General features: G+C 44.6%; 1 protein-coding gene across 1 annotated transcript; it reads right to left on the reverse strand.

Moving 5' to 3' along the window:
* Positions 1-90,152: 90,152 nt before the first annotated feature.
* BRINP1 (BMP/retinoic acid inducible neural specific 1) lies at positions 90,153-235,781 on the reverse strand. The gene is made up of 8 exons (XM_081151561.1): positions 235,507-235,781; positions 193,404-193,671; positions 148,284-148,474; positions 137,885-138,054; positions 134,980-135,085; positions 118,585-118,821; positions 114,268-114,490; positions 90,153-92,316 (listed from the first exon to the last, which is right to left on the reverse strand). Exons 2-8 carry the CDS (start codon positions 193,619-193,621, stop codon positions 91,176-91,178), a joined length of 2,286 nt encoding a protein of 761 aa, XP_081007687.1. The 5' UTR covers positions 193,622-193,671; positions 235,507-235,781; the 3' UTR covers positions 90,153-91,175.
* Between the last annotated feature and the right edge of the window lie 52,577 nt (positions 235,782-288,358).

Below are 288,358 nucleotides of genomic sequence, written 5' to 3' on the forward strand. Positions count from 1 at the left end.
TCCATCTCTGAACTAACCAGTGATGGTTATAGTCAGATGTATATGATGCTCTAATTAAATATTTGCTGTCCCTGGAGCTTCAGATGAAGTCATCATCATATTACCCACATAGAGTAAGAGTAGGAAAGATGTTTGTCCCATTATCAGAGTGCGTACAAATAAGTTAGAGAGAGCATGAAATGTGCTACAGAATCATGCCCCTCTCCTTTTGGGTAAAAAAAAATTCAGACGAGACAAAGTCAGTGACAATATTCTCTGGGAAATATGAATTAGATGGCTATGTAAAAGGCCTGGGCATAGCAGGCCCTGAAGAGGTGTCCGTCTCCTTTCCTTTCTCACGCCCCCATGCTATTTTAGTGCCTGAACGAGCCAATGAAACCACGGAGGGAATGCCTTCGATACCTAAAGACCAGTCCAAGTATCAAGTCTTAGAACCTACCTCAGACTTCCAAGCACTTGAGAAATTCTTTAACCTTGGCCATGAGATCCGTCCTGTAGGAAGCCTGACTGTATCCTACTGAGCATTCTTTAATTGAAGACGCCAAAAATAGCTGTGCTTCCATACACCACACACCAGCCAGCCCCTAAGAGTTATACATATTTATTACTCTAAATGCCACAGGAAAGACGTTCACAACTCTCTTCTCCATCCATTAAGAAGAAATTTTTTCTCCATTCTCTCCAAGGACATTAATACTTCAAGGTGCTTTGACTTTTCCTTCCCTCTTCCCTTTTCTAACTGCTTTGCCCTCTCACTTTGCGGTTCTCACCTGCTCTGCTCCAGCCTGGTTTCCCTCCCGCATGCCCGGGGCCCACCTCTGTCTGACACCCGGGCAGCCTCTGTTTCCTGCCTTTTCCTGGATCTGCATCTATTTTTGCTTCCTCCTGGACCCTTTGAGCGCCTTTCTGCTTGACCTTCCTGCCTCACCTTTGGTCCTGCCGCGGCACTGCCTTCTTAAATATTGTCTTCCCGATGGGGAGCCGTACAACCTTTTGTTTGCAGAAATCACATCCATATTCATAAGTTGCTAAGCAAATTTTACAAATCAGAATTCACGGAGCAATGCATTAACCCCTCCTGCTGCTGCAGTGCCCGGTGGAGGAAGCTGCGGTCTCCTGCAATTTCGTTCCAATGAACAAAAGCGATGCTCAGGGAACGGGAATGCATGGTGGGAAGACGCCGGTACACCCCAGTCCTGCTCACCTGCCGGTGCTTTGGCCTCCCCAGCAGCTGCTCTGAGTGCAGGTAAATAATCACAATAATGAAACTGCACATACAAATACATTTTTCATCTGAAGTTTTCCCTCCTCACCCCAAAACACCTGAGCTTCTGGAATGATTGCCAAGCATCCAATCCTGGTGTCCAAGAACCAAGAAGGTCATTCGGCCAACAAGGAACTGAAGCTCATATATTGGCTTCTACAGGAAAAGAAAAGAGGTCATTACAACTAGTGATTATTGAACATCTTCATGTCTCTATGGGGTTAGATGTTTGAACTCTTTGAGTCTCAATCTGATATTATTACATGTCCATATCAATATCTATATGGAAATATGGAGATAGAGATATGTGCATATCTTAGTCAGCTCAGGCTGCTATAACAAGATCCTGTACGCTAGGTGGCTTAAACAACAGAATCTTACTTTGTCAAGTGTTGGAGGCTGGAAGTCTGAGATCAGGGTGACACCATGGTCAGGTTTTGGTGAGAGCCCTCTTCTTGGCTTACAGATGGCTGCTTTCTTCCCGTGTCCCTCACATGGAAAAGAGCAAGTTCTAGTCTCTTCCTCTTTTTATGAACACACCAATCCCATCATGGGGGCCCCACAATCATCGCCTCATCTAATTCTAATCACCTCCAAAGGCCAACCTCCTAATACCACATTGGGAGTAAGGGCTTCAGCATATGAATTTGGGGGTAACACAAATATTCTGTCCATACCAATATATAATCCCAATTCTTCCAGAAGGCAAACTAAGGCTCTAACATAGCCCAAGATCACACAGTGAGAGAGTAGGGAGAGTTTTGAACCCTGATATCTCTGTCTTCAACCCCAGAGACATTTTAAAGCTTGTTCTCAAAAAAACCCAAACAACCCAAGAAACTAACTAATATAGTAAAATAAAATAATTCAAGCTCTTTGAGCCATAGGGAGCTAAGCTCACTTTCTCTCAAGGTATCTTGGTGTTTTTATAGTATGGGGAGTAAAGCTTAGATGGAGAATTATGTTCACTTAGTTTTTAAACTTGTCTCTGCCTCCTTTAAACAAGCCTTCCTCTCTGGGGCTCCTCATTTCCTGACTAAAGGTGTTAGGAGCTGCTATGTGAGGCCCCTGTCCTGTCTGATTAAAGCTGTCTTTTGTAGAGTGGTCACAAGGTGCCAGGTACCCTACTCAGCACTCATTTAAATCTCCCCTTGGCTACAAACCATGTTTTTAGATGGTGAAGGTGGGCTGAAGACTTTAAGTTAATCCAACTAGCAAGTCAAGAGAATTGGAACCCAGACCTGACCGTAGGAATATACAAACCTGCAGAGAATTTTTACAAGAGTTGATTTGAGCCAAACTGATGGCATGGTGAGCAGCAAGATTTCAAATGCTCCCAAGAATGACAGTTTTGCAGTTTCTTTTACACATGTGGAATTAAGGTGGGAATGGAAGGAAGATTACATTCCTGAGGGTGGGAGAAAGTAAGGTACCCGATAGTTAATAAGATTATGTGCCCCCTTGAGGATGGTTATACCTTTGAGGGGTCTGGAAAAGAGGATTACTTCAGGCATTTCAAAGGGGTGTCAGCCTAGATGCACAAGAACAATGGGCAGGGCTAACTGATTACCTTTTACTAAAGAAGTTGTAGGCCGGGGGTGTGACTGCCTACCATGACTCGCCCCCGCTGGGAATTTATGGTCAGATCACCCTGTGAGGTTACTTTTGGTCACTGAACTTGTACATCCCCCTTTTTTGTCCATAGACCTCAACCTTTAACTTAATCACAATTATAACAGTTTAAATATTCTTACCAAGGGAGCGCAAATTTCTATTAAAATGTAAAAAACAGCCCCAGATATGGCCTTTCAAATAAAGGTGACCAGGGAACTATCACTCCATTGAGCTGTCTGCTATCAACACAGTCCTTCAGAAGGAAAGTCCTTCAGACTGCACGGTCTACCTCCCAGGTCAAATCCAAGCCACTGCTAAGGTGGACCATGTCTGCGGTCCATTCATCTAATCACAGCCGAAGGATGAAGAGACGGGTTTATCTGCTGGAGTTGAACCTGTGGCCCCCAGGAGTCTCGGGGGTGTGCAGGTGTTGCCCTAACCAAGCCCTCCCACCGGCTCTCTCTGCCTCACTGGCTGCATGTCATTTTTGCTAGTTCTGTACACACCACGCTTAAACTGCCATCGATACTGTACACTCCGTAAAACCTTCCATCTCCCTATTTCAGGCTGCTTTGCAAACAGTAATTAATTAGGCCTCATAACCCCCTGATGAGATTATTATGTATAAACACAGTCTCTTGCATGGCCCGGGGACTTTTTTCATCAGGAGTTGTAAGTTTAATTCACACCTCCACCATGGACCTCAGGCTACCTCCACAAAAGCAAAAAGAAAGAAAAGATGAAAAGGGGTCACATTAGGATTCAAATCACAAAACTCCCACTATTGAGCAAAAATAGAAATATTTTTCAACGTACAAAATTCATTGGTAGCATGATGGTCACTCATGGAACACCAGAGCTGGAGGGTAGAAGGTCTTCAATGTGATGAGGACACCAGGTTCATGGCAGTGATGTCATCAGTGTGACCTTGGGAAAGCCAACTAAACCCCCTAAGCCTCGCTTCTTCACTGGAAAATAGTGAAAATAAGAGTTCCTGTTTTGCAGGCTTCAGAGAAGAATCTTTCAAGCAAGACAGACCACAAATAACTATGTCTTTTGAGGCCTAAGAAGTGTTATAAAATGTTTAATAACTGTGTGTCACTATGATCTGAGCTCACAATGACCTGCAGGGCATAAAAATAAGTTTAGTTCCCTTTACCATGCACCTACTGAGCACCCAGGGATCCCTGCAGAGCTTTTGGACGTGGAAGGTGCAAAGAGGAACGCAATTCATTCTCTGAAGGTTTTCTGCCTCCTTGGGTCTATGCCAGGATGCTATGGAGACAGATTTTGAAATTTTAGTCAGCACTGATTGCAATCCTATAATCATCCTCTATTTTTTGCTTTTCATGGACAGTGTAAGCACAATTGCAATGTGAGATTGCTATGATCTGAATGTTTGTGTATCTCCACCTCCCCGATCCATATGTTGAAATCCTAACCCTCAAAGTTACGGTGTTAGAAGGTGGGGCCTTTGGGAGGTGATTAGGTTCTGAGGGTGGAGCCCTCATGGATGGGATTAGAGACCCCCACTTGCCCTGTCTGCCAAGTGAAGATCCAGTGAGAAGTCTATGACCTGGAAGAAGTCTATGACCCTTACCCAACCAATTTCTGTTGTTTATAAGCTATCTAGTCTGTGGTATTTTGTTACAGCAGCCCAAATGGACTAAGATAGTGATAAAACTAGCCCCTACGGCAAGGCTATTGACTACTCTATAATATAGGATAAGGTCTTACTAGCATATTACAGGAAAGGGAAGCTATATACATCCCAACTCTATTATTTGTAGTTGGAAAAAGCAGCTTTTCTTGCTTGATAACATGCTACCGATATTGCTCACTCTGAATCTTTTTCATCAAATTTATGATATTTTAAACTCTACGTATATAGCATTGTGCCGAAATTTATTTTTACAACAGTCATAAATCTGAGGACTTCAATTTCTGAAAGCAGTTTTGTGATCAATTTAATATGTACAATGACCCTTCTTGTTACTCGTAAGGAAGAAAGAAACAATTTTCACAGAGAAATCGGTTGTGGAGTTATTTTGTGGAAATGTATTCTTCTGTATTTATTGCTAATAAAATAATTAAGAAATAATTTATTAATTTACAAATATCTATTGCACGTGGCTGGTGGAAGCACAACATGGGGCAAGCATGTGAAAAATAGTTTGGTAGTATCTTATAAAGATAAAAATATATGCCTAGCACATGGCCCAAAATTCCCCCAGTAGGAAATAAACTGTGTCTTATCCTGAAAGAAATTAAAATATGCATTCAGAAAAAAGACTTATACAGGAATGTTCAAGCAGCTTTATGTAAAATAGCCAGAAACTGGAATAATAGGCAAAACAAGGTTCATGGGTGAACAAAATATGGTATATCCGTAGTATGTAACAATACAAAGAAACTACCGATGCTCTCAGGTCATCAATGTGATGGTTGATTTTATGTGTCAATTTGAGGGGCCACCATGTGCCCAGATATCTGGTTAAGCATTATCTCTAGGTGTGTCTATGATGGTGTTTCCAGATGATATTAGCATTTGAATTGGTGCACTGAGTAAAGCAGAGGGCCCTCCCCAATGTGGATGGGCCTCACCCAATCCACTGAAGGTCTGGATAGAACAAAACAAGGGAAGAAGACTGAATTTGCTCTTTGCCTCACTACTTGAACTAGGGCATCAACCTTCTCTTGCTCTCAGCATGCCTGGTTCTCCGGCCTTCAGATCCAGGCTGGAATTTATGCCATTGGCTCTCTGGCTATCAGGCCCTTAAACTACACTACCAGCTTTCCTGGGTCTCTGGCTTGTAGACACTAGATCATGGGACTTCTCAGCCTCCATAATTGTGTGAGCTAATTCCTTAGAAAAAATTTTCTTTTATATTATCTATATTATATTATATTATATTATATTATATTATATTATATTATATTATATTATATATTAATTATATTAATTATATTACATTTTATATTATATTATGTTTCTCTGAAGAACCCTGAGCAAAGGAAGCCAACACAGGGGTATGTTGTGTATGATTCTACATACATGAAGTTTTAAACTAGATAAATTAACCTATTGCAATAGAAATCATATCAGTGGTTGCCTGGAGTAGAGGCTGGGAGATTAACTGGGAAGGGACACAGTGGAACTTCTGGGAATGATGGCTATGTTCTACATGATCTACAGTTTGATTGAAGCAGTGGTCACAGGAATGTATACATTTGTTGAAACTCATTGATTTATGTACTTAAAACAGGCACATTCGTCTTATTGTTGTAAATTATGCCTCAGTACAGTTGGTTTTAGAAGTACATACAAAGATTTTTATCGCATTAAAAGTTGTCAACAATATTGGTTTCTTTCCTCACCGCCTAGCTAATTTATCACTCACGCATTAGAAGAGGTATACAAAGGAAAGGCTCCCTCCAATGGGGTGTTTCTATGCATCAAATAATATACTTGAAATTCTAAAAATTTCCGACTCCACTTGGAAATGCTCAGGTTATTTTTATGGATAAAGACTACACTGAGAGCACCTGTTCTGATTTTTCAAACCAAAGTTGTCTCCACCATGTGGCATTTCACATAATTTTGGGAACTCAACCAAGCCTTTACAGGAGTAGATCAGTGCATTCGAAATATGTTTCTGAGAATAAATATAGATTGGTTCTACCTGTTAGTACCTGCTGTTCAGGTGTGCCTAACTCACGGGAAGATTAAAATATCTGGTTCTTAAACGTTCCCAACAGAATACCATCCTCCGCCGGCCCTCTCCCATATGGCATCTGAAGCACAAAGTTCTCACTTCGATACGTAGGATGCTGTACAAGCCTCAGCTCTGGGTAACAAATACAATTTTCTGAGTCCTTACTCCGTACCAGGCACGATACTAATAACTACGTTATGATGTCACCTAATTTACTTCTCGAAGCAACGTGAGATAAGATGCTCTTAATCCTTTTATGACTGAATGAAGTGAGTAGTGAAAGGCCACACAGGTGACACATGTCCTTGATGACACAGTGTCTGCTGAAAGCTGGCTTATGATTTCTGGTTTTGGCAACAGCTAAGATAAGAGAGCTTCTGCTCGTGGACTAAGTCACATCTCCTGAATAAAGGACCCATGATCTCGGGTCACTGGTGGAAACATCATTTCTGTGATTCTCCCTCTATTGTGTCCCCTGATTTGTGGCAGGCCAAGGCCAGGGGTCTTCATTTTAATAGCATTTCTGCTTTTTTGTTAATATATAAAACCATATCGGAATATAGGGCCAGCTTTGTAATTTGTGGGGATCAGTTCAAGATAGGTAGTTGGGCCTTGATCAGGTGCGGGAAAGTGAGTCTCCACTTCCCACAGATCCTTTGCCCCAACCCAGAGCAGAGGGGCAACACCCAAGGGATTCCAGCCTCTCGTTACAACAGGCTGGTGTGTAGTGTGCGGATCAAGGGTAGATAAGAGGCTACTGCTGAGTTGCCCACTGAATGCATCATGGTAAATGCCAACCAGCGCGAGACACCCACAGCCTTGTGCCACCCAACGATGCCACCAGGCCAGGGCCCAGCCCCAGTCTCATGCAGGCCCCACTGGAGATAGAGGATGATGACAGAAGATTCTCTTGGCTCTGCCCGTGGAATCTGGTCACCACCTTGATGGGCGTGGCGGTGGCTGCGAGGCGGGGCTGGAGAGGCGAAGTGTGAGCAGAGCCCAGGGCACCAGGGGTAGAGAGCGGAATCTGTGAACACATCTCAGGGAGGCGGAACCCCATGTGAGCAGTGGCTGTAAGGCCTCCGCACCTGTTCCCTTGCCCCATAAGAGGTTACTGACAGAACACAAGTTCAAAGATAAAATTAGTAAGAATTTCAGAACAGCAACAATAGAACGTCAAACCCCATATGTGGGACCCTCCGAGCAGGGGGCTCCATGTGGAGTGACCGCATTGGCCACACACCCATGAAGCTGTTCCCAACTGAAGGCAGCGTATGTGATGGCTGGGAGAGTGGATTTGGGGGAAAAACCGGCTTGATTTAAATCCCATCCCACTATTTAGTAGCTATGTGACTTAGGGACAGTTACAAGCACATTGTGCCTTAGTTTTCTTATCTCTAAGATAGTGTTATTGTAAAAAATTCAAAGTATGAAATGAATTAAGCACTCAGGCTATAGTGTCTGGCACATAGTAAAAGTTATATGTGTTAGCTATTTGCTTATTACTTATAAATATTGCACATAAATGTCCCAGAGCCCTTGTATGCATGTCTCTAGGCAAATCTGTTTTAGCACTAATTCACTGATATGATTTATAACGAGTAGGCTGCATGGTTGCTATTATTGAAAGATGGTTTCAAAACAATATTATAAAGCAATTTGAAGAAGGAAAGAAATCTTTAAGTGCACAACCATACATAATTATTTCAATTTCTACATATAAGATCCCAGTACTTGCCAATATGCATGCATATTTTTACAATGCCACAGTTGTACTGTATATATCATTTTAATTTTTTTCACTTAACATTAAATGGTAAGCATTTGTTCATGATGCTACATTGCCACAATTATTATTGTAATGGCTGCATAATACCCTATTATGTTGATACATCATAATTTACTGTAAATGATTCCCCTATTGATGGACATTTAAGTCGCTGCTTTTTTTTTTTGCTTTTTTTTTGGTACAATTATGGCTAATGCTTTAGCGATGAGCAGTTTAGCTTTATCCTTTTGTTGAGTTATTTTCTGGAGATTCATTTCCAGGAGGGGGGTTGCTGGGGCAAAGGGAGTAAACACGCATAGGGTTCTTTCTAAATATTGAGTCGTTATTTTCCAAAAGGGTAATAGTAGTAGTAAGAATCAGAACCAGAATCAAAATCAGGATCAGGATCAGGATCAGGATCAGGATCAGGATCAAGATCAGGATCAGGATCAGGATCAGAACAGCAGCGACAAGGGGCATAACCGACACTGACTCTGTGCTAGACCCTCGCAGGTATTGTGCATTCCAGCCTTTCCATGGCCCTAGGAATTATTCCTGTTTTGCACAGGAAGGAACTGAGGCCCAGGGAAGGCGAGTAACTAGTCCAAGGCCATATAGTTAGTGAGCAGAAAAGCTGGGAAAGGAGCTAGTCTAGTCTGATACTGAAGCCTGGTCATTAATCAGGGGCTCGAACATTCCCCTTTCCTTCCTGCTGTTGGTGTGGGAGAAACTTACACATTTTCAAATAATTTCCATTTGGACTCTCCATCGAGACTCCCCCACAGCCCGCTCACAGTGAATGTTTGCTCCTTGAAATGCTTTCTGATTCTATGGAATATCAGAAAGTAATGCGATTATTTGCCTTCCTAGGTATTTTCTGCCTTCTTGCCTTTCTTTCCCTTCCCTTGTCTGTCTTTCCTTCCCTTTCTTTCACGCCATCTCTTCTTTCTTCCTTCAGTCTTTCTTCCCTCCCTCCTTGCCATATATTTAGATTATCTTTCACGTGCTAAGTTTTACTAGAAGTTGACATGGAGTTTTTATTCTTAAGTAAGTGTGCCAAATGTTAATAAAAATTTTCATCTACTTTGCATTTGAATTTTGCAACTTATTTTGAGTACTGTTAAAATTTAATTGGTGAAATCATATTTTTCTTTAAATACTATAAGCTAATTAAGAAAGTTACAGAAGTCTTAACTATAATTTGCATCCATCTAAAAATTTTTTTCAAAAGAACTTTTTCATAATATATGTAAATATATATTTCATAATATATGAGAGACTTGGTCTAGGTATGTGCAGACTTTCCTCAAATACTCTTTAAGGACAATCTTTTGGGATAAAGTGAAGCATATTTTGTTTCACAGAGTTCATATATTGTCCTGAGTATTTTTAGTGCAGAGTTGATCTAGTCCTGCTGTTTTTAATATAATTTCTATTATGGGAAGGGGATGTTTACATGGTTGTAGGCAAACATTTACTGAGTCTCTACTGTGTGACTTAAAAAATAACTGTGGAAAAAAAAACATGTGGAATTAAATAAGTTAAAAAAATAAAGAAGAGCCCAGCTGGCATGGCTCAGTGGTTGAGCATCGACCTGTGATCCAGGAGATTGAGGTTCGATTCCCAGTCAGGGCACATGCCTGGGTTGCGGGCTTGATCCCCTGTTGGGGGCCTGTGGGAGGCAGCCGATAATGACTCACATCATTGATGTTTCAGTTCTCCTCTCCCTCTCCCTTCCTCTCTCTGAAATCAATGAAACATCTTTTAAAAGAAAGAAAGAAGAAAGAAAGAAAGAAAGAAAGAAGGAAGGAAGGAAGGAAGGAAGGAAGGAAGGAAGGAAGGAAGGAAGGAAGGAAGGAAGGAAGGAAGGAAGGAGAAGAAAAAAAGAAACAAGACCCAGAGAGGGACATTGAACAGGTGGCAGTGAGTCCTGAAACGGGAAATCATCTCAGACCCAGCACATTCTATTACAGGTGTGACAGGTGCACCAGGGATGGTCTCCAAACATCCAACACATAATTCAGTGGTGAACTTTAGAACTAAGCCCAGCTGAGAAATAACTTTCTAGATTACAATGCCCATCTCTTGGGGCTTACACGTCCCTCTATCTTTCTCATTTCGTTCCCTTCTCACCTCTTTCCCCCTCAAGCCCCTTTCAATCTACAGCAAAATGAAACATTCAAATGCATTATTCAGTCTAGAAGAAAATGTCAGCTCTTTTTTTTCCTCTCCTCATATATTGTTTTCTCTGATTTTTTTTTCCTCCTGGTTGCTGCTGCAGACCCAAGTCTCAGTGGTTTTTACCTGTGATATTTTGAAATAGAAAAGTTGCAAGGATATGTTTTCCCAAGCACAGGGGAGCTGAGAACTCAAAAATCAGAGGTTTCTAACAGGGCCCATTGGCTGTGGTTGTAAGGGGGTGCCTAGGAGGCAGGACACAGGTGAGGCTATATCAATGCACTTAGGCTCTTCTAAGACCCAGGTGATCCTCAGGCCTCAGGGTTCCTGACACCAAATTATCTTAAAAAAAATAAATAAATCTTGAGAGTAGCCAAAACTGAAGAGACCTTCAGAGAGCAGCAATAATATAAATTCCAGTGATTTTCTACCAAAATTAGGAGACAGTGTCCAGTTTGTCTTTGTTGTCCTGAATGCCTCAACGTCTCCACAGTACCTCTGTCTCATTTCTCTGTCACACCCTGAGGTCTCCACACCCAGAGCTGTGCTGGCTCCTCTGAACACACACAGCTCCAGGTAAGCCTTTGCTGCCTGGGCTGCCATGGAACCAGTCAAGGAAAGAAATTCCAAACAAAATGATTATTGGGACTCTTTCCCTCATCTTTGAAAAGGGGATTATATAACCCAGTAGGACCTCATATAACAAATGGACCCCTTAAGTGATACAATTGTGGAGCCTTTCAAATGTCTGTTAGGACATTTATTATAGCATTGCTTACAAAGGAAAACCAAAATACAGAGGATACCTTCTCAATTCTATCAATGAACTGAGTAGGTGTATCCATTAAATGGAATAAATGGTTAAGAAGATGAGTTCACGCCAGCAGACATTGGAAGAGGCCCACATAACAGTTAAGGGGAAAAGCATCTTCTACATATAATATATAGACGGAACCAATTGTTCATACACATTTGTGCATCTGGGAGGCTGTGCTGGAGTCGCTAACATGGGAGTTCTCACTGTAGGCCAGGCATTAGACTACTGTACAGTAAATCATTTAATCCTCACAAGCAATCCTGAGAGAGAGGTCATGACATTGAGTCCCAGTTTTTCACTTGAGCAAACTGAGACCCAGAAAACATGAGTCACTTTCCCAAAACCACCCAAGTTGGTAGTGGTAGGGCTGGAACACAAACCTGAGTAGAAAGAAACCAGAGCAGTGCTGCTCATCACGGAGCTCTGCTTCCCAGCCCATGGTGCCCCTGGGGTAAAAGCAGGAATAGCCTTCATTTTCTAGTTTATGGACTTCCATGAAGTGTTATTTAGCTTTACTTTAAGCAAGTGTTGTCTTATCATCACAATAATTTGTATTTTTAAATGTTAAAAGCAGCCTTGGCCAGGTGGCTTGGTTGGAGCATCATTCCAAACACCAAAATGGTTGCAGGTTTGATTCCCAGTCAGGGCACATACCTAGGTAATAGGTTCAATCCCAGGTTGGGGGCATGTGCAGGAGGAAACTGATTGATGTTTCCCTCTCATGTTGATGTTTCTCTCTTTCTCCCTCCCTCCCAAATCAATGAACACATCTTCAGGTGAGGCTAATGAATAAATATTAAAAAGCAGATACAAAATGAATTAGAGGTTATTCTAACTCATTATAAACTAAGTCTTAATCTGGAAATTAAAAAAAAGTATTTACAATTTGAATGACCAGATGAGTGAGAAAAGAAGTGGGAGGTGAAGGTGAAGGTGGAGGTGGAGGTGAAGGTGAAGTTGAAGGTGAAAGTGGAGGTGGAGGTGGAGGTGGAGGTGGAGGTGGAGGTGGAGGTGAAGGTGAAGGTGAAGGTGAAGGTGGAGGTGGAGGTGGAGGTGGAGGTGGAGGTGGAGGTTGAGGAGGAGGAGGAGGAGGAGGAGGAGGAGCCTCTTTTCTTTCCCTGTGGCTATCGGGCTCCAGGGAAGCTTAAGAGGGCCCTAAATATAATAGCAGCCCCTTCAAAGCCCTAGTTTGCGCTACCAAACTACCACCACCCTTCCCACGGTATTGATTTTTATTTTATTATTATTATTTTTTAAATATATCTTTATTGATTTCAGAGAGAGGAAAAGAGAGGGAGAGAGAGAGATGGAAACATCAATGATGAGAGAGTCATTGATCGAGCCCACAACCCGGGAATGTGCCCTGACCAGGAATTGAACCCCGATCACCTGGATCCTAGGTCGACGCTCAACCGCTGAGCCATGCCCGGCAGGGCTGTATTGATTTTTAAATCCCGTAAATCTCTTCTCTTTCCTGCCCTCCTCACGTGCCCTTTGCCACCCCACATGGCTGGCTGTGTGGCCTGTTCTGGAGCATCTGCTGTGATGACTTAAATTCAAGGCAAAAATTAGACGTTTAGTTATCTGTACAGTTCATCAATACAGGACTTAATTGTACAATTACTGGTTTCTGTTCGTTTTCTAATTGGAGTAGGCAACCTTGTGTGTAATGTAGGACAGAATCGATCTGCTCTACAATTTTCTCCAAAGTCAGAAGGAAAGGAATTGGTGCAAAGGTTTAGACCAGGCAGAGAAAGGGAGCTCATACCAGGGTCCCTGTCATCCCCAGGGAGCCCTTCTGTGCAGTGGGCGGGCCGCCCAAGTGAGTGCGCTATCCCCAGGGCACCGAGATGCCAAGGGGAAGGGCTACGTTGAAGTTCAGAGTGGGAGCTCCGCCCTGGGGCTGTGCAGCTGAGAATGGGCCTGGCACCTCAGGGGACAAGGCTCAGTGAAGCCGGTTCAGTTGTTTAGCCATGAGCACGAGACTTCATTTCCCTGAGCAATCATGAATAAATGGGACGTCATGAATGAAAAGGGTCTAATTCCCCACTTTCCCGGGGTGTCCTGGGCATCAGGTTGGACAGAACATGTGTATGTGACCCTCCTGTCAGGTGGTAGGCTGAAAACATTGTTCATGCTCCCTCCTCTTTCTTGCTAACTCCTATGCCCAACCCTTCCCAATGCAGCTTCCCCCACCAACAGAGCTGTCCATGTTTTTAAAGAAAAAAAATACCAGTTCTGTCTTTTAGTATCTAATTTAGAGCTCAGACTTATGAAGCTTTTCTTTTCTAACACCACAGCCTCCCCAGACTCAGTTTTCTCCTCATGCAAAGTGAGATGATTGGAGAGCATAGCATTAAAATCCCTTAATTCCACGTATTTTCATCTCTCTCTTCCCTCCTCCCTCTTTCTCCCTCTTTGCACCACACTCTGCCGGTAAGTGGAATTCAAACCATAGATCAGATTCAGGTGTTTCCTTGCGTTGCTCACACATAAGACAATTGTGCAAGAATAGGTTCCCCGTTTCCTGATTGAATTAGTCAGTTCTGGGTCTTCCTCCTTCGTACCTCTGGCTTGCCATCTATTTTTAGACAGACAGTCTAAAAAGTCTTAATATATCAATGACATTTATAACACATGTTAATATCTAAAGCGTCAGTGCTCCATTTGTAAAAGTGATTGCTGATGAGATGCTTTTGTGATATCAGTGATTTTCGTTATAAATAGGATGAAACTGTGCACTCTTTGGGGGAAATTAAATAATAATAATAAAGTATTCTCTGCCCCAGTTTGTCCAACCATCAGCTGCCAGTACTAGGTATTACTTTTTTGGTGCACTCTTTATAAGTTGCTCTTTACAACTTCAGGGTGAATATCCATCACCTGCAATAGATGACAGCAGGCTCTTCTGGGAGGATGCATTAGGGAGATAAGTGCAGACCCCTGGGGATCCGTTTTATAATCTTTGTAGCTGCTCAGGCTCCCTAATGGGGCCCAGTTCCTTAGAACTCTAAGGCTGGCCCATGCTGGGGTCTTTATGTGAAACATATAACCTCATCTCTGCATCTCCATATTTTGCCTACCTTTAAAGTGCATTTCATGATGATATGAGTTAGATGTTAAGAGCATGTGTTTGGGGAACACACAGACAAGAGCTAGAGCTGCTGCTCTGTCTCTTACCAACTGTGCGATTCAGACAAGCCACTCAACCTCTCTGAGCTTCATTTTCTTCATCCAAAAAAATGGGGACAATGAAAGAGAGTGAGGATACAAGATGAAGTGTGTCAAACGTTTATGACATATTAAAGGCTCAAGAGTAGTAGCTTTTGTTCATTGTTGTTAGAATTGTTTTTATTATTACGTCATTCGTGAAGGATTTCTTTTCCTCTCTGCAGCTCCATGCCAACCTTCTACTCATCCGACCTTCCACTGAGCAGTGGCTAAACATCATTTGCCGCTTTCTGACTGCCCATCTTTATCATATCCCCTCCCAGACCAACATCCAACACACGTACACAACCTATACTCTAACCACACGGAATTTTACTTCTTTCTCAAACATGCCAGACTTTTGCAAGCCTTCACGATTGATCTTGCCATTCCCTCTGCCTGCCTCTTCCATTCTCACCTTAGCTCATTCTCCAAATACAGTTAGATTAACCCCCTCCAGAAAGCCCTCCTTGTCTGATCTGAGGTTAATCTCTCTTTTTGTGGTCCCACATTAGCTCTGTCACAGCCTCTGCCAGAGGGATCAGTGTAATTGACTATGTCATCCCCCAGAACATGAATTCATGGAGGACAGATTGCCTCTCTCATTTGCCTTTGTATCTCCAAGTCCTAGCACACAGGGCAATAAATTGGTATTGATGAACTAATTTCTGTGCATTTCTGATCCCTCCTGATAGATTTTTAGTTCTTCTAGTTTGTGGATTATTACTTGGTTTTGCTGGCCGCCACTGTCTCGAGAACAAGTCTTTCTTAAATCAACAAACACGCTTGAGTGTTTATACTCTGCTTAGACCTATAGCAGATGACGAGGTGTGGAGATACATTATATGGAGGAAGAGATGCTTCTTTCCATGCCAGTCATGACTGGGGCACTCAGCAAGGAAGGAAGAAGTAGCCACGTTTCCCTAGGAGGTAAGATTGCTCCTCATGCAGGATCCCACACTTCTCATATCCTTACACTGACAAAGGGTTAATGGGCCACTTAGGGCAGGCAAGTCGTCTCTCCGAGCTTTTCCTTCTGTTTCCTATGTGGAATTGGTGAGCTGAGCCACGTGCTGCTTCTCAGACCTGCCGTGTTGTTCCTTCTAGCAGGTAGAGAGATTTGTAAGATTTCAAGGAGCATATTGGGAGAGGGACAGTTGTGCAATGGGAGAAGTAAAAGGCTCATTAAGACCTTAAACCAAGGTCATGTGCACCAACTCAATCTCTCCCTAGAGTGTTGCACTGCCGTATCAGGTGTGTGGGCAAGCAATTAATAATAATTTTTCTTCCTGTTGTGTCACCATGACTTGTCTATCTAGGAGCTCCTTGGGTTCCATGTAAGGGGAGGTGATTACCACAACAGCAATCAGGAATTCCTAGATTTCCGATCCTAACACCATAGGATAAAACCAAAATTTTAACCTTGATTTACAAGAAATACATCCAAGCCCTTACCTGGTTCACGTGCCAGTGTAGACATCCTTGAACACAAATAATTATAGTGAAGAAATGACATAGAGTGCTAAGAGGTATCAGTGTGTATTCAACCAGCATGTGACATGAATGAGTTTAAGGAGTAAGTCTCTCTCCTACAGAGAGAGGCTGCTATCTCTGTAGACTGAACTATTGTGTCCCATGCTTGGAAATCCTACAGGACATCAGCAATTTTTCCCTTGGCCTCTAGGAGAGTTTATATACTTTCTAAGAGACATGGTTTCAAACAGGCTCTCTGCATTTGACACCCCTCCAGATTTCTACAGGTTCATAAAAGCATATTGGACGTTACTTATCCCCCTTCAAGGGCCCCAACTTTGGAAGCTGTAGCAAGTAAACGGATATAAAGTGAATGTGAAATGGTTATGAAGTTGTCTAGTGTAAGGTGCCTTTGGCAAAGATGAGTCGTGGTGTATTCGCAAGCTGTTGCCAGAATAATGACCTGATAAAGAACCACTCCAGATCCTGGTAGTGACGACAGCAAGCATTTCTTTTCTCACACATGACTCTGTGGGTTGGTTGGGGCAGTTAAGCTCCAGTCTGAGATCCGACGGGTGTGTTTCTAGGATTCACATTTGACTGTGGTGTCTCTATGCTCTCCTTCAATTAGCATCTTCTGGGGCATCTTCTTTCATTATGGAAAACCAGAGGAATGCAAGTGCATGCCAGTCTGTGCAAGCACATTTTTACCTCTGCTCACATCGTGTCTGTTGATATTCCATCGACCGAAGGACATCACATGACCTCAGAACAAAAACAGGACAATTCATCTGCTCATCAGAATCCATTCATCAATTATCCATTAAAAAATATGAATTGAATATCTACCTACCAAAATCATGATCCAAGCTACATCAAAAAGACCCCAAAATATAATGACTTCAACAAATCAAAATTTTATTTCATTTTCATGTATCCATGGAGAATTAAGCTGTCCGAGACTGATAGGGCAGCTCTGCCATCCTCCCAATGCGTCTTTCACTTCTGGATCTAATGTCACTTTCCGACTCTAATCCCCTCCCAAGAATTGGGGAAAGGGTCAGGGGCAGTTTTGTACACAGCCATTTCTTTTATGCGTTATTTCTACTCACATGCTGATCATGGGAATTTAATCCCTTCGCCGTAACAGGATGCCAGGGTAGCTATAACATGTAATCTATAGTTTCTTGGTCATTTAGTGTGCTAAAATTTAGTATTTCTCTAATTAAGTAAGAGGAGAGTAGATGTGGGTGGATGATGAATCTTCTCTTCCTTAGGAAATATACTAGACAGACAACATTGTAAAAGACAGACCTGGTCCCCCCTCATGACTTCTGATGGTCGGGTTGGGAGACAGACCGTGGACAGTTAATCTGACTGCGTGCAGGGATGGATGGCGAAGCAACGGGACACTCAGCCCCGAAGGCTGGGCGGGGTGAGCCAGGTGAAAGCGCTGGTGAGGGGCAGTAAAGGGCAGCTCTGCACAAATGGTTAGGAATGATAAATAACAGGATACATTTCGGGAGCTGAAAGACTTTCCGAGTGAAGGGTTGAGGGTGGAAGGGAGGGTGAGTCTGGAAAAGCAGAGACAGCAGGAAACCGCGCTGTATTAAAGTGCTTTTTATTACATGCCGTATTAAAATGCTTTTTATCCTGTGATAGATGTCCAGCATCACGATATTTTAAACAAGGCAATGAGGAAAATCGCAGGGGCTCACAGGACACTGAGAAAGGAGGTATTGGATGACCCCTCAAGTTGCATAACCGAGGAGCGTGCTTTAAATCTATGTATGTGTATCTACGCACTGTGACTGCCGAGTGGGGGGATAGATCTGGAGCACGGGCAGGTAGGGGCCACACACACAGAAGTCAAGACAGTTCACGTTTAGCTATTTGAAGGCGATTTGCCAGAGGCCCAGGAGCCAGTGTACCGAGGCCCCGGGGCACCCCGGGCGCCTCACATCTGGGTACTGCTGCTTCCCAACCTGGCCGCCTTGGAAGACTCAGCAAGGGGGGGGGGGGCAAGGGGAGGGGAAAAGGAGCTGAACTTTTCTACCTTCCAACTGCCCTCAGCCATTTGCAAAGTGGCCTAACAGAGGGTTAGGGACAGACCCTGCGCATCCTGCCCAGTGCAGGGAGGAGCGGCAGCCTTGCAGAGGGGCTACCAGTGGAGGGGGGAGCGGCAGCCTTGCAGAGGGGCTACCAGTGCAGGGGGGAGCGGCAGCCTTGCAGAGGGGCTACCAGTGGAGGGGGGAGCGGCAGCCTTGCAGAGGGGCTACCAGTGGAGGGGGGAGCGGCAGCCTTGCAGAGGGGCTACCAGTGCAGGGAGGAGCGGCAGCCTTGCAGAGGGGCTACCAGTGCAGGGAGGAGCGGCAGCCTTGCAGAGGGGCTACCAGTGGAGGGGGGAGCGGCAGCCTTGCAGAGGGGCTACCAGTGGAGGGGGGAGCGGCAGCCTTGCAGAGGGGCTACCAGTGGAGGGGGGAGCGGCAGCCTTGCAGAGGGGCTACCAGTGGAGGGAGGAGCGGCAGCCTTGCAGAGGGGCTACCAGTGCAGGGGGGAGCGGCAGCCTTGCAGAGGGGCTACCAGTGGAGGGGGGAGCGGCAGCCTTGCAGAGGGGCTACCAGTGGGGGGGGGAGCGGCAGCCTTGCAGAGGGGCTACCAGTGCAGGGGGGAGCGGCAGCCTTGCAGAGGTGCTACCAGTGGGGGGGGGAGCGGCAGCCTTGCAGAGGGGCTACCAGTGCAGGGGGGAGCGGCAGCCTTGCAGAGGTGCTACCAGTGGAGGGGGGAGCGGCAGCCTTGCAGAGGGGCTACCAGTGCAGGGGGGAGCGGCAGCCTTGCAGAGGTGCTACCAGTGGGGGGAGGAGCGGCAGCCTTGCAGAGGGGCTACCAGTGGAGGGGGGAGCGGCAGCCTTGCAGAGGGGCTACCAGTGGAGGGGGGAGCGGCAGCCTTGCAGAGGGGCTACCAGTGCAGGGGGGAGCGGCAGCCTTGCAGAGGGGCTACCAGTGGGGGGAGGAGCGGCAGCCTTGCAGAGGCGCTATGCCGTCTCCCTGGCGTCTTTGGAATAATCCCGAGGGGTCTGGATTGAAGTGGCGCCGTCACAGCGCCCACGAACCCATCCTCCACGTGCAGTGAGCTGCGGAGGCACTTTACCTAAGGACAGGACAGCGGTGGGGCAGCTCCAGAAGTCACTGCGATTCCTGCGTGTTTACATCGTCCGCTGGGCTTTGAAGACGCTTTGTACAGGCCTCCAAAAATCCCCCACAGAATGTACTCATCCCTGTCTTTCACTATCTTTTTGCTACTGCTGAAGGAAGAGAAACATTGCTCAGCAATCACGTGTGTGTGTGTGTGTGTGTGTGTGTGTGTGTGTGTGTAGAAGAGAAAAGGCAGGAGGGACACGTGTCATTGGGCAGGCATCTGCTGTGGGCCAAGTGTTTTACACACTTCACCTCATTCAGTCCTGGGGACACCTCTGGGAGCCATAGTTTAATCATTAACCTCTTTTGCATTTAAGGAAACTCTCAGGTCAGAGGCTGCTGTTCAGGGCAATGTCAGAAGTGACACAAGTTCGCCAGGTCGGCCTCCTTCAACTAGGGCACACGTGGCTTCGGGAGTTCCGGCTGGCTGCCGTTCCGTTCCGCTCCCTGGAGTTAAAGCGCAAAACCGGCTCTTGCTCTGTTTCCCCTCTCGTTCTCTACGCCAGGCGGGTAGCTTCCCTCGGACTTCTGTTCTCACGATAGAATAGTGAGAGCAGTAATCATCTTCTCAAAGGGTCGGTGTAAGAACGAAATTAGTTAATACTGTAAAGCTTTCAAAATAAGGCCTGATGTGATTAAGCTCGCAATGAATGTTATCCATCCATCTATCTATCACCAGCATTGTTAGCATGAATGACTCTGATTTGTGTCCCAGTCTGGCGCAGGCAAAGCCACACAGAGTCACCATAGGCTCCCCCATTTCCTCAGCGTCTCCCTTTCCCTCTAAGCCAGCCCCGAGTCCTGTGGATTCCGGCCTTCATCCTGTCTCCCATCTTGATACCCTCCTCTTTGATAACTCAGAGGAAAAAATAACAGTAGGGCTTTTGTCGATATGGCAGCCGTCTCCCAGGGCTTAAGCTGAAGGATCAATGCATAGAGGCTCGGGAGGACAGGATGGCCCTCCCAGAGACAAGATACAAACATGGGAGGCTGATTAACAGGCAAGATAAGTGATCGCTTCGGCAACCCAAAAAGGCCCCACTGCCTCTGGTTTAACAGGCTCAGGGAGAAAAGAGGATTCCCTATCTACAGAGGCCCTTTCCGAATCTAAGCCAGCGTCTGTGCTGCTGGCTTATCCGGCTTAACGGAGAGCGATCGAGCTACTTACGCTGGGCCTGCAGATGCAGGAGCCATGTAGGGTGTATCTGAAAAGAGGCAGCGAAACACAACGTTAAAGGCAAAAGGACCATTGTTTTAAACACGCTGGAAAAAGGTGTAAATCTAACAACATATGTATAGAACACTACACAGTACAGAAGAGAGAAATCAAGGATCTAAATCGATGGAGAGGCTTTTCATTCTCATGAATCAGAGGACTCGACATTGTGAAGATATCAGTTCTCCCAAACTGATAGACAGTTTTAACCTCAGTGCTACCAAAACCCCACGGAGATGATCCTGTAGATACAGACATTATTCTAAAATTCTTTAAGAGAAGAATAAAGTGGTAGGAATGGGGCTACCTGATGTCCAGCCTGGTGATAAAAAGCTGTATCAATTAGGACGGTGTGGTATTGGCACAGGAATCAATGGAACAAAAGAGAGAACCTAGAACTAGAACTACATCAACGTACTCAACTGATTTTTTGGCAAGGTTGCTGCTTTAAGCTACTAAGTTTATAGTAATTTGTTTTGGTAGAAATTGAAAACTAGCACAGGGTCCTCACTAGTTGTTAAATACATAAGTGAGTCCTGAGGCCAAATATTTAAGGAGTGCTCTCCTGTGATCATGGGCAAATATTTTAAATTTTATTAACCTCAGTTTTTACGTCTGTGAAATAAGGATAACAGTTTTCCCAAAATAATAGGGCACTTTTGAGTAGCAAATGAGATCGTTCATTTGACGTAGACATAAAGTTCCTGACATTCGGTCAGTGCTAATATGTGTTAGCTATTAATATTGGCAGAACGATAGTCGGCTAAAGCAAAGTCACACAGGAAAGAGGAAAAGAAAAGTACTAAAGTTAAAAACACTGTAAGTAAAAGTCCTAAAAGTACCTTTTTCTTTAATGAACCAGATTTGATGGCAGTAAAAATACACTCTGTTGGGCGATCCTTGTCCTGAATCACTTTTTGTTGTTCTGAACACGTTGATTTCTTGAGTCAGGTCCTCCTTGAAGTTTTATAAAACACTGTAATTCTTTAAAAAAAAAAAAAAAAGTAAACAAACAACAAAATTCGCACCAGCTCTTACTGATTTGAAATGCAATAGCATTACTTGCATTTATCATTTTATTTCATTTCTGCGTATCTTGGCAAACCGCTTGAGTAAGAAAAGCCTGGCATTTTCACAAATTATCTTGGTACTTACGAGGGCATTTTTCTGAGCCTGGTCTTGGGAGGGTTGAGCATCAGCCGGTCTCCCTTTTCCGGACCACTTGTTAGGTCTGCTGCTGTTATCTGCAGGGGCGGGGTGCCTACCTGTTGAGAGCACATTTTTGTTTAGAGCCCAGTGAAACTCACAACGCCCCCGCAAACCAACCAGCTAACCAACGCAGAGTGAACAGTCGCAGCCTTCCTCTACATCGTCTCATCTCAAAGCCAAGGTCCCTGAGGCGCGGCCCTTTCTTTAGCCACGTGTCCGGTCATTTCATACATCTTGCACAGGTGACGTGAGCCAGACGCTTTCCTGGGCGCTGGGAATATGTTTCTTGCTTGTGTAGGGATTTAGTCTAATATTCAGTGCAGGCGAGTGCTTATTCATGCACCAGAAGTTCCATTAAATAACCCATATAGCCCTTTATGCCACGAAAAGCCCTAAGACTGTGCATCTTTCCTGGTTACCGTAATGAAAAGTAAACGAATGGATTCTTGTCGCTCAGGCTTTTGTCCTGAGAGTCTTCCTTTGTAATTTGAGCTGATCCACTCCTCTCTCCGGGTTCCTGTCTGTCATATCCACCGGTTAGCTTGTCTTTTATCTTCTTTAATACTCGTTATTGAAGTCTGAAACTATTTCGTCTATTTATTCCTCTACTTGTTCATCGCCTGTCACCCTCAGCTGATTAAATTCCAGAAGGGTGCAGATGTCGGAGGACTTTTATCACTTCAGCCCAGGGCCCAGATCTCTAGCAATCATAGTCAGGGCTCCAAACATGTTTCAGTGAGTGGCGAAGGGGAATTGTTAGCTAAATAGCCTCTCTCCTATTGGCCAGGGACTGCCCTGGCCACTGCGGTAGCCACACATTGTTATTAAGTACTTGAAAGGTGGCCAATTCAGAGTGAGACATGCTTGTAAGCATAAAATACACATTGGATTTCAATCATCTCATCCAGAAAGAGTACAATTTGGTATTAATAATTTTTCCATTGACTCTATGTTGAAGTGATGATATTTTGAGTCTATTGGGTTAAGGGCAATATATTAGTAAATATTTTAAAAGTTAGTCTCAGTTATTAAAATCTTCTAAAATGTAGCCCCTAGAAAGTTTTACATTTTACGTGTAGCTCGTGTTTGTGGCTTGCACTATGTCCCCATTACGCAGTGCTGGTCCACCATGATAGCCCATAAAACAAATTGCAAGAAGTACACAGGTGTGGATAGGTTAAGTAACAGTGGGTCCCAGGCAGAAGCAGGAAACACTTGGAATAAATTCCAGTTCTGGCTCCAGGCAGCTGGGAGAGTGAATGGTCCAAATTAAAAGAAGCAGAGCCAGTATTTCCTGTGAGGTTTCTAATAGAAGCTAGGTATCACACCTACACCAAGAGTTTGGGAAGATGTGGTCTAGGGTTAGGGCTGCCAGAACCACACACCAGACCTCCTCAAACCACATCCCTCCCCTTGATGTGCGATCTGAATGCTGTCAGGATAGGGGGCAGGTGTTAATGAATAGTGACAGCTTTATGGGCACGGTGGTGCAGAGGGAGACAGACAGGAGGGACTTTTAAAGGCCATTAAATCAATGCTGTGATATTTGATGTTTCACTCCCACAGTCCTGGCTTACAATTGGCCGATTCGGGGAGGCATCAGTGTGTGTGTGCAGGAGGCTTCTCCAGGATTACAGTGGGAGGCAGTGACAACAGGCTGGTTCTGCTCTGCTTTGGGTGCGTGGCTTGCGGGATTGCCCAGCTGTTGAGGCTTGTCCCAGGTGGTTTTCCCAGTGGAGAGAGGCTGTTTTTTGTTCTGGGCTCCTGACCTCTATTTTTTCTTTGCTTCAAGTGTCTGAACTAAAGAAAACCAAGGATGTTAGCATTCGTGTAACTCCGAGATTTTTCTGGAACACTGCTTCTTAAACCACAGTGTATGTAAAATTCACCACAAGGGAATCAATTCACAATGCAGATGTTCTGCTTCTGTCTGAGGTCTGGGCCTCAGGGATCTGTGTTTTTAGTATTTATTTATTTTTTTAAATTATTTTATTTTATTTTATTTTATTTATTTATTTGTTGTTTTCTTGTTTCAAATATTACAGATGTCTCTTTTTCTCCCCAGTGACCCATTCCACCTCATCCCCCTCCCCCCAGTCCCTCTCCACACCATTGTCCCTGTCCTTGGGTTGTGCATATGTGCATATAAATTCTTTGGTTAATCTCTCCCCCTCCCCCCACCCGCCCTCCTCCATCCCTCTGACATTCATCAGTCTCCTCTATGCTTCCATGTCATTGAATCTATTCTGTTCATCAGTTTATTAAGTTCTTTAGATTCCACATATAAGTAAGATCATGTGATGTTTGTCTTTCTCTGCCTGGCTTACGTCACTTAGCATAATATTCTCTAGGTCCATCCATACTGTCCCAAAGAGTACAAGGTCCTTCTTCTTTACAGCTGCGTAGTATTCCATGGTGTAAATGTCCCACAGCTTTTTATCCACTCATCTGCTGATGGGCACTTGGGCTGTTTCCAGATCTTGGCTATTGTAAACTGCGCTGCTATGAACATAGGGGTGCATATATTCTTTCTGATTTGTGTTTCAGGATTCTTAGGATATATCCCTAGAAGTGGGATCACTGGGTCAAAAGGCAGGTCAATTTTTAATCTTTTGAGGAATCTCCATACTGTTTTCCATAGTGGCTGCCCCAGTCTGCATTCCCACCAACAGTGCACTAGGTTCCCCTTTCTCCCCTCGCCAGCACGAGTCATTTGTTGATTTGTTGATGGAGCCATTCTGACAGGGGTGAAGTGATACCTCATTGTGGTTTTAATTTGCATCTCTGATGATTAGCGACATTCAGCATTTTCTCGTATGTCTCTTGGCCATCTGTATGTCCTCTTTGGAGAAGTGTCTATTCAGGTCCTTTGCCCATTTCTTAATTGGGTTGTTTGTCTTTCTCTTGCTGAGTGCTATGAGTTCTTTGTACACTTTGGAAATTAGCCCCTTATCAGATGCATCCTTGGCAAATATGCTTTCCCAGACCATGGGGTTCCTTTGTATTTTGAGGCTGTTTTCTTTTGCTGGGCAGAAGCTTTTTAGGAATCTGTGTTTTTAAACCCCACTGGTTCTGATGCTGATGGTCTGTGTGGTTCCCACTGATCTGGGATATGTGCCCCCTGGGTCAAATGGGAAAACTCAAGTCCTCATAAGGAAAAGAACTTGTTCAAATTTCTATTGAATCCTGACTTCTGGGGATGTAGCCATGATGTTTTCAATGAGCCATTGAGCCAAACCATGACTTAGACTTTGGCAACATTGTGAAGCAAAATAGTTGGGGGAGGAGAGCACTTTATGATCTTCAGTGCATTCCCTGACTTAGATGTCAGCCCCACCCCTATTCTACGCTCAATTGCCGGGCAAAACAGAAGTTTTTTGTATGACCTCTCCTCCAAAACTTGTAAAATGGGACGTTAAATGGTGCTGCCAGGAGACTGAATTCAAGGGTGAAGTTAGATTTTGAAACCACTAGGCAGTGTGTTTATTTACACCAGGGCTCATCAGGGCCTTTAATATGAATGTCATAAAATGTATTTGACCACAGAAATCTCACAGATCTCTAGATGGGGAAACAACAGGGACTCCAGTGTATTAAATGTTATAGTATTTTCATATCCATTAGTTCCTGCAATGACAGCCACTATCTGGTGAGGACAAGGCTGTTGTTATAGCCTCTCCGGGGTAATGGATGAAGAAACTAACTTGCGGGTGGTCGAGTGAATTACCCAGAAGCACAGGCTAGTAAGTGATAAAGCCCTTTCTCAAGCCAGGTCTCCAGCCACCAGCTCTGGGCTTCTTTCCCACTGTCCTGTGAGTTAGGGTCAAGGGAAATGAACTAATGAGTCTTATTCACAAAAGGGCCACTTTCCATTCTGTATCTTTCCCCAAATTACTTTGCACTTTTCTTTCCCAGAACCCACTTGAAACCTGCAGGCAAAAGCCCGGCTGTTTCAACACCTCAGGTGGAGAATCTATGAATAAATTGCTTTGGCACCTGCTGGCTCTCACCCCTTCTCCCCTGACTGGATCCTGTGCTCTCTCTGTTGCTAATTGATATTTAACTGAAAACAACAACAGAAAAGAATAGAAAATGCATGGTTGACTTTACCTCTCACATGCTGGTGACCATTGTGGAATCAAAGAGCAGAGTGAAATCATCTCCACATCTAGTCCCACAAGAGCCAGACATAAGCAGGAAAGGAAGTCCTTCTGGGACTTACCAATTAACAGCACCCAGAATCAGCAGTGAGCCTCCAAAAGTAGGTTGACAAATTCCAGCCACTTTGTGATAATACGTGATGATGGATGGTCTCCTTTCCTAGTTTCTAACCATCGGAGCCTCCACATTTTGGGCAGTGACACCCCACAGTGCAGTTCCCAATCTTCTGTCTCCACTGGACGCCCCTGGCTGGTGGACCTGAGTGGTGTGAGCATCATAACTCGCCAGTCTCTCTGGATCTAGATTCTGCTTCTATTTTTAATAACTTTCCATTTTTTATCCTTGTATTTGCTCCAAGAGAGCTATGAGTTTCAGGCACAATTTAATAAATAAGACAAGCAGATGGCCTCTTTGAGCACACATGTGTGCCTGTGCATGCACGTGCATGTGTGCATCGAGTATGGGTGAGTGTGCACATACATGTGCATGTGCATGCACGTGTGCCTGTGCGTGCATGTGCCCTCGCCAAGTACATTGACAGGAAGGAAAGACATTTACTAGGTCCTGAGTGCCACATTGTAAACGCGTGTTCTCTGTCTATAAACACATCTCTGCAAATGACAAATGCAATCATTAATTATTCAGGAGCACAGCTATCCACCACTGTGAAAGCCCTTGCAGAAAAAAACAGCAGGACTTGGCGCAGGTGAAGCAGGGCCCAGGGATGTTCCCAAACCCCTCCACAATTGTATCTTCCAATTTTCAAAGCAAACCACCCAGTGTCAGAAGTACACAATAGTGGCTAATGGCCCCATGGCTTGGCCTCCCCTTGTGATGAAAAGCTCACTACCTCAGCAGAGGTCTCCTCAACCACTTTAGGGTTGAAGTGTTTCCTTGTAACAGCTTCTCCTGGCTCCTACGTGACCCTTTAGGGCTCCAAGATGCTAACTCATCCCTTCTCCTACCTAGTGGCCTTTGGTACCTTTCCTCGGGCCTCTGCAGGAAAAACAAAGAGTTTTGCAAGATAAATAAACAAAACCCCTTTTCCTTGACAGTATTCAGAACTTCCTGAGAAATAAGATCCGAGAAACACAGCAATGAAAATCAAACGTCCCAGATCAGTTACTGATAAAAGCTTATTTGGAAGGTAAATGATGGCGGCAGTCCTTCTGCGTCACCCTTGATCGGCTCACCCACCCATCACAGGCAGCCCTGGGCCACCGACACCCTCCCCTCGCCTGGGCAGAGACGGTCTCTGTATGCCGAGCGTCGGGAGATGGAGACACGTGGGTCTTGTAAGCAGGCTGGCTCGAAAAGTGATGGCTTAGGAGGGCCTGAAACACCCAAGCCCAGCTTCTTCTCCCAAACTCAGCAATCACGTGAGTACCGTCCCCTGGGGAAGAGGGAGTGTGAGACCAGGGAGCCACAGAAAGTCTCTTTCCCTCTGAGGCAGTGAAAGAGGAGTTTCCTTCCCTTTGTGGATACTCCAGTTGCGGGAAGATCATCACCCCTGCCTTCTCTCTGGCAACTGATGTCCCTGGTCCGGCTGTCCTCGTTAACTCATAATCTTGGGTGACCTCCCCTGAAAGTCATTTGTGGCTCAAATTTTCCTTTCACTTATGTGCATGAGAATAGATAAAAGTATGCTGTCTAGTCAGGGAAGAGGTCATGGAGGGACATGAGGTCCAGAGTGACTAAGTGCCTCCCTCTGGGTCGTTCACCTGGACACCAAACCCCTGCCCCTCCCATCGGGGGCCGGGGCTGCCATGCTAGCTTCCCAGGTGAGGCCCATTAGCGGTGCAGGCTACTGTTACCCTATCATCTGTCAAATGAAATAATGATCCTGAGATCCTGGCAGCCTGAGCCAGATGAAAACTGGCAGCCCCGGGAGGAGAGAGCATTTGACTCAGCACAGTTCCTTAATCCGTCCTGCCTTCCCCCTGCCTCTCGCAGGGCCTGGAGAGAGTCGTGATGTGGCTCCGTGGCCTTAGCAGGTAAGCAGATGTTGGATGCAAGCTGAGCGCAGCCCACCAAAAGAGCAAAACGGAAGGTTCTGTTTTCTAAAGCAAGATTTTGATTAAAAGGGAGAAAATGAGAACAGAGAAATAAACATGAAATAAAATGGTTAAAGGAAGGATGAAGGATTCATTGTGCTACTACACCCTGAGATTGAGAAAAAAGGGTGAGTTGGCCAGCCCTCGTTAGTGGAATCCCATGCCTTGCACACCCTTGGTGGCTGAGAGGCTGACAGGCTGACACCCACCAGAGTCTTGTGCAATTGGCCTGGTTTCGCGGCCAATCAGAAGTGTGGCACTAAACGTGATCTATTTTAAATGTATTGCAGTTGAATTATTTAATGCGAAATTTAGCTGGTGCCACAGGCACTGGAGCGGGAGCAAGAAGAATGAACCAAATCATTTCATTGGAAAACGGTTTAATTTTTAATTATGAGACGGGGCACTTTGGGGGAGCGAGGTGATTGGTCCATGAAAGCTCTGTCTCCTGGATTCATGTGGAGTCGTGACAGGCACTTTAGCGTGTTTAATAATCCCGTCCCGGTGTCTGTCCACCGACTCTGGAACTAACAGGGAGCAGAGGCACAAACAGCGTAATCGTAATAATAACCGTGATCATGGCAACTCGTGTTTGTACAGAGGAAATTTCCACAGATCTTCTTTGTGATGCCATGAGGCTGCCTTGAAGGCTTTTTGTCTTTTTGTATAAAAGGGTTACAAAGCGTGCAGAGATAGAAGAGGAGAGACTTGTACTGGGCATGAGGAACGTGGGGCTCTCTTTTGATTGTTGCTACGGTAACTTGTCACCTTGAGCAAGTCACTTTACCTCTCTAGGCCTCAACTTCCTGAATATATATATAATGAGGCCATTTGGATCTAGAGACCTTTGTGATCCCTTCCAACTTTAAAATGTGTCCCTCATATGTGATCCTAAACCAGATTCTTCTCTCTGTAGACAAGGTTTTGGGGGCTTGCGAGTAAACATCGCATCCTGCTAAATACCGTTCTATGAGAATATCATGTAGCTCTTTACTGAGCACATTTGCACCAGTATCCATTGTGGTCACCGGAGTCAGACAGACTTGGATCTGAGCTCGTCATGCCGATTCCTAGCCCGACAGCACTCAACAGGCAAATTGGTTTATCTAAACCATAACTCCCCAAAATGGAGAGAATAGTAGTAATTATGCCATATTTGTGGTGAGAGTGAAATGAAGCGATCCATGTAAAGTGCTTAAAAGTGCTGTGACAAAGTAGGAACTCAACAAATGTTAGCTCCCATTGTCACCATCACCACCATCACTGTCATCTTCATCACCGCCACCATCATAATAGGCTAGACTCTCTCATAGACATTGGTAATATGAACTGAGTAAGATGGAATTCCTATTATCAGGGGACTTTAATATTCTAAGGAACATGGATACACACTATAAATGTCACTTAGGTTTGGACAACAAGCTCTGAGACTACAGAAAAAGAAGGGGAAACTGAGGCCCAGAGAGATCACATGACTTGCCCAAGACCATCTAGTGTGCTATCCATAGTGTTGGGACCAGAAGCCCAGTGTTTCCTTCTCTGTGTCATTAATTTTATTTTATTATTTTATTACTTTGTGTGTGTGTTCTTATTGATTTGAGAGAGAGAGAAACATTGATGAGAGAGAGAAACATTGATCCGCTGCCTCCTACGCGCCCCCTACTGGGGATCAAGCCTATAACCCAGGCAGCAGGAATCTAGCAGGAGACCCTCTGGTGCACAGGACAACATTCAACCAACTGAGCCACATCAGCCAAGGAGTGTCATTTAGTTTAAAGCCACTTTTATAAGAAGATATCTGAAGAAACCAAGTGAAATTAATATCTAGAGTCTAACCTCTGCAAGCCATCCAACATCTTCTATTTCCCCACACCTCGGGGACCACTGAATGAAGAGGACTATGGTTTTCCACTCATAACTCAATTTGGAATCAATAACAAATGGTATAAAAAATGATACATTTACATACATATATGTATGCTCCTATGAATACATGAACATATATGTACAGAAAAGTGTGCATCTGTAAGCACATGTAGCCACGTTCAGAGGTACACTTTCGGCCCTGTGCACACACATTAGTATATGCTGAAGCACATGCACATGCCCACGTGCATACCCATATGTGGCCATGCATATGTTTATACACAGGCATGCATGTGTCCAAACACACATCTGCACTGATACGCATGCACAGAGGATATTTTGACAACACTGTGAACAGCTCCAGCAGCAAACACTGCAGAGGTTCCTATAATTTACTTCAGCAACTGTCACTGAACTTCAGTTCTGGTTCCAGAGGAGCTGGGATCTCCAGCTGTAGGGGGCCTTGGCTCTTAATCGTCGTAAGTCAGTTTAAGCAATGCCCTGAGCCCTCAGCTCTGCATTATCTGTGCAATCTGAAACAGAGTTTGGACTTCACTCCAAGTGAATCAGAGAATGCGAAATCCAGAACAGAGCATGGCAGTGGTCCTCAGGCTTCAGTGCCGTAGCAGCTCTAAGAGCACACTTAGGGTGCCGGTCGTTCGGTCTCAGCCCCAGACAGCCTGACAGTGTGGGGGGAGGCCAGGAATCCGCATTTAACATGCCTGCCTCATCAGGGGTGTAGATACTGGTGGTTCCTGGAATGCCTCCGAGAAGCACTAAATTAGAGCAGATCTGAATCTCCTCATTTTTCATGAGAGTAAATTGAGGTCCTAAATGGTGAAGTGACTTCCCAAATTTCCACTGTTGTTAATGGCAGGATTGGGTTTGGAACACAGACCTTGTCCCTGTCTCAACAATGTGGTGTATGGAGTTACTGTTTTGTCTGTGTGAATCTCTCAGCTTCCACTAGGATTTCAAGTTTCCTAAGGTAACATCATTGCACTGGGCTGGATGCTATAAACACAAGGAAAAAATGTCATGTTTCAAGCCCTCATTTTATAGTCAAGGATACAGCCTTGAGTGCCACATCATAATTCAATATAACATGTGCTACAATAGAGACAAACTGTTCTATTTATGCATGTCATTTCCATGTTCCTTAAAGTATTTATTTGCTCTCTGTATTTCTTCTGAACTAAAACTTGAAAAGTTCAACATGATTAAAACTGGGGCTGTCTTACTAATCATCTTGTGTTACTTTCTCCATCATTCTGTGCACACATCCACAACAACCATTCTTTAATTCCTATAGCAGGCCAAGCTTATTCCTCCCCAGGGCCTTTGCACATGCCATTCCCATTGACTAGAATATGTTTTAACCACCTCCTCAACACACTGCACCTACCAACCCCTATTCATCATTCAGATTTCTGCTCGCTTATGATATCTAGCCTTTCAGAAGAGATCGTATTTCTTTTTGCCACTCTCCTAACACTCATAGTGCCTACCGCATCTTGCTACTATATAACTGTGTGACCATTCGATTGACATATATCTCTCACTCTATACTTTAGACTCCATGAGGGAAGGGGCTATGTGGTTGGATAACCATTTTATCTTCTGCACCCTAGCACATAGTAGGTACTAAATAAAAATCTATTAAATGAATGGATACATGAATGGGTAGAATGAAGCCACAGGTTTTACTCAGGGGTATCAGGCTACACGAAAGATACAGCATTTGAACTTGCCCTCTCTGGTCCTCAGTTTTCCCATCTTTGAAATGGGTAGGAAACAGTGATTACTCGGGCTTTCCCAGACTTAGTTTTTGCTGCCATCACTCATAAGCCCTGATTCTGTCTCTTGTTTTCTGTTTGACCTGGGCAATGCGCTTCACCACCCTCAGCCTCAGTCGCCTTCCCTGTAAAGCAAGCGCAGATGATCTCTAGGGTCCCTTCCAAGCCTGAAGCACCAGTGAGTTTTGGAAACTCCGGAGGGAACATGAAAACCACAAGATGTGAGCCGGAGGGATCCTGCTGACTTGTGGGTTTTGCAGGTGTATCTCAGCAGGTGCCCAGGAGCCGTTCTTGAAGGGACTCAGTGTGTTACCCAGACTAATTTATAAAGGAAATGAGCAGGAAATGGACTCGTTATAATGAAGACTATTAATTCATCACTTCAGACCTCACTGTTTGAACAGCAAGAATCAAGCGACTCAATTGTCATTTGTGGATTGAATTCTGCTATTTTGCCTGTTGGAAATGACCAGCCAACACAACAGCGCGAACGACGACATGACTACTAATTAGCATATATATTGTTTGTCCTGGTACAAATTTATGGCAAACAGCAATATTTTACACTCCAGTAAAGTTAATAAATGAAGCTCTGAGCTATAAAATTTTCATGTTCCTTTGTGCAAAGGTCAATTATAAATAGTTAAGCACATATTCATTCAAAAGCTTGAGGCCTTGCAGCCGGGAGAGTGAAATATATTCTGGTCGATTTACACTCTGGCTGGACTTACCTTTGATTTTATAGCCTTGGTGACATCCCTCTCTGCTGGTCTGCACAGCCTGGCTTCCCAGAGAACTCCCCAGGCTGGAGGGACAGAATGAGATGAGTATGTAAATGTTCCCGAGTCTGTAGTTTGACACCCAGAACGTATTCAATAAATGTCAGTTTAAACTGAAAGAGACAGCCCATGTGAGAGAAGGGGCAGCCGGGGTTCAGAGCAACCCCTAAACCTCTGTCGTGGCAAGAACACTGAATTACAATCAGAGAATACAGGGGTTCCAGTCCCCTCTCTGTTGTGAACTAGTTCAGAGAATTTGCGACTTAGTTTTCCCATCTGAAAACAACAACAAAGAGAACAGATTATATCACTATTTTAGTTTTGTGTTGCTGTATAAGAAAACCCAAGACGTAGAATAGTTTAAGTTTTTTTTAAACTTAAATCATTTTACTGCATCTCATGATTTTGTGCCTGAGGAAGCTGGGCAGGGCTCAGTGGCAGAGTCTTCTCTTCTGTGAGGTGTCAAAGGACATCATTCAGGGGTGTTTAGTGGGCAGATAGGCTGGTCTGGGGAGTGCGGGACACCTTCTCTCATGTGTCTGTGAGATGTGAGGCAGCAGGGAGGCATTTGGGGGGAACAGCAGCAGAGCCGGACTCTGCTGAGGCTGTCGACCCGAGTGTCTCGGTGTGGCGGCTCCAGCAGGCATTGTCACAATGACCAGACTTCATAAAGGGCAGCTCTAGGCTTCAAGAGAGAGTTTTTCAGGGCCTGGGATGTAGAAGATGCCAGTTTCTCAAGGCCCAAGCTCAGAAACTTGTACAGCTCCATTTCCAACATGTTTTATTGTACAAAGCAGTTTCAGAGAGGCTACCTGAGTTCAAGTAGAGGCAACATAGACCTTGCCACTTGATGAGAGCAAGAGCAGAGATTTTATGGCCGTCTTATCCACGGCGATCTGTGCTTTCTGACTTTGTTCTGTGTAAAAAGTGTTACATGGAAAATGACTTGGTGGATAAGTACGTTTGGGAAACAGTGTCAGAGAGTTGAGCAATCTTTTTAACTGCGAGACTCCTCAGTCTTTGCTTATTCTATCATTACTTGTGCAGTGTTTACTTTGATTTTTTAAATTGATTTTAAAGAGGGGGGGAGGAAAAGAGAGAGAGAGAGAGAGAGACAGAGACAGAGACAGAGACAGAGACAGAGAGACAGAGAAACATGGATTTGTTGTTCCAGTTATTTATGCATTCATTGGTTAATTCTTATATGTGCCCTGACAGTGGATCGAACCCACAACCTTGGTGTATTGGGACAATGCTCTAACCAACTGGGCTATCTGGCCAGGGCCTTGAGTGTTTACTTTGTACCAGGACTGCACCAGCTACAAATATGCCATGGCATTCATACTGATGAACTGTAGGTGACATTATATCTATATCACCTATCTGTCTGTCTATCTATATCTATCTATCATCTATCTATCTATCTATCTATCTATCTATCTATCTATCTATCTATCCATTCATCCATCTACCTACCTATCTAGATGTCTATCTACATACATACAATGTTTTACTGTTTTCCTTAATTTCAATATTTTTCAAGTTTTTAAATAATGACCAGGTTTGTTTTTAAAGTGAAAAAGTAGACTCTTTTAAAAAGCAAAAATTCTATGAGACTCTACTGTTATAAACGGTGCCCCATTTGGGACGCATCTGCAGTGCTCAAACTGCTCGGGCCCCGTGCGGGGCCCGCCTTGGTCTCTGTGAGGGTGTATCATGAGCAGAGGAAGCTGGAGTCAGTGTTTGGGCAACTCTCAGGGAATCGTTAAGAGGAGTGAAGAAATGGAAGCCTGGGCAGAAGAAACTGGAGGGAGGCAAAGGCCCGCAGCGGGAAGGGGCAGGAGCAGGCCCGCGGAGCGCTCGGGCCGGGGCCGCAGAGGGGACCAGGCCAGCCTCCCAGCGACCAGGCAACTAGGGCATTTGTGAAGAAAGCACAGCGTCTGTGTAACGCAGGGATGTGTTCCAAGGGGGGGCAGTGGGGGTTAACAGGCCTGTGATTCACGGAAACATCAAGCTGTCTTAGGCGCTGTCTGCCACATGCAGGGGACAAAATATACAGACAGCACGGAAGTGTGACAATGCGCTGAGTGAGAAGCACAGCCGGGCAAGGCAACGGGATGAAGGATTTTGAGTCTGGCCAAGTCCAAGGACCTATGTTCTCTCGTTTTGCTTGTTTCAGTCTGGTTTGTGTTTTAAAGCTGAAATCGAGTTCTCTGGATATCTCCTTGGAAAAAGGGAAGGCTTTGTTTATTGACATCTACTAGGTGTCAGCTGTTACCTACGGTGGCATATTTTAGGCCCCTCTGTGACCAGCAGTGCAGGCATTTGTATTCTCATTCCAGAGGTAGGTAAATTAAGACTTAAGAGCCTTGGTGCAATTTTGTTATAAGATCACGCGTTAGTAACTGAAGAATCATTGTATAGTATCCATGCCTGTCTGGCCACACTTACCGTCCCCTTCTACATTACCAATCACATTATACATGCAATGAATTTTTCCACTTGAGCTGGGTTCAGGGTCCTCAAAACCTGCTGTTTGGAGTTTGGGGTATTGCAGATGTCTGCAAAAGGGGCCGCAGCCTTTAGAATGGAATCTGTTGATTTTCCAGGCTGTTCACTGATGTGACAAGTTCACATGCTTCTCAGCATTCAATTTTCTAGCAAAATGGAAAATGCAATTACAGGATTGAGCAAAATATTGTTGTTGGTTCAAAAATAATTAAGCATCTTATTAAATCACTATTTTACCAAGTGGGATGCAGCCACTCCAGGGCTTCAGCAGGGACAAGCAAGGGCTACTCAGAAAGGGTGTATGTGTTGGGGGGGCACATTTCTGGGGGGGGAGGTCATAGCTAATAACCTGAGTTCTTAAGACAAAGGGCTGCAAGGCGACTCCTTTATGGGACAGAAGCTCTTATTAAGAATTTAATGCTAAAGTTGACTGAAGCTAACGCTTTCCATTACAATAGCTTTGGAGTTTATTTCCCCGGGATCCTTCTGCACTGTTTGACATTAAGGGAGTTGGCAGCAGGGAGAAAATCCAGAAGGTGAAACACCAGTTTGGAAGGTACGTAGCCTGTCAAGAAAAATAAAAGAGATTAACAAAAGAGCTTATATGCATAAGCCATGGACACAGACAGTGCAGTGAAGGCCTGGGGAGGGAGCCGAACAGGGAGGAGAGGGCCAATGGGGGGAATAGGGGGATGTTTCTAATACTTTCAACAATAAAGATAAATTTTTTTAAAAGAAGAAGAAAAGAAGCCTCTGTAAGAAAGAACAAAAAGGACCGAGCATTTATTGCGCACATACGATGCCCCAGGCTTTGTCTAAGAATATTCTCTGTGACCTGGAGAGAAAGAGGCTGGGCTATTGGCATCAATGCCAGGCTGGCCATTTGCTGGGCATCTGTTCTGTGCCACGCACTGTGCTAAGCCCTCACCATGAGTTTCTGCCTGGCTGCCATAACAGCTGAACAGGCATCCGGCAGATGAGGAAACAGAAGCAGGACGTGATTAATGAATTGCCTAAGTCACTTAGCTCCTAAGCCGGAGAGATGCTTTTGATTTCTGGAATCATCTTCTTTGATCAGTGTTTTTAGTTGGTAGTTTAAAAAAAAGCCTTAAAACTCAGATACTAAAGAATTTATTCTGCATGAGAGAAAAAACAGCAACCTTGTGACAAACTTCATTTCAAAACCCAGCTCTGTTCTGGGACTGGGGGCAATTGACTTCGCTTTTCTGAGGCTCTATTTCTTCACTACTGTTCCTGAGACTCTAGCAGCCCATTCCAATCACCCAGAGGGCTTGCTGGCTCCTCTTATATTTCTGACAAGTCCCCAAGTGGTGCTGACGCCACAGATCCGGGACCCCACCTGGACAAACTCTGCTATGTGTATTCTGAACCCAAACTCTGGTTTTCGCAGGACTGAAAGAGAGAGCTTGCTGTAGTGTCCAAAGCCTTGAGACCTGGTCTGACCCTTCCTTCTTTATTTCCTAGCTCTGTGGTCTTAGGTAAACTGACTCGTCCTCAATATTTTCATCTGTAAAATAGGGCTGTTGCTTTCTTTGTCACCACCCAGTTGGAGAGGGTTATAGGAAGTATTTTATGGACAGTATCTAGCCAACATCTGGCTAAAATACTCAATAGATGTTGATTCTCAACTTTGGAAAGTTATCAAGGCTATTTTTATGATGCCTGGCTTCATCTTCATTTATTTTTTATCCACTGAATATACCAGGCACTGTTACATTCTCTTTATGGTGTTTTTACTTTTTAAATCTCTGCAGTTCTTATTATAAAAATATGCTGTATGTCTACCATAGAACACAGAGAGAGGAGCAAAGTTACATGCACACTGCCTGTCATTACTGTTGGAGAAATGTTACTTATATAGTTTTAGTTCAGAAGTCATGATCCACCAAATTTCCCAGAAGAGAGGATTTTGAATGTTTTTGAATCTTAGGCCTCTATGACCTTCATGGACAAGGAATCACCAGGGATGAACCCCAGAGAGATAAAGGTCAAGTTCAAGGATGGTTAACCCCTTGAGGCCAGAGGGACTGTCTCTCAAATTGAGAAACTTTCTACCCTCTCTTATCAAGAAGGCACTGCTTGTGGATCTACATTAATACTAATAATAAATGTTTGTCAAGCCAGTTAGAAAGTCCAATGGATTAAAAAATATGCCTTATAATTTTAAATAAAACCTTAAGCCTCCCACCTGCCTCCACTCCAAGCAGAAGCCCCTGAATACTATTTTCCCTCTGATTTTTGTCCAGGTTGAAAATCAATGCATTTGGTTCACCTTGAATCTTGAGCTGCATATTTTTAGCTGCAGAAAAGCCTATGTTGCCAGCATCACTGGGAAAAAGCAGGTGACCCCACAGTGTCCTCCAGCCAAGGAGGAGGCCAGAGGGCTCAGAGCAGACGTGCGCCTGCAGCTCGGAAGATCCACCAGCCTCCACTCCTAACCCAGGAGCATGCTGGCTGGTGCACACGACTGAAGGACCATGGGCCAGGAGTTAGAATTTTCAGACAAGACCCTGCTCTCAGGCCACCAGTTCCTTACCAACTGAGATCCATGTGGGGAGGAGGTTCAGAGGAAGAAAACGGGCCCTGATGCATTATTTTCATTGTTTGTACCAACCAGTCCCTATTAAGGAACAGATGTAATATGCAGTAGGAATTATAATCGTTAACACTCAGAGCCACTTACTGCGTCCCACCCACTGTTCTAAGTGTTTTACCTCTGTTGACACATTCTATTATCATAACATTTCATACGTGAGAACAAACAAGAAGCCAAGAGACTGATGAGCTACCAGGTGCTGTGTCATTAATTATACTCTAATTTGAAGGGAAGGGTGTTCTTGAAACCCTAATTTAGCAGATTAAAAAATTGAAGGTGACTTCCCCGAGATCACACAGCTTGCGTGAGGTGTATTTGATAGACTCTGAGCCCACAAGGTAGAAATCTTTGCTAGATTAAGCTGAAGTCTTCCCAGAGGGATGAGGCTTGGCCCAGCTGGAAGGATGGAGCAAACTAGATTCAGGTTGGACTGTGCATCTTGTTAAGATTCAGGAAGACCAAGTTTCCCTGGTGCCCTCCTTGAAAATTTCCTGATGGCCCATATCTCTGTCCTGTTCGCATACCCAGGGCTATATGATATAATCTCGGCCTGGAAAATTCTTCCTCGGATGGATTCACAGAGCAAATTGCTATTCACCCACCCAACCCTCAGGTCAGGAGTTACCACTGCGAGGGGAGGGGCCATCTCTTCCTCTCCCCCTCTTCTCTGGAGGAGCTTTCCTCTTTTTCATTTGCCCCCACACTTTCTTCACTTACACTGCCTTGGAGATCGTTTGTGCGAAGGTTTGTCTTTCCCACTAAAGTGAGAATAGCAGAGCCTTGCCTCAGTGGTGGCCTCACACCCGTTGCCTGGCACAGTGACAGGCACATAGACAACACTCAGAGAAGGGCTCCATGAGCAGGGAGCCAGGCCCGGTGGTAAAGGCAGGGGATTTGAGGGTTGAAGATAGAGAGAAGAGAGAGAGAGAGACACGTAAGAGGAGAGCAACTTAAGCAGTTGATCCATTTGTGTGCCCCCACTCCAGCTCATGTGTTGAAACCCTAGCCCCCATGTGACGGCATTAGGAAGTAGGGCCTTTGGCAGGTGACTCAGACAAGAGGGCTTGAGTAGGCCCAACAGGCTTCCTTTGTCCCTTCTGCCGTGTAAAGTTACAGCGATAAGACAATTGTCTAGAAAGCACGTTCTCACCAGGCATCGAACCTGCTGGTGCCATGATCTTGGGCTTTCCTGCCCCCAGAACTCTGAGATGTCAATGCTTGCAGTTTATAAGCTGCCCAGTTTATGGTGTTTTTGTTATAGCAGCTCAAATGGACTAAGACATTCATATATCCATTGGCTATTTCATCAGAAATCATAAGCTGTTTACTATATGCCATGGACGGTGCCAGGTACCAAAATATAATCTTGAACAAGATCTCATCACCGCCCTCACAATACTTACCCCCTAGCCAAATCCCCAGCCATAATCCATGAGCATAGCCCTGGGAGTTTAGCTACAGATATAGAATTAGGAATCGAAGCAACAAGCTCGCCTGTTATGGATACAGCCTGTCTTGCGAGATTCCCTCACCACTCCCTGTTTCTCCAAGGTTCCTGGGGCACCACAGAGCAGGGAGGGACATTTCCTCTGGCTGTTGGTCAGTCAGCAGCAGCACTGTGGGGGCATGGAGGATGCCTCTGTGCTGTTTACTATCTCTCCAGAGAAAGTCTCTGACCTCAATTTCATTTCTCATTTTTATTGACCCATTTCACGCTAGTCAAGTGAATTTTCAAGGCCCGTTAGGGACATATCGGCCACTCTTGTCCTTGTTAAATGGACATACTCAAGGCAGTCATGGATGGACACAGCCTCATCACTGGGAAGATGAGGTCTGACGTGCACAAAGTGGCCAGAGTGACCCAGACTTTGCCCAAGTTTTCATTGTACTTGTAGAAATGGCTGCATTTCATGAGCGGGACCCAGGATCGGTTCCAACTTCCTGTCCTAATTTGAACAGAAGGAGGGCAGACAGAGTGATTCTGCCCCTAAGTACAATTGGAGTTACGTTTCCTCTGGAAGACACCCCCTGGTAAAGAGGACTGCAGAGAGAAACTGTAGAGGGAAGAAAAATAGAATTGAACATGGAAAGAGAGAAAGTCAGAGAGGAGACAAATAGGACCTCGGGAATTGAGAGTATCATGGAACATTCCCAGGAAGATTCCCAGGGAGGTGCAGAGTAAATGAACTCATGGGACAGATGCATCAGTCAGGGTGGGCTGTTATGCTGCGGTAACAAACAGCTCTAAAATGTCGTGACTTAAGTCATCAAGAGCTTACTTCTCACTGAGCTGCGTGTCTGCTGGGAGTCAGAAGGCTCATCGTGGCCCTTAGTCACTCCGCCACCCAGGTGAAGAGCAGACAGCCTCACAGCCGTTGCTATTCACCACACCAAAGGGAACCTCAGTTCGGAAGGCTGCCACGCTGGCAATTAAGTGCTCTGGACCCACTAGTGGCACACGTGGTTTTTGTCATCATTGGATGACCTGGTCGCATGGTCCCACTTCCCCACAAGGGGACACGGTGATGTGCTTAAGGGTCCGAAGGTGAGAATGTCCACCCTGGGGACTTGGAATAGGGGATTCCTCACACGTGCTTCTGCCGCTATATTGTCTTCTGATTAAGGTTCTACTTTTTAAAATTTGTATTGAAGCTATTGGGGTGACATTGGTTAATAAACCCCTCTTCCACCTACAAAAAAAAATATTCTAGTCCTGGCAGGAATGAACCCCCTGTTCCCCAGGGCTGTAGAGGGAGCTAACAGCAAAGCATAGGAAAGAGCAATAACGTCGGATAAGTAACGTTTAAGGAGCTAATATCCCCGCGTTTTCTTTTCATTTCTGTTTTCCTGTCCCAGTTTGAACCCTGGCTCCACCTTTTACTAACTCTGTGACTTGGAGCCAGTTCCTCCTCACTCCGTGCAACAGATGCATTCCTTTATAAAAATGGGAAAAACAGTCTTACCAAATCCCCAGACTCTGCATATTAGATGAGTTAATGAGTTCACTAATGAGGGAAAGGGCTTCGGAGGGTTCCTGACGCATCCTAATACCTGTTCCACGCTGCTCGCCGTTTCTGTTCTGAGCAGCTCCAGGAGGCGGCTGCGAGTTATGTTTAAGGGGCTGCAGAGCAAGGCGAGGGAGGTTGAGAACCATCGAGCTCACGTACATAGTCCACAGTGGAGCCGGGTTCACAGCCAGGCCCTTGGACCCCAGTGAAGTCCATATTTCACATCAGAACTGTCATCTCCCTCGACCCCCTCAGGGGCCTGGTGGACTAGAAGCAATGATATTTTCCTATCACGAACCCGCTGCTACTGTTGCTCCCATTGCTACAACTTCCAGGCATCCTCCATAAAGGACCTACCTCTTTTACATAAATCATATGTAAGCCTCAAACACCTCCCTGAGGTTAGGTATGATGGTCCCTTTTATACAACCACAAACTGAGGCTCGAAGAAGTTACGGGGTGCATTTGTTTGCTAGGGCTGCCAGAGCAAAGTGCCCCACACTGGGTAGTCTAAACACAGAAATGTAGCCTCCTGGAGGCGCTGGCATGGCTGGTTTCCTCTGTGGCTCCCTCTCTGGCTTGCGGATGGCGGTCTTCTCCCTATGTCTTCCCATCTCCTTCCCTCTGGATGTTTCTAATCTCCTTCTGTAAGGATACCAGTCATCTTGGAATAAGCCCCACCCAGATAAACTCATTTTACCTTAATTGCCTCTTTAAAGGTCCTATCACTAAATACAGTCATATTCTGAGGTACTGGGGGTGAGGAGTTTAACATATGAACTTTGAGGGACACAATTCGGCCTGTAACAAGTAGCCTGCACCCAGGTGGAGCCCAGATTAAACAGGATATTCTGACCCCGGGCCCACATCATGCTTCTACCTCTAGCCATTAATAAAGCTGGGCTGTATGGTCAGCACCCGCCTGGTGTTTTCACTCCCTTTTTAAAATAGAGTTCTCAGAGGAAGCTCTGGCTCCTTTGGACAGACAATGAAATTGGGGCTTACTGTAGGAAGGGATTTCTCCCAGTTTGGTCGCCGCTGGTCACCTTGGGATGGATTTAGGTCTCCTGACTCTTGGCTGGGAAGCAACTTTCTCTCTCTTCCAGCTGCTCCTTTGGAGAGGAGGCAGCCCTTTCACAGGGATGCCAGACCCCTCACATCCCCAATAGCAGCATTTTTAAAGTTCCAACTACGTACACACATGAGGACAGGCACTTAACACACAGAAACCCAAGACACAATGCCTGTTTTCCAGGAGATGGCAGCCTAGATGAAAAGGCAAGTAATAGGCAGTAAAATACAAATACCACTTGATGTTCGCCCAGAAGTACCGTCAGTAAATCCCGTAAAATTCAGGGAAGATAGAAGTACCGTAGACTGTATTCAGAGGACACCTTTTTGCCAGGATTGAAGAAGTGCACTGTGGGGTTGGGATGGGTAGAATGCCAGCAACAAGAGACAAAGTTTCTCTAGACATGTTTGTGGGACAATTTCTGGTCATGCTCTTGTTTATATCTTAATGGCTCACCATTGTCTGCAAGGTAAAGCCCAAGATTCTTGGTTAGCGTTTTGCACCTGAATTAGCTTATGCTTCAGCTTTGCTATGCACCATGTCCCCTGTGTGTAACCGTGGACCAAGATTCAGTCCCCAGCATTTCACATCCTGCCCCTGATCCTCCGCCTGTGGCAAGAACTGTGGCAGAGAGGAAAGTGCAGGGGCCTCAGGCAGGCAGGTCCGAATTCCGGCTCTGCCACTTACTAACTAGTGGGACATTAACAAGTTATTTAATCTCTTACTTACTTGGCCCATAAAATAAGAAAAGTAATAACTACCTGGCAAGGGATATGTGAAGATTTAATGAAATGAAATATATAAAGCGCCCAGCTTACTGCCTACTCTATTATATACACTCAGGAAATGGGAGTTATCATTATAATAATGATGCTTTTCTTGTGCCAACAACTCACTTCTACTGCCTCTTAACCTAAATAATTCCCATAGCACTTTTTCATATTTATCCCTCAGCATTCTATTACTGCCTCGCATCACTTGTAGAGAGAAGCAATGCAGGGTGGTGTCTAGAGGCTCAGTCCTGGAATCAGCCTACTTACTTATCAGCTGTGTGACTCTGGGCAAGTTACTTGGCCTCTCTGAGTCTCAGTTTTCTTAGGTATAAACTGGAGATTAGGGCATCATCTCTTTCACAGAGACAGTTTGGAGACTGATTATGTATACATCATGGTGCCTGGAATATTGTACATACTCAATAAATCGTAGTTGTTATCTCTGCTTTATAGAGCAAGAAAGAAGTTATGTAATTTCACCAAAGGTGAATAACTAGTGGGACAAGAACTCTATTTCTTTTTCTTTGTTCTATTTTTGTTTTTCCCCCATCACCATTTATCCCCCAATACCCTCTTTGATAGAGCAAAAAAAGGGGAAAAAAGAGAAAGAACTCACGGGACAAGAAATTTTAGCCTCAGAATTTTGAGATGACTCCAGGGTGTGTTCTTAATCACCAGGCATTTGGCTTCCCCATGAATGAGAAACACTTCCACCTCCAAGCCCTCCCCCACTGTCATCATCTGATACACATACCTGGCGAGTCTGCGGGCCTGGCAACAACCAGGATGGAGAGCGGACAGGCTGCCCCCCACTTTTATTCACTTTATGAAGAAATCTGCTTTGATACCACCCCACTTCCTTCATCTGCCCTCAACACATCCAAGGTTTGTGTATGAAAACAGAAGGCTCAGTGGTGAAGGGACCTGCCCGGGTCACATGGCTAGGAGACAGATGATGGAGACCCAGATGCTGGTCACATGCAGATGACCGCTGATTGCTGAGCTCTGGCTGATGGCCTGGGCCCATGGAAGGCACTGGCGTGGGAGACTGGGCAGAGTCAGGGCCCACTGTGTTAGGACTCGGGCATGCCTGTCTCTGGCACGGTGTGGGCGTACTCGAAACACTTGCTGAATGAATGATCGATCGCACACCTGTCTGCTCACATTGTCTCTCTCTCTTCCCCTCTCTCTCCCTTCTCTCTTCATGGACCCACCTAACAGAGTCCCTGCCTCATTTCACATAACAAACCCTCTCTCAGAGGAGAACTGGTGAGAGCAACTGCATGCTGTGCGTCGCGTCAAGAGCTGTGATAAGAGTGGGCGCCGTGGGCACCAAACACAGCTCCCGTGACTGTTGAAACTGTACATTCTGCTCCCCCCGCGGTGCCTTGCTTCCCACGCTGTTTCTTCCGCACCAGCACAAAAAAGTCACGAACACAGCAAAAGCTTATATCATGCTGTAGTTATGCTCTTAGCAAGCAGAAACAACAGGAAAAGAACTTTAAATACAAATGGAACAAAGAATGGAAAAAGCAAGTGGCATTCCCCAATATGAAAAAGTACTATTTTGGGGGGTGGGGGAAAATGGTTCTCTATGCAGACCAGAAAAATAAACTCTGCCCATTAGGTCTGAATCATAGATTCACTAACATTTTCTCTTGGCCAAAAGGTCTTACTTGGCACCAAAATAATTTCTAGTTTCTTTGTAGATTCTGTGTCTGTTAGTTCTTCCCATTCCTCCCTTTTTATTTACCTTAAGTCTTTTGTTATTTGCTTTGGTTTGGTTCTGTTAAGTTTAAAGGCGCATCGGTGATTTTAATTAACTGGGCGTATATATATATGTATTTCTGTATTTGTCTAAGTAGAAAGCATATAGGCAAAATCAGGCAAACATGACTTCACCTATACATCCTTGCATTCTGTGTTAAAAATAACATATTAGGGCTTCCTTGATGTTTTTCTCATTTTCACTTTCCATGCCTTGATAGTCGCCACATCTTGTTAATTCTATACTCTAAATTTCTCTCCGACTCGTCTCTTTCTCAGCCCAGCATTAGTCCCTGCCTTATCGCAAGCCCTCATTGGTGCCAGGGCCATGGCAATGGCCTGGTAAGTATCTGATCTCCAATTGCTCTCCGTAATGCCATCGATCCCCCACAACGCTGCCAGGGGGACTCTCCTGAAACCCAGGCCTAGTCATGCTCTCTGTCCATTCAGTGGTTTCCGTCCGTTAGAAGGTTAAGCCTGAGCCCCTTGCAGGGCCCGTTGGACTGACCTCCTATGATCTGATGTCTGCTTATGTCTCCAACTTTGCTTCTAGCCCAGACCAACTGAAAGGTAGAGAGGCAGCAACTCTCGTGACATTTAACTTTGTTCATTGTCTACAAAATGACCTAAACCTCCCTGTTTTTTGTACATACTGGTTCCTTGCCTGCTAGGAGAGTCTCCACAATTTTTGTATGCCTGTTGTCTTTTTTTTCTTTCTAACTGCCAAAACTCAAAGATAATCTGTATCCTAGCAAAGAGCATTTATATATACACCCCCTTTTTTTAAACTACTAAAGCACCTTATGGGTACTGCTACATTTACATGGATTGCATTCAAATAGTATAACTTTCTTTTTAATTGTAAAGTAATATATGCACCTTGTAGGGCCTTTTAAAAAAATAGGTAAGCAGAATAAAAAATATATAATTATCAATAATTTGGTCCATTCAGTTGCAAATATTGTTAATATTGTAGTGGATGCTACCTCTAGTCTTTTCTCCAAATGTATAGAAGTATTTAGTGTGTAAGAATATAATCACACTGCCCATATTGTCTTGTAATCAGTTCTTTGAAATGGAAGGGTATCTTGTAAAAATTATCCCCTGCCTCTAAAATTATTTCGCACTATCAGTGTCGCTGTTGAAAAGGATGTCCTTGGATGAATGAAACAATTCCCTATTGTTTGAACTACAGTTAAGTCCAAATGTTTCACATTACAAACAAGAAAGAAATTACTCTCTTTAGAGCTAAATCTTTGAGTGTGATTACAATTACTTCTGTTTGAGAAATTTTGACTGGAGGAATTTCTGGATCAGTGAGGATGTACAAGTTTAAGCCTTTTGATATATACATTTCTAAATTTTCTTCCAAAAGAGGTTCTATTCATTTGTACTCCCCAAAGCAACGTATGCCCATCCCCTCACTGAGGTAATATAAGCATGTGCTGCTTAATAGCTGTTGAGTAAGCAAAAATGTGTACCTTGTTGATCTAACATGATCCCTCTGTGAGTTATATAGGGTGTCCCCCAAAAATGTATACACACACTTTGAATAATGATAAAGGCGGTGTTTATTAAAATACATTTCATTTTCAAAATTGAGCCGTCAGCTGTTACAGTGTGTATACATTTTTTAGGGACACCCTATATTTTCCTTTGCATATTGAACTCATACACAAATTTTTTCTGTTGTGATTTTCTTACTTGGGCCCTCTGGTTCACTTCCCACTGCGCTGCTGATCTTTCTTGCCCCCTACGGGTTTTATATATCACCCTTTGTCTGTCATGTCTGCCTCACAAAAATGTTATCTCTTTTAGCTATCTGCCTTGGAATCTGAAGATGATTTATGATACAACTCATTCAATCCCCATTGATTTGAAATGCTACCAGTATTATATATTGATTTATATACAGAGTGGAGAGAAAGGAGGTTTACAGTTGTGAGTATGTGAAACAGTTTATTCTTGTATTATTATTTATTAGTTATCATATTATTTTCCATGCAAACAACTGTAAACCTACTTTTGCCCCACCCTATATAGACTCAGATCAGTCTATGAAGATTTAAAAATAATCCATCAGCCAGTTCCTCTACCATTACTCTCTTTTTAAATTAGTTTGGTTTATAATAATATTATTCTTATTGTTATTATTTCATTATTATTAATATTGTTATTATTTTACTAGCTACCATTTCCTGATCATGGCCAACATATAATATTTAAGTATACTGTGCTTAATACTTTCACAAAATATATCTGATTTGTCTTTTCAAACAGCTCTGTGAAATAGGCATCATTATTATATGTGTGTTTCTGCTGAGGAAACAGACATATTACATATTATCTAATCAAACCGAGGTGAAAGCTCAGGATGGCCTGACACCAAACCTACAAGCTCACATCCATAGAAATATTTTCTCTCTGTTCATCTTCAATATTCTGTGCCTCTTCTCAGATAGTTTACTCGGAGATAAACTTTAAAATAACTTATTAACTTTATAAAACCAGCCTTGGAATTTTTTTTAGTAAACCTTTTATTGTGATGTCAACATATATGTGTACATAAGGCGTTGTGAACAAATGTTTTGAACCTACACCCAGACAAAGAAATTCATCAGAGGCCCCATCTGCAATTCATGACTGCTCCCCACAGGTAAACACTGTTCTGACTTCTACACCAGAAGTTAGTGTTACTTGGTTTTGACTTTTTTAAAAACCACATACATTTAGATTTGTATTATCGAGTGTCTTTTCATGTGCTTTTTGGCTATTTGCCTATCTTCTATTATGAAATGTCTCTTCAAATCCTTTTTAATTTTTAAATTTTATAATAAAATTTTAAAAATATATATGTTTTCACCATTATATATATAAGGTACTTTCTGATATTTATTTTTTATCCTGAAAGTTTTCCTTTAGAATTCTTTTAAATTTGTCAATAGCAATGAATTTGGTCATTTTTTGTTTATCTAAAAATGTCTTTATAACACCTTTAGTTGTTTTTTTCTTTAAACACTAAATATTTAAATCCACTATTTTCTGGCTTTCATTGTTTCTGATGATAATTCAGCTATTAATTATATAAGTGTGTCTCTGTTTACAATGTGTGGTTTTTATTTAGTTGATTTTATTTCTTTCTATATTTTTTGGCTTTCAGCAATTTTACTAAGATGTACTTACACATTATGTGTTTTTTTTTTTTTTTGAGTCTGTATAATTCTTGGGGGTTATTGAATTGAGCTTCTTAGATCTATAAATTATGTTTTTTTCCAACAAGTTTGGGAAAATTTTGACCATTACATCTTTAAATATATTTCTGCCCCATTCTATCTTCTGGGAGTCAAATTGTTAGACTGCCCAATATTGACTATAGGTCTCTGAAGCTATATATATACTTTAAAATATTTCTCTTTTCTGTTATTTTGATTGAAAACTTTCTATTGATCTTTGTTCAAGTTCACCAATTCTTTCTTCTTTGATCTCAAATTTATTGTTGAACCCATCTAGTAATTTTTTTTATCTCGGATATTACACTTTTCAGATAAAATTTTTTTAATTTATTTTTATAATTTCTGTTTTTCTGTTAACATTTTTTTCTAGTCATTCATTAATATTGTATTTTCTTTTCATTTTCTGAACTTATTTTTCTTTATATCTTTGAATACATTTATGTTAGTGGCTTTGATATCTTTGCCTGCTAAATCCAAGAGTGGGCCCACTGAGTTTCTACTGACTGGGTTTTAATTGTTTGTTTTCCTACCTATTGTTCATACTTTCTGGTTCTTTCACACTTGGTAATTTTTTATTAAAACTGAACATTGCAGATAATATGTTACGGAGATTCTAGAATCTGTTGTGTTCCTGTGAGGACTGTCAGTTCTAAGAGGCAGTTAAACTGCTGTACTCACACTGAATTGTGTCTCTCTGTGACATGCAGAAACAGCTATCTTTGCTCAGTTTTTTGGTTTGAGCTGTTGCTTTTTTTAGACATATCTTCTGAGTATTCCCCATATCTGTTTATTTTAGTGGTCAGCTTTTGGGGGGCTCATCTTCCCTGTGATTCCTATGAATTAAAGTTTCTCCCTTAACCTTCTGATTCCTTTAACCTCTCACTCCTCTCATTCCTGTCCATGAACACCTGAAACCAAGAGGGCTTCCACTTTTCTGCCACTGGAATTCCGCGAAGGCTGCGCAGCACCCTTAGGTGAGAAAGCACCACCATCACAATTCTTTTATGGTGCAGTAGCAGTGTGAGTATAAGCTCTTCTGCAGTTTTGACCAGCTCTTTTTTATTTTGTGATGCCTTTAAATGGTTGTTTTTATTAATTTTGTCTAGTTTTTATCATGATTATCTGTGTAAGAAGTGGCCTGGCCTCATCGTGTGGCCATTACTGGTAGTCTTGGTCCTGATTTAATAGTATGTTTCTCATGCTAGTTTCCATTTACACATGTAGGTAAAATTATATGCTATATTTCTCACATTTTGGAGTAAGTATAAAGTTTATTACAAATTTGTAGAATACATTTTAAAGCATTCTTTCTTTTTTTATGTACTTAAGAAATATCAGAATTATGTAGAAACTGTGTTTCTTAAAGATTTTAAAACCTTTCCATTGAACACCCTGGGCTCTGCAGTCCCTCTGTATTACCTGGGTGATTTTCAGTTTCCATCCATCATCACTGTGCACTTCTGACTTTTAGCATATGCTTATATCCATCTTGATCATTTCCGTTTACTGAGAAAATAATTTTCAAGATCTATAAAGTTTATTAGCAAAAAGCTGCATATCGTATTACATATCGTATTCTTTCACCCATTTAAATAACCCGTCTCTATCCATAGTTGTAAGTCCTTTCTCTTTTCTAACATGGCCTACTTGAGCTTTCTCTTGGTTTCCATTGTATTCCAGTGGCTACTTACATATCAGCCCTGTTCTTTACACTCTGAGCACCCTGAAGTCAGGAATTATGCTCTGTGTCTAAAACATCTAGTCCAGTGCCTTTCACAGGCTCGATCGTTATGAACTGTGTGCTCAAAGGAACTGCAAAGGCTTTGGGTTACTTTGGAGAAATGACCCATTAAGCTGATCCAAGAGTTTCATTTTACAAATGATGAAACAGGGAGGAGAGTTGACTTCCCTAAGGTAACACAGGAAGTCTGTGGTAGAGCAGAGACTTTTTTGGAACAAACCATGCTGTCTCGCTAAAATAGATTGAATTGAAGACAGCCTCGAGTAAGGCCACTTTCACACATATATATTCAAGTAAAATATGTACTGATTCCAAAGCCATTTCAAGCTCTAAAATTTTGAAAACCTTTCAATTAATATACTGCTTTGTGAAATCATTTTTGGTTATTAATGACACCTACATTTGGGGCCTCTTGCTCTTAATGTCGTGTCATCCCAGGAACATGTCAGCCTGTGATGGATGTGGCTAATTTAGTGGTTCTTCACAACGTTGTAGAGAATCACCCTGCCAGTTTTTGGCAAGAAGGTTTGCTTTATTAAACTTGGAAGCCACCATCCAGGATAAATAATGTCTCCGTCTGTCCCATCTTAGGAATGTGTTCCAGTGGAGGGAAATAAATACGCTGTCTCTTTTTTCTCAGCCATGTCTATTTGTTTTTATATGACAACAAACATAGAATATTGGAGAAGGGATTAGGCTGTACGTCAGGAGACCTGGGTTCTGGACAAAACTCTGCCATTAAGTTGCTGATGACTTATTCCCCTTCTAGAGATCACAGATTCCTTATCTTTAAATTGAAGCATTTAAATAGGTACACAGAGCCTGAGCATAGCTCAGACAAGCTTTAGAGGGCTCTGTTTAATGGGTGAAGCCAGAAAAGCTTTCAGAAGCCGTATCTTTGCCTAACCCCAGAATATAAAGGGGAAGGCCAGTTTTTCAGAGAAGCTTTTTCCCTTAGATTCTGCCATTAATCAGGAGGTTAAAAAATAGCACCCTTATTGCAACAGAAGCCATTCTCCAAAAATTTCACAAGGGAAATATAGGAACTATGTTTTAAATATCAAATGATGGAGAGATCAGAGATGAGAGGAAGCGTAAGACAAGGCTTTCTGTAGGAGGCGGTATCAGAGATAGTCCTTGAGGACTGACTAGGGTTTTCACATTCACTGACTAACCCATTCATTCCCCTAGTGCTGCATTTCTTCAGCATGTGATTACTGAGCTCCCACCATGTCCCAGGCACTATGCTAGTCGTTGGGGAAACTCTATGAGCATCACGGAGCTCACGGTCTAGAGAGGAGACAGACATTAATCTAATAATCGCATGTATGTGTCATGAGAGATGACTGTAACTATCACACGACAGGAAACCTACAGTGTGACTTGACATCATCCGGTGAGGGTGGGAAGGGTCTTCAGGGAGGGCCTACTTCCTTGAAGGAGTGACAGGGGGGCCGATGGCTGACATTCCCTGGGTTAGGGGTGGTGATGAGTGAAGTAGAGAAAAGTAGGGGGGACATGGCACCCTAACGGGATGGAAAAGAGGTCAGTGACACGGGTGCGGAGAGTCACGAGGGGACATTGGAAAAGGATATTCTGGGCTAAGAGAACAGATGTAGAAAAGCATGTCTCTCATCCTGAGAGCTATAAGTAATTGCATTTGGTACAGGCTTTCAATGCCTGAGTAAGAGGAGATGTTTTTGAGGGAAAAGTAGGTTGAGTTGGTATTATAGAGGTTTAGTTGACAGGTTCAATAATCTGGGCTCGGGCACCATGTGTTACCGAGAGAGTCTGAGAAGTTATAGAGACCTTGCAGCATGCTTTTATAATCTTCCATTTGTTGCCAGGTGAGCAGATTTAAAAAAATAAAATAAAATAAAGGGAAAGAAGAAAAACACCCTTCAGGATATATAAGAAACGGGCCCTGTGAGGGACACAGTGTGTGCAGACGGCTGGATGAGCGTCGGCACTGATGTTACCGCACATCTTGTGGGGCTTTTTATGTGGCGAGTTGCGAAAACGTGTGAGGGATGGGAGCTTAGCCTCTCCCTTTTCATCACCGATGCCGTTTGTTGTTGCTTTCTGCCTTTTTTCTTCCTTGAGGTGTCACCCAAGCAGTACAAAGTGACACGAGGAAAAATAAAAGCGTCCCTTTTTCGTAGTTGGGTTACAGTAACAGATGGTCATGTTCACTCAGCAAAGACAAATAGCGCAAGTGATAAACACAACAGGGTTGAGAGGTGCAGGAGGAATGCGCCAGGATCCCCACTCGTAGCTGGCTCTGGGAAGAGAGCAGGCTGCGTTTGCAGGTGTCGGGGGGCACTTGGGTACCTGTGCTGAAGGGGGGTGAGCCCCGCAGAGAGCTGGGGAGCCTGCTGGGCTGGTGTCATCTCGCCACGGAGGCAGCGCCCACTCCTGCCCCTCAGCGCCTGCATCCAGCCTCTCACCGAGCCCACCAACTTTGACTCAAAAATCTCCGTCTGTCTCTCTCCTCTTCTACCAACTATTCAGGCCTCGAGCATCTCTTGTCTATGTTACTTCCTTATTCTAAATTTTAATTCTCCCTGTTGCTCATTCAATAATTAAATGTTCAAGACAGTATCCCCCTGACTCAAATGAGCACAGAATAAGCTGTTAAACCTAAATTATATCTGTGCCTAAGTCTGTTCTAAAGACAATCCTTTCTTGCCGTTTTATTGAATTATAATGGACAGAATTGTAAGCTAACGTGTACATTGCGATAATTTGATATGCGTGTACATTGTGAAAGGACTCCCTCCATCTAATTCATTAATTAACACATCCATTACCTCACATATTTACCACTTTTTATTGAGAACATTTAAGTTCTATTGTCTTAGCAAATTTCAGTTACACAAACAGTGTTATCAACTGTAGTCACCAAGTTATACACTAGAGTCTCCTGCTTTATTCATCCCATAGCTGAAAAGTCTTACCCTTTACCAACCTCTCCCTGCCATTCCCCCAATCTCCTGGCAACAACTTCCTACTATTTTCTATTGTTTCCTTAAGTTTGACTTTTTAAAAAAAGATTCACCCAGCTGGTGTGGCTCAGTTGGTTGAGTGTTGTCCCATGAACCAGGAGGTCACAGTTCAGTTCCAGGTCAGGGCACACACCCAGGTTGTGAGCTCGATCTCCAGTAGGGGGCGTGCAAGAGGCAGCCGATGGATATTTCTCTCTCATTGATGTTTCTCTCTCTCTCTACCCCTCTCCTTTCCTCTCTCTGAAATCAATAAAAACATACTTAAAAAAATTTTTTTAAATAAGACCCTGCATATAAATGATACCATGACATATTCATCTTTCTCTGCCTGGCTTATTTTGCTTAGCATAATCCCCTCAAGGTCTATTCATGTCCTTGCAGACAGCAGGATTTCTTTCTTTCTCATAGCTGAATAATATCCCATATATTCTTTATATGTCGATAATAATGTGTCGATAATGCTCCACATTTTCTTTATCAAGTCATCTGTTGACAAACACTTGGGTTGTTTTCATATTTTGGATATTGCAAATAATGAAACTGCTGGAGGGAACACGAGAGTTAAGATATCTCTGATGTCTCTTTTCGTTTCCTCTTGATATGTACACAGGAGTGGGATTGCTGGATTGTGTCTCTTATTTCAGTAGCCTCCTAGTACTCTCCTCTCCTTTGCAACATTTTTCTTCCCCTAGTATCTGAGCTCCTGGCAAAGTCACCTTCCTAAAATGCAGATCTGGCTATGTCATCCCCCATTTTTATCTTTCCAGTGATCAATGGCCTATTTGCAGTTCTGTGAATGTTCTGAATAAATCCCACACTTTCTCTTTCCAGTTTGCTCTTACTGAAGTAGCTCTCCTTGCTCCTACTCATCCGTCAAAACCCTATCCAGCATTTTTTCTCTCTAAGGTCTGCTTTGAGCTTATCTTCAATAGCAGCAAATAATTAACTACTCGTTTTTAGCATCCACAAATCTCTGTGATTTTGCCATTAATAATTGTATTATGTTCATTATTTGCTAATCTCCCTATTACTTTGGGGCTTCTTGGAGAAAATAGGGATAGTTCAGTAGCCATCATTTGTCCCCAGAGGCCATTACAAGCTCTCTGAACAGCAGTGCTAACAGCTAATGTTTATGGAAGGTTGCTGTGAGCCAGGAATTGTGCTAGGGCCTCCTTTCAATGGCAGGGCAGTAAGAGCTTAATATAGTCTCTCTTTTTTTTTTTTATTCCAAGTTGCTCATCAAATAGAATATGATGCATTAGCTGATTCACAAATAATGGAAACAATGAATTATATCTTTAAATGCACAAACTCAGCTAAGGACTTGAGATGGCAGATACAGTTGGGAGATGAATGTAAAAGTCATGTCTGCCGTCAAGAGGTTCTGTCTAACCTAAGAAATATTGATCAGATACCTACTGTCTACCCAACCCTGTACTAAGCAATTCAGGATTTTTGCTTCAATAGGGGTGTTTCACCTTAGTCAAAGTCAATTTTTCCAATGTGTAAATAAAAATATATTAGTGTTTTTGGATCATTGTGTTTAGATTCCATGCACATAAAAGGCCACAGCAGGGTCTCAATGCTGTACCAAGGTCTGAGTTCAATGCTGAGCACTTATTGTAAGGCAGAGAGCACTGGCCTGGGAGTCATCAGGGTCCAGTCCCTATTCTACTACTTTCTCGCTGTGTGAACTTGGTCTAGACTCCCCGTCTGCACCTCAGCTTCACCATCTGGAAATTGAAAGACAGTCTGGATGGGTTCTTTTGTCTCTTCCATCTTTAATACAATCCATGGTTCTGTGGCTCCTTCTTCAGAAGCTTTTTGTTTGTTTGTTTGTTTGCATGCTGTTTTCTGTACCTCGAATTGAAACAACCCCCTTCTAGCCTTGCAGGTATCTACACCAAGAGAAACTGCTAGTGACAGCAGGGGCTTCTCTCCTTAAGCTAAGACTTTTATAAGACGTTTTTTGGAGGGTAAGATGTATCCCTGGGACCAAGAGATAGACCTGCAAATACAGTAACCTGTTTCTGGGCCCCGTGTTATTCTGATGGCCTGTGTTCTTAGGCTGGTGCCAGAGAAGTTAGAGAGGTAGCCCTGAAGCTACAAGCCTGAAATCATATCTCAGTTCTACCTGCAGTGTGACCAGAGATGAGAAGCTCAACCTCTCCATGTCTCATTTTTCTCAATATCAAAATAAAGTCAATAATAGTACCTATAGCATCAGCTGATTTTTGAGTAAATGCATGTATAGTGTTTAGAACAGTTTGGACATAGCATGAGAGCTCCTTAAATATTATTATTGTACATATCATTAATCACAGTGCTGCACTGAACATAGAAGATAACTAAGGTCCAGGGAGGCGAGAGGACGTCTTTGTCATCACAGAGCAACCCCTTTCACTAAAATAATAATGCAAATATAAAAAGAAGAACCACTGTCACGGCAACTGCTATTCTATAACATTTCAGGTTTGCAAGTGTCATCAGTTAGGAACACTTACTCATACTTTGCAAGAGAAGAACCAGATTTGGAGACGTTAAGTGAGCTGCCCAAGGTTGCACAAGTAGTTCGTAGTAAAGCTGGGATATGAGCCTGGATAATTTAATGCCAACGCCTCTCCCTAGTCCATTAAATTCACAGAGTTGAGAGTAAATATAAACCCCCACCCACCCCAAACCCCTGGTGCCTCTGAATTCTCGGCACCAGAGTCAGTTCCATAACAAAGGTTTAGAAAATTTGGAAGTGAGAATGCTGTAAGGTTAATATATCTGTCAGGGCGTCTGTTTGTCTGCTTATCAATCATTTGTCTTTCAGTTACTTCCCATGGATGGGGCTGGGGGGGCGAGGTAGGGGGATATTAAGCTCTGATTGGTTTGACTTTGCAAAATATGCCTCCTCTGCCTCTCTCCAGAGTCCTGCTATAGTCTGCCTCCTCAAGTGCTCCTTTGGGCCCACGGGGAACCTTGAAGTTTCCTTTGAAACTCGTACCCCGCACCCCCAAGCAGATGTGCAAGGACATTTGCTCGCTTAAAATCCTGCTCAAGACAGTTAAGGATCCACACTATCTCCCTATCAGCCTCTCTGAAACATGCATTATCCATCCGTCCTTGAAGCCGGTCCCCTGGTGCAGTGATTAAAACAGTCCTGTGTTGGATAAAACCGATGCAATTTTCCAGGAGTCATCATCTCGGCATCGCCCCCGCCACAGGGAGCACCTCGCCTCCAATTTCTGGGCCTGCTCATTTGTTTTCTTTCAGACAATCTTCAGGAGGACACTCGTCCCAGTGGCCCCGCTAAGGGCAGGGAACCGTACACCCTTATCCTGATATTATGCAGACACAGTGATAAATGGGTCTATTTTTTATGCTCGACAGAAATGGTAGGGGTGGAAACCAGGAGCGACGTGTTAACTCACGCATCTTGGACCACTGGTGGACACAGTGGGAAGAACTCGCTTTTCCTTTCCTTCTTCTTAAGTTTCCCTCCTTATGTCTGTTCCCGTGTGTTCTGCCTTCCACTAGTCCTGGAACATGACGGCATTTCCAAAGCAGGCTGCAATCCCGGTCTGTTTTTGAGGGCAATGTGACCAAGAACAGATTCGTCAAAAGTCTCGTAAACCGGCTCCTCCTAACCCCTCTCCCCAGCGCATCTCTCTTAGCGACAGCATCAGTCTCCAAGCTGTCTGCTATTCAAACGCCGGGGTCCTTGTTGCTCTGCCCTTTTTTCCCTTTGGCATGTCACTATGAGGGAGAGAGAGAGACAGGGAGAGGGAGAAACGAGCGGGGAAAATGTGAAGTGGGAGCATGCAAAGTCCCTCATGTTCATTAGATTAGTTACCATTTGCTCGCCTTCCATTCTGTGAGTAAGCCTTGTGCCTTGCGCCGAATGCTTTAATGGGCGTCATCTTATTTAATGCACAATAACACATGCAGTTTCTGAATTTGTATACTTATTTTACAAGGGAGGACATTGAAGCCAAGATATGTTTTATTCTCACCTAAGGTCAGAACTATTGCATCTGTGCGGCCAGTAGGACATAGAAATGCTCTTTGAACCCAAACCTCTGCCACTATAAACACTATTTTTTAGTCCAATGTCCGCCAGTGTCTATGTCACTCTGTGTTTCTGAGCCCATCCCTTGGAGCCGGCCTTCTAGGATTCTGTCATTCGTGAGAGAGGGGATACTGGGCACAGGAAGCAAGAGCAGATTGGTCGGAGGCTGCTTGGAAAGGAAAGGAAGGCTGTTCAGTGAAAGCCTGGATCCTCCTTACGTACTCGTCTCCACAAGGCTTCTTCTGACTCGTGGTAAATCCTGCTCCCCCAAGTCACTTTCTTCAGCCACAGCTGCACACAGCACAGTAATCACCATCAGAGGGGTCATCTCCAAATTGCAAAGGACAGCCGAGCAGAGGAAATTGTAAGGGAGGACGCACACGGCCTGTGTATCTGTCATGTAGACAGGTGCTGCCTGCAGAATCCTAACTCCATCCCCTGCATTTCTCCCCTGCCTTCCTTCTCCCCCCAATCACACTGGCTCGGACCACATTTTTCTAAAGCCTGCCCACTGGCCTTCCTGCTATGTCTCTTTCCTCTCTAATTCATTTTGCTTAATTGGATTAATTTTTTCTTCCTAAGCCACTTAACATTTCACTTCTCTGCTACCAAAAATGAACAAACAAACCAATAAATAATAAAGAACTGGAATAAAAAGAAACTAAGCCATGGTGTCTCATCTCATTGTCACAAATCCCCTGGCACAGTAGCCCCATCCTTCTGTGACCTGGTCCCAGCTTAGAGCCCGCTGCCCCCCTTCGGGCCTGCCAGGTCCCACCACACTGAGCCTCTGCACCCTTCACCTCGGCACCAGTCCCCACAGTCCTTGCCCATGACATTCCTTCTGCTGAGGATGCTCTCTGGTAGCTGTCTCTGCGTCCAGGTTGCCCTGTTTGGCAATCCTACTTTCTTCCCCAGTATTACCCTGAAAGGTTAAAGTTATCGTACCCATTTTGGTCCAAAAGGGGACCAGAGTTGTAAGATACAAGATCCAATCATGCAGTTTGTAGGTTGTAGAGCAGAGGACTAAAATCTATGTCTTCCGATCGAATTCTTCATCTGATGCAGGAACAGTCACCATTTTCCACCACACAGTTCAGGGATAAATAGTACAGTTGACTCTTGAGCAAAATGGGGGTTCGGAGGCCAACCTCCCACAACTATAACTTTTGACTCCCCCAAAACTTAACTCCTAATACCCTACCATTGATTGGAAGCCTTACCAATAACAGAAACAGTTGATTAACACATAGTTTGTATGTCATAGATACTACCTACTATATTCTCACAATACATTAAGCTAGAGAAAACAAAATGTTATAAAGAAAATTATAAGGAAGAAAAATACATTTATAGTATTTATTGAAAAAAATGTGCTTATACCTAGACCTGTGCGGCGCAAACCCGTGTTATTCAAGGTCGGCTGTGTAGTCAAACCTGCACCCAGCCCCCGTTCTCACAGTGATGCTATTGCAGACATCAGCTGGTGATATCAGCACAGCCCGTTTAAGAGCATTCTCAACAAACTCTCTTTCCTCCCCCTTCGTCCTAAACTCAAAGGGGCCCTCTCCAAGAGGCTAGTTCTGAAGCTGCGGTGACATTTGTATAGGCGATGCCATCTTCCGTTATCTTAATTGCATATTCTGGAAGCCCACCCTGCGCCTGTTTCAGATGGCCTGCCATTCGGTGTTTACGACCATCACATGAGAGTTAACAGCATACGGGGAGCTCACCCACTCTGAATACTAAGCTGATCCAATCTCTCTTCCGCCACTGACGTGAGAAATAACTAATAAAAATGATTATAATAGAGGGTCATATAAATGCCAAAAGCAATAGCTGTCCTTCATTCTGAAGTTTCTTAAGATCTCTTCTGCACTAACATCATAAAGGCGGGGGAGGGGCACAGCAAGCTATTACTCATAAATAATCAGAACTATTTCGTCAAGCTTTGTTTCAAATCCTTCCACTCAGAGCTAAGATTCCATTTTAGTGTCAGCCTGAAGGGGAGGCAAAGTTTCAGGGAGAACTGAACATGAAATTGTGTGAACTTCCCCAAGAACCCGCTTTGTATTTATGCATCTTTCTCCAACCAGCAGTAATAATAATATAAAAAGATACAAGAATAACACTTAACTAAATCAGATGCAGATGGCTGTTTTATCAAGCAGAGGCAATTTTTATCATTTTAAAAGCTTTTGTTTTTGTAAAGGAAAGAAAATGGGCCATGTTCCCTTTGCTTTATTTTTTTAAGAGAGGAAAAAGCATATGTTTTTTAATTTGAAATGGAGTATGAATGGTGTTATCTCCCGAGAATTGCTGCGCTGGAGTGAATTGTAGAAAATGCATTTACTTGCAAGCTTTCTGGTAAATTCCTCGCTGACTTAGAGAGTTTGTGGCATATTATATCGGCCTACCTTTCTAAGAATACTGTACACACATCCTGAGAGTCAATTTCCTGAGCCTCTTTTACTAGATCATCTTGTTTTCTTTGTTTATGTTATTGATTTAGGGAAAATCATTTGGCGAGTATTGAGTGTTCATTTAAACGAGAATGTGGTGATATGCGGCAAGAAGCACAGAGGGCTAGAATGTCCCTGGGACAATAAAACCTTGTGTTTGCGCTGCGATTTATGCTTTGAATTATCCTATTTGGACCATTGTACCCCTGAGAGTTATGGGGACAGAGACTATCATCCCAGTTTTATAGAGCAGAAGTCAAAGCATGGAGAGTCTAAGTGGCTTTCCTATGGAAACTGAAGCAGGACTAGAACCTTCTCCAGTCAATTTGATGTTCCCTCTTCTGCAAAATCTGCCTCTAGGTGAAAAACCAATCAGTCCATCCCTAAGCATTTATGGGCACCAACTTTGTAGCTGGTGCTACAGTCGAAGCAGTGACAGATGTAATAGTGTTTCGGGTACTGTCTCAGGACACAGAGTGTTTACCGCTGAGTCTAAAAGATAAAGCAGAAATGTGCAAACTATTTCGTAAGATGTGAGTATGAAAACTGCAAGATCATCATAGGCGGGTAATGTGGGTGGCCTCGCTCAGAAATGCCCAGAAAATTAATGACGATACTGGCCAACGTTGGTGGAGCAGTTACAATGTTCTGGTCACTTGAGTTGTAACTTCTGTCACTGGTTTGACAAACATTTTCCAGTTTCCACCCAAAGAAGGTATTTTGCAAACTTGCAGGAAAGAAATTCTAGGTCTGGCACTTCTAACTAATGACAGAGCTCGTGATTTCACTGCTTGGGGCCTCATTGTATTCATCTGACAAAACTGTTTAGAAGAATTACCCAATTTAAAAAGTGTCCGTAGTGTGTAAAATAAAACAAAATATTGGCCGGGAGTGGGGGAGAAGAAGGGTACAGGAGGAAAAAAAACAAAGAAGCAAAGAATGTTGAATAAGTGGGCAATGACTACATACAAATTTATTTTTCTAGTCTCTCCACTTTTATAAATAGTTGGAGAGTTCCAGAAAATTTTAAATCTTAAATGCAAACACATCCCAGAACTTCCATAACTACCCAAATGCAAACCATCACCACCCGCTGCAGTTCTTCAATGACTTTTTAAAATTTTTTATAGCTTTTTACTTTATTGATTTAATTAAAAATTTTTAATTTTGTCATTATTGTGGACTTCTCCCATCTCCCCCCCCCCTTTGCTCACCTCCACCTACCCTCTCCTGCTCCTCCCCTGGCCTTCACCATGCCTGTGTCCACGGGGCGTGCATATATGCTCTTTACCTAACCCCTTCACCTTCTTTACCCAGTTACCCCCACCCCTCCCTGATCTCCCAGCATCCTCTCTTGTCCTCCTACCCTCTTTTCATTATACTTAAGTGAGAGTGATCCCTTCACAATGTAAATGGAATCGTGTCAGTTTCTGTATTAAAGTCTCTAGTGGAAACCCAAGTGTCTTTATAAAAATTTCAAACTTTAGTGTATAAAATGACCATAAAGGTACTGACATCCCCAAGCTCATGGGTTCCATTTTCTTATTCTCTACAGCAACCTTTCTGTGCAATTCTTGATAATCTCCAAGCCAATTCCAAATTCAGGACCCTTTACATGCTGTCCAATTACCCGGCAACACTCTTGCCTGACACTTTGATTGATTTCTTCCATCACACAGGTCTCATCAAAGGAGATTTCCACCTTACAAAAATAGCCACCCCCTTAGTTAATCAATATTCTCTCTTCTCTTACGCTATCTGATTGTTTGCAGTGTATGTACATTTACTTGTAGTTCTCTGTATAGTTTTCCCATCCCCTAGAAAGCAAGCTACTTATCACTGGAAACTAACCTCTTACTCCTTGGTTTGTTTCTACCCCTCAGAACGGAAGCATAGCAGAAGGAGTGAAACAAAGAAAGAAAAGACTAAACTGAGAAATTAACAGGTTCATGCTAAGTAGACAGATATTTTAAAACAAGAATTCTAGAGACTCAGCTGAAGTCAAATCTGAACGCTGCTAGGCACGGGAAGCTCTGCAGAGCGGCATCCGAGAGAGAGGAAAGAAGTAGTGGCACCGTTTTTGGCTCAATAGACACTTGGGGGACACTTACTGGGTACAAGATGTGATACCAGGAACTGGGGGTATAAAAACACCTAACGGAATTTCCTCTGTATTCAGTCAAGTGGTAAAAATGGTGAGAATAATAGTAGCCAACCTATTAACTACTACTGATCACTTCCCGTGTTCTGTCCCATTCTAAGGCCTCTCGTTGCTTTATCCCTTGGCGTTCCCTTCTCCTCACAACACTGTAAGTGCTATTAGAATCTCCATTTTAAGAAAGGAGATTGACATACAAAGAAATAGAGTGACTCACCAAGAGCCAGTAGGGGAAATACTTACAAACAGCTACAAATGTAAAAAAAAAACATCAGTATTGCCAAAGTATTTGTTACAGCCCTCTGTAGGGCTGCAGGACAGGAGTGGTCCCTCAGGGCCTGTCAGAGAAGGCTTCATGGACGAAGAAGATCGCATTCGGTTGTGTCTGGAGGGATGGGAAAAGCATCGCTGCCTGCAGGCAAGGGTGATGATCTCTCCAGGGGCGCAAAAGCCCTGAGTAACACTTCAGAGATGCCAAAACACAGTTGAACTCTTTACTGCTTGAGCTCTAGAACCTGATAGAGTTCAGAGTTCAAATCTCATTCTGATATGTACCAGCTTTGTGACCCTAAAAGCAAGGTCATAGCCCTAATTTCTTATTCTATAAAAAGCTACCTTTTTCATTGGGTAGTGTTGGGAATTTCTGTAAAGCTTGCCTTTGAAGCACAGCACCTGGTGCATAGCCATCAGTGAAGCTTGTTCAGCTCTGACTCCTTCCAATTCAGGAGCAGCAAGTGTAGGAAGCATATCACTGAAAAAGTACAGTGTAATGCAAGTCTGTAAAAAGTACTCTGAGACCAGTACACTGAAAAACTGTGAATGTGAGAAGTTTGGGCTTAGTTCCATAGACCGGAGGTATTAAACTCACACCAAGAGGGCTGAGCATACTAAGCAGGAGATTCGAGGCAGTTGTGGTTTTGAGGTGACTTCAATAGGGAAACTCAAAGTGTTATTATTTTTATGATTACTATTAAACACAGTTCAGAGCTAAATAAACAAAACCTCATTAAGAGTCAAAATCAGTCTTCCGGCAATTAATTTGAGACCTCTGTAGAAACAATGGTGATCTTTTGAAAGAAACAATCACAGTCCAATTTATCTTTGGAAATACCATTCAAGCAACAGTGGAGAGAACGGACGATGGTGGCTGGGACTTAAGTCAAGATTATTGAAATCAAGAGAGCAGTGAGCACCTGAACAAAAGGAGCTGCAGAGGATCACAGAAGACAAAGGTGATTGGACAAGCTCGGGTTAAAAGGAAAAAACGAGGCAGAACCAAAACTGAAAGTTAGAATATACACACAACAGTTATGAGAAAAAATAATCCTGAATTTCCAAAAGTTCTATCGTTGTCCAAAGCCACTCTCGGGGCAACTGAGATTGCCCCGGAAGACCCAAATGGTGTTCACGTCTAGAGTTGGTGATGTTGCTGACAAGAGTCTGAGAATGTGAAGACCTTTGTCCCTGGGTGATGTTGGTAACTTTGCTGTAATACATGTCATGTAGTTAAGGAGGCAGAAAAACAGGCATTAAAATGTCAACATTGAATATCAGAGACTGGCATTTAGAAAGGTGATAGGGTAACCAATTAAGACTTCCTTCCATAGTGCATCAGCTTCTTCTACATCACAGCACAAAAGTCTGTCTTCAAAGCTGCATAAACCTATGTCTTCCATGGAAATACTTATTGGAATAATTCTTCCCAATAAGCTTCACTGAGCACCGTTGTGCAAATGAGTGTACTCTGGGCAGGGTGGGTGATGTTAAGATCAAAACCTAGGCCCTTTAACCTACATTGCCTCTGGTTTTGTACTGTCCAATATAATAACCACCAGGCACATGGGGCTGGTGAGCACTTGAAATGTGACTAATTCAATTTGAGAGGTACTCTAAATGTGTATTACACCCCAGAATTTAAGATTTTGAGTTAAAAAAATGTGAAATATCTTATATTTTATATTAGATATTGAAATAATCACATTTTGGATATATCGAGTAAAAATATATTATTAAAATTAATTTTATCTGTTTCTTTTTACTTTTCTAATGTGGTTACTTGAAAAAAAAATTGCAATTGGCTTTCGTTCGTGGCTTGTTATATTTCTATTGGATGGCGCTGTTCTAGATGGTGCTAACTAATTAGACTTCCTGCTGGTCCTAGTGCAACTGGCATCTTAATGGCCTCATGCTTTACTGTATGTTCATCTGTCAAAAAATCCTGAAACCCACCTGAAAGAGCACAACTTCAATTCATCTTTTTCTGACATCTCTAACTACATGTGATATTCTCTCTTAGACTTCTAGAAGAATTTATTTTTATAATGTATTTCTCTTAGAGTTCTCTGTTTTTTCATTTATTTTACCATAATATAAATTCTTTGAAGACAAGCATCATATATATAACACATTTTTATGACCCATGGAGCCTAACATAGTGCTATATTTTTTTTTCTCCTGAACATAAAATAATTTAAGGATTTTATAATCAGTTATGGAGTCATAATGCTTCAGGGATCCCATAAACTCTGATATATAAAAGGGAGACATTTATCCCCTTGCTTCTGCTTTTGTGATATTGTAGCTACTAACGTAGACTGTCAACAGCTTTGGACAGGGGGAAAAAAATGGATGAAAAATGAGTTGCTAAGAATAGGGAAGCTTAAACTTGGAATAGAGGCCATAAAAGAGAAGTTAATAAAACATACATCCACGTACAGGACAGTGGAGAAAGACAGACGGAATTTGGAAAATACTGATCTGCTTCTCATGCTAGGAAATAACACAAGTCCAATTGATCAGATTTTAGATGTATTACTCAAAATAGTCTAATTCCTGTAACCTACAACCCTCAACTTTCAATGGCTTAATGAAATAAAAGTTTAAAACCAATCTCTCTTTACAATACAATCCAATGTAGGAAATCAGGAGTTGAGGGCATGCTCTGCTCTGCACAGCCGTTCAGGGACCCAGACTTCCATCATTTCCATCATTTTGTGTCTTCTCCCTCCTGCAGGTCATCAGAGAATTCCCCCTTCAGCTATTGCAAGAGGCAAAAAGAGAGACTGGGAGGTTTGTTAATGGGCTAGTCCCAGAACTGTCATAAGTAAGTTCCATTTACATCCCACCGAACCAAACTTAGTCACCTGATTTTACAGGGCAGCAGGGAAACATGGCCTAGATGTAGGTTAAAGTGGAAGGGGAGATCATGTCGGTTCGTGTTGGTGAACACTGGGGCCTTGAGCACAATAGAGCACATGCGGGATAGGCCTTTCAATCATCTGTTCTTCCCACAGTCCTTTAACGAAGGGCTCCTCAACCTTGACACTGTTGCCATTCGAGGCCCCACAGTTCTTTGCCCTACGAGGCCATCCTGTGCACTGCAGGATGTTTCCTAGCATCCCTGGCCTCTGCCTTCTAGATAGCACACCCCCTACCCCAGTCATGTCAATCAGACATGTCTCCAAATATTTCCATATGTTCCGCGTGGGGGACGAGGGGAGGAATCGCTGCTGGTTTAATTTAGAGCGTCTTCAGAATATCACGAAACATCTCCTATTGGCTCAAGCAGTAAAACTACAGAATTCTTGATTCAAAGACCTCAGGAGTCTTTTTTTCTTCTTTCTCTCCTTTATCCACAGCTGTCCTTCAGCGTCACACCGGGGAGAAAGCTGCAGACCACAGACCTTGTCTCCGTCCGCAGCCCACTTACATCCCGCACACACTGTCTCTGCTTTCGTTCCCTGCTTCTCGTCTCCTGACCAGTGATTTGCCTCTGGATTATCTTCTGTTTAATCCCTGCTTAGCCACTTTATTCTAGAATATCGAGTCCACCTTCCCACAACACTCGAATCATCATGCCTAGTCCAAGACCCAGTCTTTCCCCCCTTTTCTAACCGGAAATGGAAATCATATAAGACCTAAAAGCACTAAATCCTGCGCTCCTGGAGACATCAGGAGCCGAGCGTGGGCCTCTTTCCTCCCGAACCCGGAGCCCGCCTCAGGACCTGGGCAGCACCGCCTGTCACTGTGGGCTGAACAGGATTGTAACAGGACGTTAAAGCGGTTTGGTCTCCACATCTGGTCCGACTGCTTCATTTCAGAGATAAGGAGACTGAGACCCAGGTGAGGACCTGCACTGCGCAGGCCACGCTGAGTTTTAGCTTTCTGGCCCCGTTTCCTGTTCTGTCCCCTGTGCTATGAATGAACAGGGCTTGTCCAAGGCCCCTGAGACCTTCGTGGAACTACGGCCTTGGAAGAGCTTGCTGGAAGCAGGAGCGTGGCTTAGAAGGGGAGGTTGGGGTGAACTTGAGTTGAACCAGGATCTCTTTGCTTTGCTTTTTGAACAAACAAAGTAGATTGCACAGGAATTGCAGAAAACTTGTCACTTGGATTTTTAAGATCAAAGAGAAAATAAGACCCCAAATGCTAACTGAATGCCTGAATTTAAAATTCAAGAAAAGCAGGCAGCCGTCCCATGAGACCTGGGTTAACCGCAGCGGAGCGCGTGGGGGGCGAAGGCGTCACGTGCATTGGAATGATAGGATGCGAGGTTCAGTGTTAGCCACAGCCTTTTCAGAAAGAAAAAAAAATCATCAGAGTCTGGTGGGAAATCAGAGGCTGTTTATGCTTTATCGTTTGTATACAATAAAATACACTGGGAAGAAAAATTGATCCTGGTTTATTTTCTCACCTGGGTTTTCTCTCTCACCCCCGCTTTCCTGGCTGGGCCTCCTTCCGTCCGTGTCTCTGTCAGAGGGGCTGACGCCCTCGCTCTCATCTCGCCTTTCAATAATTATAGGTCTCCCCAGGAAAATGGCTTTACAGGGGAATTTTATAGCGGTTTTAAAGATTTTATTATGAAGGATTCAGCCCTTGCACCATGATTCCTTTTAAAAGGTGCGCTGTAGCCATCGCCAGGGGAACAGCGATTGATCTCTTTGCAAAGGGAAGAGCGCCCCGCACCCCCGCCTGCGAGCCCGGCCTCGGCGTCTTTTAAAGTGATGTGATAACGTGAAGTAAAAGGGTCATTTTCCTTGTTAGAGGGCCTCTTATCCCCACTAATGGTGACAGAATAAACTTTCGGCCTCTGGGCAAGCGTCACCACAAATTTCACTTGGATCTTAACAGTTACATCGGGGGCTGTGATGAACTTCCCATTGTGACCTGGAGTTTGCTCAACAGGTAACTGGCAAACCTGGGCAATCGCCTTCGAAATATCTCTTGCCTCGGTCGTTTCTCCACCATCCCTGCCCTCGCCACCATCTCCTTTGGCTGTCGCTATTGATACAGTGTCCCGATGGGCTCCCTGCGAGCTGTGCATGCCCCTGCTAACACTATTGAGTGCCTGGCCGCTGATTATGGGAGTGAGTCCAAACGGTACCATCTGCAGGCTAAGCCCGTGGCGATCTGGTTCTTTTATACTTTGTCTCTTAACTTGCTCCCAACCAGCCTAACAAATTAATGATCGCATCTCATTTAAAGGAAGAAAATAGCTTATGGTGTGTCTTTCAAGGCGGCTGTCCAGTCTAACCTAGGGCCTGGAAGTTTTAGAGCCAGACAGGTACAAGTTTTAATGTTTGTTTTTTTCATTTAGTGAATGACCTTGAGAAAATCATTGAATCTCTGAAGCCCTGTGTCCTAAAATAAGCGTAGTAATAAGAATAAACAGATGTGAGGGGCCAGACTCAGCAGCTGGCGAATCATAGCTATGCCATAGAAAGTACTTTCATTCCCTGTGTAATAGAAGATGCTGGTAGAGCAGATGTGTGGCAAGGGATGCAAGTTTAGTCTGGAAGTGATGGAGATCTGTGAAGACTTTGGAACAGAGGGACATGGTCAGGAAAAGGCTTAGAAAGCAGTGAACCCAAAAGAAAGTATAGGAGGAGGGACCAGATGGAGACTTGGAGATCAGTTAGAAGGTGGTTGTAATAATCCGGGTAGGTTAACAGGGAAACCAAGGTGCTTACAGTGGAGATAAAAAAGAAAGTCCAGACGTGAGGCAGACCGCAGCTGTTCTAAGGGAAAAAACATTTCGTCAGTTATTACTATGTGGGGAACACTGTACCCTTTGTTAATTATCGCTGGGTTCTGGCTTATAAACCCAATAATGATATTGATGTTGAAGCCAGAAAAGTTTGTTTCATCAAAAGCAAATTTGATTAGTGAGTAAAGTCAAGTGAATTTCCTATGGTCACACTACAGGAGATGTTGGAACCAAGATGAGAATGCAGGTTGGCCTGTGGAAAACAGTATAGAGGTTCCTCGAAAATTTAAAAACAGATCTACCATAAAACTCAGCAATTCCACTTCTGGGTATGTACCCAAAGGAAATGAAAATAGGATTGCAGTGAGATTTATGCACGCCCATGTTTATCGCAGCATTATTTACAACAGCCAAGATATGGAAACAACCCAAATGCCCTTCAGCAGATGAGTGCATGAAAATGAATGTGGTACATATACACATGGAATATCACTACCAGGCCACGAGAAAGGAAGATATGATATCCTGCCATTTTCAGCAACATGATGGGCCTTGAGCACATTATGCTAAATGAGATAAGTCAGAGAAAGACAAGAACTGTATGATATCACTTATATGCCGAATCTAAAAAAGCCAGATCTTAAAAAACACAGAGAGTAAAATGGTGGTTACCAGAGGATGGGGAGACGGGGGCATAAGATTGATAGCGTTTAAGGGTAACAAACTTGTAACAGGTAGTAAATAAGCCGTAGGAATCTAACACATAGTTTAATGAACACAGACAAAAAATATTGTGCTATAATTATGTAACGTGATAAATATTTCTCAATGGAAATCATATTGTAATATATAAATGTATGGAAGTCACACACTGCACACCTTAAATTTAGAAAATGTGACATTTTAAATTTATCGAATTAAAAGAATGTAGGTCAGCCTGGCCCCAAAGTTTATGAGCTTTCCGTGTGTGTTCTCCCTCACTGCCGCTGGAAAGATGTGTGCTAGAGCACTTCTCTCTGCTGTGGAGGGGTGCCAGGAGCATCCAGGTCACGGAGGAGTGTGACAGGAGCCAAATCCCTGCAGATTCTTTCGGTCATGCCAAGCCTAGGTCAGGTTCAATGGCCCTGGAGCCTGTGGGCAATGGGGATGGGTGGGGAATGACGTGAGTAAACAAACACGAACATGGGAAAGAGTGGAGGCAGGGAGGTGGGTAGAGGGTTGTTGCAAAGATTCAGGCAGATAATATATTAGCTTGAACTAAGGCTTGGCGGTGGGATGGCATTGTACCTATTGACACAGGAAGTATTGACAATGTAGGCTTAGGCATAAAGGCAGGTTTGCCAATAATGTGAATCCCACTTTGTGTTTAAAGGGTAAATTACATGGGTTTCTCTCTCTGTGTGTCTCTGTCTCTGTCTCTGTCTCTCCTCTGTCTCTCTCTCTCTTATTCTGTAATGTCTTTATATATAATCCTGGAGTGAGAGGATGGCTGTCATTTCTTTCCCACTCTTTTTGGTTATAGTTAATATATTATAAGTAATTTCTGTGTCAGGAATTGTGCTAAGAGCTTTATGGTCATTTGCTTATTTAATCTTATAATAGTTTTATGAGGTAGGTATTAATGTAATTAGTACTATTACTATTATTATTATCCCCATCTTGATGTAAAATAAAAGTTTATGGAAAGTAAGCAAGCTGCCTAGAGGGCAGTTGCTTTGCTGAATGGATGAACACAGGTCATGTGTGTTTTAGTGACAGGGCGAGAACCCCACCCAATGCCTGCCTGCCTCCATGGGTCAATCCTGTAACCACAATGCAATATTTGATAATTTGTCTATTAGTTCCTTTTATTCAAGATAAAATATATTGCATATATTTGTAAGTTGATTTCACATAGGCTATAAAACATTCTTTACAAATAATATTGTCATCTAACTCTCACTGTTCATAGAAATAAAAGGCCATTTTGTTTCTTTTAAAACTTTTATTATAAAATAAATGCAGACATATGGTAAAAATTTAAATAGTTTAAGTGGTAAAGAGATAAAAAACAAGTCTCCCTGAAAAGTCAGCCTCATATCCACACCCCAAAGAATATAACTGTCAGCTGTTCTTTTCACGTGTATGTGAATCCTTCCAGAAATGTTGAAACACAAGCAAGTGTATGTATGTATCCTTTATGTAATTTATCGAAAACTGGAGAGATCATACTATAGACTGTTGTGTACATTGATTATGTTATTTTCCCCTAAATGTGGATTAAAGATCCTTTTATAATTGCACATAAGAAAATTCTTTATCTTTTCAATGGCTATAAAATATCCAGTGTATGGATATACCTTAATTAATTTGATTAGTCGTTTATGGACATTCAAAGAAAATTGTTACATGCATGTGACCAACAGCAACTACAGGATAAATTCTTTGAGGTTAAATTGCTAGATAAAATAATCTGTACATGTGTAATTTTAATTGAAAAAGCCAAATTGGTTTTTAATGCACATTCATCAGCAGTACATGAGAATGCCTGTTTTCCTATATACTTGTTAACACTTTTTGATCTTTGGCAAAACCATAAATAAAAATGGTATCTAGTTGTTATTTTAATTTTCTTTCCTTAAATTATGAGAAATTTTGGAAATCTTTTTCTTATGTATGTTTACTGGCTATTTGTGTGTATCTGTGCATGACTGGATTTTTCTATGAACTTTTTTAATACCCTTTCCAGTTTCCCATTGAACAATAGCTATTTTTTTCTTAGTGATCAGCAAAAGTTCCTTATATATTAAGGAAATTAGCTGTATTCCCTGTGTGTTGCATATCAAATTTTCATGTTTTACTTTTTTATTTTGGTTATAATTTTAAATACTGCACAGATGTATTTATGTATGTATTCCTAATAATCTATATTTGAGTAGTTTGTGGTTTTAGGTTAAACATAGTAAGGCCTTCCCACCTCATAATTTCTTTTAATGATATTTTTTTCTTTCTGTTTACAGTAGCACATTTTATCTTAAATTTTTGCTCCATCTAGAATTTATTTTGGTGAAAAAAAGGAAAATGAGAATTTACTCTTAACTCCTCTACTCACACCAAATGTCTAGTTTGTTGTCAAAAAAAATCTATTCAATAAACTATCTTTTCCTTTCACAGTTGAAACTCTATAACAATCCATTTTTTTAATGTACATTTGGGCTTATTTGGAGAATTTATTACGTTCCATTAATTTGTTAGTTTATTCTTGCTACAGTAACACATAGTTTTATTACTATATCCTACTCTATCCTTGTACTGCATTAGAGGCCCCTTTCATTCCTCTTGTTCAAAACGGTTCTGGCAGCTCCTTGTGCTTATTTCCCAGATGAATTTTGGAGTCATATACTCATGTTACAAAGCAAAATATTATGTTAATGTATGTGTTTGGGTACCATTGAATATTTAGATTCATAATTTTTTAAACCATTTACACCTTCTTATACAAGAGTAAGGTACATCCATTCTTTTCCTGAACTTTTCTTTCATGGTTATCAGTAGAGTTTTAAAGACTTTTTTCATATGGGCCTTGTACACATCTTGTTAAGTTTATCCAGAAAATTAATGTTTATTATTACTTTTATAAATGAGGTGTGTTCTTACACTAAATTTATATTAACAGGTGTGTGTGGTTAGATTTTTATTAACAATTTTAACTAATTACCTTATAAATTATCTTCTATTAATTTAAGTCTTTGCTCTGAGGTTTTAATGATATGTAGTTATTTTATGTGTTGATAAAAATTGTCCATCTTTCCTTTTTTATATATTTTCTCTTCTCTTTTCTTTTCTCTTTTCTTCTCTAAATGCAATGGTTAAGACTTCCAGAACAGTGTTAAATAACAAAACAATATTTTCCTTGCCTTGTTCTTGACTGTAATGTAAATGTTTCTACTGTTACAAAATTAACAACCTTTCGCTTGACGTAGGGTTAAGGAAGTATCCATCTATTCCATATTTTATTAAGTACCATAAAAATCAGGTGCAGATAAATTTAAACATTTATCTGTTTCAGTATTTATTGAGATAACCAATACTCAGCCTCTTTTCCTTTGACTTATTAAGATATTGAATAATATTAATGTAATACTTAATCTTGAATAGTTGTTTCCTTCTTGGGAGTGAAAATGCTACTTGGTTATCATTTGTTATATATTAGTTCATGTCAAGAAAGATTCTAGCCCAGCCGGGCGTGGCTCAGCGGTTGAGCATCGACCTAAGACCCAGGAGACAGGTTCGATTCCCGGTCAGGGCACATGCCCGGGTTGGGGGCTCCATCCCCAGTCAGGGGCCTGCAGGAGGCGGCCGATCAATGACTCTCTCATCATTGATGTTTCTGCCTCTCCCTCTCCCTTCCTCTCTCGGAAATCAATAAAGATGTATTAAAGAAAGAAAAGAAAGATTCTATTTGCTAAGAATTTAGGGTTTTTATATCAAGGTTGAGAGATGGGATCTATCTGCATTTTGGTATTGATATTGTCTTTTTCCTTTTTAAACCTTTATTTTTGAGAATAATACAGATGTCCCCCATGTCACCTACCCCTCCGCTCAGCACACAAACCCACATACACTTCTTTTAAGTCGATAGTTAATGAATGGTCTATTTTTTTTCCTCTCTAAAAACAACCACCTTTCATTTTATTCATTAAATCTACTCTGTTTCTGTTTTCAGAATCATTAATTTTGTTTTTTACTTATCAATTCTCACCGTTTGCCTTCCTCTTATTTTGTATTTTATTTTTTAACCTTTTTAGTTGGATAATTAATCCGTTTATTTTCATTTTTTAATATAGTAGTGTGTACACAGCTATGAACTTTTCTCTGAGCATAATTATAATTCTATTACATCCAGCTCGATATCTGGCATTTTCAGTATTGTTATTTTCTAGACATTCAGAAATTTTAGCTGTGCTTTACTCTTTGTTCTGGGGACTTTCAAAGAAGACAGTGGGGTTGGTAGGATTTCCAGTCTTGTCCCTGTTCTTGCAAACCCACTATGGTTTTATTGTGATCAGAAAATATAATCTTTCAGTTTCTACTTTGGATCAATCACTGAGGCTCTAATAGTGAACAAGTTCAAGTCTGAGATATGTAAGTGTCCCGTGAGCACCTTGAGAGAATGGCTGTTTGCTGTGCACTGTAGAGAAGTAATAATACCTGCTTTGGTTATATTATTTAGGCAACATCTCAGCTGTTTTTTCTTCTGTTTACTAGAAGAAAAGTATCTTTCTTAATCTGAGAGTTTAATTAAGAAGCCTCACCAATGGTGTGTTTATAGCTAATTTTGACATTTTCTGCATTTTTTAATGTAAATGCTGTGATAATTAGGAACATAAATATCCATGGCAATGAGCTCTCCATCGTCGTATTATTAGAAAGTACCCTTTTTTTGTATTATTTCATTCTTTTTCCTCTGATTTTAATTCATGCTTGCAACTTAATCCTTAGTTTATTTTGAACAATACGTCTTTATTCAGTATTTTGCAGTCTTTCAAAGGCACTTGTTTTAACTGCTTCTAACTCTGTGTGTGTTTTTTTCTGAATTGATTTGGTGACCTTTTTAAATAATTGATGGGTTTATCTCATTGCGAATACATACTACGTCTCGATTTTGGTTTTGTTCTTTCATACTATTTTATGTTAATGTCTTATTTCTGTTCCCATTAGATTTTCTGTTATTTGCTTTTGGATCTGGGCTTCTTTTATTGATTTTTTTATTTCTGATTTCCTTCTGATAAGTCGGAAAGTTTTTTGACAATAAAAATAATGACACCCTATTTGTTACATTTATAGTTAGTAAATAACATACCTAAATATGTTTTTCTCAATTTAACAAATATAAGTAATATTTGTAGAATCCTCCCACCACAGTGAAAATAAGAAAAATTAGCACGTGCGTACACACACTCCGACGTACACACTCTTCCTTCCACCTCCCATGTTCCCGTTTCCAGTTTTTATGAGTTTCATTGTCCTATGTATCTTCATGGACTATAGCAGTTACATTTTGCATAGCAGCCAAAATTCTCACAACTCTTTAACCTTAGTTCTACATTAAAATAAAGTCAGTGCAAGAGAATGTGTTTCCATAGTTCCTCCTTCCTCTGCCTTTTATTTTGCTTCATTTCTTGGTCAACTGGATTTTGTGACCACAGCTTTTTTCAAGAAAAGCTCATGGGTAACATTTCCTGAGCCCTACCACGTAGAGAAATGGCTTGCAGTGGCCCTTATGCTTGAACTTGGCGTGGTGGAGAATTCTTGCCCACCTGCCTTCCCCTTGGGCAGGTGGGCACTGCTCATACCCTTGGCCCACCGTCTGCTGGCACCGAATGTCGCCCAGATGAAAGCAGAAGCCAGTGTGTTCCCCAGGCCCCTCTCTGTAGGGGATTCTGTGCGGGTTAGAATTGCCTTCAGGAGGTATTTCCTCAATTCAATATTTTTTCTGTTACGTTATACAAATATTGGAATTTTTCACCTAATTTGTTCTCTTTTTCAGGAACATTAATCATCCATATTTTGCTCTCTTGTTTATTTCACAGCTCTATTTTGCTTGCCAATCCCTTTACTCTTTTTTTTTCTTTCATGTTATTTTATATTATTTTTCTAAACCTGTCCCCGGTAACTTTGCTTTTGGGGTTCAGTGACGTCTTAACTCCATTTTTTAAAACTTCTCGTGGTGATTTAACTTCTATAATGACCAAATATTTTTATAATTTTTATAGTAGCCAAACACTGCCCTCCGATTATTTGCTAGGTGCTGTTCCCCGGGTTCGCGCCTCGCCCCCGCCTGTCTCTGTGAGACGGTTGCTTTGCCTCCCTGCAGTCCCTGCCTGGTCCCAGTTGTCTGGGTGCTGACTTAGAGCTGGTCCTCTCCATCGGCTGATTCTGCCAGGGGAGGAACTGACAGAGGTGACCTGGCAGCAGGCCTGTGTTCCCAAGGCCTGTGCAGGAGATGAAGCCAGAGACCACATCAAGGGCCATGGGTGCTGCTCCTAAGGGACAGTTGGGTCACAGCGCTCGCCAGCTCATTCCTGGGACTTGTAACCAGGGGGCATGTCACATAACAGCCCTGTGCTGTCACTCACCCGGCCATCAGCAGTTAAACCATCTCCCCCTTCACACCATCCCCTTACCAGCCACTGTCTGGCTAGTCCCAAGGTGACCTCAGAATAGTTGAAGCTTAAAAAGACGCCCAACCACCACACACCTATTAGAATGGCTGACCCGAAAAGCAGGCGATGCCAAATGCCGGTAAAAATACAGAAGAGCAGGGGCCCTCTGCAAACGGAAAAGTCGCTCCGATAGACAGCTTGACAGTTCCTTCCACAATCAAATGTAGTCTCACCACTCCGTCGAACATTCGTGCACCTAGGCTTTTTCTCAGTTGACTTGAAAACTTATGTCCATATAAAACCTGCGTGTGAATGTTTATAGCAGCTGTATTATAATTGCCCAGAACTGGGAACTTTTCTGATGTCCTTCGGTAGGTGAATGGATAAACAAATTATGGCATAACCATAAAATGGAGCAATTCAAGGAAATAAGCCATTGAGACCATAGATTAATCTTAAACACATACTGCTAAGTGGAAAATCCAGTCTCCAAAGACTACATGCTGCCCTGGCCAGTGTGGTTCAGGGGTTGGAGCATCGGCCCTCACATGGGAGGGTCACAGGTTCAATTCCCAGTCAAGGGCTTGTACCTGGGATGTAGGTTCGATCCTGGCCCTGGTGGGGTTGTGTGCAGGAGGCAACCAATCCCTGTGTCTCTCTCACATCAGTGTTTCTCTCTCTCTCCCTCTCTTCTTCCCCTCCATTCTTCCCTTCCACTCTCTCTAAAAATCAATGGGAAAAAATTAACCCTCAGGTGAGGATTAATAATAAAAAAGGCTACATATTGTATGATTTCAACTTTATACCATCCTGGTAAAGGTAGAACTATAGAGACAATAAAAATCTAAGTAGTTTCCAGGGGGAGAGTGGATGAGGGAGGGTTAAATAGGGAATTTTTAGAAAGGTGAGTCCCTTCTGTCTTACACTGTAACCGTGGCTGCATGACATTATGCGTTAGTCAAAGCTATGGAACTTCACAGACAAAGAGCAGACCTTAATATATGCAAATTAAAAAATAATTTAGAAGCTTGGTCATTCCAGGAAGGAATGCATATCGTGACAAGAGAATTAAACTATATTACAAATGCATGAAACAGCCTCAGTGGAGGTGGTGGTGGGAGGGAAATGCTGACTTCATTTGGAAATGAGTAGAGTCTGGAAGGTAAAAGACAAAGAAACCGCACACGGACATGGTGCTCTGGGAGATAAAGTTGTTTTGCACGGGCGTATGTGTACGGAGAATTCTGCATTGCATGCTTAGACCCGCGAGGGTAGGTGACCGTGAAGATGAAGATGCTATTAATTAGAAATTACATTCATAAAAAGAAAACTTCCAGAGGTATATAAAACACTTTATTTATCTCATTTATTCTCATCAGCTGTATATGTTGACCACTTTACAGAAAATTGAGTTTGAGGAGATTAAGAGCAAAGCTCAAGATTATACATTTAATTAATAATAGAATCAGCATTCAAAATGCAAAATCTGAATTGCTCTTTCTAAATGATGTTTTTTTCCTCTGAGCCTAAGATTATGTGCCAGTCTCGAGTGGAATTATCTGGTTAATCCAAACCCAAGTTTATCTCAAGAATCAAACATTGACATTTGAGAATGCCAGGAGAGCAGTCTGGCTTTTAGGCTTGTTCATGGCAGGGTCTTCGCATTGGTTGTCTGCGTTGGAACATCACCTCTATCATGTATCAGCTGTGTGACTTATATGATATCCCTGGGCATCCATCTGTGATTATTTGTAGCAAAAAAAAAAAAAAAAGTAAATTCTGTCTGGAAAATGCATGGAAAATTACCCAGCACAAGTAAGGTTTTCAATACAGCTGCAATAATTGTAGTGATAACTGTGGTACTTGGCAGGGCTCTAGTGGAGGTAGTTAGGGCTTGTTATGGCTTATAAGGGAGGCACTGAGTAATCACATGGTCTACCAGGGTGTGTGTGAGCTGCCTCCGTTTGTGACTGTGACACCTATGAGCTCCCGGAGAGCACACATAAGGAAGCCTCAACTTCTCCTCCTCACCTAACAATCCCGACCATGGAATAATAGATGATTTCTGATAGAGCAGCAGATGTAGTTTTGGATCACTTCATGTTCTAAACTGAGTTCAGGATCCAGTTGCCTCCAACAGGGATGGCAAGAAGATAAATTGTGGCTTCGTGGTAAGCCGGCTTCTCATTCTCCCCACCAAGTCTTTTTATTCATAAATGCTGAGTAAGAGCCAACATTATTCTGCTGGGACCCAGAGCAGGTCACCCCAAAATATGCATATTGATCATTTCTAATTAAATACTTGAAAAGCAACCTGTACTTGAAGGGTATATTGACCCTCCTCTGTCTCCTTGAATGCAGGAAATAAATCTCCCTTGTGAAAGGGGCGCTCCTGGCTCCAGGTGGCTCAAAGAGACACCCCAATGGCCAGATGAAGAAATTCAGAGGCAAAGAGCCTATGTAAACCTTATTACTTCTTTATTAACTTTCTACCCCAAGTTCTCCTTCTCTTTAGCTTTCTTACCAATGAGCACCCAAACCTAAGCTCCTTTGTCCTGTCAAATCTTCACAAATCCATTGTTTCTTTGTCTAAAAGTATAAAATGCTGCCTGCTTCAGTCACTTCTCTGAGGATCATTTTTGATCTCCCACGGGCACATATGAAATGGTTTTTCTCCTGGTAATCTGGTCTTGTGTCAATGTTGTTATTAGGCCAGCCACAGACCTGGGTGTAGGGGTGGGTGGAGTCTCCTCCTTCCAAACAATTTTATATAAAGCATTTGGAGGAAAAAACACCTATTAAATATTAGAAAATGTTAATGATTTTTTTTACACTTTTATGTTGATAAAAATAAGAGTTCATTACAGAAAACACAAATACGAAGTAGAGAGTAAAAATCATCTTTAATACTAACAACCATAAATAGTCTACTTCATTTTAAAATGTTTGCATTGCATTTTTAATGCATACACACATGTGTGGATACAATAAGTCTATTATATACTTAGCATTGTGGAGGGGAGTGGATTTGGTGAATATTTTGAAAGACATATATAGCCTTACTGTTTTTCAACTGTACAGATTAACAAACCAAAAGAAACATTTGCCAAACAGGAAACTATCCTTTGAAGAGCAAGTCTTTAGCTTTAATGAACAAACAGAGGAAATTCTTTATATGTTGATGGCCCTTCTAGGATTCTGGAAGGTGTTCGGGAACATGGCATTTTACACAGGTGAAACCTTCCCCTCCTGTGGTCTTATTTCCATTCTTAATTTACTTGAAAAATCTTTCTGCTTCTAGATAACACAAAGTTATGTTTCCATCCAGCCGGAATTAGTGGGGTCTGAATTAATGAGGGTTGCCTGTATTGAATTCAGCTTCTTTAAGCATGTGTTCCTCCTGATAAAATCACCTTGGATGCAAGAACAAAACAGTAAGACTTAAAATATGCACCAGCGGAGTGCCAGCTCTACGCATGCCTTAAGAAATCAATGAGACACCATTAAGACTCTAAATCTCGCCCTGCAACTAAGAGGTGAGTGGATTGTGTTTCAGCTTGGATAAGCAATTCCAGGGCACGGGCTTGCCATAGAGAGTGCCCTACAGGCACTAGGTCTCTGGAGGCCCAATTTGGGTTCTGTCAGCAAGAACCTTGCAGCAAAAGATGATAAAGCAGGCCCAGCCCGAATCTGAGTGGCACTTGAATTGGATACAGACTGAACACCACCGGGGTGGTGTTCAATGGAGCATTTGGTCTAAACCATTATGGTTGGTGAGGGACCTAGATACTGAGGACATTGGCCAAATCACAAGTGGATGTTGGATATAATGGAGGAGTGGAGCAAAAAGAGGCAGAGGTTGAGAAGGCAGAAAAAGAATCGATGTTTTTACAATGTGTCTAGGAGATGATTACCCCAGGAATGGACCACTCCCTCATCTCTACCTTGACTTTCTCCTGAAAAGGCTTCTGTCTCCATTCTCTGTATATATATTTGCGTTATTTCTAAACTTACCCCACTTCCTAAAACTGAGAGTAAATCATTTGAGACAAAGATGTAGTTGTTGTTATATCTCCAAAAAATAGAATAACATCAGACATGCTTAATGAATATTCATTTAATAATAAAGGAAGGAATGAAACTGAGACATAGAACCCCTGTGTCTCAGAATAATGTTTTTAGTCTGTACAAGGGGAGAGAGCTGTAACAAGGCTGGAAGTGGTTGACCTGGAATATCTGGCTGAATTGTGCTATAACATGGAGCAATTTGAGCACAATTGAGGGTTTATGCTTGTCTTAAGTACCAGGTATGGGCTTTGGGAAATCATCCTGGGTCTGAAGGGAGGGGAGTTGGTTTCCTAAAAAGGTGATGTTAATTAAGTTCAATGAAGGTCACTCCGGGCTTTTTACATTTTCAACTTCTGCAGTACCTTACACCTTCAAGACCCTGAGACTTGGAAGTCAACTACGAAGTGCACAGTGCTTACCTAGAAATCAGTGTGGAATGGTGTTAGGGGACGCATCCTGGATACCAGGACCGTGGGAATTCTAGTCTTGGTAGCATCACTTACTTCCTGGCTCATTAATTTCAAGCAGAAGTGCATCCATTAATTAGAAGCATGCTACAGGCCACTCTCCTCACATGGCAGTGGAGTGAGTGTGCTAATTGTTGTGTTTAGAAGAATGAGTGACCATTCTTCTCTGGGATCTGTGTACTTATATAGTACACCGGTCTTCTCCCCAACATGCCAACACTTGGGATGGAAGCTTTATCTTCTAGGAGAGAGACCTGTGGTTGTCGAGTGCCATTCTGTGATTGGGTGGGCATATCTATAATTCTAGTGCTCCCCTAAACCATATCCTCCCATCTTTCCTTTATCAGTGTGACAAGTAATATTTAAATTTTCAACTGATTAACTACCCCAATCTCCACTGGTTTAGAGTGCAGGTGACCCTGGGCCCCTAAAAAGATCATCAGGAAGGCACTTGACCTCAGAAAGCCTAGGATTCCTCAACCATGAAATGGATATGCCAATGCAGGTGCTGTCTGGAGTATGGTGAGGAGTAAAGAAGATGATGGGTGGAGAAATGGATGGTTGTTTCAGGGTTGCCCAAGACAACCTTTAGGCTCAATGATCTACTAAAAAAACTCATAGGACTCAGAAATTATTATACTTACTTTGCAGTTTATTACAGCAAAAGGAAACTGTGGAAAGTGAAACTGCAGATAAAGGGGTACTAACCACTGTACTCATCTATAAGGTTAAGTTTCTTAATACAGAAAAATACGAAATAAAATGAGGTCCTTATTTCAACTAGAAGGCCCCTATCCTAAAGAAAACTGTGAAAGCTTTCTGAGTGGGGAGGACCCACCATTTCCTTCTGAGGAAGCAAGTCATGAAGCATAGTGCCAAGCACAGTAGGTGCTTGAGACGTGAGTTAAGTATTAGACGGAGCTGGTGTGAATCCAGCTCATCCAAAGGCCCAAGATCAAAGACATTTCTGAGGCTCAGCTTCTGTTTCTTTAAAATGAGAATGGTTGGAATGCAGGTGACGATGGTTGTCTATCTTTCTTGCAGAGCCTTTTGGAGAATTAGAGAGATGAACCTACAGCTCAATGTCCGGCACATAAGTAGTAGAATGATCCTGCCTCATGGGGCACAGTCAGAAGTCAATATATCCTAGGGAGGCCCAAGAGACTTTATCCTCATGTGCTGAACTGGTACCACAGCAAACCAAGGAAAAGCTTAAATGAGGATGTTATCCTGCCAGACCTTTGCTCTGGTAACTGTGAGAAGTGGGCCACATTCCAAGTATGAGCATCTTCTAAGACAACAGGATTCCTGCTTTCTAGACTCAGCATGGTGTTTCCATTCACTTTGCTTCCTATCAGATGTCTGAAAAGTACATATTAAGACTTCAAATAATTGTATTTTTTAATCAGCTTATTAGAGAGTTCCAAGTACAACAAAACCGTTATGTGGCAGCAAATCCCAGCTGCTGTGAAGTGCTCCTTGCAATGTGACAGATTTAGGTCAGTGTCATCAACGGATATCCAGATTGATGTTGCCAGCTTGATGATCGTAGAAGATGGCAAATTCTCTTTGAAAGGGGAGAGAGGGAGAGAGGATCTGTCATACTAGATCATTCTGCCCATCATTTGCCTGGCCAGTTAGAATCCTGAATCAGATGTGTCTGGAAAAAGGATATTAAATATCTACATAGGCTTTGAGCAGAGCACTGGAATGGAAGGGAAATGTTCTTATTTTTGACTTGCATTATGAACTAAATGTTCATGCCCCACCCCAATTCATTTCTTGATACCTTATAACTCAATGTGATGATATTTAGAGATGAGGCTTTGGGAGGTAATTAGGCTTAGACGAGGTCATGAGATGGAGCTCCCAGGATGGAGTTGGTGTCCTTATAAGACAAAGGGTCTTGAGTTCTCAGTCTCCTCCATGTAAAAACACAACAAGAAGATAGTCATCTATAAACCAAGAAGAAGGCCCTCACCAGTAACTGAATCTCCAGCTTCTTTGTCTTAGACTTGTCAGCTACCAGGGTTGTGAGAAATAAATATTTGTTATTTAAGCCACCCACTCTGAGATATTTTGCTGTAGAAGCCCCAACTGACTAAGACACCTAATGTCTACCAATGACTCAAGGTCACTATGTGACCTTGGCTAGATCTCTTTTACCACTGTGGGCCTCTGTCGATGCATGTTTGAAAGAAAGAAAATAGCACATGGGTATCCACATTTTCATTCAACAGATATTTACGAGCACATACCTGGTACGAAGCACTGCACTAATACTAGGGATGCGAGGGACCACGATAAATTGTCTCTTATGCTGATACTGTGACTTCATAGCTTCCCCATCTACTTATGTACAGTGGATATTAGTTTATTCCATAACATACAGATGCTAGAAATGTTACATTTCTTTTTTTAAAGAAAATTATATATTTCTGAGTTGTTACCTACCTGATTAGCAGGCTGATTACCTCATTCATTGATGAAGTTCCCTTCAACCCTGTCTTGTATTAATCATACACATGCATCCTTCCAACAAAATGAGGCAGATGCTTGGTCCTTGGTCTTTACTGACTCCACCTGCAACTATTACCTGAAGATGCTGCGGAGGACTCCTACATGCTTCTTCTACAGAGGGCCACACTGAGGTCACGCATAGCATCCCCTATGCCTCAGAGTCTTCACAAGATTACCTGAATATGTTTCAAGGAGACACACCAGCTGACAGCTCTCCAAGACATCTAGGCCAGCAGTTGTATCAAAGACCTAGTTCCCCATGGAGAAGCAAAGGGTAGCCTAGTCTCTTTCTCAGGAAATCCAAACCACCATGTCATTCCCCAAAGAACCAGCTCTCTCTAGTGATTCAAGTACCTGTCTTTCTCCACCTATCTCTACAATGACTGCAGCCTAATTCTTTGATGGGCCACTGTGTGACTTTGCTAGGGCTGCCATATCTAAACTCCACGGACTAGGTAGCTTAAACCACAGAAATTTATTTTCTCACAGCTCTGGAGGCTAGATGTCTAACATCAAGGAGTCAGCAGATTTGGTTTCTTCTGAAAAACCTCTCCTTTGTCTGCAGTGGTTGCTGTGTCCATACAAGTCCTTTCTTCTGTGTACACATGTCACTGGTGTCTCTTTGTGTGTCCAAATGTCTTCTTATGAAGACACCAGTCAGATTGCATGACTGCCCACCCTTAACAGCCTCATTTTACCTTAATCGCCTCTTTAAAGGTCTTTTCCAAAAACAAGTCACATTCTGAGACACTGGGGGCTAGAATTTTAATATATAAATTTTAGGGAACATAATGCAACATGTAACAGCCATCATCACTATGGACTACGCCATCTACCTCCCCCTCCCCCTCCTTTGGAGAATGGTCTCCATGGAGTGGTACAATGTGGTCATTCTGTTGACCTCCCCATGGGAGTCTTCTGCGGCATAGCTGCTGAAACCAAAGGGGCCGCTGGCCTTGTTCAAGGGTTGAGAAGAGCCTTAGAGGACACATGCTGTACTGTGTGGGGATAAATGTGAATGCACAGAAGGAACAGTCACAATGGATGGTTGCTTCTTGTTCATTTATGATGAGCCTGTATTCAAGGAAATATGATACAGTTAAATCTCAATCAGGATATTCTGCTTCATTAATGGTAATAATTAATAATAATAGCTAGTGTTTACTATGTACCTGGTGCTTTATATGCATAATCTCCTTTAATCCTCCAGCCTTAGGAAGTCAATTGTAAGGATGCAAAACAAATATAAGCAGATAATGCACTTTCAGAGGAAGAGTGGAGAGGAATACATGTTTATTTTACTCCTACTTTGTGAAAGGTGCTACTCTAGGTATTTTCTCTGCATAAGTTTTTGGGTTTTTTTTAATCTTCATAACAGCCCCCATGAAGTAAGAGCTAATATCTTCACGTAAGGATGTTGAAAACAGATGAACTAATTTGCCAAAGGCTGGGTGTAGGCCAGGGTTCCCCCTCAAGGAGAGTAGACACCAGAGCCGGTGCTCTTAATCACAGTTCCACAGAGGTGGTGGGCCGGGTGGAGTCCTCGCTTCATTGCTGGGCTGACCAGAACTTGATGTGAGACAAATCCTTTGAGGTGGATTGGTTCCTGGGCACGGGGTTCATTCAAACACAGCTTCTGAAGGCCATGGGAAGGTGAGCACTTAATGGGCTTTACCAGGTCTCAGCAGGAAGAAGAAAGCAATACTGAGTGATTGAGAGGCAGTCTAAGCAAATGGCATTTAGGGGAAGTCACAATGGTACATGGATATGAGCAGGAGGGGCAAGGCCTGTGGCTGGGAGTCTTAAAACAGGCAAAGTCAGAAGGAAAGGCAGGTCAATGGGTGACACATGTGCTCAGGTTCAAAAACAAAACCTCCATTCTTCAGGGAACTAGGCAGAAGACCAAGCCAGAGAGACTAGACCAGAGACCCAAGTGCAGTTGGGTAGCAGAAGGGCTGACTGACTACTAGTACATTTGATCACATGTTATGCTTGAAATTCTGCAGTGGCTGCCAGGTGCTGCTGGGATGAAGTCCAGAATCTTCATGTGAGATACAAAACCCTTCATCATATGACTACATAATACTCTTATCTTCTACTCCTCCTCCTCCACATCCCCATCTCCAATTCTCTCTCTGCCTCTCTCTCTCCCTTTCTCCCCTCCAGCTGAACTGGATCATTGCATGAACTGCTTACTGCACATGGAACAAAGTTTCCTTCCTCTCTTTGTTCAGCAATGACTTATCATTCAAGACTTTTATTAAACATCAGATCTCCTGGTGCTTCCCGTGACCTTACTCCATTCCTGTGCAATCCAGGTTAGGGCCCCATGGTGCACACTCCCATAGCAGCTTATATTCCTCCCTCCTTCACATGTACCACACTATAAAATGAATGCCCGTCTTCCCCCTTTAATCTGCAAACTTCAAAAAATATTTGTTGAATGAATGAATGTAGAGTTGGACTCTAACAACTTCAATCTCTACTAACTGAGAACAATATTTTCTCCAGATCTGACTTTGAGATTGAACTTGCGGGTGGTAATCAAGTGACTGCAGCTGTTGGGAGAGGTGGCCTCCATGAATTGGAAACCAGGCATGTCCTGCTGGCCTTAATTGCCACATCAACATTCAATGAAGCACACTCACCAAGTCCTTAGCCTGGCAAATCATTCTAAGCACATCAAGTTTCTGCAGTGTTTGAAAGAAATGAAACATACTCTCTATATTTTCCCACTGATTTAGGCCAAGTACTTTCCCCTTTGTCTGCCTTCTGCTCAACCTACCCTTGCAGAACAGACTCTCCTCCCAGGTGCTTCCCATTTGCAGGTGTCCCTTGTGCTGTAGGCGGGGTTTTAAGCAAAAGTTTGGTCTTTTTCAGGACAGCAGTAACAGCCCTTAATGCACCAGGGAACGCTGAGCTCACTCTGCTGTTGCAGGCTGGGTTGCTAAGCAACATCCCTGCTTGCCTGGAAATGGGGTGAGGCTGTAACAGGCTTCGCTGGAGAGGACTCGGGGAACAGCCACCAGGAGCCGCTTCCCGGCGTTACTCCTCTTACAAACTCAGCCTTTCACTCTCCTTTTCCCTGATTCCATTTTTATCAGATAAAAATGATATCTTCTTCGATTGTATCCTGCCGCTATTTCAGGTTTTAAATGGATGTGTTGTCATTAGTCGCCTGTGAACTTTTGGAAGACAGAGCCTTGTCTAACTCTTCTACTGGGTGCTGTCGATAATTCCAGAGGAGCCAGAATATGTAACAAGAGAAGCCAAGCCCCAGTCTGGAGCCATGCCTGGCCCACGGGAACATTGAAAGCTAACTTCTGCTGAGTGCTTACTATGTCGCAGTGAGCTCCAGGCAGGCCTTACCTGCATCGACTCATGTAAAGGATGGAAATGTAGCAAAAGAAACATCCTCATGGCAACCTATGTTTGTGCCACTGTAAGAGAAAGCAGAGAGCTTTGCATCTTATAGATGAGAATTCTGGGCTTGAGAATTCTGGGTCTTCTGGGGTAAGGGAGGTGCAACTAGTTTGAGAAAGTAAGCAAGGGACAATGAAGGTGTCTTCACAAAACGCCACCTACTGTTTATAAAATCACTCTCCCTCCTCCAGTTCATTCTAAAGATCCCCTCCAGCCCTGTGAATCTACACTGCACGGGCCTGGGTGGGGCTTTCAAATTGGTTCCAGCTCCACCCACTGAATAGAAACGTGGGAATTGACCAGGCTGGAGATGGAAGGCTTCCTCTTTGTAAGACCATGTGAGGAACAGACTATGGCTTTCATCTCCTGCTCCCAGCTGCCCATTTCACTCCCTCAGTACTCTTCTTTCAATAGCACTTTGCCTAAAGAGCCTGTGGCCTGACCTGGAACCAGGGGGCCTCCCGGAGTGTTTGAGAAGGTGTTTTAAACATGTATAAAATGTATGTGGGCCCTGAGCCTGAGCCTGCTCTTGCAGATGGAAAATCTGTCTTAGACTGCCCATTCCTCCTGGCTCCCTGCCTAAGCTCTGTGATTAAGTCAGTGCTATCTGGATACCCTTGACTCCGGCTCACAGGGGAATTTAATGGCTATATATTAAGAGCTGGGCCAGGTGACTTTTAAGGTCTGGGTTATTCTAATAGATAACATTTTTAGACACTGACATGCTCTTACTGGGGAAACTGTATGGCATAGGAGACCCGATTTTGGAGACTTACAAATCAAAATTAGATCATTAGCCATGTAGCCACACACAGGTTTTTTCATCTTTCTAAGACTCGGTGTCTTCCTGTGTAAAACTGAAGTGATAATTAGACGCACCCCATTGGGTCGCCAGGAAGTTAAATGAGTAACTCACTTCAAGTTCTTACTGTAGTGTTTGGCCTGTAAAATTAGATGAGTTGATTTTTAGTTATTATTATTAAGATTACTAATTTGCATGTTATCTAAAGTCTATTTTTAATTTTACCATCTATGTAACACAGATAAACTTTCAATATACCAGTCACTGTTCTAGGCCCTTTAAATAGACTCAATTCTCATATAACCATATTAGATAGGACCTACTAAGACCCCATTTTCACAGAAGAAGAAATTGAGTCCCAGAGAGGTTCACTGTCTCAGTCCTTGTGCAGGCAGAAAGTAACTGAGCTCCCGTCTCCAGGTCTGTGCTCGTAGCCAGAGCACTAGGCCCCAGTATTTTTCATGTCAGGAATAATGCTGAATGAATGGTTACATCACTAACCTGGGAACTAAGAAATTTGAGTTCTAACTCTAGTTCTGCAGGTGCCTAATAATTCAGAAAAACGCAGCACCTCAGTCTAGGTTTTAAGCTCGGCATCTTTTTGTACGCTAACCAAATATTAGGTGATATAATTATTAATTTATAATTGTGTGTTATATAATTAATATGATATAATTAACAATCCCTTGGCAGTGTTTATAATCATCCTCTAATTTATCAGAACATTACAGTTTCCTCACTCATGCAGGCCTGCGGCAAAGTCAGACCAATCTTCTGTCCCTGGTTAAGGCTCACAGAGATCACTTGACAGGGAGAGCACAGTCATCTGGTGACATCAGTATGAAAATTTGGACCTGCAGCTTGGGTATCCCTTCTTTCTCCTTAGCATCAGCTCTGAAGCTTTTATTTTAAATTTTTATCAATGTCATTTTCTTCTTGGGGTAAAAGGTTCCATTTAGAAGTTTTATTGAGACTGTGAAACCTTCACTATAAAGAGGATCTTTGTTCATTCTTAGGGAAATATTGGCCCTTGGGTGGAGCCAATACAGTTTTGGTGGCTACCTACCAAGCAAGCAAGTTTGGGGGTAGAGGTCAGATACTCAACTCAAAGAGAAACCCAATTTGTGATTCATGAAGCTCATTTGTTTATTCCAAGCTACTTAATGGAGGCTTTTCTTTTACTAATTTAAACACTTTTATAGACTGAATGTTTGTATTCCTCCCAAATACATGTATTGATACCCTAACCCCCAAGGTGATCATGGTATTGGAAGAGGCAGAGAGGTGATTCGGTCATGAGGATGGAGTCCTAAGGGATGGGGTTTGTGCCCTTATGGAAGAGACTCAAGAGAGTTCCCTTGCCCCTTCTGTACTATGAGGACACGGTGTGGAGTTGGCACTCTGTGAAGCAGGACATGAATTCTCACCAGACACCAAATCTGCCACCACCTTGATCTTGGACTTTCCAGCCTCCAGAAAGGTGAAAAACAAATGTTTGCTGTCTGTGGTGTTTTTGTTACAGTACACTGAACTGACGAGGACGGGCACTCTGTCCTTTAAACTTCATGAACTACTGTTCCAGGTTCAGTAAACTAGGCTCTGTAACTACTGGTGATGCAATACTTATCAATGCATTCCTGCCCATCCTTTAACCAAGCACATTACTTTCCAGTTTAAAGACTTCTTTCTTTTTATTAGTACTTACAAAGAATATATCTACTTAATACATTCGGGGTTTTGTGTATTTGGGGTTTTATTAAAGTGACTATAACTACCAACAAGATATTTACCCTATGTTAAAAATTGCCTTCCCTGAGGGCAGGATTCTCATGTATGAACTACGTTAACTTGATATGTGCTCTAAGCCAAAATATACTTGAGATAGTGAAAAGGGAACTCAATTCATGCTCAGTGTTCAAACTTGTAGAATAACTTTGGGTATAGCTCCTCATCTCTGAAGGTTGAAGATTGACAGATCTTGAATGACCCCTCTAGCTCTTAAAGCCTGTGGTTGTACCTGTCCACTCCCTTCTCCACTTCCCTTGGTAAACTAGTCTAATAATGTATTTTGCCTTAAAGTCTGTTTTGACTGATGTTTAACAGTGCTACATCAACTTCCTTTTAGTTAATCTTTACCTAGTATGTCTTTACCTATCCTTTTATTTTCAACCTTTCTTTCTCTTTATGTTTTAATTCGTAACTTGTAGGCTGACTACCTCTGTCTTTTTAATGACCAGTTTTGTCCAATTACATTTATTGTGATTATCGATGTGGTAAGTATTGTTATTATACCTATGTGTCCAGACATTTTAATAAATTTTTCTCCTTTTCTGCTTTCGTTTGTAAATTTTTTCCCTATTAATTTAAAAGTTATACAAGCTTTATCTGTTATTTTAGGGGTTAATCTCTTCCCACCCTTTGACTCTATGCTCTCTTCCCCCAATCATTTATCACCATCTAGTGGAACCATATTATTCCTTCTTTCTACAGAAAAGAGAATAGGAGAAAATGTTTGTCAATGAGATAATTTTATCAGCATAGACAATCTAACAAGATACTCCATTTTAAAAATTATATTCTTGTACTTGGATAACCCAAAGCTTCTTCCATTCTATTGTGTCCATACTTCCCAATTTTTCTCCTACTTGGTGACATGTAGTCTCAGTGCTCCTATGATGTTAATCACCGAAGGGAGCCTTGCTGTTAGTGTGACCTCTTCTTGGCCTCCTCTTTGAAGGGAGCAGATATGCCAGGGTCCAGAATTTTCCAATGATTTTATTTGATAGCTAATTAATGGCCTTCTGTGGTTTCCATGGCAATGCCACGCTTTGCTGCCAGGCCTTATCCAAATGGGTATTCTGTTCACTCTTTAGCCTTAGCATCAGCATATTAATCAGACACCATAGGTCCTTGGTTGCTGCATCAAATTGGTAAGACACTAATTGAATTAAAATCTCACTTGAAGGTTTCAGGCTTTTTTCCTCCCAGCTTGGGGGGATCTTTGTTAGCTGAAAGGGCCAGCAGCACAGGAGACTCAGAAATCCATAGAACTTTGTCTCCTTTTATAGCAAAATATTTTCATTTCACCTTTGAATAAATATTTTGATGTCTGAATCTGTCTCTGTCCTTGAAAATTTCTCTATTTCCCTGACCTTTTCAATGTGTTCTCTTTGCAATATGGAGTTAGTATTTTCAAGGTGAAGGGAAGAGGCCTCTCTCTCGATCTCTCTCTCTCTCACACACACACACACCCACATACACACATACACACACACAGAGTTGGTGAAGCCTAGTGGAAGAACTCAGGTTGAAGGCCCTAACTGAATTGTGATAAGAATTAGGTAGCACAGTGCATATGAAAATTGCTGGCAATCTGTACAGTGCTGTGCAAATAGAGGGATTATTAGATCGTGAGTCTTTGGAAGGTAGAGCTGAAAGGGGGGAGGAAGAGAGACAACTGAGGGATGATCAGTCTTAAATTCATTCTCCAGCTCATAAAGACTATGGGTGGTTATTTCAACTTCTGATAAGAGTCAAAATCCTCATTCTCCTTGGTAGCTTACCATTTAAGACACCACCTTTCTATAGCTATTATTGTAACGCATCCTCAGGTGCCCCATACCTTTTACACCTTTGTGCCTTTGCATCCTCTGTTCCTTGGGCCTCTGTTCCTTGCGATTTGCCCAAGTCCTATTCATTTTCAACACTCAGCATGAACTTGCCCATGGGATGCCTTCACCAATCCTTTGAACAGAGTTTATCAGTTCTTAAGGCCTGCTCTCTGTGTGCCTGACCCCACAATAGCACTCATCATGGTGTACTGTGATTATTTTTTATTTTTTTAATTGGTGCATATGTCTGTCTTTTTCGTTGGTCTGTGAGCGACACAAAAGCATGGACCATTTCCTTACAAATCTTCATGTTTCTGATATGCCCCATTCATGGACTAGGTGTTGAAAACATGTCTCATGATTTACTGACCTGCAAAATCTTGTGTTTGGTGAACAGCTGCCATGTGACCTCTGGAAGGCAGAATTTCCAACCTAAACGAATGCCAAATCCTCTCAGAATCTGAGATCCAAAAAGCTACATTAATGTGAAGTGCATGTTAAGTGCTAAAACTGGTTTAGAAATGTATAAAAAACTGAAATTTACCATTATGGAAAAAAATATCCCTTGACACACAAACAAACTAGATAATTCTTTACCTCTTATGCATGGTGTCCCTCTCCTTCTTCCATCTGAAAATAAACCGTGTTGGGAATGGTGTTCTCCTTGAGTCACATTATCATAGGCTCTGGGGACCTCTGAGACAGGTCTTTGTATTTGGTCTAGAATAGCATTACTGTGAGAGAGAAATGCCCATTCCTGAACTGAACCGGTGGGTGGAAGGTTCGCATCCACTGGCCAAGGTACAGGAGAGGACTATCTAATCATTAAGATCTTTTTGTAACACAAACTGGAATGAGCTCTCTCTCTCCCCTTCAGTAAGAGAGGAATCCACAGAATGTGGAAGGTAGAGCTAATCAGCTCCCTGCCCCTGACATGGCCCAGTTTACCACCAGCAGTCATCGCCCCAAGATGGTAAAGCGCATATTTGCACTGGGCAGAAGCTTAGACCACAGGTGTTCTGCTTTCTCTTCCAGCCCTAAAATGTGTGATCCTGTTTCTCTGCCAATACAGAAGCGAAGATCCAGATGCTCAGAAGCACGGCCAGCAAGTTCCACCTTAGCAGAGAGATCAAGGCAGCCTTCCTGGAGATGGAGCGGCATCTGCCCAAACCCTCTACAGGTGGGCCTGCCATGAAATCATTTTCTCTCTTGAGTCCCTCCTTCCGATTTGACCCCCACACCTCCACACAAGGCTTCTCAGCTTTCACAGATGCCAAAGAAGGGGTGGTATTATTTTACGGATGTGTGTGTATTCTGAGTAAATCAAAAACAACTCTTTAGATACTTCCCTGGGGAAGTCAGTTTGGCAGGCCAGCGCAATATTTAAACCTACCTTATTTTGCTTTATTTAGGTTATTGATTTTTATTCAAATTAAAATTTAATATGTGAATATTTCTAGGAAATCTGACATCCTCTCTTTTTGGAAAAAGTAGGTGAAAGGGGTTTCTTGATTAAAAGGGGGGGAGAGGGGGAACCGATCAAAACAACCTGAGCCTGAAATATACTCTGTCCCTTGGCATTTTGCTTGGAAGGAGAAAACAGGAGCGTGGAGCATGATTTAGGAGGGGACCGCCAGGGAACTCAAGTCCTCATTCAGGCAGTAACTGTGTGACGCCAGGGCCGTGCCCTTCTCTCCGAGTCTGGCTCCCAAACAAAAAATCGAGGGGTTCCGAGGGGTTCCGAGGGGTTCCGCCGCGGATACCTAAGGTGGCTCTAACCCCGCGTGGTTATGGGAATGCCTCTCCCCAACCCCGTCTGTCGTCCAGCTCCCGCGGGCTTCAGTTTATTGAGCAGGAAGAGCAGCCGGGCGGGTAAACAGCCCTGTCATTGCCTCCCCACCCCGAACAAACATGAGTCAAAAGAACCACGAAGAAGTAGGCATAAAAGAAATCGTTACCCGAAGAAATATCTTCTTTATCTATGTCCATTTCGTCCCACAAGGAAAAATGGCAGTGTCGGTTGTACATTACATATATCTCTCTTTCCCTTTCGCGGTTCATCGTAGCACCTGCACAGCAGAGACCTTTACAACGCGTGGCATACGCCCCTCCTCCCCCTGCATCCAGCACCTGAGGCCCAGGCAGCTCCCTCCAAGCTCTTCCCCAGGCTGAGACCCTTCTTGGCAACATTGTATAGAAAGAACAAACATGCCCCACGGTTTGATACACAGTTGCGAGAACGTTATTTAGTTTCCAACGAATGAAGGTTTTGTGTGTGTGTGTGTGTGTGTCTGTGTCTGTGTGTGTGTGTGTGTGTGAGTGTTTCTTCCCTCCTCTGAACATTAATTACACTTTACAAAAATTTTTTTTTTTAATTTATTGTTGCTCGGTGGCGTCCCAGTACGTCTGCGCCACAAAAGGGCCGGGGGCCGGTTAGCAGAGCTTGGCGGTCATCTGGTCGGCCTGCTTGAGGATCTCGGTGTTGTAGAGGTCGAGCGCGTGGTTCACCCGGATGATCTCGCTGCTGGTCAGCCGCAGGCGGTGCTTCAGCATACAGGAGAACAGGTCCAGCTGGGGCTTCCCCGGGGCCACGGGGGGCGCCAGGCGGTTGATGCGGTCCCGGATGTCCAGCAGGAGCAGCATCACGGACGAGGACGAGTAGAACTGGCCGCCCTGCGCGTAGGACTGGTTCACCTGCTGCACGGCGCTGCGCAGGAGGTCGGCGTTGAACCGCAGGCTGTAGCCAAACACCTGCACGTCCGAGATCTTGATGTAGAACTGCCGCTTGCTGGGGTCGGACAGGTCCACGGGGCCCTGGCCGGTCTCGTTCCGCAGGACGGTGGCCAGCCGAGTCCGACTGCGCAGGTAGATGTGCACCGTCTCGAAAAACGTTTTCCACCGGTTGCCCAGCAGGAGAGTCCAGTTGTAGCACTGGCTGTTCTGGAGGCGGATCTTCTCCCAGCGCGGGTACCCGAACTCCCCGAAGGGCATGTTCCAGCCCTCCGAGTGGCTCCCGCTGAAGGGGTTCACGTAGACGAAGAACATGGGGTCCAGGCTGCTGTTGCGCATCTGGCAGATGCGCATGGACATGCCGATCACCATGTGGATGAAGTCCATGCGGTTCTTGTTGCTCTTGAGGGTGAGGGACATGCGCTTGCGCCACCGGGGGTCGAAGAAGGTGTCCAGGCGGATCTCGTTGCTCACGAAGGTGGTGTGCACGTAGAGGCGCGAGTCCATCTTCTGCAGCAGGTACTTCAGCTCCAGGTCCTGGAAGTCCAGGTCGGTCTCGAAGCTGATGAACTGCTCGCTGCGCTCCGAGTCCACGTTCTGGGGCTCGCAGCGGCCTCGGTACAGCTTGTAGCCCTTGTTGCAGGAGCCGCAGAGCGAGATGTTGGCCAGGCTGCACATGGCACAGCTGTCGTTGCCGCCGATGATGCAGGGGATGGGGCGCTGGCACAGCGTGGTGCTCCCGTGGCACACGCAGCTCCTCTGGCTCTCCAGGAAGGTGCCCCAAAACCCGTTCTCGTTGCAGTAGAGGAGCGACTGGACCCTCGCCAGCCACTGCTGAATTGTCCTGGGGGGGGGCAGAGGGAAAACGGAGAACGTTAACCACCGGGGCAGGCTGTGAGCGACGGTCACGCAGCTGATGGTGTGCCCGGAGCCGCCCTAGGAAGAGAGGACTGGGCAGCACCGTCAGGCTAGGAGGGGCTGGGACGGGCATTGCCAGTCCTTGGGATGCCACAGGCCAGCCATGTGACCCCGTGCTTGCCCCTTGTATGTCCGGAGTCCTATCCGTAAAGTGAAGGTTGGGGGCGCACGTTCGTTGGGGTCCTTCTAACTCTGTGATTCCATTATACGTTAGCCCCGAATAAGTTTGATTCGGGAAATTAAAGGGTCTAAACTCAAACACCCCTGCTGGATGACAACAGATTGTAAAAAAAAAAAAAAAAATCAGCAAGAGGAAGTAACTCTAACCTGCATCGGACGTTTCAACCCTCCTCACAGATTCCCCCACGAGGTTACAGAACACGCAACCTCAACAGAAACCAATTATGTTTTATATCACTCTAGGCACGGCGTAGTGCTCCCATACTGATGATCCTGCATGATCCTGATCGCGGTTTTTCAAAACAGGTGAGAAAGATGTCATTACCCCCAACTCTCAACTCAGTGGCACGTCCATCACAACGTGCACCGCCAGGCCTCCCTCCCACTGCCCCCAGCACCCGTACGAACGACAGCAGGCCTGTCCCCAGATTCCAGCCACCGGCATTCCCGGTAAGGGAGACACTCCGCCCTACAGGCAGCGGGGGAAGAACAGGTAGAAATATGCAAGGCGGCCGGCTCAGCGGCCTCTCATCCGCCCTCGTTTCTGTGCAAGTCACTTCTCGGCTGTCTTTCCTGCTACAAACGATCCCTTCCGTGCGTCTCACACCTCTTGCCCTGCCCAGGACACATCCACTCCCGTTTTCTCACTTACGCCTCACAACGCCACCCTGAAAATAGCTTGGGACGGGAGGCCGGGCAGAGACGGCCTACAGTCCCGCCCCCGCACGCAGGAGCCGAGGGAGCGCTGGGCAGTGTCCCTCCCAGTCCCGGTCACGCCCGCCACACCGGGCCGGGTGCGGATTGCACGAATTTTTATGTGAAAGCTTAGCCTCAAACCTGGTAGGCATTAAGGACTCGATAAAAGTTAGCTCTTGCCATTCCCGCAAAGGGACTGCCAGGTCCATTTTTACAGACACGGCAATAGAAGCTTAGAGGTGAAATGAGGGACTAAAGTCAGAGGGCGAGACAGCAGAGAGACAGGCCCGTGGCTATGGCTTTGTTTTTTTTCTTTCTTTCTTTCATTAGATGCCAAGCAAGAGTCAAGAAAGCCCCGTGGTGACGCGGATGGCGGTGGTGATGATGGTGGTCTGTGATCCCCACTTTAGGAAGCTGGACACAGAGCCCTTTCGCACTGGGCTGCCTGTGGGAGGAAGCGCCAGCAATCCCGGCCAAGCCCGAGGTCGGCGGGCCGGCGGAGAACCCAGACGCTGGGCCCAAGCAGAGCCGAGTTCAAAGCTCCATTCCCGGAACCAGGAATGAGTGACTTCCTGTCTTTAAGCCTCAGAATAATAAAGCCCATCTTAGGAAGCGGGTGAGAAGATCGAGTGAGATAATATAGTCAAAGCCCGGAGCCCCGCCTAGAGCAATGACTGAAGAGGTGCTAATAACAAATACTCTTATCCCAGGGAGTAAGCTGTCCCTTTGAAGGTAGCGAGACACTCTCAGGGATTTCACTATCTCGCTGGAGTCGGAGGAAAACCATTTTTTTTTTTTTCAGAAGGGGGGTTTGAAACGGATACTGTTGAACCGGCTTCCCGGGATGCTTTGCTTTGAATGAGTTGCTTATCAGTAGAGAGAAATGGAGGAATAATTAGTGCTCTCCTTGAAATCGCTCTGCCTTTTAAATCCACAGAGCCACCCAGCCCCTTCAGAGCACGGTATTGAAACACCCGGTTTTCTTGTCAGTCCCCCCTCCCCCCAGGCTCTGAGGCTTGAGGGGCGGGGGGATCCCACCTTCCCTGAGCATCTAGCGCAGAGTCTGATTCCATATTAGTGTTTGCTGAATGAATGAATGAACAAAATTAATTTTTTCTCTCCTTGTTTTTCATTAAGAAAACCCACCTTCCCGTCTCCCCGCCGGAATGCAGCATCAGTTTCCGATGCCGTCCACCCACACAGCCCAGGCCCCCCAGCCTCTGCTGCGGGAGACCAATCCTATCACAGCCTGGAGAACAGCAGGCCCGGCCTTCAGGACACGGAGCCGGAATGGTAATGAGCTCTGCGGCTCCCACCGCCCAGACCAGAACACTGAATATTGGCTATGAGTCATCTGATATTTCTGTGAGCTGCAGGGACCCGCCACACGTCTCTGATTGCACGGTTCCATCTGACGAGAGCCTAATTTCAAAATGCCCCTTTCAAATGGCCCACACTTGCCCCTGTCACTCCCTCTCCAAGTGCCAGGACAGTACCCCATTCAGAACTCCTCTGTTCCCATCTGCAAGGCATTCTATAACCCCGCAGAGCGCCCCCTTTCTCGTGTCTCATCATTGGGGTCCTTTGTCAGGGCCACAGCCCCCACTCCTCGGATCAATGCTTCATTGTGGCTGAACTCTCGGGATCCTCGGTGGGAGAAGTAGAAAGATGAAAGTTCCCGGTCATGCGGCACCGAGCAGAGGGGCCAGTGGCGCATTAGGATTCCAGCCCTGTCGAGCGGGAGGGACCGGGGACAGAGGCCCTCTGAGGCGCGTTAGCGAGCTGCGTGCCACCTGCGTCTCCTGACCTCAGAATAATCATGAGGCTGTGGGCTTATCAATGAAGGCATTAATGATACAGCGAGAGGACTAGAACGAGGGAGGGGGCAGGGAGCCAGGCCCAGGGAGGGAGGAAAGAGAGAAGGGAGAGAGGTGAAGCCTGAGGAAGGGTGATCGGAGAGGAGCTGGGGGCGGGGAAGGAGCCTGAGCTAGACAGAAGGATGCGGGGGCACCTGGAGAGGGGGAAGGTGATGGAAGGAAATCGGAGTGGGCAGGAGCAGACCAAAGAAACACAGCCACACCTTCCCTTGTCATGACCCACAGATTCGGGGTCATGGGTGGGCCATGGGAGGGCAAGTCTTCCTTTTCTCAAGAAGGGGGGAGAGAGACCAGAGGGGAAGCAATGTTGCTATTGAATCCTGACTCCCAAGGTCAGGAACTTGCCTTTGCTTTTTAATAATCTCGAGAAGAGTAAAGCCAGAAACACCAGATCATTCCAGTTTTTCGTGTGTTTGTCCTTACCAAGGAACTTCCAACAGTGAGGCATCTGCCTGAATCAGATCCATCTCCTATACCTTCTCCATCTCCAGCCAGCGCTCTAGGTAGTAATTATCGATATTCCGAAATCCTGCAATGCTCAATAGAAGGCAGCATCCTAAGCTGGCCAAGGCAACCAGTGGCTTACGACTGATTACCTACTGAGCACCCGCTGTATACCTAGCACTGTGCTGGAGGCTCTAGCCGAGCAGCACAGCCAACTATCCCCGCTGCAGATGAAGACAAGGCCTGGAGAAGGGAGACGACTTGCCTCAGATCACCAAGGTCCTCCACATTCAGATACCAGGGTCTCGAACTCCAGAATGGGTGCACTTTCTGCGACGTACCATAATGTAAAATTATAACAACGAGGGAAGAAGTAAGCAGGCCACAAAAAGAGAAATAAATTGAAAAATACCAAAAGTCTGAGCATGTGAAGAGCCTATTATCCCATCCCTCACTTCCTCTGGACCCGCCAGGATCCCTCTCCTCCATTCGCAGGTAATTGGAGCTCACACGACAAGTGGATAGGGAGAGGCTGGGGACCAGGGGTAGGAGGAAATGCGATCTATAAATAACATTTCCCAGGCTAGCTGGTGACAGCCTGCCTCAGCCCTGGCGACAGAGGACAGCTTAATAGGCCAGCTGGAGGGAGGGGTCTCACCAAGGGCTGACACAGCCCCAACTGCAAGGCAGTCAGTTCCAGGCAGTGAGGACCAAGTTTTAAAATGCTTTTCTCTGTCCCTGGGGATCCAAAGCTTCTTGCGTTTGCAGCCAAAGCTGAACTCCAATACGTCTAAATCAGCATCTTTCTGTTGGATGGGATTGCAGTTCATTCTGACGGGGGGCTGTGGGGAGGGCGAAAGGAGGATGGAAGGGCGGGAGGGCAGGAAGAGGCACTTTTATTTCTGAAGCCCACTGGTGGGCACCCACGAGGCTCACAGGAGGCAGCCTGGGCCACAGAAGGGAAAGATCCAGCGCGGCCCTGGAAACGCTCAGCCCATCTCTCTCCTGCTCAGGCCTGAGCACTGAGACCTCATGCTCTGGTGGAGGACCCGTGTCTCCTGAGTGCTTTCTCCATCACGGCAGTTTTCCCTTTTTCCTCTCATCAAGCCCAGGAGGTGGGACTCCTTGGTGATTTCCATTCTACTGATGTGGCTTTGAAGGCCAGAGAGGGGCTGTGACTTTCCCTCGGCCACACAGCATATGGATGGGGCACACCAGAGCTCAGGATTTCTGGATCCAAACGCAGTGCTCCCTCAGTTAGCCCGCTATGCTTTTCCTACCCTCTAAAACCCAGACTGGAAGAGAAGCTGGGCTCTGGGTGACGGAGACTCCGCTGCTCACCCGCAGGCCCTGTCTTTGCCTCAGCCAGGATTTTCTGGCGACATGACAGGTCTCCCAGTGACACAGCGTGGAGTCGCTCGTCATTCGAGGAGGGAGGCTATGCCACCCAGGGCTTCCCATCAGTGCTTTCAAAGGCACACACCTCCTTTTCAGAGCCACCTGGGCGGGAGCCCAGGCTGGGATTCCTAATTCAAGCAAACTCCCTGCTGATTTTAATTGGAGGTTTTGCCTAAGACAGGAATGCAGTGTGGGCCAGTGGCATTTTAGGGAAGATCATACAAATCAGGTGCCAAGGAGTGGTGGGGAAAGACAGACCTAGGCTAAAATAGAAAACTGTAATCCATAATTCACATCTGCCTACCCGGAGTGTTTATTTAAAACTGGAGAGGAAATGAAAAAAATATCGGAGTTCTGAATTACTCCGTTATTTATGCCCTGTGCTTCATCCTTGGCATTTCTCTGACAGTGTAATGGGTGTCTGAGTGATTCCGTGAGACTCCACAAAATGTATACTCTGTAGACCTTCGACTAGACTGGGAAGACAAACAGTTGTTTTCAGGTTTCTGACGATGCACTCTTTCTTGGTTGGGGTGTGCAGTGTGTGCGTGCGTGGGTGTGCACACGCATGAATGTGTGTGCTGTGTGCGAGCCTGTGCGTGCATAAGTGTGTGTGCGTGCTTGTGTGTGTGTTAAAGAAATGGTGCTAATAAGAGATGAATATATCAATGGTGCGAGGATGCTTGCGGCTCCACTGAAAGCAGCCTTGGCTTATGGATGTGCTGGGATGAATTATAACTGGCCATCAGACCCACTCTGTGTTCATCATTTCTCCCAGATCATATTTAGCTTTTTAATCATTCCCCTCTTGAGTTTCTATCATCGCCTCAGTAACCTGCTTTCCCTTCTTCTCGGTTCTTCACATGATGCCAGAGCCTCACTGAACGGCTCATAGCAACAAGGAAGCAAAGGCCAAAAGAAGAATCCTGTGGTCCCTCCCCTGCCGCGACGGAGAAGCTCGGTGGTTCGGTTTTGGAGAGGCAACGGGTCTGGTCTGCAGGGGGCAGGGGCAGAGGGCAGTGGGGGGGGGGGAGAAGGGCAAGTAAAAATCCAGTGGAGGCTCTTTCAAATTAGGTTGTCAGGAGCTTAATTGGGGAGGAGTAGGAAACCACTTTTGCAATTACACAGTTCTTTCTGCAAGAAGGTGACAGGCACCATCAGCTACATCCAAATGCAGCATTTCGCTCTGGGGCACGGGTGTGCTGGAGAAAAGCGCAGGAAGGAGCCGGTGCTTCTTTGGGGCTGGCAGCCAGGCTAAAGGCAGCAGGCCGCTCCGGGTGAAGGGCCCCAAGAGTGGCCGGTTCTTCCTGGGCAGTTTTCAGGCAGGACAAGAAGAGACTGAGACCACAAGGTTAGAAAGTAAGAAGGGGCTAACCCCGAACTACAAAGACAGTCTTCCAGGTCAATGAGATCAATGATCTGGGCAGGGAGGTGGGGTGAGAATAGTGCGGGAGTCAGTTAAGGACACGCTGGACTCCACCCTCCCACGATAGGGCCTTGGATAGTTGACCTTGGATAGTTGACCTTGAATAAGTCACTTCACCTCTTTGATCCTCAGTTTTCTTATCTGTCAAATGGGGAAGGGAATGCCTACCTTACACTTTGTCTTCAGAACTGGAACTGAGTGTGCCAAGCTGCTGGGAAGTTTGCGGTAAAAGGAGGTCATGACTTGACTGAGCATTAACCATGTTCCAGGTAAAAATATTCCTCTCCCTTATTAGAAAGCCCAGCTGATTACAGATTAATATCGCAGCCTCACTGGTTACTCGCCCTCCACAGTGTATAATGAAGGCTGTCACCGAGATGCTCGAAGAAAGAGCTAGAGGCGTGGGCTCTGGAGTCAGAAGAATGTATTGAATCCCCGCTCTGCTCCTCATTACTTAACCTTGAGCTAATTGCCTGTCCTTCCTAAGCTTCAGTTTTCTCAACTACAGAACAGAATAATAATACAATGCTTGCAGGGTTGTTTTCAAGATCAGATAAGATAATGCATGTAAAGCTTCCTGCATAAAGTAGGAGCACAGTGTCTCTCATGGAAACCAGCTATTGCGTTCTTCTTGAGCCCACGTAGAAAACGGTCCCTTTGAAATGGATAAACGTAGATTTAAAAATCCAGGGAAACAGCTCAATAAATGTTACTGGGTCAGATGAATATTGATATTAAAACAGCAACAATAACAAAACCTCTTCTTGACACTTTATCTCTTCTGTACCCCCAAATCATTAACAGATGGATTACAGATCTGAATGGGGAAAGTAAAAAATAGTCACAGTAGCAACATCAGCAAAACAGCTTTGAGAAGAAAACTTAGGGGAGCATCCTTATGCTGTTGGAGGAGGCAGAGATTTCTTACCATGGCCGGCCACACAGGGGAAACAATCGGTGAACAGGGGTGTATTAAGATTACAACATATCCATCCAAGATGCCATTCAATGAACGCAGAGACAACCCTTAATTAGAGAATGTATTTGCTGTACCTCCAGCCAATCAAAAACTGTGTTTTATTCCTAAAACGTAAAGAACTCCTGCACTGATTGGCTGCTGGGGCTGGTCGGACCCTTTCTGGGTCTCCGTAGATGCAATTATCACAATCTCCATTTATCTTGAGAAGGTTTCTCAGTGAATTATTTAATAAATGTAATTTTTCCCAGGAAAAAAGCCTACAAATCAGTAAGAAAAAGTCAGATAACCCAGAGGGAACACAGGTAAATGATATGAACAGGCACCTCATCAAAGGAGATGTTCACAAGGCCAGCCGGCACACGAAGCCCACGTCGTTAGTCAGCAGGACAATGCCAATTAAAACTCCAATGTGATACGATTGCAGTGGGGGGGCCAATATAAAATAAAAATAAAAATAGTAAAGATGGGAAACACTGAGTATTGGTAAGGATGCTATTGGTGGGAGAGAAAATTGGTTCAGCAGATTTCCAGGAAAACTGGAGGTACCTACTAAAGCATCTACAAAGCTGAACCCACGAACGCTCTGTGTCCCAGCAATGCCACTCCTAGTATGTACCCCACAAAAATGCTTAAAGGGGGACACGTGTAATAGGACAGCACTATTCGTCATAGCCCCACACTGGAGGCCACACGAGTGACCACCAGCAGGACAACACACTTGTATAAAGAAAGTAGAATATTCTTGAAAATAGAGGAGCCCAAACTACACAAAAATTACGGAGGGATCTTGCTGAAGAATGGGAAGGCGAAAGGGACCCAGACACCGGGGTCCATGCCGTATGACAGCAGGCAGACCTGAGCTCCGGGGGAGAGCGATGAGAGGCGTTCCCGGGACAGAAGGCTCCCAGTGCCTGGAACAGGACACAAGGTTTTTTCTCCAGGGCTCATAACACCTGGCTTTTTAAAAATCTGGGTGCTGCTGGTTACACATGTGAATTTGTTTTGTGCAAATTTATGCGGCTGTACAGTTACAATGTTTCCGCTTTCTATATATCTGTAATACTCCCATAAAACCCCCCCAAAATCATCCTTTGCGACAAGCAGAAGATACTCGCAAGGCAGCTGTACTTTACATTTTTATGGCACTGTTAAAGTCTGTATTTTTATATCACTTCCGTGTAGTTCTCTAATTTTGATCTGCACAACTTTTCTGGGTCATGGGATGGGTGGAGAGGGGGACCTGAATCTCGTTTGAACGGTATGAAAAGCGAGGCTCTGAGAGCAGGCCTGACTTACTGAAGGTCAACAGCGACTTGTCACATCACAAGACTGTAACTCACCCGGGTGTGAGTTTGCTGCCCGGTGGAGGGCGGAGCTGGGAGGGCTGTGAGTGGCTCGGAAGCAGGATACGAAGGAGCTAGCCCCAGAAATTGTAAGAGCCTAGTTCTGTTTCTGACTCGGTGCTCTGAGCCTCCAGAGTCTATTCCGACTGGGAAGCCGAGTCCGAGCCCCAGGGAAGAAAAAAAACACCTGAAAACAACAGAAAGGGTCTAGAGATGCTTATTTTCTTGCCTTGTGGCGGCTGAATGAGTCAGTTGCTCCCGTTGCTACAAGTGCAGAATGACAACCAGGGATGGGAAGGGAGACAGGCCTGGTGCTGTGTCGCACGAACCCGGCACATCACTCACGGCAAGCTCAGCTGCGGGCATCTCCCGCCCCCAACCAGGCTATATACCTTTGGGTGGCCGCCGGGGCCAGGTCCAGCCTCACTGACTGCCTTCACTTTACCCCCACAAACAGAAAAGCAATGCCAAAGATATTCTTAGGTAAAAGCTTCCTTGCCCTGTGGTTGGGAGGCATTTGAAAGCTCCCATGACTGACAGCCAGCTGCCCCCAGCTAGCCTGGGGCTGTTTGTGAGCTTGTACCTCTTTTTCAGTAGACAATTTAATACACACTTAAAATAGGTCTTTGTCACCAAATCGCCACCCTCCCTTCCCAGCTCCCCATCCCCCCCACAAAAGATCAGTAAGTCAGTGACTATCAAGTTAGCAAATTACTCCAGGGGAAACTGTCTGTGGCTTTAGGATGGCAATTTCCAGAAGACTGGAGCCAAATGATGTTTAGACAAAGCCTGGTCTGTGGGAAAAAGCCCAGAGAGGTTCTGTGACTTGCTTGATTAGCCCCTGGAAGCCCGGAACCAGAATCTTCCCTTGGGGGAAGGTCACCCATGTACACTCCCCATCTTTCCCCGGCCTCTCCAGGAGGGAATGAAAACTATGCACTGGCGCAAAGGAAATGTTCACACTTTCCAAGGACTACTGGACACTGGCTTGGGACTGATACTAAATCCAGGAGACACAGACTGTCACTGTGCCCCACTATTAGAACAGGCGTTTAGGGAGTCAGGAGATCAATGGAGTGTTAGCGCAGGTCCTTCTCACAGTGGGTCCCCAGTGGTTATTTGCTGTAGTTATCTCCCTGCTTCCAGAACACACACTTGGAATTATTCCTTACCTGGAATACTTAGCAACTGGCAGAATCGCCTTCCTTCCCATTTCTGGTATCCACACTATACATATACCCACCAAATAATAAAATAACACTGTGCAGCATTCTCTCCCGCTAACCAGCTTCCCAGGAAACAAAACAACAAAGCATGCATTCAGGTCGAAGCGTCTAGCAGGGGGCGTAAACCTTAAGATAAACCCACTAAACGACAATCTTGGTTGACACCAGTTCTACGGGCTAATTTTATATTAGAAAATGCTTCCGCACAGGTCTCTGAAGAGTGAAGCCCCCTCTGCACTAAAGTGTATGGTAATGGAAAAATAAACAAAAGGAAAACCCACTTGTGCGGCAGGTGGGCAGGGACCCTTTGGCACTCCTCCCTTAGGTGCGAGGTCTACATTTCCTCCCCTTGGATCTGGGCAGATTCTACCACTGCGTTGACCAACACAAAAAGGCAGGCATGATTCACGCAGTTTATGGATTCGGATCTCAAGAGACCAGCAGCTTCCACTGCCTGTGTCTTGGAAAACTCCCTCTTGGAGCTCTGAGACCGCTGACAAGCAATCTGACCACTCTGCTGGAGTGACCACTTGGAAAGACCCTGGAGAGCGGGGTGGGGATCTGCCCAGTTGAGCCCAGCCTTCTGCCCTCTTTGCGAAGGCACCAGACGTGGGAGTGAAGCTTTTTTGGAACCTCCAGTCCAGCCCTGCTGCCAGCTGAATATCAATGAGTGCCTTCAATCAACTCCATGTGGCGCAGAAGACTTGCCCAGCCAATCCTGGCACAAATTCCCGGCCGATAGATCATGAGCATAATATAATGATTGCTGCTTGAAACCTCTAAGTTTGAGTCAATTTGTTATACAGCAATAGATATTCAAACTACTATATACCATGAGCCACAAAGAAAACTCAGGATATCTCTTCTCCATTCCATTACTACCAAGCTATGTAACTGTACTAGGCAGAATTCTAAAAAAACGGCCGCTCCTTCCCCAGGACTCCAGGCTCTAATCCCCAGGACCTGTAAATACGATATCCCTTCCAGGGTTGTGTCCCCTTATATGGCACAGTGACCTAAAGGCAAGGAGATATCTAAGTGGACCTCACCTTATCAGATGTGTTCCATTAAAAGTAGAGATTTCTCTGGTTGTTGCAGACGGAGAACTGAGAGATCAAGCATGAGAATTACTCACTGCATCTTTGTTCTTTTGAAGATCTAAAGGTACCTGTGCAGGGGCTGGAGAATGGCCTCTAGGAGCTAAGGGTGAGCCTTGGCCAACAACCAGCAAGAAAAAGGTGACCTCAGTCCTACAACCATAAAGCAGTGAATTCTCACAACAACCTGAATGCGCGTGGGAGTGGGTTCTCTGCCGGACCCTCAACGTCTTGATTTCTGCCTGTGAGACATAAGCAGAAGGTTCAGCTACACCACATCCAGGCTCCCAACCCCTGGAAACTATGAGATCCTGAATGTGTGTTTCTTTAAGCCTCGAAATTTGTGGTGATTTGTTGCACAGCAATACAAAATGATATACTTACTCTGGCCAAAATACGCCCCCACTCTGTTCATTTTATTCTTTAATGAAATGAGAGGAATAGGTTATATGATATTTTAGGTTCCCTGAGAGCCATGACATTTTACGATTTTGTAATTTAGGTTATTTAGCCCTCCTGAGCCTCAGATTCCTAAGGCAAGGCATGGACAGGTCCCATCCAGTGCCAATGTTATCTTATCCACTAAATTTCAATCTCTCCGGAAACAGAGATACCCTTTGTCTTAATGCCACTCTGCCACCACCCCTTGCATAATGCCTGGAACTTAGTGGCTGATCACTAAATATGTGTTGAATGGAGCAATGAATGGATGAATGCACGAAGATTCCGTATAAATATTCCTGTGAATAGTCTTTGACAAGAACGAAGGGCTAGCAAAGGGCCAGTCAATAATTTCTGTGAGCCTCAGTCTTCTCACCTGTAAGTGGGGAGACTAACCTTGCTCTGGCTCCCTCACAGGCAATTATAAGGATTAGATAAGCTCACTGATGCGAAAGCCCTTCGCAAACTTTAAAATAACCTGTGCATGAGGTATTTGTCTTAGTAACAGTTTGTTTTTTAAGGTTGGGAACAAGTGGTGTAAATCTATTTCCTAATTACACCAGAAAATGAATGTCGCCCTGCTGTTCCTGTGGCTGCTACTGGTTAGCAGTCATATCCTCTCAGCAGGCTTGCTACCTGCTGGGACACAAAGCCATTAGCATCTATCTGCCCTAGACAAGCTGAAGGATGAGCATCTCTAGTGACAGGAAGGGGAGTCACAACCTGAGGTACCGCATCAGATCACCTGGGTCGCTGCCTCTTAATCTGGTGTAAGTCACTCTTTGCCAAGGCTGTGCACTGAGGAACCCAACCTCTTGAAAAAGCTTCAAAAGAAGCGTTCTCGGCCAAATGAGTTTGCAATACATGCACATCTGACCCCTTCTTCTATTTATTTTTTAATTCAACGTCCCCTAAACTTACTCAGTCATAGACACCCCTACCTCTCCTACATCCCCTCACAATATCCTATAGGTTTCATTTAGGGAAACTCACTTTTGCTTGGTTCCTACCAAGTACATGTACAGTGAGTGAGACCATATTTATGGCAATGAGGGGAATCTTCTAACCCAAGTTAGTGTGGTCCCCAGACCAGCAGCATCACATCACTTAGGGCCAGGACCCATCCCAGGCCTCCTGGATCAAAGCCCTGAGCTGGGGTCCAGCAACCTGTGTTCAGAGAGTCTTCCAGGGGACTGTGGTACCCACTCCAGTTTGAGAACCACGCTATAACCCACAGAGCTGTGGAAGAGCTCATGCCAGCACAGGGAGGAGACACCAAACCCTTTTCCACCCAGAGGAAGAGGGTCCATGGATTCATTGTTTCTATTGTTTTTCCCCCCAGTGGCTATTCAACACCTACAGGATAAGATGCCAACCCCATAGCTAGGTATTCGATCCCTCCAGAGTCCATCACAGCATACCGATTAATCTTAATTCAGTAACAATTAAGGACACTGACACTAAGAGGGAATATTTACTGCCCACGTATGCTAAGAGCTCCATATATATCTTGGGTAGTCCTCCCAATGACTCTGTGGAGGAAGTTCTGCCTTTAGCCTCATTTTACAGCTGAGGGCATGCAGGGCCAGGAGACAGGAAGAACACAGTCCCCAGGATCTACCACCGCATCGTCTGGCTCCAAAGCCCATGGGCCCCATCTTGATTCCTAGGCTCTCTCTGATTCCTGATTTCCCATTTCTGGATGAAATTAATCTCACGTTCAATATTTCATAAGGATATGTTGTTTTCTTAAGTGGAAAACCGTTCTCTCCACCCCAAATTCAAAGCATTATTGTCCCCCAACTCCCATCTCAAATGCGCCCTCACTTCAGTTCAGCAGATGCTGTGTGTCCTTAGGTGCCAGGCACTTAACTTTGGGAGGGGGGTGCACTGGTGAGCAAGAAACAACAGGGTCCCTGTCATCATGGAATTCGTGGTCAAGTGGGGAAAGTCAGGTTAAACAGACAATGGTGAACATGCCACGTGTTAGAAACATGCCAAGCAGGATGCAGTAACAACACACCACAGGGCAGGGCAAACTGGTCCCGTGAGCGGGACAAGCACCCCTAAGAAATGGGGTGTGATATGGAATTTAAGGTGAATAGAAGAATCCAGGCAAAGAGGGAAGGGAATCCTCCAGTCTTCCTGGCAGGAGTGTGGTTCTCTTTTCTCACCTTGTTTCCCTTCAAATTCTGTTTCTCAAGTGGGAAGCACAACAGAATCTGTGTTATGGGGGCGTTGTAAGGATGAAACGAGTGCATGAGGTAAGCACTAAAAACTATCCAGTACCTCATAAATGGTCAATCTATGTTAACTATTATTACATCTTTTTTTTCTTATCGTATGACCTTGTGAAAGTTGGTCCAGTAATAGTGGCAAATTACTAAAAATAAAGCTTCTCTCTCAGGGGAAGTTCCTAACTGACCCCCATATAAGGGACCTGCCACACACCCGACCCCCTGCCTGTCATCAGGTAAATGTGTGTGTGACGATCACAGCACACTTACTATTCATGGCTGGTTCGTCGTGGTTCCTGCAAAGCCCATGTGCTTCTGTTCCCTCCAGGACAAGCTCGCTTACCGAGAGTCAGTTTTGTGTGTTTCAAAACCTGTCCATGTCAGTTCTTTTTGCTATTATTTTATCAAGGAATTCAAAGCAAACCAATCGATGAAATAGGGCCTTTTTCTGTGGAAACTAATTTGAATTCTATGAAGAAATTCTACAAAGAAGTTGCTGAAAAAATTCCCATCCATTTAAATATAGGGGGAGTATCCGAGAAAGACTGGAAGGGTTTATAAAACACTACAAACATTTAGATTGTTTTTTAAGAGTCTTTAAACTACTGCTGCACTCTGGATAAACCAAAGTTGGAAATATTATACAATTATTAGTCAGGTGTATGCAAGGAAGCCAGTAAAATGTCAAATAGAACATACGCACACCCTCCAAAAAGACTTAACCCTATGTGAAAAGGCTGGCCCAGGAATACACATTTGTATGTTTTAAGTTAAAGTAAAATGTGTTTATATATGTGTAGCATGCATACATTTTAGGGTTCCCCATTTTAACGTACGTTTTTAATTAACTGACAAATGACTGGTCTCCAATTTGTCTGATAAGGAGCCTTGCGCTTTGAGTCCTTACTGTATGCTAAAAGTGGCCTATATGTTCTTTTCTTGATTTTCCAAAGGTAGGTACTATTTTTATCTCCACCATGCCAATTAGGAAACTGAAGCTCAGACACCTTAATACAGCGCCAAGGTTACGATGCTGGAGACGGCATCACACATCTTGGCCTGTCAGACTTCTGCCTCTGAACTTAAGTCCCTTACGTGCCATCGCCTCCCTGCTGCTATCTTATGACATTTTGTTGGGCTCACGCTTGAGCCCCTCTAAGGGAAACATCCATTTCTTGGATGAAAGCGTCGTCATCAAACACCTAGGGTCTGCTGCTGCTGCTGCGCCCTTGATTATATTAACATTGGACCTGTTCATTCCTTTACAGCTTATGAAGAGTTTCCACGTACATCATATAACTGACCGGGGGCACGAAACTCCACGGGGCAGCTCCTCTTATTATCCCGATCACACAGATGAGGAAGCAGAAGGCTCAGGTAGGGTTAGAGACTTCGGGAGGTCATGCATCTAATAAGTGGCAGAGCAGGAACTGTCAGTCTAATAAACTAGACCTGACTTCGGTTCAATAAAATAAAGAAGTCACATCCGCCTGCCCCCCTGCTTGTGCCTACGGAGGTGAAATCCAGGGGCAAGCAGGTACAGGGCTCAGAGAGAAGAACCAGAATCGGCACGGGCATTGGGGGTCATCGTAACACAGAGAATGATTATCTTGGTAGGCAGGCTTTCCACAGACACCAATTAAACACTGTGTGGAACAGGAAATGTGTTAAAAGCTGACGGGTTCAGAAGCTATGGCCCCGGGATGGGAGCCTGACGTGGATGCCCCCCCAAGAGATCTCCATCTCAGCGATGCATAATTACACTGTGGTCGGCTAAGGCCTGAACTGCTGGGTCAAGGCCATGTGAACATGGGAAGTAAAAATAAACCGAGAGAGAGAGTCACTGGAAAATGCCAATAATTATACTGCCTGCCCTCAGGTTAAGGCCCCGAGTATCTGCTTTGCCTCCCAGCACGGCCACCTCTACAGAAACCAGGTGAGGGGACATAGGGAGGAACCCTCCAATCACACTGACATCAAGCACCTGCTTGTTGCTAGGGATTTTCTTCATTTCGTTGAATTTAACAGACTCTGAGAAGTATCTATTTTTGCCCTTTTTTCCCCAAGAGGGCACATTTCCCGAAGGAATAGAGTCAGCAAGACGCGCTCCCAGCGTCTGCATGCAGCTCAGTTGAGGGCCATCTCCTAGGTTTGCAGCCAACCCTGCTGTCCAGGCCGTCACATTCTCAGAGCCAGACCTTTAGTCATGGTCTGTTCACAAATTCCCCGAGTGACCTTGAGCAAGTCCCTTAACTCCCACTGGTCTTAGTTTCTTCATTTGTGAATGAGGAAGATCATAGCAACACACACTGTACAGGTGGAAAATCTGTAGGTTATTTATACGGCAATGGGATATAATTTTAAAAGACGTCAACACGCCTTTGGGACCCCATTCCAAGTAGAAAATAATAAACTTGTCCATCCCTTGAACAAAGATTCTGAACAGCTCCTGCGAGCCAACAATCGTGCTAGGGGTGATGGCGACGTTTGGTGGAGAACACGGGGACAGATGCACGCCTGGAGCTGAAGGTCTCACAGGACAGACAGGTGTCAAAAAGTAGATAAACAAAGGAACAGAGGAAACTGGCATTTGGGCTTTGTTTGGGAAATCAGAATGCTAGGGAAGCATATCAAACAGGTCCCGACACAGCCATTCGGTGCAAGGATCACGGCCTTTTGCGCTGAGACCTGAAGGACATGTAGAAGCTGCTACAGTGAAGGAACAGGAGGGCTCCTTCCAGGTGGAGGGAACAGCCTGTGCGGAGCCTGTGGAGGGGGAGGGAGCCTTGAATGCCCAGGGAACCGAAAGGAGTTATATGGCTGATATTATTAAACTGTACACTTGAAACTTATATCATCTTACTAACCAATGTCACCCCAATACATTTAATTTAAAAAAATAGAAAGGAGATTAGTGGAGGTGCAGCTGAGAGAGCCAAGAAAAGGCGTGAAAGCCAACATAAGAGGTAGGCAGGGCCAGATCACGGCTGCCCTGTAGGTCATCTTAAGTTTTCTCTCTGTCTCCTAAGAGCAGTGATCAGTCACCAACAGGTTTTAAGCAGGTGGCGACAAGATAGCATTTGATTCCCAGGTAATAATTCTGACTGCCTCCTGGAACACAGATTGGAAACTGATTAGATTCGGAGACAGTTAAAAGGCCATTGTGTTTTGAGGGAAGAAAGGTCTGAGTTTGAACTACGCTACTCATTAAAATGGACTAATTAGCATCATCTGACGCAATACTGCTCAAAGATCCAATTACTGACCTTGTACCGATATTTAGGAGCTGAACTGTTACTCTTATTCTCTGTGACATTTCTCCTAGAGTTGGGAAGGACTTCAGAGAAAATGAGCCCACTTGTTTCCAAATTGTTTTAGAAAAAAAAAAAGTGTCCCCTTAATTTCCCAAATGAGTTTTAATTCAGAATTTCATAAAGAAAATGGATAAAAGGTGACAGTAAAGGTGAGGGGCGATTGTTCATACTCAACCTGCACCCCGCCCCTTCAGGGCACAGGGCACCGCTATTGCAGCCAGTGTTCTCGAGGGCACCTGCCCCAGGCCATCAAGGACTTAGTCTGGCCCACACAGGGCAGAGCCAGGACTTGAACTCAGGCCCCCTGGCTCAAACCAGTGTCCCCTACAGGATGCTCTGAGGCTAGAAACTGAGGCTTTGAGGACAAGGGCCCTGTTGCTTGTGTCTTTAAATGTCTTTCAGCAGGACTAGGAGACCAGGTGGTCAGTAAATAGTTACAGAATTGCACAGAAGTCAGCTAATTCAGCATCACCCTATTGACTTGGGGTTTTTTCTGTCTCTCCCTTTCTCCCTTCCTTCCCGTCATCTTTTTTCCTCTCTTTCTCCCTCTTCCCTTTCTCCCTCCTTCCTTTCTTCCTTTGCAATGAGAGGTGATTTCCACCATAACACGGTGTTTATTCCAGACAGGTCGTCCATCACCTTGGATCATCTTGCCTTGGACAGAGAAAACAGCACAGAGGATAAAGGAAAGGATCCTGCCTTTTATTTGCTCTAGGATCTTCAGCAAGTCACATAACATCTCTGTTCCTCAATGACCCCATTCATAAAATGGGGTGAGTTAGTGCTATCTGATTAAATGAGGTGAAAGCGCATTAAGTAGTGCCTGGTGCATGGTAAATGTCTTAGAAGTGTTAACTACTAAACGTTGCCTTGGACCTAAACCCAGCCTCATTCTCTTCCTGACAAATTTGGTTTCTAGTTCACTCTGCTTGCATAGCCCCCCTTCCTAGAGCACAGGGTTTACAAATGCTTCCAGACACACCATCTCGGGTTAGACAGACACAGGCCCTCTGAGGCAGGAGGAAGAATGATGCCCATTTTACAGATAAGAAAACCAAGGCTCAGAAAGTCTCAGTGTCAATATAGTAGTGACCAAAGTCAAAGTCTATCTCCCAGTCTTTCCCCCTTTTTAACTGCACCACAAAAGGATCTCCCAGCAGCAAAACAATCCTCAGAAGCCTTCCTTGTGGGTCCCTGCCTTCCCTTGACCTGCCCAACCACAGTGCCAGGGTCTGACACTAAGGCCAGCACCTGCATAGGCTAAAAGAAATCTACCACAACAGTACCCCTAGGATCCCTGCAAATCCTTATACATGATGATCACCCAATAAATATTTGGTTGGGTACTGGATGCCCCATTGGCAGGCATGGTCTGGAAATAGTCTCGCTGCCTTCATCCCAACAAGCTCTGAGCCTTGGGGTAGATGAGTCTTACTTATCTTGGTGCTTCCAGAGCCCACACAGTCAGTTGGCAGGAGAGGCTCACCGCATCGACCTGCCCTGAACCTGGCCTCCTCTCTCTAACTGCGGGGGATGTGCCTGATGTGTCTGCCTGATTCCTGCCTGGGCTTCAGAACTGATTCAGGGCTCAGCAAATTGGGCCATTTTCTGAGTCTCAGCACACCACATTAGAGACTATAAAATTCTAATTCTGCCCCCTCTCATGACCTTGATGAGCTAACCCTGCCTTTGGCATCAACATACACTCAAATCAGGGAACCCAACCAAGCACAGCTGCATCTCCTAGCTGCTGCACACTGCTTAAAGCCTGCACAGCGCTCTGGACCACCAAGCCCACCAATAGAGTCAGCAGGACAATTCCAGTCCTGCCACTTACCTGTCCTGTGACCTTGGACAAGTTAATCATATCTCTGACTCATCAGTGCCCTCATCTATGAAACAAATCTAATAGCATCAGCTTCACAGAGATAGTGTGAGGATTAGATGAAAAAAATATATGCCATCATCATCAACACTCAGATTTACTGAGCATTAAGGTGGGCTAAACAATTTATATGCAAAATATCAGTGCCTGGTAAAAACAGCAATAAGAAAAGTAGCTAACGTGTATTGAGTCTTTTCCGCCTGCCAGACACTGTTCTAAGCACCTCATGTGGGTTACAGCATTTAATCTCCAAAACAGTCTTATGAGGTTGGCAGTATTATTAGTCCCATCTTACAGATGAGAAAAATTGAGGCTCAAAGATGGTAGTAAATTCCCCAGGGTTCCAATGTAAGCAGGTGATGACACTGGGATTTAAACCCAGGACGTCTGGCTCCACAATCTTTACACTTTGCCAGCTCTGTTGCCTGTTACACTAGCTACTCAATAGTGATTGTTACTGCTTTGTATTTGTTATCAGTATTATCATTAATCTTGTTTGCCCTACATATAGGATAGTCACCTCTAGCTCTAGTTACACTCAATTTATCCTTTGGAACATAATCTCCAAAGAAAACTCCCTTTGCTCCCTGTGACCCACACTTCCCAGTATTCGCACCCTCGATTGTGGGCTGGGCTTTTGGCCGACATAACATGGTAGAAGTGATACTCTCTGACTTCCAGAGCTACGTTGTAAGAAGTCTTACGGCTTTCTTTTAGTCTTGGGATGCTTCCATGCTGTAAGAACTCCAGGCCACACGGAGGGCAGGTGTAGGTACTCTGATTGGCAGCCCCATCTGAGCTCCCAGGTATCAGGCAGCATCAATGGCCAGCTCTGGGAATGAGCCCCTTGGAGGTCAAGTTTAGTCAAGACCCAAGATGACTCCAGCACCAACCAACTTGAGAGACCCCCTGGCTGTGTCCAGTCCAGCTACGTCCAGTCCAGTCCAGCTACAAAGCCATGCAAGATGATAATTAAGTGTTGTTTTGAGCCACTAAAGTCTTGGGGAGAACTGTTTAGCATCAATTGATAAGCAAAACACCCCCTTTGCATTCCAGTCCAATAGACAGGTCCCAGCATGCTTGAAACAAACTTCTAATTATCTATATTTGACGTCTCACTGAAGTTTACAGGTAAACATCTCTTTTAAGTAACAATAAAATAATTAATATTTGTTGATCTTGGGCACATTATTTAACTCTCTGTGCCTCAGTTTCCTTATCTTTAAAATAATAATAATAGTAAGACATTAAGAATACCTAGTTCAAGGTTGTAGTGAGCAGATTAGTTAATTCATATAAGATGCATAGAACAGTGCCGGACATATAGAATACATACACTATGTGACAACTCCTCTCCATTTCTTTCCCTCTCTCTCCAACCCCCGCCCTCTTAGTATCTCTCCTGCTTTCTTTAACTGAGTCAGGCACTGCAGGAGGCTTTTTACATTTTAAAATCTTAATTCTCACACTTAACCTGAAGGGAAGTGTTGTTATGTCACATTGCAAATGAGGCAAAGGGCTGACATAAAGCCTCCTGGCTAGGAAATGATGGGGCCAGGACCGAGCCCCAGTCCATGTGCGCCATAGCTCGTTCCCTCTCCCACGCAGCCTCCACGATGCCACCCCCTGGGACCCAAGTAAGCATCCTGTGACACACGTGGTAGTGGCAGCATCTGCTTGGGGACCCATCTCCCACGGAGCCTGGCACACAGACAAACTGTAGCCCAGAAATCAGCTCATTTATAAATCCCAGCTCCCTCAGCTTAGGCGGCCAGAGGTCCCCAGGGTTAGCACCCCGTCTGACACTGCTCTGTGGCAGAGGCACCCCGCCTGCTTGTGTGAGAAGCGCTCATTAGAACCTTCGACTCCGGTGTCAGGAAGCGGCCCCCAGCCAGCACGGAGGGTCAGCCTCAGAGGGACCAGCACACGCCGAGTTTCTGTGCCCTGCACCTCCCAGGACCAGCATTCGATAATCCTTAAATGAACGCAATTGAGTGACTTGCCCAGGTAGAATTCCAGACATCCCCTCTGGGTGAGTGGAGGAGGGAAGCTGTGATTCAGGAACACTTTCTCATCTCGGGAGGAGAGAAAGCAATGCTGCAAGTTCCTTGCTGGAAGGCCCTGGCGGTGGCAGGACATGCCCAGCTATCTACACCTGACAACCTGTGTAAGAAAAGCAACTTATTCTTAGAAGTGGACGTCTGTGCTCAGAGAAGTGAAGTGACTTGCTCAAGGTCACAGAGCCTGCAAATGGTAGGGCATGATCTCAAATTCAGCCCTTGATTATGTCTAGTGTTCTTTCCATCGCCCAATTCTGTCGCTCCTTCTCCCCTCCTAATGCCTGTCTAGCAACCCCCCTGGAGCTCTCCTGAGCCTTCCCTAGACCCGGCACACTCTGGGTGGTCTATGCTCTGAGCCTGCACATTCTTCTCACTTTTAGTAAATGTCTTCTCCGTGTCTCTGGGCCTTTGGACCCTGCACTTCATTCTCTAAGGTGACAACCAGCAAAACTGAACACATATCTGTTGAAAGCCTGGTACTGGTTACCCTTTCCCACTGGATTTGCATCCAGCGTGGTCAGTTCTGGGGGTACATAGTTTCTTCACCCAAAGATCTTATCAAAAACCAGATGGTGCTTACGCTGAATGATGTCTCCCCACAATTCATATGCTCAAGTCCTCATCATGCATACCTCAGAATGAGACTCTATTTAGAGATAGGGTCTTTAGAGTTGTAACTATGTTAAAGTGAGGTCACTGAGGTGAGCCCTAACCCAATAGGACTGGTGTCCTTAAAAGAAGAGGGAATTAGGACATGGACACACACACAGGGATGGCCATGTGAACTCATAGGGAAAGGATGGCCACCTACAAGCCAAAGAGAGGCCTCAGAAGAAAGCAACCCTGCCCACACCTGCATCTCAGACTTCTAGCCTCCAGAGCTGCGAGGAAATAAATATCTGTTGTTTAAACCACTCAATCTGTGGTACTTTACTACAACAGCCCTAGCAAGCTAATATATAGAACCGCTATGGAACATTATTCTGGTTGCTTAAAATGTATTATCTTTCATTTTCCCTTCCTCAGTCAGATGGATCAGACAGAACACAGAGGCTGCAAGTTCATGGCATAGTCAGGAAACAGTGAGAAACCCACTGCATCGGAGCAGCCGGAACCAAAGGAGAGAAGTCAGAGGCGATCAGAACACTGTAGGGCTGGGCCACGCAAGGCCTCGCTTGCCACCTCCAAATGCATCACCTGCATTGTATTTCCCCCTACAGCAGGCAAATGCAAGCCAGCACCAGGTCCGAGGCTGCAGGGGAGGCGGCACTTACCTCTCTCTAGGCAGCTGGTGGTTGGGATTGTGGCGACAGCGGACACTGAGGCCAAAGAGCTTGCGGGCGGTGCGTTGGATCTTCTGCCGCTGGGCCTCCATGGAGCTCTGCAGGAGCTTGTAGCGGTTCTGCAGGTCCCAGTCGTTGCCCCAGTGCTGATGGATGCTCCCGATGGTCAGGAAGTGGTTGCTGGGTAGACGCTTCATAAACGATTTAAACTCATCTAGAGGGAGACAAAGGCCAGGAGAGAAGGGCTGAGCACGACAGCCCCATCCGAGGCCACCCGCCTACCAAGAAAGCAGGCCTGCAAGTAAAACTAACTTGCTAGAGGCCCACAGGACATGGCTCTAGCCTGCTCCGCTCCCAGGAGGGATGCAGAGGCCACTGTGTCTCCATGAAGGTTCTGTTACAGGAGTGAGCCTGCATCCTGCTGAAGACAGGGCTTCCCAAACTTCTGTCGTCTGAATGCCAACTGGATAGCAATATTCACGAATCACTGTGTTTATGATTACTCAGAATCAATGAAACCCAATTTTTATCCAATTCTACACAGACAACCACGGTCACGTGCCTTCAGTAGATGGGAGCTGTAAAATAGTGTGATGAAAACAATGTTAATCAATTCCACCCAATACTGTTCCCTGCTGTATGACCCAAGCCCCGTACCTGCTCTCACTCTGAAACGTGGAGAGGTACCGAGCAGTCGATAGGTGTTAAAGGCAATTTTGCACCAACTGAAACATGCTCTTTGATGTGATCTTCAGGTTTGACAGAGAACTGAAATGGATCAACCTCCCCACTGTGTGATCCAGCCGTACGGGAAGTTGTGTGCACATGCCATCTTCCATCACGTCCCATTTTGGAAAACTCCAGCTTAAAAGACGGGGGCAGACTCCTGAGTCTCTTGGGGGGAGGCTTCTGCCTCTGGGATGCTGAGTTTCCGATTGTCAGCATGTGCTACGACTTGACACAGACTTAGAAATTATCTGGGTCAGCTCGCTCGTTCTATGTAGAGGGACACTGAAGCGCACAGTAAGGAAATGACTTTCTGAAGGTAGAAGAGCCCAGGAGTGCCAAGAGGCAGGGCCAAAACCAGAGCTGTTGTTTTCCCATCTAATTCCTACAGGCCCACCCCATCCATGCCCCCCTTCAACTACTGGGAAATTAAAGACTTAAGAGGTTAATCATTTTGCAGGTAAAAAGGTAAAATGATTAGATTATACATATAATAAACTACATATGTAGATCTATCTTGAGCCTGATATTTTCACTTTATGTTATAAAACCTACATGGAAATTTCAGGTACATTAGGCATTCATTTTATTAAAAGAAATGCTTACAAAGCTCTCGATAAGCACTAGGCTCAGTCTTAAACACCTAACACATATAAGTGATTTTATAGCAAACCTGTGAAGTGGGTACTTTTAATGCCCCCTTTTACAGAAACTAGGGCACAGAGAAGTTAATTCATTTGCCAAGGTCACACAGCCAGTAATGACAGAATTAGAACTCCGGACTCGCTCCGAATCCGATGCTCTTACTTAGCATGTTATACTTACTCTCAACACAAAAAGAGGATCGGGGGAGAAACAAAAAAATAAAAGGTGCCAGAAACACACGTACAGGAAAAGTGCCTCTGCCTCCTGGAGAACTCAGTCACCTCGTTCCGGACAGTCAGACATGCATGCCTGCAACCTGCATCTTGCCCACCAACAGCTGCGTGACCACTCTTCTCTCAATGCTTCCGTTTCCCCGTCTGTCACCAGGTATAACAGCATCTAATTCAAAGGCTGAGAGGGTGACCTAGGATCTCATCTGCCTAAATTGTTTCAGAAATACAGAAAGTGCTCAGCGGATGGAAAGGATAACGCAGGGCTGCGCTGATGGACAGTTGGGTGGGCAGGCTGCAGGCAGGGCACCGGGCTCGACGCTGCTCTGGCCAGCCCTACACTGCTCCCTGGAAGACACGCAGCTCATCCTGTAGGCGGCTCTGTTGGCCTCGAAGGCCTTTCAATGAACCCGAATTGGGGTCAGATAAGAAAACATAATTTAAAAGTTAAAAATTATTTACTTTCTTGACTACAAGTGGAAGGGTTCCCTCCCAAGGAGGATACTCAGACCCCCATTTGTGTGTGTGAGCTCGGTCCTGTTTGACCACCAACACTCCGGGGCCAACGAGGAACCAATCGATGGCTTTGACCTTTGGTTGGCTGTGAATCCCTCCAAATTCCCTGGTGCTGAGTCATTAGGGTCTCGAGCTCCAAACGAGGAGGAAAGTGCACATGCACAAGGATGGCTTTATCTTAATGGGTGAAACGTTTCAAAGGGGTAAGCACAGGGTGCCTAGAGTAAATGTGTGCGCTCATGGGGGAAAGCACGGCACTAATAATGTCCACCGACTATCCAGCTGACTCTGCAGCATCTGAGCTTTCTGTGTTCCCGCACCCACGCGCCCGCTCCAAGTAGTTTCTTTTCCTTGGTAATAAGGATTACATGCTAACGACCTTACTACTCGTGCACATGGCTTATGTTCTCTGCTTTTTAGCAAGGAAGAATCTCTTTGCAAAAGCATTTTATCAAATGCTTCTTTTGTTCGAGGCCAAATAATCATCACAATACATTTCATCCTGCACCTCTCTCTCTGGTGCACTCCCAGGATGGCCAATGGACTAATGGGTGCAGGTACATAAGGCAGCCACAGCTCCACTGGAGCCGCGTGACCTTTTAAGAGCAGAATCACTGATGGCGTCGTGAGCACTCAGGGCTGGCTGGGGACTCACAGTTCATGGCAGCCAGTGGTTTCAAATATAGCTCAACAGAGCTTAGCTTTTATCTGTGGTACACAGTGGCTCCAAGGTATGATTTTGTTTGATCAAAGGGCTTCTTGGCTACATATTTAAATAAATTCAAAAATTAAACGCATAAACATGTCCTCTCATTTATCAGATGAGGGAGCTGAGGACTGGGGGGTAAAGTAGAATTAATAAGGTACAAAAGCTGCTGTGAGCACTGGGTCTGGAATCAGGGATTCCATTACCGACTCTGCCATTTACTATGTAACCCTGGGGAAGGCACTGGGTCTTGGCACCCTCCCTGCTCTACAATACAGGAACATCATTACTTACTTTAATGCAGTTCTCGCAATAGATTTGAGGAATATAAAGTTGTTTTTAAAACAGTAATGCTCTCTGTATATGTCCATTTATTTAACAGATATCTGAGCACATATTCGATGACATTATTTGGCATCTCTTCAAGGAAGTCTCAAGGATTCTCAAGCTTTTCATGTCCAAAACTGAATACACAGTTTTCTTTCCCAAACTTGCAGGGTGTTCTAGCTCAGTGAATGGTACCAACATCCATCAAAGTGTCTGACAAACATACCTAAAAGGAGTTCTGGGATCTCATCTCACCCTTCCTTCCTCAAGTCCTGCTAATTCTCCCTTGTAAATAGCTCAGCGCCCCTGCACATTTCCCATTGTTACTCCCCAGCCCTAGCCCACATCCCAGGCATCTCTCAGGCACCTGGTGGTGGCCTCCCACTGGACGGCCTGCCACCCTCTCATCTCCGGCCCCCAGTCAGACACGTGGACTCTGCTCTTCCTCAGGGTGGCCTCCCCCACTCCTGACCATGCCAACCTCTGGCTCTACGTGGTTTGCTCACAGCAGCTTCTCATTCGTCACACGGATATGATTAAAATGTCAATTACTGGCATGGTTGTATGATTCATGCCTGGCTTTCCTATTAATCAGGAGCCAGCTTTGCACCTCAGCCACTTTACGGCCTCAGGTGACTGACTGTCCTCCCCTAACCGTGAAAAGCAGGAAATAGCTTAAGTTACCTGAGCAGTGACTTCTAGCTTTGACAGTTTGTGAATTCTTTGGATATCTATCAATACCTACATTAGATGTATATCTACATAGACATGCTTACACACACGTGTGTGTCTGTTTATTTAGGCAGATAGACAGACACACAGACTCGGGAATTAGTACAAATACCCTCAGCTCTCCCTTCTAACCAGAGGTGTCCTATGTGCTATGTGGCATCACGCTCTCTGTCTTCTGGGTACAAAAGAGACGATACATCACAGGACCACAAACCTGATTACACTGTTCATTATTTCATTCAGTGGAGATGTACCGAGTGCCCACCCCATGGCAGCTGCTGGACCTTGCCCTGGACTCTCCACCATGAAAGGGTAGGGGAAGCGCTGAGTTAGCCCTCACAGCAGCCCTCCTCCCAGTTAGTCAGCTTTCTTTTCTAGACTTGGCTCAGGGCCACTCGTGCAGCAGAACTAAGGCAGGCTCTCTACCTGAGTTCTCCAGGTCCTTGTAGGCCTCGGCCCAGGACTTGGCCATGTTGGCCAGCGTGTACTCCATGATCTGGATGTCGGTGATGGGGCAGTTGCACTGCGGGAACTCCTCGGCGCACTGGCACCGGCACTGGCTGTTCTGGCACACGTACTCGCCCTCCCCGTTGCACATGATGTAGCTCAGGGCCGACTGGACGAATTTCTCTTGCAGATACGGAGGGAAGATGATCTGCAGCCCTGTTCGAGAATAGCAAGAAGGGGAAACAGAAAGGTTACAAAAAGGTGTTTCATTCACAGCTTCGAAAGGTGACGCGTGGGATCCTGAAGCTGCTAGCTCTCTCCCTGTGTATTGTAACCAAAATATCTCAGAGCCGCCTAGATCCAGACAGGGCACGCTCGGCGGGGCCTCCGGGTGCATTGCCTCTGCTTACACTTCTCAGGTCATGACCTTGGCCGTCTCTGAAATGCATACTCTATTCCGCTCTTCTAGGACTGAGGTCTGGTATAGACCCTTTCCATTCGGAGAGGATAAGCCCTCACTGAAAGCAGAAGGTTACTGTTTCTGTTTTCTTCTAATTTCCTTCATTTCTTTCCTTTTTTCCTTTCTTCAAATATTTATGAGCCCTATTGATGAAGCACAAGTCCTGAGCTAGGCACCAGGTCTATAGAGATAAAGAAGACACTATCCCAGCCCTTGGGGAGTTTACAACACAATCAGCAGGGACAGACACAGACACACATCATCCTAACGCGGCCTTATAGACCTGAATGAAGCAGAGACGGCCTGTGATGCACCCGGCAGCCCAAGCCTGCAAACGACACCACCTGGAGAGCAGGGACACCTTTGTAGAGGAGATGGTATGGGGCTGGGTGAAAAGTGAGTGAGAGATCATCGTGTAAAGAGAACAGGAAGCACATTCTGAAGAGAGGAACAGCAAGAACAAAGACATCATGAACCTGGGAAGGAAATGAATTTGGATGGGGGGTGCCTGCTGTAGAACAGGTTTTAGAGAGGAGCAGATGCTAGAATGCAAAGAGCTTAGTTATATACTGAGCAATTTGAACTGCATTCTGTGGATAATGGGGATACTCCGTTAAATTATATGAAGAGTGATATAGTTTCATAAGACCACTGTATCATAAAAAATAAAGTATCAGTGGAGAAAGATATTAGATGGAATTCATTTACTCTTCCTGGTTCTCAAAATGAAGCCCAAGCCCACCGAGGGGAAGTGACTAGCCCATGGTTGGTTATAGGATGAGTGCTCTGGACCACATCTCATGATCTTTCCTCTATACTTGGCTCATCAGTCCTAGTCCTCAGAGCCAGTGATGGAGAAGGGTTGATCTGGGCATGAGCACTACTCCTGTACCCTTGAAATGTCAGCACAGCAGGCAATTGCCGCTGGTGACCAGATGGAAGGACAGCTCTGGGCTAAATTAGCTCATTAACGCACTTTCACCTGGGATATTCCCTCCACCTCATTTGGAGCTGGTAACAGTTTTAGCCATCAAGGCATATGAGCCTAATGGTTTTACTACCCACTGTGCAAAAGAGGACTGTTATTCGAATTAAATTTTTTCATCACTCATGCTTCAGGGACACCCCCCTACCCTGCTCGTCAGGGATCTGCATTTCTCTCTCTCTTTACTTCACAGTTGTGTTTCTATATTTTTATCTTTCCCTCTCTTGCCTTCAAATTATTTTTAAAAGATGAAGCTCCATCATTTCAACTTGTCTTCAGATGGCATCTCAAAAAGACTCTCTGAGAGGAGCGTTGTGGGAATGAAGCTCATGCCTCCAGCAAGCCGTATGGTAGGAAACCATAATAAGGTCATTAAAAACTGGGCATCACTGGAGCCAGGCTCCTCTCCTTACTACCGAGTCATCCTCAAGCAAGTTATTCCACCTCTCTAAGGCTCCACTTTCTTTTCTATAAAATGGGAATACGTTTAGTTCCTACATCAGAAGGTCTGTTGAGAAGACTAAGTGAAAGAAATCCTGCAAAATGTCTAGAACAATTCCTGGCACATAGCAAGCAAACAGTAAATGTTAACGGTTCCTATTTTTGATGATGATGGTGATGATGTTTCTCCTCTGATTAAAGTTTTTGAAGGTTTCAGCAGAATCTACAGAATAAATGAACAATAGCTGCGGGTATTTAGTCAGGAGGAGATAACGCTCAGAAGGCAGTCTTTAGCTATTTGGAGAGATTTCACAAGAAGCAGGGTTTAGAATTCCATGTCTGTTGAACAGGCCACGGTGGGAGGGCTCTTCACGAAGGTGGACGCTATGTGAAGATGGGTGGAAGGTGTGCTACCAGGTGGAGCTGCGCAGCTTGGGCAGCAGGCCCCTGGAGGCCTGGTGAGGCCCACGCCGAGGTCCACATGAGTTTGAGTGATGCTGGGAAGGGCTTACTGTACAGCGTTATAATACAGACACCAAAAGGTGGGCAAAATAAGTCCAGTTAAGCAGGAAAGTTCCTTCTAAACCAGGTCTACAATTCTTTCTGAGTATGCATTATTGAGTCATTTTATCTGTATCACAATTTTCACTTCCAAAGCAAAATTTATTTTTAGCTGATCCCAATCCCCTCTAGGCATCTGAGTCTATGGATTGGGGTTAAGTTTCCGTTGCTTAAAGGAACTCTACGCGCAGCCCTAGTTTTCTAGCTTGCTCATCGCTTTCTTTCTGCCTTTTGTAGGGGATAAAGTATTCTATTCTTGGTCCCAGCCCAAAAGGAATTTGGGGAGAGCATTTTTAGAAAACTGCGTCAAATCATTTCTCCGTTTGGCAAGGATACAAAGGGCAATATTACCTACCCCACTTAATGCAACTGAACACAGATGAAGTTTGGGGTTGGGGGGGGGTTTCTGGGAGCAGCTGAAACACAAAACTGGCTGCTCTTTTAAAAATGGAAACTCAGAACATGTGAGCTGTCTCTGAGGCAGAATCTCCTGGGCAAATTTGAAAGAAAATAATGAAGACATAGCAATTAAAAAGCACTTTTCTGCAAAATGTCATTACCGTTTAAAGTTACATAACCATTTCTACAGCAGCAGCAGCGGAGGTTCACACAGCAGTCACCGACACAGTCGTCTCCCGGTGACCTGTGTCCAACAAAGAGGCCCATTGCTGACCCCCTAGATTGGCGCCCAAATCCTGCAGGCCTCAATGGGAGTCGTAAATAATTCAGAGGGGGATTTGGCCTCTAGAACCAGTGTTTGAAAGATATACAGCTGCTGGCTGGGTTGGAATATTCTGTCCCCACAGTTCTCAAAGACACACACACACACACACGGAAAGGAAAACTGAGAAAACGGGAGAGAGAGAGAGAAAGGCCACCATTATTGCCAAGCATATAAATTTTGCTTCACAAAACCCAGGAAGGCAAGAGTTGAGAGTTTCATTTGAACACCAATTCACCCACGCTGAACATATGGAATATTTTCCCCTCAATCTCATTATACTTTGGAAAAAAAAAATCTTGTTATACTTTAAAATGGAACGTCTCAGTGTTCCGCAGAGCGGGCGGGCAGTGTGGATGCGGGAACACCCACGCCGTCTTCTCTTTTCCTCTTTGCCCCATTTTCCTCAGTCCTTCCTCCCACCTCACGTTCAACACAGACATCTCACAATATTTTTTGTATTTTTCACACAATCCAAGATAAGATTTCCCCTGCTCTCCGGCACACAGTGGAATAGCTTTATTTCCTTGCCTCCCCCCTTCCTCCGATCTCCTAATATTCTCTTCTTTATTCAGAGCACGCCGGCCATCCTGCCCCTTTGCAGCCCCTCCATGTGCCAGTCATGTCTTTCCAATAGTTTTTGCACTTGTCCTTCCCCGAGCCTAGGACATTCTTTTCCCAGATCTCTGCAAGGCTGCCTTGCTTTGTCCTGGCCCCGGACCTTCCCAGACCACCCAAGTTAAAATGTCTCTTCTAGTTTCTTCATAGCCTCCGTTACTTATTGAAATTACCCATTCATTTGTTCTCATGTTTATTTTTCCACACACCCCCCCCATTCGAGAGTGGACTTTAGGGGGCAGGGCCCTGCCTGTCCACTACAGATCTGAGTGTAAATTAAAGCCAAGCCCAGGGTGGGCTCCATGAACTCATTTGTTGAGTGCAAAAAACTATCGTCTTTTTTATCCCAATGGAAAACATCTTGCCCCATTAGATTTAGAAGATGTTAGAATTGAAAAGTTAGGTGCCCTGCCCAAAGCTCCCCAACTAAAGTAACAGACTGTGGACACAAACCCAGGAATTCCAATCGAGTTGTGAAACATGTGAGGTGAGACTGGAGACAAAGTCCTGGCCTAGGGTAGCTCCGGCCCAGAGTGGCCTCTAAACTCAGGTTTCCTGCCTATGAAGTAAGTCTGAATAATCACTTTCCAGGGCCGTTATGAGGAGCAAATGGGGGGAGAAAGGGCATAAACACCACTTAAGCAAGAACCTGGCTGTCATGGGCTGAATGTTTGCATCACCCCCCAAATTCATATGTTGGAACCCCAATGTGATAGTATTAGGAGGTGGAGCCTGTGGAAGGTGATTAGGTCATGAGGGTGGGGCCTCCATGAGAGGATTAGTGCCTTTATAAGAAGGGGAAGAGAAAAGAAAGCTCTCTACCTCCCTGCATCCTTCTGTTTCTCCTTCCTTCCTTCCTTCCTTCCTTCCTTCCTTCCTTCCTTCCTTCCTTCCTTCCTTCCTTCCTTCCTTCCTTCCCCCTCCCTCCCTCCCTCCCTCCCTCCCTCCCTCCCTCCCTCCCTCCCTCCCTCCCTCCCTCCCTCTTTCCTTCCCTTCTTTCACCCCTTCCTTCCATTGTTCCTATTTTACTTCTGTACCTCTCTCTTCCCTTCTTTCCACACATATTTCTTAATCCCTACTATGTGCCAGGCACCCTGCCACGGATACCAGGGTGAATAAGGCAGACAGCTCCCTGCCTTTGCAGACCTCACAGTGCAGGAAGGAGGCAGATGTGTAACCAGCTGCTTGGATGCAGTGAGACCAGGGCTCTCCCGAAGCACAAGACTGCTCGGGAAAGAAGGGGAAGAGCACCTAACCCAGGATGGAGCAGGGGTGGCCAAGAGGCTCTCCCAGAGGGAGAGGCATTTAGGAGGGGACTCGATGGATTAACAGGCATAAGGGGATGAAGGAGTCACACGTAGAGTCATCTACAGAATGAAAACACCGTGGGCAAAGGTCTCAGGCGGCAGAACTTCCAACTGAGACCCGGTTTAGCCATCGCCCTCCTTTCTGACAAAGGTTCAACATTTTTTGTTTGTTTGCTTGCTTCCAAGTTGCCTAGAGAAGAGAAGACAGAGTTCTGGTGCCTCACAGATCACAGCTCTGAAAGGAAGAATGACAGAGCAGAGGCCTGGCAGCTCATTAGAGGAATAGCACTTCCTACAGCAACAGAAGTCAAGGATCCTTGTTCCTTAAAGGCAGGGAGTATCCCTGAGATTCAGGAAAAAAAAAACAACAAAGAAGAAAAAAAGGAGGGTTTGCTGTGCCGTTGAATTTCAACCATTTGGGGGTGTTAAAGTAACAAGAACCTTCAGGGACACCCTACATCGGACCCCTGGAGACCTTCAATAACACTGCCAATACTACCACTATCTAAAGCAAGCGCCTGGTTTAGGCGACTGTACTCAGTGAGGCTGGAGAACATTTAATATCTGGAAAAGAAAACTCAACCGACGAAAGCGAAAGGTGCCCCTACGATCTGGAGATTGCAGTCCAGCCTTCCCCTCCGACCATGATCCTGCTCTTTTGCTCATAAGGAACTCAGCCTCTTCCTCCATCCTTCAACAAGCAGGGCATGGGGAGCTGTGGAAGGAGATGCTTCCTACCTTCTAAGGACACAGGGGGGCTGCTTAGAGATTCAAAACTAAAACACAGAATCCAAAAATAATAGACAAAGAACTTAATTGGTAATTAAAACATAAAAGGTGGCATCATGTCCAGTCCATCGCAGCAGACCGTGTTTAATAAATAAATCTCACATATTGACTGTCAGTGATCTGTTATGAAGATGAAAGAGAATAAGCCTGGAGACAGTAATTATGGAAGACTTTGTGATGTGTGTGGGATGTGGGGGGAGTCCTGAAACACGAGCATGGCCTTGAATAGGTAAAGGGCAGCCACTGTGTTCCATGCAGAGGGTGTACTGTGAGCAAAGATTAATGTGTGAACACCTGGGATCAATCTAAGTCTTGTTCAAGGCAAGGGCCATATATCTTCCTGGTGTGTTTGTTTTTTAGCTTTGTTTTATTTTAGTCTACAATGCTAATTGCTTAACATAGTACTATTTTTGATGGATTCCCTTTTTTCTGACCGATTTCATTAAATATTAAAGGCATGATCTCGTACGGCGCTAAGAGGAAGAGAGAAAATACAGGTTAGGTTCTATTTTGGTTGAATATAAATATTTTCCTATCCTGTTCTTGCATTAGAATGTGGCCCCCTGTAGATACCTCTGAGCCCTACGGGAGTCGGAGCTGTTACCTTGTACCCGCTAAGTTCTGCTTGTCAAATTCTGTCTATTTCTGAAAAGCACGAGGTGGGGAGAACAACCAGGACTGCACCTTTTGCAAAAAGTCATCCTGATCCCCTTCCTTGTGAAAGCCTAGGGATTTCAGACTGGCAGATAGAGGACTTTATGACTCCAACAGCCATTCTGAACTCCAGCGTAATGAAGGCATGCAGGTCAATTACCCATCTGTTTGTGTTTCTATTGCTGTGAATTACGGTATCCATCGCTGACAGCTCATTGGAGTGGAATGAAAATAAGACAATAATTCACCGGGTGAAACTGTGCAGAAAGGGCAAAAAGGCTATGATCTCATTCAGAAGTTCAGCCCTGTCTCCGTGATGGGTCATTTGCTCTCTGGGAAATAAAGGCACCTACCTGGGGGGAGAGTGGGTGGGTTCTGGCTCCCCCTTCTAGAGAGAGGAACCTTTTCTGTTCTGACCTATCGCCATCTATTCTGTGGAATCTTACGGAGTAGACTTGGAACCCTTGGATGAAAGATGAGGGTAAATGAAATTCAGCACGATAGCACTAATACCTTTTCCACTACCAGAAGTTCTGAGGTTCGATGAAACAGGTTGCTTTAGTAGGTAGAGAACTCCTTCCTCATCATTGAAAGTGAACAAGCAGAATTGGAAAAGTTGACACAGTAAGAATGCTCTACAGAACCCAAGGCCCAAATGGTGTGTGGTAGATTGGATTGTCATTAAATCATACTCAGGGCCCTCCCTGCAGTGTCCTCCCTTTGAAAACATTACACGGTCCTGCCCTCTGAACTAAGGTGGGTTCACATGACAAGCTTTGACCAGTGAAATGGGGGTGGAAGTGATGCGCGCAACTTCCAAAATGAAGTGATAAGAGCCAACACTTCGGTTAATCAGTTTGTCTTTCCCCTTCCCCACAGGAACAGCAATGTGCCACATTGAGGCCACCAGAGGAGCAGAGCCACCACTGACTGACCACGTTGTAGCATCAGTAAGAAAGGAACATTTCCTTCTGCCAACCACTGAGATTCAGGGATTGTTTGTTAGCGCAGCCTAACCTGGCTGACACTGACAGATGCTGGAGCGGGAAAACTATGACCCAGGGGCCAAATTAACCCGCCACCTATCTGTGTAAAATCATTGCATTGGAGCACTGCCACACAGACTTAACTATTGCCTATAGCTGCTTTCACAGTACCGTGAAAGAGTTGAGTACTTGCAACAGAGATTAAGTGTGGCCCACAAATCCTAAGACCATCTGGCTCTTTTCTGAATATATTTGCCAGCCCCTGGACTAATTGCTCATTCAGATTCTTTCAACCTTGATTTTCTAGGAGTCTACTCTCTGTTGTCATTCACTCATTTATTGAGCAAAGATCAATTTGTGATCTTCATGTGTCAGGATCTCTTCCAGGCTCTGGAGAAAAGACCAGGAACTAGAATCAGAGTCCTCATTCTCATGAAACTTACCCTTCAGTGAGGCAGATACACCATAAATGAATAAATAAAAGCAGGGGGATTTATACTGACAAAAGGTGTCAGGGGCAGGGAGACTTCTAAATGACAATTTTAACTTCAAAAAAGAGAAGATGGTCTAAGCTATGAAATCCCCAAGGATAAACAGGCGAACGTACTTTTAAAATTAAATTTCATAAAATGTCAGCATGAAGATACCCTTTAAGCTTTAAGAAGAGGTTGACTCCATTTAAATAAAAGCTTCTTCATAGAATTCATGATATAAACCAAATTTGACACCTACAAGACTCTGTGCTGTCTGCTCCCTAGATGAGCAGATGTCTCCAACTCTTTCCCTGACCTATAACCTTTCCTGGCTACATCCTGCAACATCACTGCCTCTGTCCCTGTGTGCCAGGTTCTCTCCTGTTCCAAGTGTGGCCCAGCTGTTATTAACTGCCTGACCTTGGGACACTGAGGCTAAGAGGCTTAACTCTTCTGTTTCTCAGTTACCTCATTAAAGCCTCTGTCACAGGGCTGGTGTGAAAACCAAATGAACAATTTCCTATCTTGATTGTGGTGGTATCTTGATTTAACGAATGGATATGTTTGTCAAATCACAGCACCCGTTCACCTCAAAAGGGTAAATTTTTCTGGATGTAAATTATACCTCATGAATTGGAAAACAAAATCAATTATATAACGCACTTTATAGTCTTAGCACACGACTGTTGTTCAACTAATGTCACTTCCTGGCCTCATCTGTTTTCTGCTGCTTTCCCTGGAGGCCTCTGGCAATTTCTGGCACCCCCCGGTTGGCACCCAAGAGCACTATGCACATATTAAAAATTTTAATAGAATACCGATCACATCATATTATGTGTATTTATGTTCATGTTCCTCCTGGTCTGTGAGCTCCTTGAGTGGAAAAAGAGATGCCTTGTTCACCTCCCATTTCCCTGTCCCCCAGCACATAAAAGGGCAATAGTGGAGGTGTCTGAATGAAGGTGAATGTAGGCAGAACACGCTTCAGAGAGGACTGTGGGTGCTTCTCTGCTCTGCACCTAGTGTGCCCCACCCTCTCTTGAGCCCTGCCTCGTGAGCAGGACCTGAGTCATCTTTCTCAACATCACAGTGTGAAACCTGAAGCTATTTTAACTTCAACTCAGTAGTGAAAGAGACAGGTGCTCAGGTGACAGGAAAGGATCTGACCACTAATTTCAGCACATATTTTGTTTTGGATCCAGAGCTATAACTTACGATTCTTGAGGAATACCGCTGTCTCTTTTTAAAATATTTCTTTGCAAGACACCAGGCATAGTGCTAGATCACAGTAGGTGTGCAAAAATAAGACAGCTCAATTCAGCAACTATTCTGAAAGTCCTTTCTCTCATCACTTTTTTAAGTCAGGTGTTGTCATAGATGCTAGAGATATGGAAAATGAGTAGGACGTGATTTTTGACCTCATGCGGCAAAGGGATAGGATTGAACCCAAATGGTATGTACAGTCCAGCATTTGCCAAGTTGTTCGCCACAGAATCATAAATCTGCAAATGTCCCCAGAATCAAATACATTCAGGAAACTCTGCATATTTAATCTACCTCTTGAGACTCATAATACACATTAGCACAGTTAAGGCACTGAGAAGGCCTGCAGTAAGTAAGGAAGTGTGGTTTATGTCATTTAATCCAGTGCTTTATCATTTACTGAGCTTTTGTTAAGTTACCACATGGTAATAAATAACCTCACAATCGCAGTGATTTATAACCACAGAGGTCTCTTTATTGCTCATGTTTCATGATGGCGGGGCTTTGACTTTTCCCCAGAAGTCCTCTTCACTTAGGCTGAAGGAGCAGCCTTTCGCAGGTATATGCCATTCGCATGACAGAAGGAAAAGAGCAGAAGCCAAGGCAATGTCTCCTAAAGTGCCTGCTGAGACGAGGCATCAACATGTCCTCCTCTCACCTTCCACCGGCCACAGCACATCGCACGGCCGAGTCCAAAGTCAACCAGGAGAGGCGTGTGCATCTCCCACCGGGCCGCACCGCCCGTCACGCAGCAAAGCCCTGGCAAGCCTTCCAGAGGAACTGAACGGTGCAGTCATGGAATCGGCCACAAAATAAACTTATGTTTGTACCAGACCTCCTTTTCAGTTTGATTGTCATATCATTCAGCAATTCCACTCTAAAGGTATATACCTAAGAGAATTGTAGAGACTTATTCAAACAAAAACATGTACACAGATGTTCATAAGAGCACTACTCACAATAGCTAAAAGGTGGAAGCAACCTACATGTCCATCAGCCTATGACTGGGGAACTACAAACTGTGGTACAACTGTAGAATGACTTTGAAGTTAGCCATGAAAAAATGAAGTACTAAGACATACGGCAACATGGATGAACCTTGAAAACACTTCGTTAAGTTAAAGAAGCCAGACACACGAAAACGCATATTGTATTATTTCATTTCCTTGAACTATCTAGAATAAGAAAATCCAGAGACAGAAAGCCAGGGGCTGAGCAGAGGAGAAATGGGGAATGACTGCTTAACGGATGCAGAATTTCCATTTGGGGTGCCGAGAAAGGACTGGAATAAATAGTGATGATAGTTACACAAGGGTGTGAACCTATTTAATGCCAATGAAGTGTGCATTTTAAAATGGTTAAATAAACTTTGTTATGTATATTTTACCACAATAAAAAGTAAGATTCAAAACAAAATTGAATTGACAGTTCAAATACATTTAAATATTGAGTACCTACTAAGAGCAAAACACTGAACTAAGGAGAAGCAGGTAATGAACAAATGACAAAGGGTATGGTTTCTTCCCTCGGGATCTTAGCTACAACTTAGTAGCCAACATGCACCACTGTGCTAAATAAATGAGTGAATGTATGAATGGAAAACTTTCTGGATCATCCCTAGGTTTCAGCAAAATAGTCTCTCTGCATTGCTTTCCACATCAGAGAGCTGCTGAGGCAGAGCTCTGCTCTCTGTAGACATCACCAGATGGATACTAGATTAAATCACAGGACAGTGTCAGTAAAACTTTGCTCTGTGGGCTTCTGGGAGAGAGAAGTATAAAAATAAGAAGTTCTCATGCTATTAGCGTTACTACTACTAGAAGCTGTTGCTTTTCTGATGACTAATAGCCTCTGACCATTTGTATGATCCCTTTTTTTTTTTTCATTTCTAGTCTCCTCTAAGCCTCTTCTTTCATTTTCCTACCTCCTTTTACCTTTGCCCGGTTTTGTGGACATTTTGTGAAACACCACAATGAAACTATCATTAGAGTCTCATTCCTTATCATCTCTACCCGCCAAAATAAACCTCTGCGGAGTCTCCCCTCCCAGCCCCATTCTGAGGAATTAGGAGAGGAACTGAGAGCAGCACCATTTTAAGGAGGAGAGGCTGCCGAGGTTCAGATTCTGGCTCAGTCACTTAGGGAGCCAGCCCCGTTTCCTCACCTGCAAAACGGGGATGTTATTTATGCCTCTCTTGTAGCAGTGCTGTGAGGATTAAAAATGTAACAAATACAATTATATAATGCAAATAAGGGTAAATTAAGATAAATGTAAGTATACTAAAGATAAATTAGTGCAGCCCCTGTCTCATAAGGAAGCGCTGAATTAACAGTATCTACTGTGATTTCTGGCTGCTCTGGCCTCAGTCCATGCGGCTGGGCTCCTCCTGGGCTGGACCACCTCCCTGCTGTACTCGGTTTTCTCTTTCCAGAGGATGTCAAGGTGGAGCGCATTAATAAATAAATGTTTACTAGCTGCGTATTACACACACAGAAACGTGCGCATATACATCACGCGTGTACAGCTCTGCATTTCCACAAAGTAAACACACCGTGTGCCGCCACCCAGATCAAGAAACAGAACATTACCAATACTTCCAGAAACATCCGTGGTCTCCCATCAGTCACTGCCCCACTCATCCTCCCCAAAGGGTAACGCTCTCCGGACTCTGAAACGACGCCTCCGTTTTTACTGGTTTGACCTGCGTGGGAACGGAGCCCTACTGCGCGCGATCTCCACGAGGTTCCTCCACGTCGTTGCATGAAAGGGTATTTATTCTGTTCTCATTTCCCTGTTGTAGCCCATCATGTGAATGTCTGACAACTTATTTACCCGTTTTCTTGCTGATGGGCATTTGGGGCTACTCCCATTGGGAATTTTGAAGACAGCCGCTATGAGCATCCATGCCTTTTGGGGACAGTAGGTAACATTTCTCCGATGGGCACTTCCCGGGAGTTGTAATTGCTGGGTCAGATGGCGAGGGCACACTGCGTTTTCAGTAACTACTGCAAAAGAGTTTTCCAAAGTAGCTGCGCTCACTTTTCCCTGTCCCTCCCCCAGGCAACGCGTGTAGGCCCCGGGGCGCCTCACAGTCCCCCCTTGATCTTGTCAGTGTTCCTCACTTGGGCCAGCTGATCGCCGCCTTACGATACTGAACTGTGGTTTCAATTTACATGATCTGAGGACTGGGAAAGTTTACCTTCCCCAATGTTTATTTGCCACTTTGATATTCTCGTTTGCGAGGTGCCTGTTCATATCTTTCCCCCCTTTCCTGTCTTACTGGGTTGTCTGTCTCTTTCTTATTGGCTCTGGGAGTTATTTGCGTGTTTTGCGCAGAGTCCTCTGTCAGATACACACATGGCAGACACTCCCTTCCACGCGGCAGCTTGCGTTTTCCTTCTATGAATAGCTGCTTCTGATGGACAGAATTTCTTAATTTCAACGGAGTCCAATTTATCAGCCTTTCTCTCGTGCTTAGTGCTTTCCATGCCCTGCCGATAAATACCAGACTACTGAAAAGTCATGAGATAGTCTTCTGTCTCATATTTTAGCAGCTTTTCCCTTGTCCCTTCGGCACCAGAAGATTATTTTCCCTCAGATACCACTGTTCCCTATGATTCCTCCATCTAGACAGACAGAGTGAATTACTCCCTTTTCGGGGTCTCCATAATAGTATGCATTACTTTCATTACCTCTATTATACACCACCTTGAATCATACGTATTTCCTGTCCATCTTCCCTATCTCATCCCCACACTCTATTCACTCAATTATCTGAATTCTTCACGGTCTTTTTACTGAATCCTGGTCATGATGCCTTCAAAGTAACTCTAAAATTGGCCTCTTTTCCTCCATCCCAACGTCTACCTCCATGTCTAAATCTGTGACTTCTCATCGTAAGTGCTGTAGTAGACTCCAACTGGTCACCAACCTGTAACCTGCCCTTCTCCAATTAACCGACCACACAAGAGCCAGAGTGGTCTTCCATCGCATCAATCTCTTCACACTACTTTCCTTGGTAAAAACCCTCCCGTGGTGCCCAGTACTCTCAAATTAACGTTCAACTCAGTCATGCACTGTGGAGGCCTTCAGGACGGAGAGGATCCCTTTGTCTCTCTCACCATTGATGTCTCAGCTTTAATCTCTTAAGACGTTTTCAGTTCCTCGAATGCCCCTTCATAAACTCTTCTGCCTGCTTCCATATCCATGGCCCTGCCCTCGTATTCACACTTCAGGTCTCATCCTATGCACCCTTTTTTCCCGCAAGAAAGCTTCCCTGACTCCCTAGTAAGTTCACTCCCCATACAAACTAGAACCATAAAACCCTCATATATTTTTCTCCATTAAAATGCATTATGCCTATTATTGTTTAAGTCCATCTTCTCTGATAGAGCATATACTTCCTTGGGGTAGAAAATGTGTCTTGTTTTCTCCTGTATCCCTGTGCCAAGTTCAATGCCAATATGGTTTCTTGAAAAATATATACAGGGAGGAGTAAAAGCAGGTTTACAGTTGTTCATATGGAAAATAATACAATAATTAATAAGTAATGATACAAGAATAAACTCTGTGTTTCCCGTGCTGACCACTGTAAAACCTACTCCCCCCCATATATAGTGAAGTGAAATGAACTGATTTGAGCTCCTACACTCACTGTCTACCATTAAATTCGGCACATGGCCAGTTTCAAGAAAAGTCTTCATAAAACCCTAGAATCAGCATTGCGAAGGTCTTAAAGAACACTTACTTCAATCACCCAACCCAATGGAATGATGATTCAATAATCTCTATAACATGCCTACCAATGTCATTTACGTATACCTCAGAGTCACTACATACTCAGCAGGCCACTCTAGGTCTGGTGTGACTGTGCATTAGAAGGCCTATTTTACACTGAGTTTAAACTGAGATCTATATAATCTCAGGTCAGAGCTGGGGTCCTTGCAGTCTCCTGTAAGTAGATCACGTTTAGCCTGTTTTATCCATGTTAATAAATCTGGCTATCTTTTCTGCAAGACAAGTCACCCTTCTTCAGCTATCTGTCATAAGACATCCTCCTTCGGGTGCACTGTGGTTTTTTAATGTCCCTCCTGAGGTGTGATGTGCAGACTTGAATCCAGTCCTCCAGGTGTGCTCTAACCAATTCAGAATAGGACAAAGCTATCATCTTCTTTTCTGGATACTATACTTTTAATAATGTAAGCGATGGCAGACCTGGGTTTTGGGGGACTGAGACTTATACTTCAGTTGCTGACTGAGAAATGTAATTCAAAATAAGGTATGAACATGGATATTTAGAATGAGAAAATATGAGGATTTAGAGGTGAGGGAATCCTGGACCTCAAGTTTCATTAGCTTCATGTTAAGTCAGCCTCAGAATGTCCCTATGATATTATTAAATTTCTAGTAACATCCCATGAATTCTCCCTAAATTTATTCCAATGATAACTCATAGGTCTCTCCGCCTCTAACGCGCACAGCAGGGTGATCAATGCAGACTGAAGCCAAACCTCCTGGGTTCAAAGCCTGCTGGGACTTGAAGGTCGCTGTAGGTATCACAGGAACATCACTGGCACACCCAAGGCGGTTCTGACTTTCTTATTAGGCATCACCAGATCCATCTGTCTACTCTTTTCTCTAACAAAGGCTTATTCTTCACGTCTTTGAGGGTGTGTTTTGTTTTAACACTAAACCACTTTCTTGGCCTCGCTTTCCCTGAGAATCTTCATTCACTGCTCCCCAGTGACACTTCCAAGCCCTCCCCAAACCTCTTTCCAACCATCTTCTCTAACAGGTGCGTGACTCAAAATGTTGCCAAGGAACCGGAATATAAAAGTCATACTGAGCTCTGCTTAGCTCCACTTGACAATCTCAGCCCGACTTTCCTCCCACTGACATTCAGACTCACCTTTATCACATACCTTTCTAGGAGGTCGCATTTTTAGTCTGCTCCAACTTAAAGCATGTCATTTCATTTTCTGACTATAAAGTTAATACATGATCACCGTAGAACAGTTAGAAAAGGAACTGGAAGCCCAAAATAGATCGTCTATAACCTAACCATCCAGAGGTAAGCTCTTCTAACGTCACGGCATATTTCCTTGCAATGCTGTTTTACCTTCTTCCTTGACGTTGTGATGCCCTACGTTTAATCAGAACCCGCCCATTTTTAAATAAACATGATATCAGATCACTGTCACATACACCGGGAAATTCTTTATAAACAACGTTTTAGTAACTGCCTGATATTATGTTGTATGGATGCTACATTATATTCGCTTAGTTTCCTCATGTGGAAAATTGAGATCTTTACGTTGTTTTTCTGTTATTATAAATTATGCTTTTTAAAGCAGCACCATCTGTACTTAAAGCCTTGTCAGTTTCCCCTACAATCTCTTCCCCACTTTTTGATGAATTAATAAGGATAATATTAATATTGTAAATGGTATATTATTCTAAGGTCATGAGTATATATGGAGCACCTAACATAGACCTGATGTATAATAGACATTAAATGAATACAAATATTTATATATAGCAACCAATTAGCCCTTGTGATTGTTACATTCTCACTACAGTGCCTAAGTGCATCTGTCTCTCTACACCCTAGGAAGCCTCGAGTATTTGCATTTGTCAGCTCTGCTACAAGCACATACACATACATAAACACATGTGTGTATGTGTGTATGAATATTCTGAAGGCCACAAATGGTTAAAAATAAGGAAAAAGATTACACAGAACCAGAAATTCCATAAATTGCCCTATATCTCCTGGGATTCAAATAACACCTGCCAAAATACACTGAAAACACCATCATGTAGGAAATTCAGATGATATCATATGAAACTTTAATATATGTTAGATCTGGAGCATCTATAAATAACACTGCTCAGACATTTTCATCAAAATAATCAGATAAAGCTCGCATTTCCATACCTGGTATCTGAAAACTAATTAATAACCACAAATTTAATGTCCTGTTGGTGTTAAAATTTTGAAAAGGACTTTATATCATAACTGCCTTAGTTTTCACTGGTTTCTCTGTCTTTCATCCTGCCTCCCCCAGGCTGCCTCCCCTTCCACCCTCTGGTCCCACCACTGCCACGGGCACCTACCTTGAAGGTGAAGTTTGCTCTCGGTGCTTTGCAGAAGGACAGAACTCACAGAGTCCAGATTGTCATAGCTGTTACAGCCCAGAGGCCCAGTGCGCGTCTCTGTGACCTGGAGTGGACATCAAGGGTGACAGATGTGAGAGGGACGCCCTTGTATGGGACAAACCCTGCGAAGTCAGCCCCCAGCAGAGCAAAGCTGGCAGAGAAAGTCCTGCCTGAGCCAACGGCTGCTTCCTGAGCCCCTTGCCTGTGCCAAGGACCAAGCCTGGCTGTCACCAAGCAGATGACAAGATGGCAGGCCAATCAAGTAGACAGGCCAGAGCCAGAATGCCCAGGCTCTCTCGGCGGTACTCCACAGTCGCTTTGAGAATTACATGAACTAATAAGTGAAAGCAGTCCAGGATAGCACATTTCAAAAGCATGGCTTTTAGAATCAGGAGAATCGGTGTTAAATCCTGGCTGCTCCCCTTGTTTGCTCTGTGACCTAAGAAAGTCACTTAGCTTTTCTAACCTGAAGCTGGTAAATCCTTTCTGGGAAGGCTGCGAGATTAGGCGTGATGGGCGTAAGTGCCTAGCACATGCTGATCGGGGCACGTGAAGGAGGCGACCAATTGATGTCTCTCTCACATCAATGTCTCTCTCTCTCCCCCCCTCCTCCTCTCTGCCCCCCTCCCTCCCTCCCTTCTACTCTCTCTAAAAAATCAATGGAAAAAATATCCTTGGGTGAAAATTAACAAAAAAAAGTATTCTTTTTTCAAACTGAATAATAACATAGTTATTAGAACACAGTTGTTATTGAGGGAGAGTCAAAACGACCAATTGACTTTGCTAGAGACACCCAGGGAAAAGAAACCATGGGCAAAGAGTCCCCACCGGGTCAGCCAGGCATCTTCCACCAAGCTGGCAGGGAGACGGCCCCTCCTAGCAAGCGGGGTGTTGAGGGAGTGTCAGGAAATGTCAAGATAAAGAAAAGTCCTAGACTGAGTGGAGAAGACAGTGCTCCAGTAAGAAGGGCTTGTGGAGTGGCCTCTGCTCGATTTCGCTGAGAAATGTCTCAGAAGGAGGCCGGCTACGCTTAGGATGCACAAAAGAAGATTATCTTGTGACAGGGCTCCGATAGCTCAATCCCGCCCCGTCCAGTGGGCAGAGAAGCATTTGGTGATAATAAAAACCAGGCCTCTGCTTCACTTCCACGCTGACTGCTTCATAAAGATCCGTCTCTCTGTGCCGAGTTCCCTAACAACATAATCCCCCCAATACAGGCGATTCTTCCCAGATAAATGGCTCTTTGTTTGTTAAACTGATTTATTTATCTCCTTCCTACCTCCCCCCTCCTCAGTAACTCGCTCCCTCCAGCATTTTTCTCCTGCTCTAGTCAATTCTGACTCTTTTGCCAGAGTCTCCCCTACACTGCTCCCCACCCCACGCCCATACATGTTTTCCCTACGGATATCTTTGAAAGTCTTTAAATAAGACTAGGTCTGCATTTTATTCAGGAAAAAAATAAAAAATTACACTGAAGATTGAGAAGTAAAAGGCAGGTATAATCGGGTTTAAAAAAAATTGAGATGCAAAATGCAAAATATCTGCATTGAAATTCTCAAAAAAACTAATCAACTATATAAAAAATGCCCTCCCTTATTTTCTTTATAAAATGGTAATCTCAGAATTTATTGCCTTTAAAATGGGATCTCTTTTTTTTAAGTTCCTGTGATATAAGGCACTGAATTAAAAATCTACAGCTGCTCTATTTAGTGTGGCTATTAAAATTAAAATTAATTAAAATGAAATAAACTTACAAATTTAGTTCCTTAGCAGCCACATTTCAAGGGCTCCATGACTCCAAGTGACTGGTGGCTATGGTCTTGTCCAGCACAGACACAGAACATTTCCATCACTTTGGAAAGGTCTGTTGGCTAGTGCTGGTGCAGATGAGCATCATGGAGATAAGCAAGACAGACTGGCTATTTTTATAAATAAAGTTTTATTGGATCATAGGCACACCCATTTGTTAACATATTATCTATGGCTGAATTTTGTTTGATAGCAGCAGAATTGAGTTGTGGCAACAGAGACCATATGACCTGCAAACCTCTCAATATTTCTTATCTGGCCCCTTACAGAAAGTAGTCACGGACCCCTGGTCTAGAGACTAGTTCTAGACCCCTTTAAGGTACTCTCTATCTGCGAAACCCTGAGCAAACGTCTTTAACCCTGGATCACAGCTTTGCCATCTGTAATATACAGGTGAGAAATAAAAAACATAGGGGTTTAAAACAATTACTGTAGCTCTGGCCAGTGTGGCTCAGTGGTCAGAGCGTAGGCCTGTGCATCCAAGGGTGTCGGGTTTGTACCTGGGTTGCAGGTTCCACCCCTGGCCCCTGAAGGGGCGCTTGCGGGAAGCAAACAATCAATGTGTCTCTCTCGCATCGATGTTTCTCTCTCTATCTGCCCCCAACCCTCCCTCCCTTCCACTCTCTCTAAAAATCAATGGAAAAAATATCCTAGGGTGGGGATTAACAAAAAAAAGTTTACAAATTACTGTAATTCAGTACTCTGACTTCTGTGACCTTCAAAAAATCATTTACCCATTGTTGCCTCAGTTTCTTCTCTTGGGAAGAAAGCCTGAAACTCAATCACCCTGGAGAACTTTAAGAGTGAATGAGAGGATTGTTGCTAATTACGCTGTGGCCATTGCCGGGGCTGCCCCAGTGAATCAGTATGATGGCCACCCTAACGACAACGCTCATGCTCTTGACAACACCAGTCAGGATGGTTGGCAAGGGGCTGCTGTTAGGTCCATGGGGATGAAGCCAGGGACCGTATGTGCCCATCAACACTCAGAGTACCCAGGTTGCAGTGCTGTTGTCTTCAGAACCTGCCACCCCAATCCACCCTCCAGCTGTACCTTGATTGCTCCAGTGGATATCTGGATCTCATGGAGCCTCCTCATGGTGCCGTCACGGTCGACAAAGTAGGACGATGCAAGCTGGTGCAGAGCTTCCACACTCTGCGTGGCGTTCCCTGACTTCCTGTCCAGGCGACTTTTGTCCATGTACATGGTCAAGGCCTCTTCCCCTGCATGGAGTGGAAAGAAGCTCAGACAGCCTGTCCACCTTTGAGGTGGGAGGGGCAGCTCCAGAGCGTGGAGGCTGAAAACACCCTCACACCTCCCACTGATTTTGCCCAAACTTCCTCCTGCCTGTGAAAATCAAGAGCACAATGAAAGAGAGATAAATAGTCATAAGAGCCAAGCTCCATTAAGACAAGGGTCATGGGAAAACTCTTAGTCATCAAGTCCAACCCCTACTAATCCATTCTGTACTTCTCGCCAGCATCATCTCATGACTGCCCTCCTCTTTCTGAGGTTCAGTCTCTCCTGTGAATTGTTGAATTTGCCATAGGTGGTCCCTTCCCATTCCTTCCTCCCTTTCCTCTGTTTCTCCCTCATCTCCCAGCGCCTCCTTTTCCTCTTCTCATCTCTCCCCTCTCCTCTCCCTCTGTTCCTTTCTCTCTCCTTCTGCTACCCCTCTCTAGACAGATGATGGATGGATGGATGGATGGATGGATGATAGATGGATGGATGGACGGATGGATAGATGGATGGCTAAAGAGATAGATGATGGATGGATGATAGATGGATGGATGGATGGATGGATGGATGGCTAAAGAGATAGATGATGGATGGATGATAGATGGATGGATGGATGGATGGATGGATGGATGGATGGATAGATAGATGATATAGATAGATAGATGATAGATAGATAGATAGATAGATGATAGATAGATAGATAGATAGATAGATAGATAGATAGATAGATAGATAGATGATGGATGGATAGATAGATAGATGCATACATAGAGTCATCGACTGGCTGCCTCCTGCACGTCTCCTACTGGGGATCGAACTACGATCTCCTGGATCCTAGGTCGATGATGCTCAACTGCTGAGCCACACTGGCCAGGCTCTCCAGACGATTTTTGATCACTACAACACACTGGTCTCTGATACAGGGACTTTACATGTATTAATTAATTTATTCTTCTTAATAACTCCACCGAGTAGGTGCTACTTTTCTCTTAAGATTGTCTCTCTCTCCCTCTCCTTTCCTCTCTCTAATATCAATACAGACATTTTTATTGATTTAAAAATGTTTTTAAAAAACCATCTGGAGTAGTAGTAAAAGCAGTGCCTAGACTTGAAGCAGCTGCATGAACACGTGAACCTCTCTACCCTTCAGTTTCTCCAGGTGTAAAATCAGGGATACAAACTGCACGTACCTCATACAGATTAAATTAGTTAATTACATGAAGTACCTGACTCTTGCCAGGCCCACAGTGAGCACAAGGAAAGGGTTAACCACCATTATTTGATCTCTGTCAACTATTCAATTGTATGATAGGATAGGATAATCAGAGAATAAACACTATCAATACTTTCTGAGGACAAAAGCCCAATATCTAAGATAACTGAAATTTCTTCAGAATGCTGGCAGGTTTTTCAGTTGAAGAGAAAAAACAATTTACTTTCAGAAGGACAGTGGTTATCTCGGGCAGTGGGCACAGTCCTGACCCACAGGTTAACTCCTCTGCCTCAGATCCCTCCGTGACTGCCTCTAGAACACAGTTCCATTGCCAGCGTTCTCCACGGGCAGCCTTCTGTCTGCTTTTGCAATGCTGTCTCTCCACATGTCCTACCCAGGCCATTCCCGCTGCCTCCATGATTTATTCTTACCAATTTTCCTCCCAAGCTTTCCTCTCCTCAGCCTCTTTTTTTCTGCATGGAATGCGGTTGTGTCTGGATTGTTGACATCCCGTCCAGCTTCCTGGGCCCAGTTCACACGTTACCTCCTCTTACTACCCTCCTCTTCAGAACCTGCTCAGGCATCACCTTCCTTCAAGCTTTCCCTGACCTACACTCACCCTAAGAGAGATGCATTCATCTCCCCTCTCTCCTTCTCTAGCTTGTCCATTCAGTATAGCTTGGCATGCACTGGCCATTTTCTGTGTGCTGAGCACTTTGGCAGGCACTGGGGAGACAAATGAATAAGACCTTGTCCCAATTCTTAAGTCACTGAGTGACCACACGCTTGCTGTCCAAAACAGGAGCCACCGGCCAAGTGTAACTAGTGAGCACTGAAAAGTGGCCAGCCCAATTTCAGATGCACTGTAGCTGTAAGCTACATGGCAGACCAAAATGTAAAAAAAGTTAAATATCTATTTAATAGTTTATTCTATTGATTACATGTAGAAAGGATACTATTTTGGATGACATGTTATATAAAGTGAAGTTTATTTTTAAATTGATTCTCTCCTTTTTATTTCCACTTTTAAAAACATGGTTGTGACCAAATTTAAAACGACATGTGTGACTCACTGTGACTCATGTTTTATTCCCACTGGACAACACTGGTCTAGGGAAACAGAGACTTAGGGGGATTATTTCAAAAATCAGGTGAGGAGATTGAAGATGGCGGTGGACTGGTGGACTGAGTGGAAGCTACACGGACAGTCTCCCAGGACCGAACTGGAATTACAACTGAAACATAGAAAAACCATCCTCAATAATCAACTGCAACTGAAGACGAGCTGGAGAGCACCCTCATAACCAAGAAGGACAAGTGGAGACCATATAGAAACTGGTTGGAAGTGCGGAGGCGTGAGAGGGCTGGCTGGGCTCCCACAGACAGCAGCTAAAGGTCGGGAGGGAGATCTCAGCTGTGGGGGTTCCCACTGAGGACTCTGGGGCCTAAACCCCACGCTGGGCTTCCCAGCCAAGAGCACCAGAACTGAGAAAGGTGCCCACATAAGAACTGGCTGTGAAAAGCAGCAGGGTTTCTGTCTGCCAGGGAGAGATGGCTGGAAATGCAGGCACCCTCTTAAAGAGCCAATGCACAAAGTTTCCTGTGCAGCCACTCACCTTGGGCTCCAGCAGAGGGAAGGCAGAGTGGACTGGAGCTGTGTGGGGAGAATCTGGGGTTGTGGGCTCTGGCGATTGAGATCAGAAGGGACCCCTCTGGATTCCTGTGCCTAGTCATTACCCCAGACTGCACAGGACATCTTTCTCAGGCAGACAATTGGCTGCTTTTGCCTGGGGGGTGGGGGGTAAGCAATTAACCTATCCTGCTGGAAAACCTCTTGCCTTACTTACCCAGAGGAATTTCTACAGCCTGAGGCTCCTTAGGAGACTGATAACAACCAGCTGCCCCACCCTGTGGAGTTTCTATAGCCTGAGGCTCATTAAGAGAATCAGATTAATTAGCCCGCAGGCAGAGGCAGACCTCAGAGTGCTTTGAGTCTTTGCCTGATCTGCCTCTGGACCCTGGCCTTGGAAAAACAGGCTTTGGTGTGCATCTTGTTCCTGTCCAAACACACCCAGCCCCAGCAGAGGAGACCTCAAGCTGAGGGTTGTTGATAGCTCCAAGCAGGGCACACAAGATCAGTCACAAACAGCATCTGACATTGGCCTGCACCAGAGACCTTTCAAAAAGACAGAGTCCTGGCAGACCTACCTAATACATAGAAACCCAAACAGGCAGCCAATATGGGGAGACAAAAAAACAAGCCCCAAATGAAAGAAAAAGAGAAGTCTCCAGAAAAAGAACTAAATGAAATGGAGATAAGCAATCTATCAGATACAGAGTTCAGAATACTGATGTAAGGATGATCAACAGCATGAAAAAAGATATGAAAACTATGAAGGAAATGAAGAATGAAATAGCAGAAATAAAGAATACATTGGAAGGAATAAACAGCAGATTAGAGGAAGCTGAGGACTGGATCAGCAAATTAGAAGACAGGGTAGAAAAAGTCACTCGATCAGAGACCCAAAAAGAAAAAACAAAAAACAGGAGGGCAGTTTAAGGGAGCTGTGAGGCAACATGAAACATAACAATCTTTGCATCATAGAAGTGCCAGAAGAGATCAAAAGTAAGCAAAGGGTTAGAGAACCTGTTTGAAGAAATAATGGCAGAAAACTTCCCTAACCTGGTCAAGGAAAAAGTCACACAAGTTCAGGAGGCACAGAGTTCCAAGAAGAACCCAAAGAGGCCACACTCAGACACATCATAATTAAAATGCCAAGAATTTAAGACAAAGAGAGAATCTTAAAGGGAGCTAGAGAAAAGCAATCTGTTACCTACAAAGGAGCTCCCATAAGGCTGTCAGCTGACTTCTCATCAGAAACTATACAGGCCAAAAGGGAATGACATGAAGTATTCAGGGTAACGCAAAACAAGGATCTGAAACCAAGACTATTCTGTCCAGCAAGGCTATCATTCAAAATAGATGGTGAAATAAAGAGCTTCCCAGACAAAAAAAAAAAAAAAAGGCTAAGTGAGTTTATCATCACCAAACCAGCAGTGCAGGAAATGTTAAAGGAACTGCTATAATTAGAAGTAGAAATAGAGAGAAAGAGAAACATAGACATAAAGAATTAAAATGGCAATAGATAAGTATCTATCAATAATAACCTTCACCGTAAATAGATTAAATACTCCAATAAAAAGACATAGGGTGGCTGAATGGATAAAAAACATGACCCAAATATATGCTGTCTACAAGAGACCCACCTCAAAACAAAAGACTCAAGCAGGATGAGAGTGAAGGGATGGAAAAAATTTTTCCATGCAAATGGAAATGAAAAGAAAAGCTGGGGGTAGCAATACTCATATCAGACAAAATAGATTTCAAAATGAAGACCCCAAGGAGAGACAAGAAAGGTCATTATATAATACTAAAGGGATTGATCCAACAAGAGGATATAACCCTGATAAACATATATGTAGCCAATATAGGAGCACCTAAATTTATTAAGAAAACTTTTAGAGGACTTTAAGGGAGGCACAGAGAGTTCCAAGCAAGAAGAAGCCAAAGAGGCTCATGCCCAAACTTTAACACCCTACTGATTTCACTGGATAGGTCTTCCAGACAAAATATCAACAAGGAAACACTGACCCTAAATGACACACTAGATCAGATGGATTTAATTGACATTTACAGAACATTCCACCCCAAAGCTGCAGAATATGCATTCTTCTCAAGTGCACATCAGTACATGAGTGGATAAAAAAGCTGTGGGACATTTACACCATGGAATACTATGCAGCTATAAAAAGAAGAATCACTTATCCTTTGGGACAGCATGGAGGGAACTGGAGAGTATTATGCTAAGCAAAATAAGCCAGTCAGAGAAAGACAAGTACCACATGATCTCACTCATATGTGGAATGTAATAAACATAAACTGGTGAACAAAATGGATCCAGAGACACAGATGCATGGAACAGATTAAGGGATCTCAGAGGGAAGGTGGGGGTAGGGGAGTGGGTAGAGAGAGATTAATCAAAGAAGTTATATAAGCATAACCCATGGACACAGACATTGTTATGGGGAAGGCCTGGGAGTGAGGTGGATACAGAGTGGAGGGGATTAATGAGGGGAAAAAAGGGACATTTATAATACTTCCAACAATAAAGATAAATTTAATTAAATAAATAAATAATAAATCAGGTACAGGGATGCACAGGGTGAGATGCAGCCAGAAGAAGGGTGCCTGCCTCCCTGTTGCTAATGAGGGACATGGGGCCCCGCTGATCTGGTCTCTCCTGCTGTCTCCCTTGCCACTCTCTAGGTGTGCTCTAGCCTGCAAAAATGCACCTCACTTTCTCTCATTGTTGGGAGTCCGCTCTTCTGCTTTTCTCCTGCTTACTTCTACTAATCCTTTAAGTGTCACCCAAGATAACACCTCCTCTGAGAAGTCTTCCCTGAATCCTCCACTCTTAAATTGGTTAAGAACTCTAACCATGTGCTCCCATAGTCTCTTATTTCTGCCATACATCACCTATCACATTTTCTGGTGATTGCTCATTTGACAGCTGTCTCCTTCCCTAGAGGAGAAGCACTGTGACGTCAGAGTATGTGAGTCTTTCCTCATTTCATTGTCATTACCTAGCACAATAAGGGTATGTATTATGTGCTTAACAAATGATCATGGTATTTGTCCTATGTGATTGTCATATCTGCCTCGATTACTTGACTGAAATCTCCCAGTAAGAAGATTCATCATCACCACAATTAATCTCTGGGTCTCCTGTACCGAGATTTGAGTTGAGAATAACACTCGTGTTTACAGTCTCCCGTGAAGGCTTCACCGGTTACCCAAGAGGACATGACCTTGCATCCTTTGAACACCATAGCAATCCGAATAGATCTGGCTTAAAAATGACTTTAGATACAACTAGACTTGCTCTCAGGGGTGGGGGAACAGGACTCGGCCTGCTTCTCCTGAGTCAGATGAAGAGCGGGTATTCTGTTATGATTTGAAGGATAGATGGATAGGTTGATGGATGGGTGGGTGGATAGATGATTGACTGAGTAGATGAAGAGATAGATGGATGGAAAGGTAAATGATTAAATAACCGAATATGCTAGAAGTTAGAGGCACGTGGCAGAGGAAATAAATATTGCAGGAGTCAGCTCAGGCACTCTAAGGGGCCCGTGAAAAAGGAGGTGAAATCAGCCCAGTCCCTCTGGACTGAGGACTGGCGGAAGCAAACCTTAGATCAAGAGGGGTTAATGGGCTTCTCGCTGCATTATTAAGACTTAATTTTGTGTTTATTAAGAGAATGTTCTGTTTAGAGTGGCTTTCCCATTAGGGCATTGCTGCAAATTGCCTCTTCACCCGCAGAGGCCTTTCCTGGGCCCTGTCCTCCGGGGCCTTTGCCTCTCTCTCTGCAGCAGGACTTTCCGAGGGGAACAAAGTGGACTCAGCCACACAGGGATGGGGGTTGGGGGGAAGCTGATCATCTGACATTTTGAGTCAATGGGGGATGCTACTTCCAGATGGGGGATGGGGGTGTCTGATCTGTAGGCCTTTGGGGCAGCCCTGATCCTTTCCTTCTGAGTCCCTGTGACTTTATTCTCAGCTTTCCTCTTAGCCAAGGGGAGATAACCCAAAATGCAGGGTGGGAAATAATGGATAAACACATAAACTTACACACAAATGCAAAAACATGAAACCTCACACGTAAGAAGGCATTCCTGCAATATGCACACATTTACAGACATGTACAAGCTCACATATATTCACATATGTGGATACTGCATCCATATGCATAAGCCCAGTGAGTGAGCGTGTGTACACTGAGTGTGCAGGTAAGTCCACGCACAGGCTCACTTATATCCAAGCACAGGGAGACATGTGCACACACCCGTCTATGCATGCTGCAAGCTTATCATGCAGATCACACAGATACCCAGGCTCCAGGGGGCGTCCTCTGGGCCCAAAAAAGATCTTTTGAGAGACTAAGGGAAATTGGTATTCCTGCATGTCACCCTAGACCCCTAAATTTCCTTTCACCACCTTCCATAGGAAACCCACAAATACCAAGCATTTTAGGAGCTTAATAGATCTCAGCAAAACTGTGAGGATCCCATGGATTAGTCTTAGTTGTCAGCCCTCCCGTCGCCTCCACTTCTTTCTCACTCCCTTCTCTTCCACTTTCTTCTCCCTCGGGAGCCATCCAAATGCATTTACTTGTCCCACATGTGACAGTTTACGGATGGCCGTTGTTGTCTGAGTATACCCTTAGGAACTCACCTGACACCTCAAACAGCTTATCAAAGCATTTCTCCTAAACGAACACAGCGTGCTCCTTAGGAAAAATTATAGTGAATAAAATTTTCTTCACTTCCTTCTATTTAGACAGGAAAATTCAGATCCAGACAGGAAAATGAATTGTTCAATGTCTCCCATTCACCTAGTGAGCAGTAGGAATGGGTTTTAATCCTGAGTCCTGAAGTTCCTGAGCCCCACTGAATAATAACAGTAATAATATATATGTGTTTTTAATCGTCACCCAAGGGTATTTTTTCCATTGCTTTTCAGAGAGAGTGGAAGAGAGAGAGAGAGAGAAACATTGATGTAAGAGAGACACATCGATTGCTTGCCTCCTGCACTGAGGTAAGTGCCCTTGGTTGGAATCGAACCTGGGACCTTTCAGTCCATGGGCCGATGCTCTAACCACTGAGAAAACTGGCCAGGGCTAACAACAATACTAGCAATAATAAGAGCAACAGTTTGTTAGGTGCAAAACACTGCACTGAGCAGTTTTGATGCATCATTTTATTGAATCCTCACAGTATAAATTAAGGAAGCATTATAGTTTATTATAGTTATTTCCACTTATAAGAGGGCAAACCAAGGCTTAGAGAAAGAGTAACTTGCCAAGGTGACACAAACCCTGTGAGGAGAGGGAGGCGAGATGGGAACTCGGTTAATCAAAGCCCAGAGCCTGCCCTTTCGTTCACTAGAGCTTACCACCTCCTTTCTTTCCCTCTGCACGAGGATCTTAAGAAACATTTTCCCATGAATGAACGAATGAATGAAATGATGATGTGAGGAGGACCTCGCAGGGTTTCTGGCACATTGTGTTCAATCAAGAGTCAATCTTTCCCTCTCGTCCTCCCAGTCCCCCACATTGGGGGAACAACAATCTAGGGCCTGCTGTCCAACACCAGAACTCACTCCAAAGCTTTGCATATTTTAAAATGCTGTGCTGTGAAAACAGGAGAGGAACAAGGCTCTGTGAATAATTCACCACCTTGCCTTGGAAAATTAAAAATATATTTCACTGCACAAGGAAGGTCTTTGTTATTTGGGTTTTCCAGAGACTCGGACAGAACATAGCCTCTAATGGAAGAACTGAATTGGTGGCAACAATTTTATTTTTCAGGTAAAATGGGAAGTGGGAGAAGTTCAAAGGAAAGGATCCAGGTTAATGCAACACTCCACGTAGAAGTGGTTTCATTTTCCCTTTACAAGAGAATAGACTTTATACTCCATGACTTAACATTCAAAGTCCAATGTCACCTAATCTCTGACTAGCAACAAGCCACAAATACAAGCTGGCTGGTTGTTTTGGGAATGGGTGGGTTGGTGGATGGATTAGTTGGTTAAAGACAGGATTGATGTTGGGGCAAAAACTAATGCAGGCTTTGTGGACTGAAAGCCCTAAATTAAAAACTAAGTTTAAGTTTTCTGGTTTTGTTTAAACACACTGAATTTTTAAAAAACAAAACAGACTTTAGCTCTGCCACTTACTAGCCATACCTCTTCTGAGTTTCAGCTTCTTTATCTATAAAATGCAGATAATTTGACTTAATGTGCAGATTTTGAGAACTAAAGACAATGCACAATGCCAGCTATGGGCAAATACTCAATAAGTAGTAGCTATTATTATAAGAATGAATGAGTTTGCCAGACCAATCCATGTCCCTCACACCATCAACTTCCTAGTCCGACCTTCCTGAAAATGTACACGGTGTGCTCCCTCCTTCCCCGGCCCGCTCCTGTCCGCCTGGACAGCCACTCCCTCCCTGCAGTGTGTATGACCTGCTTCAGCTCCTGGGGCTCACCCTCCCTTTGAGGAGGAAGATTATCTAGTATAACTAACTGCACCTCAATCCACCCAGCCTGCCCTGTCAATATACCGACCTTATTTAGCTGCCCTAAGCCATAGCCAAATGCCACTTAGCAGCTCTCTGAGTAGTGGCACGGTGCCCTACCACCAAGGGGGTTTTCTTAAACTCAGGTGGACCTGGTCACTGTGTCAGAAGAAAACTGATGACCGAGGGATTGTAGCTTATAATATAAAATGATGCACGCAGGCAAGACCCACAGGCACCTGCATGCACTCGTCTCTACCAGCCCCTCCCTTTTTTTTATTTCTTTGCTCCCTCACCCTCTCCTCTGCTCCTTGTGCCCTTGAAGACCCCTGGGACTTGGTGGGAGGGATGGGCAAGGCTGAGTGGAGTGGCGCAGCCAGTCTGCCCTCTAGTCTGCCTGCGCAGGAACCAAGCCCACAGCATATGCTAATGACACCCCCTTTGTAAAATGCTTACCTCAAGTTATCAATCTCTCAAGCACACTTAAATTAACAGAGGCAATTCTCTAAACAGCATCTGAATTTTAATGATTTCCCCAGATTAGACGACATTCCAAAAGGAACAAATACAACAGCCAAATTACGCATTCCCAACAAACTGAGCTAATTCCAAGGTGAAGCCATGGTTCCACGGAAGTCAGTAAAGCTGTCAAGTCAGAGGACTGTCCGGAGAACAGAATCAATTGCTCTGGGGCAATCACAGAACCAGGACAGTTTGGCTTCTGTGGCAATATAAACATGGGAGTGATATGCCATGGCAGAGACATTAATTCAGCTTTGATCCCAGGGCGTCCGGCCCTCCCCTCCGTCCCAGACCCAAAGTCATGACAAGGCTACAGCCCAGTGGCTGCTGACCTACCTCCCAAGGTGGCGGAGATGAGGAGGTGGGTGCCGTACTTTTTGATGATGGTATCGATGAACTGCTGAGTGGTGGGTCTCCTGCCAAGCAGGCGGATGCTCCTTTGAAACTCCGGCATGAGGGGCACTGGATGACGGACCAGGTCTCTCCTCTCGATGGCTGTGTTCCTCACCTTCCAACGGGCAAACTCCCTGGGCAGGAGAGAGGAGTGAGACTCTTCAACTTTCCACCTGCACCCCAAGTCTGCCCAGCCATCCATCCCTCTACGTGAGAGAGCGACCACAATTATTTTTCATATTTGTCAAGTGGTACTTAGAGCTGGAGCTCTCAATCCTGTTCAGCCAACAAATATTTATTGAACACACTTCTCATCACTGGGAGACTTTGGAAAACCAGATAGACACAGTCATGTTCTCATGTTACTTACAGAGTGTCAATAGGAAATAAATAATATTTATTTATTTCCAAAGATCACTGTTGTCTCATATTATCCATCTCTCTCCCTAGACTGTGAATGACACCACAGAGATGGAATCTTCCTAGGTACACGGTACATGTTACATGGTAGGAGTCATAAGAATGTTAGCTGGACAAATAAATACAAAATTGATGGATGCAAGGAAAGAAGGGACGGACAGAGGAAGGCAGACTGTGTAACCATGGACAAGATCTAAGGCACAAAGCAAATGGAGACCTGTTCTAAGACCATTACAAAATCAAATAACAAGCCCAGAGCCTCGTTTAGTTCAAAATTTTAACATGAATTCATCGAGCAACTGCAATTTGGAAGATATTAAGCTGTGTCCTGAAGATTGTGTGCGTGTGGGGGGGTTCAATTCTCCCCCCACTAATGACAGAGTGGGTCAAGACCAGACAGCACTGAACTTGGGAGTCCGACTCAGGCTCTCACTCTGCCTCTTGCAAACTGTGTGGTATGACCTTGGGAAGAGCATGTCACTTCTCTGGACCTACCTTTCCTCATGTAAAACATCCAAATAATATTATTTATTTCCTATTGCTGAAGCACAGGTTCCATGAAGCACAGGGTGTGAAAATGCCTTTGGAAACTGCTAGGCACTAATTCAGTGTGAAAGATAGCTTCATAACATGATTTCCTCACAAATTCCCAGGCACGGAAATCACCACAGGTTCCTGGATGAGGGACCAGGCACTTGCACACTGAATACCAGCAGGAATTTAAGGGGCCTTGGGTCAGGCTCCTTTCGCTTCAGCAATGACCTCCGTTCCCACCAATGACCAAGTTCCCCCGGAACAACCAGCTCTCCAACCTGCCTGAGTTACAAGCTCCAGGTCCCTGGAGAAAAACACACCAGCCAAGAGGAATGTAAGGTCAGCTTAGATAAATGACGGGAACCGGGGTTTAATGAAAGGGTCTCTCTCTCCCGCCGCAAGGTGGGAGAGACAAATGAAGGACGGGCCGGAGCCAGAAGGGGCAGAGCGGGGTGGGGATCCCGCCGGGTGCGCCCAGGTAACTCAGTGGCGGAGCCTGACCTGGTGCAGAGGAGGCTGGGCCTGCAAAAGCTTTCACACCGGGTACCTTTCCAAGCCTCAGAGCTTGCGCTCTATGTCTGCCGAAGGGATTTCTAGAAGTCCACAATTCATAACATGGTTCAAATTTTAAATAAAGTGAGCTCAGTACCTCACACACGGTACACTGATTCTTAAATCACTCTTGTAATGTAGTTGTGGAGAGGTAGATATAAAAACCATGGCAGAACCAGGACTGACACAAAGGAATATTGCCTCTACCACAACATTACGAGCCCACGACACAGTTCCTTTGGTTGTTTTTTAGCAGCCTCCTTAGGTTTCCTGATATGCACCAGCTACACACCCCGGGCCTGCTGTCTGTGTCGCTTCCCTGGAAACACTGGGGCCCCTCTCCTCCCTGGGGTGGACGGAAGGCCTAGGAGAGGGGGTGCACGGCCCGCTGAGCAGTGCCGGGCTCTTGGGAAGGGCCCAGGCACTGGGCCGTGTTATGAAGCACTGGCCCCGAGCCAGGCACTGCGTGTCCACACTGCCGATGGAGTCCCTGCCTAAGGAACTCCAGCCCCTGGAGGAAAGGGGATGCTGAGGAAAGCTATGTCACTAGGTGTGCTAGGTGCAATGGTCACGTCAGTCAGACAGGAGGGTCCCCGACCCGGCGGGGAGGAGGGGCTGCGGTGGGAGCACAGATGTGAAAGAGTTCTCCTGTGCAGGTTGAATCTTGGCGGGAACGTGGGATTTGGATATGGAAAGTGAAAGAACGTTTCAGGAAGAATGAGCCCTGTGTGCAAAATGCAGGGGGATGAGAGAGGACAGGACAGTTGGGGAGGGAGGGATGCCTATGTGTGAGCAGCAGTCGTGTGTGTGTGTGAGCGCGCACACGTGTGCATGGATGTATAAAATAATAAGAGGTAGAGACAGGTGGCCGGGGACCACGTGACAAAGGCTTGTTAATAGATTTCCATCTATAAACCCTGTTCTTACTGGCCAACAATCCAGACTAAAACCTTTCACAGAATGAATTCACGTGACTGTGATGTCATCGGGATGTTAGAGCGAAGACTGTAATAGTCACAGGATTCTACAACTGTATACTCTTTACCAAAATGCACTTATGTGAGAGGGCTTTACAGTGCCCAGGTCCATTCAGAAGTAGAATCAAACAACATGAGAGCTGAAACGATTGATTTAGGTTTTCAAAATCTGAACCCCTATTATTTTTCCAGATTAGAAGATACAGCAGTAAACAAATAAAAGCCCTGCTATCAAGGAGCATGCATGCAGGTGAGAGTGGACAGATAACAAAGGGACAAATATGTAACATGTCAGGGGAGATACATGTCATGAAGACGAACAAAGCAGAAGAAGGAGGTCAGGATGTCCAGAGGTGGGGGGATGGTGGGGTTTTATATACGTGGCCAGGAAAAGCCTTCCTGATTTGATGACATTTAAGAAGAGACTTGAAGGAAATGAAGACGAGATCATGGAGCCACTGGGCAGAAAAGTGATCTCGGAAGAAGAAACTGCAGGTGCCAAGGTCCTGAGGTAGAACTGTGTTTGCTAGGTTCGGGGAGCATCGATGGGACAGGTCTAGATGAGTAGATGAGTAGATGAGATGAGACCAAAGAAATAGTGATAGGAAAGAAACCCTCAAAATATGGAATCAAAAGATCTCCAAGGCTATGTTAGATTTGGTAAATATTTTTTTATTTTTAAATTATAAGTAATATAGAAAGTCAAAACAAGGTTTTGAACAATGACCCAATCTGACTTGTGTTCTAAACAAGGAGCAGGCAGTCTTGTTTTCTGTAAAGGGCCATACAGTAAATATTTTGGTTTTGCTACCATAAACAGTGCATACATAAGTGAGCCTGGCTGTGTTCCAATAAAACTTTATTTACAAAAGCAGATGGCAGGCTGGATTTGGCCCATAGGGAGTGTGACCCCAGTTCTAAAAGCATCACTGGCGCCTTTCATAGAAAACACCAAATTTAACTCACTCAACTCATGGATGGGAAAACTGAATTTCAAAGATATTAAGTTATCTGCCCAAGATCACATAAAAGAGACTGACAGGGCTGAAATCAGAGCCCAGCTCGGGACTCCAGGACAGTGCCCTTTTGAATGCGACGTGCCGCCTTAAAAAAAGAAGTAAAAAAGAAAAGAGAGTGAGAAAGTCTTGCTTGTCATATTGCCTAACTGCTCTGCTGGCCCAGGAACAATTTCATGTAAGTTCTCAGTGAATTGAGCACAACATAAAACATATCTTTCATTCTGAGCCCACAGCGCAAGCAAATTCCCCTTGGAGGAGATGGCAGAACTCACAAAGGCACAGGATCCGTGGAATATGCTTATGCCCAATTAAGCATCCCAGCAAGACAGGCAAACCAATTAGACTGAGATTAAAAAAGCATCCTAGATGGGAGGCATGGGGTGGCTGCAGCAAGGCCCATCCCACTGAGGGAGCAGAAGATGGGAGGCTGGTGGTGACAGAGGCGGAGGGTGGATGCAGACTGGGGCCAGGGTGGCAGGATTTAAGATGAGGCTGGAGAGAGGATCGTAAGTCCAAAGCTCAGCCTTCACTGCATGTATAGGAATGCTCACTCATCCTCTTGACTGACCCCCTGCTCTCCACACACACACACACACACACACACTGGGGGCCACTGAAGGAGAAAAGACGGTAAGACAGGCAGGAGAACCGGCTCTGTGCCCTTGGGAAATAAGCTGGTGTATCCCATGATCTTCTGCTCTGTATCTCCCAGCCTAGGCTCTCAAGGTAGAAATCTTGGGTTAAAACCCAACTCTGCCACCAATTAGCTGTGAGATGGAAGACAAGTTTGTGTACAGTCTATAAAATGTGGATGCAATCCAGGGGAAGCATATCTACCTTAGGGCATGGGCTTAGAAGTATATTAATTCATGAAGCACAGTCAGTACCTAGAACATAGTAAGCCCTCAATAAAATGCTAGCATTAAAGTTATTATCAGTATTATCACATGAGAGGCTACAATGGGAAGCTGGATGACAGCGGGTGGAGAGTGGGACGCGAGAGGAAGCAATCAGGATCTTTCAAATGTCATCAGTACGTAGACCTTTCGGGATAGGCGGGATTTGAATCTTGTGATGTGTGTTAAAAGTAGTGAGTCTGAATTTAAGAAATAGACCAATAGTTTATAAACTCCCTCCAAGTTTATTTCCTCATAGATGCTATGAAGACCAAAAACATGCATCTCCCCAAATTGTGTTGAGTTAAATAAAATAGTGGTCGGAAAACTCCTTTGTAAATTGCAACAGGGTACAAACAATTGTAAGCTGCTGGAAGTATTTTTTTTATTATTTGCACAGGGCACATTTATGACAATGTTTCTATTGCTTAATTTTTCCTTTTTTGTTTCCTCGTGAAAAATGGGGGATGACAATTTCTACTTCTCAGGGCTGCGAGGAGAGCACCTCCAGCGTGAGAGCTGGATAGATGTGAGTGTCCTGCACTGTTTCCTACATAATTGAGGCCACTAATGACAAGTGAAGTTAAGGGTGACTTTCCTCTTCTTTAAAGAGCATGTTTTGCAGCTTGTTTTTTTAATTAAATCTGATCTCATAACAGAAATAATTGAAAGTGATTCTCAAAAACACGTATTCCACACAAACTTAAATGTACAGAAAAGTGAAAAAAAAATAAAGAGAAAAATGAAATGAATGTTGGGTTAAGATTAGCACACAAAATTAATTCTATAATGTCCTGAACACTTGATAGAAATGGACTACAAATGTCTCTGAGCTTCCTTGCAGCCAATGGAAAAAGAGAAATCCATCCAAAGAAGCCATATAGTCAAGAAGATAACAAGGCAGTTGTTCAAAGTTGCTGTAGAAACACAGCTGTCCTGGATGCTATGATAGGACACAAGGATCTCCCATGGTTTCACATAAAGAGATGGATGTAATGGATGCCGGTAGGGGGCATCTTCAACAACACCCCATTGTTTGATGGGCTCAGTAGAGCCTTGTGCATATGCCAAAGCACTGTTCAGTAAAGCAACTCCATGAGAGTCAACATATTACAGATTACAGCTTAAATATGTAGTTCTCCAGTGGCCTGACTTAATCCAAGGGTACATTCTAGAACAGTTTATAGACACTGTGGACCCCATAAACGTTTATTGAAAGCATGACTGATTACGGTTATAGGATGTTTGCGTTTGTTTACTCCTGGGCAGCTTATCCCACTGGCTGCATTAACTAATCATTTGGAAGTGGAATTAAAAAGTCTCTGAGTATCGAGGGCTGGGGGTGAGAGTCTAGAACCACTCCTGCTGTTGTTAGCAGCAAATTATCCCCAGAGGTGAAGGAGGGGAGTCACAGAGGAGGCTAGTGAGGAGAGAGGGGGAGAGAGGAAGAGAGAAGGGCAGAGAGACAGAGAGAGGGAGTGGGGGGGATCTTTCTCTGGCCTGCTGTTCCAGTCTCCCCATGTGACTGCTGGGGAAAGGTGAACCCAAGGGCAGACGTGACATGGAAATGAGGCATCTTAGCAAGCAGCGTCCCCACCGCATCTCCCGCCTCCGTGCCCCAGGGCGTAAGTGAGAGCCAAGGGAACCTGCGGCGTTTTGACCTCAGGGGGATGAGGGAAAGAGAAACTGTCTCTGAAACATGCTTATGAATAATTGTAATTTAATCACGAGACATTGCCTTAACTTTAGAGAATAAAATAATCCTTGCTTACAATACGTATATAAGCCTTTCCGTTTTCCAAAGCGTGCTCACATAAGTCGCCACCTGCCCAAGGCAGAGTTCTGAAGGCTCTGGTGAAAATTAAGGGCACAGAAGTGGGGGCAACTCATCCGGGGAAGGGTCTGGAACAGAGCCCCCAGCTTCTCGGTGAGTAGAGGCTTGAGGAGGGAAACAGACACACTCAAGCGCACTCGGAACTACCCAACTTTCCTATAAATGGGCCATTTTCAGAAGAGCAAATGGGGCTCTTCATGGAGCCTCGTTCCTGAGGACAGGAGCCACTATGGGGTCATGGGAATTCAGCCCGGGAAAAGCGGCTGGGAATGGACTGGCTTTATGGTCCAGGAGTGGCAGGAGTTCCCTGGGATGCCCGCAGTCGGCGGAGCTGCCTCGCTGCCTTGTCAGATGGAATCCAAACCGCCAGATGGCAGGGCTTGGAGTGATCGTCCGAGGAGGACATCACAGCCATTTCGCAAATGAGGAAACTGAGGCACAGAGAGAGAAAGGGACTTGCCCAAGGCTGCAGCACCATCAGGGGGAAGAGGGGCTAGAATCTCAGATTCACTTTCTCCATCCCGATCCACTGTCCTATCCTATTACCTCGAGGTTGTGGGGTCCACATTGCACCTGGTCCTTTACAGAGCTGTCATCACATACATCATCTTCCTGACAACCTGGAAGATGGGGAGTATCGGAAGCAGGGGAAACTGAGGCCCAGGCCCCTGAAGGACACATGGCAAACCCACGCCAGAGCTGCGGCAAAAACTCCGATTCCCTGCTTCTCTGCCTGGGCCCTCCCTGCCCGCTCCAGCCAAGCCTCAGCATCCAGCGGAGGACAGGTGTCAACTCTCCCCATCGGCCCTGCAGGGAGCACCTCCTGTGCTCTGCACTTGTTCCCAGTGCACCTGGAAGGGAGACACACAACAGGTCCTTTCCCGAAGACCTGGCACTGTGGGAGGAGCTGAGACTAAAGTCCGAAGGCCTGACTTTGAATCCTAGCAGAAGGCCACTCATTAGCTGAGTGACCCTTTGCAGGCTGCTCAGCCTCTCTGAGCAACAGGAATCCTAGAACTTACCTGGAAGGGTTGCTGGAAGGAGTAAGCATAATGAATGCAATTAATCTAGTCGTAGTAGCTACTCAATAAATGTTTCCTATTTATCCTCTGGCAAGGCGTTCCAAAAGGGGAGTTTGTAGCATAACACATAACTTTTAATGGGTATTTTAACTAATCTTAATATGCCCGTGGGCTCCAGGGATTACACAAACTGCATATAAATAAAATATTTAAAATTCTGTTGACTCGACGTGTCTCTGCTCATTTCCAAGGCATCTATTGTGAAAGCATGATCGTAACTAAATATAGATTAATAAAAGTTGGGAGCAGCAATTATTTTCCAATTATCATAAATCCCATTAAACATTGCAATTATATGAATTCTCTCTTTCAGATCACAAAATCTGAGAGCTCCGAGGGACCAGAGAGAATGTCTTCGTACTGCTTTCAATCTTCGGGTGGAAACCCGGAGACCCTGAGAGGGGAGATGATATTCCCAGGGACACACAGCTGTCAGCGGCAGAGCTGGTTTTAAACTCCGGTTCGTACCCACGCAGACCTCGGCTCGCTTCCCGCTGCCACGGCACATCTCTTTAAGAGAGAAATGAACCACTTTTTCCCCAGAAAGGAATGCTACATTTAATTGCCAATTCTTTCTTATTAGAATACTTTAGAATTAGCCAATGTGCCGACATCTCTGAGCCTCCCCCAAATCCACATTCCTACTTAGGTTCTTTTTTGGTTTCCTTATGGAGAAAGCTCCCCTAACTGCTCACAACTAGTTAAGGAATATCTTTTTTTTTAATATCTCTTTATTGATTTTAGAGAGAAGAGGGGAGAGGGAGAGAGAGAGAGAAACATCAATGATGAGAGAGTCATCATTGATCAGCTGCCTCCTGCAGGCCCCCGACTGGGGATCGAGCCCACAGCCTGGGCATGTGCCCTGACCGGGAATCAAACCCCGATCTCCTGGATCCTAGGTCAACGCTCAACCGCTGAACGGTGCCCGGTTGGGCAAGGAATATCATCTTTTTCTTCAGCTCATTCAATAGACATTCACCGACCTTCTGGTCCTATGTCGAAAAATGGGGATCTAAGGTCATTCATTACCTAAATGTATCAAAGTTCTCAAAAATGGTTGAACTCAGGGGGTCGGCAAACTGTAGGCCCACAGACCAACTCTGTCCCACTGTTCTGTAAATATGTTTTTACTGGAACACAGTCACTGAATTTGTTTATGTATTGGCTACGGATACTCTCACACTACAGTGGCCGAGTAGAATCGCTGCAACAAAGACCATGGGGCCCACCAAGTCTAAAACATGTACTATCTAGCCCTTTACAGAAAAAGTTTGCTGACCCTCATTTATCCCATTGATCTAGTCCATCAAATAATGTATTCTAAGGGCATATTCAAGGGTGATAGATCAAAGATTTATAGATTGTACAACTCAAAAAGTAGGTCAGTAAATTCTGTGTAAGTGTATTTTAACAAAAGGACTTCCTTGCCCTAAAATATCTGAAAACTTCTGGGCCAAAGGAAATTCGAAAATAAGGCTGTTTTCCCACACAGCCTGCTTGGAGCACCTTGGAGCCTAAAAAAAAGTCCCTATTTAAAACATAAATTAGAAGAAACTGATCAAAAATTGCCAGGATCACACCTGATTATGAAAATAAACATGTTTCAAGTAGAATTTATAATTTTATGATTAAACAAGGTAATTGATTTAGTATACGTAATGATGAAAGATACCATCTGGGGCACCAAAGGCATTTTCAGAGGTCTTTGGTTGTCCAAACACCACAAGAAGAAGAAATATGGCACCAATTTTCCGTTACAGCCCGGTGAGTTGTGATGCCATGAACACATGGCTCCGAGAGCTAGAATTAGGGGGACTGGGAGTCACTGACAGAAAGGCCAAGCCCCACTCAATACAGCGAGCTCCTTCTGACTGTCAGAACTACTCAGGAGAGGGCGGATGCCCTGGGAAGTAGGGAGCCCCCTGAACGAAGATACAGAAGCGGAGTTTGAGTAACTGATGGACAGAGGTGCTTGTAGGAGGAACTCAGGACCCGCGCGGTGGTTGGACAGTGTGGCTGTGGCTGTACTTACTGACTAGGAGGACCGGTGAGTTTCAGGAAAGAGAGATGTGTATGGAACACTATGAACTGTCTTCTGAGCGCGCAGGTAAACTGGAACTGTCTCAGGCAGGAACCAGCCATTGTAAACTTGCACGCGCTGACCGGTGTGTTAGTGTCGCACAGGCCACACCAAGTGACAGGTGGCAGCTACGGGAGAGAGCACCTGCTTCCCTGTTTTTAGCTCTGGTTGGTTGGCTGATACTCCAGAACACACTGAGAGATGTCAGCCCCACGGTCCGTCCCACGGCTCCCCCCGAATCTCAATTCTAACTCTAGTCTTTCTTCTAGGGCACATAGAAATGGTTCCTCTCCATCAAATGGTCCTTCAGTTCCTCCTTTTTGGTGTCGCCAGAAACAACTAGCAAATTTCACTGTTCTTGGGCATAAGGGCATTTCAATGGCCCCGAACCACTGAATGTACCTGGCAATTATGCTCTTGTGTGATGATTGCACTGGCCTTCCCTCCACCACACAGTAACCTCCACGGGGCAGAGGCTAGATCCATTTTGCTCAGTTCTAGTAAAGTGCCCAATAAATAATTCTTAAATAAATCAAGGCAGTGTGAGTTTATGAATAGACATCTCCTTTCCAGCATTAAGAAGCTCGTGTTTTTAGAAACCCCCACAATCAGATTGTTCCACTGCCAACGCTCAGCCCCTGGAATCTGGCAAGTTACCTTAGGACTCTGTTTCCAGTTGCCCAAGTCTTCAGTGACTTCCTATTTCTATTTATGACTGTATCCTGTTCCATGTGTAGATAAAGGTGGCAATTTAAGCCTCAGGAGTGAGGAGGTTTGGAATTAATCCTGAACACCCTAGTGCTTTCACTTTTCCCTTTTCCAGTCAGTAGCACATCTAATAAGTCCAAGGATCTGCAGGAAAGGATTCTTATATGATTTAATAAAACAAGGTTCTTAGCCAAGACACATGGAGGTGCAAATGCCGCCCACCTGGTTCCCCTGTTTCCACCTTGACAACCCTACAATTCTCCTCAATATCACAGCCAGAATTCTCGTCTCAGAGTAGGGCTTGGCTCATGACACCTCCTGCACCTTGTTGGGCAGCCGTCAATGAATCTCCACTGTCTACACAATTCCTATTCAAGATTCCCCGTGACCAGAGTTGAGCTTCAAATTTCCAGCTCCTTCCTCTATTACCACAGCCTCACTCTGCTCAAACTGAACTGCTCTGTGGACCTATTCATAGCAAGCAGCACCCACCTTCACCTTTTCCTTACATTTTTATGAACTTTCAGAGACAAGCCACTACCTAAAATATAGCCCAAAGCACTCAATTCTGAGTGCAATGCCTTCCATGACCTGTCTTGCCCAGGACCCTCTGGCTTCTTTGTGACACCTAATCTTCCCCTGGCCCCAGCAGGTACAGAGTGTGTTTTTATTGTTTTACTGAACTCCATCAAGTGTACAAACCCACTCTGACCTCCAGGCTTTCCTACCTGTTGAAAAATCTCCCCTGCTTCTGCTGATTCATTCTTACTCGCAGACAGCACTTTCTACTTCCCTTATTAAAGAGTGTATTGCCTTGTGCGAAAATGGCCTGTTTACTGCTTTCCGTTCCCGCTACATGACGCATTCTGCGTGAGGATTAAAAAGGTAGCTTGTTCTGGGCATCCTCAGCATCTGTCTGAAGGCTGGCACAGAGTGGGTTCTGAAATATCTAAGGAAGGAATGGCCATGGCGCTTTCATGCTCAGTTGGCTCCATGACTTTCCATGTGTCACTCAGTCCACCAACTCTGGAGCACCTACGATGCTCAAGGTGGTCTTCTAAAGGAGGCAGGTACAGCAGTGAGAGGGACAAATTGTGGCCCCTGGCAAACATATTCCAGCAGGAGAGCCAGTCAATAAACACACCGATGAATATGCAATGAAATGCCAGGCAATGCTAAGTCCCACAGGAAAACAAAACTAGGTAAGAAAACGGAATATTAACAGGGATGGAGAGGGTCCAATTCAGATGGGGGCAGTGGGAGCTTCTCCAATGAGGAGAGACATGACCGCAGACCTGAATGAGATAGGGGAGATCTAGATCTGCCCCAGGCAAGGGAAAAGCAACCTCAAAGTGTTCAATGCTGTAAATAAACTTAGAGTATTTGAAAAATGACAAGAAGGTGAATTTAGAGAGGTAGGTTCAGGGGGCAGGGACTATCTGAAGTAGGTCCCGATAAACCATGATGAGGACTTTGGATTTTGTATTAAGGGTGGTGAAAAGCCCCTGGAGAAGTCTGGGAGGGATGACAGAATTTGAGTCGGTTTCAGAAGATCCTTCTGGCTGCTTTGTGGAGAAGAGCTGAAGGTAGGGATGGCACACAAGTGAAGGCTGGGAGGGCATCAGGTGGCCACTGCGGTGGCCCAGACAGCAGCTGATGGTGGCTTGAATGAGGGTGGTGGTAGTCAAGATGATAATAATTTTATACGTAAAACCTATAGGATTTGCTGATGTGGGATGTGGAAGCCAGAGACAAATCTTGAAGGCTTTGGGCTTGGGGAGCAAAAACTGGGTCAATAGTGATGCCATTAAATGAAGCCGGAACCATTGGCAGAAGAGCACTTTAGAAAGGAGAAACCAAGAATTCTGACTTTGATATGACAGAGTTAAGAAGGCTATTATATAGTTGAGTATATGAATCTGGAGTTCTGGGGATTGGTCTAAGCCGGGAATATAAATGTGAATTGTCAGGATAGGTCCTAAGAGGCCATGAGAACAAATAAGAGTAGATGAGATTTTCAAAATATGAGTATGGAGAAAAGAGGCCCGAGGACTGAGGCCCAGTGCTCCAATATCTAGAAATTGAAAAGAGAAAGATCCAGCAAAGGCACTGAGAAGGAATTCCAAGTCAATAAGGAGGGTCAGTGAAAGAGAAGTTGAGTAAGGAAAGTATTCTAATTAACGTAAAACCAAAACTCTCTACCATGGCTTATATGTACTGACCTCTACATACCTCTCCAACTTCATCTTCTCCATTTTCCCATTAACTGCACCCCAGCCACAGTGGCCTTGTCCAGTCCTCAAAGGGGCTTGGATGTCTTGGTTTTCAGGGCCTTTGTAGCCTGCAGGAGGCGCACTTCCCTAGATCTCTGCAATGCTGCCCCCTCATCATTCAAAACGGCAAGTCTCTAGCTCAGACAGGCAATCTCTGACCACCAAAACTAGACTAGTACCCATCCTACTATCCAGATAATGACAATCATGTCATTATCTGCAATTATTTTAGCCATTTGTTTACATTTTAGTATCTTTCTCCATATACTCTCCAGGCCTCAGCCCTTTCACCTACTACAATATAAACTCCAGGAAGGTAAAAACATTGCCTTATTCACTGGATGGTTCATTGCATGAGCTTATTAGCTGTGCCCAACACTTAGTAGGTGCTCAATCAGTATCTCTTGAACACATGAAAGAATTCACCTGTCCAAATCCCACCCATCAAGACAAAAACAGGATCTTACTTCATTTATGGGAACTTCCCTAACACCTCCATCTTAACGCAAAATATGAGAGACAGTAACATCGGGTAGAAAGAGGACAGGCCGGGGAACCAAGGCAGACTGGCGTTCAAGTCCCAAGACTGCTTCTAATCAGCTGGTGGCTCTGTACCAGTCACAGATTTTTCTGGATTGTTTCCTGCGCCATGAGGATCATAAAGGTCCTTCCTCCACAGGTTTCCTGTTAGACAAATTGGATGTAAACGGCTGGCCACATAGAGGTGATCATAAAGGGTATTACATTCTAATCATTACCCTCCCCTCCTCTGCATTCCCCAGGCAGGCACCTGAACCGCTCATGACCCTGGATGGCAATTCTTTTACATGTGGGGATTGACCCCATCAAACACTGTGAAATTATCAATACCAGTTCCAGTCTGAGTGCAGTGACTTGCAATTTCCAAACTCCTTGTAAACGCTTACAAGATGAATCACCCTCCCCTTCCCAGGGGCATAAGGCATTTTTAGCCCGAGTTCCTTCCACTTCGTGTCTTATCCCCTTCAGTGCCTCCGGTAGGAGTTTGCCCACATAAGCCCAAGCTGGTCACTCCTCCTTCGTGGTTTCTTTCTGTTCTCCCCCGCCTGCCCCTTTGAAGCTAACATTTATACAATGCTTTCCAGCTTGCAAAGCACATTTCAAATGCTTCCATTTAATCCCCAAGCTGTCCTATGTGTAGACGTTTTCACTTATTCCATTTTTAAAATGTAGACAGTGAAGCTCTGTAGACAACATGGCTCCGGGTACATGTGGCTTTGAATTCTCTGCTCTCTCCTCTTTGCCTCGCCATTCATTCATTCACTGAATTCTTCATTCATTCATTCATTCATTCACACATACATTCATTCCGTAAATACTGATTATGTGCCAGACGCTATTCTGAGCACCTGAGATATATCAATGAACAAAACAGTCACAGGTGTGGAACTTCTTTTCTAGCGGGATTCAACAGACAAAAAATAATGTGTTTAAAGCAAGTAAAATAGAAAGTGATGAATAATATAGAAAAAAAGAAAAGTGGAGCAGGGTAAGGGAGATTGGAAGTGCAGGCCGAAGGGGGTACAATTTCAAAAAGGATGGTCAGGTTCAGTGTGTGGCTGAGAAAAGACCTGAAGGAGGTGGGGAGTGAGCTCTGTATTTTGACATCTGGTGGAAGAGCTTTCCAAGCGGAGGGAACACCAGGAGTCCTGGCGACTAGAGAGCAGTGACTGAGGGGCAGGAGCAGTGGGAGGGAATGTCAGAGAGAAAACAGGGGTCTGACCGTGTAAGACCTTCTTGACCACTGTGAGGACGTCGGTTTTTATTCTGAAATGAATGGGGAGCTATCGCAGGGCATTGAGCTAAATAAGTGACATGATGTTTTACAAAGATCATTCCACGCTGAGAATAGAATGAGGAAGAGAGGAGCAGTGAAGCTGTGCAGGAGGCTTCTGCCGTAATCCAGGGTGGTCCATGAACTGCCCAGGAGAGGAGAGAAGGCATGGCCAAATTCTGGATTTATATTTTCAAGGAGGTAAAAATAGAATTTGCTAATGGATTAGATGAGGGAGGCGAGAGAACAAAGGAAATCAGGGAGGAGTAAAAAGGTTTTTGGCTTGAGCAACTGGAAATATGGATCTGCCATTAACTGAGATGGGAAAGCTATAGGAAGGGCAGACTTGGCCGGTACTAGGGAAGGGCAGTCAGAAGTACAGGTTTGGATGCAATATAGTTGAGATGTCTAACATCTGGGTGAAATGTCCAGTGTGCAGTTGGGTACAGAAATTTGGATTTGGGAGAGGTTCAAGCAGGAAATATTATCGACACCTTCACCCCCACATACACATACACTCACTTTCAAAAATGGTCTGAGTGAAGAGGCATTCAACCAAATAATAAATGCCTACTATTCAATGGGAACTGCACTAGAGATGGCGTTGATATGGCTGGTCCAGAGGGTGGCCAATATGACTTGCCCAGCAAGCTCTTTGCTGTGTGCTAGGAACATAGAAGTCAAAAAGACCAATCCCCCTTCTCAAGGAATTGAATCCAGTAGAGAAAGCTAAAGTCTAAGCTCTGTAATATCAGGGACCACCAGGACTGCTCTGTCTATGGCACCATCCCCGGAGCTTGGCCTCAGTACAAGAATTGGTGGGCAGGGTGCCCCCTACGTCCAGAAGGATCAATGGGAATCCATGCTGAGAATTCCTATGGTGGAACAAGCATGTTCCGCTGAAGGCAGAGCTGTCAAGATTATACGTTCAGTAGATATGGACGTGCAGCACTGGTGGGTGAGCAAGGGGATGGACCGGTAGTTAGGGCCACAGAGATGCCAAAGATTTATTTACAGTCTGGGAACTTGAGCATCTCTTCTTCTAGGGTAGGATCCACTCATTCACTCTTTGGGAGCCACTTCAGGGACACCCCAAATGCCCAAAGTGTCTGTGTCCAGTGGCCTACGCACGGTGGGAGAGGTGATGTCATGAGAGAAGATGGAAGAGCCCCAGCCATACAGGCTGAAAGACTCATTATGCCACTCATGAAGTATTCAGGCCAAAATGGATATACTGAATCTAATCAAGAGTCTAGACCTCACTTCCAGTTTATAAGAAATACGGGGGACAGAGGGGCAAGTTAACACCACAAGGAAACAATCAGACTGATCCAGAATGGGAACACTGTAAATATTGCTCTGGATTTCCCCTGAAGTCAATGCCATTACAAAAAAATCACAAATAAAGGCTGGTGTGGGCAATTTTATACCAAAAGAGATTAGAGAGACAAAAAAAAAAAAAAAGCAATGTATGAACTCTGATTCTGCAAGAATATTGTGGATATTTAAATAAATATATACTAGTTATTAGATTGTATTTTAGAACTACTGTTAATTTTCTAAGGGGTTTTGCTGGTATAATTATTTTATTATGAAATTTAGGTATTTATTATTTATAGGATGCATTATTTATATTAATAAATTTATTTATTATTTATGCATGCCTTATTACTACTAGAAGATGTGTGCTAAACTATGGTAGGAAGGCATGATATCTGCATTTCCATTATTTCAGAGGAGAGAGGGACACAGAGAAAAAGAGAGAGAGGAAAAAGGAGACAGAAAAAGACAGCAGATATAGCAAAACATTAATGAATCTCAAACCTAGGTAAAGAGCATATAGTTGTTGATTTTCCTTTAAAAAAATTTTAAAAATTTTTGACTTTTATGGAAACATTTTTAAAATATTTTTTCAAAACCAAAAGTTAAAAGTTACTTTTAAAGGTAATTATATATATTGCACTTCAAAGTGACATCCTGTTGGGGGGCTGATCTGGGCTGTCCATGTTGGAGGGAGTGTGAGAGTGGCCTGTGCTGAATTCGTAAAAGCAGATAAAATCCATCACTTCTCAGTCTGCTGTGGAAACGCCTCCGGGACACCACCTGCAAGTCCTGACAAGCCAGCTCCCAGGAGAGGGAAGCCAGCTACCCAGGCACAAAGGGGCAGCCCGACTGGGACGCAGGCCCTGTGTGGGTCGGACTTGCTACTTCCAGACATTTTCTTTCCGCACCATTTCCTGCTCCAGCAACAAACATGAAAGACTGGCTTCCCCGGTGGCCCAACGGGCCTGGGCCTGGGCCTGGGCCTGGGCGGCCACATCGCAGAGGCAGACGCTTCTCCTTGAAGTTGCTCCTGCTCTAGCTCCCTCTCTCCTTCAGTCTGCACTTCTGTTATATTTGCTCACGTTTATGAGTAAAAACCAAAGTAACCTGAGCTGAGGCCTGTTGTGTAGGTCCTCTGTGCTTGCAGGTAGTTGTCAGGTCTGAGAAGGTGGACCTGGGAGAAGATGCATAGGACGTTCCTGCCCCCAAAGCCCCGCAAAGAGCAGAAGCTGAAATCACACCTGCAGTAGGGGCTTCGGGCGCTGTGCTCCCTGAGCACAGTCCTAGCAGCTAGCAGCACCCGCTGCACGGGGAGTAAAAAGTAAGTCAGGTGCTCCCGAAGTTTACAGTCTACACAGGGAAACAACACTCAGGAAGCTCTGGGTTCAGGATGAATCCAGGATCCTATTTCTGGTTCTGTCATCAGGGAGTTCTGTGAACTTGGGCCAGTGGTTTCTCTTCTCTGGGCCTCAGTTTCTCCACCTATAAAACCGAAGGCTTGAATAATATTTCCCTGAAGTGCTTGTCGATATATACTATGATTCTCTGACACAATTAGAGAACTAATGAGTGTGAACCCTGAGAGATTCTGAATCTGAATCGAAAAACGAGGCCAGAGAAGTTCAGATAGGCAAATGGAAGGGGAGGATTTTGCTGGGTTTGGGGGCTGGTGAGGATTTGAGTGAGCAAAGGAAAGGGGTAAAGAATGTCAGGGGTGGGGAGACTTGTGAGCAAGGCATAGAGGCAGGACTGAAGGCAGCGTGGAGGCAGAGGGAGGGATGGGAAGGGGTGGGACCGCACGCCAAGGTTGGCCCACTCTGTCCAGTTCATCCCGCAGGCCAAGCACAGCGCTCCTTACTCCAGGAGCGCTTCCAGATCTCCCACAGCCACGCTGCTCTCCAGCCAGAATTGGTGCCTTATGATCATCTCCTTACTACTCATTTGTCAATACCAGTTATTGACCACCTTACTCTGAGCCACATGTTTTAAAGAGTGTCTCACCCAAAGGGCCAGGATGAAGGTGCCAAAATTATCAGGCTCAGAGAGGTTACGTTACTTGTCCAAGGTGACCCCGTTAGACCAAATCTTTTTGCAACTATTCATTCTATCTGTCCACGGCTTATATTCCCATTAGATGAAGGGCTTCCCAAGGACAAGCAGCCTTCACTTCATATTCTCAGGGTCCGACATACAGTTGAAGCTGGGGTGATACTGGATGCCTAGGCCTAGAAACAGACTGCTGCAGGCTGGAAGCCAAAAGCGGGGAGTGAATGTGAGTGGCAGCTTTCCCTTCTGAGTCCATCACATTCTGTTTATCCTGAGTCATTCCCCAGGTTGCCCTGCCGAGGAAACCTCTGCCCTCCTCTCTGCCCCCACCCACCAGCTGTGTTCTCTAAATGGCAGGTGTTTCCCAGCCCAGAGAAATACAGAGCACATCACAGGAATGAGGGTGGAAGGAGGAGCCAGCTTCCCTCCTCTGGCCTTGAGAGATCCGGCCCTGGAAAGCAGGGCACTAGGAGAGGGCACGTGAGGGAGAAACAAACGCTAGCAGGAAAAATCAAAATGAAGAACAAACAGAATTCAATGGCTGCACCACAGCAACTAAGAGATGGGTTTGATGGAGATTACAGAGAACTTTACGAGCCCACATTCTTCTGCCAATGGATAGAGCTGGAGGGGCCTGGATTCATTTCACTGGATGGGACCCCTGCTGGCTCTGATATGGGACAGACCACATACAGAGCTGGGGGAACACAGTCCTTATCTGGGCAACCCTGAGAAAGTGCCCCCAACTGGCTGTGCACGAGGGTCCTTCTCTGGAAAAATGGAAGCGGTAGCTCCAGCCCGGCTACCTCACAGAGCAGCCCAGGCCCCAAATGAGAGAACGTGCATGGAGTCAACTGCATAGCCATACAAATTAGGAAACTGGGGCGCACAGAGGTGGGTGATTTGTCAGAGACATAAAGCATCAAGGAGTGGGTGGCTCCAGGTCACAGAGAGCACATTCAGCACCTGCCTTGGAAGATCTTCTAACTAAATTAGAGATAGAAAGAGACAGAGGCATAGGTACAGACATAGATATAGGTATTGATATAGACATAGGCATAGAAACAGACATAGGTGTAGATGTACACGTAGATGTAGCTACAGATATAGGCATAGACACACACACTACATATACATGTATGTACTACATATGTAGTATATATATAATCATGTACACTGTGTGTACAGTATATATATATATATATAGTACTTTATAGGTTACATGTACATATATAAAAGATATAGTAAATGTACAGTATGAATAAAAGATTTTAGTATATATAGTAACACATACATACTGTGCTATGCATGTTACACAATCACAGTATTTAATGCTCTTTATAACCCTGTGGGTTAAATCATAACTGCATTTATATTCATGAACGTGAAGGCTTAGACATGAATGTGACTTGCCCAAGGTCAATCAGAAGTAAAACCAGAGCTGGGATTTGAACTCAGGTCTATCTGACCCCAGACCTTGTGTACCCGAACTATTTCATTACATGTGTCCTGATAATAGATGGTTGGAGTTCCTAATGCATATCTAAGAACAAAATTCATTTTTTCTTTTAATAAATACTTTCGGCTCATAAAAGTCCAACTCCCAATGAACAGGACCCTTCTAATCCATGAGGAAATTTTGCAGTTTGTTAGCATCAAATCACCTCTATGTTCCTTTTGGTTTTGTCCTACCCTGAGTTATGTATGTAGTCTCACTCCCACCAGACTGTGCGCTTAATACCTTCAGGGCTCTAACCAATTCTGTCCATCTCTGTCCCCTGTGTCCCTGGCATGGTGCCCATCACAGAGTAGTTCCTCATGGAATATGTGCTGAGCCAAGTAGGACCACATAGGCATCTATTCTGATTAATTTAAATGACTCTAATGAGCTAAGAAGAGAGGTGGGTAGGTTTCATGCACAGTGTTAATATGCTGGACCCTCCAAGACTAATTCTGAAACGGACATCCTGTTGGGTAGGTCCAGCGCAGCATACTAGATGCTGCTGACCATGTCCACCCAATACCATGAGATCTTCTACAACCTCATAAGGAGCAAGTCCGCAGTCACATCTGCAGGGAGATTTCCTCTAGTTTTTGCTGGATTCCTTAGTCCCAAGGCAAGAGTCATGAGTCTCCGGGCACCTCTTATCTTGAAGTCTACTCTCCCAGTGGCCCACATTCTACACGGCACAGACATGAAGATACTGCAGAATTGGAGCCTATTATCAGGAAGGATGTGATGTAGCTCTGGCTTCCCTAGAAGAGAATCCTCCAGGAATAGAACAGAGCTGTATCTTCTCTCCCATCCTTCCCGTCCGATCTCTCACTGACTTCTGCCCTTTTCCTCCCTCACCTCTTCCCTCTCCAGTTTCTGTTTCTTTTCACTTTTTTCTTAATCCCGTCTCCTTTATTTTCTCAGCTATCTTTTCCTCCTCACTGCCTTCTTTCTTTCGTTCATGTTTCCCCTCGTGGCAGCCAGACAAAACACCTTCACTGGAGGCCTCATATTCCTGACGGTAATCATAATTGGGTGCTTTCCTAAGCCCATCCAAAGCAAGGTGCATGAGTTTCCATCATAGTATTTCCAAATGACAGTCCATTGATGTTTAATTATCCAACCAGTATGTGAATGCAATTTATTTGTTTTTAAAAAGGTTTTAATTATAGACAATAGCCATTACCCTGGTAAAACCTTTCCTGGTTTTTATTTTTACATTTATACACACATAAATATATTCTCAAAATTTTAAATATTGTTTTGTGTGTGTATGTTAAATATATGCAAGGAATGCTACCCTGTGGATTGCTCTGTAACTTGCTTTTTGTCCCAACAAAATCCTCTATAGAACTTACGTCAATAGAAATAGTCGTGCTTTAATCTTTTTAATTATTTCAGAGTGTTCTACACTATCAATAATCTGCAATGTATTTATGCATTAACTTCCTGCTGGCTATCTAGGCCACTTCTAATATCTTCACTATTATTCTCTACATCACCCAGAAATGAACACCTGGTCCGTGCCTCCCGGTATATGGGTGCATGTTCTCAGGGCACTGCTGGGTCAGTGGACTTGCCCATTGAACACGATATAAATACTGCCCCACTACTCTGCAAAGCAGCTACACAAACATTTTTTTTTTCTTCTTCTTCATTTTCCCTATAATTATCTACGGATGCGCTGGTTTGTTTATCCATTCACCCGTTGAAGGCCACTTGAGTTGTTTCCTGCCATTGCTTTGCTTTTCATATCCCTTCCCCCTTCCCTCTTCTCCCGATACATTAACTTCTGCAATAGGTAAGAGGCAACGAAATCCACAAAGGACGCGGGTCCAGACACCGATTTGTAGGAGTCAGTCCCCACTTGCCCGACAAAGCCAACTGTGTGTGGCTCTCTTCCTAACTCTGTGGTTGGTGACATCGAGTTGGTAGCCTGATTGTGGGAATATTTCCATCACGGAAATTGACAAATACTGAGAATCAGAGCTTTTATAGGGGGAGCAGGGTACTCATTGCTAACAGTTAAACATGCACCATGAACCTACATTGATTCCAGACAAAGAGCTTAACGTGACAAAACTAGAGAAAAACCCAGAGCCTTTCCAAAGGTCCCAACTGAGTGGTCCAGATCAGCACAGATGAATGGTAAGTGCCGATGGTCAGAGTCAGGTGCCTTGCATCTTGAGTTAGGAAAAAAAGATACAGCTTTTGAGAAAAAGAGAAAGGTCCCCCCAGGAATCCAAGCACACTAGGAATCTCTCAAGGCAGGAAGGAAGGCAGCTATGACAAAGGACAGCCCACCCCACTTCCCACTCCTTACTTACTCCCCAATTCCCTCGTTTGATATCTTTCTAAAGGGGTCACCAACCTCTGCTTCAAGATCATTCATAAAGCAGAGAGCAGAGAGTAGAATGGTGGTTGCCAGGGGCCGGGAGGTGGGAAAAGGGGGAGATGCTGGCTGTAGGGTACATTCTGTGGACCTAATACACAGCCTGGGGACTACAGTTCATAGCACTGTGTTGTATACTTGAAATCTGCTAAGAGAGCAAATATAAATTGTCCTCACCAAAAGAGACAAACCAAAAATAAAACCAACGGTAACCAGATGAGATGATATATTAACATCTTGACTGCATAATCCTTGCATAATGTATACATATATCAAAACATCACATTGTGTACCTTAAATATATATAATCCTTAGTTGTCAACTTTATCTCAGTAAAGCTGGCGGGAAGCTGGGGAGGAGAACTGGGGAGCTGGCAACTCCCGTCTTCCTCAGGACTACACCCCACCCGCAATGGCTCAAGCTGCGCCCGGGGTTCTTTGCCCATCGTTCCTCTCCCAGGGGCTTGCGCCAGGGAGACAGAGCTTGTCCCTGTTCCTCTCCCTCTCTGGGGCCTTATTCTGTATTTACAATTTGGGGTTTGTACTGGATGACAGCCCGTGTCCCTTCCAGGACCCCTGACTCCCTGCGTCCCCACTCGGGTCCCCCCCGTCGAGCCCCTGGCCACCTCCCTGCCCGCCTCCCAGAGCCCGGCTGCTTGAAGGGCCCGGGCTGTATTTAGAGCCTAATCTTCCTGAGCAGTGACCCGTTCCCCACACAGTCAGCGGCAGCGCCGCCTCCCTGACTGATTGTTGGCTGATTTTGTTTGGCACTTTTTTATGGCCTCATATAGAGCTTATTAGGAAACCATTTTCACGTTCCATAGATGGTATTTGCGACCTCACGCCAATGAGGAGCTTCAAACGAAGAGATGGATGAGGGGCTCCTGAAGACCTAAGGGAGACCTTATGTACGGGGTACATAAGATGAACGCATTTACCTTGCATCTTGTTTTAAAATTTAAAGCACTTTTCTTTCAATGTCTTTTTATAGTCATAATACCCCAACTAGAGAAACAGATGTCCATTTTATTGATGAGAAAACTGAGGTTCAGACACATACCCTGGTTTGATGGAGCTCAGAGAAATCAGTAACAGAGCCAAGCTTAGAACTGTGATCTCAGGTTCTCCCCAAGGTTCTTTGCAGAGGAGAGAAATAAAGTCATTTGAATGCAGGCTGCTTGGGGAAGGTTTAGTCTGAATTAATGAAAAGGCTGGGTAGTTTAATACTTGAAAGCAAAAGAACACCATCAGCTAGTAGAGACCGTAACTGAAACATGTGTCCCATTTAAAGTCCTTGGTTGGTAAATTCCCACTCCTTTAGAACTCAGCTCAGCCAGAGCACTAGCCACTGGAACTCCGTCCTGGCCCCTGGCTCTGAGGTACCCTTCAAAGGCGCTGCCTCCATCCACCAGTTCCCTGGCCCATGGTGCTGCAGTTGTCTACCTGCCAGTCTCCCGTAAGAGAGGTGAGCTTCTAGAGAGAAGGGACCTGTCTTATTTACCAGTCTTCAGCACCTAAAATAATACCCATCAAGTGGCAGGTGCTCAATACATGTATATCAGATGAAACCAGGGGGGGACCCTGCACAGGTGGCCGATGTCTCATTCATATCAATGGTGTAGAAAAAGGTGGGAATTAATTAACCAAGTGTTGGCCATGGAAGGCTGCCTCAGTGAACTGATGAGAATAAATTATAATTAACATATCAATTCCACATGCAAGGAAGAGATGCCTACAAAAATGCTTAAAATGTTTGCATGAGATACTGTCAATAGCAACTTGAAAACCGTTCATGCCAATTTATTATTTTGTGGTTTTCCTTTCAAAGAGAGAGTAAGAAAAGGCTCACTATCTGCTCAAATCAGCACAAATTCTGAATTAGTGGGGTCAAAATTAATGAGGTTTATAAGGATGTTCATATGCTTTGACCTAATAATCCTCCTCCTGGGAGTCTATCCTAAGGAAATAATTCAAAAGCAGATAAGTGTTATATGCACAAAGGGGATCCTAGGAGCCTCGGTCATAATTTTGAAAAGATGGCAATAAAACAAAATATCCCACATAAGGAAAACGGTAGATGATCTCCGGAGAAACTTTTTTGAACCCAGGCAAGTGTTGAAAAAAATCAATCATATATGGTGACATACAAAGAAAAAGAATGCAGCGGTTTCCAATAGCGACAACGTGAATAAAATATCAAGTGTTTTTAAATGCTGTTGAATTAAGCCCAATGGGAACTTAGTAGTAATTATTTAGCAGGCCTAACTGAACCAGGAATCTCGCTACTCTATCTATTGCCTAATCATTTCCCCCTCCTTCATCCCTTACTTCATTCATTGAACATCTACTATGTATACGGGAGAACTAAGGATGCAAAGACAATGACACGATTCTTGTCAAGAGCAATGTGGGGTGAAGAACTGCTCCGACAGCAGAGCAAGTGAGGCTTGGTTTAATCCCGAAAGCAGACCTCACAGAGTGGGAAGCATCCGGCCAGGGCCTGAAGACCGCTCAGGACTTTAACACTGGAGGGCGCGTGAGCAGAGCCACTGAGTGTTGTCTAGGAAATGGGGACGTCCACAGAGCCACCAGCACAATGGCGCAGGAAAGGGAAGTGATGGAGATCGCTGTGGTTCGGGGATAAATAGCGGAGGGACCTTGAGAGCCAAGCCAAGGAGCCCAGCCAGCGCTGCTGACACGGGCTCCGCGAGTGTAGGAATGAGACAGGCCACGGCGAGGGCAGGAATTACATACGGTTCCCATTGCTCACTGCCTTTCATGCCCGGCCTGGCAGAGATAGTTCTCCTCATATGGGATATTTTATTCTGTTTTTAAGAGCTCTTCATTCGTCATCTGGGACAGAAAGTTGGAGCTGGCTGCGATGCGCAATCAATCAGCCTGGCTTGCGGAAGAGCTACCAGGAAACCGGTGTTCTTCCTCTGCGCGTCTCCGAGCGCTGATGTTCCGAAATCACTTACGCTGTGTGCATGGGGGGGGGGGGGGGGCTGCAAAGGCAGAGAGGGAGCGGGGGGGGGGGGACGGCAAGGCCGGACGGGATTTTCCACGGGCAACTGGGAATAAATCAGCAGCGCCAAGGATTATGAAGATCGGGGAGGGGAGCTGTTTTGCAAAATATTAAAAACCACCTATCATTGTACTAGTTTATTATATATGTTCATTCTTTTATTTCTCTTACTTATGCGTATATAAATCTAGCACCTATCCCTATAGACACATAAAAAATTTTCTTTAGCACAAAATCAGGTCACGTGTGCATGTACCACGTGCTTTTTTTTCACCAGACAATCTGTCACGATTTTTTCCAGATCAGTGCACAGAGATTGTCTTCATTCTTTTTACTGGCTTTGTAGTATTATGAGGATGGACCCTAATTTATTTGAACAATCCTTACTGATAGATATTAAGGTTGTTTCCATGCTTTGTCCTTTGTTGGCTGGTACAAACAGTGCTGCAGAAAGGATCACTGCGAGCACAGGTCTCTGTGTACACTGAATTTCTAGATGATGGTTTCTAAGGTGGAATTACAGAGCCATAGGGTAGAAACATATTGACTTCTCCAACAGACAGATCAGCATTTCTCTCAGTAAGGGCTGAAAGCATTGGCTTCTCACATCCTCTAAGGGTATGGACAGTTTGTACAAAGCCTTTCACCCCCTCTCACCCCACTTGTTCCCCTTGCCTGAGAACTACTACATGTAGAAGACACATCCCTGTTGAGGAGTGTGAGTATTGCTGAGGTGGGAAATGGTTGAGATCCACTGTGGGAAGGCACCAAGGCATTTGGGTCGAGCCCTGCCCTGCAGCTGAGCAGTGCTGAGGTCCTGGCTACACCCCTTGTAGAAGGTCCAGCAACACGGGGCTGAAGCTTTCTAGACCTTGGTTTTCTACCCGGGGAAACAAGTAAGTTAGACTTGATGACTGAGGTTCTCTTTTGGCTCAGACATCCAGTGATCCCAGGAAAGGTGAAATGAAGGAGACAACAGGGAGAGAGGAACTTAAAAGAAAAGAGTAACCAGAGGCATGGAAACATGGATCAGACTGATGAGTCTCGGCGGGGGAGGCAGGAAGAGACGAACCAAAGCACTTACACGCCCATGTGCACTACCCATGGACACAGACAACAGGGTGGTGAAGGCCTGGGGGGGAGGGGGCAATGGGGGGAAAAGAGGGGGGCATCTGTAATACTCTCAACAATAAAGATTAAGTTTAAAAAAAGAGAGAAGAGTAATGTTGAGAAAGAGGAAAAGTCTATAACAAAAGAAAAACAGAAACCAAAGAACGGAAGCAGTGAGAAATAAACCCATCTCCACTGTCAGGGACAGAAAAGCCCGGGGGGGGGGGAGTTAGGGGGGGAGCGGGTACAGAAGGCACAAATGGTGATGGGAAAAATAAAATAAAATACCCCCCCCCCCAATTCAATATGTAGCAATGCCAGGAGCTATATAACCTCTGGAAGGAAGAACAGAATTCCAAAGGGGTGTGAGGACCTAGGGTGTTTCTCTCTTATTTTCAAAACTCCCAAATTTAATTTCACCCAGAAATAATGTTTTCATGTTGACTGAGCCCAAGGGGAGAGTAACAGCTGGTCACAGGGGAGAGAGCGAGGTGACAGATCGCTTCTCACAACCTCATGCTTCCAAGCGAGCCGCAGGCACACAGTGCTCCGCCCCTGGGGAGAGGGTGGGTTCTCTTCTTATCAAGGTTGTGTTAATCACAACTGCCCAAGTCCTCTTCTTCACTGAACAACCTCCTTAGGTTCCTCCAAAACCTTGTTTGGGGACAGCAACTGATGCTAGGACCTGACCAAGGATGCAGAGCTATGGGGAAATAGAAAGAGGAGTGGCCTGGTAGCTAACAGAGTTTGAGGCCTGAATCTGCCCCTCTCTGGTCCCACAACTGTAAGCAAAGTCATTTTCCCTCTCTGGGCCTCCTCTGGTGTTCTCTAAAATGAAGGGTTTCAAAGAAAACAATGGTCCTCAAAGTCCCTGGATGGACCACCAGCAGCAGCAGCAACAGCTGGGAACTTGCTAGAAATGCAGACTCCTTGGCCCTGCCCCAGACCTACTGGCTTAGAAGTTCTGTCAGTGGGGCCCAGCAATCTGTTTTTTTAAAAAAATATACCTTTATTCATTTCAGAGAGAGGAAGGGAGAGGGAGAGAAAGAGATAGAAATATCAATGATGAGAGAGTGGTCATTGATCAGCTGCCTCCTGCATGCCCTCAACCAGGGATCAAGCCTGAAACCCGGGCATGTGCCCTGACCAGGAATCAAACCTTGATTTCCTAGATCCTAGGTTGATGCTCAGCTGCTGAGCCCAGTCTGTTTTAACAAGCCCTCCAGGTGATTATGATGCAGGTTAAAGTTTGAGAATCAATGATCCAAAAGACCACAAAAGTACCTGTTAATTTCACGGAACCTAAGCTTAGCTAGCTCTAAGGATTAAAAAAGGGGGAGAGGGATGTGTAAAATTAAACACTTTCCTAGTCTTTGGTCTTCCAAGCCAAGGGTGACAGACCTGGTGCTATTGTCCCTCCAGCTTCTTCCTGTTTCTTGCTGCTTAAATTGTAGTCCTTGGACTGACAGCATCCGTGCCATCTGGAAGCCTGCTAGAAACTCAGGATCCCAGGTCCCACTCCAGACCGCGGGTTCCTAGTCTGCATTTTTAATAAGACGCTGGGCTGACGTGAATTCACATTCCCGTTTGAGAAGCCTGCCGCCAGATCTCTCCTGTTTTTCTCCTTCCCTCCCCTTGCTCGATTATTTGGCTCCCTCATTTTGCATCACTCTTTTTTTTCTCTCAGTTACCCTTGGAAATGCCTGCACTTCTAGAGGCGCAGCTTAGACCTAGGCTGACATCACGTTGAACTAATCGCAGGCTACCCAGTGACCTGAATATCAGATGCGTACTCACAAAGGAAAGCTAACAGAGCTGCGCCTCTCTCTTCTCCCTGTGGGAGGCAGTGTAGTACAGGCCAGCGTCCTGAACTCCGAGTTCCAGTCCCAGCTCTGCCCCTTCTCTGTGTTGGAGAAAAACATTTAACCTTCAGAGCCTCATTTCTACAGTGGAGATATCATCTTGCCTTTTATTTGGGTTGGTTGTGAGAATAAAATGAGATAATGGAAATGAATGTAAAAGGCCCTATTCGAATGCAAGGAGTGGTAATAACTATTACCAAAGCAACTCATAGCCTCACCCTTCCCCAGGGCCTTTTCCAGAACAGACCTCAATTTCCTGCCCCTCACCACCTGCTGCTGAACATGGGCACCGATTTCCACATTCCGGAGCCTGCGCCCGGGGGTTTTTATTAAGAAAGCAACAACTGGATTGCTTCACTCCCTTCCTTCTCAAGAAGCGTGTTTATCGGCCTGTAAATTCCAACATACCAGTCACTAGTATATCACAGAGAGAAAAAGGTTGTCGCCAAGAAAGATGTGTCATTCCACAAAAAATCTGGGTTGAATATGTACAAGGGAGCCGGCCCATGGAAATCTCTTTGGAAATGACAAAGTCCTATGATGAAAAATAACAGTACAATGCTGGGCTCATTTCAGCAGATAAATATTTAATGTAGATCAGCCAAGATTAATTACCGACTGCAACGCGCCCGCCCTCTGGCTGGTGAGGGGCAAGAGCATCTTTACGTTCATTTACGCCAGTTTTGGAAACAAGCAGAGCCTGGCCCGCCGGGGTTCGGTTTGCCTGCCCCCCAGACATGCCCCGCTGCTCCCAAGGCCTGCCCGGCCGCTCCCAAGGCCTGCTCTGCCCTGGCTCCAGCCGCAGAGCGCTGGACAGGCCGCCCCTCCACATGCTACCAGCTCCTGCAGGAGGGGACAGAGTTTAGAGAATCGCTGAGATCGGGACGGGAAACAAAGCGGTGGGAAAGGTCGCCTGGTTCTCCCGCATCCAAAACACGGGGACAACCCTGGGGAAGCAGGAAAAGAGGGAATGAGGGACGTGGCCGCCCGGGCAGCCGCTGAGGAGTCTGACTTCCAGCACCGGACCAGATTCAATCCTCAGCGGCTCCGGGCAGGTTCCATAAGGATGTCCCCGGCTGAGGGACAGGGTAGCGCTGGTGCTCAGGGCAGTTAACTCATGTACCCAAGGTCCACGAGGCTGATAACAGGTACGATTTCAATCTGCATATTTCTGACTCCAGAGGCGTCCTCCTGAACTTTAATCTGATTACTCATGGGACTGCCAAAGTTTTGTACTCAGGGGTCAACACCATACGGAGAGCTTCAATTTCAGCCTTTGTACCTCCTCTTTGTCTCTTTCTTCCACTTCCTCCCTCCCTGCCTCCTTCCCTCTCCCCCCATCTACCCATTCTCCGTGTTTCCAGCTCCTCTGACTACCCCTCAAACTTTCTGTGTCCCCCACGGATTTCTGAGGCCTCAGTAGGGATGTCTGTTTTCATTCAGAAAGAAACACAACTTCCCAGAGGCCCCAGCACGGCCCTTCTGATTTTCAGCAGTGGCATGCCACTAACTCATTGGGGGTTTTTTGTGTGTTTTTTTAAGAAGTAGGATCCTACTTGTACTAGAAAAGAGAACCAAATGGATTCAAACAGAACCACAAACATGCCGGGGCAAAAAGCTGAGCAACCTGGAAGCAGAGTAATACTTATCACCCTCCCCCGATCAGCAGCACCTTCCAAATCATCGCTGCCATCATCTCATCATTAATATGAACATCAGCACTGGAACCAGCTGGAGATATTACTGTTATCACCAGCGAAACTGCCATCACTCATCTTTCTCATCGCCAACCTTAGTAGCATCGGCAACTTTACCCAACATAAACAATATATATGCGTGGCTGAGGCATCAGGAGCGTCACCACCAGGATCATTTTTAACAAACAGCATCAAATTGAATGCAAGCCTAGTGCTGGGCATATAAAGAATAAAGTGTAGAGCCTTTGCATATATGAAATTTTGATGTAGCTGGGTAGACAAGATAATTAACAATACAAGGTCTGATTTTAAATGTCAAAAGAGGGCTTTTTGGTATTTTGAAAGATCAGAGACAGTCAAACATGCAGAAGAGGCCACATACGAGGACACGGGGTACTCGCGAGGCAGGCCATTCTAGCCCTGTGTCTGTCATTTATACGTGTGGAATTTTGATCAAGTCATCTAACCACTCTTATCTCAGTGTAGTCAATGGAAAATGAGAAGTAAGTACTAGACAGACCTTAAACCCTTTTCCAGGGCTAAGGTTTCTTCAAACACTTGAATTGCACTAACATGGTTGGCTGCACCGCCCCCCCCACCCCCAAATAGCCGAATTGTCCGGCTGATTTCACCTTAAGAAAATCAGAGGCAGAGAGAAATTTGAGATAGGAAAGGAAATAAACCCAGCTAACAAATCTCATCTGATTTGTCTCTCCTCTCTGGGTACCCAATCTTGGATTATTCCAAATTCTCAGTTTACAGGGTACAGAGCACTTTACTTTTCAATAATCCGCACATGGTGCTTTATTGTCTCCCCTTTGAGAGTGTTCATTCATAAGAGGGACCCAGTTCCAAGGAACAGTTCTTGAATAACATCCTTCATATATCACTGCAAGATGAAATGTCATTATCCCTGCTCAGAGATGGTTCACATTTTTAACTTTTATTCCACATACTCTTCTGGGAGCAGGCAGCTCTAGGTTTGAATCCTAGCTCTCCTCATTATTTTCTGTGTTGCTTGGGACAAGTTCATTAACTTCTCTGAACCGTAAACACCTCATCAGTAGAAATGTTACAGTCACATCTCTGTGGTAGGGTAGTTATGAAAATTATGATCATTTGATTGGTGACATATATCAGAACGCTGAGCTTGCTACACTGGACTTTTCCCTGAAGATCAGAGAAACAGACATATAAATAAGGCAATATAAATAACCCAGGGAATCAAAATCTCGAAGGCTTTCGGGGCCACGGAAGTAAAGCTCAAGTGCGTACGTACTTTACTACACTGTCTTAGTGATAAAGTCTGAGCGCCACCCACACTGGAAGGGAACAGTTGTAACACAGTTCCTGCCCATTGTTAATATGCACAAATGATGGCAGAGACTTATAAATTAAGAACAGCAATAACAACAACAAAAAAGATATCTGGATTTTTCATCATTCCTTTTAAACACTCACTGTAGGCCAAGCAAAAACATGTCCTGCCTTTGGGCCAAGGTCTACATATTACATTGCAGAAACAGAACGGATGGGTGGGTGGCTGTTGAAGGTCTGGTCTATTTGCCTGCAAGCATTTCTTCCCATCACCCTTCTTTCTTCCCATCTCACCTGAAGAGATCCATTTAAGGAAAACAAATGACTGGCTGCCCCCCCACCTCCCAGCTGTATGACCTTGAGCAAAAATATTTCTGTGAGCTTGCATTTCCTAATCTGTAAAATGGGGTTAAAGGCCGTATCTGTCATATAGGATTGTTGTGAGAATCAAATGCGTGCTTTGTTTTCTTTTTCAGTTTTGTTCTTGGTTCTGGAATGAATTCCAACTGGATTGCGTTTTGGAAATCCCCCCATTACCCTATCCTTCCAGCTCAACTTGCTCAACCTCAAGAGTGGGAGAGTTACATGGTTCCGCTTCCCGAACACTCTGCCTTTGGAAAGGCCTGCTCTCTAGGAGACCCTTTCCTTGGCCTTTTTAATAATAATAATGATAGCTATGAGTAGCAATAATAATAGCTATGAATAATAATTATTATTTAAAAGGAGGTTGAGCTGCAGCTGTTAGAGAGTGAGAACTCTGTGGTCTACAGGAAGTGCGATACCATCTACATTTCCCTTTTGCTGACAAGCATCCCAGTGCTCTTTTTGTAAATCAAAAGAATATTGAACTCATTATGTTGTTGCACAAGTTACCCTTTCGTTGGTCCATCTGTCTGGGTCAACTGTCCTCACATTTATTCTGGACATCTAAAAGATAGGACATCTAAGGGACGTCTCCAGTATTACAGCTGCGGTTCATTTTGTGATCCTAAAATGATATTCTGAAAGCAGGCCATTCAAGAGCAATCATTAGGCACCGAAGCACTATCTTCCATCTGAAGAGTGGAAGGAATCCAAAGTCAGTCCTGGGTACAAGGTGCCTGAGGCAGGAACAAGGCCCATATTGACGCTAGGGTGCAGGGTTCACCAAGCACATTTTTTCCACATTCCATTTCGAGCATCACTACTCTACAGGGAGGTAAAGATGATAAGTTTCTCTTTAAGGAGAAGGGAATTGAGGCTCAGAGAGGACAGATTATTCAGAGATCAAATGCAGAAGGAAAAACAAAAACTCGAATGCAAATCTTCTGCTGCAGATTGAGATCACCTCCACCCCGCCCCCTTCCTTCATTTCTTCTTTGTGTTCAATAACTAACTTCTAAGGCATTCTCTCATGTTAATTAATGCTTCAGCACTTAATTTTCAGACTGTGTCTTAACCCCAAGTGCCTAACATCCAATACCTTCAGCCCTTCGGCCCCTGGACACGCTCCATCTCAATGATCTTCATCTCCACCCTCTTCCGGCCTCCTCCTTTCTCCCAGGGTTACTCCTAGAATGCGTCATCTCCAAAGCCCATCTCCAAAGCCCCTCTAAATCTGACATATTGTATTAAAACATTCCAGGCTCTGACTTGTCCATCACAATACCCGCTCCCTACCTCTTCAAGGCCTCTAGGCCCAGGACTATCTCTTTTCCCTTCATCCACTATCTACTGTCTTCACTTCCTTTTGGATGGACTCCGACCCAATGATCCATCTCTACATTTACTTGTGGCCAATACTTTTAACTCCTTTACCCAACTGTCCTTGCATCTCCTTGACAAACCCCTACCCACATCCACCATCCATTCTCTTGCCTCAAAGTTTCAGTTCTTATAAAGAATAATATCCCAGCTGCACAGGCCGCAGCTGTCATAGTTGGTGGTCACCAACATTATCAAAGTGCTAACTGCTTCCTGGAGATCCTTTTACAGCCCCTTAATCAGGCCCCTCTCCCATTCTGCAGGTTAACTATTTCATAGTCTCTCCACTTACTACCAAGCTTATTTGCACTCCCAGTACCCCTTCCTCAGTGACTGGTTTCACATCCCACCTCACAAAGAGAACAGAAGCCATCAGAAGTCCTTTTCAATCCCGAGTGAAATCGATAGATTTATCTGTACTCACACCTCTCTTTCCCTTCTTTCTTCCCATTTCAATGGAAAAGTGTCCCTCCTTTTACCTCCGTCTGTGTGCTCTTGCACTTTCTCAAGAAGCAGGGAGGGAAAGTGCTTCCTCAATAATAACCCTACTCTGGCCCTAAGCATAAGTCTCTCCCTCTCTTAATGGTCTCTTCCCTCTTAGAAACCTTTCATAGCTATGATTCTTTTTACCAATAAAAAAAAGGCTACTCTCCTCTCCTGCTTCTCACATACTCTTCAACCCACTGCAATCTGACTTCTGTCCCTAACATTCCATTTAAACAGCTCTTGCCAAGGTCAAGATTTAAGTATAAAAGACTATTTGCAGTTCTAATCTTATGTAATATATCAGAAACCATGGCTCTGATTGCCTACACCTTCCTTCTTAAACATTCATTTATTTTAGCTGCCATGGCATCCGATGTCCTGATTTTCCCCCTTCACCACAGACCATCCCTCACCTCCTCATTGCTTTTCTCTGCGCATGCTAAGTAAGCTCCTCCATGAGAGCACATCCCCAAGGGAGATAGATCTACAATTACCATTGCTACCCTCATGGCTCTGAATACCATTATTTTTTATCCAAGCTCTCTCTTTTGAGGGTCAGAACCATTCATAAAACAACCGCCTACCAAGTCTTTATTTGGATGTTCCAGGTAGTCTAAATTCAACATTTCTAATGCTGACTCATCTTCAAACATACACAGACCTTCCACGGCTCCCTAGCTTGATGCAAAGCACCACCACCCACCTAGTTGACCAAGTTAGAAAATGTCCCTCTTTTCCCTAATTAACCTAGATCCAGTGATTCTTCACTTAAGGTACAATGGTGCCAAGTCCCTGCTTCTTCAGTCTTCCCTCCCTTTCAGCCTTCATGCCCAAATACCACATCTTCTTCTTTTTTAAATATCTCCAGCTATAATTTATGTGGCGTTCTTGAAATGATGCCATCATAGACATGGCGAACAAATTAATGGCTGTCAGGGGTTAGGGATGGTAGAGAAGGGAGAGGAGACAATAAAGGGACAGCACAAAGGAGGTCTCTGTGGCAATGGAACTGACCTGTATCTTCACCAGGGTGGTGATTACATGAATCTACACACATGATAAATGCCATAGAACTGGGCACACACATTGCACCAATGTCAGTCTTCTGATTTTGGTACTGTGCTATAGCTATGTAAGACGTAACCCTTGGGTGAAGGGTATGTAGGACCTCTCTGTACTATGTTTGTAATTTCTGGCCAATCTAAAACTATTCCAAAATAAAAATTTAAAATAATATATCTCAAATCCCCATGAAAGTTGCTTTAGTTTAAGACACTCTCCCCTCTCACTTGGATCACTGAGAGAGCTCCCTATTGCCCTTAAGCCCTGGTTCCTATGTTGTGTGCTGAGACACTGCGTGGCACTGTAGCACAGGTACAGTGGCTCAAGGGAAACGAGGGATACTTGACATTTATTGGGCATAGCAAAAACATTTATTGGGCATAGCAAAAACTACTAACTTGAGGTACTTCACAGTTTCAACATTAAAACACACTAGAGTCTTTCAATGATTGCATATTTTTGTGAAGCTGGGTTTTAGGCAGTTGGTACAATTACGAAGTAGTGCAGAAAAATTAATGAGGGGCAGGAAATGAGGGTGACAGGATCTAATTGCAAGATTTGAAAAGTAGTAACTGTGGTTATTTATGAATAAAATAAAAACATTGTTTTTCTCTAGATCTGCATGTATTATTTTTCAAATGGCCACTAAACTTATTGGGACATAACCACTTCATTAAGTTGTTTGGACCTAACTACTTAATAAGCAGAATTATTAGTATTTCTCTGGCCTAGGGGACCCATAACAAAACCACTGAGACATTAAGAGAGCATCCTGAAATGAGAAAGTGTGGGAGCCGCCAGTTGAGGATAAAATTCAAAGTCTCTTATGCAACATACATAGGGCTCCATCCTGACCTCACTCCTTGACTTATCTGGCCCTCAGCAGACATTTTCCCTGCCTATCACTCATGTCTGTCCCTTTCTGAACACCACCTGAGAACACACATGTGCACGCACACACACACACACGCACACCCCTCTACCTTCCTTTGCCAGCTCCTACTACTCAGATTTCAGCTTTAAAATAAAACAAACAAACAAAACTTTTTCTCCTTGAAAGCCTTCCTCAATCTTGCAGGGCTCACTCCAGTGCCCCTTCTCTGTGCCACAACCAGCACTCCTCATGGGAGGCAGTAATCTGGCTGCTTATCGCCTGCCCCTCTCCAGCTCCCTAGAGTCCCCCTCAAGGGCACAGATCAGGAATGTAGTCCCTGCACACTGTGGGGACTCAACACCTACTTGCTAAATTAATGCACAGACAATCCCCAACGCTTTAGCGGTGCCCAGACTTCCCCATCATTTGTATTCACAGCCTTCCTTCTCTCACAAACCACGCTTCCCCATCAAAGTGATATAAAATAGGGTGTCATACCACAGTCACAGAAAGGCTGTTGCAAGTGCTCAGGATGAAGGCTGCACCTTGCTGCCTTCACTGAAAAGCACACCTGTAATTTGAGCAAAAGCAAAGTAACCCCCACCCCACATACACACACCCCATCCTGAAATGCTACTGAAATGCTACTGATTGCCGTGAAGGTGTCTGGGTGAAGAGCCATCCCTGAGGGGCCAGTGTCTCCTGAGCATTAGACATCAAAACGCCCTGGCGGGCATCAGGCAGTGGGAACTGGAAGATGAGATGGCACAGACTGCTCCCGTCACCTGGGCTGATTAATAAATGAGACGCTTGCAAATCACGGACGTGCGCTGTTTACATGAATGGATGCATGCTGCTAGCTTAAGGACACCTTGCCAGTGCAGAGGCCTCTGGATTCCTGCTCCATGTGCCTCAGGGCATCAGAAATCTTCCTCACTCTGGCCCCCTTTCTCCATCTTCCTCCTAACAAGTGTCCTCTTAGTCTAAGAATGGAGCAACGCTGGTTTCACAGGGTACCTGAGCCTCAAAGCACACAGGTCAAGCTTCCCATCTGTTGTTGGAGTCTCCCAGAAGCCTCTGCAGAGTCCCTGTGGCTGAATGTCCCAGGGTTGGCCCTTTGGATATCTAAGTTAGCAGTCCTCAAGCCCTCGCTCTGTGCTAAATACCATCATATGTGAGTCTCCTTAGATTCATACAACAATCTTGGAATGTCTCCCCATTTTGCAGATGAAGAAACTGAGGCTCAGAAAGTTTAAGGAACATGCTCAGAATCACATAAGTGGGAAACGGCAGAGCCAGAACTCAAACCAAGGTCTGCCTGGGTCTAAAGACTTGCTCTTCATTACTAAGCTATAGCAACTGTTTTAGGGTTCACATAAGCTTAGCTGCTGACTTGCAGCTGTAACTTTCCCTCAAGGTTTGCAAGGACAAGTCAGGTGTAGATAAAGGGTGCGATGCAAGGCCTTCCTCCAAGCTAGTCTGGGAATCCACTGCTAACGAGACCCAGTAATTCTTATGCCCAGAAAGAAGGCCTTGAGAGATAAAGAAATTGCCTAGAGGCAGAAGCCTGGGCATTCTGGTTCTTTTCATGGGAGACACAAAGGTATCCAGCAGCTGTAGAAGGCTCCATGAAATAATGCATCCTGCCCCAGGGTGCCTAGAATGGAACTGGGGCAGGTGAGCCTGGATGCAGCCCAGGAAGAGAGCTGCCTGCCAGGTAGACCAAGCAGCTCTGCTGGTAGCACTGAGTGGTACTTGGGAGTTAATGAACTCCATCTTTATTGCCTTTGTCTGGGATCCAGCACTCCTTTCCACTCCCTTAAATTACTGCCAAGGGTTTGTAACCCCTCTCTCACTCCCCTCCACACATTCCTCATGCTGCAGCCAGAATGGTATCCCTGAATGCCTGTCAGACCATGTCGGGGTCAAACCCTTCACTGATTTACTATTGCCCACACCAGGCAAGGCACAGGTTCTAGTCTGCCCCCCTAAACCCACGACAAACTCCACTGGCTGAACATGGGGCAGTTTCCTCAGCCAAAACGTGACCAAAGCACAGACTCGAGGTGAGAGGTTCTAAAATTGTAAGGCCCATCCCATTGGGGAAGCTGAGATCGAGTTAGTTGGTACGCACCTACTTTTTAAAATAAATAAATCAGGAAGGAATAGATTAGGTTAGATTGGAATAGAACATGAAATATCGAGATTCATCACGTGCAGTAGTTTAGATTTTTTAATGAAATGAATTTTCATTTCCCATATCTCTAGGTATATTGAGTGCCAACGTAGAATGCATTTTTGTAGCATGAGTTTGGGTCAAGAGATGGCAAAATGAAACAAACAGAAAACACTGCTCTAAATAGCTATATGGTAATATAATGCCCTGACAATTAACTGGAGTTTGAAGTTCGTTAAAAGCAATTTGCCGGCCCAAACTCTCCTGCCTCCTTGCCTTGGCAGGTGCTACTCTATCTGCCCGGAGTGCTTTCTCCCTACTGCCTTCTCGTGAAATCGGAAGGCTCCTTGAAGACTGGGCTCAACACTCTCTCCTCCAGGATGCCTTCCTAGACCTGCCTTTTCCTCCTGTCCTTCCCCGCTTGCTTCACGAGTCCAGTGCTAGAGGAAATTCCCTCCTCCCACACAAGCCCCGCATCCAGGGCACTCATTGCCCGCTCGGGAACTTAGCAGGAGGCATTGTGCTTAATTGCCATTCAGGCAGTTTTCCTCAAGACACCCTGAGTCCCTTGAGGGATCAAGATTTTCCTCTTCCTATGCCCAGAAAACAGGGCACAGGCTGGTTGGCAGGAGTCTGGAGCTCAGTAAACATTTTTCAAATGCCTGAGCAAGTGACAGGTACTCCAGGTCACGGGTCCAGTCCCTCTCTCTTTCTTCCTTGGTCCAGATTTGGAACGTAGTGTCTGAAGCCCCAAAAGCTTGTCTCCATTTCCCTCCTAATATCGCCAGGTCACAATGATGGCCATATTTTGTGTCAGTCAGTCTGTCCATTTTCAGACACTGCTCCCGACTGAAGCTGGACAACCGCTCTGCGGGGCCTGCGGCAAACAAAGCTTTGCGGTTGCTCATGGGAGCAAAGAGGTCAAGTGCCACAAAGGTACCAATTTGGTAGCAATAAAGCTATCGTTCTAGGGAGTGGAAGATCAATTTTAAATAATCAACATGGAGGATTATCTTTGACTGGATCACAGTGGCCCAGAAGATGTTTGCTCTATTCAGGGAGACCTCGATCAGAAATTTGGATTAAATGAGGGATAGGGGAGGGGGAGGGCACAGGGTATTGGCTCTCACCAGGGATGGCAACCAGTGAGTGGCATCTACACCTCCAAACACGGGACATCTCCCATGCTCATCTTATTTTTAGCCTAGTCGGCATCCTCTAAAGGAACAGAAGGGATTTGTTAATGCTCTTGGTCCAAGCTGATTTTTAAGGACTCGGGGAATGTGTATCTGAAGCCACCTATGAAGCCTGAACTTATTACTTCCAAAAAACCCACGAGACCTCCCAGATCCCCTGGAGGAAGGGAGGCTGTTTCATCTGGAGTGGAAAACCACTTTCCCTCAAATGCTCCCTCTGCAGCAGGAAGCAAAACCCGCCTCACCTTCCTCAACGCATCAACGGCCACCCTGATTAAGGCCCCGTCTAAAAACAAAGGAAATAAATCCCTTCCCCTCCAGTCCTGCAGCCAGGCTCTCTGGGAACCCGGCCATACCCTGGTGCCTATATTTCAACCATTCCAACTCCAACTCATGAAGACCAAAACCCATTTGTTCTAATATCCTTCCCAGCACCCCTTTCCCTTTTTGTGCAAAAATACGTGCTCCAGAGAAAGGCTTCTCAGCCTCTGCACTGCTGATGTTGCGAGCCAGAGAACCGCGTGCTGCGGGGGGCTGCCGTGCACTGTAGAAGATGCGGTCTCCCTGACCCCTGGCACCTGCCCACTAGATGCCACAATCAAAAATGTCCCCTTAAGAAGAGGAATCATCCCCGATTGACAATCATTGCCCTAGGTCAGAGGTCCTCATGTTTATCCTAGACCCATTAAATGCAAACACATGACAAAGGACCCAGGCATTGGTATTTTTTTAAAGCTTTGCAAGTGACTCTATGGTGTGGCCACTTCTTTGCACATTGAATCAAGGCTTCTCCTTGCTCCTCTGCTGTGGCTCCTGCCTCTGTTGAAGTTCCTATCCCTACACCACAGGGCGGATGCCAAGCTTAGAAATAAAAAACAAGTGCAAAAATTTAGGAAATGAAAAGGGAGAGGGGAAAAAAAGATAAGCCTGTCACCTGAGATAGGAAAACGGAAGCTACTAATCCCATTCCTTTTCATTATAAACCAGGGGGTGCTCAAAGCAAAAGTGCAACAGGTAGGGTGGCTTCCTAGGCCAGATGCCAGATTCCCAAGCTGAAGAGATGTCCCTTCAAGAGTGCTCTGACACAGGCTGGCATCCAAAGAAGCAACACTCGAGCTGCCAACGCCAGGGAGTGCCAGCGGCTCCATAAACCTCTCCAGAATCCCAATCATTCCGAGAAAAAGAGGCTGTCCGGCCAAAGAGGCCTCGTCAAATATTATTAAATATTCGAGGAGTGATCTGTTTCCCAAACAAATAGATTTATGTCATTTGGGAGACAACACAGCATAGTTAACCCTGCGGGATCTGGAATCCGCTTGTCTGTGACATAGCCTATGCGGCCGTGAATTAGCTCTTTCCTTGGACAAGTTACGTAAATGGGTATGAGAACCAAGCCCAAGGCACAGGACTGTCCTGAGGATCAATCGGTTGGAATAATTTATATGCACTGTCGGTGCTAAGCACTTGGTAGGCTTTCAATGTTCGCAGCTCACTTATTATCACTGTTGTTATTGTTACTATTTGGATCATTTTTTTTTCCAGAAAACATCTTTTAACATCACATTAAACCAGAGTTCCATATAACATGCTTTAAGAAATTCTAACTTAGACTAGTTTTAGCCACACAAATAGAAATATAACTTTTGCACCATGTGATATCTAGATTCTTCCTGGAGCCCAGAGGTCGGTGGTTTCCCTTCAAGTTCAACCACAAGCATCCTGAGCAGCGCAGCAGTGGACTCCACTCTCACCGCCACCTGCCTGTAAACCCCTTGAAGGCAGAAACCTGTCTACCTTGCGCACCATCATCTCCCCGTGTACAGCATGTAGCCTACCTAGGTGTCAATGCATATGCTTGACTAATTTCTAGATGAGGACCGCACCTCATTTATCTCAATAAAACCATCCACCTGTCCCCAGCTTTACCACAAAACCCTGCTAAGATATTTTTGTAAAACACACGAAGGAACCATCAGGGGAGTAGATGAAAACTGAGATTCATGCAACTCTGAAACAATTGCAAGAAAGTTAGGCAACCAGACTTGCTTTGCCAAGATTTGATTTACACTCAAGTTTCAGGTACTTATTTAAGGCTCAAAGAAAGGTGTACCATAAGCCACAAACCTTGCTCTGCAACCCACAGGGAAAACCACTGGATATGAAGCCACCTCTTATGGCACAGTGACTGCCATCATCAGTATCTCTCCTCTGCCTGGACTCTCCAGAACCAAAGCCTACAGAGGGTGCCACGTTTCGTTTCTCCTACTAAATCCACCTCTGAAATAATTACTAAATTTACAGCAATTATTAATGACCTCAAAGTTAGGACAAATAAACCAAAAAATAAAACACAAAAAGGCAGTGGAAACACAGGAAATGCCTTTGGACCAAACTGACTTTTAAATTAACACAAGTAGGGAAAAAATAATTTCTAGCAATGCTATCAGCTCTCCCACATAGAGGAGGAAAGAATTTGCACTTATGCAGCTCCTACAAAATTCCAAGCTCAATATACTTGATATCTAAGGTACTTCTCACCACAACCATGCAGTTAATATTATCTTCATTTTACAGATAAGAATACTGAGTCTCAGAGAGGTTGTGACTCGTCCATGGTCAAAGGATGTCTCTTGGCGTTTGCTAATAAACCAGGTGACTGAGAAGCAGAGAGAGTCATGAACACAGTGTTCGGGACTCACACTGTGGAGTCTCTAAGGCCTGCTTTGGATTCCCAGCTTGGCCACTTCCCAGATGTGTGACGTGGACAATACGCTTAGCCTCTTGCTGTCTTTGTTTTCTCATTCCCCAAATGGACAAAACCAGCATTTCCCTTGCAGAATGCTGCATTTAATGACTGTTATATGTATGGGCTTAACAGAAAGTTAAAAATAAATGATTTTATTAGAATGATGATTTAGAACCTTATGAAAAAAATTCCAGATATAAGAAAATTTCAGTTTTACAGAGCATTTTCACACAAATTGTTATCACGTGACCTAGTAGGGAGGAGAGACATCATTCTCTCTTCCTGTACAGAAAACAGTGTCCTCTGCACCCATAAAATGATGCCTGTTTGCTTACTGGATCTTTCTTTCCTCTATCCTCCACTGTGGGCTTGTGGGGTATGTACCTATGTGTGTGTGTGCGTGTGTGTGTGTGTGCACGCTTTATTTTTTTTGATTGCTCATCTCTTTATCTCCAATTGTAGCACAGCTTCAAGGGTGTGATTTGTGTTAAGTTCTATAGCAATGGATGAATGAATGAGTGAACGGTGCGTGGATGAATTTGCCCAGGATGGCAAAGCTAGAAAGCGGCTCCAAACTAAACAAAACCTACGTCTCTGAACTCCAAGTCCAAAGTCCTCTCTGCTACCCTATGCTCTGTTCTTAGATGACAATATTTCACAGAATCATGGAATTTCAGACATGGGAAGGCCCTTGGAGACCACCTAAACTAACACTCCCATTTTACAGATGAGGAAACAGAGGCTCAAACAAGTTCCCTAACTTGGCTGAAATCATGTTTCAGGGAAGTGGGCGACCTGAGCCAGCACCAGGTTCCCTGAGCCCCGGCAGAAGCCAGCAGAGAGCTCGTCCAGCCTCCATGTGCCAGCTCAGGCTTGTGAGTGACAGAGCGTGTGCCTCATGCACCCAAATCATTGTTGTGCACATATTACTACTCCGCCTGTGGAGCAACCTGAGAGGGAGCTTCTGCTGGGATTTCCTCTGAAAGATTCTCCTCGTGGCAGCAGCACCATCTCCCCAGCAGGACTCTGTGAGCTGAAACCAGCCTCTGCGTGCAGACGCATGAGGGGAAGGCAGCCTTAACCCACTTAACTGAGGAGAAGAGACTTCCAGTTTATTCCCGAAGCTTCTAGATCACTCAGGGCTCTAGCCTGGATCCAGGGTGGGGGAAACTGGCCAGAGCCTGAGGTCTAAAACATTTTCAATGAGGCTGTCTCTCTAGCATATGACAACAGAGCTCATTCCAGTAGGAAAGCCTGCCTTTTGTGATGCAAATGTCCAGTTTCTAATGTGTGACATCCATGTTAGTGCACAGGAAATCACTGGTGGACACGTGTTAGTGTCAACAAGCAGCATGCAATGGGAAGGAAGAGTCCATGGACAACCAGCCTGAGGAGCATGTCCTAGTTGGTTTTTGCTCTGGTCTGCACCCGGTCTGCAGAGGCACATATGTCCCTGGGTACTTATGTGCATGTCCATGTGCGGGTGATGACAGAAGCCCCACCAAATCTCTGCACACAATAGGTTCCAGATCGGTGCTGATGGTAATAAGGTTGCCCCAGTTCTACCTATCCTGCTCTTTCTTCTTTGTAGCCCTGTGCGTGTGTGTTTAATTAATGTTAGTCTCCTAGGAGCGAGGGACCATGTTTGTTTTAGTCAGCATTGTATCATCTGCCCCAAACAGCACTGGGCCTGTAGGTGGTGCTTAGTAATTATTTGAGGATTAAATAAAGGAAGGAAGAAATAACTAGATGACCAGGGGCCCGACTTCTGGGTTGAACTCCATCATTTAATTAACCACGTGACCTTAGTTAAACCTTATACTTAATTTGAGAGCTAGAAAGGAGCTTAGAGATCAGCTTGTTGGCTGATTGCACACTTTGTTTTAGCAGCGAACGCAAAGAAAAGCCTAGGTACAGCCCGCAAACCTCTTCTCGCAGGAGCTGGGGAAGGCCGGGGATCCTGTCTCACCGCTTCCTCCCCTTTGCCTGTCTTCCTACGCTACACTGGCCCGTACGACTTCTTTAATTGATTCTCAGGGTTTCAAAGAGCACTGGTGGAAAACCACTGATCTACATCACTCACGCCTATCTTTTGATGGGTAACGAAAGTGGGATCCAAGAGAGGAGGGGACTTGCTTAATGTCACTAGACCACTGCCTGGAGAGCGGACATTAGTATCCAGATGTTCTGACCCACAACCTCATTAGCAAACTTTCATTTCTCAGCATCTCTAAAACTACCCCCAAAATGTTGACAAAATGGTTGTGAGAAAGTAAGTTTGGAAGAGCCCTTTCAGAGCTCTGAAACCCTCCACATTTGGACACCATGCCGGAGGGCTATGCAGCAGAGTGGGTAAAAAAAGGGCTTTGGGTAGATCTGTGTTTAGACCCTAGTTCTACTCCTCACCGGATGGGTGGGATAGACCAATGATTTTCAATCGGTGTGCCATGGCACACTGGTGTGCCGCAAGAATTTGTAAAACATGCAGAACCTTACTATTTAGTCAGGGGCACTGACCTCTTTTCCCTTAGATTGTGAAATTAAAAAATGACAACAGCCAACATAAAACCAGCAGTCCAGTGTGAATGAATCAAAACTATACCTATTTTTGTCAGATCGCCAAAAAATATATTTCTGGGGTGTGGCACAGAATTTTAGTAATTAGTGTATGTGTACCATGAGATGAAAATGGTTGAAAAATCTCTGTTCATCTCACAGAGGATGTTGTGAGAACTGAATGGCCGGCCTTCATGACACATCGTAAGCGCCCAGTAAAAGGCTGCTAATGTGGAATACGCTGGAGCTGTGGTTCTACTGAGGATACCCATTTAAGTCTCTATTTCAACAGCAGCAATCACAAATACAGATTAATCATCAAACAAGCATGATAGCTCCCTTATGACCCTCTATCACTTTGTCATATCAGGACTACTTATATTCAGACCAACTTATCCCTAGTGTCTAGAGCCAGTTCAGGCATAGGAGAGCTGCTAAGAAACATTTGTAAACAATGAATGGATGCCTTCAGTTCTAGCACATTTATTCATATGGATGGACTTAGCAGATTTGGTTTCCAGTTCAGGCTCCACCTTTTCTCAGCTACATAAATGTATTCAGGTCAATCATCTCTTGATCTTTAAAATGGAAATATGAGCCTTGGTTATCCCAACTTTAAAGTACTCTTAGGAGGCTCAAATGGAAGAGACGACCACAGATAAAACCAAGAGGCTATTATTACCTGACAAATCACAAACATCTGGGCCTTTACCACTACTTCTCTTCCCCTAAATCCAACGTCTCAAGCCAATGTCTTTCCCAGTACCAGAGACTTCAGATACTGGAGCTTTCTGTTGCGTAATCAGTGAGCACCCATATTTAGTTTAAGCATATCCGCTGATAGAAATGGTTGTATTGTGCCCGATACTATTTTAAGGATCCAAATTTGAAATTAAGTAGATAGCTGTTGTTCTTGGGTGATTGAGAACTAGTTCTTCTAAGGAATAGTTTAGACTTTTGAATCAACTATATTTTTGAAATTCTGATAGTCTTCTCTTTTGAAAGAAATATATATATATATAATGTCTTTGCCCTCCAAGAGTTTCTAGTTGGGTAAGAAAGAAACACAAGAATGTACTCTGATTCCAAATGGTTTAAAACTAAATACAAGTGCAGAAAGCTGTAGAAACACCAAAGAGAGGGTGGTCAAGTGGAATGAGGAGATACTAAGATGGTTTTAAGGAAAAGAGAACTTTGGGTAAGTCCTTTTTGTATGATTAGGATTCCAAGGGGCCAAGAACCAGTTCAGATCTGCTCAGGAAAAGGCTGTTCACTGAGTGTGCTTAGTTATTTCTAAACCCGTGCATGTGTTTGGGTAGGTTATTGGATGCACTGACCGCATTTGCAAAACAACACTACCAACACCTGATGCGGTTGACTAAAAATATTTGATCATTTACAATGTGACTTTACACAAGTTATTTCACCTCGCTGAAGCTCAGTCCCCTCATCTATAAAGTGGAGAAAAATGATAGAGCCTATCTCTGATGGTTTAAAAGTTTAAATGTGATAGTATATACAAAGTACCAGTACCATGCCCAGCACACAGTAAGTACTCAATAAATATTAGCTATTTGTTCTTCCCCTTGTCATTGCTAATCTCTCGTGCAAAGTTTTTAAAAAAAGGTGCAAAAGTGAGCGACAGCCTACTGCAGGGGCACGATCCCTTGGCCCAGACGCCCCTGCCTTACAGCAAGGCCCATGCCAAGGACTGACCCCCGAGAGCCCTCTAGGAATGAAAAGCAAGGGCCAGCGGAGCCCGGAGCTTACCTGTATATTTTATATCTGGTTGTAAATCCTTGACGGTGTCTTTCCACAAAGGATAGGTAGCTCCTGGAGTGGTGGAAAGGCCCCCTGTCTGAAATGAGCCAATCAAATTCCTTGGAGACATGTTGGTCTGTCCCAGCTGGTTCCTGGCGGGAGGGCTGCACTGAGATACGGCCCCATACAAACAGGAAGTAGAGGAGCTCAACAAACCTCCAGTTCATGCTTTTCTGCAGGCCTTTTTCCTCTCATTCTTGCTCCATTCTGTGGAGTCCTGCGGAGAAAGGGCGAGGGGGAGGGGGCAGAGACAGAGAGAAAAGAAAAGGAAAGGAGAGACAAAGGGAAAGAATGGTATTAACACATCTCAATACGGCCTTACATCAGTAGAGCGTTTTCAGGTTTACAAAATTCAGTTCCGCGTCTGGTTAAGAGCGCCGCGCCTGCGGAGGTCCGTTCACCTGCAGGATGAACGTGCGAACTGCTCAGCTTCTTAGGGGTGCGGTTTCCTCCTCTGCAGAACACAGGGTGCGCTGACGTGCCTATACCTCGGCGCCTGGCACATCGAAGGCGTTGAAGGCGTATGTGTTGAAAGAATGTATGAAATGAAGAAATGCAGAGACAGCCTCAGGGATGCGGAGACAGAACTCAAGAGTCTGCCCCACCTACTGTCTCCACAAACAGCCTGCCTCTCACAACAGGGCCCCAGGAAATGAGAATTCCTCTCTCTCCTCCTCTCACACGGACCTGCTGCAGACGCACTTTGCTTTTGCATAATCACACGAATGCACACGGTCTCGGGATGGATTATGAGCATGGCCCTCTGGTTGGATTCCTTACCGATGAAGAGTCCCTGGCGCTCATTAGAGTCACGTCTACAGTGCTCAGAGGGGTGTCCCCTTCACCCCAAGGAAACGTGACCTGAGGATTCACCTGCTAGTGATTCTGAGCCTCAAGGTTCCCTGATGTTCAGAAGGGAAACTAAAGGCCAAGAAACTCGGTGGGGCCTTAGCCACCTCTTTTTTCGGGGGATGGTAGCATAGCACAGTGGAGCCATGTTCAAGAAATGCTTAGGACCAAGGGGGAGCTCAGGAAGAGGCTCCTTGTAGGGAGGAGAGAAGAGAAGAGAGGCTTTTGAAAATCTATAAATTTTGCTTTCATCATTTCATCATCATTCTAATTACTAGCCTAGAACTGCCCACTTTTTCAAGAACAGCTCATCTCAGTTCGTATCAAAGGCAGCTTTGAATCCAGGCCTCATCAGTTATAAACAGAATGATTCCAGACAAGTCATTTAACCTCTCTGAGTCTGTTTCCTTGTCTGTAAAATGTGATTAACAACAGCACCTGGTATGAAAATGCGACGACACCATTTATGGGCCGCGTTCCCCTCAGTGCCTGGCACTCAGCAAGTGCTCCATGACAGTGAGGGGGTGCTGAGGATGAATGCTGGTCCTGGCGATGTCCACGTATTCCCTGCCAGGAGTGTCCTCGCTCATATTGTCCCCACCGCCCAGCCAAGTCCTGCTTAGCTTTCAGCAGCCGCCTGAGTCAGGCCCTCACAGGTCATTTCCTTTTCCTACTCATTTCCAGAAGTGCTGGTCCTTTCTGCTCTAGTCGCTCACTTCATATAACTCTATGTTCGTGATTATTAGCTTTCATTATACTTAACTGTTTCTGTATCTCTCTGGCTCACTGGGCTGTGAGCCTTTATCTGCAGAGTCTTTAAAAGACTGTTTCTGCACATGGCAAGCGGCGTGACTTCAGACAGTCACGTCCTCTCTCTAGATCTCAGATTTTTTATTTCTATCTTTTAAAAATGTGGCGAGGACACAAACATTTTGCCAAGTGTAAAATTATGTACCAACGTGAGTAGATATGATATCTTATGTGTCTACTCTTCCAACTGAAAATGGGAAGAGAGTAGAGCTAAAAAACTAAAGGGGAATCAAAAAGAGATGGAGATTTCCTACTTGATTGGATGTTTCCCTCTGTTGCCCAACTGCATTGTTTTATTATGAGGAGCTACGGAAATCTGCTTGGCACCGCGAGCCCCAGCTGCCAGAGGCCAAGGAGAAAGGCCCGTGGGCAGAGGAGAGGGCTGTCGGAGCCGAGGCCTGAAGTTCTGTTCAGAGCCTCAAACAAAGCCACGCGTGTTGAGTGCAGAACTGTAACAGCTGCAGCTGCCAACACAGCCTGCCAGCCCCACCTGAGTGCAAGCAGGAGTGGGGGCGACTGTTCGGAGATCCCGGTGGGGAGCAACCCACACTGAAATCGCAGCGTGTCACCCATAAAGACCTTCCAAATGGCTTCTGCTGTCAGTGGGGGCAGGGTGGGAGCCTGGAGAGAACGCCTGGCTATTGGACGTGTGCAGGGAAACACGATTCCGAACACTGCTGCTCTCCAAAGTGGAACGAAGCTAAGCGTGGAGCAGCACCCCCGTGAGTGTGTGTGCGCACAAGACAACGCGCCCTCAGCCTGCAGCCCTAGAATTAGCTGACATTTGAAAGATCTCAGCCAGTGCTTCCCGACTGGTGGCCATTTTGTCCCCCAAAGGACATCTTCCATTGTCATGACTGAGGGGGTGCCACTCACGTCAAGTGGGTAGAGCTAGGGATGCTGCTAAACATCCCACAAATGCACAGCACAGCTCCCAACAAACAAAAACACTGGGCCCACTTGGCAATGATGCAAAAGTTAAACCCTGCTCTAACCCAATTTTTTTTAACAGATCATGACCTCAGAGACCAAGTGCACCTGACTTCTATCTTTTAGCTCCTGGTTTTCATGTTGACACATTGTCTGAACAACGCAGTGGGTGTATATGGCCCTGTGTGAACCTTCTTTGCAGTTGGGACCTATGATAAAATCTACATTTGAGCAAGGAGAGATGAGTGGTTCCTGGAAGAAGGTAGAATATATATCTCTGTTGACTTAGAAAATCACACTAATCCACAGAACACTAACAATGAAAACAAAAGTTTCTATGCAGTGAGTTTTAATAGACGTGGATATTTTGTTGGGCAAGAACGACAGCCTACATGTTACCTACATGTTGTCATATTATGACAGATGCTATGACTCCCATTCTATAAACAGGCCCATATCAGCACCCACTGTACTGGAGACTCAGGATCATATACAGGTGCCATGACTGGTAATGTTGAGCATCTACCCTGGGCTTGGATCTGTGTCTGCTCTCTTGATAGCAGTCAAAGCACCCAGCACAGAGTAGATGTTAATAAAGGTTAACTCCGCCAGGAGGTCACGCTATCCCATTTCACAGATGAGCACCTTGGGACTTAAAGACATTGAATAACTTTCCCAAGCCCACAGTCTGAAGTATTAGAGTCAGGATTCTAACCCCTGGGTTTCTCATTACAAAGTCTGTAAAATTTCAACTACATCCCCACCCTCGTGCCACCCCGGCTGAAATTAGGTCCTGCCCTCCACAGGTTCAATATATTGTGAGGAGTCACGCCCATTCATGAGGAGTTCTGATAGGAAATATGCCGTCATAAATACTATAACAAAAGGAAAACCTCCGATGGAGGAATAGAGGCCAGGGATAAGGTTTTCAACCAAGAGATCCGAAAAGGATCCTATAGAAGAGGTGGTATTTGGGCCTTAAATAGCATGTAAGGTTTCATTAATAAGCAGAGATGAGGTCAAGGAAATTCCAGCAGAGCAAGTGGCATAAAACGAGTGTAGGGGTAGGACAGGGTAGGGTGATGGCATGTGTGGCCGGGGTAGGACACAGGTAGCAGAGGTTTCAGTGACAATAAGGGTCTCTGAGGCATCTGATCGCCCCTATTTCTCATGCTCTCTCTCATCAAGCAAGAACCCTGCATTTCATTTCGGTGCTATATGCTAAGGACAAAGCACTGGGGCTGTTCAATAAATTCACTCATTCATTCATCCATCAACATATTTAGCTGGGAATTAAACAGTAAACAGAGCAGCCAGGGCCCTCCAGGAGCTTATTTTCTGTTGGGTTGGGAAGACTAAACAAATGAGAAGTGCCTGTATCTATGACATGACTGTGAGAAGTGCTCCAAAGAAAATCAAAGGTAAAAGGGGGGCCGAGAGCGAGAGTGCGCCTTTACACGCAAGCTGTTCAGGAAAAGCTTCTCTGATTAAGAGCTTTTTCAGCAGAGACCTGAAGGACGTGAAGGAGTGAGTGGGGCAAATGCCTGGGGGGAGATGATGTCAGCGGAAGGAAGGGGGAGAGAGGGTGGGCACTGGTTTCCTTCTGGATAGCCAGTCCCCCAAAGGAGCTTACAGTTTAGTTGCCACAGAAGTCAGTTAGAGGAAGGAATCTCGCATTAACTGAGCATTTACTATGTACCATGAACCACACTAGCTGCTTTACGCATGTGACTTCCTCTCACTATCATGAGAGATTGTGATCTCCATTTTATACATGGGGGGAGGGGAGACTGAGGTTCAGAAAGTTGAAGTAACTGGTCCAACACAACAGAGCTGGCAATTGACAGAGCTAGAGCTGGAGTCTGTGCTGTCCAACTTGGGAGCCACTGACCACATGTGGCTCTCAAGCACCTGAAATGTGGCTACTCCGAATCGAGGTGTGATGTGAGCTTAAAATACACACCCACCAGATTTCAAAGACTCAGTAGGAGTAACAGAATGTAAAATATCTCACTAATATTTTGTACTGGTTACATGTTGCAATATTACTATTTTGGATGTACTGGATTGAATAAAATATACTATTAAAATTCATTTCACCTGTTTATTTTTAACTGCTTTATCGTGGCTGCTAAAATTTTTAAAATGACATATATAGATGGTACTCTACTTTTCGTGGACAGTGCAGGGCTAGAATGAGCCTTTTCTGCTCTATGACACTGCTTGAGAAGAACACTCATCCATCTCCAGGTTTTTATCAACATTTCCAGGACCCAATTCACTCTCCCCAGCAACTGTGTGGTTGAGCCACGGTGCACTTGCTTCCTCCCTTCAAAATCGATAAACAAACAGACATTAAATACATTACAAACAAACACTTCCACATTCAAGGGCCACACCCCCAACCTGCACATCCTAGAGACAGCCTGGATATGTACTACCATGCATTCCAGAACTGTCCTTTTCCCAGCATTCATACCGGGAACTTCCTGCCACTGGGGCTTAGAGACTGTGAAAGAGAGGCCAGTTCTATTCCCAGGGCTGCCCTTGACCCCCAGGCCCTCTGCTGCGGGTGCCTGATGGACGTGGAGCAGCTGACGAGGGCTGTAGATTGCAGAGCACGTGGGACCCTTGGCTGAACCCTGCTATATATAAGCCTGCAGTGCTATTAAGGGAATCGGGCTCATCCCACACAGAGCATGCTCTCTAATTGTTGCCATTGTAAATTATCTACATCTGAGGAGCACGCAGGAGAGATGAGAGATGAGAGAGAAGGGCCTTCCACGGCTTTGTCACCAAGCATTTCTGCTGGTTCCGTATGCATTGCAGAGCCAGGGCCACATTCAGAGCCATAGCCCACTTTTTCGGCCAAGGGTGGAAAGGAATGCCTGCCCTGTCCCCCACCCTCAGGGTCCCTAAGGCAGGTCACCGGATCTGAGATCACCCACAGTGCCTCCCTCTTCAGCCTGGAGCAACCTGATGATCTCACCCAGGTTTCAACTTCGATACCAGGATCTCCAGATAAGACCTCTCACCAGAGATACAAACCTGCAAAGCTGGATGACCATGAACTCTCAGTCTCCTCATCTGTAAAAATCCTCATCCGGGGATGAGTACCTCTCAGCGTTCAAAGAAAGATTAAGTAGGATTTTAAATACAATTATTTTTGTCTGGGTTTTAGCTGAAGCCCAAGACAACAGATACCATATTCTAAAGAGAGGTGGGCGACCACTATTCAGGATTTCCAAAAAGGTAGCCCAACTGAGCTTTTTGAGATTCTCAACTTTTCAGTCACATGATGGCAGAAAGAGTTAGATCATGAGTGGAGTCTGAGTGAGAACAGACACCATGCTGTGAATCCTCCTGCCCATCCCCGAACAACTCAGGGACACAGTCAGGGTAGAAGTCCCTCACCTAAAGCTTCAACAAGATCACTCAAAGGCATGACAAATGTCCCCTGGAGGTTGGGGGAACATGGCACATTGTTGTCTGGCTCACATTGGAGAAATCTAAACAAAGAATTCTGCAGAGGGATAGACACTTGATGGCAGAGGAGGGGCTGCCATTTGGGAAGTACCTGCTTAGCTCATGTGTAAAATGAATGTGCCCCCCATAAATCAGAAATGGGCGACATACAAGAGAAAGCCAGGAGAGGTTGTCCCAGATCCCCAGCTGGAGGGAAAGGGGATCCCAGCAAAAAGAAACTGAAATTGCCTTATAATTTACCAAGGACACAAGGATGACTGGTCAGTGAGCAGCTGAAAAGAGATGCATTTTCTTTCATCACAGGATTCACAAGTAAGAGATCCCAGAGACAAGAGAAGCTCCAGATACCCCCAAAATGCTGTATGTGAAAAACATTAGTCTGGACCCCTTCCAAGCCCTTGAAGTACTGATGCTAAGTTGATGAGAAAGTACCAGCCAAGGAAGACTCTTGCTACCTCCTCACCTCACCACCTTGAGAAAACTCTGGACCCTGAAGAAGTGAAGATCAAGGTTAGCAAGATGGAAGAGAGATGGCAAAATCCTGAAAGACAGGAGGATCAGAAAGAACAACGAAGTTTCCACTTCAAATAAAATTTGATTTGTTGTAATATACTGCACTGGACACATTAATTGCTGAACCAAGACTGAAAATGAGGAACAGAGGTGAACAGAAAAATGGTGAATGTCGCCTGAAAATATCATGGACTTGTCTTAAGTTTCATCCAAATGTCAGAGACACCCGATCCAAGAACAAGTTTAAACAGTGGAACATAAGCATCGAGGGTGTGTTTTCTTTGCTTTTTTCTGATCTTACTCTATGAATCCTCTTTGGTCAAAGTAAAGATTTCATGCATTAAAACACGTAACTCAGTGCCTACCTGATTCAACGTAAAAGTCCAATGAAGCCCAATTAGAATTTACTAATCAGGGCACACAGAGCAGGAAACAAAAGCAGAACTTCTAGTGTACATGTTGATTACCTGTTTTCCACACTTAGCCCAAATTTCCAACAGTCAAGTGTCCAAAAGACACCAGAGTGAAGAGGGGGAGCCCTACACCTTGAAGAGGCTGGGCTTCATCATTCCTTCCCTTTCAGTGCATCCCAAAGCCTCAATACTTATGTGTGCCTAGAGACATGGAGTTTAGGATTATATAATCTGATTTATATTAGCTCACAAAATGGGCAAGTCATTTAAAAAGAAATTGTGGGTGACAATAATGCTAATAATTCAAGCCAACATCAACACAAAAATGGCGGAGGAAAAGCCACACTAGAAGGCTAAACCAAAATAATGATGATCTAATTAGATGTGTCAGGAACTGGCCAAAACAATTCAAGATGATCCAAAGGACTAATTAAAATATGGATTTACATATGCAATTATTAATGCTGGTCTTTGCTCTAAGTGAACACTGAGCATGGGGAATTGGGATATTAGCTAGTGAAGGTAATATGTGTAAATAATTCATATGCGTACATTCATAGAGAGGTATGGAGTCAAACATTTTTACTGAATGTTATGTGTGTGACTAGAAAAAAAGTATAGAAACCACTATAATGAGTGTTCATTATAATTTATACATTTTATATTATTATTTTCAACCACACAATCAACATCTCTAAGAAATCCCATAGGCTTCTCAAACTCAAATTATCCCAAACTAAGCCAATTCTAACTAGGTTCTATGATTCAGTGTTTTAATACAATAAGCTAAGATATCACATCATCCTAAATTATAGGGTTTTTTTTTGTTTTGACAATCGTGAACAACCACAAATTAACTGTAAAGATGTCAACAAAGAAAATGGCTAAGTCAAACTGAGGTGTGAAATTTCCAGAAATGTTGAATCTAGGAAAGGCCACAGCAATCTAAAAGAAAACTGAAATATGTGGAATACTTGCTTTTGTGATTTAGGGATGGGATCGTAAATACTATATATATTTTTTGTAATTAACAAAATTTCTCTAAGTTATGTAGAGAATCCTTTTCTTCATAAATATTTCATTTGGAGCCGCATTTAGAAATGTAAAGATCTAAATTCAGGGAAGCTGCCTTTTAAGCTTTCCCTCAAAATCATCAGCATTCTTTGCAGGAGATCTTTCAAAAAGGAAAGTGAAATTAACATTTTGGAATGTCTTTTCTGGGTCAGTTTGACAAAATTCAACAAATATTTGTTGAGTCCCTGCTATTTTAATTAATTCTCACAGTCCACAGCAGGAGATGGACAAAGAAACAGGTAATTTAAAAATAACATAACAGGGCAAAGACAGGGTATACCCAGTGTTCTGTGGAGCATGGAGCCCCAAGCTAGTGTCTCTGAGAATGCCTCCTGGAGATGGCATTCAGGCAAGGACTTGGAAGGTAAAGAATTTTGTGACAAAATGTGGGCCTTGACATTTTCAGGCCAGGACAAAAACATGTGAAAAGAATAAAGGAGTGTGGTATGAATATAACATCTATAAACATTTCAAAGTTACTGTAGTGAGAATTTTGAGGAAGGGAGTGACAGGAGGTGACGCAAAAGAGCCAAATGGGGTGACTTGCTTTATAATCGTATCTTTATGCGTGATTGGTAGTTTCTTGAAGACACCGATTCTTCCCCCTTTCCCCCCGTGAATGCCAGGATCTGGAATCAATGGTAGGCACTAAATCAATACCTATTGGATGAATGAACCAAACAAATCAGGAGCTAGGATTAGCCCTGTGAGACTGCAAGGATCCACTGACAGCTTTTAGCAGAGAAGCTGTACGTTAGAGTTTCATTTTAGATGGATTACTCCAACTGTTGGGGTAGTGGATAGATTTAAGAAGGGCAAGGGTAAAATTGAGGAGGTTATCACAATAGTTTAGGCAAGAAATGGCCTGAACAAGATATCTCGCATTTGACCAAAAGGTGTATGTGTGGGGGGGGCGGGGGGGGGGGATGGAGGCAAAATTAGCAAGAATTGATGACTGGGTGGGTGGGGTGGTGAAAGAAAGGTGTCATGATGACTCTTAGATAGGGTTTGAGGATTAGAATGATGACTGTCATTCATGTTAATAAATAACAATTTTAAAAAATAAGATGTTTAGCCCAGCCAGGCATGGCTCAGCGGTTGAGCATCAACCTAGGAGCCAGGAGATTCCGGTTTGATTCCCGGTCAGGGCACATGCCAGGGTTGCGAGCTCGATCCCCAGCCAGGGGCGTGCAGGAAGCAGCCAGTCAATGACTCTCTCTCATCACTGATAGTTCTATCTCTCTCTCTCTCTCTCTCTCTCTCCCTTCCTCTCTCTGAAATCAATAAAGACATATATATTTAAAATAAGAGGTTTAGAGTAAATGATGACAAGTTCCCTCTTGGACCTGTTAAGTTTGAAGTGTCTGTTGAACATTTAAGTCAGAATTTCCAGTGGATTGAAGAATGCTTGAGGCCAAATCAAAAGAGAGGCCAAACTAGAGGGAGAGATTTGTGTAACAATTTGAGCAACTAGTGTAGTTCCAGCTCTGGAAGTGGGTGAGAACACCCAGTGAATACGCCTGAGACCAGAGTGATGGGAACAAATACGGAGCGATGCTCATATTTAGGGAGGATTAAAAGGCAAAGAATCCCATGGAGTGCAGTCAGAAAAGGCTACAAGAGGGGGAGGAAGGGAACCATGAGAGAATATCAACAAAGCCAGGGGAGCAGGAACATTTAAAAAGAGAAGGGTCTCAAGTTTCAAAAAACTACAGAGTGGTACAACGCGGTAAGGACTCCAAATGCCTCTTGCACTTAAGAATCCAGAGGTGGCTGACAGTGTTCGTTCAATATCTTAATGGGAACTGAACATTCATTGAGAGAGATTAAGGCATGAATGGGACAGGAATAAATGGAAGCACAGAATGTAGAGTGCTTGGCAAAGAAAGCCAGCCAACAAGCAGTAGCCAGTGCTGCCTTTCTCTCCACCAGAGGAGGGAGCAAGCACAGTGTCAGTGGAGGACTTCTTTTCTTCATAGGAGCATGAGGATGGTATTTATAAGCTCGATGAACAGATCCAGAATTAGAGAAGAAAAGGAAAATACGGAAAAGAAGGAAAATCAGTACTGATTGAAGAACAGCGTGGGCTCTGGGGTTGGGGTGGAATGCCAAACTCTGGGCCAGCCACGGGAAGCTCGAGTAAAATAAGAAAGTGTCCGTCGGAGACCTAAACAAAGAGTTGTTGGCACAGAGGAGGGGAAAAGGTACTCAAACAGAGCCAGTTCAAGAAGTTGTCCCAGGGCGCTGAGGTTTTACTTGGGTTCCAATGGTTCATAGTGATTTCCAGGTGAAGGGGAAGAAGGGACTTTATGGGAGGCGTTTCAGCTAGTGGGGCCAGTGTGAGCAAAAGGCATCGAATCATGCAAACCCACCAATTACATGCAGATCAGTAAATGAGATGCTGCCTGGGACACAGAGACGAATAAGGAAAGGATGCTCTCCCTACGGAGGGATACTGAAGAGCCTGGTGTTAAAATGGGATGCCAAAGACAGGAACTGGCACTACACCAGAGCTCAAAATATAATTGTTCAATAAATAAACAGTGTTCTGCTGAGTCAGTGGCTCTAAATTCTTCCCTGTGGCTAATCTATGCTTAATATTCAGTGGAGAAAATAAATAAAACACTTGAGTTTCCATCTGAACCTCAACTTCAGCATTTACTCATCAAAAGCTCTGACCCTTGGCTTGATGTTTCGAACAGGTCACTAGAGAAAACAGATGAAAGGTTCCTGGTGGATGCATTTGGATAGAAGCTCCTTGGGCTCTGCTTGTTTTGAGTAATGGGTTCATTCTTCTATGCAGTACTTTTTAAATGATAAACTAAAAGGACTGCTACAACTGCTGCTTGTCCGTGACAATCATGGAGCCAAGGCAGAAGGCAGGGGACGTACATCTGAGTATTCAAGCGGGTGCTGGGTGGCAATCTGTTTTAGAAAAACATGGTGAGTTTGGAGATTGTAAATGCCCTCTCTCGCCGACACTCTCTCAAGGCACTCCTCATTCCATCCTTGCCTTCCAGCAAGACTTCATGCTGCAAAGGGACCAAGCTCCAATTTGATCTCAAAGCCACCTTTAACATATGTAGGACAGGGATTTATACCTCTCATTCCAGAGATGAGAAAATCAACATTCTGCGAGTTAATACCAGTGAATTATTTAAAACACACAAAATTCACTTAGTCCTCAAGACAAGCCGTTGAAGAAGGTTTGATGATTATTTTCACTTAATGGGAGAGAAAACAGGGGCCAAAGAGATTCCATAATTTATCATGATCTCACAGCTACTGTGTTATTTTGTTTTGCTTTTTTTTATTTTTAACCGTAATCCAGTGTGAGTTTGGTTCTCTAGTGCTACCACCACATGAAGCCCTAAGAGATAACAGCAACTTTTCAACACACATCTGCAAACCATAAAATTTGCTCAGCTACTGTTACTTCACTGACCCGTCTGTGGTTCTTGTTTTGGGGTGTCCCTGCTGCCATGAGTTTTCCTTGGCAAACATGCGCCTGGTCAAGTCTGTCTTCCTCTACCACTGTCTCTTTCCAACACTCTCTCAGCCCTCACAGATCTGAGAGTGCTCATTCTGCCACAGATGAGATCCGGTCATATTAATGTGAGAAAGATCCAAAGAAAGATCCAAGGGATTCAGTATTGCCCTCCATGGGCACTCCTTTGGGTTTCAAAAAAAGTATTCCACAGACTACCAAGGTCAAAATCACTAGATGCTTAATAAATATTTAATCTTCTGGACACTTCACGAGACCTACTGTATTGCAATCTCCAGTAAGAAAGGTATAAAGATCTGCGTTTTAAATAAAGGCTCTAGATGTACACTAAAGTCACATCCACCTATAAGACCCACTGTCCTGGCAGGGGAGGGAGATGGCAGGATCATCTGAGGCCATAACTCTAAGAAATATCTCTGATTTGTTGGAATGCCAAATAGCACAGCAAGCAAAACCCAGGTCCTTCCCACTTTCCTTCAAATCCCAAATAAAACATCATTGCATCGTCTGGTTTCCAAGGGCTCAACCTGCCCCATCTGTGTGGTTTTGAGAAAGCATCATCACCCCTCTGGGCATGTTTTCCTACCTGTGTTGTTAGATTTGGGAACTCTGGATTAATGATTCTAGCCACCATTTTTGAGTCCTTACTATAATCATAACCATGATGAACATAACTGAGCATTTATCATATGACAGGAACTGGGTCAAGAATGTTACAAACATTATTTCAGTCGACTTTCAGAACCACGTATGGAATAGGTGTGGCAGATGAATCCCCCCAGCCATCACCCCTCCCTATGGTCAGGCTCTTTGTCACGCCGCTTCCCAGCTCTTCTCCCAAAGAGGTCAAGTCTGTTCCCCATGCCTTTCACTTGGGCTCATCACCATAACTCCCTTTGGTGCTCAGAGTGAAGCAGAAGTGACGGTGCGTCAGTCCTGGGCCTCAAAAGACCTCGTGGGTTCCTGCACCCCTCCTGTGTTTCTGCTGCTGTCGCAAGAAGGATGCGACCGGTGTTTCAGAAGGATCATGAAATACATGGCACAGACAGTCCAGCTAACACGCCTCAGCCAGCCACGCTCAGCGCGGAGGCCCCGGCTGAACGCGAGCAGCGAGAGCAGCCCAGCCTACGCAATGAGGCTGGCGCAGACCCGCGGCCCCTCGCTGGCGCACAGGCGCATGAGCTGTGATAATAAATGCCAGCTGTCTAGAGCCACTGAATCGGCAGTGATGGTGGTGGCAGGGTGGCAAACAGGCACCCTAGTCTCACTTTGTAGTAAGGAAACAGGGTCAGCGAAGTTCACTGTGATTTGATTCTGGATCTCTCCAAAGTCTAGGCTCTTAACTACTGCACTGCACTGAAAGCTGCTGGGCTGGGGGCTGTGGTCCCCAAGCCAGGTATCTGTAAGCTGGTGAGTCCCAAGCAGTCTCTGCTTTTAAAATGCATTTTCTCCTCCAGACTTCATCCGAAATTCTCATGGTGAGGTCCCAGAATCTGTAGTCTTAAAACACTCCCAGATGATTTTAGTGCATTTGTGGGGATGACTGGCCCACAAGGACTAAGAGAGGAGGGCCAGTCCTAAAAGAAGGGGCACTGAGGTTCACTGAGGCTCTCTCCTCAGTGAGGATGCAGTGTGACCTAACCCATCCATGCATACAACAGGAGGCTACAGTTTTAAACCAGAAAGGAACATAGTGTTTCTTTGGGAGCTTGAGGAAAGAAGAAAAAAAAAAATTGCATCTTTTGGATGAAAGGGCCCTTAATCTTCAAAACACAAACCATTTTTCCATACCAAAGCCCCTTCAAGCCTAGGAAATCTGCTGAGGCCTCAAGTCAGGCAAACAGCTTGTGCTCTGCAGATTAAGTAGCCTTTGACCCAAAGGATCCATTTTTGCGAAACTTCCAAGGAAACCACTGGTCTATTTCTGGCTGCTACACCCCCTGACTGAGGTGGCTTTAATGCGGTCCCAGAGGAGGTCCGCTTCCCTACTGGGAGGGGGGCCTAGCACACAGTAGGCAGTGAGATGAAGGAGAGAGCTCCTGAAAGAGATTCTTTGCCCCAAAATACCACACCTGCTTCCTTGTCGGGATGCCCCAAATGCTCAATATAGAATAAGCATCACTTTGAAAAATGGTAAGCTCCCATTCAAGGGAGAGGCCAAATGACACCAAGCAGAGGGAGCAGGCACATGTCTAGCAATCTAGAACCCTCAGGAGCACAGGGCCCCCCTTGACCCCCACAGCAACTCTGTATTATGTGCCAGATGAGGAAACTGAGTCCTCGCTGAACAGACAGGAAACCGAGTTTGGAGAGTTGAAGTCCAGAGTCTGAGATTATGCTCACGTGTCTCCAGCTCCTTCCTAGTTGGACGCCAGCTCCAGGGCAGCCAGCGGGGACACAGCCTGAAGCAGGGCTGTTTAGGGAGGATCGGGGAGAGGAGGCCACGAGGTTTAACTGACACTGGACTAGGTTGAGTCTAAATTCTCGCCCCACGCTAATCCCACTGCAGCAGCAAGACGGGGTAGCTGATGACCCTACGTCTCTGGAACTTGGTCTCTGTACTTACTAGAATCAGGACAGTGGGCTTGGGTGATTTCTTCCAAATTTAGCATTGTTTCAGATTATAGTTCTATCCTGGTGGAGTAAAGAGGAAACTTACCTATTACCAGCGAGAGAAGCAGAAAGAGAGGGAAGGCGGGGAGAAGCACAGAGGGGCAGAAGGGAAAAAAGACAGAGGGAGAGAGGAAGAGAGAGAACCGTGCTGAGAACCAGGGCTTGCCCTGGATGGGGGGGGCAATTGTGCCAGATGGGAGAGAGCGCGCCTCAGGAAGTGGATGGGCTTGATTTGCCTAAGCCTCAGGAAAGCAAATATTACTGACATGCTGGCTGACCGTCGCTGACTTCCAAACAGAAGATGGCTCCCAGATATACCGGGGGTGCTCAGCGGGGTCTGTCAGAGTGAGTGATGGGGTGGCCGTGTGCTTCAGAGAGCAGGGTCCTGACAGCCAACAGAAAGAACCAGCCCGGGAGCAGGAGAGAAGGCACCAGCTTGCCTCCCCCCAAGAGGCTGGGAACATCAACACAAAAACCACAAGAGCCTCTGGAAAGGGTTAATCTAAGACAGCCCAGTGACGATGTGGGATGCAAGGAGAGTCGGTCAGTGTGAAAAGCACCGGAAGGGGAGTCAGGAGGCCTGGGCCCCAGTCCGGACTTGGTCTCTGGTCCATGTGATCTGGGACAAGGCTCATCCTGTCCAAGGACCTCTGTTTGTCCATGTAGGAAACAGCTGGAAATTTTAAATGCTCTCTAAGGGTGTTTCTGACTCAGGCATTCTATGATCAAATGCCAGTGACTTTCACTCATTCAACAGGTACTGATCAGATGCATTTCATGCGCCAGGCCCCCCCTGGGGATGAGGTAACTGACATGCACAAACCCAACATGGGCTTTCTGTGAGATTATCGACACTCCCCTAAGGCGGGGAGTGACCCGAAGGTGTCATGTGATCTAGCTAGCTCTCTCCAAGTCCAGAACCTCAGCACTGCGGGGTTTGATGTCCACCTCTTCCTTGTAACCCACAGAAAGGACCCCTAAGACCTCGTGCAGGCAGGCAGGCCGCGCTCCTGTGGAGTCTCACCAGGGCCTTGCGCTCTGCGGGCTCTGCGGGCTCTGCAGGCTCTGGGGGCTCTGGGGGCTCTGCAGGCTCTGCGGGCCCTGCGGGCTCTGCGGGAGGCAGTTCTTACCAAGGCTGAGATGTGGGGAAAGACCTCCTGGTCTGCACACTAATATGGCTGACTGGCAGCACCATGCACATGTCATAAAAAGGTAGAAAAGAAACCCATCCAAAATGTCCCCCTAATACTCTGAAGGATGTTAGGTTGACAGGTCCTCAAAAGGGATCAAGTCCAGCTGCTTCTTTTCTGGAAAAGTGACACCTAGGCTCCCGTCCCGTCCCTCAGCTAGTTAATGGTAGAAACCAAGAGTAAAAACCGAGTCTTCGCACCGCCTCCTGCATCCTATTTTCACTACTCCAAGCATCCTCTCCTGTTCCTACACGCACCGATTTTTCCTTTTTTTTGGTAAGGTTTTGTGTTGTTTTAGCATAAGGACCATTTGCAGTGAAGTCAACTTCCCCAGTGTGTGAGGGTGGAAAGCCACTTGGGCCTTTGGGGAACACCCTGGAGGGGCGACTGAGAGGGAGGCCGGGAGGGTGGAGAGGCGCGCGGGAGAGTGTGCGGGGAGCAGAGGGAACGGGGAGCAGGCGGGACCGAACGCCGCAGTCAGGCGCAGAGATGGGAACAAAGCAGATGTATTGATCTGCAACGGCAGCTCGGAGGCCGAGGCTGCCAGCCGGCTCCTCCTGGCAGGTGGGGGGAGGCCTGCTCTGTATGCGGGGGCTGAAGTGCGGGATCAGGACCAGGTGGATGTGCTCCTTCGACAACATGAGGAAGACAAGAGAGACGAGAGGGGAGCTGAGAATGAAAGATGGGTCCCTCTTCTCGGATGATATAATATATAAGAAACGGGGCGAAGGGGCCTAAAAGGACAGGTGCCGGGTTCTATGGAAATGGGGAGGGGCAGCTTTCTTTCTGAAACATGGACTATGGGGGTCAAAGGAAAAGGGTCCAACCTCCCATCCCCACGGCTCTCGGCTCTATTCCTAAGCTTGTCCTCTCATCTGGACCCCTGGACCGGCCTCCTAATTCATCTCCTGAACCCAGCCCTTCCCTTTGAAAGCCTTGCTGGAAATAGATGCTTAATAAATGTTTGACGAGCAAATAAACAGCCTCTGACATGATTTCATCACATCAGTGACGACGGATTTTTAGTCCATTACCACGTCTTCAGGAAACGTAAACTCAAAAGCCTCGAGTCCAGGACATAAACGTGAGGGGACGGAGTGGCAGGGTGTAGAGCCTATGAACGGGGTGTGGTGACAAGTGGTAGGACAGCAGACTGCGTCCATGTGAAAATGGCATCTCTAGGCTGCCAGTCACCTGATTTCTAGGAGAAGCCGGGAGGAAATCCAGGTTTTTATCTGAAATCTCTCCATTTTTAAGCATGGACAAATGATTTTCCCCCCTGACATGTGAGGGTCAAATACAATGCATCCAAGTACCAACAGGTGCATCTGTTTATGATTCTGGTCTTACAGGATCAAGCCCAAATACCTTAAACACCCTTAACTGGATTGAACCTAATTCCCTAACCTTGCTTTTTGTTCCTATACATCAGTATAGATCCTGTAACCAAGGTGAGTCCAATTTCCTAACACTTCAGGAAATATACTGCTCTTTTTGTAGGCACAGAACATTTTTTCTGCCTGTTTTGTACCACCTAAGCCCTGCCTCTTCCAGGAAGCCTTTCCTGACTACATCAGCCCCTTTTCAAATCCTATAGCTAGGAAGGTATGCGATTGCTCTTTGTCCTTTAAAACATATACCACCAGTTCATGGTTACTTCACAGGATCCCACAGTGGAAAAAGCGGTTGACTCGGAACCTAGGGTACCTGGGTTCTAATCCTGGCTGTTCCCCCACCTTCCTGTGTGGCTCTGGGCAGGTTAACTCCTCTCGCAGAGACTCAATTTCCACCACTTTTGAAGTAAGAATATTGGCTTAAGGTAGCAGGTTTTAAAGTGGGCTCAGATGTGGCTGTGATGCACTGAGGGAGTTGATGTGCAGGGGAAGCTCTCCAGGCCAATCTTGAAAAACACCAACTTCTAAGGCTCTGACTAGTTTCTGGCATTCAGACTGTGGGTATAGGCTTTTTGCCTCTGCAATTAGATTGGGCTTTTCTTGAACTCAGCGAAGCTTCACTGATCATTCTATTATGTGCCAGGCACTGTGCTAGGTGCTTTTCCTGTATTTGTATATCTCATCTCCCCTGAGCTCCTACCATGGCCTGTGTGCACAGTGAAAGACGGGGAGAATTTGCCCACTGGGAAGTGGCTGTCCCTTCATGGCCACTCTCCTACCGCCTCATCTCGGCAGTTTTTAGACTTCAGTGTCCTCTTCAAAAATAAAAAAGACTGCCCTGGCCAAGTAGCTCAGTTGGTTGGAGTGTCATCCCCATATGCCAAGGTTGTGAGTTTGACCCTTGGTTGGGGCACATGCAGGAATCAACCAGTGGGTGCATGGTTGGGTGGAGCAACAAGTCAACGTTTCTCTCTCTCTCTTCCTCTCTCTGTCAAATCAATCAATAAATAAAAATTTAAATAAAATAAAACATAAAAAATAGAAAAGACTGAAATAGAAGGAATCTTTCAGCTCAACACAGCAGGGAAGTGAAAGGAAGGGAAGGAGAGGAAAAAGAAGGGAAAGGGGGGAAGGGGAGGGAAAGAGAGGGAGAAAAAAATAGGGAGGAAAGGAAAAATGAGACACTAAATAAAAGGGACAGGGGAGATAAAGAAAACATTAGCTTCTCTTTTTACCTGGACAGCAGCTTCTACAAATCTTGTTTTCCTCTAGACCAGGAATAGAAAATATTTTCATTAAAGGGCCAGATAGTGAATATTTTAGGTCTTATGGACCATACTGTCCATGTTTCAACTATACTCAACTCTGGCATTGTAGCATGAAAGTAGTCATAGACAATCAGTAAAAAATGTGTGTGACTATGTTCCAATAAAACTTTATTGACAAAAACAGGTAGTGGGCCAGGTTTAGCCCCTCCCCAAGTACCCTTGTGCTTCACTGCCCCAAGCCACCTTCTCAGAAACAACCTCAGCATTTCCATCCAGAAGAGAACCCAATAGCTGTCCTCCCTCTCCAGAGATATCACTAAAGTGATTTTACTTATTTATTTAGAATTCATATCCCACTCACGCCCCAGACACAGCTAAAGTGATATTACGAAGTTAAATAAGATATAAATCAAGACAATTAAAAATAAAAATGGTACAAAGAATAGTTAAAATGAGTGAAGGAAGAGATGCTACCAGGCACCTGGGAAGAGCTAATTGATCTGGATTTAGTTCTGAGGTCCCTGGCAGCTGAAGTAAAGTGAAGTTAATTGGCCCCCAAGGGGCACAAATCCATGAGTAGGATCTCATTAGCATCATCCCTCTACCAGTGAACAAAGAAAGGCTGAGCAGAGAGGTGTGAGAGTGTGCCCTGCCCCCAGGGTGCAGGCACAGGTCCTCAGTGCAGGAACTTCCTCTTCCCGACCCAGGAAAATCTTCAACATCTCACAATAACAGAGAAAGCACAGGTTTTGAGACTCTGTAGGCCTCAGAAGCTGAGGGACTTAACTGATACTCTCACTTTCTGATGTGTCAAATGTGTCACCCTTGTTTACTTCATTGAGTTGTTGGGGGAAGTGAAATTATATATGAAAAATGTCCAACCAATGATGGAGACAGAGGAAACTTGTGATTCTTGTTAATTCCTCCTATAGAATTGTTAAAATCTTCATTAGACATAGCTTTTTATTTTGTTTGTGTTTTTGTTGTTGTTTTATTGATTTCAGAGAGAAGAAGGGAGAAGGAGAAAGAGACAGAAACATCAATGATGAATGGAAGTCATTGGTCGGCTGCCTCCTGCACATCCCCTACTGGGGATACAGCCCACAAGCCAGGCATGTGCCCTGACTGGGAATCGAACCATGACCTCCTGGTTCATGGGTCAATGCTCAACCACTGAGCCACGCCAGCGGGCAGACATAGCTTTTTAAATGGATATCAGCCCTGATATCCTTGGTCTCTGGTGATCAAGGGAGAGAAAGTAGGTAAGAATCATGGAAAGGGCCACAGAGAATAGGGAGCCGATGGGCATCAAGGAAAATGACAAAAGAGTGAAAGGTTACCATGGGAGACGTGGCATGGAAGCTCCAGCACTGGGGGTTCTGCAGGCTCCCACGCCTGCCTCCCTTCTGGATGCCTCAAGGTAGCCGCAGCATAGACGGCTCTTTTCATTTCCTCCTTCCTCACCCCAGTCTAGACCGGACCTCCCGCTTCCCCATCCAATCAAGCCTACTTCTCTCAAACTGGATCTTTAAGTATGCGAGGGCCCTTAGCAAATCCTTAGAGTGAAAGAATGTGAGGGCTGAGAAGATGCTACGACCCCAGCCCAGCATTTCATAGAATCGGGGCTGTCTACACTGGCTGGAAGACACATGGCTTTAAGTGGAGACCTGATTGCTCATAACGTAACTTCAACTCACATAATAATAATAAAAAAATTCCCTTTGCAACTCTGTCTCAATCCTGATTAAGTCTAGAAAAAGGCTCATTTCAGTGCTACTCCATCTTTCACCTCTAACATTTTCAAATACTCTGTGTCAACACAAAGAGCGCAGGTCTAAAGATTACATACTCGGGCAGGGAGGACTACGGCTGACTATAGAAGCGAGACTCCAAACTAGCATATCACTGCACTGTTCTGTTTTAAGCGTATTATTTGTGTAGTTATACCATCTATTTGGCCAAAGACATTTTTAAAAAATAGTTGTAGTGACAGGAAGTCTCCTTTGTAAATGTATGCATTTCCATAAGAAGTGGATTAATTTAAGGACAAACACTTATTATAGATGAGACAGAGAGCAGAAGTTAAGGTGGTACCTGGAAAATTGACATTTCAGAAACACTGACCTAATCCAATGCCTTTGTTTTAGGAACAAGAAACAGGCAAAGACAAAGACGATGGCCTGCACAAAGTAGCAGTTAAGAATGTGGGCTTCAGAGCCAGAGCAGCTTCCATTTGAACCCCAAACCTGGCAACTACCACACTCACCTTGGGAGTGTTGCATCACCCATCTAAGCCTCCATTTGTGTATCCACAGAATGGGAACCTCCTTGCGTTTGCATCACGGCCTGGAGCTAGACCCAGAGCTACTATGTTCAGCACCTGAGAGACCTCTAGACATGAGACTAGTAAGACACCACCTATGGGTGACAGGTGATTTGTGAGAATAATTAACTCAATGGTATTTGGGAAGGCCTGATATTACTTTCATTGCTATTTCTAAAACATAACTATTATTGCAGCACTTCCCAAAACTGCTCTCCCTGCTGGAAAATCGATGTACAGCATCAAGCAAACAACATACTAGAGAGATTAATAAGCGCAAGGTCCTGGAACTGAGACATCTCCAGTTCGGATCCTAAGCTTGCCATTCATTATCTGTGTGACCTTGGCAAGTTGCTTTATTTCTCTTTGCCTCAGTTTACATGTCTATAAAATAGAGGTTAATATAATATAGTCGTCTGTTGCCCGGATCAAATCAATTAATGCATGTACAGCGGTTGGCAGAGGGCCTGGGATACTTCCTGTGTGTGCGCTAAACGCTTCCTGTTATTACAGGGCACAGTGTCAAGCAGAGCAGCCTCCGGGTCACTCAGCACCGTGGCACTTCGGCTGTTGTGCTGTGTCCAAGACGTGAGCCACCACGTGTGACAGGAAAGGGCCCCTCAGCTATATAAAGTGCAGGTGCAAACAGATCGCTCCGCACAGCCTCCGGGGAATGAGGTATGGAGTCAGCGAAGGGCAAATTTTCGAAGAACATCCGATTAAAAGCACATCAGTGAGAGAAAGCTGGCTACCTGGGTCGCGTTCTCCAAGTCATAAACCCGCAACTTAACCACTGCTCCTGGCCCGCCCGGCCCCATGCAGCCTTTCTCCCCTGCTCACCCACTCGCATCCCCCACCCTCACTGCACGTACGTGGAACTGGACGGATCTGACTCCTTCCAAATGTGTCCTGCTCCTGCACAGCACCCTGTCTGAAAGCCGCCCCTGCCCCTCAAAGGAGCTCTTAAACCTCTTAACCCTCCAAGCCCATCTTTCCACATTTAAGACCCGCCTCGTCCTTCCTTCCCTATGGCTATCTCTGCAGGGTGGCTCCTAATCAGGTCAGTGAACCCTCCCTCCCTCACTGGGTCCCTAGAGGGGTCCTGGGCAGAGACTGAAATCTGAGCCACTGTTACCTGCCCAGGGTTTCGTGTGAAGGGACTGGAGTGACCCCCTCCTGCCCAGACTCCCTGGCTGCCCCCAACCATCTACTCAGAGCTAGTTACTCGTCCTCAAAGGCCTGGGATGGTGCAGACCTCCCAGTCGTTCTCACACCATGAAATGCTCTTCCCAGACGTGTCCTTCTGATGAACGGTCACTAAGCCTATGGTATCCAGCTTAGGCATTTGTCCTGCCTCTGCCCCATCTCAGAGCCCACCCATGTAGCTGCCCCTTCCTCCAGAGTCCCTACTACTTGTTGGGGAGACGGGGCAGACGGAAAGAAGCTAAGGGGAAGGGCGCTGGAAGTCCTCAGTTTGTTTCCCAGTCTGCTGCTATTGTTTTGTTTCCTTAGGTAACTTATTTAACTTCCCTGAATCCATTTTCTTATTGGTAAAATTTGGATAACTGTATTCTGCCTACTTCAAAAAGAGGCAGAAAGAATTAGTTGAGACAGTACTTAGAAAATGTTTTAGTACTGTGCCTCTCACATAGCAAATGCTGAATAAATATACATTATTATTACTATTATTTTTATTATTTGGGATATCTATATACATATAAATATTCTAGTACTCTCATATTATCCTCTATCTGATTAATATTAATCTTTCTCCAGAATTATAAACTCCTTAAAAGTAGAAGTCATACTGTCTTGCTCACTTTTATCACCAGCTCTTAGCACACAGTAGGTGTATGCCATTTATTTATCAGTTGATTAAACTCCTCCGGAACAGGAATATATCATTTTAACCACAGCCTCTAGCAAAAAGAGGAGCCTTTCTATGCATGTTCATTGCATGAATAGTTGAATGTGTGAGCATATGGATAGATTGTTTTTTAATATGTTTTTATTGATTTTAGAGAGAGAGGAAGGGAGAGGGACAGAGGGATAGAAACATCAAAGGGAGAGAGAAACACTGATCAGCTACCCCCTGCACACGCCCTACTGGGGGACTGAGCCCGTAACCAGGGCATGTATCCTGACTAAGATGACTAAGAATTGAACTTGTGACCTCTTGATTCATGGGTAGATGCTCAACCACTGAGCCACTGAGACACATGTGGACAGATTTCCAAGATGCTCCAGTTAAAATGCTTACCTGATACCCAGTGCTGAGGTTTTTAACATACCCCCACCTCTCAGTTTCTCACCACACATTCAGCCTCAAATGCCACAGCCACCATCCAATTGTGCAAATGCCTTTATTTCACTAAGAGGGGCACTCCATCAGGTTACCCATTCAGCATCCTCTGTTCATGCCTAGTCTTTTTTCAACCCAGCCCCTGCTGTGGCTTACCAAGATCCCCCAAGCACATAAAAAACAGAGCCTCAGACTTCCTGCCTCCGCCCCACATGACCAGTCTCCTCTGATAACCTCAATGTTCCAGCCTTTATTTCTTCCCCGCACAAAAATAAACAGAAGGAATTGTTGACCAACTTCTAAAATTCAGCAAGAATCCATGTAACATCTTAGAGGCAGGTATTATCCAGATGGCAGCCTAATCTCTGGCAGCAAACAAAATCCAGAGAGCTGGAAGCAGCCACAACCTCTGTCTCATTGAATATTCACAAACACACATCTGACTCCACACACATCACACCGAAGCCCTTTCCAGACTGATCCTGTCTTAAGTGTACTTGATAACAATTCCAGACCCTGAACAACATTCTAACAACTTTAGTTCCCTTCATTCCATTGTCAACGTTAATTTCATCTTTTCATCAGCCCCCTTATGACAAGAAGAGTTTTTCATCATGGCAGTAAATTCCTGGGAGAATGGAAATTCTATTTCTGGGTGTGTCTATGAAAAAGCATGTCCTATCAAATGCAAGAGTTTCAATATCTTCCATCCTAAGAGAAACCAATAATCTTACTAATGCTTCAAAGAACTTTCCAGAAAGAGGAAATGAGATGGCTCTACATCTTTTCCATAGGCTACTTCAGCTTTTGGGCCACCTATCTCACTGCCTTCTCTACAGCAATACCCAGCTCATCCTCTAAGGTCCCTCTTCAATGGAGGCTTTTCAACTTCTCCATCCTACACACATTAGCTTTCTCTAAATTCTTACTGACGGTTAGTGCTGAATTTGAGGTTAGGTGACTTCCAAGTTTACTCAACCAACAGGTTGTAGAGCAGGAACATGGACCCAGTCTTCTGATCCATGTCAACCTGGGCTCCCAACTCCATCATTTCTGACAATGTGACTCTTAATGATGAGAGCTGCCATTTACTGAGCATTTCCTGTCTCAGCACTGCTCTAAAATCTCTACCTGGGTAAACTCATGTAGTCTTCACAACAACTCTATGAGGCTTTTATTATACCACTTTCCAGATCAGGTAAGTGAAGTAGTACATTGTTAAGTACCCTGCCTGAATTTATATAGCTAGTTAGTGGGCTCACACCCAGGCAGTCTGGTTCCAGAACCTGAGCCCTTAACCACTCGCTTACTCAACTCTGAAGCCTTGACTGTAAGTTTCATATCAAACTGAAATTTATTTACAATATAGTGTATGTTTCACCACATCAAGCAGACCTGAACATAGTACATGTTTGATTACCCAAAGATTCACCTACTTTACCACACATTTAATGATGACCTACTATGAGCAAGACATTACTAAGGTATTATAAGAGATGATAAAATACACAAAGATATGATAATACTGTTCTGGAGCTGAATGTGGAATGAGAAACGGACTTATTCTGTGTCACTATAGCATCAACATCAGTCTTTCAAGCTCCATAGCTGAGTCGAATTTATAAAACCAATTTTTCTGAACCAACATGAAGTTATCAATATATTCTTGTTCTAGAAAAGGTCATTTAACTAAACAGAAATTGTAATTACTATTACCAGCATTTTATAAGAGAACAAACATTTTACCCAACAACAAAAAATAGGGAGGGCATAATCTCGAAATAAAAGATTGCTCCTCACATGTAGACACAAATTTTAGACCAGCATTTAAGTGCCATCAATCTACAAGTCTTGACCAGAGGAGAAGAGCACAAAAAGGCGCGCAGGAAGAAAAGTCCGATGGGCAGAGGTGGCGGCGACAGACCCACATGGGACTGAGGGGTGGGTCCCGGCATCCACAAATCTAGAAAGAGGCCTGAAGACCCCACTTCCTCCCAGATCCCCATCTCCTCCCTTGGGTGCTCCAGGAAGTTGCCCACATGGACTTTCCTCTTTGCTCCAAAATGTCTCCCTGAAAACGCTGAAAATTTTGCCTGAAATTTCACAATCAGAGTGACTTCTTTTTAGAGTTGTAAGGATTTTCTTACCCTCAGAGTAACCACAATTGTTACTTGCTCAGCCTCTCCCCCTTTCCCAGCTCCTTTCCAGAGCTAACCAGATACTCTTAAAATGCCAATTTGGATAACAGAGCACACATTACAGGTAGACAGGCCTAGTTTGGGCTCAAACTGTGGAACCCACTGCCTAGCTGGCCAGTCATGCTAACTCTTTTAACCTCAGTTCCCACATCAGTCAAAATGGCACCTCTCCCATAGCACCTTATTTTTGGGGGCCTTGAATAAAATGATTAATGTAAATCATTAACACAGTGTCTGCCTCAAATATAGTTAAGTGTTTAGTAAAAGGCAGCTATCATTATAATTGGGTCTTTTGGTGTCCTGAGACTGTTTCAATGTGTGTTGTGAGTGGGGGGAGGGTGGTTGCCACACCAACCACAAGCAACTCAATTCTGACATCATCTGCACAGAGATGGCGTTAGATTCCATAGGTTAAGGGCTCAGTCCTATAAGAATGTCCCTCCCCAACACTTCAGATGCCATTTTCGAGCCCACCTGCGCTTCTGACTGACCAACCAGATACAGATCAGAGGTTCCCAAGACTCCCGCCTTGGATTTGATTAATTTGCGGGGGCAGCTCACAGAACTCAGGGAACTCGTTTACTCACTAGATCATTGATTTATTATAAGTGGATGTAACTCAGGAACAGCCAGATGGAAGAGATGCATGGAGCACAGTATGGGGAAAGGGCACAGGGCTGCCCTGCTCTCTCCGGGTGCACCGCCCTCCCAGCACCTGCACGTGTTCGCCAACCTGAAAGCTCTCCAAATCCTATCCTTTTGGGGTTTTTTATGGATGCTTCGTTGCATGGGCATGACTGATGAACTCATTACCCATTGCTGAAGGATTCAACCCCCAGCTCCATTCCCTTCCCCAGAGGTCAGGGGGGTGGAGCTGAAAGTGTCAACCCCCTTAATCACAAGGTTGGCTCCACAGGCCACAGGCACCCATCCAGGTTTTCCCAAAGTTGTCTCACTAACATAACAAAAGACACCTTTACCTCTCTCATCACTGAGGACATTCCAAGGGTTTTCAAAGCTCTTGAAAGGAGCCAGAAAGGAAGATGGAGACCGATATACGTTTCTTACTATAAATCAAAGTATCACATTGGGTCACTTCCTTGATGGCATCTATCAATGGCCCCCTCCCACCTCTAAATGTCAGCGATAAGCTGTTGTCACTTCGCCCCATTATTACCCATGCCTCTTCCCAGCATCTCTGCCTCTGCTTTCTAGGTTCCCCGCTGATATTTTCAGCAGGTCCCAACCTGTTTTACTCCTCTGTTACCTTTTCCTGAGCCAATCCCTCTGCCAAGAGTGCTCTCCTACTTTATCCCCCTACCAAACCTAATAAACTGCTTATTCTTTGATATTCAGTTCAAGGTCATCGCTTGAACTGAATATTGAAGAATCCCCTGACCGCCCAGGAGGAAACCACAGCCTCTTCATGCCTCTGTGTCAGTGCCTACTATGATGTCAGACATGTGGGCTTGGCGGGGTACGCACTTTGCCTCATTCATGTCAGTCTCACCCACGCCAAAGCAGGACCCGGTGCGTAGCGCTCATCCAGTGGTGCCCCATAACTAACAAATGAAAGACTGAGCAAGCAAAATGAAGCCACAAAGGAAGAGCAGGGTTTCCGATGTGTAGCATGAGAGCAGCACTTCACAGTTTGCAGAGCATTTGGGTTTTAATTAACCCATTCGATCCTCACAGCATCGTGGGGCTTTCCCAGGAAATCTCAACTCTGAGAGTTTGAGTGGTTTGCCAGGTTCAAACGTGGCAAAGTAAAGACTTGAACTCAAGTCCTCCAATGCCTAGTCCATCCGCTTCCATAACAAACAGTCCTTATTAAGAACTAACAATAGTTTATTAGAAAAACTATGTAGAATCTAGCTTCGAAGAGGGGACAAACAAATGAAAACAGAATCGATGGTTCTGTTGCAAAGAAGAGTGAAAAACCCTAAATGTGGGGTGCCCAGCATGCCCAGGGGGACACAGTGGCATCGGCCTGGCACATGGGAGAAGCTTCAGCTTGGGCCAATGATGATCTAAAAGATGCTGAAAACAGATTTTTCCAATTTCCTGATTTCACCGACGGCCAGCCCCATTTCCTGCACTGCACTCCTTGCTACAACTGAAGTTCAGCCCTTGGAGAGAAGCCGAGAGATTTCTGCAAATGTTTTCTCTTCAACAGATGGAGCCGAAACTGAGAAGCGTTACAAGGAAGATGGATCGGTGCGTCACATTTGCAACAATAAAAATACAACGACGCAGTTAAAAAGAACTGGGAACCCAGGGTTGACCTAAATCTTTTTTTAATTAAAAGTGAAGGAGAATTTCAAAGTTCTATTCCAGCCCCTTGGAGTGTCAGTGCCGTGGATGGGAATGTTTATGTGGCTTGGCTGGGTGTCAGGCTGCCTGAGATTTACGTGGGTTCAGATGGTATCCTGAGAAAACCCCAGCGAAGGAAACTGCGGGGACGAGCAGGGGAGGGGAAACACGTGGGCAGGAAAACCTGGGAACAGATCCTGTCTCTCGGATGCTCTCCCCCTACAGCTCACTCCGGCCACACTCCCCTGGCCCCCAAGACCAACCACATTGATTTACTTTGCTGGATGGTTATCGTTTCAGCCAGCGCCTGTGTGTTTACTATATGCATATTCATATATTTACACATCCATGCATACAAAGAAATGCATCTGAGAAAAAGAAATGTATGCAGACCCACGTCCATGAGCGTGAGCACACACACACACACACACACACACACACAACCTGGATTCACACACCTGTACACTCCAATCAAAAACATATTAGCAAAAAAGTCTTCAACAGAGAGGCTCCATTTCAAATACCAGCCCCTGATCGCTTCAATTCTAAGAGCCTTCGCTGACCCATCTTCAAAATAGAAACTGTAATGCCTACAATAACTACCTCATAGTTGTAAGATCAAATACAGTAGCATCCATGAAAGCACTTACTTCACTGTCAGAAACACAGTAGATGTGCAACAAAGGTATGCGAAAGCCACACATTCATTTACATAGCTTACTATTCATGAGCACATTCATTTCCACATTAGGTTATCCACATGTGCGTGCACACAGGGAGCCACGAATACATTCAAATGCAATTGCACACTCACGTGAAAAATACCTAAATTCACACTGTATGGGAGCAGCGCATGCATACACGTGTAAACACACACACACACGCACACACCACAGCTTCTGTGGTATACAGCAAAGGGCTCTACACACCCTACACACTTCTTTAAGCCAGGTTCTTCCCGTACTTGTCAAAATATGCCATTCGATCGGAGGTCCTGTGAGAGAATGTGGAAAAAAACAACTGCTACACACAAAATGGGTGCCAAGTTAAAATTGAAAAAAAAAAAATCTTGGCAAAACAATACTTCAGAGGAAACATAAGCAGGGACGCACACCAACGACAGTGCACCACGTGTATACAAGAGGAACCTCTGAGGGAAAGGACAGACAGACTGGATGCCGAAAAAGCCCTGGTATGCTAAACACTTCTAGAAACCTTACGGAAGTCAGATGGAACCATATATCACTACTAACCTCCTGGAGCTTACAGTCCAAAGAAAGGAGGCCAACAGTTAGGGGACTATTTTCTAAAATGAAGGCATGGCTAAGATGGGCCAACATGAATAATTACAGAGCAGGATGGCCAGTGAGCAAAGTCATTCATTCCTGTTTTGCTTCAAGTTTTCTATTAAGATAAGTGTTTGTTTCATATGTCAGTAAAGTCAACGGTCACCCCACCAGGAGCTTTTACAATATTCAGAAACTCCACCTGTCTCCATCATCAGTGCCCCTGGGTCAACATATTCACCATTACTGTTATTAGGCATTATATTTTCCTTATGGCCATGTTTTTCCTGTATAAAGATTCTCAAGAATGTTTGTATTCTTTTTTTTTCTTTTTAAAAAATGTTTTTATTGACTTTTTAGAGAGGAAGGGAGAGGGAGAGAGAGAAACATCAATGTGAGAGAGAAACATCGGTTGGTTGCCTCCCGTATACACCAGCGATCAATCTTGCAACCTGGGTATATGCCCTGGCTGGGAATTGAACTGGCAACCTTTTGGTGCACATGACAATGCTCAACCAACTGAGCCACCCTGGCTGGGGCTGTTTATACTTTTAATGCTATTTTAATATTTTCCATTAACTGGGCAGGAGGGTGGACCAGATAACCATAAAATGCAATTCTCTTCTAAAAGACTTTAATTTCATGATTCTATGATTTTTAAGATTTGGTGGTACTAAGCATTTATTTTTATATTCTATAAATATTACATCCTATGAGTCCATGAGAGTCTGACTCTTGAGTCTTTACTATTCTAAGATTCTCCGATTCCAAGGTTTGATAGATCTTAAAATTCTACAACTATGATTCTAAGATGCCAATATTATAAGATTCCGACACTTTGAGCTTACAGTTCCAAGCCTGGATGCAAATGTGTTTATCAGACTCTTCCCCATGGGACAGGCGGAACCTAAGTCAGGGTCAAATTATCTATACGTGAATAGGGAAGACCGAGTGGTTGTGAAAGAGAGAAACATGGCCCGTAAGAGCTCCTAAAACACATCTCAAGGCTTTCCGAACACCTGCTTCTGCCCAGTCTTCCTCCTGGATGCCATCCCATGGCCCAGAGATGGAGAATATCTCTGGCTGGAATACAGCTGCCATAGAGGCCAGGTTCAGCTGTTGCTTACCATTTCATCTCCTAGGGTAACACAAGGCCTGAGCCTAGAAGGCGCTCAATGATGCTGTGCGGCGCACTGAGTCGATTCGACTCACTGTAGCTCTCTTCGTCTTCCCCTTCCACTGCCTCTTCCCAACCTTCCTCCACCTTTCCCTCCTTCCTTCACCTCTCCTCCATCATCTCCCAACAGAGCACTAGAATGCCCAAGCGTAATCGGTACACAGTCCTCACTGGAATCCAGTGCTCTCCGGATTATCACCCCATTTTACAGAGGAGGAGCCTGAGGCTAAGAAACAAAACAACTTACCAAAGATCACGCAATTAAAGTAAGAGAGAAAAGCACACAATCTAAATTTTCTGGCCCAAGCTCAGCGCTCCTTCCTTTACCCCTTGACTGCCATATCATGTTCTTAATAATAATAATACAAACCAAGGCCTTGAGAAAAGGCTTACACCTCCCGTTCCTGAATTTAACTCTGAATTCACTTTGTCAATCAACACCAATTCTCCTTTCAGGATTTCCAATCATGGAGGGCCTACCACACCCAAATGTTCATTTCATTTTCTAGCTCTTTTGAGAGTGCTATATGTCGCATGTGTTTATTTTTCAATTAAAGCAAATTAAACTTAATTCTGTTTTGAGAACTCTTTTTTTTTTTATTTTTTAAGAATTTCACAGCCCAAGGAGAGATCACTGAGACCCTGCTGGTTTTAGAAGCACTATTTAGAGAGAACAGGCCTAGATGTTGCGTAACCTCGAAGGAAGTCATCCTTAACCCCTCCCTCCACCTTGTCCCACCATCACAGTGTTTTTCCCATCCTTCCACTCCCCTGTCTCTGCCCTAGCCAAGGACATCTTCTATCATCTGAACCATTACCATAACCTGCTAAAGGGCCACCAGACTTCCCCCTCCTCTCCTCCTTATGTTCCTTAATCCCAGATCTAATCAAGTCAAGTATTTTCTTAACAGCTACCAACAATTTTTTAAACACAGATTACCTAATATGAGTTCCAAGTCTTTAAAGCTCCACCCCTTCGCATGCTCTCCAGCCACTTGGAACTATTTCCTCTCCCACTCTCTAGGTGGAATGCCCTTCCTCCACCTATCCAACTGGCTACTCAACCTTCGTGGCTCACACAGACAGACTCCTCTCTGCTCCCTAACTTGCTGTAACTCCAATTTCAGTACCAGTTCTCTGCATTATCTCAGGCTGCGCACGTGTGTCTCCTATCAGACTGCCTCGCTGATCCTCCAAATTCTACTCCTTAAAATGTTAAATACCCACATAACACCTATTCATTAGAGAAATATTAGGAAATATAGGCAATCATAAAAGGGAGAATTAAGTTCCCTCCTAACCTATCACCCAAAGATAACCACCCCAATACTAAGGTGCATCTCATAAAAGAGCCATGCTATACATAGTATGTCATACAAAAAACATGTCCATGTCAATAAACGTCATGAATGTCATTTACTGAGCACTTACTGTACATGAGGCATGTTGCTAAGTGCTTTATATGTGACATTCATTCTCACAGCAGCACTGTCAGGGTGGTACTGCTGTTCGCCCCATTTTACAGGTCACGTTCCCTAGCTTCACTCCTCTCTCTAACTTGTGAATGTGCTCCTCTACTACCACTCTTAGTGACTTGTTGAATATTCTCAGCAAGTTCAAGTGCAGATGTTACATCGCCCAATCTAGAGATGTGGAAACCAAGGCTCAGCGCAGTGATGCCATTTGTCCAAGGGCAACGCTGACTCGATGACCTGTCAAAGATTTGGACTCTTTCTGCCTGACTTGAAAATATGGTTGAAAGCTCGGACGCACAAGTTTGGATGCCAGCTCTGCCGCTGGCTAGCTCTGCAACCTTGGCCAGATTACCTGATGTTCCTGTGCCAGTTTCCTCATCTATAAAATGAAGGTGACAATAGCAACTCCTCAAAGAGATATTGTGGAGATTTAATGAGTTTATATGATCGGTGCTTTGAACAATGCCTGGCAGATCATCAACATTATTTAAATGTTAACTATTATTACTTTTTATTATTATTACACTCTGTTGCATTAGATGAAATGTTGCCCATGACCCCAGGTATGTTCTCCAACTGGAAATGCCTTGTAGGAAAGAGATTATTACCAGGTTCAAGGCACTACCTTGCAAACGAGCTTGCTCAATCATTTTTACCAAACCCTGTCCCCCTCTTGGCAATATGATACCAGCAGCTTGGGGAGAGACTGAGAGTAGGAAAACGCTCAGATAGATGTCAAATGACTGGGGCAGATTTCTATCTTCTCTGTATTACCATGGGTCAGAAACCAGAAAAAGACAGGATCGTGAGTCACTGGAGCTGAAAGTTGTCTTCATCATAGTCTAGCCTAACTTCCTCATATTTTTTTAGATAGAAACCATTTTCTCTTTAAGTTCCAGCAGTACCTGAGTTGGTTCTCCCACCTTGGCCCTCTGCAGCCCGTGTCACTGCAGCTCTTGATGTGGCTTTCTAAGCTGCGAGACCAAGGTATTCAGCACGTGCATATGGGACAGGGGCGGACAGGCAGCCAGGTGCTGCTGGCTCTTGTGTGAACGGTGTTTACCACCATTTTCCTCACGATTCCCCTCTTCCTCATTGCTACCATGTATTTTGCCAAGTGCTCGCATGGCATGTCTGCCATGCTTTAGCTCCCCTTTACCCTTTACAGCCACACCCTGAAGTTGCAATTATTTTCCCCATTTTCCGGATGAGCACGTTGGGCTCAGAGGCGAAAGGACTTGCTCTGAGTTATACAGTAAGTGACAGCATCGGGTCTTCAACCCCTACCCTCAGCCGCTAGACATCAAGCTCTTTCACCGAACTGCCCTCCTGCCATCCACCCTCTAAGGCACCATCCAGCTCTTAGGAGCGTGGCCGCCTCCCAAAATCAAGGTTGATTATTGCTGCGGGGACTCTGCTGTCTTAGGTCAGGTCCACTGTTGCAAATCTTCAACCCTCTGGCACGCAGGCCCTGCCCTCCATCCTGGTTGTGTACATCTAAACGAAAAAGGCATCCGTCTCACACGTTTCAGGAGATGTTATAAATGGCACCACTGAAGGGAAGCCTCTTAAATCTCCTTAATAACCTGCATTTTCCTTTCTCTCCTTTATCTGTCAACTCCATGAATATCTTCCTCTCTTCCAGTGCTTTCTAGCTGCCAACTTCATAGCCTCTTAAAATAGAAATTTAACTTCACAGTGCCTCGGCGGCAAACCTTCGCTGTGTGTGTGTGTATCTGCGCCTTTAAGCTGTGGAAGTTCAAGGGCTACTGAGGCCAGGACCGGTAGTCATGGAGTAAATGGAGTAAAACCCTGGCCAGAGCTAAGGTCTTATTTTTCTTGGGAGTGGAATAGCCAAAGCCACCTTTGGTAACAGTAGCATTTTTAAAAGCAGTTCGTGAAGTAGGAAGGTGGAGGTGACATGAATTGCAAGAGAGGAAAAAAACATATATGTACGTGTGTGTGTGTGTGTGTGTGTATATATGATATTTCTCTTTAAATGCACACACACCCATACAGGTATGTATAAAGAAAGGAACACTGAACGGGGCTGGGAATAGGTAGGAAAGATAAAAACAACAGACAGGAAGAAAGGTTCAAGGCCAAGTCTGTCTCCCCTATTAGCGGAACTTGAGTGCTGATAAGGTCAGAAGATCATCTACTGTAAGAGTGTGAGCTGGGCTCGGGACGTCTAGCTAAAAATACAAATGGGGGACACATTTGGCCAATAAATCTATTTTAAAAAACTTGAAATCTTCAAGTTCATTTAATAACAAAAAAATAAAAATAGCAATGCCATGCCATATAGCATTAACAGGGTTTTTTGTTTGTTTGTTTTTTAGGCTTTTTGTTTTGTTTCTTTTTCTAATGCCAGCATTCAGCCTTGGCAAGAATGCAGGGGGGGAAAAAGACACTCTTGTGTGGCATTGGTGGAAATCTGTGTTGAATACAGCCTTTTATGAAATGTGATGTTCATGCTTTCATTTAAAACCAAACAAGCATTGTTTAATGAACATTTATTTTGTGCCAGACACTGTTCTAGGAGCTGTAAATACAGCAGTGATCAAAGCTGACTTGCTCTCGCCTCCTGGGAGCTGACAGTTTAGTGAGAAAGAAGATAAATAAATAGGTAAACATGCGGCAGTCAGATGAGTGCAATAGAGGTGGCAGGTGACATGTGGGAGAGGACTTGCTCCTTTGTATAGGTGGGCAAGGGAGGTCCTCACTGAGAGGTTGACATTGGGGTACAGATCTGGTAAGTGCCCATTACAGCACAAAGAATGCATGACATGCTTGGCACATACGCTTTGCCACTCCAAGAATGGTTTCATAATTGTGACATTTCGGCCATCTCCAAATATTGTGGAAGAAGGTCCTTCCAGAAGCCCCTCAAATTCTATCCTATGCTCTGCCTAAATCTGGAATTCCCGCTGTCGGGATGGGAAAGGAAAGGGGGGAAGAAACTGGCTGATCAGGTAATGGTTTCAAGAATCACTTGCAAGGCTTCACTGGAGTTTCAATGATGCTGCCCAGTTGATGTGCATTCAGAATAAAATTATTTATGAGCCCTCTCAGCCCTCCCTTGCTTCGGCGTCTCTGGCAATGGCATTTGATGAGAACCACTTTATCTCAAAGAGTCATCCCTCCAAAATTTGCCCCAGCAGAAAAGCTGTATTACCACCCCCTGCCGGGTAATCTATTTTTTAATCTTTCCCTTACATCCCTAATCATACCAAAACACCGATGTTATTGTTGGAATGGCCCCTGTGCTTGGTGCAGATGTTTTTGAAAGCGCCAGCCAAGGCTCCTTGTAGGTCTTCCCCTATGATGTGCCTATAAACTCCGAGCCCATCAAATTCCATGAGAAATTTAGCTTCTCCACTACCACATAAACCAAACATACTTACTTAAGGGAGGTGTGTGTCACGGCTCTTGGACGGCTCTCTCAGGTTTATCTTGGGGTTCCCGGGGTCTCTAGGAGTTCCACAGCCCACAGGAGTTCCCACCTGCTTCAGTGGACTGCAGGTTCTTGGGACAGAGCTGTGAGCCCTGACCCCTCGGAAGTGCGGGTGCTCTAGAAAGCAATCCTATCCTGGATGCCCGCTCGTCCTCTGCTCGAACAGCTTGCAGCCTGTAACGCGCTGCTCCCCAGTACCCCAGGATCCCTGATTCTCACCGAGGGTCCCACTGGTTCATTCGCAGAACCTCTGAAAGGCGACATAAATTCTACCTCAGAAACCCTTCTGGGCCAGTATTGGGTTAACCTCTACAAAGGGTTCTGGCTGTTCAGATGGGTCATTTACTTGGAGCCCCGTTGCTTCGACCTTAGCAGTTTACATGAAAGCGACTGCGTCTTGCTTTTGTTAATTGCCTTATGAATCTACCTCCCCATCCTTGGGGGATACAGTCTCTCAGCTGCTCCCAAGATGGTCCCCACACCGTCGTATGCAGCTCTGCACCCGTGAGAAAAGTCTCTGCGAATGGAGAACGGGGTTTGTTCAGAATGATATATTTGGTGTCCTCACCAGGCCCTCTCTCCCTATGTGTCCCCTGCTGGAGAGCAGACAGGCCGGGTGATTTACACTCTTAACTGCCTCACACTCGGTCTATTTAGCCTATCCTCTTCAAGTCCACCTGCAATTTCTAAAAGACAGTTCCTTTGAGAGACAAAGGTCCCCACCCTCATTGAAAAAAAAAAAAAAAAAGAAAGAAATTAATTTCACTTTTCCTCGGCCTCATTATCTTTTAATTGTCTTCTTTGCCCCCTCAGTAGCAAGGACTGTCTGCGGGTTTCCAGGCAGCCTTTTTAGGCTACTGCCTTCCAGGAGGGTGGCGCTCAAGCTACCCCTTAATCACTCTGATGTGAAGAGGTACAAGAGCAGCACATCCGTCCCACTCAGCCACCCTGTCTTAGCCACGGTCTGTGCCCTGAGCTATGGCTTCCCTCACACTGGCTCATTTTTGAGAAGACACCCAGCCCTTATGACGAAGCATGGCCATCGTGCGTGCGTCTCTCTCTGCTTTCGCGAGAATTTCATCACGCAACATTTCCAAAGAGCTCTGCACACCCCTTCAGTGCGACAGGCCATAGTTGGGTCCTTCACAATGTGCAGAAGGCGAGCCCAGGAAGGGGCCCGATCTGTTCGGAAGGTGGTCCAGGTAGGCAGCGGTAGGAGCCAGGGCTAGAATCAGGTGCCCCGAGTCCCTGAGCTCTTTCCATATGACATTTAGAATGAACAGGGCTATAAAGTGAAAAGATACAATCGCCGATCGCCAAGACCTAACCGGCTGGCCACGCTCCTCCTCCCCATCACCGCCACTTCCCCAGACCCCCACAGAACTTCTGAAATGACAACTACCAGTCGACCGTGAATGACAATTATTTACAAATTTGAAGATCTCCTTATTAGATTGCCAGCACCTAGCAGGATTCATCACCATACCCCCAAAGTCATTTTGTTCCAGGCCTTTCACAGACAAGATACGCAATAAATATTTGCTGATGCAAACCCATTTCAGCTTCTAGACTTCACTTCAATTACCTTCTCCCCAGGTATCCCTTCCCTTCCTCATTTCCTACCCATCTCCCCTCTTTCAGCTTCTCCCCCTCCCTTTACAGTTGGGGATTTCTGGAGCGTGTAGCACTCAGAGCAGGACCAGAGAGAGTTCATGAGATGAGTGATAAAATATGGACACGATGAAAACCCATCGAAAGTACTTGGTGATGAGCTTCTGTCGGTCTCCAAGCTCTGCTCAGCTAAATCCTCAGACTACCTGCTTCCCAAACAGGGAGGTTCCAAGGGCAGATGTCTTGACTTTTCACCCCCTCATCCTGTATAAGGCCTTTGTGATCTGGCCCCTGCTTTCCTTTCTTAGTCTTTGTCTCATGCAAGAGCTCAACCACACTACCCCTTAGATTTCCTAAGTTTGCCCCTGTGTAGTGACTTCATCTCTGTTCCTGTCTCTGCCTCTCGTATCCTTTCCCCACATAATCACATGGCTGGTTCCTTCTGTTTAGATCTCGGCCGCAACATCACCCCCTCAGAGAAGGTTTTTCCTGACTACCCTATTGAAAGTTATACATCTACATTCCTTTCTAGCCTATAACCCCAAATTATTATTTGCCTGATATTTACCATTATGTGAAATTATTTTGCTTATCTATTTTTCACTCAGTTATTGTCCATCTCTCCCCACTAGACTAGGAGCTCCATGAAAATAGGACCATGTTCATGAGACGTTTCTAATGTCTGGATCTGTGCTGCTCACGAACACTAGTCACACGGAACTATTTAAATTATAACAAAATTAATAACAATAAGATTTAAAATGCAGTTCACCAGTAATCTAGACACATTTTAGTGTTCAGCAGTCACATGTGGTTAATGGCTATCATGATGGCCAGCCCAGAGAACGTATCCATTATCACAGAAAGTTCTATTTGACAACATTGGGCTAGAGAGAGGATTGAAAAACAGTAGGAACCCAGTAAATATTTGTTGAGTTAATGAATGAATAAATGACACTTTGTAATCGTCTCTACCTGCTTTTGTGGCTTCTAAACCCTGTAAGTGAGATAAACTAGATAATGTCCCTAAGACAATATCCAGCTTGGTGAGGGGCCCAAGGGAATGTCACGAAAAATGGCCCCATCCAGTCGAAAAGACAATGCTGGTGGTGATACGATCATGCTTCCATCATATCTGACGGGCAGATCATTGGGAAAGAATAATACTTGTGTGATTGCAGAGACTTAGAAGCAGGCTTAGGGTCAAGGCTCCAATAAAGCTCTTTCTATACAACATAGGCTGCTTTGCGTGGTGATGAGTTTGCTGTTGCTAAAAGTACTGAAAATGAGACCAAGGGGCCATCGGTTATGGATATTACAAAAAGGATTCTTAATTCTTGAATGAGGAGAAAGGTTTGGTTATTGAGAAACCGGAAAACACAGATTCTTTGATCCAATGACTCCCTGACCCCTCATAACATCAATTCCAAACAATTAATAATAAGCCCCTTGCTATTCCTAGCACCTTTTGAACAACCCAATCCTGTTTGCCATCCGCAGTGGTTACCATTAAGTCAGTGGCACACTGGAAAGACGCTGAAACAAGGAGGGAGGTTCCAATCTTATCTCCCTGCTGGTTATGTGGCCTTGGGCCAGGGACCCAGCCAGCATGAGTCCAATAGCCTCTTGTGTAAACGGGGGTTGTATCTGCCTCACTGGGTGAGAAGAAAGATTAACTGAGAACAAAACTAAGGACCCTGGGATGCAGCAGGGTAATACTTCAAGCAGGACGTCAGTTTACCTGTCTGACTCACCACTGATATCCCTACATTGTGGGTGCAGCGGTGCAATCTTGAAGCCATGATTGCACTGCTTTGAGTGAACATGAAGGAGTGGGCGGCGGCGGGGGGGTGGTGGGGTGTTACAGCTTCTGTTGAGGCTGAAAAACAGCAATAGCAACATTTATAGAACAACTATTATGTGTCAGTCCTTGGGGATTTAAAAAAATTGCTCCTAAAAAGACCATATGGAAGAGGGCAAGCTAGACATGTACCCACAGAGCTATAAAACAAAGCAGAGACACAGCTAAAACAGAGTTTCAGAAAAAATTATGTGAATGAACAGGGGGGAATGAGATTACTTCCAAAATAAGGTTTTGGGAAGACTTCTTGAAAGGGTCATTTGAGCTGGATGTTGAAATACGGGTAGGATTTTTAAAAGTAAATGCCGAGGTTGGGAAATGGAGGAGAGAAGATAAAGGTATTCCTTGCAGAAAGATTAGAATGGAAAACAAGGAGGGTTATTTGGGGAACGGCATTTGGAGACCTGTCCTTTTCACACGACCCCCACCTAATGTGTAACATGATTACCAGGGGTTCGCTGGCCAATTGATTAACCTTTGGAATTTAGCAAGTGCGATGCAGGGAGAGAAGGGCGGGATATGTCTAACCTTAGTGGCCTGTTCAGGTGCTATGTATGGGTGATTTTGTTTAAGGAATTAGGATGGGACAAACTAGAGGATGCAAATCAGAAAATGTCTCTTCACACAACTGAAGGCCCCTTGGGCAAAAACCTTTCCAGACAAATAGAGGACTTTGTGGTCAGTAGCACAAACTCTTGCAAGCACCAAGGTGTTTTTATTGGACTGAGCAGGGGAGAGTGTTTTTAAGGTCCCCACCTGTACTGTTTCAAATAAATACATTTCAGCCTCAGCTGGGCCATCTAAACTCAACAGGGGCCCCGTAGCTGATTCAGAATCTCTGAGCTGTTTCTCCTTGGCTGAAATGGAGTCACAGCTCCCCCTTCTGGGAACTAAAGTGCCATCCAGCCCCGGAAAAGCCTCTATTGCAGATGGGCCTGAAATCCCCATGTTTTTCCTCTCAGAGCTTGCCTGCACCCCGAAACACACATCTTGGAGTCTGGGAGCATACTTCTGTGGGCCCTGATTCTGACTTCTCAAAAGCCTATCTTTCATAGGCCTTTATAGTTCTCCTTCCCCGGTACTGAGTCCCAGTCTTCCTGTGGGAGATGCCTTTATATGGGGGCACACGATTTGGTGCGGAGGTTGCAATTCCCTTTGGGGGAATACAGCCAGTAGGAAAGGTTTCTGGATCTGTGTGGGCACATGTGTGTATGACTCATGTGTGCATGTGTGCCCGCACAGGCGCCTGTGGCTGGGAGATGTATAATGTGAATAAGGGCAAGATTCTCAGTATAAAGGCATTCATTTGCCTGAAGTATTTGCATCGCTGGAAGGGTGTGCATTTGACTCTATGGAAAGCAAACCACGTCTTAATAAAGAGCTCACGTACAGTTTGGAGGCTCTATAGTCATAGCCAGTATTGGGTCCCTTCCTGTTTGCAATTCCCTGAAGGCACTGGAGAAAGAATGTATGTTTGTGTGCATGTGCGTGTGCATGTGTGTGTGCCTGTGTGTGTCTATTTGTCTGTCTGTCTGTCTGTCTGTCTGTCTGTCTAGTGAGGAGAGTGATTGGGCCCTTTCTTTCTGGGGTCACGTTTCCAGATGGAGCAGCTTTGACATGCATCTCTGAAATGAGAAGTTTGATGAGAGAAGACAAGCAATTGTCTCGGGTGGGAGCACAGTGACAAGATAGGGCTGAGGAGTATTATATAGCCCCTGGGCAGTGTGGCGGTGATCTGGGCGTCAGGCATCACAGGTTCTAGCCCGGGCACACCACCAACTCCCTAGAGAATGCTGGGGAATTCTCATCCCCTCCCTGGGCACAGAGTCCTGCCTGTCCTTTCATATTCCTTCCAGATTTGATTGTCTATAGATTGAAAAAGAGAGAAAATGTGAGCAGTTCCTTACACGCGTCTCTTCCTCTGCCTTTACCCCCCCCCCCACCCAGAAGGAATTTGGGAGCTCTGCTCTGAGGTGAGTTTCTGGAAGCAGATTCCCCATGGCCCTGTGGAGGCTTCAGTTTCAGTATCAGCCCCTGGCCAGAGAATGGTGCGGCTGCAAGTGCCTGCAGGTAGCACCGGCACCCACCCGCCAGGGCAGGTTCCTGCCAACACATGTTTGCTTTTATCTCTCCCCAGAAGATACATATATACATACATATAAATAATGTTTAAGACAAGTATATTTCTACTTTCATTTTCCCAAAAGGTCTTTTCAGTGGCCCCTTTCCAGCGAGACAAGAGGCTGTGTCCCAGCATCTCAGCCCCCGGCCTCCTCTAGTCTTGCTTCTGAGAGCCGAGCGGCTGCCTCTTACCTTGGAAAAGTAACAGCTGCCGAATCTGGAAGCATGAACAGCAGTAAAACTCAGCATTTTTGCTGAGTAGGGCAGGCCTGTAAGAGGCAGCCAGGAATCAAATCAATGGCTGGCCCCAGAGTCCCTGCCCAGCAGGACCTAGCCAGGGTGGCCAAGGGACTTACCTAGAGAGCCTCCTAGGAGGTGGAGGAAAGAGGAAAGAGGGACTTGGCCTGGACTGTCTCTCTCACAGAGACTCCTTCCACCACCCCTGTGCCCTTGGCAGTATTTTGGAGCCAAGCAAGAGATGTGAGGTGCAAATAGACAACATGACTCAATAAGTCAATTACAGCCATATCCTGCCATGAGTTCTCTACCCACAACCCCTTCCCAAATCGTAGGTCTCCCTCAGTGCTGACACACACACACACACACACACACACACACACACACACAGGCACTGCCTCTCTGCCTGATCCCAGTATCCTCCAACTCCAGGGGAGCCATGAGGAGGGACAGTTTAGGAAGAGATTCTCCTAAAGTGGGGCTTCCCAAGCCTGTGTGAAATGGGGACGGAAGGAGGAGTCTGTCCTAGGGAAGTGCCCCATCCATCTCCTTCCATACTACCCAGCGCTTACCCCAAATGAATTTTGTAGGAATTTGAGATCCTGTGTAACTATGATGGATGAGCAAGTCCCTGAGGACTCTCTCCATTTCCTTTAGGGGTATCCATGCAAACTGTCCCCGGTCCTCCCCCAAAGCACCAGAAGCAGAAGGCGCTGTTATGCTGTTACAATTACAAATGAAGGAGCAGGGTAGACTCTATCCCAGACTTGTCAAGCCCCAGGTAAGGAGCCCACTGCTGACTTCTCCCTTCCTCTGCCGCCCACCGCCCAGCGACTCCAAATTCCCATCAGAATCCTGGAGTCTGCCTAGTGCGGAATTTAAAGTGACAGCATCTCATTGCCTCAAGGTTTGGCCATTTCTCTTTCATACGAAACGGTGAGTCCAAGTGTAGCAGGTCTCCATCCTTTGGAGAATTTTCCTTCAAGGGTACCAACATTTGGCTCTATAAGGTGCCATCCTAATCTCCGTAGTCCTCCCCAAAGCCCCATCCCAGAGCCCCAAGAGGAAGTCCACGGCGGGTTTCCCGGTGGCTACGTGCGTGATCCTATAGTAAGGATCCCATTTCGTGTGAGCTGGAGACCTAATTAAAAGGCACACAAGCGCGCACACATACAAACACATACGTACAAACATGCACACACGCATCGCGCCTTAAGTAGGTTATAGGACCTCTTCACCCCTCCCGTGTACGTACAAAAGGCGCGCACACACACACACACACACACACACACACACATCACAAACACACGCATCCAACGCCAACGACGCCGCACACGCAAACACACACTAGCGCCACATCAAGTTTCCACCATGGTACACACGTCGGGAGCGCGCGGGGAGCGCACACATGCCACTTACTAAAACCCGCATTTAACCCTTCGCACCCCAGAAAACAACCCCCCACCCCCCCACCACCCCCTTCCCGGGAACCTGAGCGGACTTGGCGGAGGCAGGCGGCGAGGGAAGAGCCGAAGGGTGCTGGGAGGAAGGGGGGCGGGGCGGCGGGGCGCCCCCCGAAAGCGGCCCGGGGCCGTCTCCAAGGGCAGACGGGCCGCGGGGCGCCGCGCCTGGCGCCGCCTTACCTGGAGTCAATGTCCGTCTTCGGCGGAGAGCTGCGGGCGGACGCTTTTTATTCGGTTCGGTGGGAACTTGGGAGAGCCCTGCGTCCAGCTCGCATCCCGGGGACGGCGCGGGGACTGCAGGCGTGAGGGCACCTGGCTCCTAGCAGCCTGGCTCATACTCAGCCGTCAAGTCCCCTTGGCTGGTCCCGAGGACAGGCATGAATCCCGGCTCCGGAAGGCGGCCACTACTCCCCGCGCCCCGGCGCTCGCTCGCTCGCTCTCCCCGCTCCCCTCTCCCCTCTCCCCCTCGCTCCCCCTCGCGTTCGCCTGCGCTGGCCTCCTCCCCCCGCGCGGGGCCGGCTCGCAGCCGTGGGGACCGGAGCGCGGCGGCTGGCGAATGGAGAGGGAAGTCCGAGTGCGCCGCGGTCTCCGGGCGGGGAGCGGCGGGGGCCGGGCTACGCGGGGGGAGGGACTTACCCGGCGACGGGCGAAAATGAATGGGGGAGCGGCGCCGGGGGGCGGGAAGGGAGGAGCCCCGAGCCCGGGTTTATTCCGAGTAGTGTTTTGTACATCTTTAGGCGCAGGAGGAGGAGGGGGAGAGGAGGGGAGAGGAGGGGAAGGGAGGGGAGGGGAGCGAGGAGGCCTCTTCGGGGGGAGGGGCAGCCTGGGTGGGCTGCGGCTGAGCCCTTGAGGAACCGCCTGGGTCTGGGGATGGGGTGGCGCGTCCCCGCGTGAGCGCCGGCGGGGACTGCGAGACCGCATCGTGGTGTCCTGAGCGCGCCTGTCGCCGTGCGCGTCGCGAGTGTCTGCGTGTTTCTGGGTATGCGGGTGCCTGCGTGTCTGTGCGTATCTGAGTGCGATTCTGTCTGGGGAGGCGCCGCGCGGGTCCGCCTGTATCTCCGTGCCTCCCCGTGAGTATGTAAGACCGCCTGTTCCTCTGGCTCTGTAGGCAGGAGCCCACGCAACCCCCCAGAATTAGGCGAGGGCTTCCCCAAGGTGGGCAGGATGTGGGAGCGCGACGCCGAGGGGCCGCAAAGTTCTCTGGATGGAGCCCGGGGCAGGGCGGGGGCGAGGGGCCGCGGGGGCCGAGGCCGGGATTCGGCGAGCGGGAGGCGCGGGCTGCGGGGCTGGCGCGGGAAGGCCGGCCCGCGGGCGGAATGCTCACGCAGTGCACGCTCAGGAGGCTTACTTCGCGTCCTCTTTAAACGTAAGCTAAATGGGCAATGAAGGTTCCCAGCCCCTGGAAGCTCAGGCAGCATCGCGAAGCCACCAGATGGAGGGGCAGGGAGCAGTCAGGAAAAAGTGGGGAGACATTTAAAGGAACCCGGATTCGGTAAAAGTGCAGGCTCTCGACCCGGTGGCATCCTAGACGCAGCTGTGCGGGCTTGGCCGCACCGCGTGCCCCCAGCCTCAGTCCCTCGGCTGCACAATAGGAGAGCGGAACTGCCTATGGAGCATAGTTGGTGTGAGATTTAAATGAGCCGATGCAGGTCAAAGCGCTCAGAACACTCCCGGACACCTGGCAAGCGCTCCAAGCGTGTTACCTGTAATTATGATTGCTACTGTTATTAATGCTATTATTATGCAGAGGGTGCTAGGAGAGATGTGATAACTGCGGGGGGGGGGGGAGGATCGAGGGCCTGGTGAATTAATTAGAGGAAGAGGAGCCTTGAAACAAAACAGAAGATACATTTTTGAGTGAGGAATTGAGAACTTGAGAAACATTATTTCCTTGATAAGGAGGGTGGGGAAAATTGAGGAAGAGACAGGGAACTAACCAGAATGAGCGCAGGCCTCAGCAGGACAGGGCTGGGGTGGGGGTGGGGTGGGGTGGGGCGCAGGGGCCGAGCCGAGGGGAGCAGGAGCGCTCCCTCCCGTCCAAAGCTCCTCGCACGTCTCCTTCGCTCGCATCCAAATCACGGGGAGTCAGCACCACGGACAGCTCCCCAGCCCCCGGCCGACGGAGTGATTGATTTCTCTCTGCCAGGTGAAAGCTGCTCCATTTTCTTTGGACAATTTTCTTCTTCCCTCGGCTTGCGGCCCAGGTTCAGATCCTGGGCAGTGGTTCCCGAGACAGTTCTGACTTCGATTCCAACCACAAAGAGACACACTCACGGCGCACACACGAGTCTCCCGTCCAGGTCCACGTCTCCCGTCCCTCCCTCCCCGCAGGCTGCACTCTCCTGCCTTTCCTCTCTGCCCTTCCCTACCCCGTCCCTTCCTTCACTTTTCCCTTCTTCTATCTCTGTTTCTCCATCATCTCTCCTTGAGTGAGAGTAGGCAACAGCAGCCCTGCTGGGGATGTCGGTTTGAAATCCGCCTGAAACAACCTAGTTAGGCAGCTTCCGAGGAGGCCCAAGATACAGACCGATTCCTCTCTGCTCTTCTCTCTTAATCAGTCCCCCAAGGTGGGCTGTGGTCCAGATGCCTCAGAAAGAGAGAACTCAACACTGTGGAACATCTTCCTATCTGCCTCTCCTCCGCCCCACACAGCCAATATTTCCCTCAGGAAACACAGAACCCTTCCCAGTGCTAACTACTGTTAGACTACAAGAGAAGAGGGAAAGAGACAATTTTTGAGCTTTTACCATGCATTGGGCATTTCATTGGGAGCTTCCCTGGATTATATTTGATAATTCTCAAAATGCTGTGAGGTATGAAATAGGTGATACTATCCCATTTTTACATCATAGGAAATTGGAGCTTGGAAACCTTGAGTAGCTTGCCAAGGGACAGCTGGTAGGTGATGGACTCAGGAATTCCACGCCCAAGTCTAAGTACCTAATCTTTACTGTGACCTCTGGAAATAACGGAGAAGCTTTGGGGTGGTTGGAAAAGCTTAGCCTTTAAAGGGGCCACCACGCTCAACCCTAAATATCAACTTAAAGGCTAAGACCTCTGCATCCTGTGTGCCAATGGGGTATTTATCAGCTAGTGTCCCTGCAGGAGGAGGTGAAGGCTTTGCATGGATAGATGTAAGACTTATCCGAGCCTTATAGTTTCTGAGTTTTGAATAAAACTCCAAACTTTCCAGGTCTTAGTTCATTTGCATTTGGCTCTGTTTAGTTTCCCTGTTTCTATGAAGAAAGGCTAAGAGAGCCATTTTTAAAAGTCTCCAAAGACCCCTTGGTGATCAGAAAAGTTCTCAGTGTAAAGCATTCCTAATGACTTATGAAGGAAGCAATCGGAACCATATGGATAACATTTCTGCAGAAATACGCACGGGTGGGAAAAGGTTTAGAGGCCAAAAATATATTTCTTTTTTTTTCTTCTTTGCCAAAGAAAGAACATTTAAGGCAGCTTGAGATATGTGAGAAATGTCTTGTTCTTTCTTTGGGGTGGGTGTTGGTGAGCAGCTGTTTGCTATTTCCACTGAATTTACCAAGGGCTTGCATGGGAGAAGGTGCCAAAGAATTAGGGTAGACTTAAGAAAGAACTTCCTCTCTGTAGATCTTGGGTGATCTAGAATGGGACCTTTTTGTCAAGGACATTTTAATGACACAGTCTGATGGTTCCTTTTTAGTTTTCCTATTATGATGGCTTGATAAGCAGTGAATCATATTTTTAGATGAGAACCTCATAATTTCTATAGACCCTCCCTCTTCTGAAAAAAATACACTTACAAAAATACCCACAAAATTTTGCATGGCATTTCATTTGCCAACCTCATTCATATGTATACCTGGACCCCAGCTTCAGGACCTCTGGAGGAAATAACTTTTCTGGTCTCCAGCATGACCTTAGATTTTATAGATTGCTTCATTATATGTCAGCTTGAGAAACTGGAAAGTGGAAGTCAATAGGGAAATCAAAAAGCAGGTAAGCAGCCTTTTTTCTAGAAATAGACAAGAAATATAGATAAACGTTCAGTGACAATATGGAAGTTTTACTTCCCCCACTGTAAATAAAGGTAAGATTTAGCCCTATTTGTGCAGGACTCTGAGCCACCTGCCACTGCCTCAAAAGCTTAAGTTGACTACTCCGGTCAAATCTCAAAGGAGTTAAAATCCCTTCATCCGAGGTCCTTTGGGTTCAGAACAGACTGAACAAGTGCGGAAAGAAGCCGGCATTTGTTAAGTGCCTACTGAATATGAGGTGCTATGAAAGATTCAGAAACAGATATGGCCCCTGGTACCTGTCTTCTGGGAGCCTGAAGTCCATTGCTCAGCCACACTTATCCATAAACCAGACCGTACCACGGAATGCAGCGGGCACGTGCGGGGGGCGCAGGAAATGCAGGAACCGAGAGGCGAGCGTTTGCCTCTGTATGAGGTACAACAGTTTGCACCTCTCAAGAGCTATTTTTACTTTGTTTTAAAAGCAGCTGAATTAATAAGAACTAATATTTACTGAGTGATTACTATGTATGAGCAACATTCAAGCCTTCCATGCCTTTCTCATCTAGGTTTTTATTAGCATGTCCTAATTGAACAAAACTGCTAAATGCCATTTAGTCTTCTCTCTCTCTTTCTTTCTCTCTCTTTCTCTCCTCTCCTTTCCTCTCCCTTTTCACTGTCACCCTTTCCCAAACCTGCTGGGGCAATAAGCTTAAAACACAGCTCTTATCTACTTATCCGAAATCTGGAGGATTTTTAAATATGTTTTTATTGATTTTTAGAGGGAGAGGAAGGGAGAGGGATAGAAAGATAGATGAGAAACATCATCCATCGGCTGCCTCCTGCACGCCCCCTACTGGGGATCCAGCCGGCAACCGGGCATGTGCCCTGACCGGAAATCAAACTGTCACCTCTTGGTTTCTGGGTTGACACTCAACCACTGAGCCACACCAGCTAGGCATGGGGGATTTTTCATTGCCTACCAAAGTCAGAAACTTTCAAAGTATCAAAGTCAGAAACTTTCTGCCCAGAATTCAATGCCCCCCATCATCTGGCTGCTGTTCTTATACCTACTTATCGCCCCTGTACCTTCTCTGTTAACAAAAATTCACTGCTCATTGCTTCTGGCTCCCAGTGTCCTCTTTCTGTGCCCTAATTAGACCAGTCCCTCTACTTCCATGGCTTTTTCTCCCCAGTAACCCTTCACTTCTGCCTAAGCAAATCTGACCTCTCCTTAAATACTTAGTTCACATATACCCTCTACTACTTCAATTAGGAAAAAGCACATTTTAACATGAAGTGCACAAGGCTTGATGTTTCTCCTTAATGTCATGTCTCCCCCTCCGCACCACCCACACTGGCACTCTTCCAGTTACTAGAGTTTACAAAATTCCTTTATGCCTCTAAACCTTTGCGCCAGCTGTTCCTTCAGTCAGAAGCCCTTCCCATTGCTATCTAAGTCCTGCTCACCCTCTAAGGATCAGGGTGAATGTCACTTCCCTCATCTCCAGACCAAGGCAGGTCCCCTGTTATCAGCTCTCTCACACCTGAATGTCTCCCTCAAAACATGTATCGTCATTGTAATTAAACAGTGACTGGTGATACTATTTGTTTAGAATATGTTTCCTGAGCTAGAACTAGAACTCAAGGCTTAAAAGCTATATTCACAATGAGACCGTGGCACATAAAAATACAGCGAAAAAGTATTAACCATACTCTATGTCCCAGGAAGTACTCTGTGTATTTCACAAATATTATTTCATTTAATCCCTCAAACAGTCCCATGATATCAAGACTATTATTGATTATAACCCCCATTTTCAGATGAAAAGTACTGAGACACAGGGAGGTTAAATGCATTTCCCAATGTCACATGCCAGATCCAAGATTCAAACCCAGCCCACCCTGGTACAGAAGCCAAGCCCACAGTCACTGTGCTGTCCCAGGCCTTGAAGAATATTGGCACCCTTCACTTTCGGCGTGGTCTGATGCCTGTTTGCACATGTGAGCCTTGGTCTTGGTAGCCCCAGCTCCTGGCTGAGCTCTTTCAGCAAGCACACTGGTATTCTGGAGCCAAGCCATCACCTACTGATGCCTGGACGAGGATTGCATGCCTCCTGGTCCCCCAGTAGGCTCTCTCTCAGCCACGAGAATGGATGCATTTGGACATGAACACGTGCAGACTTGCTTCACTAGATATGCCCAGCTTTCTCTCTCAACTCCTTCTCCCTTCCATGTTGCCAAAGTTCCAGCTTCCTTAGGCCAGAGCTTGCCCAGGCCGTTACCTTGGTGGCATATGAGTTCTAAAAAGGGTTTTTTTAAAAAGGTGTCCAAAAAAGTACTATCCTGTTGACTTAGTCTCAAGGGATAATCCTATTGCAAATTTCAATATTCTATGTGAATTAATAATTTAGCGTACGTAAGCCCTTTTGAAACCTCAGATAGTTTCTCCCTCGCTTTGCCTTGTTTTTCCAAACCTTACTTTTGCAACGACTGAAAGATGAAGTAGGCATGGCAGGTAGCCCCATTTTACAGAAAAGGAAACAGGCTCGGGAACTTAGTATGACTTACATAAGATTAACACTTTGTAATGATGCACCCACAACTTGACCCCAGGTAGTCAAAGTCATCAAGGCTAGTGGACTGGTTCTCTCTTTACTTCTCTGTTAAACACTGTTTTTGGTGGTTTAATGATCAGTCTATTCCACTCTCCTCTCTCTTCTCACCTCCCTGTTTGTAACAGGCCTGCCTTACCCCAGCTCTCACTCTCCACCTCATTCCACTAGGGGGAGCCCTACATAGGCTATTGGTAGCATTTAACTGCCTTGCATCCATTTTCCTCCTGTGCTAACACCGCCTTTATTTTCCTTTGGGAAACCAGCCCTCTCAGTTTCTCAGTCCATTTGGTTCCACAGGTGCTGATTCTAGCCCCTGGCCCTAGGTTGTGTAACCAAGGCCAGCCAGGCAGGGTGTTCTATCCCAGTGGTCACTACGGTTGGTTTAGAGATGGGTACTGACACAGATTGGCACAATCAGAGTTAGCCCCGGAACATATACTGGAACCACTATTAAAAAATACTCATAAAACAAAATGATAATAATGCACACACTTAGCTGGTAAAATCCAAGCCTGGAGTTTGGGTGATTCCCTTTGCCGCCACAATCAGGAGGCCTGACTGGGAATGAAGGCAACATGGAGGGAGATTTAACCACAAAATAGGTCCAGAGATACCTAGAGTCATAGGCAGGTACCTGACACTATGAGCCAATAACATTCCCTGCTACTTAAGCCAGTGTGATTTGGGTTTTTGTCACTCCCAACCTAATGTATCCCGATAGCATTATCAATCAGGATGACTGAGTTTTAGATACACAACACTGAAGCAATTGATTTACAGAGACCAGAAGTAGAGAGATGAACTTGGAGCCAGGTGAACAGCCATCAGTCTCCAGTAAGCCCTGTACTCCAGACAAATCAAGTCTATTTGTCCATCTGGGACATGTGTTCTCAACTTATTTGGTAGGCAGAATTCTATAGTTGACCCCAGTACCCTTGCCCTTATATAATCCCTCTCCTTTGAGTGTGGGTAGAACCTGTGAATATGATGAGGTATCACTCTTGTGATTGTGTTAGATTATATAGCAGGGAACAAGGGGTGGTCTCTAGGTCCCTGACTGACAGCTAGCAAGAAAACAGGAACCTCAGTCCTACAACCAGGAGGAAATGGGTTCTGACTACAACCTGCAAGCTGAGAGGAGTATGCCACTCTCCAGATGACAGTCACAGCCTTCGCTTGCCCATTGCTTTCAGTCTGATGAGACCCTGAGTGAAGGATTCAGTCATTCTAGGCCTGGTCTTCTGACCTACAGAAATTGTGTAACAATAAATGTGGGATTTTTTTTTTAAGCCATTAAGTCTGTGGGAATTTGCTGTACACAAATAGAGAATTAATAATCTATAAATTAGGTAGTTATATCAAATCACCTCTACAGTCTTCCCTTTCAGTTCTGACATTACACGATCAGGTGATAATACCTGCTGGTGCTAAATATCTGTGGGTACCTATATGATATCTCAGTGCCTGCTAGCCTGCCTCATGTCCATTCATAAATACCTCCCAGGCTAGAGAAGGAGAAATCCCTCCCACTCAGCCTGTGAAGTTATTCCATTCAGCGACTTCTTTTCTTATAAAGCCTTGCTTTGTTGATTTATAATTTTGAAGTTAATTCCATCTAGATATGCATGATTATTGGGGATGGGGGATGTGAAAGTGGGTGTCTATTTGTCCCACAGCTTGTTCTCAGGAAGACGATCTTCCGATCTGGTGACATCATATTTTTCTGGGACGTGAATAAACACTAATTATTTTCAAGTCAATGAGAATTGTGGATATGAGAAGTAGACTATGGAGTCAAGCAGATTTGGGCCCAAACCTGGCATCCCCCAGGAAGACACAAAATGTACCTTACCAGGAACTATACACACATAGCAGTAATCCCTTCAAGTCTCGATGTCTTCATTTGGCAAATGGGGATCCAATAATTTACCTGGAATTTACTTATTGAGTCCCTCCTCTGAGCCAGACATCTGGTCTATAGCAGTGAACAGACCATTCCCCTTGGGAATATACAGTCTCATTAGGAAGTAACCCTTATCCCAACAAGGTTGTTGTAACGATTAAATGAGATAAGCACTCAGCATGAGGCCTGACAAGCAGTACCTAAATCAATGAGAGCAGGTTTACAAGTATTACACTTCTGCCTAAAAATTACATAAATATTAATAACAGCATTTACTGAGCACTTACTTTGGGCCAGGCATTTCTCTGTTTTCCATGTGTTAACTCATGTAATCTTCACAAGAATCCCAATAGATAGATGCTATGATTATCATTCCTAAAGATAAAAGAATTAGTCAGCATTAAACTAAGATTCAAATTCATATAGTGGAACTCACAATTCAATTCACTTAACCATGATTTTCTGCCACCTCTAATTTGATGCCATTAGAGCAAAAGGGATGATACAGGGGAGAGAGTTTTGGTTTTGTTTACATTTCATTTGGAATGGTGAAAACTTCCCTGTACCCCAATCGTATATACCCCGAGCACCCCACACATGACAAACTCTGAGCAAGTTATTGTCACTGACTGGGTGAGACAAAATGAAATCACCCACATTGCTGTTTTTCTTTATTGTTTTTATTTGCCACATATTTCATGCCTATAATATGCCAGGAAGTTTGCTAAGGCCTTCACAAATATTACTTCATTAAATGTATTGATTAAAATAAGCTTTTAAAAAAGCCATGAGTCACAGGTTATCTCCACTATCACAGATGAAGAAACTTTGGATCCGAGAAGTAAAATGATTTGATCAAGAACCCACAGCTAGCAAGAGCTGACGGTTGGCTTGAAGTCCCAGCCCCTTGAGTCTGTGCTCTTAATCGCTGTGCTTGTCTGTGCTTAGCCAGGCTGGGTCCCACTTCGCAAACCGTAATGTAGCACAGGACTGCACACCCCAATTACTTGAATCCATAGTGACATTCAACTGGCATCTAAACACATTTTCATTCAGCTTCAGCATCCCTGTTCCTGAGAAGGTACGGTTGGCTTGTTATTTTATGACATAAATATCCTTTTGTCAGTGTTTATAATTGACTTCTATTGCAATTAGCGTGAGTTTATCTTTATTTTGTTTCAAACCACCAGATATGCTTAGATTTTCAATATTTCTTGGTGTCTCCTTAGTGTTACCTCTTGTCTCTCTCTTGCCTGGGGCAGCTGTTGCTAGTGGATCACGAGACCCTCTCCCACAAAACCCCCAAACACTTCTCAGCCTCTAGGCAACAACTACCAATCAATTAGACTAAGTCACGAGAGATGAAACCTAAGTGTCAGCCCTGTCTGTTCTCTGCCCGAGACAGGTGAAGACCCTCTGTAGATGCCAGAGATAAAAGCATACCTGTCTGCTGGCAAGATCAAATAGAAAGAATGATCTAAATTGTGAAATCAGGATATCTTTATCTTTTTATCCTGAAGGTCAAGCGCCTTGTAGCTCTTATCCTTCTCGGTGTTTTATTACCGATGTCAGCACAGAAAAATTGTTTACAGAGCCTGGGTCCCTACTGCCGCTTGTGCAAAGTACAATACTTAGGAAATCCGGACATATTTGTAGACATCAAACCCAATTTCATTGCTACGTGGGCTTTACTAGGGACAGGTATCCCAAGAAACAAATTACTGTCTGTTTCATTAAACAAGGAGAGGGTAGACAGATCACGGTTAACGAATTAGGGAAATCTCTGCTTTTCCCTGCCAGGACGGGTGCCTGTGTTAGATGTTGCCGATAATAACCGTTCAGTGATCACACCAGGACGCGGCGAGCCACGTGTGTTTCCATGCGGGTCATGCTGCGGGCCACAGCGCCTCCCCGGGCCTGCGACGGCTTCAGACGGGCTTTGAGCGGAGCACTTAATCAAACTCGCACTATCAATTAGCATTCTCTTCCTTATAAATGACAAGAAACTCATATGAAACTAACTGCAGCAAAAACAAATGTATTGCCTCATGTAATTGAAAAAACAAACAAACCCCAAAACAGATGTAGAACTTGCCCGGGCTTGGCTTCATGTCATCAGGACCCACTCTGCCAGCCTCTGTCAGCTGTTTGTCCCTCTGGGTCGCCTAAGGGACCAAGCAGACACTCCTTACAAGGAGCTGGAGGGCGAATGCGAACTGCTCCCGGAGTCCCAACAAAATTCCCAAGACTGTGTCTAAACGGTCGTAATAGGGGTTGTGTCCCCATCACTGAATCTCCATCAGGTCCTCTATGCTCCTGTCCCGAGGATGACTCACTATCACCTCAACCCGATGGATTAAGGGGAAAAGGTTACTCCTTGGAGGGAAATGTGGGGGTGCTATGGCCAGAAATATGGAGAAAAGATAAGAGCTACCAAAGCAATAAATGTCCACGCCACCAACCCATCTGACCTGCCTCACATTGGCTGTTAGTCTCTCCTAGAAAAATACACACGAAAATAACTTTATATGTTTTAAATAATTTTTTAGTATTTCACCTAAAAGGGCCCCCAGATGCTCAGGATGCTCCCCTTCGCCAGCAGTTCTGTCCGTGCCCCAGGAACCGTTTGGGCCACACCGCCTCTGTCTTCAGCACGCGGCCCATGTGGTTCTCGCATCTTTCTCGGGGCTCTCGGCATCCCAGAGCACTTTAACCGAGGGATGCTTAAATACTGCTGAACCTTCCACATTTTACAATTCAATGATCACAGTTAATTCTGAAATATTTAATGATGTTATTAAACATCGCTGAAGATAGTAAAAATTGATTTTATTCCTTTTTATAAATTTACATGGCCAAACTCACAAACATCTCAAAGAACAGGAGAAAATGCATGTGATTAGAAAGCGGAAGCTAGAAATGTGTTTTTTTTAATGGCCTCTTTTTCCCATCTCCAGACACTCCAGATCATAATTCAGGTATCTATGTATTGGAAATATCAGAACAATTAGCAAAGCCTGCATGTGGCATTTTCCCACTCTCTGATCTCCTCCAGTAGCTTTCAGATATTGGTTCCTTTAGACACATGATGGCCATGTCTAATCAATGTGTCGAGAGACCTTTGAAATTGGCACGTAAGAGGTACCAAGAATTAAATCCAGGGGCCCATATTCTCCTGGTGACTTCTACCCATTCCCCAGTGTGACCTCGTGATTGGCACAAAGCCTGATGCCCAGGTCTCAGCTCTATAGCACAGAAGCTCGGCTGATGAACTGTGCCAACCCCCTTCCATCCTATCAGACCATGGCCAACCTTCTAAACGCTGCCTGGTGAAAGCACTCAAAACCCCTAAGGCCCCCTAGAGATACTTAGGTTAATGTATGAAATTGGCTATATTATAATAAAATGGGGCAGGACAGTAGTTCTGTGTGCTTATAAAGATTTCCACATAGTGGTAAAGAGTATAATTGTTGCAGCCAGACAAACTTGGGTTCAAATTTCACCTCTGCCATTAATTTATTTGGGCCAGATTGCGTCACCACTCAGTATCACTTTTCTCATATGTAAAACTGGCCCAATAATATTTAGTTTAGAGAACTGAGGAAAGGTGAAGAGTATTACTGCTTGCAAAATGCCTGATGCACTTATTTCTCAGTCCAGTGTATGAGGAAGTCAGATTGTGTGTTATCCCACTGTCAAGGGAATTCAGGCTGGCAAAGTGGCCGACACCGATGGTTTATAAATGGTAGATCCATTTAACACTCAGAACCTAGGGTCTCATCTGGCATAGAGCATGCATTCACTAAATGTCAGGTGAGTGAATCAATAAAAATATCAACACACACATTCAACAACATCTAATCCAGTCTTCTTCTCTTCCTCTTTTCTGCATACAAAGATTAGAAATTCTAACACACAACAAGCAACCAGAATATGTTTTCTGCTTGGTACATTAACCTAGATAATGAACTAGTGAAACAGTGAAAAATATTCCCCCAGTATGTATAATGTTACCATTTTTTACCATATACAGTGAGGAAGGTAAAGCATATGAATGAGAGGAGGAACTTTTTTTACATCCTTTAACAGAATATATTTTTTTACTCTGCTTAAAAAAATAATTACCTGTAAGTTGAAATGAACCTAGGCGCTGAAAACAGCTCTGGCTGGTTCCCCAAACCCTTGACAGGCCACGCAGGATGGGGCAAGATATGTTCTGCCTGCTCTGTAAATCTTTGAAGGCAGCCAAAGGGTTCCCTGAACAAGGTACCCTTCATTTCCCATTGGCATTTTATAGAGGAGACTAGCAGCAAAGTACTTTGATCAATGAGCTAGAATCGGACTCCATTTCTTGTTCCTCTTATTGTTTTCAGGAAACAAGCCTGTGAGCTGGGAAGAGACAGGGAGATGTTTTTCAGACTATGCAGCATGCATTATTTTCCAGTCAGAATAGTGATGCCTGTCCATCAGGAGCTCAAACCGGGTTGACTGTGCTCCTGGAGAGCTGTGTTGATATTCCACAGCTCTCCAAATCTCTAGTGGAATGAGAATTGCATTTCTCCTCTGCAAACAAATCCCCCTCTAAGTGGTGATCCTATTTGACTGTGCCCAGAAATCACTGCGCAAACATCTGTCTCCTGGGAGTTGCCATCTACCTTTCTAAAAGATCAGAGGGCCTTCACTGCCTCCTAAATTATCATAGGTATGGATCCCTCATACAAGTCTCTGCAGAAGAGCTTTTAGTAATCCAAAGGCGTATTTTCCACACATTAATAGCTATAAAATTTCAGGATTAACAGATTCAGTTGGGACTGTCTGGCTCTAGGAGATCTTGGTCTAGTCTTCAGAGTTGAGATGAAATATTTCATTGGTGGATTAGGGAAATCTCTGTTTTATTTTTGTTTATTATTTTGTTGTTATTGATGATATTTTTTAATGACCATGACCACTCTCATCCAATTTTAACTGCATAATCGCCCATGCCTTAGTGAGCCAGCCAAATTCGAGATATGGTAGACTGAGCAAGGGTCTCACACACTGGGCACATCTGCATTCATGCTGCACCAACAGAATCCCCTGGAATCCAACAGCATTTCGACTCTTGAACTTTGTTAGATAGGATGTAGGGCAATGAGGTTATAATCTGGTCTGATTCACTCTCTTCCCAGCAGCTTTATTTATCTGAAGAACTGGGGATGCCTTTTAAAGTATCCATGGGGCACTGAATCAAGGCTAAAATGACCTTTAAAGGTCAAGTCTTGCACTCTACTCCATCCTATTTTCATTCTGATCTTTGAATTTCAGCCATCGGGGAAGATAGTTAAGATCATTAGAACTCCAAAACTGAGTTGGGAATATGGAGTGTTTCCCAGGTCATTGAATGGTTGTTGCCACTGAAGACTAACCTTAGAAAAGCATCCAGTCCACAGAAAGGAGAAACGCTGTCTCCTCTTAGACTGGTTTTAGGAAGAGACAGTGGCTAGCCCAAACTAATACATGCTGTTCATATAAAATATACACCATTTATTCAAAGAGTATGGAAAAGGAATGTAAAATGTCTATAACATTTTTCATACTAGTTACATGTTGAAATGATGGTATTTTTGATATATGGAGTTCAATGAAATATTATAATTGATTTCACCCATTTCATTTCATTCTTTCTAATGGGGCTACTAGCTATTCCAAAGGATTTGGGAAAAGGGAATGGCCACTTTAGATGAAAGATCAGATGCTGAGAGGGAGGAGTGACTTAGTCATGGCCTTGGAGAATGGGTAGAAGGTAAATAATAAATGGTAACTAAACAACCTCATATTTATGCTCACATTAATATCTAGAACATCTCTATGGTGACATCAATAATTGCATTCCCATCTGAAATATCAACTAACCGAGGCCAGCAGAGTTGAGGTGCTATGCTAAAAATCTAGCCGGAAGAAATGGTAGAAGTAAGTGGGCGCATAAACACAGGTCTTTCCACTGTCAAACCCAAGGTCTCCCTCCTACACAGAACTGTACCTCTCTAAACGTGTTTACTTTACCATAGCCAGCAGGCTGAAGATTCTTAGTTCTGATTCTTCATCTTTTCTTATCTCCTTTTCCCATCACTCACAGAACTGCGAACAGGATTCAATATTGTTGTTTTATTTACTACAACCATTTCTGGCCCCTGAACTCTGCTTGATGCTATACAAAAATAGTCTGCCCTTTGGGAGGACAGCGCTGGGTCTGCGCACCTCCATGCCCGAGTCTGTGTTTATCAACCAGGCGGCGCAGAGGGAGATAGCAAGTTGGCTAAGTATGGCTCCAGGGGGAGAGGATTTCTGGCTGAGTTGATAATGGAAAACGGAGAATTTCATCTCCAGGTCAGTGACTGACTCTGGTCCAGTCTTTCACTGTCTGCTCTATGTGATTACTTGGTAGATAGAAGCTGGGATTTGGGATATTCTCCAAAGATTTCTCTATTCTCCAAATGCTCTACCCCTCCCTCATTCTAGCTCAATTCCATGCCACTCTTTTAGGCCTAATTCTACACCCCCCCCCCTCCAATCTTCCCTTATTAATTGGAAATGAAAACTTAATTCCCAATGACCTCACTTCCTCTCATACGACATGAGAGAAAGAATTAAGAGCAAATGATATAAAAACACAGGATTAAATGGCATCTTTGTATATTCTAATATAGTTGCTGTTATCATTATTAAATAGCATTAATTGAATAAAACATCTTATGTGATTTGTTTTGGAAATGAAGGTTTTAATCGTATTATGAAGGATTTTTGAGTTAATGGTAGTTATTAGGCTGTTTGATAATGTTGTTCTTATATATCAGCCATGAAGTATCGTTTTCCAATGGGTGGAACACAGCTGCACAAAGAAAAGTTAATTAGACTCAAAATGAGGAAACTTGCATTTAGATTGGGCTCTTCTGCTTACCTTAAGTGTGATGCTAGGGGAGCCTCTTACTATCTAAGCCTCAGTTTCCTTATGTATAAAATCTAAGTAACGTGTGCCTTTTTAAGCTGACATGTCAACCCAATAAGTCAGTCAACCCAATAAGTCAGTTATCCTGACTGCTCATGCATGTTTTTTACTATTTTATGTTTGAGAGTAGTGGTTTCCAAGGTTGGTAAGAATACATCTTGGAGATGCAAAAATAATCCATTATGAGTTTGTAGAAGAAACTATTAAAATTCTATTTCTATCTATTTTTCTCATCCTCTGAGTTTGATTTTTCTAACATATATAGGTGATGATAGATATGCTATAGAGGTGTAGCAGTGTATAACATTTGTGAATAAATATATTAAATAAATAGAGTGTATATTTATGATATTTTTACAGTTGGATTACACTATCAGAAGGACTATAAATACCACTGTTTTAAAAGGGTCCTTTACATTTTTTCTGAGTCATAGTCCTAGAAGTTGAAGGTGAGAAAGGTGAAGGTAACTGAACTGAATGAATTATAATCCAAGGTCATGCCTTAGGAGATAAATTTTAAAATTAATAAAGCATATAATTTTCATGTATCTCCCTCTTTTGCTCATAATTTAAAATATTGTTAAATGATAATTGTCTTTTTAAAACAGAACACGTTAGCAGTGTTTCATGGGGTCTATAATATATGTAGAAATAAAAATGCATGAAAACAACAGCATAAAAGCCAAAAGAAGAAAAATGGAAATATGCTGTTGTAGGGTTCTTATACAATGTGCAATTTGATATACTATTGCTTGAAGATAGGCTACAGTAAGTTAAAGATGTGTACCACAGCCTTGGAGCAACCAACCACTAAAATAAACAAAAAGGGGATTAACTGCTGAACAAATAGTAGAGATGAAATTGAATCACAGAAAATGCTCAGTTAATGAGAACCAAAGTTAGGAAAGTAAACAAGGAAAAGTAAACAAGGAACAGATGGTATAAATAGAAAGCAAATAAGCATAACAGTAGCTATAAACCCATTCATATCAATAATGAAATTGAATATAAATCATCAAACTTCAAACTTCAAAAGCATAATAGTTAGACTGCAAAAAAATAGCAAGATTTAGCTGTATGATGCCTACAACCCCTTAAATATAAAGCCAAAGATACGGTAAAAGAATGGGAAAAGTATGCCACACTAAGACTAAATTTTTAAAAAATCTATAGTATAAATATTAATAATTAAATAAAGTAGACCTAGAGAAGGAATAGTAGCACAGGACACCAGCAAAATCCATATTCTTTCAAGTCAACATGGAGAGGTAGACAGCATTCTAAGAACCTATAAAATCTAGATAAACTTAAAATGATCAAGAATTTACGAGAGTACATGCTCTGATCAAAATGGAATTAAATGAGAAACCAGAAGACTCAAATGTTCTGGAAAACCCCTCAAATATTTGAAACTAAACGACACACATCTGAGTAATCCACAAGTCCAAGAAGAAATCACAAAGGAAGTTAGAAAACATTTGGAGTTGCGAGTAGATAAAAACCACAACATGACAAAATTGTGGCTTTCAAGTAAAGCAGTGTTTAAACAGAAATTTATAGGATTATATGCTGATCTTAGAAAAGAATGGAAGCCTCAAGTCAATACTCTAAATTCTACATAAAAACTAGAAAAAGAAGAGCAAATGCAACTTAACGTAAGTAGGGAAATAAAGAAATATTCATCATAAGAATAGAAGTCAGTGAAATAAAAAATCATTTTGCACATTAAAGTTAAAAGTTAAATATTGAAAACAATAAGAAAGTAACAAAGTTGGAAGACTTAAACTACCTGATTGGAAGGCTTCTTATTATAAAGCCACAGAATTAAGACAGGATTGTTTTGGCAAAAGGATAACATGTAAATCAATGGAACAGAACAAAATATCAGAAATGGATTCAAACATAATTGGTTAATTGATTTTTGATAAAGGAGCCAAGGAAATTCAATGGAGAAAGGTATCATCCTTTCGAACAAATGGTGCTGGCACAATTGGATATGCACATATTAAAAAACAGACCTCAACTCTCACCTCAACAGTCACAAAAATTAACACAAAATAGATCATAAAATTAAATGTAAGGGCTAAAACCTAATTCTAAAAGACAATATATATGGAAATCATTGTGACCTTGGGTTAGGGAAAAATGGATAACTATAGGATACCAAAAGGAGAGACTATAAAGAATTTTCAAATAGAGCCTCACCAAAATTAAACTTCTTTGCTCCTCTAAAGATATTGTAATGAAAATGAAAAGGAAAATTACACACTGGGAAAATATGTCATAAGTATACAGATGACAAAGGACTTGTAACCAGCATATATAAATAACCCATTCAACTCCATAAGTAAAAGATACACAACTAGATTTAAAAAAACAAACAAACAAAAGAAACAAGGAAAAAAGAAATAATCTGAACAGATGCTTCACCAAAAAATAATATACAGATGGCAAAATAAACCAGGGAAAGATACTTAATATCATTAGTCATTAGATAAATACAAGGTAAAACCACAATGAGATGCTTCGAAATGCCATTTAGAATGACCAGAATTAAGAATGACAACAGCAAATTTTGCTCTCACACACTGCTGCTGAAAATGCAAAATAATACAACCACTCTGCAGTTTTGTATACAGTTAAAATTGAACTCTGCCTTTCCATTCCTAGATATTTATCCAACAGAGAGAAAAACATACGTCCACACGAAGACTTGTACAGGAATGTTAAGAGCTTCCTAACAACAGGCAACACTGGAAAACTAAATGCCCATCAGCTGGTGAGTGGATAAACATAAAAATGGATCAGGAACCAACTGATGATACCCAATAACATAGATGAATCTCAAAAGCTTTATGCTATGTGAAGAAGCCACACATGGAAGGTTGCACACTATCTGATTCCAGATGACTCTGAAATCAGTGATTTGAGCTCAGTTGGTTGGGATCAGGGTTGGGGAACAGAGACTGACTACAAAGTGTCACAAAGGCCTTGCTGGGAGCGAAGAAAATATTTTAACTTTGATTGTGGAAGTGGTTGCATGATTGTAGACATTTGTCAAAATTCACTGAACTGTATACTTAAATCTGATGACTCCTGTACATTAATTATACCTCAATAAAGCTGATTTTTAAAAACAAACATGTATATGTTTGTCAGTGAGGAGTCAAGGTGGAGGAACACTTCATATTAAGAGGGGTTATCTCTGCGGTTCAGGACTGGGTGTGCTTTTTGTCTTTTTTGCTGCCATTCATTTGCTTATTCATATATTCAGAACCTATTTACTAATTAGTCCCAGAAATTCTACAAACTGCAGGAGATACAATGGGTAGTGAGCAAGACCTAGTTCCTGCTATCAGGGACCATACACTCAAGCCGCCCGTTTCTGCTCTGCATGTCCTAATCTTTCTGCAGTTAACATGTTTTATTTTTGTCACAGGAAGGAGACAAAATCTTTATAACTTCGAGAACCATGGTGCCCTTTGATCCTCCTTTTGTGTAAGTTTGTTTCTGATTCTTTACTGAGCTACTTCCATAATCATCAGCATATGCTCAGTATATAGAATGTACTGTGTAGGTCAACTGCTGTCACCATGAAAAAAATAAGAAAAAATGAGAATGACTGTTCCCCTATGGGTGTTGGAGGAAACACACGACACACGTCAAATTTTACACTGAAGGAATCAATATTGCCATTTTAAATACCTGCATTGTTTATATAAATAAACACCCTATTTAAGTAATCGATACAAGTGAAAAAGAGGAGGGAAATGTACCGGCGGCTCAGGATGAAATGTGCTATTCCATGAGGGTGCCTGTTTTAATAATATAGTCATTATAAACTTCCTATAAAATCACAGGCTATTTCAGCTGGATAAAACCTTACCAATCATCTACTATAATATTCAAATTTTACAGACTCATAATGGCCATTGAGAAGAAAATGACCTTTTGAAGACCACACTAGTCATTATTAGAAGAGTTAGAAATAGAATCCAGATTACGCAGATGGCTAGGACTTTGGAACTTATAATTTACCAAGTTTGTAAATTACATGGCATGCGCTCTGTCTTTTTTACCACCACCAAGACCGTGTCCCTGACAGACATTATTAATCAATCACCGCACTTTTGGGCTCATCTCTGAGACAGCCTCAGACTCCTTCCTAATAGATGTCCCCACAGTTACTACCAATAGATCAGAGTAAACACTTGGGTTGAAACCCATGTGAAACACACACACCCCCACAAACACACATACACCTTTTGTATGTATACCAGCCCTTTGATCTTCCCCAACACATCTCCACTATCCTGTCTGTGTCTCACAGTCCTCAGCTGGAAAATGCAGCTGGTAACCTCCATTCCAGCTTGATTTGAAGATTATATGAGACAATAGATGTGAAAGTTCGGATACTGAATAATGGTAAATTTTCTCTAATTCCTGACCTCCATCTCCCTCTCTCCCTCCAAAGTTTATGTGGCTGTAGCATAGTGCCAGCTCCTTTCTTCCACCCAAAATCAGCCTTCATCTTGATTTAGAACTAAGGTATAGTGAAAGGGATGCACGTTGACTTCTTTATTCCCTTTGCATTACACACAGTTAAATTAGCTATAAATATGGGCACTGAGTAAGATGTTCCCAGAGAATGATGTCAAGTATTTGGATAGAGAAGTTATTGATTCAAAATCCTCCTGCCATATTCCCTTATCAATCTGACCCACCGAGCAGTGGTTTTCTCCAGCCATGAGCTGGGGGAGACATGGATACAGTTGCTGTTCCTTAAAGTCCTTTCCAGCATGAATGATAGATTCAGAAATTACCCTTGAGCCATAAACACAACATTCGCAGTAAGTAAAGACCCTGTGAGTAACCCCCCAAGCTCTCTCTTTTGCAAGGGTGATTCCTCTGAGAAGAGTGTCCTGGGGCTTCCACTCAACATTCAATTTTATGGCTAAAATTGTTCTCTGATGAAGAGGACTAAACACTACAAATTATACAAATAAATAACAAAACGAGAAAAAGCACATAGTGAAGAGCTGCAAGAGAAACAAAAAAACAGGAAAACATGATAAGGTTTTTCAGATGCACAGAGCAGGGCCATTTGAGCAGGTGCTGTTGGAGCCAGGACCTGGGAGATTTGAAGGAGCCAGCAGCAGAAGTGCTGATGGAGGGACACAGCAAGAAGAGGACCTGGGGGCAGAAAGGAGCTTGCTCCCGACAAAACTCCCAGTGTGGGTGGGAGTAGAGAGTGCAGGGGGCTAAGGTGGTAGGTTGGGCCGTGGGGGTGAGACAGAGCCATAGTCTGGGATCCAGAGTTTGGAATTATGTAAGTAGGACTTCACACAAGATGGTAGGCATTCGGGCTATAGTTTTCTAAGATGTTCCAGGCAGCCTTTGCAAGTCTGTAAAAGCAACTTGGACTCCTCAGCCCTGGAGAGAAGGAACAGGAGAAGGGAGCTTTTAACAAGATGCAAATGTTTGGTTTGTCTGCAAAACTGCAGCGAGAGTACAAGCTCCTTTTCCTGCACTGCTGGTGTGAACCCAACAGATCTGCGTGGGCTCCCAATAATCACATGGAAATGCAGATGCACAAACACCATTCCCCTTCTCTTAACAAGGGCTGTGCTACCTTCAGCGAAAGGCTTGGCTTAGCTCAGAGACAATTAATTGTAGCCGCTCAGAGGACAGGGCATGTTGTGAGTGAATTAATGTGCTTCGAGAGCCCCGTGCCTGCCTTTTCATGTTGCCTAAATCTGTAACCCGTAAGCCTGCATTTCCATAGGTTTTGAAATGCAGTGTGTTCTGTGGCGCTCGGAACTCGATCAGGATGAAAAGAGCTTTAGAAAGTAGGATGTTATTATTGTATTTCTCACAGGAGAAAGCAGTCAAAGGAGCACAAACAGAGAAGAAGAAAGAGAGATGCTATATAGATTAGCACTCCCACACACCCTGCAACCTGGGGAAAGAAAGGAGAACTCGAACCAGCAAACCGAGTATGAGAACAGACCTTATCAGACTGAACACCACGACCAGGCCTCTGGGTGGTGAAAAGTTTACCTTTTGAACCCCCAAAAGAAAATTATACTCCCTGGAGGAAGAAAGAGAGTTATTAACAAATCAGTTGTCTGATGCTTAAATAATATGCCTGCTAGAATGAGCCTTCTAAGTAAACTGACAGCCGGGGTAATTAGTTCAGCATTTCAGCAATAACCTCCCCTCCCCTCCCTTTAGCTTAAAAAAAGAATGGGCACAAGTTATTAACACATAACACTAACTGTGTAATAAAACAGTTATTTTAGCCCGGCTGGTGTGGCCCAGTGGTTGAGCATCAACGTAGGATCCAGGAGATCGGGGTTCGATTCCCGGTCAGGGCACATGCCCGGGTTGCGGGCTCGATCCCCAGCCGGGGGCGTGCGGGAGGCGGCCGATCCATGACTCTCATCGTTGATGTTTCAACTCTCTCTCTCCCCTCCGCTTCCTCTCTCTGAAATCAATCAAAACCAACCAAACAAAAACAAAACAAAACAAAAAGCCCACACAGGCATTTTAAAGGAACAAACTTGGTAGGCTGATCTTTAAGTCAAATGGAGGTGAATTCGGAATTTTCATTAAGGACTCTGAGGAAACTGGAAACCCAGAGTTCCAGGCCTGGCTCTGGGATTTATTGCTTGTGTGATGCGAGGCTGGCCATTTACCTGCTCTCAGCATCGGTTCTGCCATTTCTACACTGGGGACAGTAATATCTACCCAGCTTGTCTCATCAGTGGTCGTGATGAGCAAGTAAACCATCACAGATGCAAGTATTTTGAAGATATTTAAGTTCAACATACATGCAATGACCACTTTACAAGGGAACAGATGTAAACACAAGGTAAAATGCTAGACCTGTGCTGTCAAGTAGGGTAGCCGCTAGCTACATGTGGCTATTGAGAGCTTGAAATATTACCAGTGTGATGAGGAAGTCAAATTTTCTTTTTATTTAATTTTATATAATTTAAATTTAAACTCAAAAGCTAATACTCAAAAATTTTTCACGAAACAATTTTAAGTAGGTTTGGAAAACTCAGGTTTACGAATCTACTTTTTCAACTGTATATATCTTATGAAATCTAAATCTGGGTCAAGTTTTTTAATGAAAATTTAGAGTTTGTATTGAGACAGGCTTTAAGTATAAAATATACATTGGATTTTGAAAATTTAATGTGAAAAGGGGAAACTATTTTAATAATAGTTTCATATTGATTACATGTTGAAATGGGAATATTTTTAATATAATGGGTTAAATAAAATATATTTCACCTGTTCTCTTTTTTAATGTGTCTACTATAAAATTTAAAAGGACCATAGGATCTCACTTATATGTGGAATTTGATGAACAAAATAAACTGATGAACAAAATAGAACAAAATAGAACGGAGGCGTGGGTCCATGGCACAGACTGACAGAGGTCAGAGGGGAGGGGTGGGGACTGGATGAAAGAAGGTGAAGAGAGTAGCCAAAGGACATATATGCATGGCCCACAGACACAGACCACAGTGTGGCGATGGCCAGAGAGGCGGGGGTGGAGGCTGGATAGAGATGGGCAAAAGGGGCGGGGGATGGGCATCTGTAATAGTGTCAACAATAAAAATAAAGTTGAAAAACAAAACAAAACAAGACCTGGCTGCCATGCTTTCAGTTGTATGGACTGTGCCAGGCTAGTGTGTGAACCAGCATCCTAAGTCAGCCCCGTCAAAATGCAAATGTTTTCCCAGCTCCAGGATGTGCTTCATCTCCGCCTCCTGGAAGGACATGGAATGGGGAGGACTGGCACTTGGCATAAACTCAAGCAGCCCCGAATGTACAGCTGGGTCAGCACCTACGGCTTGAAAGGCCCTGTTTTCTTAAAACACCAGTCGGAGGCGTGGAGCTTCTCGCCGGCTGCCCAGCTGGAGGAAAATGTGATAGGGTTTGGTCCAGGGCCAGCAGGTCTGAGTACCAAGCCAGCACTGCCACCCAAGTCCTTCAGACTTGCCTGGGGACAGAGCTGCCCCCAGCTGAGACTCGGTTTTCTCACTGTCTGATGAGGGTGGGCCCTAGACAAAAAATGTTTTAAAAGTGAGACGTGTGTCACCGGTAGAGGCACAGCTGGTTTTAGGAGATGCACTGAGACTTACAGTTACATATAAATATTAATTATAGTGAGATGATAGTAAACCAGCTATATATTTATTTTTATATGGAGAATACATGTGATGTGCACACTGTGGTTTTTTCAGAGACATTGTTTTCTTTCACATAAAAATTCATGTAACTTTAGTAAGCAGAGAGATGTAGAGAAAAACGAGTCACTGTGAGTGCAAGGACAGCGATGACAAAGAACTGGAGGGGACACGCAGACACCTGAGTTGGGGAAGCTGCTTTAGAAGATTTGCAAGGCCCCTTTGAATTCAGATTATGGCTATGGGTTGTTTGATTCCAAGCGGCAACATCTCCCCTGCAACGTCACCGTGCTCTGAGATAAGGTGGAAAGCGCTGAGCAGGGGGAGAGACGGGGCTCAGCAGAGCAGGACCCGCGCTCCCGGGGCACAGGGAGGAGCGGGGAGGGGCCGCAGGCATGGCCCTTGGCTGGGCCCTGAAGGGTGGGGAGAATGGAGACAGGCAATGTCGAAGGGGTAGGGGATCTCAGAGGGGTGTCTTCCCAGCTCTGACGCCCTGTGGATGCTCCAGGCACATCCCAAAGCATATGTTTGTTTAAAAGGAACAGGGTAGCAGGTGCCCGTCTTCTGCTATGTAAATGGCATCCAGCATCCCTACTGCAGGCAAATTCAGATCCCGACACAATGAGTTCTGACTGTGCCCACTGGACACCTATTCACAAAGAAATTTAAACAGTAATCACCGCCTCAGCATCCGCACCCCACCAGCTCGTCTTTGATGCGATTGTTATGCACTCTTCCTGGTCCTGAATATAAATCAATTTTCTTGACAGCAGGGTATAGAGAAAAGAGCCCCAGGCAGGAGGCAGGAGCCCCAGGTTCTCTACTCTGCTCTCTTACCAATTAGTGAGGTGACCTTTCCCTCAACACACATTTGCTGGACTCCTGGTATATGTCAGGGGTTGTGCTGAGCATTGGGGAACCATGGTCAAGGGTAGGCTGGGCCTGCTCCCTGTCTGGGCACTGCACTTGCTTCCAAGTCCTGGAGGAAGGCAGCTACTTGGAACACTACAAAGTCACTGTCGTTCTCTGGCCTCGTTTTCCCTCCTCTGATACTAGTGAACTGTATTAGGTGATCGATGAGATGGGTGCTTCCAATCTATTTATTCATTCATAAAGACTCTTGCGAGTTCTTACTATGTGTCAGGCCCTTTTCTAAGCTCTGGAGCTGAACTGTCCAATACGGTAGCCCCCAGCCGCCTGTGGGTTTGGTGCATTGAAATGAAGCTACCCTAAACTGAACTGTGCAGTAAATACAAACTACACACCGGATTTCAAAAATGTAAGATGAAAAAAGGAATGCAAAGTATCTCATTAACACTGCTTTCTATTGATTGCAAGTGAGATCACATTTGGGATATATTTATTCAAATAAAAGCTATTATTTTTAAAATTATATTCACCTGTTTCTTTTTACTTTTTTCATGTGGCTACTAGAAAAATTCAAAATTACTAATGTGGCTAGCAGATGCGACTCACATTACCTTTCTATTGAACTGCGGTGCTATAGAGATAGAGCAATAAACAAAAAAGACAAAAGCCCTCCAAGCATGAAAACCCATATAACAAGGGCAGGGGGGGAAGCACTGGCCATCACAACTCCACTTGCACTTATAAATTCATACAGGATTTAAACCCGCTGGGGTAAGAGTCATGCTTTGTTCATTTTCTTTTCTCTGGTCAGCTGAGAAACACTGAAGTCCTCTTTGCTTGGGTCTTGTGTCAACAACATCGCACGTAGGGGTCATGAAGGCAGGTGGAGGCCAGAAATCCGGCTCCCTTTCCTGCTCTGCCATTGCCTTTGTAGCCTTGACAAAGTCACCTCACTCCTGGGCCAAGGTGCCCCATCCGTGCAATAAGGAGATTAAACCCAGTGACTTCTAAAGGCCTTCCCAGGTCTGGAATTTTATGAAACTGGAATGATGACGCCCATTCGCAAACTCCCCCATCAAACGTCAGCCCTGAACAACCTTCTGATTTATTAAGAGTCATTAGACAACATTACAAACCCCTCTCCTGCCCAGAAGGGTGTTTAGGGAAAATTAGAATTAATGAAGAGTCCTCTAAATATACGGTGTCAAACTTTAAAATATGAACTGCAGAGAGGGGGAGGGGCGGGTCCTTCCAGTGAAGGCATGAGTGGCTGCGCTGCCACCAAGGCCGCCTGGAGACACACTGAATTCCTTAGCAGATTATAATTAAGATGATCCCTCAGGGATCACAGAAGGAAACGGGGAAATTCTTGCTTGGCCCACAGAGACCAGCTCTGGGGATGAGCTGTAACCAAAGCAGGGATTTGGCAAACCAGGTGGCAGCCCGCAAGGCGTGGAGGTGTCAGGAGTCCTGGGTGGGGCCTGTCCCAGGGGCTCAAAGGACCTTTCAACCAGCAGCCTCACGTTCATGAAGGACCCCAGAGTTTTTACATAATCTACAAATGAAGTTAAACATAAAGTCATCTCTGTGTGTGTGTGTGTGTGAGTGTGAACACCATTCAGGCATTTATCTACTTGGCATATGGTGGTCATAGAAGGAGGTATTTTGCCAGGTCTCCAGGAGCCCACAGGCTACACTTTCCTTCAAGGATAGAGGTATTCAAATGCAAATACCACTGAGGAGAAACATTCTAGGCCACTGTGAGTGACATTCACACTAGGCTACAAGGGAGGGATTGATTAGTGGCGAGGATCAATAAACCTGGGTTGCTGGGTGACCTTAACTAAATATCTATCTCTGAGCTTCGTTTTAATCACTTGCAAACTAAGAATGGATTAAATCTAAGTTCCCTTTTCGTGCTAATATTCCTTTAGTGTATTGAACCTTAACTACACAGTAGAAGTATGTGGGGTGAAGTCTTTAAATCAGAACCAGTTAGGGTTAGGTCATCAGTTCCTGGATGATTTCAAAATTAGGAAACTCTGCTCAAGGGGACCCAGCACTTTCTGATGAACTAGTTGGCTAATATTCTTAGCTAGGAGGTCCTTCTAAGAAGCAGAAGAGTGGAGACAGGTCTCAGGGTAGGAAGGTGCCCTGCCTATTAAAAGAACAATGAAAAAATAAACCACGGTAGAGGGGTAGTCTGAGAGTGCAGTCCAGTAAAAATATGAAGTGAGTCCCATAAGTGACCTCAAATTTCCTAGTACCCACATTTAGAAAAGTAAAAAGAAACAGGTAGAGTCAATCTGAATCATCACTTTATTTCAATCAATACATCCAAAATAGGTAAGCGTGTAATTAACATATGTAATTAATTGTTTGCAGCCACATTCAAAAAGTAAAAGCCAATGAATTTCATCTTAATGACATATTTTATTTAATCCAACATATCAAAATATCATTTCAACATGCAAACAAAACAAATTACTAATGACAATTTTAAGTTCTTTTTTTCTATGATGTGTAGTTTCCACTCAGGTTACATCTCAGTTTGAACCAGCCACGTTTCAATTGCTCTGTGGCCACGTGTGGCGAGTGGCCCCCAGGTTAGCACGGATCCAGGCCTTCTTGCTCAGGTGCGGTCCGTGGACCACACCTTGGGCATCACCTGAGAGCTCGTTGGAAAGGCAGAGCCTCAGGCTCCATCCCAGACCTGTTGAATCAGAACCCGCCTTCCTCAGGTGATTTGTTTACACATGAAAAGGCGAGAACATCCTGTCCTTTCCCAGAGCGGCCACCAACTCTCCCCTGTACCAGCACAGGAACCTCTTAGTCCCTTAACCCCTGAAGATCTAGCCACTGACTGCTTTGCTGGACAACTGACTCCCAGCTTCCCCTCCCAGACACGATGAACTGCCCTCGGTGACTCAGTCAGCATGTCCCTTACACTTCTGAGCATTTACACGTGTTGTTTCTTCTAGGAAACTCTCCGTCTCCCCTCCCTCCCTTCTCATGGCTGGTTCCCAGTTGAATTCCAGTTTTCATGTCGTTCTCTTAGGAAGATGTCCATAACCCAGCCCCTCAGGTCCCTTCAATTCTTCCAGCCCTTGGATTTCTCTGTTCCTCCACTTTCTGTTATGATTTAGGAATGGCCTTCTGTCTTTCCTGCTAGATGCATTTGTTTACTCACTGCTCCCTCCCAAGCACCCAGCACAGGACTGGCACATAGTAGGTGGGCAGAACGTAGGGGAGATTCAATCCATTTTTGTTGGAAGGGAGGGAGAGAAGAAGGCAGGCAGGAAGGCAAGCAGACAAGAAGGAAGGTAGGTTCCCCCTAATATGAAACTAAAATCCTATTTTCGGTTTAGAAAATTCTCAACATAACACTGAAAGTTTGGGCCAGAGGGTGGGGAAGAAAAGGGAACTGATGTCGATTAAAGGCTACATGTGCTTTACCGACCACGACTGCCTGGGCTCAGGCCACACCAGGTCTGGACACGTCGCTTCATGTCTCCGAGCCCCAGTCCCCTCACCATGAAGGGGGGATGATGCTGCTGACATCAGGTGTGAAAATTCAGAGAAAAGATGCATCTGCGGGGCTTTGTAAACTGTAAAGTGCTGTGAAGAGGAAGAAATTGCGTCGGGCTCCCTGACACTGCAACCCCTTCCCCGCTCCTCTCCAGGCTCCGAGTTTCATTTTCCACTTGAGTTTAGAAGTCAAATATTTAGCTGTGCTAATGGGGTATTGGATCTTTTCATTACGGCCCCAGCACTCGGCGTGTGCAGCTCTGCCGAGATAATAAATGATGTGAGACCCGGCCGCGCAGCTGCCTAATGCAGAAATGCTGCGGGAACACACCTGGGGCGCGCCCGCGAACGGAATCAGTGGCAAAGTCAGCCGTGTCCCCAGCAGAGATAAAAGCATTCATATCCTATCTCACCCTCAGCCCACACTGGCATGATGTTGATTAAAATTATTTCTGAAGTTTGACTTTTTTTTTTTTTAAAGGAAAATTTGTAAAGCTGTATGTGAGAGGGAGAAAGACAGAGAGAGGGAGAGACAGAGAGATTTTTATAGGAGTTGGATTTGATGCCTCTGCTTGAAGTCTGGTTTCAGATCTGGTTTTAATGGTGCGTGTTTCCACAGTCCCGTGGCTTGAATGGGGCCACGGGGAGGTTTTGTTAAGTGCACTGGGCCTCCGCCACCCCAGCCCTGCCTTCTGCTTTTCTGTACTGGTGCATATGTTCGTGTGTCTGTGCAGGCCTGGTGTTTTGAGCCTGTTTTATGTGACATGAAAGAGAAAGCCTCTGCCACAGAGTTGACGTGTCTCATGAGAAGAGGGACAAGTGAGCGGAGGTGTGCCAAGTCCCCAGGCAGGTGCACATACACACGTATAGGTACATATGTGCATGTGGGTGTTAGGTTGGTGTGGGGAGAGGTGAGAGCTGCTAAAAGGACTTATTTGATGAGGAAGAGGTGAATTATACATTAGGTGGAAGGAGGCGTGTGCATGTAAGGTGTACCTTTATATTAGAAGCATTATCTAATGGTGTGGCGTCCTATATAGAGGGAGGTCTGTATGCATGGGTTTGTTCACAAGCTTGATGCAAGGGGGGGCTGTCTCTCAGTCCCCAGATACCTATTGAACATCAACTACAAATTGGTCAATGTGCATGTGGTCCAATGCAGGAGGTGAGGTTATGAATGTAGTAGTCGAAGTCTCTATCCACATGAAGCATGAAGCCCACCGTCTGTGTATGGTAGGGTTTCTCAACCATGGGATTATTGACATTTGGGACCAGAAATTTTTTGTTGGGAGGGAGCCTGTCCTGTATCTTACAGGGCATGTGGCAATGTCTCTAACTAGAAATACCACCTACCACCTGTGACAACCAAAACTGTCTCCAGAAGTTGCCTATAGTCCCTTGGGAGCTAAATCACCGTGTCGACAACCACTGGTCTATGGAGAAAGATAGATATTGAAAACCCACAAAACTGATTTTATAAGCAACTACATGCTGTGAGGGAGAAGGGCAGGGAGCTATGAGAGTTTACATGCAGGGTAAGCAGGCCAGACTGTAGGGCTGAAGGGTGGGGAAAGGCCTCTTGGATTGGAGGGATGGATATGTGGGGCAGGAAAGGTGAGTAAATCTCAGCTGGGTGGGAACAAATGTTCCAGGGAGGAGGCCCTGTAGGTGAAGAAAGGCCCCAATGGAAGAAAGGAAGGAGAGCCTGCCTTCATTCAACCACCAAATGAAGACAGTAGGAGAGCCTTGCGGGCATGGAGTGAGTAGGGGAAGGGAGAGTGGGAGAGATGCGGCCAGCTCTTGGGGTGGGACCCAAGCTCCCTCACCAGAACGTGCAAGCAGGAAGAGGTCAGGACAGTGGCCCCCCAAGTCTCATTCCCCTCCTGAGAGGCTCTGTGTCTCTGGAAGAATCATGTGACTATAGTGGTGAAAGCGTGGACGATGTCTACATACCCGCTTATGCCCGAGGCTTTGCTCAGTGCAGAGAACCTGAGGCAGCATGGTGTCAGCCCCTTGCCTCCGAGATCGTCTCAGGAGAGCAGGTGGTTTAGTTTAATGGAGAGTTAGAAGCAGGCTTTTCAGAAGAGTGTTTCCACTTACCTGCCAGGTCCACCTGGATCCCAGCAATTCCTCAGGCGCAGCCGCAAAACTGCATGAAACCTCCTTCATCTATGTGCATGCGTGTGCACACACACACACAGTCACTCATACAATTTTACCTACTTATAATTAACCAATAAATAATCAGCATATGAAGGGCCTTTTAAAATGCATCAAGGCCTTTCACAATTGATATTTCCAAGGCTCCTTCGTCAACTCACAGATAAGGAAACTAAAGCTCTGGGAAGGAAATAAAGCTCCAAAGGACTTCCTGCAGCCACACAGTCAGGCCATGACAGAGAGGGGATCTGACCTGGGTCTGGCTGACCTCAAGCCGCCTGCCCACACACCGGCCTCCCCAGGAATAGTTGCCTGTACATCGTCTCCAAGCAAGTCAGTCCCTCTTTACAAACTTTCAGCGGCTTCATAGAACTTTGCTAAGGTTCCTGCCCCAGATGTCCAGCCCTGATCCAGGCCCCATACCGTCACCCAACTTGCCGGCCAGGTCTCTGCTGCCAGTCAGTCAGCAGTGCTCAGGAAAGGCAACCTCCTCAGGGGCCTATCACAGTTCCCTTACAAACTCTCTCCTGCCCACCTCTGCAGCTTCGTCTCTGCTGTTCTCAGAACAGCCGTGTTCTCTTGCAACCTCAAGTGTTTGTGTATGCTCTTCCCATCTCTAGGGATGTCCTGGCCCCTTTTTGTCCTTTGCTTTAAGAACCTCTCATACCTTTAAAGACTTAGCTCATTCGTCACCTCCCCCAGAGCCTTCCTTGACCAGCCCTGTGACATGTCCTCACACCTACCCTCTCCAGGGATCCACAATGGGAAGTTCAGGGATTGTTGGTTATCCCAGCTCAGGCTGGAAGGCAATGCAGTAACGCAGCCAAGTCAACCTTCTGGATTCTTACTCAAGTGCTCTACTACCAACCTAATGAGTCTATTTCTCTGTCCACCTCCAACTAACCAACTCTTTCTGTCCTTCCAGTTTGAATTCTCCAAGAAGAAATCTGATAGATTCAGCTCACCCTCCCAGGACAAGCTATTTCAGCTTCACTACCAGCCAATGAATTAACTCTTCTATGTCAGGTGATTATACCTGATCCAATTAGTATCTACCCCCAAACAGCAGGACTCTATAGAAGTGTGGCAGTTTTGTCTGGAAGGTGAGGCTGGGCATCAGGGGCACAGTAACTGGTGTGTTCCTTAGCAGCCGTTAACCACACAGGATAAGGCAGGTTCAGTGGCCTGGGATGGGATAGTCCCAATCACTAAGGTGGAACAGATACTGAGGACCAAAACCCACACTTTCAGGGCATTACTTCTAAGAATGAAACACAGCCAGAGGCTGGGGTAATATGCAATGGGCTCAACATAGTGGGCTTTGAGTTTCCATTTTGAGGAAGTCAGCACTCCATGAGCATGTGACATTTGGCGTGTTTATTATAAAACTCACCATGTTCTGACACTCTCTGAGCATCTTGAAAGCCTGGATCCTTTCCTAATCAGTGTTATTTTCCAGGGCCAGGCATAGTTTCAAACACAGAATAAATGGGAAAAGAGTTTATTAAATCAAATTAAATTCCTTAATATTCACCTTCAGGTCTGCCTGCTCTCTCAGCCCGTGAGCTCCTTGAGAGCAGGACTGTGCCATCCTATTTATGTAGGTATCACTTTATCAAGCTGACACAGGGCCTGACACACAGTACATGTTCAACATGTTTTTAAAAATCACCCCACATACACACAACTCTCAGTTATTCCTAATATGCACAGACCCCTTCTGTGGACACTGACAATATCAGCTCTGGGGTCAATTGCCCAGGTACAAATCCAGGCTCACCACTTACTGGCCATTTGACCTTTAGCAAGTGACCCTTTATACCCAAGTCTCATATTTCAAATGAGAATAATGATCCATACCTCATAGGCTGTTGTGTGTATTAAATGAGTTAATACATGGGAAGTGCTGAGAACAGTACCTGGCACGGAACAGACGCACACTGAATTGTGTTAGGCTTGTTTTCCCTCACATGCAAACACACTCTACAAATACTTCCAAATATACATGCACCGATCCAATAATTATTTTTACCTCCTGCTTTATTTATCTGGACTGGTTTCAAAGCTTTTCTTTGTTCCAAAATCCTCAATCAATTGGGAGCTTCCTGAGCAGAACCAAAGCTTATGATACCACTCTCATGAGCAGACACAGGCCCTCTCGCTCCTGACTATCCATCTAAAGTAAAGGACTTTTCTTTTTTGTATTATTTTTACAGCTTCTCCTGGATATTGATTTTGTGTGGACAGTCTTCCACAGGCTCATGACACAATCCGCATTTGTGTATGTGGTTTGGGCATTAAACCTAGGCCTGAGGCTGCCCTATCCTGACCCTGGTGAAATCTCTTATATCAGGTACCCTGGGAGTAATAATACCACAGAGGAGGAAGAGAAAGATGATGATGAAGAACATATACTGAGTTCTTAGCATGTTCCGGGTCCCCTGCTAACAGCTTGACAAGTATGAATAAGACGTAGAGCCTCCCGTGTGGCGCTCACCACATGATCATGATTGGGTGAGGGTTTTGGTAAAGAGATATGTCCACGGTAGGGGGTTTTTGTTCTACTAATAGGGTCAGAGAAGGCCACACAGGAAAGCTGGCACTCGATCTAGGCCTTTCAGGGTGGTCCAGGTATATGATCATTGATTCATCCTATCTTTCATTAATTCAGCCTGTGTGTACTAAATAGCTATGTTGTGCTGGGCATTTGGTTAAGCACTGGGCATATAGAGATGGCCAAACTTGATCCATGTACCCACAAACACAGTGTAATGGTGGCGGGGGGGATACACAAGTGACTATTAAATACAACATTCAAAGCAATGATTGCAGTCATTGTTGTGCATTCAAGGTACAACTGAATCATTCATGGAGTGACGGAAACAGCACCTAAGTCTGCATGTGGGAATCAAAGAAAGCTTCATAGAGGAAGTAATATTTGAGCTAAAATAATGAAAATAAGCCATTTACTGAGTACTTTTTATGTGCCAGGCATAGTGCTGCACACTCTCTGCATCTTAACCCACTGAGTCCCCATAACAACCAAGGGAGTTGGGAAGCATTCGCTCTTTCATCCCCTTTGGAAACTGACAGAGAAAGTGAATAGCTTGTCAAGGTCGTGCGGGTGCAACGGGATGAAAGCCAGCTTTCAGTACATCAGGTAGCCCATATCAGGTCTACTCGATGCCAAACTCTTGGCTTTTAGCTCTTCCCTGTATGGCCTGAGTTTCTCTGAAATCAAGGAAGATTCAAAGTAGAGGGAATTCTAGGAGAAGGAACTTACACATACAAAGCCAGGGGGATGTGGAGGAGCCAGCAGACTGGGAACCCATCAATCAGAGGGCATTGTGTGGGGATGAGCTCTGAAGGACATGCCGCCGGCTGTAAGGGGAGGTACAACCATGGGGGCATTTTGTGCTATGATTAGGAGTTTGAGTTTTGTGCTGTAGTCTACAAGGAGGCAAGAAAGATTTTGAGTAAGACTAAGATAAAAGTCAGATCTGCCCTGGGAAAGATGGATTAGGGCAGAGGCTAGGGGCTTCGAATGTCAAGCTAAGGAGTGTTTGTAGTTATGTCAAAAGGCATTGGCAAGAGTTAAAAGAAACCCTCTTTTGCTTTTTTCTCTCTGCCTGTCAATCTAACCCATTGAGATGGAAGGTTGTTGAGTTTATTTGATTTCAGGAAATGATATATTCTTTATGGGTTTTTTTTTTCTTTCTCTCACTATCTTCATTTTCCCTCTGGACTGCATATCATTGCATGCAGTGGCCTGCACATTCTCGGGTTTTGCCAAGAAATGTACTTTCGGGGTTGTTGGGCCTGTAAAACATGAAATTAACCAGTGTCATATCTTTCACACCCTCCTCCCTGCTCACCCAGGAGCCCAAATTAAATTTCACACTGAACAATCTGAGCAGCTGACATGCTCCACAGTCACCCAGCACATGGCTTTGATGGCTGAAAGGTGGACGTCTCTGTCACCAGGCTCCACGTCAACCCCGCCACGACTCCTGTTTTGATGGCAAAATTCAGCTGATTTTGAAGTTGGTCTCAAGCTGCTGTAAATTCCCCCAGGGCCAACAGGATCTGTCCCTGAGAACACGAGCGTTTGCACAGAGGTGTAGAGCTTACAAAGTAGCCCAGGCGCAAGTCTATTGAGCAGGGAGCATATAGACAAATCTCACAGGCTCGGAATCCGAGGCTGAGAGGCAACCAAGGCCACAGGGGTCTCTGGCCACATGCCAAGTCCCCGCTTTTCCTTCAGATACGAGGCATTTATGGGTAGCTAGGAAAAACCTAATAAAAGGCCGTCCCTTGGTAACTTCTCAAAAGCAGAAATTGACACTTTTGTCTCTTTCAACTCCCTTCCCTTCCAGTTCTGTAAGAACCGCATCGCTGTTACCCCCACAGCCCTTGCAATATCCTTCTCCCTCACTGCGTCAGACCCAGCTCAGCGCGTCCCTGCTTAACCTGACTGCCAACCTGTACTCTCCAATTCATCACGCTTTTCTGCAGAACATCCGTCTGTGCAGGATTTTCCATCTTCAACCTCAGCTAAAACTGCCCATCCACGAAAATGGAGTCCTTTGTTTTCTCATAATTACTTGGTCCCTAACCACGGTCCCGTCCGACTGGAGTTCTCAGGGTGCACCTGTCACAGGCCCCCGTGAATTCGCTCTGTAACCACGCTGTCCGAGGCCAGGGGCCATGCCTGGGCCGCGTGGGAGCCTTGCGTACAGCAGTCACCCTCGTGAGCTTTACTAAATCAGGTTTCATCCATCAAATAAAAAATGTTACCATGCCTCATCTTTCAGTGCTTTTGCTGGTGAGAGTATCTAAATTGGTTTTAGAGATTACCCTGGTGATAGACAGTTAATCTTGTGGATAAACCTAGAGAATGCATCTGATGGGTGCCAATGAGCAATACTTCCAGGATGTTTACAGTTTATGCTGCCTCACAAGTCAGCTGACAACCTTTGGGGGCAGGGAGGGCCCAGGGGGAGAAAAAGGGAAAAGGGAAGCCTTTCTAGCTGAGAAGAATCGTCATTTTTGAGTATATCTGGTCCAAAATGTAATGCCTTGACACCATTCGCCCCCTAATAAAATCCCCATTCAACTGTTGTTTCAACTCTCCCTGCAGTAAGGGGGTCATTATCGGACAAGGCAGCCCCTCTTATAGTGGAATCTCACTGTGAGACGCATTTTCTTTGTTAAGCTTAAATTTGCATTTTCCCTTCTAGGCGATGGCCCTGGTGCTGCCCTCTGAACAAGCCCAGGTATTCCTTCCACAACCGACACTTTCAAATATGTAAAGACAACTCTCATGCCTTCCTCGGGCTTCACTTTCTTCACTCCACCCATTCTACAGAAGTGAACACCGAGTTCCAGAGAGAAAGAAAGACTTAAGTGCTCAAGACAACAGAAAGTCAGAGCTATAGCCCCTACCCGGGGGACCTTTCCATTCTACCACGCCAAGTGCCATGGTTAGGTTTAGGTGTCAGCTTGGCTGGACTAAGTTATGCAATTAGACACGAAGGCAGGTGTCTCTGTGGAGGTGTTTTGTAGACGTGGTTAACATGGGTAATCGGTTGACTTCGAAGGAGATTATCCTCTGTCATCTGGGTGGGCCTCATCCACTCAGTTTAAAGGCCTTAAGAGGAAGAAGAAATCCTGTCAATGGGCTGTAGCTCTTGCTCTAGATTTCCAGTCTGCTGGCCTGAAGACAGACAGACAGACACGTGCACACACTGAGGCTCTGCTTCTCATTTGCTTCTGCTTTACTTATCAGCTTAAATCCTGATTAATACAAGGAGCTTCATGCTTTCCCCACAGACTTGATTATGGGGGGGACAGAATTTCAGACTCTAAGACCGAAAACAGAGTCATTTATGGAAAGGGAGCCACTGAGCTCCTCTCATCACCGGCTATGAGTCTAGGGCTGACCATGGTGGCATTGCTGGGCTGGTGGCCTTCCTAGAGCATCACAGAGCCTCGTGCATTCTGGGGGGGAGGGGGCAGGTAGGGGAGCCATGACTCCTTTCCTGCACTCCTGGAGGAGGAGCCGACTCTGGCCCCTTGGAGAGCAAGCCCTGGGCTCTTCCTTCTGCGGCACCGGGCTCAGCGGGGAGAAGGAGCCTGATTGCGCGTCTGTCTCCCTGAGGCAAGTGAGATCGATCAGACGCAGGTGACAGGGCCAGGCAAGCACCTGCTCTTCTGGGGCCTGGGGCTCCCCACTCCCCTGGGAAGGAATTTGCTGCTGTGGCTTGCTCTGGAAAGGTTAGCTGAGAATTCCTTGCAGCATGAAGACTTGGAATGTTTGAAAACTGCCCCAGGACACCGCTGAGTCCACAGAATTAGCTGGGGATGGGGGTGGAAAGGGGAAGGCTCAGCCCTGGGATCAGCCTCCTTGTGGCTGAGAGGAGTGATGTGAGAAAAGCATGCTGGGGGGCTGAGCGGCCTAAGACCTAATTTGGGGTTTCTTACTAGTTTTGTGACTTCTCTGAGACTCAGTTTCCTCATTTGTAAAACAGCGATAAAAACAGTACTTCTCCTTATAGGTTGCCATAAGGGTTATTTAGCACTTGTTAATACAGGTAAAAACACGTACAGATTTCCTGGCACATACGTGTTCAGTAAGTGTTTGCTATAGTTATTGCTACTCATTTCGTCCCTAAAACATTGGACTGAAGTTTTGTTTGTTCTCAGTCGTGGTTCGAAACATGTCCTTAGCAGACAGAAGAGTGATGAAGAACGTACGCCTTAGCGTCACGCAAGCCAGGGCCTCTCCTCTTTCTGACTTTGAACAACTGATTTCACTGCTGAGTAAACCCATATGAAAATGGGCATAAAAATACCCAGAATGGTGATGTGATGTACTGAGCATGAGAATGGCACTAGGATCAGGCTGCCAGGGTTCGAATCCCAGCTGTCACTTGATAGCAGTGTGGCCTCAGATGAGTTATTTAATCTCTCTTTGCTGTAGTCTCCTCGTTGCTAAACTGGAGACAACAATAGCACCTATCTCCCAGGGCTCTTATGGGGGTTAAATGCATTAAATATGTATAAAAGCTTGGAACAGTGCCTAGCACTTAGTGAGAACCTGATAAATGGCCATGATTCTCATTGCGCTCAGAGGAAGGATTAAATGAGATAATGCTTTTAAAATACCTGGCACCTAGCAGGTGCACAATAAAATAGCAGTGGCTAATGAGTAGCGTATTAATAATAACAACAACATCGCCATATTCAGACTTTTGGAGACCAAATACACTCTCTAGAAGGTGAGGTTCATCTTCCGGCCTTCCCTGTTTTAATCCCTGTGCATTTCCTAGATTAACCTGGCTGACTCTCAGCTCCATGTGACTTCTCTATTAAAATAATAAGTCTTCAGTAACTTCCACGTGCCGAATAAAATCCAACCTCTGGGCTTCTTTCACCTCCATGATTTAGCCTTTAATGAGCCTTTCCAGCCTTATTTCTATTCTCATGCTATTTCCCATCTCTTTCTTCCCCGCTCCCACTGCACAGGATTCTGCCCCTCAGCACCCAGGGGTGTATGTCTGCCTCCTGATGGACCCGAGACGGTGATTAACATCAGACCATCCCGCCTGAAACGACATCAGCCCCGACGGTGTGAGGATCGCACAACCATCATAGCAACTAGACCTCAGCTGCCTGCTGTGTACCGGGCGCTATGCTAAGTACTTTACACACAGTCTTCCCTTTCACTTTAATACTCACAGTGACCTTGTGAGGCAGGAATTATTAATCCCTTTTTAGAAGGGAGGTACCTGAGGTTCAGCCAGGTAAAATGACTTCCCCAAGGTGCTACAGTTGGTCCCTGGTTGAGTTGCACAAGAACTCCATTGTCTTACATCCTTGGCTTCTTATTTATTTTTTAAAAAAATTTATGTAAGTATAATATGCACAGAAAAGTAGAGGTATCATAAATACATGGTATAAACTGAATATAACTAAAATCAAGAAAGAGAACATGAGTAACACCCTCACCCCCAAACCCATCTGATGCTCCCTTCTAGCTCCTACTTCCCTGAGGGTGACCACTATTGTCATTCAATGTGTTCAATGACACATGAACCATATGTTCACGTGTTCAACGACATGAATTATTTTGCTATTTTTGTGCTCGATAAAAATGGAATTGTTTGTGCCTATATTCTTTAGCTCAAGATATATGTGTGAGATTCATCCATCATCACGGGTCTGCATCCAAAGGAGGAAGGAAAGGGACTGAGCCAAGGACCTTCCCTTACATAGGTTTCTTTTATGAGGAATAAAAATATTTTCCGAGGAGCTCCCCGAAGACTCTGACTCACCTAACCCAGAATTAGATGACACTGTCATCCATAGCCAGTAACCAGCAAACAGGCTGGCCCAGTGGCTTAGAAAAATCAGGGTTCTAGATACAGAGAACTGACCCACGGCTGCCAGAAGGGAAGGGGGTGGGGGCTGGGGGAAAAGCGGTGAAGGAAAAAAGAAGTACAAACTGGTACTTACGAAACAGCCATGGGAATGGAGAATACAGTCAGTAACATTTAATAACTAGGTAGGGTGTCAGGTGGGTACTAGAAACATTGGGGGAACAATCTGTAAAGCACGTGACTGTCTAACCCCCATGCTGTATGCCTGAAATGAATACAAAATAATAGTCAATGTAAACTGTAATTGAAAAATAAATTTAAAAGAAAAAAATGACAAAATGGGCACTTTATTAAGTTAAATGATATAATATTGCAATAGAGCTATAACAGCTCTGAAAAAAAGAAAAATCGTGATCCGCCCCTGGGGTGGGGTGCGTCCTCTCCCATGGAACTGAACAGGCATGTGCAAGGTAGGACGGGTGTGGGGAGGGCTGGTGGGTAGGAAACCAGAGTTCAGACCACATAAAATGCCAGGAAGACACTAAAGTTTTCTGCGGAGGTGGCATCATGCAGAGCCCACCGGGGTAAGGTGAGGGCGATGTACTGCCTTGAACTCAAGCTCTGGCAGAGCCACAGGTTTCAGTCCCAGCGGTTCCCCAACATCAGTGCTCCTAACAGTCACCAGGGGCCCTGGTTAAAACGCAGTGTCCCGGGTCCCTGGCCTATGACTCCTGATTAAACAGTGCTGGAAGGGGACCGGCAATGTGTTTTCAACAAGTCCCCCAGGGGGCTGGATGCAGGCAGCCGGCCACTCATACTATCCCAATCGATCACTACATGACTTCCAAGCCTGGGTAAGAGCGACGCACGAGGTAGAAGCGACTGTCAGCCCACACTTCCAGTTTATCTTACAGGCAGAGGTGCGGATACGTAAATACGGGGGCAGAGAACTTCCTTTTGTTGTGAGAAAGGAATGGATCATGGGCATTTTCCCCACGTGACTATCAAGGCGAAGTGCCTGTATCAGATGCCTCTCCTACAGCAAGGGCTCTGAGTGCAGAGAAACTTGGGTTTGATCTCTGATATTACACATTTAGACAATAGCCTAAACTTTTTAGCCTCGGGCCTACTTATAGGACATGGAGGAAAAGACTTTCCCTCTATCCTTTGGTAGAGTGATGGTTTAAAAAATAAGAAAAAATTATCAATGTAAAGCATATATCGTGGCACTCAGGGCCTCTAGATGCTCAGTAGATGTCAGCACTCATCACCATCTCTGTCCTCATATTTGTAGCAGTGGCAGTGATTTTATCCATATTTATGCATGTTTATAGTTGTTAAGGTTGCCTTACTAATTTTCTCATTTATAGATGTGAAACTGAGTCCCAGCTATGTGAAATAACCGGCCAAGTTTGCCAAATTAGTTGGCTGAGTTGGATCTCAAATTCATTTGTGATTCTCTAATCAAATTCTCTAATAATCCACATACTAAATTCAGAATGAACAAATGGGACCCAGTTTCCTGGCAAAGTTAAGCAAGCACCCCACTCCGGGGAAAGCTGTTTCAGTTTAGCCCCCACTTCTCTCCCTCTCTCCCTTTCTCCTAGCTCTCTCTCTCTCCACCTGTGCCCTGGCCCCTCTGCAGGAGGCCTACTGGGGTAATTAAAAAGGGAAGTCAAGGTGCTCATTGGTGGGACCAGGAGACAAGTTGATGTGGCTCAATCTGCTGGGAATTGACTGCAATCAATTTCTCTGAAGGCCTGCCCAAGGCTGCAGCTGTAAAGCACTCTGTGAGCTGATCAATGGTGGCCTTGAGAGCAGCGGAGGGAGAGACAAAGCGGTGGCGGCAGCCAAGGGGCAGTCTGTAGCCAGCAGGCCAGCCCAAGCCCAAGGTCAGCCTCTGTCCTCTGTCCCCTCTCCCCTCTCCCCTCTCCACAAGGCTCCCCAGCAGAAGTGTCAAAACAAGATGGGGCAGCTGGAAACACATGAGAAATGTTCTGGGAAGCTCGGGGGTGGGGGGAGAAAACTCATTTGCTAAAGATAATAAAAATAATAATAATCTCATATTCATCCTCATAACTATAATGACAGTGGTGTAATCATGGTAGGGGACCTGATTTTATCTTCTGCTCTCTGAAAGTGAAACTACATCTCTATATCCAAATGAATGTCATTTAAGGGCCGTTGTTTTGTGGTAAATAGAATTCATTACATTTAATAAAATGTTAATTGATGTGACGGAAGGAAGCCCAGTCTTTCTGTTTTGTACAGTGGCTCCTTCGTTAAAGAAATGGTCAAGTACTGTGACGGCATAGCACCTAGCATACGTTGCATCCTGCACAGAGTAGGTGCTAACTTCATTTTCTGATGTGCAAGATACTGTGTTATATGTTGTAATTAAAAATTTAATAAATAAAATATGCCTCTTGCTTTCAAGAAATTTATATTCTAAAAGTAGCATGTAAACAGACTGCTTAGTCCATTTAGGCTGCTATAACAAAATACCAGAGAGTGTATAGCTCATAAACAACGGAAACTGATTTATTTCTCACAGTTCTGGAGGCCGGGAGTCTGAGATCAGGGTGCCAGCACGGTGGGGTGGGGCCCCTCTTCCAGGTTGCAGACTTCTAAGTGCATCCTCACATGGTGGGAGGGGCGAGGGTGCTCGGTGAGGCTTCTTTTATGAGAGCACTAATTCCATTCATGTGGGCTTCCCCCTCATCACCTAATCGCCTCTGAAAGGCCCAACCTTCTCACAGCATCACACTGGGGGTTAGGAGCCCACCATGTGACATTTAGGGGCACATATTCTGACCCTAGCACAGGGGATTATGATAAAGAGATGAACTAAGCAGTTAAGGAGCCAGAAGAAAATGGGTTCATTCTGGTGGGGTCAGGGTAAAACAGGGGGAGGGGGCAGTAATTTGAGCTCCAATTGGAAAATTAGACATAATTTCTCCAGGAAGAAAAAGCCATTCAAGGCAGAGAGAAAAGCGTAAAGGAAAGACAGTGTACAGCAAGTTTGCTGGAGGCAAGAAACCTTTAGAAGGCGCTTGAAGGAAGAGTTGCCAGAAAGAGGCTGCAGACGTGGGCAGGAGCTTAGAGAAGATGGGGCCTCATTTCATGCAGAGAAATTTACACATTTCCCCTTCCCTCCCTCAGCCAAGGGAACCACAATCGGTTCTTAAGAGAAGAATGTTCAGCTCTCATCTGGAAATTGGATCATTAGAAATAGAAAGGAAGAGAGAGAACTGAAACAATTATGCAGAACAGATGAGAAGGCAGAGAGGCTCAGAGGTGAGCTAAATCGCTCAGGTCAGCAGCCAGCAGGAGAACTTGTACCCAAGGATTTAGACTCAGATTTCAGTACGCTTTTCAATACTTGGTAGCAGAAAGGCAGGTAAGAGCACTGATTTTAGGATTAAACAGATGTAGTTTAAATCCTGGCTTTGCCACTTTGGGGTTAAATGACCTTAGGTAGGTCAATTAACCTCCCTGAGGCTCAATTTCTTCATCTATAAAATGGGGACAAAATGCCTATCTATTGGGATAACACTGAATATTACATATGTGTGTGTGTGAATTTATATATATATATATATATAAATGTATATGTCATATATATACACACACAGGAGGATTTCAGCAGAATTCTTAGCATGTCATAAGATTTTGATAAATGTTAGATGTCATTATTATTAATATTAACTGCAAATACCCTCCCCATGTTTCCTTTCTGAAACTTTCTTCCACTTCTTTTGACATCTCTTTGAATACTTTAGTATCTTGGATTAATTTTAGGTGTGATGATGGACTATCAGAAGAGCTATTTTGGTTTGGAGGGACTTTCCCTTGCCGTTTTGAACACACCACCCAGCTGAGTGTCATATATCATGAAGAATGCTTAAGGGAGATGAGAAAATCTGGAAGGGCACGCAAACCATCTTCAACCATTTCAAAAGCTATCCGTTTAAAAATGGATAAGACTCCTTCTTGTTTGGCTTCAAAGGTTAAAGTTTTTCCAGCATGTGGAAGTCACAGAGAAGTTTGTTTTGTTTTGTTAAGAGAATTTTAATGACCAAGGCAGTCTGTGAATCAAATGCTCTAAATCATATGGTAGCAAGTTCCCCATCACTGAAAGGATTTCAGCTGAGAGGGATGACTGCAAAAGAGATTTTAAGTGGAGATTGAGTTAAATGATCTCCAGAGCCCTTTCATTAAAATCGTGAAGTCATCCACTAAATGTAAATAAAGTTAGCCATTTATAAATGTATTGGAGTTTCTAGATGAGATATTTGGTATAGTAGGGTATGCATACTGAGAGCCAGGAGCCAGATCCATTCTGCAGATGTGTGTATGTTTTCCAGCACAGGGGCAGATCATACTCTTTCTAGTTCACCACAGTCCACACCATCCCCTATTGCCTTACCCTCATGCATTTTACCCATTTCCCTTAACTACTTGACCCTGTATGGAAAGAGCCCTAGACCAAAACAGTCAGGAGACTCAGTTCTGCTCCTGGCTCTGCCAGTGATTTGCACTGCTACTTTCAGTCAACCCCTTCCTCTGTCTGAGCTTCAGTGTTTTATCTGTAAAACAAGGGTGTTAGATTCAATACTCAACAGCCTTTTCTGCCCAAGGATTCTGAGACCTATTATCATAAGGAGAAAAACTCACCCTAATGACCTTCCTTGGAAAAGCAGTGTCTTTCTCTGAGCTCCCTGGAGAGAAGTGGGTGTGCATGTGTTGTCTTTTCTAAGAAATGTAATTTAGCACCATTAACAAAAACTGACGAATCTGCCATCAGCCTTCTTGTCTTTTCCTGGGTTCCCAAGTTATCCGAATAATTAAAATGAGTTGAAACTACCCTAATATTGCCAATGTGCTCTCTGCTGAGATGAACACTTCGTACGCTTTGTACTCAGAATAGCTAAAGCCCGCACCCCCATTCTCTTTTAACGGAACTAACTTAACTGACCACAGCTCCATTTGTGGTGGTTGTTGCTGTCCTTTCCCTACTGAGAGTGACAGCTAAAAATGTGAAGGAAATGACAAGGAAAGAGAAGGATCTCAAAGAATAACAAAATGAAAAACAATAGTAACAATGCAGGAACTGCCTGGAAACGTGTAGAACGGTCCTTCTGAAGCTTACTGTGAGGGTCTTTCCCGCCACAAAGCAATGCCACTGGGACTGGAGCCCATTTGCTAATTGTGTGACACCAGCGCTCCCCGGCTCCCACTACAGGAGAGTCCCTCTTACCCGCTGCCATCAGGATCTGTGACTGCGGGTTAACGGGGAGCCAGAGGAAGCCGAAGCGCTGAGGAGCAGTCTCCTAGCGGGCAGGGGCTAACTTGCAGGGGGCTTCCGTCAAATCTTCAAAGAAAAGGGACAGCGTTGGTTAATCCAGAGAACTGATTAGTCCAGAAGTCAAGGATGATCGTACTTTTAAACGATTAGGAAATGCAGAAAAGCAAAAAGAAATATAATTGTCTCCACTCAGAGACAGCATTTTTACATAAGTACTTCTAGACCATTTCACAAATATTTTCCATATGTAATTCACACATATACTATATCTAAGTATATTTTATATGTAAGTATTAAATATATTTACATGTAGGTCTTTGATCTATTTGGGTTAAGTTTTACATATGGTGTAAAGAAGGCGCCCAACTTCATCTCTTTCAGTGTGGATAGCCAGTTGTCCCAGCACCATTTGTTGGAAAAACTATTTTTGCTCACTGAATGATCTTGGTATCCTTGTTGAAAATTAATCGACCATAAATGTGAGGGTTCAGGGTTCTCGATTCTATTTGATTTTTATTCTTATGCCAGTACCATTCTATCTTGTTTTATATTAAGTTTTGAAATTATAAACTGTGAACTCTCCAGGTTCATTCTCTCCCATTCAAGATTCTCTCCCCGTCCCCACCAAGTAGGCCTAGTCCCTTGCATTTCCATATCAATTTTAGGTTTCGTTTATCAATTTCTGAAAAAAGTCAGCTGGGATTTTGAAAGAGATTACCTTGAATCCATAGGTCAGTCATAACAGTATCAAGCCGCCTGATCCATGAGCATGATGCCCTTTCATTTCTTTGTATTTTCTTTAATTTCTTTAAATAATGTTTTTTGGTTTTTTTTTCAGAATATAGGTTTTGAACTTCTTTTGCTAGCTGTATTTATATTTTATTTTCAATGCTCTTATAAAGGGCATTGTTTTCTTAATTTCATTTTTAAATTGTTTATTACCAATTTATAGAAATACAATAGATTTTTGTGCATTTCTCTTATATCTTAAAAACTGTTAAACTCGCTTACTAGAGCTAACAATTTTTTATGTATTCCTTAGAGTTTTCTACATACAAGATCATGGCATCTACAGATATAGTTTATTTCTTTTCCCTCAATTAGAACATATATATATGTATAATACCTATAATATACATACATATATGTATAATATCTCTTGGCTAGAACCTTTAGTACCACACTGACCACAAATACTGAGAGCAGACACATGTTTCTGATCTTAGAGGGAAAGCTTTTAGTCTTTCACACTAAGTATGCTATTAGCTGTAGGTGTCCTTTATCAGATTGAGGAGTTATTTCTAGTTTATTGTGCTTTTATCATAAAAGAATACTGTATTTTTGTCAAGAGTTTTTTTTCTGTGTCTATTGAATTTGTCCTTTATCCTGCTTACTTCTTTGGCTTCGTCTCATATGTTGAGTCACTCTTGCATTCCTGAGAGGAGCCCTACTTGGTCATGGTGAATAATCAGTTTTATATCATACCAGACTCAGCTTGCTCATATTTTTTAAAAGGATATTTGCATCTATATTCATAAGGAATATTGATAGTTTTGTTTTCTTGTGATGTATTTGTCTAATTTTTGTATCGGAATAATGCTGGCCTTCTAGAATGAGTTGGGCAATATTTCCTCCCCTTATATTTTCAGAAGATTTTATAAAGAATTGACATCAATTCTTCCTTAAAAGTTTGCTAAAATTCATTAGTAAATCAGGTCCTGGGCTTTTCTTTGGGGTGTTTCTATAATTATTATTAATCTGTTCTCTTGTTATTCAGATTTTCTATTTCTTCTGGAGTCAGTTTTGGTAGTTTGTGTCTTTCTAGGAATTTGTTCATTTTTTATAGAGTATTAGTTTGTGGCATGTAGCTATTCATAGTATTTCCTTATACTCCTCTTAATTTCTGTAAGGTTAGTAGTGATGTTCCTTCTTTCATTCCCACTTTTATTAATTTGAGTCTTTTCTACTTTTTCCTTGGCCAGTGTGCAGATTTGTTAATTCTGCTGATCTTGTCAAAGAACAAAGTTTTGGTTTGATTTTCTCTATATTTTCTTCTTTATGTTGTTTTTTCTCTCCCTCTCTAATCTTCATTATTTCCTTCCTTCTGCTCACTATGGATATAGTTTTATTTTTCCAGTGTGTTAAGGTACAAAGTTAAGTTACTTCTTGCCCCTATATTTTGATGGAGTGGAGGCTCAGAAATAATAGTCATAAATAGTGAGAGCAACTATTTATTGTCTACTGGGTTAGATATTTGTATACATTATTGCTAGACTTCATAACAAACCTGCAAGTCAGGCACCCTTAGCCCCATTTTACAAGTAAGAAAAGTGGGTTCTGAGGAACAAATTGAGTTGCCCAAGACCACACAGCAGAGCCAGGAATTATATCCAGTTCTTTATGGCTCTAAATTGGTGCTGTTTCTGCTCCACACAGAGAAAGAACAAAGCATGAAATTGGGGATCATTATACCTGAGCTCATTTCCACTGAAAGCACCAACATAAATCCTGCCTGAAACTCAATTTCCCCAACTCTTTGCAGAGTCAGTGCTTTCTCATTGTTTGGGTCTTAGCTTCAGCATCACTTCTGAGAGTTTCTCTGACCACGTTTTTGAAAAGAAGTCCATCTCCTCAACCTATTTCTCAGGATTCTATGGGTTCCTTTTGTTCATTTATTATATTTGTTAATGTGCTGCCATTTACTTGTTTATAAATTTTGCTTTCCTATCTTGCTTTTGGTCTTTTCTCCCTATTAAAATATAAACTCCATGAGGTCATTGTCTTGTTTATTGTCTTCTCTCAGCTTCCACTAGAGACCCTGGTTCATAAAACATGTTCAACAAGTATTTGTGCATTGAATGAACTGGTAAGACAAGAGGTACCTCAAGTCTGCTCAGATACAAAGTTAAGGAATACTCTTGTAGCTGTTTTCCAGTGGTAAAAATTCACTCAAAGAAACTCAAGAAAAAGAAAGTGAGAAACTCATAGAACTCTACTTCCAGGCCTCACAGGAACTAGAACATCATTGGGTGCCTGCTTCCCCCTCCTCCCTCCCTCCCTTCCTTCTTTCCCTTCTTGCCTTCTTTCCTTCCTTCTTTCCTTCCTTCCTCCCTCCCCCACCCCTGGCCTCCCATCTCTGCTTCTGTCTCCCATGTCTTCTAGTTTCTGTCTAAAGACCAGCTTCTTCAGTTTAACCGTAGTCCATCATAGCTATTCCCAAACAGTTGTGTTAGTCCTTGAGATAACTGGCTCTTTAGAGCTCCAGTGCCCACAGTTAACTGAGTCTCTTTTTCAAGCAGTGATTTCAAATTCCTGAGAGATACAATCTGATTGGCCCAGTAGGTCAGTAGTGCTTCTTTGGGACAATCAGTTATGACCAACAGGTTGGTGATATAGTACACGGAGAGGTCCTTTCTCTGCTCTTGAACTATAAATGACTCATTCATCTCTTGAGGAGATGATTGGCGGACCTATTACAAATTTAAAGTTTTGTGTTTAAAATTTATCAATGTCAAAATTTTAGGGACAGTGAGTGAGACTAAACACCAGGTCTTCTTACTCTTATTTTGGACAGAGATTCAAGATATCCTGCCCTGGGCCCACAAAGTAGAATCTCTTTTGTTAAGTCCTGTGTGTTTTGTGGACTGGGAATCTGGCTACAGCCCACTTATAGGACATTCAGCCTAGAGAGGAGAGGGTCTCTTGACTCCTGCTGCTGAGGAAATTGCATTATTGGATTTTTAAATAAACAATTGGCCAGAATATCTAAGAGCCTTTCTTGCAGACCTTGACAGGTTTATTATTATTCTTTTTTTAAAATTAAAAATCCTGGCCTGAGGCGAAATAAAAATGTCTTCAGGTTTTCAATCAGTGCTCGTGTTTCATATTTGAAAGGCACGTTAGAAACGAGTTCCGTGTGACCCGATCTTGGGACTCCGTGAGGGGCCTGCTGACTGCTGTGAATTTAGGTGTTCTTGACGGGAACTGTCCTTGATCATGACCAGGGGGCAAGAAAGACAGACTCCCAGTTACCCCCATGTGTGAAGGTCCCTTTCCTCCTCCTTTCCCACAGTCTGACGGTAGCCAGTCAGTCAAACTACGCTGTGGGATTGAGAAAACAGGGCGCATGCAAGACCCAGACCGTGTATAAGGCCCTCACACAGCTAACCACCCTCACTCAGAAGAGATTGAGTGTGCACACGCACTCCTACAAAACAGGCCAAGAGCACTGAGAAATGTCAAGAGCGAGACAGCATCTTCAGAAAATGCATGAATTAGGGGTCCAGTTTACATTTTTTAAAACAATAAATTGTTAGGGAAAAAGGCACTTAGCCCCCATTAAAATAGCAGGCACATACAGTGATTCAGCTCTGGGAATTTTCACAAAAATGTTTGGATTTCACACACGTACCTCAAGAAGGCAATGCCTCGGGGCTTAAACTAACAAATGATTATCTTCCCATGTGAGAGGGTAAATAAAACCTAATTCATGTATTTACTTTATTTACTTGTTTATTAATACTCCCCTGGTTCCACAAGGATTCATACAGAATTCTGAAAAGTTGTTTGTTTTTTTATTTTCCTGGAAGAAATCCGGTTTTTACACCTAAGCTCAAGTCAGGATGTTGGAGCGGGGTGGAGATTTTGCAGGACCCTCTCCACACACACCCCAACCCAAACTTCACCACATCACATGTTTGAAAAGCAAAACTCACGAGTGAAACAACTGACCTGAACCCTCCCAATTAGTGAAAAACAGCGAACCCTTGCGCTCCAGTCCCCTGCCTCCACACCTAGGCCTCTGCTCACTGTCTCTGCCGCCTCTGATTCCAATCACTCCAACTCAGCAAACCAAGCGTCCGCTCGGGGCCAGGCCCCGGGCTGGAGCTGGGCTCAGACGGATCAATGAAACACGGCCCTGGCTGTCTGGGAGGCCACGGTCCAGTGAGGAGACAAACGAGAAGCGCTCACGACCTCACTGGAGCAATGGCACGGGAGAAACTGAAAGAGTTCTCAAAGAATCACTTCTCCGAAAGCTGCTGTTCCCAAAGAGTATTTTTTTTTCCAGGTAATTTCTCTCAAAATTTCAAGAAACGCATCCTTCTTATACTTTATAAGCTACTCCAAGAGCAGAGAAGTTGAACAGCAATTTCATTCATGGCCTGAAACCAGCAGAACTTGCCAAAAACAGGATTCGCAGACCCCAGAGGCTGTGTTCCTACCAGAGGGCCCGGCCCCCACCTGGCAGCGCTGCAGGGACCCATGTGGACCCCTGAACAGACGTCAGCTGACCCACTGGCCGGCCAGCGGCTAACAGAGCTTCTCTCGGGCTGCCGGGCAATAGAGTCAGAAGAGAATACGGGTCCACACTCGCTGGCAGCACTGGGAGGACAGTTGGTATGTTCAGGTGCATGAGCCAGCAGAGAAAGTTTCCTAAGGAGAGGAGAGAGACACGGAGAAACAGAGGCCCAGGAAGGCGAGGGAAGCACCGATCGTGTAACTCTGAAAAGACGGGGAGAGCGCCTTTGGTTCCCAGTAAGTTGCCTAGCTCCAGTTCCCAAGGGACCCCCGCACTGGCTCCTGTTTCCATGGTGTTGCCTTGTCGCCTCCTTTCAGCAGCAGCCTCTCTGCCACCCCCACCAGAGGCATTGCTTCCCCTCTGCTGCGGGGATCAGTTTCCAGCCTTCCCAATAAAGATAGCTTCGCTGGAATACTAATGGCTTAAGACAAAGAGACAAAATTATCATTATTTGCAAAAGATAATATTTTGATACCTAGAACACCCAGGAGGATCAACTAAAAACTATTAAAATTAATAAGAAAGCTCAGCAGAGAGACTGGTTACAGGGTAAATACACCAAAATAATGGTGTTTTTCTTTCCTGGCAATAACTACTCGGGAAATATGATTTTAAAATATCTTACTCACAACAACAGAAAACATAAAATGCCTATAAATAGCTTTAACAAGAAATATGTAAGATGCTTATGAAGAAAACCACATAACTTTACTGTGAGATGTAAAAAATACTTGACTAAATGGGAAGATAAACAGTGTTGCTGGGCAGAAGGGTCAATAATGTGAAGAGACCAGTTTTTCCTAAGTTAACTTACAGGTTTATCATATTTTCCAATCAAAATGTTGACAAGGTTTTTGGAAACCTAACAAGATGATTCTGAAGCTCATTTACAATCATGATAGGTAAAAGGAGCTAGGTCATTTTAAAAAAATAAGAATTATTGGAAAGGTTTTCCCTCCTATATTACACAGCAAAAATCATAAAAACATTATGTTTCTGGTGCAAAAAGACATGTCAGTGGACAAACAGATATTGAAAAATAAGACTGGGTTACAAACACACACACACACACACACACACACACAGAAATTTAATATATCATTAAAATGGTATCACAAATTTGTGGGGGAAATTTTACTTTTAACACATGGTTATGGGGCCCTTTTACTAGGGGTTGAGAGTTTTGGGGTGTAGAAAAGCATTCACCAGTTTTGTCTACTTGAATGGGTTATAAATTTGTAAAATAATTAAATTAAATACTTAACATTTTTAAAAACAAAAAGTAAATAATAGTGAGAATTAATCAAATTGAGATGCAAAGGGAAAGAGGCTATTTTAACATAAAAAGAGAAGAAATTACCCACAGAAGTAAAATTAGATGTTATTATATAAAAATATAAAATAATCTTTACTGAAACAATGACAAAATTGAAATACTAGGGGGCAAACTGGAAAAATGTTATGCAACCATAACAGAATAAGAGTTATCTTTAAAACATAAAGGAAATTGGTACAAAACTTTCAGATTCCAATTGATAACTGTCCATAAAATGTCACAAGAGGCAATTGATAAAAAGAAAATGCAAATACAAAATAAACATATGTTTTAAAAAGGGAACCTCACTGGCAATTAAATAAATGCAAATTAAAACAATGAACTATTATCCTCACCTCTCAAATTAGCAAAACTGGGGAACACAATTCTCCCAACTGGGGACCTGTGAGATAAGCACGCTTCTCTGCTGCTGGGAACATAAATCTGTATCTTTTGAGAAAACATTCAAGCATTGTATCTAGAGTTAAATACAATGAAATATTCTAAAGCAATATTCCCATTTGTAAGATCCAAAGAAACTAATTTGCAACAGAGACTAAAAATACACTGATCTATACATTACAGAGACTTGTGTGTGCCTATGTCTACACGTTTCAATAATAGCATAATTAGAAGCAAAAAGAAAGAACTGATTAAAATTGCGGTACATTCTGTATGATGGAAATTAATGTAGGCATTGTAAATGAGACTTGGAAAAAAATTTTTAATTTTAAAAAAGCAGTTACTAACATCACATTTTCAAAATAGAAAACACCCCTCTATATAAGTTATGATCTCAACGAAGTTAACACACACACAGCAAAACCACTTCAAACATGCAACCATTCAGTGATTTCATCTGGGAGACAGAATCACTAAGGATTTTCTAAAATTTAAAAGTCTTTTTCTAGATTTTAAAAAAATATATGTATAAAGGAATACATATTGCTTTTATAATCAGGAGCAAGAAAGGGGGAGACAAATGGGAGAAGTCTTCTGACTATAATAAATACATGCTTTGATACAGTCCTTATGCTTTGAGAACACCAAGTCTGTCCTGAGGAGTCAAGGAGGCAGCATTTTGATTGGAGCTCACAGGAGTGGGCTCTGGGGGAAGGTCATAGAAGGGCATTTTTGGTGGAGCCAACTTCCATAAGAGAAGATAAGAGAAATGCAAATTTAGAGTTAAAATGCTACTGTGAGAGATGCAAAGTTGGAGATTACCACCTGTTTAGGGGAAAATAAGCATGAAAAAGTAGTTTATGCTAAAAGAGAAATGAGCAAATAGCAATAAACAATGAGATTTGGGGATAAATCTGGGCTATGGGAGAAACAAAGCAAAAGAGAACTCCAAGGAAATACCACTGAGCTCCCAGCTGAGTCCTCTCTTCCAGGTTTCTTATCTACCCACTCATGTAATCTTCTCCATGTATTCATTCATTCTATATATTCTGCTTGTCTCATTTTTTCTCCCTTTTTGCCATATTTCTTACTCCCCACAAACCATTTCAAAAGAACAGAAAGAGAGTCATGGCCTTTTCAACTCTGGTGAGCTCTGTGGCCACTGGTTTTCCCAGCAGGGGACTGCTATGCTTAGGGTGAAAATGTTGCTGTAATTTCAAGATGTTTGGCTTGTGCTTCTTTTGAAACCTTCCCACCTGAAAACGGAAGGCAATTCTACATGGAAGGTGACTGAACACCCCCTCAGCCAACTAGATGCTGACTTTGACTTACTGCGCCTGCAATCTTTCCCATGCGAGATATCATGCCAGACTGATGCAATATGCCCGAATGGATGGGTAACAAAGAATCCCCACTGCAGTAAATGTATGGCTTAAACTACTGGGTCTTAAAGTTGGCTGCTCATTGTAATCACCAAGGGAGCTTTAAAAACACTGATGCTCAGATCATATCCCCAGAGATTCTAATTTCATTGGTTTGGGGTGTGGTCTGGCACCAGGAGTTTTAAAAGCTCCCCAAGTGATTCTAATGGGCAGCCAAGTTTGGAAACCACTATCTAAAGGGAGTGGAAGGCAAAGTGCCTAATCATGAAATGTTTCTGGTCGCGTCACTCTCTTGAATCAGTTCCTTAATGGCTTCCCTACTGCACATGGAAATAAGTTCAGACTCTTAGCTGTCATTCGTGGCCCTATGCAACCTAGTACGCCCTGGACCTCATCCCTCTGAGGCCCCCCAATAGAAGGTCTATTGCCTGAGCATGCCTTTAGTCTGCTGACTCTGCTCCAGAAACAGAAAATAGACAAATGGCTGCCAATTTTAATTATTTGCTATTGGCTACCTAGAGAAGTCTGCTTAGAAAGATCCTGACACGATCCCAGCCCTCAAAGGGAAAAGAGCCACGCTCTATTAGTAATGTCTGCCGCGGGCGGGGAACACACAAGGGCAGGTGCAGTGCTAGACATTTGCCATGCTGGCATTCTTCCTCTCCAACCCCCCCAACCTTGG

This window comes from Miniopterus schreibersii (genome assembly GCF_964146895.1).
Source record: "Miniopterus schreibersii genome assembly, chromosome: 11".
NCBI classification, from domain to species: domain Eukaryota; kingdom Metazoa; phylum Chordata; class Mammalia; order Chiroptera; family Miniopteridae; genus Miniopterus; species Miniopterus schreibersii.

Bases quoted from the DNA above. Each gene is read 5' to 3' on its own strand.
- BRINP1 (XM_081151561.1), bottom strand. From the start codon at position 193,621: ATGAACTGGAGGTTTGTTGAGCTCCTCTACTTCCTGTTTGTATGGGGC. The intron at 148,475-193,403 runs GTAAGCTCCGGG...TCTCCTGCCCAG, and splicing joins ACCAGATATAAAATATACAG to GGAGTTTGCCCGTTGGAAGG. The intron at 92,317-114,267 runs GTAAGTGCCGCC...GCCCCCCCCCAG, and splicing joins CACCAGCTGCCTAGAGAGAG to GACAATTCAGCAGTGGCTGG.